This window comes from Scyliorhinus torazame, chromosome 3 (assembly GCF_047496885.1).
Source record: "Scyliorhinus torazame isolate Kashiwa2021f chromosome 3, sScyTor2.1, whole genome shotgun sequence".
In the NCBI taxonomy this organism is placed as follows: Eukaryota; Metazoa; Chordata; class Chondrichthyes; order Carcharhiniformes; family Scyliorhinidae; genus Scyliorhinus; species Scyliorhinus torazame.
The window spans coordinates 162,276,927-162,565,284 of NC_092709.1; the positions used below are offsets into that span (position 1 = coordinate 162,276,927).

A 288,358-nucleotide genomic window follows, 5' to 3' on the forward strand; every position below is an offset into this window, starting at 1 on the left:
TTTATCCTATCTCAAGATTGTTGTGCAAAGTATTCATAGAGGAGTGGATCAACCTAAATATAAGGGTTGGGCAAGGCAGGCCGCCACTTATAAAAGCAGATAAAACACCTTTCTGTTTATGGATGTTTATGGATGAGTTACGAGAGGAGAAATCAGGGCATTTTAAATTAATCCCCTTTCTGTGTGTAACATAATATTTGCTTATTTACAGATCTATATACATCTTGGTAATCTAAACAAGGTTGTCCTTCTGCTTCCCATGAAATCTCCACCTCTTAGTCATGTGACATTGCTTCATAGTTAAGACAGCAGTTTCATCAATGTCAGGGGCTCCTGATGTTAACCCTTCATTCTACTCCCCCCAAAGTCTTCATCTTAACTATATACATAACTCCTATGTCGCTTCCTAAGGTCTCAGAATCACAGGGTTAGTCTCTGTAGTGCTTTTACCAATCTCCATGACCTGGGCCTGATCTCAATCCAAAATTGAGGATGAACTGAACTCTCTCGTCATTAAATAAGAGTGTCTTCTACCTGGTTCCTTGTTTTCATCCAGACCTAAATAACATCCAAGATTTAATTAGTTTCCTATCCAATGATATCAAGGCTCTTTGGTTCCTTCTGCTATTTTCCTGGTCAGTCTCAATTCTATAACATTTTGGTTGTGGAGCTCTTTCTATTATAATGCCTTTTTTTCTAATTGGTCCCTTATCCACACTCGCTCCCCAGCTTCTAGAAGGTTTAAGCCTCATGCACTGTACCTGAAGTTGAAATTACGAGCTTGACTGTCTCTTTGTTGCTCCTCATGTTTCCTAACTTTCTCACCATCATCTGAGGTAATGTTAAGTTGTAGTGTTTGTTGTAGAGCTGGAAGCTTTGTTCATAGCTGTCATCCCATCAATTGTTTTGGTGGTGAGAAACTGTTTTGTAGCAGTGAGCTTCCATAGTTATGAAAGGCTAAGTTAATATCTTCATTCTTTTTCACCAATTCTTTGATTATTCAAAACTCCTCTTTCTGCTTCTCCAATCAATTGAGGATCTTTAGGAAAAACCTGCACAAAGTTATGGAACAGCTCATTAGCAAACTGAGGTCTGTTGTTTCACACACCAGTATCTGGGATGCTGTGTGTTGCCAAGATTCTTCCTTGTGATGTAATAGCTATGTAACTGTTATGGTGCCATGGTGTCTATTCGCTACAAAACATCTGGAATGGTTATCAATGATGATGATGAAAGCTTTGCCTTTAAAGTCAAATAACTCCATTCCCAGTCACTGCCGTGGCCTCGAAGGAAAGGTGGGGGGCACGACTGGTTTGCTCTGCTCTTGGCTCACCGAGCCAAAATAAATGGCAAAGTGCCATTGAAAAGCGAGATGTTTCTTGGCTATGCAGCCACCAAGATACAAGATTCAATCCCCTCGCCCCAGAGACTTTGGGTGAGTGTTGTTCAGCACTGGTCTCCACAAACAGGGAACAGCTGGAATGGCACTCGTGGGGACCTCCAAAGGAATTGCAGGCCCCCAGCTGCATGCCGTTTGGGCAGGGTTGTGCCCGTGCACTGCTGGTGCACCTGGGTACCCTGGCAGTGCCACCTGGATGCAATCCTGGCACTGCCAAGGTGTCCAGGTGGCACTTCCAGCTGGCAGGGGCACTGCCATGGTGCCAGGTTGGCACTGCTAAGATGCCAAGCTGGCACCTTTTATGCATGTGTGTTTGGGCTGGGGCTGCCCACCGTGGGTGTTAGAGAGTGCAGGGGGGGGGGTGCGTGGGGACCCTCCCATGAGTTGGGGGATTTTAATTGTGGGCCTCGGAGATGGGGGCCAACTTTTCTCGCTATAACAGGCAGCTCCGGCGAGCAGAGCTCCCCATTGTAAAAAATGGGGCTATGCGCGGCCTCGGCTGCGAATTCCCCATTCAGGCCCCTTATTCACATGAGTAGCGTTAAATAGCTACTTGTTTCTCGGCACTGCCAGTGCCAGGAAACACGTGGCTAAACGCGCTCGCTGGGGGACTTGATTCCCTTTTAAGAAGATCGCGCCCATAGGCTTTGCATCTGTCCTTAGGATTATGAGATGTTCTACTACCAGCTTTCCACAGCCAGAAAATAAGCATCGAAATTCATTCCTAAACACCTCACTGGACTGCTTTTCAGAAATTCCATCAACCCCGTAAATGAGCCTCAGCTGCACACATGCTTTTCTGCTCAATAATGATGACTCCTGGTTCTTTATCACATACAGGAGTTCCACAATTTCTTCATCCTGTACCTTAGTTTCCTGGACCTTCCAACTGAATGGACTATGGCTGTAAAGTGATATTTGTAAGCCATTTTACTTCATCTAATTATAGTGAAACACCTGCCTTAGTATCTAGCTGGAAATCTTTGCAGTGACCATCAATGTCTTGCTAATGCTCCAATAATGATTTTCTATTTTGTTGTCTTCTGCTATGAAAGTAATTTTTTTTACTTCTATGGCTCTGTCCCTTGGATTTTCCATGGTTTTGTTGGTATTTTCTCTATCTTCTTATAAGCTTTAGGAACTTTGGATCAGCATGCTATTTTCAAATGTCCAAATGTCCCATATTTGTGACACTCAGCTCCAGATGTTGAGTCTTCTTCCTGTTTGTGTAGGGTTTTCCCGCCACACTGAGAATGGCGGTTGGTACTTTTTCCTGATTTTGTGATTCACTGTACTTTGTCTTTTTTGTCCAACCTATTGAATGGCTTCACTCGTTTTTCTCCAAGGGACACCACTTTCCCCACAAACAACTGCTCTGTTTAGCCTTCTAAGCTTTTTCTGTCACACTATTTGTATTTCCTTTGTAAGAAATAAATCTTCCCTCATTTGCAAAAAATCATAGAATCATAGAATTTACAGTGCAGAAGGAGGCCATTTGGCTCATCGAGTCTGCACTGGCCCTTGGAAAGAGCACCCTAGCTAAGACCACACCTCCACCCTATCCCCGTAACCCAGTAACCACACCTGACCTTTTTGGACAATAAGGGCAATTTAGCATGGCCAATCCACCTAACCTATACATCTTTGGACTGTGGGAGGAAACCGGAGCACCCGGAAGAAACCCACGCAGACACAGGGAGAATGTGTAGACTCCCATCAGACAGTGACCCAAGCCGAAAATTGAACCCAGATCCCTGGCACTGTGAAGCAACAGTGCTAACCACTGTGCTACTGTACCGACCCTCATCTGACAGGGTTTCATCTCAGATCCCAATTATTATATTGTCATGTATTAATTGATTTCTGAGTGTCCCATAGGCATAGTTCTCCGCGGGTCTGTACAAGTAATAGATAAATATGTCTATGGATTCACCCAGTTTTTGCCTCCCTTATTAAATTTGGCTTAGAATCATAGAATTTACAGGGAGACATCGGGTCTGCACCGGCCCTTGGAAAGAGCACTCTACTTAAGCCCATGCCTCCACCCTATCCCCATAACCCAGTAACCCCACCTAACTGTTTTTGGACACCAAGGGCAATTTATCATCTACTGTGCGCCTACTGTGTAAAGTAAAATATTGACCTGATCCTTCTGTTCCCTCTTGTGCAACCTGAAGCTGTTCTGTATCTGAAGAATTCCTTCCGTCAATTGTCCCAGTGTTGTGCCTGTTGCAAACATTCAGTGCTTCGGATGAATTCTGTGAGTGGCAATATCTACCCCATGCTTCCCCTGAACTGTGGATCTGTTGTTGCTTCAGAGTTTGGCTGTTTGACTGTGATCTGGATCGCTGCTGTCTGGACATTGCTTCTGCTGCATCCTTAAAGTTTCATTCTCAGGTGAGTCTTCAATCTTTTTCCCTGTCCTTTTTCCAAGTAGTTGGCAGTCTCTCAGACCTGTAACGAAAGAGAAAATGCTGGAAAATCTCAGCAAGTCTGGCAGCATCTGTAGGGAGAGAAAAGAGCTAACGTTTCGAGTCCGAAGACTCTTTGTCAAAGCTAACAGACAGAGAAAGTGGGAAATATTTATACTGTGGAGTGAGAATGAAAGATGAGTCATAGCCACAGAAACCCAGGGAAACCGGGTGCTAATGGCCACAGAAACCAACGGGAAAGAGTGTTAATGGCAGTCCCCAGAGAGGACAAAAGATGTGAAAGGTCTTAGCACCTGATTTCCCTGGGTTTCTGTGGCTATGACTCACCTTTCATCCTCACTCCACAGTATAAATATTTCCCACTTTCTCTATCTGTTAGCTTTGACAAAGAGTCATCGGACTCAAAACGTTAGCTCTTTTCTCTCCCTACAGATGCTGCCAGACTTGCTGAGATTTTCCAGCATTTCCTCTTTCGTTTCAGATTCCAGCATCCGCAGTAATTTGCTTTTCTCTCAGACCTGTAGTTTTCTCCGGGTGTTTTTCTGGGTCATTATACTCTGACTGCTGCCATTGTGCACAAGAAAGTCGACAGAAACCACCAGCTGCCAGGTGTTACGTCTTGAGGTTGGTGTCTTGATGGGATTTCTTTAAGGTTTGCCTGTTACCCTAAGAATGCTACCATAAGGCAGCACAGTGGCACAGTGGTTAGCATTGCTGCCTCACAGCGCCGAGGTCCCAGGTTCGATATTGCTCTGGGTCATTGTCCGTGAGGAGTTTGCACATTCTCCCCGTGTTTGCATGGGTTTTGCCCCCACAACCCAAAGATGTGCAGGGTAGGTGGATTGGCCATGCTAAATTGCCCCTTAATTGGAAAAAATGAATTAGGTACGCTACATGTTTTAAAAAGAAGCTACCATAAACTGATATTTGTAAAAAAAAACGTGTTTATATACAGATCTAGGTTCATCTCAGCACTCTACATGTTGTAATTCTGCATCCCACCAAGTAACAGTCTTTTAGACATGTGAAATTCTACCACAGTCACACCATCGGTTACATCAGTGTTAGATGCTCCTGATGTTAACCCTTTACTCTAAGCACACCATCAACCCTGCAACTCAAACTTGATGCTAAGTGACAGGGAGAGTCGAGGCAGCTAATTCTTGGCAGCTCATCCAAGGCAAGAGGTGCTGGCTCCCCAAGGTAAGTAGTTCTTTTAGCATTCCTTGTGCGTCAACAGGAGTTCTGTCTCTGACCCCTCCAGGAAATCTTTGACTTCTCCCAACCTTGATCTTTAACCTTCCTCCCAAGACCTCCCATTCATCGGCTAGGGCTACCGCTAGTATTCTCTCCCACAGTTTAGCCAGACAGTCCATTTGGCTGGATGCAGGACTAGGGGCAATTTTACAGTATGATATGGCTCTACTATTGAAATCAGTAATGGTCATTTCTCGTCCTTGCTTGTTCTCCAGCTTATTTTAACTTCCCTGTCTCCCATTACTATAATGACCTTGAAGTCAGCCAAATTGGCAATTTAACCAGGCATTCTTCCACCTTGTAAACTGTCATTTCACAATGTTTGGGACATATAAATAGCAAGTTTTGAAACATTGACCATCTCTGCTACTAATAGAGAGAAAAACATAAGACAAGGATATTAAGTATTCCTGTAACTTGGTAACAGTACAGGGGCGGGATTCTCCGACCCCCTGCCGGGCCGGAGAATCGCCGGGGGCGGCGAATCCCGCCCCCGCCGGCTGCCGAATTCTCCGGCGCTGGGGTTTTGGCGGGGATGGGAATCGTGCCGTGCCGGTCGGCGGCCGCTGGCAGCGGCCCCCCGCTGATTCTCCGGCCCGCGATGGGCCGAGTGGCCGCCCGTTTTCGGCCGGTCCCGCCAGCGTCAATCAAACCAAGTCCGTACCGGTGGGACCTGGCTCTACGGGCGGCCTGCAGAGTCCTCGGGGGGATGTGGGGGAATCTGGCCCATGGGGTGCCCCCACAGTGGCCTGGCCCGCGCTCGGGACCCACCGATCCACGGGTGGGCCTGTGTCGTGTGGCACTCTTTCCCTCCGTGCCGGGTACTGTCAACCTCTGCGATGGCGGGTGCGGAGAAGAACCCCCCTGCGCATGCGCTGGGATGACGCCAGCCCACGCTGGAGCTCCCACGCATGCGGCAACTCGCGCTGGCCGGCGGAGGCCCTTTGGCGCCAGTTGGCGCGGTGCGAAGCCCTCCGCGCTGGTTGGCGCGGCACCAGCCCCGCCGCCGCCGGCCTAGCCCCTGAAGGTGCAGAGGGTTCCTTGGCGCCGGTATGGCCCTATCTTTCGAAATGACTAGAACTTCTACATGACGCTGACTAGCACTCCACCTAATGGATGAACTGGGCATTGCACTAACATGATTACATGATTCCCAAATGTGTAACATTTTTATTTTAAAATGCTCAGGAACACATTAGTTTAGCCCTCCACCACAATTCCAGTCCAGTGGAAAGGATTGGAAAAAGGCCAGTACTGGCAGATACTTATTTCAACCCAAGGTGGAAATTTCCACTTGGTTTTATAAGGGCCAAAGCTTCCTCCTAACCCTGGTCAAGTCAGCAATTTCAGGGGGCGTCATGTGGCCAGGTATTAGAGTGTCTGGAGTTCCTCCAGTATATTCACTAGTTTCTTATTAGAATAACTGCTTGATTGGAAAATGGATCTGTTCAAATACTGCTGCCATGTTATCCTTAGAACATCTATATAAATCTCTACATTTTGTTTTACATTATTAACCTAAGAGACTGTCATGCCTTGCAGCTGCGGAATACAATTGGGAAGGGAGTAGAAGGATAAGTGGAACAATTAAAAGAGAGGTAATGGGTTATATGGCTAATTGAATTAAATCAAAAGAAAAGCAGAATTTAAAGAACAGAATTGCAAGCAGAGGAGCTTTGTTCCCATGAGAACCAAGGCTAGTTGTCTCAATTGGAATGTTATAAGGAGTGCCTCTAACCAGGATGATAATGGCATCAAGGTCAGTGTACAATATGTCGCTTTGTATTGCCAAAGTTGTGCTGATAACAGCTTCAGCAATGAGAAATCAAGTGATATCAAGGGTTAATTAGACCAGAAGTTGAACAAATTCAACCTTCTGTACATACCATTCCTATAATTGGACAAGAACATGAAATCTGTAAGTCAATCATAGATCGTAGAATTTACAGTGCAGAAGGAGGCCATTCAGCCCATCGAGTCTGCACTGGCTCTTTGAAAGAGCAGCCTACCCAAGCCCACACCTCCACCCTATCCCCATAACCCAGTAACCCCACCCAACACTAAGGGCAATTTTGCATGGCCAATCCACCTAACCTGCACATCTTTGGACTGGGGGAGGAAACCGGAGCACCCGGAGGAAACCCACGCACACACGGGGAGAACGTGCAGACTCCGCACAGACAGTGACCCAAGCCGGGAATTGAACCTGGGACCCTGGAGCTGTGAAGCAATTGTGCTAACCACCATGCTATCGTGCTACCGTACTGAATCGATGATTGATTCAGTAAAATTTAGTGGTTTTGAACGATAGAAAGGCATATAAAAAGGGTATCAAATTATACAGAAGGTGTCGGTGACTCAAGAGACACTCAGAGCATAGGTTAGATGTTCAGGCCATGGGGTACAGGCACTTGTGGCAACTTTTGCTCAAGGCATAAATGGAGCATTAGAGCCCTTGTATACTTCGCAAACTGCTGGTCAGAAACCAAGTCATGTACCAAGTCTCAATTCTAATCAATAGAATTTACTCACTGCTGAATCATTAACTAACTATAAAGGCTTCTTATAAAGTAAACTTAACACCGAGACAAGGATGTTTTGCACTGGGAGAACAACATGCCAGGCCAATAAATGGACTAGAGGTCAGTATGTTGAGCCAGATAAGGTGTGCCGGCCTCCAGAACAAAGGAAGTGGCTCCCACCACAGGACTCAAGTTAGAGAAACTGCCTGGATTCCTGCAAGGTAGAAAGCTTAAAAGAAATCAGCGTCAGTCTCCTTAAAAAGGAAAGAAAGGAGAACAGAGAACGGGCACCTTTGTCCGTGGATATCTGGCAAGGACGAGTATATGGCAGAAGGCAATGGTGGGCAGGCAGCCGAAGCACGTCAACACTGGGGTGGGTGCTTGCTGGACTCATGCGAATAATGTGTTTCCCCACAAATCTCACCAATTCTAGTGGGGCTTTGGCAGTCACCATCCCAGCACAACTAGCAGGATTGCATTCCACAGAATTTTAGTCCCTTAATATAAATGTTAAAGCATTGCTTTCACTGCCCATGTCTTCAAGAATTTCCATACAAAAGACAGATACTGCTAAATAATTCATTACGTTGTCCAACCACTGGGATTTCTGGTGTACAATCATATTGCAATAGTTTAGAATATTCTGTAAAATCTTAGAGGAAACATCTTGCTTGGAAATGAAATTTGGAGGGAGGGCCCGGGAGGCAGAAACACAGGAAGTAAAAACAAATAAAGAGCAATAAGGAAGCAATAAGAAAAGAAAATAGAGCTTAGAGAAGAAAATGGCAGCAAGAAGAAGCAAAATTATATACAATAAATTACATATAATAAGATACATTTGGACTTCTATATAGACTAAGTGAGACAAAAAGAAATATGAAAGCACCCTTTAATACAAGTTGAGCACCCCTTATCCGAAATTCGAAAAGTTCCGCAGGATTCTCCGACCCCCTGACGGGTCGGAGAATCGTCGGGGGGCGGCGTGAATCTCGCCCCCGCTGGCCGCCGAATTCTCCGGCACCGGAGATTCGGCGGGGGCGGGAATCGCGCCGCGCCGGTGGGTGGCCCCCCCTGGCGATTCTCCGGCCCGCGATGGGCCGAGGTCCCACTGGTGTTATCCTGGTCCCGCCGGCGTGAATTGAACCACGTCCCTTACCGGCGGGACCTAGCGGCACGGGCGGGCTCCGGGGCCCTGCGGGGTGTCGTGGGGCGATCTGGCCCCGGGGGATGCCCCCACGGTGGCTTGGCCCGCGATCGGGGCCCACCGATCCTTGGGCGGGCCTGTGCCGTGGGGGCATTCTTTTCCTATGCGTGCCCATCAGCCTCCGCCATGGCCGACGCATAGGTGACACCCCCCTGGCGCGCATGCGCGGGGATGACGTCAGCAGCCACTGATGCTCCCACGCATGCCCAGACTTCCGCTTGCCGGCGGAGTCCCTTCGGCCCCGGCTGGCATGGCGCCAAAGGCCATCCACGCCAGCCGGCGGGACAGCAACCACTCCGGCGCAGGCCTAGCCCCTAAAGGTGAGGGCTTGGCCCGTAAAGGTGCAGAGAAATCCGCACCTTTGGGGCGGCCCAACGCCGGAGTGGTTCACACCACTCCATCCCGCCGGGACCCCCCGCCCCGCCGGGTAGGGGAGAATCCAGCCCCGAAATCCACACTTTTATTTTGGCTTGGCCAAACATTGCTGAATCAATCTACTGTTTCTTCGTGCTGTCTTTGATGTAAGATTTGGTGGTGGATTTTAGCCTCCTGGACATGGCGCTGTTCTCCACATAGCGCTTGTGGATCGCTATGGCTACTCTCAGTGTCTTGGGATGTCGGAGGTCCACCTGCCTCAACCCGTTACAAGCGAACCAGAAATCCAACGTGTCCATGCCTTTCTCCCTCTCCAGGAAGGTGCATAAGAAATGGGCTCCATCCTGATCGCTGAGAAGCGAGTGTAAAGACTTGGTCCACCCGATGAGGGCGGATTCTGGAGACACGCTGCCCTCAGGCTCGCCCAGCTCGTCGTCCTCCCTTCTGGGTGTGAAAGTGACAGCTTTGGGATTGAGGATTTGTATCTTGGTGGCCTGGGAGCTATGGGCTTTGCATCTGTTCCCTTCCTCACCTGGCACCGGCGGGTGAGGGGCACCTGCTTGGAAGTTGCCGGCGTTTGGAAGGCAAGACACCATGAGAGCGGTGCTCATGGCTGTGGATGCGGGCCTGAGTTCTTGCTATCTCTCTTTCAGTCGGCTTTGCAAAGCGCCTCTCCAGTCAGCAGGGAATCACAGAGCCGTCTTCTGTCTGCAATAGAAATATCGATCTAATGTAACCCAGGGCCCCTCTACTTCAAACAGGATGAGAAGCAAAAAAAACCCACACACACAGCAAGCAAGGCAGGCATTTCAATCAAATCTTAGTGTGTGTCTTTCGAGTCAAGATATCTCTGGAAGATAAACAAAAGTATAAAAAACTGTCCTGAAGGCTATTGAAATGTGGAAGACTCGCTGGATGAGCTAACCCATTATATAATTTTACAGGTATACCAAAGTCCTAAAAATTCTAAAATGCGATACAGTTTCAGCCCCAAGCATTTTGAATGCGCAACCTGTACTTTATATCAATATTTATTATTTCTAAATTACAAGAGTGAATGCATGTCATTGAGCAAAGGAAATTATCAAATCAAGTAAATGTGTTTCTTCAATGTGGTTTTAACTTTCAACATTGTTGTCAATTTCCAATTTCTCCTTGACTACACACAAATCCATTATCAAAGGTAACTGCCGTGCAGACTACTGCACAAGGTACTGACTGCAAACTGCAAATTGCTTTCATCACCAGTTCACTATCAAGCTTCAAAGTGAAGATAAATTCACCTTTTGACAGCTGCAGTCAGACACAACCTTGAGAAATATTGCTGCAGCAGGAAAAGCCAAGCCTGACAGATGCATTAGGCAGAACTTTAACTCACTGGGGTGGGGTTCTGGTGTGGAAGGGGTTTTTAATTCCTCAGAAATTCTGGCACAGCAGAAAGCCTAGAATCATCCACTCCCACCTTTAACTGGTGCGCTTTTTGAAGATGTACAGAAAACTTCCATGGAATTGTCGGGTCTGACATTTAAATACATAAAGAAGACACTAATTCTGAATTTAACCCAGAATTCTAGCTTTAAAAGCCACAGGTTTCTTGATCTATGTGAAACTCGTTAGGGTAAACAAAGTGAATATAATATGGGGATTGATGGCTCTATGAAATTCTCAAGCTGGAGGGAGAGACCTTTAAAGATTGGAACTGCACAGTCATTTCCTTGCTTAGGAGAAAGGCTTTTGTTCTTCTGGGATTATGCATTCATTGCTTTACAGATCATTTCCAACATTTGGAAGTCAATTCTGCAGCTTGGACTTTGCTTATCCTGATCAGCACTTCCCTGCTATCAGCCTTCACTGCAGGAGAGGAGGAGCTAATGCAACTCTAACTTGGACCTCAGATGAGGAATCTTTTTTATTCTTTTTGTGGGACTTGGGCTTCTCTGGGTAGGCCAGCATTTCTATTCTCCATCCCAATTGCCCTCGAGCAGGTATGGTGAGCTTCCTTCTTAAACTTTTCAAGTTCATGTGCTATATGTACGGGAATAGGAGAAGAAACAATGTCCACAGCACTAAGAGCAGGAGCAGCAGTTGCAGCAGCTGTCTCCTACTCAGCTACCTTCTGCTCCACAGGACAGGGGCCCTCTTGGACACAGAGATTCAAAGCTGGCGAAACCCCCACCACAGGATATGTAATAATAATAATAATCGCTTATTGCCACAAGTAGGCTTCAATGAAGTTACCGTGAAAAGCCCCTCGTCGCCACATCGGTGCCTGTTCGGGGAGGCCGGTACGGGAATTGAACCTGCACTGCTGGCATTGTTCTACATTACAAGCCAGCTGTTTAGCTCACTGTGCTAAACCAGCCCCTAAGTCAAACATTCTCCACATGACTGAGCATCAGTATGTCAGGAGTCTAAGGTTGTCATGGCATATCATAGCTGTCATCTGCAGCCTCCTGGAACACGACTCCCTTCCCAATGGACGAGGGTGGCACACATTGCCGATGGCCATCAAGGTCATCAAACCTGTGGCTTCCTTTGCTTTTTGGCTACTTCCCGCTATCTCCAGGTAAGATCTGCAGGATCTCGGCTGCCCAAAAGGTTATCTCCCAGGTGACCGATGTCATGTTTACCAAGGCTGCCACTTACATCCAATTTGCTACTGATGACTTAGTCAGCACAAGAGAGCTCTCACATTTTCTGCTCTGGCTGGATTCCCAAAGGGTCAGCAATCATTATTGCACACAAGCAACAAACAAAGTGCCCTCAGATCGTCCAACAGTCTGTATCGATTGGAAGGGATTCCATTCTGTAAATGTTTATCTCTTGTGTGAACACCAGATGATTTTTGTACATGCGTACATGAGATATCCTGAATGCTGTCATGAAGCCTTCATAATGTATCAGTCACACCTTCCACACCTTTTCATATATCCACACAGAGTGAATGGGCGGCACCTTGGAGTCTTTAAGGATGAGGCTAATGGCACCAGTGAGACCCTCTAACATTGATGCAGAGGAAAGATTCAACTGCAGTCAGAGGAACATTAAGGTCACTCAAAGAACAAGCCTTTTTGTTCAAATTGTAATTTAGGTGCCTGAATCGATCTGCAGGTGCTGTTCAGTGTGTACCGGCAAGGTTGTCCAGGATGATAGTGGTCTGCTCTGCCTTGTACAACACGGTGGTGTAGAGGGGGCAGGAGCCATTTGGTTCATTTAAATATGTGCAGAGAACATATTCTCCCAGCACCCAGGAGTCACCGGCTGCAATGGCGAGGCCTCAGCTGAGTACCAATAAATATCGGCCTCCACAAGAGGAAACCAGGTGTGATGGCCACTCTAGGGATCTCGGAGGCCATTGCAGCTCAGGGTGGCCAGGGACAGGGCAGGGAAACACCCTGGCACAGGCACCCTAGCAGTGCCAACCTTGTAACCTGGCAGTGCCAACCTGGCATTGCCATGGTGTCGGGGCACTGCCTTATTGGCAATGCCAGTGTGCCAGGTTGGCATTGCCAAAGGTTAGGTACTGAGGGGTGCCATGCCCATGAAAGGTGGGGTATGAAGGGTGGGGGTTGAAGGAGTATATGAAGGGGCATCATAAAGGTTGGGGAGTGAACGGGGTCCTGAAATGGAGAGGCCTGAAAGTGGGGGACTGAGAGGGAGAGGCCCTAAAGATGGGGTGCCCTCAGGGACCCCATAGCTGTGTGCTCACCCTGGGGGAGGGGGAGGGGGGTGATGCTCATGTCTGCAGGGAGTGGGGCACATTGTCTGTGGGTGGGGCTGTGGGGACCGCAAGCTCACTTAGAGATCATGGCACCCTTTCAAAATGGCATCGCGATCTCAGAGGAGCCGGTTGGCCCAGCAAGTTTATTCCCCACTGCTGGAAAATAGTTCTAAGTGTGGGCTAGACCGGGGTGAAACTCCCCAACCCCCCAAAAATTAATTAAGTGTGGGTGAATCCAGGTCTGGATCTCACTCAAAACGTGGGCAGGACACACCCTGCCAAATTTGCCCAAAATTACATTTAGTCATTTTTTGATTGCATTGTACTCATTGGTTTTAGTCTCGATAACGCCATTGAATTGAACTATTAAAAGCTTTTCCTTTTTTTGTGTTTCTTTTGCCATTTAAGCAAAACAATGAATTATAGGTTACACAGTCGATTCAGGTCAAATATATTCCCAAACCGGTTTTGGATAAAAAAAGGCAAAAAAAATGGGGCACTCACATTTACTTGTGGCTTTACTATCTGGATTTTTGGGGGGCATGTTAACCGAATAGAATGAGTGGGTTTGTGTTGGGTGGGCAGGTTAAAGTCTTTATTCCCAATTCAAGCCCCCCTCCAACCTGCCCACATCCAGGTTGGTATATTAAATATGATAATAAGACTGCAAATGTTAATATCATTCATCTTTACAACTTTAATGGTTGATGGTTGAATATTCCAAGCATTGGAGAACCTGGCAGTCAGAAACAGGCATGGAATTGGCAGATCCAGGAAACGATAACCTTTATACCCAATTTGAACACTAATGAAAGGAGAGAAATGTTGTCAAGAGATTTGTCTTGAACCCATCAGGACAATCACAAGAATGTCAAATTTCAAACAATCACAACAATTTATACTACAGGAGAAAAGTATGTGTTGATTGGTTGGCAAGTCGACTCTGATTGATAGTGTCATGGAGAAAGCAACAGAGAGCTTCTGGGTAAAAAAAGTTGTAGGGCGGGATTCTCCGACCCCCCGCCGGGTATTCTCCGGCACCGGTTTTCGGGCGGGTGCGGGAATCACGCTACGTCGGTCAGGGGCTGTTGGCAGCGGCCCCCTGCAGCAATTCTCCAGGCACGGATGGGCTGAGCGACCGCCCGTTTTTGGCCAGTCACGCCGGCGTGGATTGGACATGGTCCCACACGGCGGGACCTGGCAGGTAAGGTCGCTGGTGCGGTCCTCGGGGGGGCGCGAATGGGATCTGAGGCGATCGGGGCCCACCGAACTGCGGGCAGGCTGTGCCGTGGGGGCACTTCTTCCTTCTGCGCCAGCCCCTGTCGGGCTCCGCCATGGCTGGCGCGGAGAAGACACCCCCCTGCGAATGTGCCAGAATACGTTGGCCAGTCTGCACATGCGCTAACTCACGCAGTCCCTTTGGTGCCAACTGGCGCGGTGCCAACCCCTCCGGCGCAGGCCTAGCCCCCGGAAGTGCGGAGAATTTTGCTACTTTGGTCGGCCCAACGCCGGAGTGGTTCGCGCCGTTTTTGACGCTGGCGTCGGGCCATCGTGCCGATCGCAAAGAATCCCACCTGTAATGCTTGAACATGTTCCTTTTGTTTGCAGAAAGTGAGTCTCTTTGTTTATGATGTCACTTTTAGCGAGCATAAATTAGCCTTGTTACGAGCCTAAATGATCCTTTTAAATTTGACATCAGTGTAGCTATTAACACACTCAGGGTTGTTCAAGTGCTGTTCGATTTTTTTAAAAATCACTTATGGGATGTGGCCATCTCTGTTTAGGCCAGCAGTTATAGCCAATCCCTAGTTACTCTTCAGAAGGTGGTGGTGAGTTGGCTTCTTGAACCGCTGCAGGCCCTGAGGTGTAGATACACATACTGTGCTGTTAGGGAGAGAGTTACAGGATTTTGCTCCAGCAACGGTGAAAGAATGCCAATATATTTCCAAGTCAGGGTGGTGAGTGACTTGGAGGGAAACCTCCAGGTGGTGGGATTCCCAGGTAGCTGCTGCTCTTGACCATCTAGATGGTTTCGGTCGTGGGTTTGGAAGGTGCTGCCTAAGAAACCTTGGCAAGTTCCTGCAGTGCATCTTGCAGAATCACATGTAACTGCAGGCATCTTATTTTAGGTTTAGCAAATGTTGGCTGGTTGAGTATGGTCTGTACCCTGACTATTATCATTTACCGGAGTAGCAGCCTGAGACAGTTTGCTGAATCCATTGTTATATTATTTAGATACTTTGCCTTTCCAGGGTGATTTGAGAGATCGACCTTGCAATAACTAATGTGAGTTATATTTTCTACTAACAGGAAGTGCCATCAGTCAAAAATACATTCTGCCTCCAACGAAACTGAGCAATGTCATGTATGTATTTCAGCGCTGGTGTCATGCCAGGTGCATGTACCCCATACATCCCAAAGATTAGCTGATAAAATCAAATAACATGCTCTTCTGGCAGTTCATATTGAACAGAGCACAAACTATACTTAACCAGCCCATGTGTGCAAATTCCAAAACATCTACTTTTAGATGTGATTATGAGATTTGGCATCACTCACTGAACAATCCTGAGTATGATAATAGCTAAACTAACAACCACTTTAAAATAATCAGATGAGATTTCAACATGACTCATTTAAACATGCTTGCAGCAATCTACATTCTATATATTGATCTGTTCCCTACAAATAAAAGTAATGTTTTCAAGCTTTGCAACTTTTTTGAATTACCCGAAGGAATGGGAAACCCACAGTTACCTGTTAATTTCTTCAACCAATCAGAGTTTACTTGCCAAGCAATCAGCAGCCTCTTTCCTCCTATAGTATAAATTGGTACGATCGTGTGAAATTTGGTATTCTCACATTTGTCCAGATGAATGGAAGATAAAAAGTTTTGGCAACATGTCTTTTCTTTCAGCAATATTCAAGTTCTATACTAACAAATGACTGTTTATACATGACTCAGGTCCCCCCCCCCTCCCCCGCCAACATAAAGGTGACTGACCAAATGCACAAAAAACTCTCATAGAACATACAGTGTAGAAGGAGGCCATTCAGCCCATCGAGTCTGCACCGACGCACTTAAGCCCTCACCTCCACCCTATCCCCGTAACCCAATAACCCCTCCTAAACTTTTTTTTTTGGTCACTAAGGGCAATTTATCATGGCCAATTTGTTATGGGCCAGGGTTTAGAGAACCCCAAAGTGTATCATGGAGTTCACCTGACCCACAACTTTTAATAGATTGTGGTATGGGGAGCCCACGGCCCACTCTACAGGTGTGGTACAGCAGAAATGGAAACATATTTTTTAAAGCAAAACAATGTTTATTTTATGAACTCAAGTTAACCTTTTTAAAACATACAGTGAACATCTTAGCAACCATTAATTCAAATTCAACCCCAAAGACTACAACACTAAGTAATCCTTTAAGCTTTCCTTTTAACATCTTTTACCAGAAGTACATCAGTTTAAAGTCATTACTGAAATCATTTATAATTCTGAATTCACCATATGATCAAGAGATAGTCTTTTGATGTCAGAGAGAACAGCAGTACAGCTGCTTGGTCTGGCTTCAGCTCCAACACAGAAAACGAAACTAAAACACACCAAGCAGCAAAAAACGAAAGTAAAAAGCTGGCAGACAGCCCAGCTCCACCCACCCTCTGACATCACTGCAGTAGTAAACACCCATTTCTTAATGGTACTCTCACTGCAGATATTTATATACACACCCATTTATAAACACCCATTTCTTAAAGGTACTTTCACATGACACCTCCCCCCAAGGAAAAAAAACTCCATAAACTTCAAGATGGTTTCACTTTTCAGCTTTTCACTATCCTTTAACAAATGCACACAGTAAATATACTTTTTAGTTTCAAAAAACAACACACGCAAACAGGTATAATAACAGGTCCATTTTTCTTTTCGTTCTTCTTCCTCCAACTGAAAGTGCTTCCGTTCATCACATTCGTGACAAAGCATCGGCTATCATGTTTTCTCATCCTGCCACATGTACTTTTTAAAAATGAAATAGTTGTAACAATAAACTCCAGCGAAACAGCCTTGCATTATTATTCCGGAATCGCTCCAAAAACGTCAACGGATTATGATCAGTATATATAACGGTGTCAGATGGATTGCTGGTCACATAAATCTGAAAATGTTCCAAAGCCAGCACCAAACTCAAAGTCTCCTTCTAAATCGCGAATACTTTTTCTGGTGAGAATTCAATTTCTTTGAAAAAGAACCAATAGGCCGCTCGAGCCCTTCGTCGTTGTCTTGTAGAGGCACCACACCTACACCCACATCACTCGTATCAACCGCCACTTTGAATAGGTTCGTATAATTTGGAATGGTTAACACAGCAGCAGTGGTTAACACAGCCTTCAAGCCATCAAATGCCTGTTGACACTCCGCTGTCCACTGGAATTTGTTACGCTTCTTGAGCAAGTCTGTCAGTGGAGCGACCACACTAAAATTCGGGACAGATTTCCGGTAAAAACCACTCATACCAAGAAATTGCATTATTTCCCATCATGTCGAGGGTATCGGAAACTCCTCAATAACTTTTGTTTTCACATCCCGTGGGACGATTCGACCCTGTCCGATTGAATGGCCAAGGAAAGTGACTTAGTGACTTGGGCCTTTCCAAATTCACTTTTGGCTAGGTTTATCACCAAACGCGCCTCCTGAAGTCAATCAAGTAACTCCATCCGATGTTTGAAATGTTCTGTCCATGTCTGGCTGAAAATTACGAGATCGTCGATGAATACTGCACAATTGGGTAATCCTGAAATGACTTTGTTAGTTAACCATTGAAATGTGGCTGGGGCGTTTTTCATGCCAAATGGCACACCTTTGAAATGGTATATACCATCTGGAGTCACAAAAGCTGAAATCCCCTTCGCCCTTTCGGATGAAGGTACCTGCCAGTAATCTTTAAATAAATCCAATTTGGAAATAAAAGCTGATTGTCCCACTTTCTCAATGCAATCCTCCAAATGTGGGATAGGATAAGAGTCCATTCTTGTAACTGCATTAACCTTTCTATAGTCCACACACAACCATTGGGTACCATCTGGTTTAGGTACCATCACTATGGGTGAGCTCCATTGGCTGCAACCCACTTCAATTATGCCATTTTTAAACATACTCTCAATCTCTTTGTTAACCTGTGCCAATTTTAAAGGGTTAAGTTCTGTATGGATGTTGTTTGATTGGAACATAAGAACATAAGAACTAGGAGCAGAAGTAGGCCATCTGGCCCCTCGAGCCTGCTCCGCCATTCAATGAGATCATGGCTGATCTTTTGTGGACTCCGCTCCACTTTCCGGCCCGAACACCATAACCCTTAATCCCTTTATTCTTCAAAAAACTATCTATCTTTATCTTAAAAACATTTAATGAAGGTGCCTCTACTGCTTCACTGGGCAAGGAATTCCATAGATTCACAACCCTTTGGGTGAAGAAGTTCCTCCTAAACTCAGTCCTAAATCTACTTCCCCTTATTTTGAGGCTATGCCCCCTAGTTCTGCTTTCACCCGCCAGTGGAAACAACCTGCCCGCATCTATCCTATCGATTCCCTTCATAATCTTATATGTTTCTATAAGATCCCCCCTCATCCTTCTAAATTCCAACGAGTACAGTCCCAGTCTACTCAACCTCTCCTCGTAATCCAACCCCTTCAGCTCTGGGATTAACCTAGTGAATCTCCTCTGCACACCCTCCAGTGCCAGTACATCCTTTCTCAAGTAAGGAGACCAAAACTGAACACAATACTCCAGGTGTGGCCTCACTAACACCTTATACAATTGCAGCAGAACCTCCCTAGTCTTAAACTCCATCCCTCTAGCAATGAAGGACAAAATTCCATTTGCCTTCTTAATCACCTGTTGCACCTGAAAACCAACTTTCTGCGACTCATGCACGAGCACACCCAGGTCTCTCTGCACAGCAGCATGTTTTAATATTTTATCATTTAAATAATAATCCCTTTTGCCGTTATTCTTACCAAAATGGATAACCTCACATTTGTCAACATTGTATTCCATCTGCCAGACCCTAGCCCATTCACTTAGCCTGTCCAAATCCCTCTGCAGACTTCCAGTATCCTCTGCACTTTTTGCTTTACCACTTATCTTAGTGTCGTCTGCAAACTTGGACACATTGCCCTTGGTCCCCAACTCCAAATCATCTATGTAAATTGTGAACAGTTGTGGGCCCAACACTGATCCCTGAGGGACACCACTAGCTACTGATTGCCAACCAGAGAAACACCCATTAATCCCCACTCTTTGCTTTCTATTAATTAACCAATCCTCTATCCATGCTCCTACTTTCCCCTTAATGCCATGCATCTTTATCTTATGCAACAACCTTTTGTGTGGCACCTTGTCAAAGGCTTTCTGGAAATCCAGATATACCACATCCATTGGCTCCCCGTTATCTACCGCACTGTTAATGTCCTCAAAAAATTCCACTAAATTAGTTAGGCACGACCTGCCCTTTATGAACCCATGCTGCGTCTGTCCAATGGGACAATTTCCATCCAGATGCCTCGCTATTTCTTCCATGATGATAGATTCCAGCATCTTCCCTACTACCGAAGTTAAGCTCACTGGCCTATAATTACCCACTTTCTGCCTACCTCCTTTTTTAAACAGTGGTGTCACGTTTGCTAATTTCCAATCCGCCGGGACCACCCCAGAGTCTAGTGAATTTTGGTAAATTATCACTAGTGCATTTGCAATTTCCCTAGCCATCTCTTTTAGCACTCTGGGATGCATTCCAACAGGGCCAGGAGACTTGTCTACCTTTAGCCCCATTATCTTGCCCATCACTACCTCCTTGGTGATATCAATCCTCTCAAGGTCCTCACCTGTCATAGCCTCATTTCCATCAGTCACTGGCATGTTATTTGTGTCTTCCACTGTGAAGACCGACCCAAAAAACCTGTTCAGTTCCTCAGCCATTTCCTCATCTCCCATTATTAAATCTCCCTTCTCATCCTCTAAAGGACCAATATTTACCTTAGCCACTCTTTTTTGTTTTATGTATTTGTAGAAACTTTTACTATCTGTTTTTATATTCTGAGCAAGTTTACTCTCATAATCTATCTTACTCTTCTTTGTAGCTTTTTTAGTAGCTTTCTGTTGCCCCCTAAAGATTTCCCAGTCCTCTAGTCTCCCACTGATCTTTGCTACTTTGTATGCTTTTTCCTTCAATTTGATACTCTCCCTTATTTCCTTAGATATCCACGGTCGATTGTCCCTCTTTTTACCGTCCTTCCTTTTTGTTGGTATAAACCTTTGCTGGGCACTGTGAAAAATCACTTGGAAGGTTCTCCACTGTTCCTCAACTATTTCACCATAAAGTCTTTGCTCCCAGTCTATCTTAGCTAGTTCTTCTCTCATCCCATTGTAATCTCCTTTGTTTAAGCACAAAACACTAGTGCTTGATTTTACCTTCTCACCCTCCATCTGTATTTTAAATTCCACCATATTGTGATCGCTCCTTCCGAGAGGATCCCTAACTATGAGATCCTGAATCAATCCTGTCTCATTACACAGGACCAGATCTAGGAACGCTTGTTCCCTCGTAGGTTCCATTACATACTGTTCGAGGGAACTATTGCGGATACATTCTATAAACTCCTCCTCAAGGCTGCCTTGACCGACCTGGTTAAACCAATCAACATGTAGATTAAAATCCCCCATGATAACTGCTGTACCATTTCTACATGCATCTGTTATTTCTTTGTTTATAGCCTGCCCCACCATAATGTTACTATTTGGTGGCCTATAGATTACTCCTATCAGTGACTTTTTCGCCTTACTATTCCTGATTTCCACCCAAATGGATTCAACCTTATCCTCCATAGCACCGATGTCATCCCTTGCTGTTACCCGGATGTCATCCTTAAATAACAGAGCTACACCACCTCCCTTACCATCCACTCTGTCCTTCCAAAAAGTTTGATACCCTCGGATATTTAACTCCCAGTCGTGACCATCCTTTAACCATGTTTCAGTAATGGCCACTAAATCATAGTCATTCACGATGATTTGCGCCATCAACTCATTTACCTTATTCCGAATACTACGAGCATTCAGGTAAAGTACACTTATGTTGGCTTTTTTACCTCTGTTCTTAATCTTAACACCTCGATCAGTAACCTCTCCTAAGTTATATTTCCTCTTAACCTTTCTCCTAATTTTCCTTGTCGTCGAACTCACATCTTCCTGTAACAACCTGCCGCATCGCTTACCATTAATGTTTTCACTTCCCGTTTTATTTCTTTTAGTATTCCTGGTCCTATTCACTGAGCTCCCCTCAGTCACTGTACCTTGTACTGTCGCCCTTTTTGATTTTTGACTATGGCTTCTCTGCCTTACACTTTCCCCCTTACTGCCTTTTATTTCTGTCCCTGTTTTACTACCTTCCAACTTCCTGCATCGGTTCCCATCCCCCTGCCACATTAGTTTAAACTCTCCCCAACAGCTCTAGCAAACACCCCCCCTAGGACATCGGTTCCAGTCCTGCCCAGGTGCAGACCGTCCGGTTTGTAGTGGTCCCACCTCCCCCAGAATCGGTTCCAATGTCCCAGGAATTTGAATCCCTCCCTCTTGCACCATCTCTCGAGCCACGTATTCATCCTCTCTATCCTGACATTCCTACTCTGACTAGCTCGTGGCACTGGTAGCAATCCTGAGATTACTACCTTTGAGGTCCTACTTTTTAGTTTAACTCCTAGCTCCCTAAATTCAGCTTGTAGGACCTCGTCCCGTTTTTTACCTATATCGTTGGTGCCTACGTGCACCACGACAGCTGGCTGTTCACCCTCCCCCCCCCCCCCCCAGAATGTCCTGCAGCCGCTCCGAGACATCCTTGACCCTTGCACCAGGGAGGCAACATACCATCCTGGAGTCTCGATTTCGTCCGCAGAACCGCCTGTCTATTCCCCTTACAATTGAGTCCCCTATCACTATAGCCCTGCCATTCTTCTTCCTGCCCAGCTGCGCAGCAGAGCCAGCCACGGTGCCATGAACCTGGCTGCTGCCGCCTTCCCCTGGTGAGCCATCTCCCTCAACAGTATCCAAAGCGGTATATCTGTTTTGCAGGGAGATGACCGCAGAGGACACCTGCACTGCCTTCCTACTCTTGCTCTGTCTTTTGGTCACCCATTTACTATCTCCCTCAGTACCTTTCACCTGCGGTGTGACCAACTCGCTAAACGTGCTATCCACAACGTCTTCAGCATCGCGGACGCTCCAAAGTGAGTCCATTCGCAGCTCCAGAGCCGTCAAGCGGTCTAACAGGAGCTGCAACTGGACACACTTCTTGCACGTGAAGGAGCCAGGGGCAGTGGACGTGTCTCTGAGCTCCCACATCGCACACGAGGAGCATGACACGGGTCTGAGATCTCCTGCCATGTCTTAAACCTTCGGTTAACTTGAACAATTTCAATTTCCCCCCCCCAAAATTTAACTAAATAAATAAACAATGAAGAAAAAAATATATATATATATACCAATGAAAAGAAACAGAAACACTACTTACCAGTCACTTACCAGGGATAAAAAGCACTTCCTCCCCACCCAGCTTCGAATTCCCACCTCGATTCAAATTCCCAAACTCACTCTTTGCTGTGTCTCACTCCTGGCTCTGTCTTCTCTCTGGCTCACTGGGAGAACTCACTGGGAATGAGTTTACAAGTGGCTCTTTTTAAACTGTCCTGAATTGACTCCCCTCCCCCACCTGCTTTCAGATCAAAGTAGATTAAAGTGACTGACACTTAACTGCCAACCAGTTATGTGAGTGGGTGGGACAGCCCTTGTTAACCTACACTGCCCAATGCCCAATACTAGCTTAATATAAATTAATTTAAACTCCTGAAATTTAAAAGGAGCTGCCTTACTGATTCAATTTAATTCAATTCAATTCCCACCTCGATTCAAATTCCCAAACTCACTCTTTGCTGTCACACTCTGGCTGTCTTCTCTGTCTCACTGGGAGAACTCACTCCCAGGGAATAGCATTACCCACATCTACATTATGTATAGCCATTTTAGTACTTCCCAGTTTATCTCTAAAACTTGCCCATGTGATATTAATAACTCTTTCAGGTCAGTCCATTTTTCCTCTGGAAGGTAACTCAACAATTTATCCCAATTTTTAAGAACATCCTCATTTTCCAATTTAATTTGAGGTATGTCAAATTCACAGGATTTGGTTCATCACTTTGAGTTGGAATCATTAAAACCTCCTCCTTTTTCTGTCCTGTCCTTTCAAAGTATCTTAAAAGCATATTCACATGACACACTCGGTGACACATAATTCACCTCACTTAATTTCCTTTCAATCTGATAAGGTCCACAAAACATTGCTTTTAAAGGTTCACCGACCACTGGTAACAACACTAAAAAAAACTTTATCTCCACTGGCAAAATTACAAACTTTGGATTTCTTGTCCGCTACTTGTTTCATCACATTTTGTGCAACTTTTAAATGTTGTCCAGCCAATTCACCTGCTCTATTTAATCGTTCCCTAAAATTTGACACGTAATCCAATAAGGTAAGTTCTGATTTCTCACTCACCAATTTTTCCTTAATCAATTTAAGTGGTCCTCTTACCACATGACCAAAAATTAGTTCAAAAGGACTAAATTTGGTTGATTCATTAGGTGCATCCCTAATTGCAAACAGTACGAATGGAATTCCTTTATCCCAATCCTCTGGATAATCGTGACAATAAGCCTTCAACATTGTCTTTAATGTCTGATGCCACCTTTCTGACGCTCTCTGCGATTCTGGATGGTACGCAGTTGATTTAAATTGTTTTATTCCTAAGCTATCCATAACTTATTTGAAAAACCTTGAGGTAAAAATTGATCCTTGATCCGATTGTATTTCTGTGGGTAATCCTTATCTAGTAAAGAATTTAAGTAACTCCTCCACAATCTTTTTAGCTGTCATATTACCTACTGGAATGGCCTCAGGAAACCTAGTAGACACATCCATTATAGTCAAAAGATATTGATTCCCATTTTTCATTTTAGGAAGCGATCCTACGCAATCAATTAGGATCCTTGTAAAAGGTTCCTCAAATGCTGGAATGGGTATTAAGGGCGCTAGTTTTATCACTGCTTGAGGTTTCCCTATCATTTGACACGTGTGACACGATTGACAACATTTAACGACATCTTTATGTACTCCAGGCTAATAAAAATGTTTCTGGATCTTAGCTTGAGTTTTCCTTATTCCCAAATGACCTCCCACTGGTACCTCATATGCAATGGGAAGGGCTGGGTGGCGGAGGGCCGGGCTGTGGATGCCGTGGGAAGGGCTGGATAGCGGAGCGGAGGGCTGTGGGTGCCGGGGGCAACACCTCCTTTCTATACCCTACCGGCAATACTACATGATGAACTTCTGCCCCCTTTTCATCCGCCTGCATATGTGAAGGTCTCCATTTTCTCATCAAGACATCACTTTTACGGTAATATCACTCTGGTATACACTCAGATTCCTCTTCCATGTATGCTTTCTGATACATCCGTTGTATTTCTATATCTTTTTGTTGTAACTCTGCCACTTTTCCTGAACTAAAAATATCCGCCTCATCCTCCATCTGTTCTTGTTCTTTTTCAACCATCTGATCAAAAATCGTTTCTGATAATTTCACTTCAACATCATCTGCACTCTTTGATTTCTCCACTTGTCTTAACCTGTGACTTTGTGACCTTGTTACTACACAATCCAGAAAAATCCCAGGATATTCGTCCTTCAACACTTCAGTTGTCTGACTTTCCACTGGCTTATCAACCACAGTAGGCATCACTCCCACCTGCGATCCAGCTATATCATTACCCAAGATAAACTGTATTCTTGGACAAAATAGTTTCTCTATTATCCTACTACCACTTCACCACTCTTCACTGGACTTTCCAACCTTACCTTATATAATGGAACACTACTCCTCTCACCCTGAATTCCACATATTACCACCTTTTCTGGCAACGTTCTTCCCAAGCTACATAACTCCTCATCTCTTACCATTAAAGATTGACTAGCTCCCGTATCTCTTAAAATTGTGACTTCTTTTCCTGCTCCTCCTGATACACATGAGTAAACCTTACCCACACAAGTAAATTCTTTAAAGAGGTCTGGCACCTTCTTATCAATCACCTCTTGTTCAGGCTGTACAATCTTTTGCACCTCCTTCGCTTCCCTTGGGCTTTCCTATACCACTCTAACAAACCCCACTGTCTTATCCTGTTTTACCACATCAGCCTTCCCAGTGCCTTTCTTCAACCACCAACACTGTGGCTTTACATGACCTAGTTTATTACAGTGAAAACATCTGATATTTTTCATTTCTTTTTCACCCTCCTGGATTTCTTTTTTAATCTGAGGTACACTCTTCTTATTATCACCCATCAGATCACCTTTACCTTTACCACTTGAATATTTCTCATGTCCCCAGTTTTTATCCCTCGCAGGCTGAAACTGATGTCAGAAACCAAGCTTTGATTTATGAATTAATTCATAATCATCTGCTATTTCTGCTGCCAGCCTCGCAGGTTTAATCCTCTGCTTTTCCACATGAGTTCTCACTACATCAGGAATTGAATTTTTAAACTCCTCCAAAAGTATAATTTCTCTGAGAGCTTCATACGTTTGGTCTATTTTCAAAGCCCTTATCCACTATCAAAATTACTCTTTGATCGTTTCAATATCCATGTATGTTTGACCAAATTATTTCCGTAAATTTCTAAACCTTTGTCTGTAGGCTGCAGGCACAAGTTCATATGCACCTAAGATAGACTTTTTCACCTCCTCATACGTCCCAGATTCCTCCTCCAGTAGTGATGCAAACACTTCACTAGCCCTACCTACCAGTTTTGTTTGAATCAGTAATACCCACATGTCCTGTGGCCATTTCATTTGTTTAGCCACCTTCTCAAATTAAATGAAAAAGGCTTCTACCTCCTTCTCATGAAACCTTGGCAATGCGTGGACATATTTAAATAAATTCCCACCGAGCCTTCGACGTTGATGCTCTTTCTCACTATCCTCATCACTATCATCCAACTGTACATTTCTTTTTATGCCTGCCAATTTTACCTGACTGTCATGTTTCATGGCCATTTTCTGAAGTTCAAAATCTCTCTCATTATCTTTTCCCCTGCTCTGTATCTCTCTTTCTCTTTCTTTTTGTTCTGCTAGAGTTATTCTTTCTGTTTTTCTTTCTTCTCTCTCTTTTTCCTCTCTCTCTCTCATTCTCTTTCTTTTTCCTCTCTCTCTCTTTCATATTCAAGCTGCTTTAATTCTTTCTCATGTTCCATTTGTTTAATTTGTCACTGAATTTTTGCCATTTCCAATGAGTCAAACTGTATCTCAGGCAACTTTAAATGCTTAGCCACTGCCATAATTACCTCATCTTTTTGCATTTTGTCAGGTAATGTTAACTGCAATGTTTTTTGCCAAATCTAACAGTCTGCTTTTAGTCTTTGTCCATAAGGTACTACGTGTGACTGTCTCCACCGCCAAAAACTTCAGAGCCTCTGAAAGAGCCATTGTTCACAACACACTCCCTACTTAAACTAAAATACCACACCTGAAAAGCACCCACAATATGCTCGCCCCTCACTGTCTTTAAGTTCACTAAGCCAATCCAATAGATAGACTTTTAGCCACCTTGAGCCCCCAATTTGTTATGAGCCAGGGTTTAGAGAACCCCAAAGTGTATCATGGAGTTCACCTGACCCACAACTTTTAATAGATTGTGGGATGGGGAGCACACGGCCCACTCTACAGGGGTGGTACAGCAGAAATGGAAAAGTATTTTTTAAAGCAAAACAATGTTTCTTCTATGAACTCAAGTTAAACTTTTTAAAACATACAGTGAACATCTTAGCAACCATTAATTCAAATACAATCCCGAAAGACTACAACACTAAGTAATCCTTTAAGCTTTCCTTTTAACATCCATATGACTTAAAAACACCTTTTACCAGAAGCACATCAGGTTAAAATCACTACTGAAAACATTTATAATTCTGAATTCACCAAATGATCAAGAGATAGTCTTTTGATGGCAGAGCGAACAGCAGTACACCTGCTTGGTCTGGCTTCAGCTCCAACACTGAAAACGAAACTGAAACACGCCCTGCAGCAAACAGCCTAAAACAAAAGTAAAAAGCTAAAAGACAGCCTCACCCACTCTCTGACATCATTGCAGTAGTAAACACCCATTTCTTAAAGGTACTCTCACTACAGATATTTATATACACACCCATTTATAAACACCCATTTCTTAAAGGTACTCTCATATGACAAATCCACCTGACCTGCACGTCTTTGGACTGTGGGAGGAAACTGGAGCACCCGGAGGAAACCCACGCAGACACATGGAGAAAGTGCAAACTCCGCACAGACAGTGACTCAGCACAGAATCGCACCTGGGGCCATGGCGCTGTGAAGTCACAGTGCTAATCACTTGTGCTACTGTGCTCTCATTCCACCTCGGCCCACCGAGGGCTCCAACCTCCCACTGCCTCACCCAGAACCTTGGATTAGGTAAGCCAATCCATTTACATCACACCTCTCAGCACACCGATTAACCCCTTTTCATCCCAACCACAATTAACCTTCAGCTTCCCCAATCCCTAGGTTGACCACCCCTTCTGGTGTGACTTACCTGGTCTTGTGGCTTTCAGCAACAGGTTCACCACCCAAATGGAAGCCATGCTTCTGGATAGAAACCAATCAGAGCTGTCATGCATATACTGCTGTGTTAAAATTTCACAACCTGCAGACGAATCCTAAGTTCCTCAAGCTTTTAACATTCCTCATCCCTTGCCTCCATATTAATCAGGCAATAGAACTTCAGCCCAATGTTTATACAAGTGCATATCAGGACTTCTTTGATTCCAATAATATTCTCATAGTTATTCACATATCTTCCAACCATTGTTGTAGAAGCTGTACAGAGATATTGAAACAGACCATTCACAATGATAATTTTAGCTCAAATTAAACTTTTCCATAAAGGCATAAAATTACTCCCGCAAGAGTTGTGCAGCGAAAGGATTTTTCATTTTCAATGATGATTACTGTTTATGGGTCTGGAGAAGAAACATTGGTATGTGTGACATTTGGATGCCAGATGCCCAGAGGGTTAGAATGCGAAGGTAGATTAAATATTAGACTTTATAACATGACATGTGGCGAGACACATCCTTGAATGAAAACAAGATGCTCAAGTGGCATAATTCTTTTCAAAGCAGACTCCATGATGTTCAAATCCCAAGAATCCACAACTGAGCAGCAGTATGAGATGATGCTGCAGACAAAAGCTCTTTTATTGTAGCCACAACCTCAATCCTGCACCCATACTTAGTGGTGCACCCATCCCAGCCTGGCTAATGTATATCCCATAATGTAAGTGCAATTATGCAGGTATCTGTGATGAATAGAATGAACAATGTCGGGTGCTGAGAAATGCTGACTTTGAGGGCCTATGAGAAGCTGTAACTGATTCCCATAGGAGACTTATAAAGAGAGAAGAGGAGTGTACTTAGAATGCTGTTTACATGCGACCCCTTCAAAACTTTCTTTCATGAAAATGCTAAATAAATTTAAATGATCCCCAGCTTCTAATGACGAACCACATTGTGAATTTCAGACACTAGCATTACAATGATGAATCCCTATCTGGTCTCTTTGAGACTGACTTGCCTCTGGTAGGGCATGATTTATTGGCAGATGTGTGGTCTGGTAGTGATAGTCAGTGAGTTAAGTCAGTAGGGAGAGAGAAACAAAAACCTGAGAGGGATAGTATTCATCTGATCTTATGGATGGCATCTCACTTCATCATCCCTGTCTTGCAGTGCAATGATTCAAGCAAATTCAAATTCAAAGACCATCCTCCTGAGCAGCCTGCTCCTCTGTTTTCCATGGAGCAGAGAAGCAGAGCTCAGAGGCTGGGAATGTCAGCTCCACATGCAATGATAAAATGTCCAATTTGCAGCTCAAGGCTGTTCGGATATAAGAATGCACCACACAGCTCCATTTTGTTAGCAGGAAGTTTTTGCAAAGCTGTTTAAGAATAGCAAGCATGTAACAGCACCCTGACACAGATTGATCATACATGGTCAACAAGCAAAGGCCAAGAAGGTAACAAGTAATGACCCTAGCACTGCAGCTCACTCAAGTTAACATATTATTAGAAAAAAATAATAACACTAAAGATTGAAAAATCCTCAGGGACTGATGGCTTTCACCTAGGCTTTTAAAGGAAGTCGGTGAGAATATTGCAGATGCTTTAGCCATAAGCTTCTAAAGCTCTCCTAATTTAGGCTTTGTCCATTTAGGTTAGAAACTATCAATGCAACTTCATTACTTAAGAAAGGTATGAGAAAGAAAGCAGGAAATTATAGTCCTATCAGCCCATCTGTTATAGGGAAGTTAATTGAATTTATAATTAGGCGCAGAGTGACTGAACGGTTTCAAAAATTTGAGGTGATTGGAGAGCTAACATTGATGTTTAAAGAGTAGATTATGTACAACAAAACCTTTGGATTTTTGAGGATGTAATTAAGGCAGTAGACAGGGGAATAGCCTCTAGATGTTGATTATATAGACTCCAAGAAGGAATTAGCTAAAGTTTTACATTACTGTTACCTAATATTAAAGAACATGTAAATTATTGACCTGGTTAGCAGATTGGTTAGGTGATAGGAGACAGACTTGCTGGGTGTATGCTGCAATTGAAAGGAAATGGCAGGTGCCTGGTAAGAACATACAAACATATGAATTAGGAGCAGGAGAAGGCCACTCAGCCCCTCTAACCTGCTTATGGTGTTCCATAATGATCTATTCTTGGTCTTCGAATATTCATTATATTTATTGAAGATTAATATATCACAATAGAGAGCCATACATCTAAATTTGCCAATGGCACCAAGATTGCTCGACTAGTAAGTAGTGTAGTAGGAACATAAACTTAAAAAGAGTCATTGATAGATTAAATGAATGGGGATAAACTGTTGCAGATGGATTTGAATAGGGGTAAACATGACATCAACTATTTTAGGTGAAAAAAAAGTAGATGTATGTATTTTTAAATGGTAAAAAAGTAGGAACAGTGGAAGTCTAAACAGGTTTCGGGGTCCATGTAAACAGCCAATGAAAATGTGGTAGACTGGCACAAAAAGCATGACAAATCCAACCTGGCCAATCACTGCTCCACTAAATAACTCTCAATCATTAGCAAAGTGATGGAAGGCATCACTGACAGTGCGATCAACAATAATCTGCTCGAGTCACACAACCTGATCATCGGAGGGGACTTCAACACAGTCATTGATCCGGAATTAGACCGGTCAAATTCCAGGACAGGGAGGAGGCCGGCTGCGGCAAAGGAATTAAAGGGTTTTATGGAACAGATGGGGGGAGTAGACCCATGAAGGTATGCACGGCCGAGGACAAAAGAGTTTTCCTTTTTTTCACATGTCCACAAGGTAAACTCTCGCATCGACCTTTTTGTTCTGAGCAGGGCGCTAATACCGAAGGTGGTGGATACTGAGTACTCAGCAATTGCAGTGTCAGATCATGCCCTGCACTGGGTGGATCTATGGGTTAGTGTGGAGAGACGGCAAAGCCCGCTGGAGGACCTGAATGTGGGGTTGCTAGCGGATGAGGCGGTCTGTGGGCGGGCTAACAAGTCCATCCAGAACTACCTCAAACAAATGATACATTGGGGGTCTCTGCAGCGACGGTCTGGGAAGCTTTGAAGGCAGTAGTCAGAGGGGAATTAATCTCGATACAGGCATACAGAGAAAAGGTGGAACGGGCTGAGAGGGATAGATTAGTGGAGGAGCTACTCCAGGTGGATAGGAGATACTCGGAGGCCCCGGACGAGGGGCTACTGAGGGAGCGGCGGGGGTTACAGGTGGAGTTTGGGCTAGTGACTGCAGGGAAAGCAGTGGAACAGTTGAGTACGGGGAAAAGGCAAGCAGAATGTTGGCGTACCAGCTCAGGAAAAGAGAGGTGGCCAGGGAGATAGGTAAAGTAAAGAGTAGAGACGGTAATACTGTCCTGGACCCAGCGGGGGTGAACGAGGTGTTTAAGGACTTTTATAGTAAATTATATGAGTCGGAACCCCCGGCTGGGGTGGAGGGGATGAGGCAATTTCTGGATCTGTTGAGGTTCCCGAGGGTGGAGGAGGACCTGGTGGAGGGGCTGGGAGCCCCAATTGAGATTGAGGAAATAATCAAGTGGCTGGAGGGCATGCAATCGGGCAAGGCCCCGGGCCTGATGGCTACAGGTGGAATTCTGTAAGAGGTTTTCAGAGATATTGAGCCCACTGTTGGTGAGGACATTTAACAAAGCTAGAGAGAAGGGACCCCTGCCCCCAGCAATGTCGCAGGCCTCGATTTCATTGATCTTGAAACAGGAGAAGGATCCGGAGCAATGCGGGTCGTTCAGGCCGATTTCTCTACTGAATGTGGATACCAAACTGCTGGCTAAGATACTGGCCACAAGGATAGAGGACAGTGTCCTGGGGGTGATAGGGGAAGACCAGACAGGATTTGTTAAGGGCAGGCAGCTCAAGGCCAATGTTCGAAGGCTTCTAAATGTTATTATGATGCCCTCAGAATGAGATGGGGCGGAGGTGGTGGTAGCGATTGGTGCGGAGAGGGCTTTTGATCGGGTGGAGTGGAATTACCTGTGGGAGGCGCTGGGAAGGTTTGGGATTGGTGAGGGCATTATTGACTGGCTGTGGTTGCTCTATCAGGCACCAGTAGCGAGTGTGCATATGAACTGGCTGAGGTCGGGGTACTTTGAACTACACCGAGGGGTGAGGCAAGGGTGCCCCCTCTCCCCGTTACTGTTTGCTTTGGCCATAGAGCTATTGGCCTTGGCGTTAAGAGCCTCTAGGAACTGGAAAGGGCTGGTTCGGGGGGTGGGGGGCGGAGGGAGGGTGGGGGGCAGGATGGTGGAGCACCAGGTCTCGCTCTACGCAGATGACCTGCTCTTGTACATTTCGTACCCGTTGGAGGGGGTGGGAGAAGTAATGTGAATCTTGGGGTAATTTGGCAATTTTTCAGGGTATAAATTGAACATGGGGAAAAGTGAGATGTTTGCGATCCAGGCAAGAGGGCAGGAGAAGAAACTGGGAGAGCTGCCGCTTAGAATGGTAGGAAAGAGCTTTTGGTATCTGGGAACCCAGGTGGTACGGGAATGGGAGGCACAGCACAAGTTAAACCTATCCCGGCTGGTAGAACAAATGGAAGGGGACTTTAAGATATGGGACATGCTCCCGCTATCACTGGCGGGGAGGGTACAGACCGTGAAAATGATGGTCCTCCCCAGATTTCTGTTCGTCTTTCAGTGCCTCCTCATCTTCATCCCTAAGGCCTTTTTCAAGCGGGTGAATAAGATTATTTTGGGCTTTGTGTGGGCAGTAAAACCCTGCGAGTGAAGAAAGTGTTGCTGGAGCGCAGTCGGGGGGAGGGTGGGTTGGCGCTGACGAACTCCTGCCATTGCTACTGGGCGGCTAATATAGCCATGGTTAGGAAGCGGGTAGTGGGAGAGGGGCCGGCATGGGTGCGGATGGAGGCGGTGTCATGTAAAGACACCAGTCTGGGAGCATTGGTAACGGCACCTCTTCCATTCTCGCCGGCCTGATACTCCACAAGTCCGGTGGTAGTGGCGGCTCTGAGGATCTGGGGGCAGTGGAGGAGATATAAGAGAGTGGAGGGAGCATCGATTTGGACCCCGATTTATAATAACCACAGGTTTGTACTGGGTAGGCTAGATGGCGGGTTCCGGAGTTGGCAGAGGGCAGGAATTGGAAGGATGGGGGATCTATTTATAGATGGGAGCTTCCCCAGCTTGAAAGCTTTGGAGGATAAATTTAAATTGCCAGCAGGGAATGGTTTTAGGTATTTGCAGGTGCGCGGCTTCCTGAGAAAACAGGTGCCACCACGGGGGATACAGGATAGAGTAGTGTCCGGTACCTGGGTGGGAGAGGGGAAGGTATCGGATATTTACCAGGAGCTTTCGGAGGCGGAGGAAACTCCGGTGGCGGAGCTTAAGGGCAAGTGGGAGGACGAGCGCAGAGGAGAGATAGAGAGATAGAGGTCTATGGGCCCTAAGCAGGGTTAATACCTCCTCATCATACGCCAGGCTTAGCCTGATACAATTTAAGGTAGTCCACCAGGTACACATGACAGTGGCTAGGATGAGCAAGTTTTTCGGTGTAGAGGATAGGTGTGCGAGGTGCGCGGGAAGCCCAGCAAATCATGTCCATGCATCTGCACTGACCCAAAGGATCTAAATAAAAACATTATGTGGGAACATTATCCCATCCCGAAGAGGGAAGAAATCACGAGTGAGATGGCACACGCGCATTTCTTCACAAAATTGGACGCATCCCAAGGATTTTGGCAAATCCAACTTGAAGAATCCAGCAGAAGGCTCTGCACCTCCAACACGCCTTTTGGCAGGTTCTGCTACAACCGAATGCCATTTGGCATCATCTCGGCATCAGAGGTTTTCCATCGCATTATGGAACAGATGATGGAGGGAATAGAAGGGGTATCTACGTTGACGATATCATAATCTGGTCCACAGCCCCAGAGGAACATGTGTCACGACTCAAGAAAGTATTCCGACGCATACATGAACATGGCCTCAAGCTAAACGGGTCCAAGTGCTGTTTTGGGACATCCACGCTGAAGTTCCTGGGCGATCAGTTTTCGCAACACGGTGTGCACCCGGACACAGACAAAATTAAAGCCATCGAGGCAATGAAAGTCCCCGAGGACAAGAAGGCAGTACTGCGCTCCCTGGGAATGGTCAGTTTCCTCGGCAAGTTCATCCTGAATTTGGCCACACACACCACGGCCCTACGCAACCTGGTGAAAAAATCAACCGCCTTTGAGTGGAAGGCGGAGCACCGGACAGAGTGGCTCCGCCGGCGGTAAGGCGCTGCTCCCTCGCGGTACTCCCCATGAACCAGAAAATCTCCCTGGCCTCCGGATCCCACTCCGTGGCGATCCGGGAGTACTGCACCACCACCCTCACCATCCAGGGCATAGAGTTCACCGGCTTCTAGCTCTTCGTCCTCCCCAACCTCTGCGCTGCCTTGCTACTCGGCCTGGACTTCCAGTGCAACCTCCAAAGTCTAACCCTGAAATTTGGCGGGCCCCTACCACCCCTTACTGTCTCACGACCCTTAAGGTCAACCCGCCTTCTCTATTTGCAAACCTCACCTCGGATTGCAAACCCGTCGCCACCAAGAACAGACGGTACAGCACCCAGGACAGGACCTTGATCAGGTCTGAGGTCCAGCGGTTGCTGTGGGAAGGTATCATCAAGGCCAGCAACAGCCCCTGGAGAGCCCAAGTGGTAGTTGTGAAAACTGGGGAGAAAAACAGGATGGTCGTTGACTACAGTCAGACCATCAATTGGTACACGCAGCTCGACATGTACCCCCTCCCATGCTTATCTGATATGGTCAATCAGATTGCACAGTACCGGGTCTTCTCGACAGTGGACCTGAAATCTGCCTACCACCAGCTCCCCATCCGTAAGGCGGACCGCCCCTACACCGCATTTGAAGCAGACAGCCACCTTTATCACTTCCTTAGGGTTCTCCTTGGCGTCACTAACGGGGTCTCGGTCTTCCAATGGGAGATGGACCGAATGGTTGACCGGTGCGGACTGCGGGCCACGTTCCCGTACCTGGATAACGTTACCATCTGTAGCCACGACCAGCAGGACCACGACGCTAACCTTTCCAAATTTCTCCACACCGCCAAACTCCTCAACCTATCCTACAACAAGGAGAAGTGCGCGTTCAGCACGAACCGATTAGCCATCCTCAGCTATGTGGTTCAAAATGTAGTTCTAGGGCCCAACCCCAATCGCATGCGCCCCCTCATGGAACTCCCCCTTCCCCACTTCCCCAAGGCCCTCAAATGATGCCTGGGGTTCTTCTCGTACTACGCACAGTGGGTCCCTAACTATGCGGACAAGGCCCGCCCACTCATCCATTCCACCATTTTCCCACTGACAGCCGAGGCTCACCAGGCCTTCGACCGTATCAAGTCCGACATCGCCAAGGCCGCGATGCATGCGGTCGACATGACGCTCCCCTTCCAAGTCGAGAGCGATGCATCAGTCGCTCTGGCCGCCAACCTCAACCAGGCAGGCAGGCCCGTAGCATTCTTTTCCCGCACCCTCCATGCCTCCGAAATTCGGCACTCCTCCGTCGAGAAGGAGGCCCAAGCCATAGTAGAAGCTGTGCGGCATTGGAGGCATTACCTGGCCGGCAGGAGATTCACTCTCCTCACTGACCAACGGGCGGTTGCCTTCATGTTCAACAGCACACAGCGGGGCAAGATAAAAAATGATAAGATCTTGAGGTGGAGGATCGAGCTCTCCACCTACAATTATGAGATTTTATATCACCCCGGTAAGCTCAACGATTCCCCCAATGCCCTGTCCCGAGGTACATGTGGCAGCGCACAAGTGGACCGACTCCGGACCCTGCACGATGATCTCTGTCACCCAGGTGTCACCCGTTTTTACCACTTCATTAAGGCCCGCAATCTGCTCTATGCCATCGAGAAAGTCAGGGCTATCACCAGAGACTGCCAGGTCTGCGCGGAGTGCAAACTGCACTTCTACCGGGCAGACCGTGCGCACCTGGTGAAGGCCTCCCGCCCCTTTGAACGCCTCAGCGTGGATTTCAAAGGGCCCCTCCCCTCCACCGACCGAAACACGTACTTTCTTAATGTGGTCGACGAATATTCCAGATTCCCCTTCGCTGTCCCATGCCCCGATATGATGTCTGCCACCATCATCAAAGCCCTCAACACCATCTTCGCTCTGTTCGGTTTCACCGCCTACGTCCACAGCGACCAGGGATCCTCATTTATGAGCGAGGAGCTGCGCCAGTACCTGCTCAACAGGGGCATTGCCTCGAGCAGGACGACCAGCTACAACCCTCGGGGAAACGGGCAGGTGGAGCGGGAGAACGGGACGGTCTGGAAGGCCGTCCAGCTGGCCCTACGGGCCAGAAATCTCCCGGCCTCCCGCTGGCAGGTGGTCCTCCCCAACGCCCTCCACTCCATTCGGCCACTCCTTTGCACAGCGACTAACAAAACTCCCCATGAACGTCTCTTTGCCTTCCCCAGGAAGTCCACCTTTGGGGTTTCGCTCCCAACATGGCTGGCAGCTCCAGGAACCATTCTACTCTGCAAGAACATGCGGCTCCACAAGGCGGACCCGTTGGTTGAGAGGGTACAGCTACTTCACGCGAACCCACAGTACGCCTATGTAGCGTACCCCGACGGCCGCCAAGACACACTCTCCCTCAGGGACCTGGCGCCAGCCGGGTCACCATACCCCCCCACTCTGCCCCAGCGCCACCCTCCCTCCCCCAAGTGTACCACTCCACAGCCCCCGCTCCAGGACAATCCGTCCTCCCCTTGGTCCCACCCAGGGATGAAGATGAGGTGGACATGCTCCCGGAGTCACCGACGACCGAACCGACGCCTGAATCGCCACCGAGACTGCGCCGCTCGCAACGACGGATCAAGGTGCCCGATCTTCTGAATCTGTAAACGTTTCCTAAAATGTTAAACGCCTATATGTAAATAGCCTTCCACCACCCCCGCCGGACTCTTTTTTAACAGGGGGTGAATGTGGTAGACACCACTGTTGTATTGTATGTACCGCATATGAGGTGTATTACGGTTAGGCCCCTGTACTACAGGTACGGGGGTAGATCCCTGCCTGCTGGCTCCGCCCAGTAGGCGGAGTATAAATGTGTGGGCTCTGCGAGCTGCAGCCATTTTGGCAGCAGCTGCGGGAGGCTACACATCTCTGCTTAGTAAAGCCTCGATTACTCTCGACTCTCGTCTCGTCGTAATTGATAGTGCATCACTGTATCACTGTTTCTTCACTGTCGCTGAGTCAAAATCCTGGAAATCATTCACCTACAGCACTGAAGGCGTATCTACACTACATGGACTGCACAGTTCAAGAAGGCAGCTCAGAACCACCTTCTCAAGGGATATTAGGGATGGTACGCAGGCCTTGCTCCATATCCCTTGAATGAATTAAAAAATCAAAAAATATAATGAAATGTTAATCTTTCTAATTAGTGGGCTAACATATAAAGGGGAGGCAGTTTTGCTACAGCTACGCAAAGTTCTGATTGGACCACATCTGGAGTACTGTTGAAGTTCTGGGCACCACAAGAGAGGAAGGATGTACTGATGTTAGAAGGAGTGTAGCTCAGATTCACCAGAAAGTGGCCAAGGTTCCAAAGGATAGGTTACATAAACTAGGTTTGCATTCTCTGGAAAATAAAAAGTTTAAGAATGAATTGAAAGGGATTAACAGAAACCTATTCTACTGGTGAGGAGTTTAGGACAAGGAAACTGAGCTTTAAAATCAAAGCCAGTCCTTTCAGGAGAGAAGTTGGGAAACATTTTTTCAGCAAAAGTATGGTAGCAGTATGGAATTCTTCCTCCTTAATTAGTAATCTAAATCTGAGAGCAATTTGTTTTGCAAGCCAAGTGTATAAAGTGAAATAGAGTGAAGGCGGGTGGATGGAATTGGGATACAGATCAGTCATGTGCCTGATCTGCTTTGTTGAAAGGCAGAGCAATCTTTTGGGACTGAATGACCTACCCCCATTCCTATGTTCCTATGTAATTTAAACAGCAAAAAAAGTCTCAAGGAGCTGAAATGGCCTCTTCCTGCATTATCTGAATGAGAGAAAATTGCTTGTTATTTGAATACTTTACCCAACTATTTGGTACAGGAAATAGTGAATAATCATAGTGTGACCCAATCCTCTAAACACTTGTGAATGTGCAACCAGAAATGGAAAGCAGCAGTTACTATCCACACATTGCTACCGCTCCCCCAGTAGGTCCCTTTGCTGTTGCATTCACAAATGTGGGGATATGAGTGCCATTGGTCTATGTGGTGATGCTTGCAAAAGGCTTTGACATGTTAACAAAAAGGAGTAATTAACTGCTGCTTCAGAACTTTAAATCCTCATACCCTGTGCCAAATCAGTAGTTGCCCAACCACTGTTGTCTTACACACTGACTGCTTGTTTTTTCTTGGAGAATGAACATGCATCCCAATATTCAGCACCATCAAATATATGAAATGCTGGTAGCTACAACACTTTAAATATAGGGTTCCACTCAGCTTCAGCTAGCCACTGAGTCTGTAAGAGTGTAAATATTGTTTTGAATTAATATTTTTTGGAAATCTAACACTAATATAAATCATAGCGAGGTACTGATAAGATCAAAATTAATTCCCATTCAAAGCATATAGTTCAGTGAATGAATTGAAAATGGTTTAACGAAAGGCTATTTTGTCGTTGATCTCCTCTTCACCTTTCTCATCTGAACACATATCACAAACTACATTGAATTGAAGTGAATTTGATTTATTGTCACGTGTACCGAGGTACAATGAAAAGTATTGTTCTGCACACAGTCCAGACAGATCGTTCCATACATGAAAAAACATAGGTCATACATAAATACAAAATGTAAATACATAGGCTCAGGCATTGGGTGAGCAAACAGAGTGTCGTACTATTTATTGGAGAAGATGTGTGAAGAGATCAGTTCACAGAACATAGAACATAGAACATTACAGCGCAGTACAGGCCCTTCGGCCCTCGATGTTGCGCCGACCTGTGAAACCACTCTAAAGCCCATCTACACTATTCGCTTATCATCCATATGTCTATCCAATGACCATTTGAATGCACTTAGTGTTGGTGAGTCCACGACTGTTGCAGGCAGGGCATTCCGCGCCCTTACTACTCTCTGAGTAAAGAACCTACCTCTGACATCTGTCCTATATCTATCTCCCCTCAATTTAAAGCTATGTCCCCTCGTGCTAGACATCACCATCCGAGGAAAAAGGCTCTCATTGTCCACCCTATCCAATCCTCTGATCATCTTGTATGCCTCAATTAAGTCACCTCTTAACCTTCTTCTCTCTAATGAAAACAGCCTCAAGTCCCTCAGCCTTCCCTCATAAGATCTTCCCTCCACACCAGGCAACATTCTGGTAAATCTTCTCTGCACCCTTTCCAATGCTTCCACATCCTTCCTATAATGCGGCGACCAGAACTGCACGCAATACTCTAAATGCGGCCGCACCAGAGTTTTGTACAGCTGCAACATGACCTCATGGCTCCTAAACTCAATCCCTCTACCAATAAAAGCTAACACACCGTATGCCTTCTTAACAACCCTCTCAACCTGGGTGGCAACTTTCAGGGATCTATGTACATGGACACCGAGATATCTCTGCTCATCCACACTACCAAGAATCTTACCATTAGCCCAGTACTCTGTCTTCCTGTTATTCCTTCCAAAATGAATCACCTCACACTTTTCTGCATTGAACTCCATTTGCCACCTCTCAGCCCAGCGCTGCAGCTTATCTATGTCCCTCTGTAACTTGTAACATCCTTCCGCACTGTCCACAACTCCACCGACTTTAGTGTCATCTGCAAATTTACTCACCCATCCTTCTACGCCCTCCTCCAGGTCATTTATAAAAATGACAAACAGCAGTGACCCCAAAACAGATCCTTGTGGTACACCACTAGTAACTGGACTCCAGGCTGAACATTTCCCATCAAGCACCACCCTTTGTCTTCTTCCAGCTAGCCAATTTCTGATTCAAACTGCTAAATCACCCTGAATCCCATGCCTCCGTATTTTCTGCAGTAGCCTACCGCGGGGAACCTTATCAAACGCTTAAATCCATATACACCAGTTCAACTGCTTTACCCTCATCCACCTGTTTGGTCACCTTCTCAAAGAACTCAATAAGGTTTGTGGGCAGCACGGTAGCATTGTGGATAGCACAATTGCTTCACAACTCCAGGGTCCCAGGTTCGATTCTGGCTTGGGTCACTGTCTGTGCGGAGTCTGCACGTTCTCCCCGTGTGTGCGTGGGTTTCCTCCGGGTGCTCCAGTTTCCTCCCACAGTCCAAAGATGTACAGGTTAGGTGGATTGGCCATGCTAAATTGCCCTTAGTGTCCAAAATTGCCCTTAGTGTTGGGTGGGGTTACTGGGGTATGGGGATAGGGTGGAGGTGTTGACCATGGGTAGGGTGCTCTTTCCAAGAGCCGGTGCAGACTCGATGGGCTGAATGGCCTCCTTCTGCACTGTAAATTCTATGACCTACCCTTCGCAAAACTGTGTTGACTATCTCTAATCAAATTATTCCTTTCCAGATGATTATACATCCTATCTCTTATAAACCTTTCCAAGACTTTGCCCACAACAGAAGTAAGGCTTACTGGTCTATAGTTACCGGGGTTGTCTCTACTCCCCTCCTTGAACAAGGGGACAACATTTGCTATCCTCCAGTCTGCCGGCACTATTCCTGTAGACAAAGATGACTTAAAGATCAAAGCCAAAGGCTCAGCAATCTCCTCTCAGAGAATCCTAGGATAAATCCCATCCGGTCCAGCGGACTTATCTATTTTCACACTTTCCAGAATTGCTAACACCTCCTCCTTATGAACCTCAAGCCCTTCTAGTCTAATAGCCTGAATCTCAGTATTCTCCTCGACAACATTGTCTTTTTCCTGTGTGAATACTGATGAAAAATATTCATTGAGCACCCCTCCTATCTCCTCGGACTCCACGCACAACTTCCCACTACTGTCCTTGACTGGCCGTACCCTTACCCTAGTCATTCTTTTATTCCTGACATATCTATAGAAAGCTTTAGGGATATCCTTGATCCTACCTGCCAAAGACTTCTCGTGTCCCCTCCTGGCTCTTCTTCGCTCTCTCTTTAGGTCCTTCCTAGCTAACTTGTAACTCTCGAGCGCCCTAACTGAACCTTCATGTCTGATCTTTACATAAGCCTCCTTCTGCCTCTTGACAAGTGTTTCGACTGCTTTAGTAAACCACGCTTCCCTCGCTTGACCACTTCCTCCCTGCCTGACAAGTACATACTTATCAAGGACACGCAGTAGCTGTTCCTTGAACAAGCTCCACATTTCCATTGTGCCCATCCCCTGCAGTTTTCCTCTCCATCCGATGCATCCTAAGTCTTGCCTCATTGCATCATAATTGCCTTTCCCCCAGATATAACTCTTGCCCTGCGGTATATACCTATCCCTTTCCATCACTAAAGTAAACGTAATCGAATTGTGGTCACTATCACCAAAGTGCTCACCTACCTCCAAATCTAACACCTGTCCTGGTTCATTACCCAGTACCAAATCCAATATGCCCTTGCCTCTCGTTGGCCTATCTACATACTGTGTCAGGAAACCCTCCTGCACACATTGGACAAAAACAGACCCATCTAAAGTACTCGAACTATAGCGTTTCCAGTCAATATTTGGAAAGTTAAAGTCCCCCATAACAACTACCCTGTTGCTTTCACTCCTATCCAGAATCACCTTTGCTATCCTTTCCTCTACATCTCTGGAACTTTTCGGAGACCTATAGAAAACCCCTAACAGGGTGACCTCTCCTTTCCTGTTTCTAACCTCAGCCCATACTACCTCAGTAGACGAGTCCTCATCAAACGTCCTTTCTGCCACCGTAATACTGTCCTTGACTAACAATGCCACTCCTCCCCCTCTTTTACCACCTTCCCTGAGCTTACTGAAATATCTAAACCCCGGCACCTGCAACAACCATTCCTGTCCCTGCTCTATCCATGTCTCCGAAATGTTCTTGTGAAGGACTGGGCTGTGGACATGTTCCAGTTCCATAGTCACAAACAGTTCAGTCCATAAGAGGGTCATTCAGGAGTCTGATAACAGTGGGAAATAAGCTGTTTTTGAACCTGTTAGTGAGTGTTCTCAGAATTTTGTATCTCCTGCCCAATGGAAGAATTTGGAAGAGAGAATAACCCGGGTGGGAGGGGTCTCTGATTACGCTGCCCGCGTTCCCAAGGCTGCGGGATGTGTAGACAGAGAAAATGGATGGGAGCCGGGTTCATGTGAAGGACTGGGTTGTGGACACGTTCCAGTTCCATAGCCACAAACAGCCCCCTGATACTTTGTCCCAATCCTTTCATGAGATGAGACAAGTGTCTCCAAACAACTGAATAATGTGGGGCCATTTGCAGTTGAACTGGACGGGCGTGAACGAATGGCCTCGTTGTGCCTGACTCGGTGATATGACGAGACCATTAAATCTCGCGAGGGGCCTCTCGTGAGATTTGAGACACTTGGAACACCTCGCGAGATCTAACAAGAACTCGCAAGACATCAGGCTGTATTCTCCACTCACAATGCTGGCAACGTGGATCACAGAGAATCGGCCATCTGGCCAAAACAAAGGTTCACACCGGGCACCGAGCCAACCACTCCAGTACCCCAATAGCAGCGGGATTGGGGTTTGAACTCATCAACCACTTGAAAGAGAGTTAAGTGCATTCCAATCACCCCCTTCAAGCTTGAGCGATTTTGAAGTGCTGAGCTGGAAATTGACAGCACGTAACTCTCTTTAAAGTGGTTGATATTTGTAAAATTCGTGGTTACAAAACTCCAGAATTCGACATTCATAAAGGAAGATGACTGAAGCAAGACTGACACCTGTGTTTGTGGAAGCTGTCAATCACAGCCCACTAAGAGAAATTAATGAACGGCTTGCAGCTAAAGGGTCTGAGGGGTTTAAACACAGTTCACTGATTTTCTCTTTCAAGGAATGGACACGTAACGCTTACTCTGTCTGAGCCAGTGGGTATATGACCAGGCAAGTGTTACAACAGTAGTTTGTTTCACTGTCCCCATCTGGACTACCCTTTAGCTTCTAGACAGGGGTCTCTTTTCTGAGGCTTCTGTGGAGGGAGGAGTTCCAATGGTTAGGGCATTCCTGGGGGATCTCTTTACTGAGAGGGGCCGGGATTCTGACGCTGGCGTGAAAAATGGCGCAAGCCACTCCAGTGTCAATGGGCCTCAACTGGCAGATATCCACCCCTTCCTAGAGGGCTAGTATGGCGCAGGAGGGTTTTCCACAGCCCCGGCGCCCGAAAGCCGGCGCACCACGGCCGGCGCGAGTTCGAGCATTTGCGCCACGGCCGGCGTGAGTTCGCGCATGCACGTGGGTTCCCGTCTCCACGCCGGTCCCCGACAATATGGTGGCGCCCTACAGGGGCCCAGCATGGAGGAACATAGGCCCCACGGAACTAGCTCGCCTGCCGATCGGTAGCCCCGATCACGGGCCAGGCCACCGTGGAGGCCCCACCCCAGGGTCGGATCCCTCCGCCCCCCCCTCCCAAGACGGCCCTCGCAGACTGAACTCCGAGATCCCACCGGGTGGGACCATACGTAACCCATGTCAGCGGGACTCGGCCAAACTTGGCGGGCACTCGGCTTTCAAAGACCCCCGACCGGCGCAGTGGCAATCCCGTGGACGCCCGAAAGTCGGCGCCGGAGACTCGGCGAGCTGGCGTCGTGGCATGATTCTTACACCCCCACCCTCCGGCGATTCTCCGACCCGCTGTGGGGTCAGAGAATCACAGCCAGGATCTCTGGTGGAGAATCCCATTAGTTAGGGCGTATCTGGAGGGGGTCCCTTTAGCTAATTGGGCTCTGGGGGGTCCCTCAGTTACATCGTCTCTGGGGGATCCCTTTCGTTACCGGTCTCTGTGGAGTGTCTCTTTGTTAGGGGGTTTATTTAGGGGGTCTCAGGGGTGTCATTCTCTTCAGCAGGTCTGGGGGCGGGGAAGGGGGCGGGGCAGGTCACCCGCATACTTGGGGATGAAGGGGGAACCAGAAAATCCAGGGGTGGGGAGCTGAATTGCGATATGTTGGGGGCTGATCCATGAATCGCGGGGGAAGTGGGCGGCTGCTTTGAGGTGCGGGGGAGGTGGCTAGCTGCGGGGCCTCGTTATTGGGACACCCGCTCAAAATTGAGGCCCAATAGCGGGATTCCCTTGGGAATCCCTCATATTCCCCGCCATGCATAGATTTACTTCCTGATTTGCGCTCCCAGCGCCGAGAACCACCCCATTAAACCTGCCCAAAGAAGGACTTTTTTCTGTTAAATCGTGTCGTCATGCCTTAATCAAAAAAGCATTTCAGAAAAATAAAGTTTCAAGTAAACTTTTATTAATATAAAATGAACAAAGGCTGTGCAGAATACTGGCAGACTTCTCAAGCTTGCCCAGTTAATGGTAATTTTAAGATGACCCAGACAGATATGGTGTAAAACAAAAGCTTAGCCTAATACTGTCGGCTTCCCACTAAGCAAAGATAAAATTACCCCCCAGAATATATCAATATTCACTTGGTGAAAGACATAAATAACTTAGTTTAAGGTTCCTTCTCCCATCCAGAGACAAAACCGCCTGAGCTATAATTTGTCTATAACATGTATTACCATAGTTACCAATCAGCACAATTTTCTCTGAATGTTAATGTTCATGAAGATGTGAGGTGAGTAATTTCAATGGGATGCTGTATGGCCTGATGTTACTCCTGCTCTTGCTCAGGGAAGTAAGTAGTTCAGAAATAAAAAACGTTACTTATTAATTGAGGGTTTAAAGCCATAATAAACATGAAGCTATGTCAGCATTGTGCTGGGAAAATGGAAACAAAGTTTTGTTCTGCACGCTGTTTGGATATATGAAGGGGCATCATAATTTAGAAATATTTCCAGATTCGCTGTAACCTGATGATGTCTCACTCAGTAAAGATCTCACCTGATTTTTATTCTACTGAAATCGATGAGATGAAAAACAACGGCACGGTAGCACAGTGGTTAGCACTGTTTCTTCATAGCGCCAGGGACCCGGGTTCGATTCCCGGCTTGGGTCACTGTCGATGCGGAGTCTGCACGTTCTCCCCGTGTCTGCGTGGGCTTCCTCCATGTGTTCCAGTTTCCTCCCACAAGTCCCGAAAGACGTGCTTGTTAGGTGCATTGGACATTCTGAATTCTCCCCCCGTGTACCCGAACAGGCGCCGGAATGTGGCGACTAGGGGATTTTCACAGTAACTTCATTGCAGTGTTAATGTAAGCCTACTGTGACAATAAAGATTATTATTATTAATTTAGCTCTACGATGGACAGGCAATGTGTTGTTCCCAGCCACCGTCCAGTTGTCGATGTCAAGAATTACCGTGCATATCGCTCCAGTCTGACAAAAGTTTACTTTAGAAATGTCATGAATTGTTTTGTGGATGGCTTACAACAGCTCTTCAAAATGTTCCAGCATGGAGGGAGCTCATTGGACCCATTGCGCCTAATCTGACTCTTAATAAAGTTATTTGGTGAAATGTTCAGGCTGCTCAGCGCCAGGTATCAGATTGTGCCCGCAGCCCAGCAAAGGCCACCTTTTGGCACATGAAAGACTTATCCTGAAAAGGAGAATCCAGCCCAGTTTCTCTCTGTTTCAGCGGCATGCTTGGGCACAGCTGGCAGAGGCGGTCAGCGCCGTGGGCAACATTGCCCGGTCTGGCATGCAGTCCCACACACCCGTAACACAGCCCCTCCCACTCAGGGGATGGCCAAATCTCCACCCTGCCCCACATGCCAGCACCCATGCCATCCGCCATGCTCGGGTGCCCTGGCCACTGATGCCACCATCTGCCCAACCCCTGGGCTGCATGCATCGCACCATCTAATGGTTTTGTTGCATGTGTTCCCCCCCACTCCCCTGAGGAGAAGGCTGCACACAGCCGCCAGGAACAGGAGAAGACTTCAGAGGGGGACCAGCAGAACTGCTGCCCCTCACCATGCCCGAGCAGAGGGCTCTGAACGTGGCCGGTGCCCCAGAGGAAAGGGATGTTGCCCTAGACAGTTGAGCACTGACGGGAGAGCAGCCTGTACACCAGCCCTCCGCCCGAGACTCAGGACACCCCGGAGCTTGGGTCGGAGGATGACACTGACTTGCCGTCACAGCTGTCTCCAACACCCCACACCGGCCCAGAGACTATCACCTCAGTTGAGCACATTAGTGAAGAGGCTCCTGGGATACTATCTGGTGTGCACCACACATCACATCCAGCATAGCAGGCGGAGGTAAGAGACCCGAGAGGCCGGGCAGTTGGAGGGCAGGCCGGCCCCGGGAACTAGTTGCCGTCCAGATGCAGTCAGAGACCCAAGGACTACAAGATGGGATGACGCCGAGCATCCAACACCTGCAGGTGCAGATGGAGGAGTCCATCTGCGTGCAGGAGCAGGGGGTGGTGCTGGCCATGTGTGCTACCCAGGCCGACACCGCATGGGTGGTGTCTGCGGTGGAGGCATTGAGGGTGACGGTTTCTGCTATGGATCAGCGTGACCAAGGCCTGGGCCATTCTGTGCAGACGGTGGCCGAGGCCCAGGACAGGGCTGCCCTCTCTCAGGCAGCCATGTTTCAGAGCCTCTGGACATTGCAGCGGCGCTCCTCAGCATGGTCCAGTCACAGCAGGCCACGGCTGGGAACATCAGCGGCATTGCCCAGGTGCTGGCCGGCATTGGGCAGACACTGGGCGAAGTGGCCCAGTCCCAGAGGGAGGTGGCCCAGACCCAGAGGGAGGTGGCCAGCCATTGGCTGATGTGGCATTGACCCACAGGGCGGTGACAGTCACAGCGTGATGCGGTGCAGTCCCAGATGGAGATGGTCCACTCCCTGAGCTCCATGGCCGTGAGCATGCAGACCCTGAAGGAGGAAGGGCAGGCCTCGTCCGCCGCGGAGGATACGGGGGAAGGGGATGATGAGCAGGACATGGGGGCTGGGCAGGGACAGGAGGCCATATGACATGTGCACCATGGCCAATACGCCCGGGGCGCTCTGATCGCCAAAGAATCACTGAAACGACTACACGATGACATCAATAAGTTCCATCCCACCATCAGACGCACCATGGAGTACTCTCCAGAATCGGTTGCATTCTTGGACACAGTCATCTCCAACAAGGACGGTCACGTCAGCACTTCGCTTTACCACAAGCCCACAGATAACCTTACGATGCTCCACTTCTCCAGCTTCCACCCTAAACACATTTAAAAAGCCATCCCCTATGGACAAGTCCTCCATATACACAGGATCTGCTCAGACGAGACATCTACAGAAGCTGAAAGATAACCTCGTACGAACGGGATATGGCGCTCGACTCATCGATCGACAGTTCCTACGCGCCACAGCAAAAAACCGCACCGACCTCCTCAGAAGACAAACACGGGACACAACCGACAGAATACCCTTTGTCGTCCAGTACTTTCCCGGAGCGGAGAAACTACGACATCTTCTTCGCGATAACGCAAAATTGCCGAGCAGAAACACATAGCCAAGTTCCGCACACATGAGTACAGCCTCAACCGGGACCTTGGATTCATGTCGCATTACATTCATCCCCCACCATCTGGCCTGAGCTTGCGAAATCCTACCAACTGTCCTGGCTTGAGACAATTCACACCTCTTTAACCTGGGGTTACCACTATCTCTGGATCTGTAAAGACTTAATTACCTGCAAATGCTCGCATTCTAAGCATTGTCTTGCATCTTTGACTTTGTCCATATATATGTTTCTGGAACATACCTCTTCATTCACCTGAGGAAGAAGCAGTGCTCCGAAAGCTAGTGATTTGAAACAAACCTGTTGGACTTTAACCTCGTGTTGTAAGACTTCTTACTGTGCTCACGAGATCTTGTTAGATTTAATGGCCTCATAGCGTCACCAAGTCGGGCGCAACAAGGCTGTTCAATCAAACCCAATATCTGAGAAAAGTTGTAGGTGTTAGCTTCACCCCAGAAAGAAATAAGAAGAGCCCTGTCAACCCCTAGAAACTCCCAGCAGAGCAAGCTCAGCCACCTCTTGCCTCAATATTGATTGAGGCAAACAGAGGCTTTTGTCCATAGGACAATCAGAAACTCCAGAGCAAGGTTGGGACTCAGCATATCTACAGGTCCTGACCTCTTTTGCCACCCTTTTGATCTGCTCCCACTGGCATTACAGCAGGATGTTCTGGAGTGCATTTTTAATAATTACAGTTTTTAGATATCACATTGTGCTTTCTTTGTGTGTCCAGTTTTGCTTTAACAAGGGATGTTACTTGCACTGAAAACTCCTCATGAGAATTCCAGCATTTTAACTCCAACTGTCGAGCATAATTGGGAAAAGGCGCCACCACGTGCCTGATATCGGAACAACAAACTAGCTACAGTACTGGAATCATTTCTTACCTTTTCAACGTTTGGAAAATATATAAAGGAACTTAAACGGACACAATTTTCCAAGGGATTATAAACATTTAAATAATTTACAGTGAATGCTTCATTTCTAGAGGTATATATTTTAATCATTAATGAGGGAACATAATGGGGGCAGCACGGTAGCATTGTGGACAGCACAATTGCTTCACAGCTCCAGGGTCCCAGGTTCGATTCCGGCTTGGGTCACTGTCTGTGCGGAGTCTGCACATCCTCCCCGTGTGTGCGTGGGTTTCCTCCGGGTGCTCCGGTTTCCTCCCACAGTCCAAAGATGTGCAGGTCAGGTGGATTGGCCATGATAAATTGCCCTTAGTGTCCAAAATTGCCCTTAGGGTTGAGTGGGGTTGCTGGGTTATGGGGATAGGGTGGAGGTGTGGACCTTGGGTGGGGTGCTCTTTCCAAGAGCTGGTGCAGACTCGATGGGCCAAATGGCCTCCTTCTGCACTGTAAATTCTATGTAAATTCAAATCCAGAGGCACCTTGCTGATTTAATAATGCATTGTTCTGGTGTTAAAACATTCATAGTTTGCTTGCGCACAGAATAATCAATCTCTTTTGGTGTCTCTGATAAATTCAATTTGAAGTAGACATGAAGGCTAGGTTTTCTGATCTTAGCAATCATAGCACTCATTCCTTTTAAATGGAGCATCATCAACATTGTAGTATTACGGTGTAGTAGGAGGGTTAGCGTGGGAGAGTAGAGAGTCATATGGGAGCAGTAGTGTGTCGTGGTGAGTCTGGGGGAAGTTGGCATGAAGCTAATACCTCATCAGGACTGTATCCTGTATATATGTATATACTTATGTGTTATTAATAGAACAGTTATTGTTCAATTATACAAGCCTCTAGACTTTTTTGTGAGACAACATGCAGCCTTTATTGGACATACAATCAGCATTTCCAAGATGTTACTGCAGGTTTAAAAAAATAAAACTGTCAGTTGTCTTCACGTTGCTTATCATATATGCACATATTCCAAGAGGACATGCTTTCAAGATGCAATTGAACACAATTACGGTTGAAAGCCTTGACATACTGACACCTTAAAAGGGTTTGACAGAGAAAATCATTACACCTCAACCTAACTGCATGACACATGTCCACTCTACAGCATATTGGATGGGATGTAGCTTGGGAAAATCTCTGTACATACTGATTCAACTCACAACTAATTTAGACCACTTCTCTGCTTGCAGGATGAGATGCTAGCTAATGCAAGGATATAGTCTTGAAGAGGGTCCAATGCCCTCTGTGGACACCAATAAAGCATTGGTGTAGAGGGAAAGGTGCAGCCAGAGGCATTCTCCAGTCTAAGGGCTACACAATCCTGATCTATTAATGACTTGATCCTATTTCCACTCAATCACACGCAAACCCAGCAACAACGATTTTGCAATTTAGGTTCTATGAGAAGATATTTTCCACCACATTGCCATTTTTAGCATTGTAGATAGTTCAGAGGTTTTTTGAGAGTCACTTATCACGGAGACTCAGCCTTTGCCATACTCTTATGCCAGGGTGCTAATATGATTGGTGAATTTCAGCTTACACTCAGTGTTGATGCTCGGTAGAAAGATCCTGGACCAGACCCAAACAGTGGCTAGGATACGGCGCAGAAATCCCCAATATTTTATTTAGATTTTGTAAGACTGTGAGTAAAGGAAACCTCGCTCCAGGAGTGATTTAATGCAAAATAGGGATTTGAGGCGGGATTCTTTGACCCCCTCCGGGTCGGATAATCGCCGGGGGGGGGGGGCGACGTGAATCCCGCCCCTGCCGGCTGCCGAATTCTCCGGCGACGGAGATTTGACGGGGGTGGGAATCACGCCGCGCCGGTTGGCAGGGCCCCCCCCCCCCGGCGATTCTCCGGCCCGCGATAGGCCGAAGTCCCGCCCATTCTATGCAGGTCGCGCCGGCGTAAATTAGAGTTGGTCCCTTACCGGCGGGACCTGGCAGGACCCGGCGGCGCAGGCGGGCTCCAGGTTCCTCGGGGGGGCGCGGGGCAATCTGGCCTCGGGGGTGCCCCCACGATGGCCTGGCCCGCGATCGGGGCCTATCGATCCGCGGGCGGGCCTGTGCCGTGGGGGCACTCTATTCTTAAGCGCCAGCCGTGTAAGCCTCCGCGATGGCCGGCGCGAAGGTGAACCCCCACTGCGCATGCGCGGGGATGATGTCAGCAGCCGCTGACGCTCCCACGCATGCGCGGACCCGCGCCGGCCGGCGGAGTCTCTTCGGCCCCAGCTGGCGCATTGCCAAAGGCCTTCCACGCCAGCTGGTGGGGCGCAAACCACTACGGCGCTGGCCTAGCCCCTGAAGGTGCGGAGAATCCCGCCCCTGTTATATTAAAACAAGCTTTATTATTAACACAGTGTTAAAATCTTTAACATCACACAGTAGCTTACAATTACCCCTTAAACAATGTGAATCAACACAATGCCACAATAACCCTTAACTGCTACCTTTATTTCCCCTCAAACAAGAAAACCATCTCAGATCCCAATCCACTTTTAAGTACAGTTAGCACTCAGGAAAATGTGCTGTACAGAGATGTCTTAGATACTCCACTTTGAGAAAGAGAGCTCTTTCGAGACTAGTTAAAAGAAAGAGACCAGACACCTATTAGAATAATGCAGAATCTCTGGCTATATTTCTTCAGAAACCTTCTTAGCTCACCTCCCAGCCAAATACTAAAACTGAAAACCTCAACAGTTGACTGCTTTAAACCTGACGCCTCCCATTAATACATCATCTTGCTAAACTGAACATAATGGGCGGGATTCTCTAATATTGGGGCTATGTCCCGACCCCAGCGTGTAAAGCGGTGCCAACCACTCCAGCGTCAACGGTCCCCGATAATGGGGCATGCTCCCCTTCCTCGGGGGCTAGGTTGGGCTGGAGTGGTCCCCGCAGCTCCAGCCGACACGGAACGGCCTGCGCGAGTTCACGCATGCGCGGAACGGCCGGCATGATTCTGCGCATGCACGGGACAGAAGGCGTATTTCGTGCATGCGCGCTATGGCCGGCTTATTTCCGCGCATGCGCGGGGGTTCCCTTCTCCGTGCCAGCCCCCGGACAACAAGGCGGGGCCCTACAGGGACCCAGCACAGAGTAAAGTAGGTCCCCACGGAACCAGCCAGCCCGCCAATCGATAGGCCCTGATTGCTGGCCAGGCCACCGTGTGGGCCCCCTCCAGGATGGCCCCTGCACACTCACCTCTCAGGTCCCGCCGTGTGGGACCTGAGTAACCCAAGCCGGCGGGACTCAGCCAAACTCGTCGGCCACATGGCCCATCGGGACCCGAAGAATTGCCGGGGCCGCTGTCAACGGCCCCTGACCATCCCCCCGGGGATTCTCCAACCCGGCGCCGGTTCAGAGAAGCCCGGCCAATATCTCTTAATATTAAAAAAAGTCTATTAGCATAAACTTTTACAATGCTTTAGTTGCACTGCTGGTTCTAAAAGGCCTAGTTGCCTTGCAAACCAGGCTTTTTAAAAACATTACTGCAGCACTCATACACACACTAATAACAGGCTTTTAACCCTTACTTCACCAAATACGTACAATACAATATATCTGAAATTCCTACATTCATCACAAGGGCAGGCTGATAGCTGTGTTGTTGAAAGTTAGCGGTAGATGATAGCATATATTTTTGTTGGTGATGGTTATTACCTCGCAGTTAACCAATCTTCTCTCTCTAATGGAGAGAAATGCCTGTGGCCCTTTGCAAAATACAGCTCATTACTTATGTACTTATGTGGCAATGGCTAAGTCAAGCATGCATGTTCTTCAGAAGGTGCTCGAAGTTCATATGGTCTGCTAAATTGTTAGAGGAATTGCAAATGAAACTGTAGACTGTGAAATCATCAGCAAATAGCCGTACTATTGAAATGAAATGAAATGAAATGAAATGAAAATAGCTTATTGTCACAAGTAGGCTTCAAATGAGGTTACTGTGACAAGCCCCTAGTCGCCATATTCCGGGAGGCTGGTACGGGAATTGAACCGTGCTGCTGGCCTGCCTTGGTCTGTTTTAAAAGCCAGCGATTTAGCCCTGTGCTAAAAGTTGATCTTATGAGGAAAGATCATTAATGAAGAAACTGAAGACAGTTGGCCTAGGCTTTTTCTCTGAACATACCTTGGAGTTGTATTTATTGATGTTTGGCAACCACAACCCTCTTTCCTTGCATCAGTTTTTTACTACAGTCACTGGCATGTTTCCTCTGAATCCTCACTGACCTCAGCATTATTGGAGCTCTGTTTCTCCATACTTGGTTGAATACTAACTTGATCTTGAGGCCAGTTATTCTCACCTCACTCTGGCATTTAGCCCTGGTGTTCTGGTCTGAATTAAGGCTCTGATGAGGTCTGGAGCAAAGTGATTCTGCCACAACCTAAACGGAGTATCAGTAAACAGGTCATTGAGTAAATGTTGCTGACTCCTTTTACTGGTGATATGGAGGAGGCAGATAGACAGTGATTGCTTGGGTTAGACTTAATCCGCTGGACATGCCTGCTGTATTGTTGAGTAGATGCAAGAGTCATATCTATGCTGCAAAAACTCTGCCATGAGTGACACAGGTCAGTTTAAAAATATGGATAATGTGAAATCCTAAAATCTTAGTTAAAACTGTTATAAAACCCTAAAAATTAGTTAATATTATCAAAAACTTAGATTATTTGTAATATGGGGTAAGGAGGCAATTGAGTTGCGCACATCACGGTTCCACAAACAATAAAGTGATATGTCACCAATCAACCTGTTATAGTAATATTGGTTGAGATATAAATGTATGGCCAGGACACTGGCAAAACTTATTTACTCGTTTTAGAAGAGTGCCACATGAATTTTACATCCACCTGCGGGGAAAGATAGGGCCTTGATTTCAGAAACGATCCTCCGCCAACTTCACAGTCCTTGGATGCACAATCCATGCACTGATAAATCTGCACCATTTCAGACAAAGTTTGCATTATATCCAGGTACTATTACAGCTGAACTTTCAGCATAGCCTACTGTCAGGATTCAGGCATAACAAAAACCTCATAAAGAAGATGACATAATATTTTAATATTTTATAGTTGGTCTCCATTATTCATTGAAAAAAGATTTATTCTCGATACATTCTAAGCATGTTTACGTGTCTCAGAAGTGTAAAATAAAATTGTGTAATAGTGATTTTCTCTGGCTTTATCTTATTTATGGACTGTGTTATAATTGGCTATTACTTGAAGTAAAATTAATCCATTTATCATAACATCTCCCTTTAAGTCCAGGTAAAAGGTAATCATACATGGATGAAATTTATTCACAAATAATTTAATTAAACTGATCTGATCCTGAGAAGTAACGGAAACTGTAAATTGTATGTGACAAGTGGAACTGGACTGTATTATTTTGTCAAACCATTTGATGCGACAAAATATTGCGCACAGTCTTTGGAAAATTTAGCTTTCCCATCACGGAACTCTGCACTCTGGAACCCTGGGCAGGATTCTCCCCTACCCGGCGGGGCGGGCGGTCCCGGCGCCGAGGAGTGGCGTGAACCACTCTGGCGTCGGGCCGACCTGAAGGTGCGGAATCCTCCGCACCTTCAGGGGCTAGGCCGGCGCCGGCGGGGTTGGTGCCATGCTTGGCGCCGCGCCAACTGGCGCCGAAGGGCCTCCGCCGGCTGGCGCGAGTTGGCGCATGTGCGGGAGCGCCAGCACGCGCATGCCCAGGGGCGTTCATCTCCGCACCGGCCATGGCGGAGGTTCACAGACAGTGCGGAGGGAAAGAGTGCCCCCACGGCACAGGCCCGCCCGCGGATCGGTGGGCCCTGATCGCGGGCCAGGCCACCGTGGGGGCACCCCCCGGGGCCAGATCCCACCGCGCCGCCCCGAGGACGCCGGAGGCTGCCCGCAGAGCCAGGTCCCGACGATAAGTACCAGGTCTAATTTACGCCAGCAGAACCCGGCGAAAATGGGCGGCCACTCGGCCCATCACGGGCCGGAGAATTGCTGGGGGGTGGGCCGCTGCCAGAGGTCGCCGACTGGCGCGGCCCGATTCCCGCCCTTGCCAAAACTCCTGCGCTGGAGAATTCATCAGCCGGCGGGGGCATTCTCTGGCCTGGCAGGGGGTCGGAGAATCCCGCCCCCATCTCTAAGCCACTGTAACTTGATTTATATCTACCCACTTTCAAAAGTCTCCTCAGTACTAGCATTTATTGACCACCCCTAATTGCCCTTGAGGGGGCACTTAAGAGTCAACCACATTGCTGTGAGTCTGGAGTGACATTTGGGCCAGGCCAGGTAAGGCCGGCAGATTTCCTTCCTTAAAGGACATTAGTGAACCAAATGGGCTTTTATGACAATCGGCAATAGTCATCATTAGACTTTAAATTCCAGATTTTTATTGAGTTCAAATTTCACCATCTGCAGTGGTGGGATTTGAACCAGAGCATTACCCTTGGTTTCTGGTTTATTAGTCCATTGCCAATACCACTACATCACGGCCTCCCCTTCAGTCACTTCATTCCCCTCAATTTTTATCTTAACTCTTGCCTACAATCTGCTTCCCTCGCCTTTTATGCAGCATCTGAAGACCAATGCACCCTGTGTGGCCGTGCAGCAACCTCAAAGTCTTTGGCACAAACAGGTCGCCTCTTTAAAATACCCTGACAGCTGTCCACAGATTGTGGGCTTTTAACTTTGGCAATTTTTTTGTCATCAGGTGTCCAATTCAGCAAGATGTCCTCTACATGGTATCTGTGATATTTGACAAGCAACACAATGGGTTGGAACATAGAACAGAGAACATACAGTGCAGAAGGAGGCTATTCGGCCCATCGAGTCTGCACCGATCCACTTAAGCCCTCACTTCCACCCTGTCCCCGTAACCCAATAACCCCTCCTAACCTTTTGGACACTAAGGGAAATTTATCTTGGCCAATCCACCTAAACTGCACGCATTTGGACTGTGGGAGGAAACCGGAGCATCCGGAGGAACCCCACGCACACACGGGGAGGATGTGCAGACTCCGCACAGACAGTGACCCAGCGGGGAATCGAACCTGGGACCCTGGCGCTGTGAAGCCACAGTGCTATCCACTTGTGCTACTGTCCTGCCCTAAAGTTTAGCCTCTGCCCTGTATCCCTCCCCCAAAATCTCGCTGGCATGTTTGAAGGCAGTGGAGGCTCGTAAAATACAGTGTGTGGCCTTCCACTGCCTTCCTGCTTGTGCTTTACCTATCTCCCACTCTGTAGTTGGCAGGGGACGTGTAAGACATCTACCTGCCCCTGGGTCTATTGACCTTAATTGGCGAGGTGGATAGCCTGGCAGCTTTTACTGCGTGCCTGGTGTTTGGAAAACCTTCTTGGGGGGGGGGGTTATTCCCATCAGAGGCATCCCCACATTAAGGTCATACACTCATGTTAACCTGTCTCCTCAGCCTCTCAACCCTCTCAGCTCCTCAACACTCTCATGGGGGTCTGCCATGCAACCAGGCTCCACTCCTTGATGTGTGACCATGCACAGCATACCATGCAGGTGAATGCCCAATATCCTGCCAGCAGTCATGATGTATTTGATCTGTACTAGTTGGCTTTTACCTTAGTATTTCAGCACCACGTCAAACTAGAAGATGGCCAATAGGTGACCAGGGCCACCTGCTGATTACCTGGCGCAAGCTCCCAGTGCACAACCCAAGTACACAATTGAAGGATGGGATGCATTAGGGCCATGTTGCCACACAAACCATCATTAAGCAGGTCACTGAGGTGCTCAAACAAGGCTTCTGCTGCCTGGACTGCTGTGATGGAGCTGTGCAGTGCTCACACAGGCATGTGTCACGACTCATTGTGATCTTCTGGATTTTGCACAACCTTACCATCATGAGTGACCAGTCTGTGTCACCAGGCATACAACAAGCAGCTGAGGAGGAAGAGAGGAGGCAATTGACATATCGCCTTTCCAGCTGCGTTGTCGAAGATCCGTTCATCCGAAGTTTGTTGTTACTTTTCTGAGAATCACTTTAAGTGATGCAACTGTAAATGAATCACAGCATCCCGTAGTAATCAATGTTACCAGAGACAGTTCCTTCGGATACTTTTCGCCACAAAAATCAATTTACAAGTGGAAATACTGGACCATACATGTGCACTAATTTGTATTCCCAGCTGAAATAATTTGCCAATAAAACACAGCACTAATCATAAAAATAGAATATAAAATACCGTACAATGCAGCCTGTTTATAATAATTTACAATCACTGACATAACAGTATTTTTATTGACCAGTCTCCATCAAGTGGCGGAAGTTGATTGGTGCAGGTAGTAACTGAAGCCTGACTATCTACACTGACCAACCTCTGCCACTAGATGGGGCCCAGGACTTTAGTGTGAATTCAGCAGTGGAGACCCACACTGCTCTGAGTCCTTCTCCTTTTTAAGAATCAGGGAGATAGAAGCCTGCGACAATGTAGGGGGGAAGTTCTCCCCTCTCCCTCGCCTCATTATACCCTCTCACCAGCAGTGGCCCTAGCTCCGCCACAAACTTCTTATAAAACTCCACTGGGAACCCTTCCGGGCCCAGGACCTTCCCTGCTGCATCACCCCCATGCCATCCATCACCTCCCACAGCCTAATCAGGGCCTCCAGGCCCTGCACACGGCCCTCCTCCATCTTGGGAAATTTCAGCCCATCCAGGAACTGCCGCATCCCCTCTTCCCCCCTCGGGTGTTCCGACTCCTAAAGCCTCATAAAAGGCCTCAAATACCACTCTCATCCCCTCTGGATCCATCACCATCTTACCCCCTCGTCCCTCACTCTACCAATCTGCTTTACCGCTGCCTACTTGCTCAACTTATGGGCCAGCATCCTACTTGCCTGCTCCTCTGGCCCTCTGAAACCGCCCCACCACCTTCCCCGTCGACACTAACCCAAACTCCATCTGGAGCCTGTCTCTCCTTCAACAACCCCTCCTCCAGCGCCACTGAGTACCTCCTATCCACCCTCAAGATTGCACGACCAGCCTTGTCCTCTCCTCCTGCTCAACCCTCTCTATGTGCGCCCGATTCAAAATAAAGTTAACCCCTAACTACAGCCTTGTGTGCCTCCCACAACGTGGCGGCTGTGACTTGCCTCGTATCATTCACCTCCACATAGCCCTGAATGGCAGCCCTCACCCTTTCACACACACCCTCATTCGCCAACAGCCGCACATCTAACCGCCAATGCGGCTGTTAGGCCTCCCCCGAACCATCCGCAAATCCACACAATGCAGTGTGTGGTTAGAGACCACGATCGCCAAGTACCCTGAGTTGGCCACCCCTGCCAGGCAGCGCCTTGTCCATTACAAAAAAATCGATCCGGGAATACACCCGGTGCACGAGGGAGAAGTATGAAATCTCCTTTGCCCTCAGCCTTCCAAACCTCCATGGGCCCGCCCATCCCCATGCGCTACATGAACCCCCTCAGCTCCCTAGCCACTGCCGACCTCCTCAATGACTTCGGGCTTGACCGATACAGGCTCGGATCCAAAGTCTACATCATCCCAATTCAGGGCATAAACAGTGACCAGGACCGCCCGCATCCCATCCAGCTTCCCACTAACCACCACATACCTACCCACCCGAATTGGTCACAATGCTCTCTTCCTCAAATACCACTCCCCTCGTCTTCATATCCAGTCCCGAATGGAAAACCTACCACACCCATCCCTTCCTCAGCCTCGTCTGATTCCCCAACTTCAGGTGCAACTCTTGCAGAAACACCACATCCGCCTTCAGACTCCTCAGATGCGTGAAAATGTGTTACCATTTAACCGACCCATTCAAACCCTGCACATTCCACGTGACCAGTCTGGTCGGGGGGCTTCACGCCCCCCCTTCCCCTGCAGATCAGCCATACCCCTTCCTGGGCCAGCCCCTGGCCTGCGACACGTGCCCCTCCAGGCCCACCCTCGGATGCCCATGCCATCTCTCCCTTCCCAACTGTGCCAAACCAACCACACCCATGTCAGCAACCTTCCCCTCCCTTCCACCCCCAAACAAAGAAACAACACCTACCCCCCCCCAAGCCTTCCTCCTGCCAACCCCCCACTTCAGTTCCATTAACTAGCCCGTCCAGCTAGCATGGTGGCCCCCGCCCAAGGCCTGTAAGTACCCATACCCCTCCAATTCACCCCCCAGAATCATGAACAAACAAAGAGGAAGAAAAAGCACACTAACCATCGCTGCTTCCCGACCGGAAACTGCTCCTAAATACCCACCTCAGACATTTTACCATAAATACAAAGTTCCACTCCAAAGTTCAATGTCTTCACACATCTCCCAGTCCATGATCTCTCAAAGTCCATCGCCTCCTCTGGTGACTCAAAATAAAACTCTTGCTTCTGATGAGTCATCCACAAGCAGGCAGGGTACAAAACCCCAAATGTCACTCCTTTCTTGAAGAGTGCATCCTTTACCCGGGTGAAACCGGCTCTCCTCTTCGTCAGCTCTGCTCGCAGGTCTTGATAGACCCACAGCTCACCCCCTTCCCAGGTACACCTCCTGGTCTGCCTTGACCTCTGCAAAATCGTTTCCTTGTCCCAGAAACGATGCAACTGCATCACCATCGCCCTTGGCGGCTCCCCCACCTGCGGCGGCCTCCTCAGTGCCCTGTGCCCCACTCCAGCTCAAGGAGCCAATCAAAGGCCCCCTCTCCCATCAACTGTTCCAAAATTTTTGCCACATACTTGGCGGTGTCTGCTCTCTCGATACCCTCGGGGATTCCGACTGCCCCTAAATTCTGTCGCCTGGAGCTATTCTCAGGTCCTCCAACTTCTCCATCAGTCTCCCTCTCTGTCCATCACCACCCCCAACACTGCCACCAGAGAGGCCATCTGCTGCTCATGCTCCCCCACCGCCTCCTCCACCTTTTGAATCGGCAAGCCCTGAGCTTCCAGCCTCTGCCCCACTTTGTCAATCGCTGCCCTGAGCGGCTCCACCACCTTCGCCAGGTCCTCCGAGGCTTATTACTTCTGCTGTTAAAACTTATTCTTTAAAAACTCCACCATTTGCTCCTTCGACCACTGGGCGGGCAGCGCTGCCCCCTTGTCCTCCGCCATCCCGACCTGTGGTGTAAGGTTTTCGGGCAATTCGGCCCTTTTGGAAAAACTCAGAGACTGTAAACTGACTTTCCAGCCAAGAGAACAGAACCAGTTTTCCCAGCAGGCTTGGTCCGCTGAGCTGAGTAGGGACATAAGTACATAAATATTTACAAACACCCCCCTAGGAGCTACAAGGAAGAAGGGGCCAGACAACAAGATAACATCAAAACACAGACAAAGGGGCACGGGAATACACAGGAGGCTTGCATGCAAGCAGGACAATGGGATGGTCATAGCCCCATGCAAATGTAAATGACCTGGCCTCCACCAGAGCAGAATCCAATTAACACCCCATCAACATAGCGAGGTGAGAATAGCAGCCATCTCCGGAGCAGCTGGAAGACACTGAAATTCTCCACAAGAGAGCCTAACCTCGTTATCCTAGAAATCAGACTGTCTGAGTTCAGCATATTGCGCTGGAAAAGCCCCTAGAAGATCAGCGGTAGAGAAAAACCAAGTTGGAGGCGGACCTGGGGGAGGTACTCCAATCTTGACAGAAGCTACCGGCAGAAAAACCAAGTTGGAGGCGGACCTGGGGGAGGTACTCCAATCTTGACAGAAGCTACCGGCAGAAACTCACTGGGAGGAGGGGGGCGGAGCCAGCGCCAAATTCAAATCGCGGACGGTAGAAAAAAACCAAGTTGGAGGCGGACCTGGGGGAGGTACTCCAATCTTGACAGAAGCTACCGGCAGAAACTCACTGGAAGGAGGGGGCGGAGCCAGCGCCAAATTCAAATCGCGCAGGTCTGCCTAGCTGGAAGGGGCGGACCTGCGAGGAATACCCGGAAACATACAGCTCTGACCGGCTCAAAGGGGGCGGGACCAGCGGGAATTTTAAAACTTACCTTTTTCAATGCAAAAGGGGCTGGCCGATCACAGAACAAAGCCAGGTAAAACAATATAAAAGGGGCTGTGTTTTCGATTGAGGCTCTTCGTTCTTGGCTCGACCTCTGCACCCCTGACTTGACCTCTGCAGCCTGTGACCGTAAGTACCCTGCAGCAGCTTGCGAAACTCCCTTGACTTTAATAGTGGTTGAGGCTTTGGGGAAGGGAACTTGTTTTGTGCCTTGTGATATTGCTAAAAACTGTGTAATCATAAGAATTTTCGTTGTGTCCGCTATATTACTTTTGAATAGACTTAGTTTGTATTAGAGCATAAGATTTTATTGTGTTTCTTCTGTTGATGATTTTGACCTGGGTTTTGCAATAAACCTTGATTTGATGATAATTGGAGTCGTTTAAATTCTTCAATCTTTCACCAGCGATCTCTGACCAAGTCATTGTTAAAATACTCCTCACCTTAATTCCGGGTTCAAGAATCGAGGGTCATCTTGAGCGATTCACTCAGGACAGACTGCTGGTTAGGAAATAAACAGCAGTGTCCTATTCTCTCTCTTGGGAAAGCTACTCTAGTGGAGTAGGAACCGGGTGGGTGTTGCACCACCGGCAAGAGAGAGAATCACCTGGGTATTGGTAGGGGTCTGGAGATCTGTGTGATATAAGTCTCAGGCTGTCGGTTAGGAATAAACGGCAGGCTTGAATCAGTGCTCTCTTCAGTGGAAGTGTCCCAGTGCGACATCCCCTGGCCTCTGAAGTTTCAGTGCCAGCTGGAGAGAGACACACACAGATATTCAAACCCCAGATATCGGCCCAGTAGTGGAGTAGCGGAGATGGCACCCTCTACAGTGGCTCACCACAAAAACTGCCCTACTCCAGCTGCTCTGTCTTTCTCGTAGCACATCTTGTCCTCTGATCCATGCACCAGATTCACCAGAGGAGTATTACCTTCCCTGGGCACTCCCACACATTTTGCCCTCAAAAAGACACCCATACTGGTGGGGAAAGAACACAAAATCCACCTTGAGCGGGTGCCACCAAATGTGCGGCCACTCACTCCATGGCCACCACCGGACGTCCGAGAGAGCAGACACAGGCAAGTATGTTGATGCAGAGAAAGAATATCGTTGCTATGAGCTTCAAAGTTATTCAAAGTTAGGCCATAGCTCAGCCACCAGCTCTCATTAGATCTGGTAAGAAGTCTTACAACACCAGGTTAAAGTCCAATAAGTTTGTTTGGAATCACTAGCTTTCGGAGCGCAGATCTGGAAAGCATTGAAATTACACCGCCCTCTCCATTTTTATTTTGGAGAATTATATGATAGTTAGCTACCTCACCCCTTAACATTTACAAAAAAATAATTGCAAATAGTTGAAAGGGTCACTGAAGAAGATAGCATCATGTACATTTGAAAAAGAAAATGCAGCTCGAATGAAAATTCCTGTTATTTAGCAAAACACTAACAGAATGATGAAAGAACTGGGGCGTTCCAGCTCCTCCTAGCTCAATAATGTCACCACAACCGTCCATCATCATAAGACATATAAGTTATAATTACACATATATTCATGTGTTTATTAATAGTCAGTCCTCTGGGTGTACTATGTAGGTTTTCATTACTTCTCTGAAGTCAAAAATAATTCTAAATCTCCACATCAAGGGTGTGAAGTCCATGTAGACAAAACTATGACTCCAGGCAGTCTGAGATATTTTTTGCTGAGTACATAGTCATTATTTCATTTCCAATAAAAAATTAATTAATTCATGATTTTAACTTTTTAGAAGGTGTACTCAACATTCCACAAGTGAATAGAGAGTGGCATAGTACAGGACCAGTATTGTCTCATTATTGTTGTTACTTGCAATGTTTGAATTTCCGTCCCTAAGGTGGCAATGAAGCCAAATGAAGTGATGTTTAGTAACTACATTACATTGCGAAATGAAAGTCAAATGTATATTATTGCTGCAGAGCAAGTGCAATGAATTCTTGTATGACATCGAAAGCACTCTCTTAAAAACTCAATGAATGCAGAGAAGCCTTTAGAAACTGCAATTCCAAGTTAAAATGAGATGCACTGTGCCTCTTGATACAACATATTGGGCACAATCGGACATCCTTGTCGCGCCTGACTCGGGATATGATGAGGCCATTAAATCTCGCGAGACACTTCCCACAAGATTTACGATGCTCAGGATGTCTCATGAGATCTAACAAGATCCTGCCAGACGTCGCAATCCAAATCTCACCCTCGCTGGGCGGAATCCAGATTTGCATATTAACGTGAGCAGTTAGCCTCACTTAAATATATCTGCGCTGGAGCCTATCAAGGCCCAGGACACCCGGGCCTGGGAGACCTCGCCATGCTGTCATTTAGAACTGGCCCTCACAAACATAGACCAGGTGTAATGGAACCTGAGGGGGTCCCAGGCCATTGGAGGCTCCCGGGCGGTCAGGCTATGGACAGGGTCTTACCTTGGCACTCCCGTTGGCACCTGAGTACTTTGGCACTGCCAGCCAAGCACCTTGGCAGCAACACTGCCACAGTGCCAGGCCGGCAGTGACAAGGTGCCCAGATGGCAGGTTGCCCATGCCAGGGATCGGGGCCATGGTTGCCCTGCCCTTATGAGTTGGGGTGAGGTGGGCTTGAGTACTCCCTAACAAGTAAGTTTAAAAATATATATATTTTTTTTGAAATTTTTCTACAGATTTTCAACAATCGCCCCCAACAAAAAGAAAGAAACAAGAACACAACAATCAAAAATTATACATTGGATTTCCCCCATATACAATAAACCGCCATATGACATTTAAAAGCACCAAAAGGGAAGCCCCCCCCCCCCACCCACCCAAACGCCCCCCGAAAGAACCCCCCCCTCCTCCCCCTCCCCCCCCCCCCACTCTCCCCCCCCCCCCCTCCCTGGGCTGCTGCTGCTGGCCTCCTCCTAACGCGCCGCAAGATAGTCTCGGAACGGTTGCCACCGCCTGAAGAACCCCTGCACAGACCCTTGCAAGGCAAACTTTATCCTCTCCAGCTTGATGAACCCTGCCCTGTCATTGATCCAAGCTTCCACACTAGGGGGCTTCGCATCTTTCCATAATAGCAAAATCCTCCGCCGGGCTACCAGGGACGCAAAGGCCAGAATATCGGCCTCTTTCGCCTCCTGCGCTCCCGGCTCGTCCGTTACCCCAAATAATGCCAAGCCACTACTCGGCTTGACCCGGGCTTTCACCACCTTGGACATAGTCCTCGCAAAACCCCTCCAAAACCCATCCAGTGCCGGGCACAACCAGAACATATGGCCGTGATTTGCCGGGTTTCCCGAGCACCTCCCACATCTGTCCTCCACCCCAAAGAACCTACTCAACCTCGCCCCTGTCATATGCGCTCTGTGAGTAACTTTGAACTGTATTAGGCTGAGCCTGGCGCAAGAGGAGGAAGAATTGACCCTACTCAGGGCATCAGCCCACAGACCCACATCTATCTCCTCCCCCAGCTCCTCCTCCCACTTGCCCATTAACTCCTCCACCGAGGCCTCCTCCTCGTCCTTCAGCTCCTGGTAAATTGCCGAAACTTTGCCTTCTCCAACCCATACACCCGAAATCACCCTGTCCTGAATCCCCTGTGCTGGGAGCAGTGGGAATTCCTTCACCTGCCGCCTCACAAACGCCCTCACTTGCATGTACCTGAAAGCGTTTCACAGGGGTAACCCAAACTTCTCCTCCAGTGCCCCTAGGCTCGCAAACGTCCCATCGATGAACAGGTCCCCCATTCTTCTAATCCCTGCCCGATGCCAGCTCCGAAATCCCCCATCCATCCTTCCGGGACGAACCGATGATTCTCCCGAATCGGGTCCAAACCGAGGCTCCCACCTCGCCCCTGTGTCGCCTCCACTGCCCCCAGGTCTTCAACGCCGCCTCCACCACCGGACTCGTGGTGTACCTTGTCGGCAAAAGCGGCAGCGGTGCCGTCGCCAGCGCCCTCAGGCTCGTGCCCACACAGGACGCCATCTCTAGCCTCTTCCACGCCATCCCCTCTCCCTCCATTACCCACTTATGGATCATCGCCACATTGGCTGCCCAAAAATAGCCGCACAAATTCGGCGGCGCCAGCCCCCCCTGCCCCTGCTACGCTCCAGAAACACTCTCTTCACCCTCGGGGTCTTATTCGCCCACACAAAACCCATGATGCTCCTACTTACCCGTTTGAAAAAGGCCTTGGGGATCATAATGGGAAGGCACTGGAACACAAAGAGAAACCTCGGGAGGACAGTCATTTTGACCGACTGCACCCTACCCGCTAGTGAGAGTGGCAGCATATCCCATCTTTTAAAACCCTCCTCCACCTGCTCCACCAACCGTGTCAAATTGAGCCCTCCAACTCCTAGCTACTTAGATCCCTAGGTACCGAAAGCTCCTTTCCACCCTCTTCAGCGGTAGCTCGTCTATCCCCCTTCCCTGGTCCCCTGAATGCACCACAAAGAGCTCACTCTTCCCTACGTTGAGTTTATACCCCGAAAAGTCCCCAGATTCCTTCGGATCCGCATGACCTCCGCCATCCCCTCCACTGGATCTGCCACATACTGCAACAGGTCGTCAGCATACAACGACACCCAGTGTTCCTCTCCCCCCCCGGACCAGTCCCCTCCATTTCCTGGACTCCCTTAGTGCCATGGCCAGAGGCTCAATTGCCAATGCAAACAACAGGGGGCACCCCTGCCTCGTCCCCCGATACAGCCGAAAGTACTCCGACCTCTGCCGATTCGTAGCCACACTCACCACTGGGGCTCTATATAGCAGCCTGACCCAGCTGATGAACCCCTCTCCCAACCCAAACCTCCGCAACACTTCCCAAAGATACTCCCACTCCACCCGGTCGAAGGCCTTCTCCGCGTCCATAGCTGCCACTACCTCCACTTCCCCCTCCACCGAGGGCATCATAATCACATTGAGGAGCCTCCGCACATTTGTATTTAGCTGCCTACCCTTCAAAAATCCCGTCTGGTCCTCATGAATCACTCCCGGGACACAGTCCTCAATTATCGTAACCAGCACCTTTGCCAGCAACTTAGCATCAACATTGAGGAGCGAGATCGATCTATACGACCCACATTGCAGTGGATCCTTGCCCCACTTCAGGATCAAAGAAATCAGCGCACTAGACATTGTCGGGGGCAAGGTCCCCCCCTCCCTCACCTTATTAAAAGTCCTCACTAGCAACGGGCCCAACAGGTCCACGTATTTCCTGTAGAATTCAACCGGGAACCCATCCGGCCCCGGGGTCCACCCCGCCTGCATGCTCCCCAATCCTTTAACCAGTTCCTCCAGCCCAATTGGCGCCCCCAAACCAGCCACCTCCTCCTCCTCCTCCTCCTCCATCCTCTGGAACCTCAGCTGATCCAGGAATCGTTGCATCCCCTCCTCCTCCGCTGGGGGCTCAGACCTGTACAGATCCCCATAGAAGTCCCTAAATACCTTGTTTATTCTCACCGCACTCCACACCGTATTTTACCCTCTATCCTTAACTCCACCAATCTCCCTCGCTGCCTCCCTCTTACGAAGCTGGTGTACCAGCATCCGACTCGCCTTCTCCCCATACTCATACGTCGCCCCCTGCGCTTTCCTCCACTGTGCCTCTGACCTGTGGTCAACAGGTCGAACTCCGTCTGGAGGTTCCGTCGCTCCCTGAGTAGCCCCTCCTCGGGGGCCTCTGCATACCTCCTATCCACCCTTAAAATCTCCCCCACCAACCTCTCCCGCTCCCTCCCCTCTCTCTTCTCCCTGTGGGCCCTAATGGAGATTAGCTCTCCCCTGACCACCGCCTTCAGCGCCTCCCAGACTACCCCCACCTGCACCTCCCCGTTGTCGTTGGCCCCCAAATATCTTTCAATGCACCCCCCGCACCCGCCCGCACACCTCCTCATCTGCCAATAGTCCCACATCAAGGCGCCACAGCGGGCGCTGGTCACTCTCCTCCCCCAATCTTCAGCTCCACCCAATGCGGGGCGTGGTCCGAGATGGCTATGGCCGAATATTCCGTTCCCTCCACTTTCGGGATTAGCGCCCTACTCAAAATGAAAAAATCTATCCGGGAGTAGGCTCTATGGACCTGGGAAAAGAAGGAAAATTCCTTGGCCAGTGGCCTGACAAACCTCCATGGATCCACTCCCCCCATCTGGTCCATAAACCCCCTGAGCACCTTGGCCGCAGCCGGCCTCTTACCCGTCCTGGACCTAGAGCGGTCCAGTGCTGGGTCCAGCACCGTGTTGAAGTCCCCCCTCATTATCAAGCTTCCTACCTCCAGATACGGAATCCGACTCAGCATGCGTTTCATAAATCCGGCACCATCCCAATTCGGGGCATATATGTCCACCAGTACCACCCGCACCCCCTGCAACCGACCGCTCACCATCACATATCGACCTCCATTATCCACTACAATATTCATTGCCTCAAACGACACCCGCTTCCCCACCAGTATTGCAACCCCACTGTTCTTCGCATCCAGCCCTGAATGAAAGACCTGCCCTACCCATCCCTTTCTCAGCCTAACCTGATCTGCCACCTTCAGGTGTGTCTCCTGGAGCATAACCACGTCTGCCTTCAGTCCCTTTAAGTGCGCGAACACCCGGGCCCTCTTGACCGGCCCGTTCAGGCCCCTCACATTCCAAGTTATCAGCCGGATTGGGGGGCTACTTGCCCCCCCCCCCCCCCCCCCCGGCCGACTAGCCATCTCCTTTTCTAGGCCAGCCTCGTGCACGCGCCTCCCGCACCCTCCAGTCCCCCAGGCGGCGGACCCCCGCCCCGACTACCTCTCCTACTTCCAGCTCCCCTTTGGCCAATGCAGCGGAAACCCTGTTCCCCCCCCTCCCCCTCCCCCCTCCCCCCGCTAGATCCACATCTAGCCATTTTGCTCCCCCCATGACACTCTCGTAAGTCAGCTGACTCCTGCTGACCCCGGCCTCTCCCGTCATTCCATCGACCCCCCCAGTGTGAGAATCCCCCCACCCCTTGGCAGTCAGTGTGCGCTCCTCTCCAGCACCGCCCTTCCCCCCCCGGCCCCACCCCCATCCTTCCCTAATGTGGGAAAAAGCCTGCACTTTTCTGAGCCGGCCCCGCCCCCTCTGACGCAGCTCCTTTTTGCGGCTTTACCCCAACTCCCCATCCCAGCGCCTCCACTCCCCCTCTTCCTCCGTGGGGCCCTGCCCCTCCAACACCGATGCCCATACTCTCCCACAGCCCCCACATCAAATCCATTCACCCATCCCCACCCAGCACTCAAACCCAGAGAACATTCCCCAAACGCAATAAACACAGTAAACATCCCCCCACGACCAACCCTCAATTTGAGTCCAACTTTTCAGTTTGTATAAAGTTCCATGCCTCATCGGGCGTTTCAAAATAGTGGTGCCGATCTTGGAACGTGACCCACAATCGCGCTGGCTGCAGCATCCCGAATGGAGCACTGCCTTAGCCCGGTTGAAACCAGCCCTCTTCTTAGCCACCTCCGCACTCCAGTCCTGGTAGATTCGGATCTCCGTGTTCTCCCACCTGCTGCTCCGCTCTTTTTTGGCCCATCTCAGGACACACTCTCTGTCCATAAAGTGGTGGAACCTCACCACTACAGCCCTTGGCGGCTCGTTGGCCTTGGGTCTCCTTGCCAGGACCCGATGAGCCTCATCTAGCTCCAGGGGCCTCGGGAAAGCTCCCGCGCCCATCTGTGAATTGAGCATCGTGCTCATATATGCCCCGGCCTCGGGCCCCTCCACTCCTTCAGGGAGACCCAGGATCCAAAGATTCTTCCTCCCCGACCTATTCTATAGGTCGTCAAATTTTTCCGCCTACCTCTTGTGCAGCGCCTCGTGCGCCTCCACCTTCACCGCCAGGCCCACGATCTCATCCTCGTTCCCCGAGGCTTTTTGCCGCACCTCCCGGATCGCCGCTCCTTGGGCCTTCTGGGTCTCCACAAGCTTCTCAATCGCCGCCTTCATTGGCGCCAGCATTTCTGTCTTCAGCTCCTCAAAGCATCGTTTAAGAAACTCCTGCTGCTCCTGCGACCACTGCGCCCACGCTGCTTGGTCTCCACCCGCCGCCATCTTGCTTTTCCTCCCTCGCACTTTTCACTACGCCAAGATCACGTTTTTAACCGCTCCACTCCTGGTCCAATCCATATAATGTCGGGGGGACCTTGCTGTCACCTTCCCATACTGGAAGCCGTCGAACAATTGCCGTTGGGGCCCCTCTGGAGAGCCAAAAGTCCGTTCCTGGCGGGAGCTGCCGAACGTGCGACCTACCTCGGCATAGCTGCACCCGGAAGTCCCCTAACAATTAAGTTGGGGGGGTCCAGAGGCTGCAGTGGATAGTTGAGAGATCGGGATGGCATTTAAGAATGGCATCCCGATGTCTTCCTGTACTGACGAGCTGAGCTGGCCAGTGCAGGAAAATAAGTAAGTGCGGCCTCGGCTGGATGTTCCTTGTCGTGGCCCCCTCCAAAAAAGTCTTGTTTGATAGCAGGGTCGATCTTGGCGCTGAAAGTGCTGTGAAATACCTCACTAAATGTGCCCAAAACAGGGCTCTTTTTGTCCCGTTACATTGTGCCCACTATTTCCTGTAACTAAATGCACTAATTGTCAATTGCAGCACACACCAGGCTTATGGGAGGGGGGGGGGGCAGAACACACATAGCTCCAACAAAGGCTCTAATATTGCCATGGTTGGGCTGCATCTAAATATTTTGTACAAGCTGCCAACCTATAAGAGAGTGCATAGGTTGTTTGCCATTGGATGGGATGGTGGAGGAAATCATGCTTTTAACCTCAAAAAGTCACTGCTAAATATTTTTGAGCTGTTCTCTGAGCTGCTTAAGATGAGTGATGCTTTGCACCTATAAACAAAGCTTATTGCCTTCTCCAACCAATGGATTATAAAAGTTGTGTTGGGGTCATCAGACCCAAGTTCAAAATATTTTGTTCAACCTATTACATGCAGTCAATACAGGGATCCCCTGTGGTTGTTCCCCTTAGTAACAAGTATTCTCGGGTAGGTGGGACCTCTACAAACGGGATGGTCTACACCCAGACCAGAGGGGTACCAATATCCTGTGGGGGAAATTTGCAAATGCTCTTCAGGAGGGTTTAAACTAGTTCAGCAGGGGGTTGGGAACCTGAATTGTAGCTCCAGTATACAGGAGGTTGAGAGTAGTGAGGTCATGAGTAAGGTTTCAAAGTTGCAGGGGTTTACCGGCAGGCAGGAAGGTGGTTTAAAGTGTGCCTATTTCAATGCCAGGAACATCCGGAATAAGGTGGGTGAACTTGCGGCATGGGTTGGTACCTGGGACTTTGATGTTGTGGCCATTTTGGAGACATGGATAGAGCAGGGACAGGAATGGTTGTTGCAGGTGCCGGGGTTTAGATATTTCAGTAAGCTCAGGGAAGGTGGTAAAAGAGGGGGAGGGGTGGCATTGTTAGTCAAGGACAGTATTACGGTGGCAGAAAGGACGTTTGATGAGGACCCGTCTACTGAGGTTGAGGTTGGAAACAGGAAAGTAGAGGTCACCCTGTTATGAGTTTTCGATAGGCCTCCGAAAAGTTCCAGAGATGTAGCGGAAAGGATTGCAAAGATGATTCTGGATAGGAGCGAAAGTAACAGGGTAGTTGTTATGGGGGACTTTAACTTTCCAAATATTGACTGGAAACGCTATAGTTCGAGTACTTTAGATGGGTCCGTTTTTGTCCAATGTGTGCAGAAGGGTCTCCTGACACAGTATGTAGATAGGCTAACGCAGGCAAGGCCATATTTGATTTGGTACTGGGACAGGACATTTGGTAATGAACTAGGACAGGTGTTAAATTTGGAGGTAGGTGATCACTTTGGTGATAGTGACCACAATTCGATTACGTTTACTTTAGCGATGGAAAGGGATAGGTATATACCGCAGGGCAAGAGTTATATCTGGGGGAAAGGCAATTATGATGCGATGAGGCAAGACTTAGGATGCATCGGATGGGGAGGGAAACTGCAGGGGATGGGCACAACTGAAATGTGGAGCTTATTCAAGGAACAGCTACTGCGTGTCCTTGATAAGTATGTACCTGTCAGGCAGGGAGGAAGTGGTCGAGCAAGGGAACCGTGGTTTACTAAAGTAGTTGAATCACTTGTCAAGAGGAAGAAGGAGGCTTATGTAAAGATGAGACATGAAGGTTCAGTTAGGGCACTCAAGAGTTACAAGTTAGCTAGGAAGGACCTAAAGAGAGAGCTAAGAAGAGCCAGGAGGGGACATGAGAAGTCTTTGGCAGGTAGGATCAAGGATAACCCTAAAGCTTTCTATAGATATGTCAGGAATAAAAGAATGACGAGGGTAAGAGTAGGGCCAGGCAAGGACAGTAGTGCGACGTTGTGTGTGAAGTCCAAGGAGATAGGAGAGGTGCTAAATGAATATTTTTTGTCAGTATTCACACAGGAAAAAGATAATGATGTTGAGGCGACTACTGAGATACAGGCTACTAGACTAGAAGGGCTTGAGATACATAAGGAGGAGGTGTTAGAAATTCTGGAAAGTATGAAAATAGATAAGTCCCCTGGGCCGGATGGGATTTATCCTAGTATTCTCTGGGAAGCTAGGGAGGAGATTGCTGAGCCTTTGGCTTTGATCTTTATGTCTTCATTGTCTATAGGAATAGTGCCAGAAGACTGGAGGATAGCAAATGTTGTCCCCTTGTTCAAAAAGGGAAGTCGAGACAACCCCAGTAACTATAGACCAATGAGCCTTACTTCTGTTGTGGGCAAAGTCTTGGAAAGGTTTATAAGAGATAGGATGTATAATCATCTGGAAAGGAATAATTTGATTAGAGATAGTCAACACGGTTTTGTGAAGGGTAGGTCGTGCCTCACAAACCTTATTGAGTTCTTTGAGAAGGTGACCAAACAGGTGGACGAGGGTAAAGCAGTTGATGTGATGTATATGGATTTCAGTAAAGCGTTTGATAAGGTTCCCCACGGTAGGCTATTGCAGAAAATACAGAGGCATGGGATTCAGGGTGATTTAGCAGTTTGGATCAGAAATTGGCTAGCTGGAAGAAGACAAAGGGTGGTGGTTGATGAGAAATGTTCAGCCTGGAGTCCAGTTACTATTGGTGTACCACAAGGATCTGTTTTGGGGCCACTGCTGTTTGTCATTTTTATAAATGACCTGGCGGAGGGCGTAGAAGGATGGATAAGTAAATTTGCAGACACTAAAGTCGGTGGAGTTGTGGACAGTGCGGAAGGATGTTACAAGTTACAGAGGGACATAGATAAGCTGCAGTGCTGGGCTGCGAGGTGGCAAATGGAATTTAATGTAGAAAGGTGTGAGGTGATTCATTTTGGAAGGAATAACAGGAAGACAGAGTACTGGGCTAATGGTTAGATTCTTGGCAGTGTGGATGAGCAAAGTGATCTTGGTGTCCATGTACATAGATCCCTGAAAGTTGCCACCCAGTTTGAGAGGGTTGTTAAGAAGGCGTACGGTGTGTTAGCTTTTATTGGTAGAGGGATTGAGTTTCGGAGCCATGAGGTCATGTTGCAGCTGGACAAAACTCTGGTGCGGCTGCATTTGGAGTATTGCGTGCAATTCTGGTGGCCGCTTTATAGGAAGGATGTAGAAGCATTGGAAAGGGTGCAGAGGAGATTTACCAGGATGTTGCCTGGTATGGTGGGAAGATCTTATGAGGGAAGGCTGAGGGACTTGAGGCTGTTTTCGTTAAAGAGAAGAAGGTTAAGAGGTGACTTAATTGAGGCATACTAGATGATCAGAGGATTAGATAGGGTGAACAGTGGGAGCCTTTTTCCTCGGATGGTGATGTCTAGCACGAGGGGACATAGCTTTAAATTGAGGGGAGATAGATATAGGACAGATGTCAGAGGTGGGTTCTTTACTCAGAGAGTAGTAAGGGCGTGGAATCCCCTGCCTGTAACAGTAGTGGACTCGCCAACATTAAGGGCATTTAAATGGTTATTGGATAAACATATGGATGATAAGGGAATAGTGTAGATGGGCTTTAGAATGGTTTCATAGGTCGGTGCAACATCGAGGGCCGAAGGGCCTGTACTGCGCTGTAATGTTCTGTGTTCTATGTTCTATGCAGAAACCCAAAAATTGCCGTAGGCAGGAAGTGAATGATATTGTTTCAATTTTCATTTTCTGGCTCTGGTGCTTTCTAGCATAGACAGGGCAAACAAAATTGAAGATCACTCCAATTAACTGAATTGATAACTTTAAACTTCAATTTTAACTCAGGCATATTGGGACTTCCGCTGGCGGCCATGGAATGAGTGGTCGCACATTTGGTGGCTCCCATTCAAGGCGGATGTTTGGACTTTCCTCACGGTCGTAGGGTGGAAGTTTGGATGAAAAAGATGTAGGGGTGCCAGGAGAAAGTGAGACTCCACTGGTGTTGTTGGTGCATGGATCCATGGACCAGAAGTGGGTTGAGAATAAGAAAGCTGGTGGAGCAGGAGAATCTTTGTGCAGCACAGGTCAAGATGGTGGAGGGTAAAGGGCCTGTCCTGCCTGTCCAGTGGTCGACGGAGCAACAGGTGGACATCTTGAATGAGAAGTTCAGCCAGCAGGGAAGGGGAGCCCATGAGAACCCAGCCAGGGTGGTAGAGCCACTGAAAGTGGGGATTGACTGTGTGGAGCCGAGGCTGGAGTTCCATGGCCAGGTGATCCAGAAGGTGGAGGAGACAGTGGGGGGGTCTGAGGAGCAGCTCACCTCGTTGGTGGCCGGGATGAGAGTGATGCGGGAGACCCAAAAACGGCTGAAGGAGAAGGTGGAGGATTTGGAGACCCACTCCAGGAGACAAAACCTGTAGGTTGTGGGGATGCCCCAAGGCATCAAAGGAGTGGAGGCTGGCACGTATGTGGCCAAGATGTTGGAAATTTTGATGGGGGGGGGCTTCGACCGGCCCTGGAGATCGATCGAGCGCACAGGGCGCTGATGTGGAGGCAGGTGAGCCACCGTGGGCAATAGTGGTGCGGCTGCACCATTTCCCGGACAAGGAAAAAATACTGCGGTGGGTGAGGCAGACAAGGAAGTGCATCTGGGAAGCGAATGAGCTGGGGGTGTATCAGGACCTGGGCGCAGAACTGGTGAAGAGGAGGGCCTGGTTTAACCGGGTCAAGGCTGCCCTCTTTAAGAAGGGGGTGAAGTTTGGAGTGTTGTACCTGGCTTGCCTTTGAGTGACATTCCTGAATCGGGAATATTATTTTGGAACGCCGGAGGAGGCGATGGAACTTTTGAGGGACAATGGATTGGCAGGAGAAGGAGGACATTGAACTTTTGAGGAGGTGTTTTCTCTTTTGATGGTTATTGGAGAGCCTTTCTCCTTTGAGATGCTTGGTTGGGCTTGGTGGCTAATGCTTGGGGAGCATCAAGGGTGAGAGCACCTTTCCCAATCCTTTGTTTTTTTGTTTAGTGTGGGTGTGTGAACGGGAGTGTGGGGAAGGGATCTGCGGGGAGTAGGAGGCTTGGAGCAGGGGCTGCCAGGCTAGCTGAGTGGGCTAGTTAATGGGAGCGCAGTGGGGGGGTGATCAGGTGGTTGATGCATGGGAGGGGGTGGGGTTGTTGTTTTGTTTGGGGGAGGGGGGAAGGGGAGCTGCTGACAATGGTGTGGTTGTTGTGGTGCAGCGGGAAAGGGAGTGGTGACGGTGGACATGCGAGGGTGGGCCTGAATGGTCATGTGACGCAGGCTGGGTGGCAGGCCCAAAAAGGGATATGCTTGATCGGTAGGGGAGCCCCTCAGCCAGGCTGGTCACATGGAACATGAGGGGGCTGAATGAGCCGGTCAAATGGTCATGCGTGTTTGTGCACCTGAGGAGTTTGAAGGCAGACGTGGCTTTTTTTTACAAGAGACGCATTTAAAGATAGGGGATCAGACAAGGACTGGACATGAAGACAAGAGAGTTGGCAGTGTTGGTAAACAAGCTGGTGTCGTTCGAGGGGCGAGCATTGTGGCAGATTTGTGATGGTGGGTGGGAAGCTGGAGGAGTTGTCGGTGGTTTTGGTAAATGTTTATGCCCCAAACTGAGACGATGTGGAGTTTATGAGATGGGTGCTGGGGAAGATTCCTGATCAGGACGTGCATCGGTTGATCATGGCCGGGGGGGGGGGGGGGGGGGGGGGGGGCGGGGCAAGGATGGATTTTAACATGGTCATTGAGCCAAGCTTGGACCAGTCGAGTCCGAGGTCGGGGAAGGTGTCGGCAGTGGCGAAGGAGTGAATGGGTTTATGGAGCACATGAGAGGTGGACCTCTGGAGGTTTGGGAGGTCAAGAGCAAAGCAGTTTTTGTACCTTTCTCATGTACACCGGGTGTACTCCCGGATTTATTTATTTATGGTGGATAAGACATTGCTGACAGGGGTGGTCGATTCAGGGTATTCGGCAATTGTGGTTTCAGACCACACGACGCACTGAGTGGATTTGCGCGTGGACCGGGAGGGGGGCACATTGCCCGCAGTGGAGGCTAGTTGTGGGGCTGTTGGTGGATGAGGAGTTTTGCGAGTGGGTGAGGGCTGCCATCCGGGGATATGTAGATCTCAACGATACTGGGGAGGTTACAGGCGCCACGCTGTGGGAAGCACTCAAGCCGGTGGTTAGGGGGGAGTTTATTCTGATTCGAGCGCACAGGGAAAAAGAAGAATAAACAGAGATGGCAAGATTGGTGGATGATTGGATTGGATTTGTTTATTGTCACGTGTACCGAGGTACAGTAAAAAGTATTTTTCTGCGAGCAGCTCAACAGATCATTAAGTACATGAGAAGAAAAGGGAATAAAAGAAAACACATAATAGGGCAACACAACATATACAATGTAACTACATAAGCACTGGCATCGGATGAAGCATACAGGGTGTAGTATTAATGAGGTCAGTCCATAAGAGGGTCATTTAGGAGCCTGGTGACAGTGGGGAGAAAGCTGTTTTTGAGTCTGTTCGTGCGTGTTCTCAGACTTCTGTATCTCCTGCCCGATTTTTCCTGAGATTTTGATAAGAGGTACTTGGAGGCCCCAGAGGCAGGGTTGTTGAGGGAGAGGCAAAGGCTCCAAATGGAGATTGGGCTGGTATCGCCGGGGAAGGCAAGAGGGCAGTTGCGGAGGGCCAGGTGGGGCAATGTACCAGTATGGGCAGAAGGTGAGTAGGATGCTGGCCAACCAACTTCGGAAGCAGGATGCAGCGAGGGAGATCGGAAGAGTGAAGGACAGGACTGAAGGGGTGAATGGGGTGTTTGAGGAGTTTTATAGAAGGCTATATGAGTGGGGGCCCCGGCCGTGGGGAAGGGGATTCAGCGGTTCTTCGGCGGGTTGGAGTTTCACAAGGTTGATGAGGACCTGGTGGAGGGGCTGGGGACTCCCATTGGGTTGACGGAAGTGGTGGAGAGTATGGGAGCAATGTAGGCAGGGAAGGCCCCGGGCCCGGATGGGATCCTGGTGGGATTTTATAAGAAGTTTGGGGGTGCGTATTTGGGGCCTCTGCAGTTGAGGGTGTATAATGAGACTAGGGGGGGGGGGAGCTCCTCCCTACACTATCGCAAGCATCTATTTCCCTGAGACTGAAGAAAGATAAGGCTCCGGAGGAGTGCGGGTTCTACCGTCCGATATCGTTGCTAAATGTGGGCACCAAGCTGCTGGCCTTGTAAATTGAATGTGTCCCATGGGTGATAGGCGACGATCAGACGGGGTTTGTGAATGGGAGGCAGTTGTTGGCAAATGTAAGGAGGTTCTTTAATGTGATTATGATGCCCCTAGAGGGGCAGGAAGTGGAGATGGCAGTGGCAATGGAGACAGAGAAGGCGCTTCTGCCTTTCTCGCCGGCCAGGTAGTCCATGAGCCCAGTGGTGGTGTTGGCTCTGACTGTATGGGGGCTGTGAAGGCAGCATCTGAGATTGGACGGTGCCTCGATGTGGGCATCAATTTGTGACAACCACAGGTTTGCACCGGAGGCAGGGTTGGGGGGGGGGGGGGGGGTGCCTGGATGCAAGGTTTTGAGGTGACGGCAGGCAGGGATTGAGCCGTTTGGGGACCTGTTCTTAGGGCCAGCTGTGCAAGCTTGGAGGACCTGGAGGAGGAACAAGAGCTGCCCAGAGGGAATGGGTGTAGATACTTACAGGTCCGGGACTTTGTGAGGAGGCAGTTGCCGTCCTTTCCCGGATTGCCGCCCCTGTGGCTGCAGGATAAGGTGCTTTCGAGAGGGGGAGGGGAGGGGAAGGTGTACGAGGATTATAAGGAGCTGATGGACTGGGAGGGAGCTCTGATGAGAGATGTTAAGCGGAAATGGGAGGAGGAGCTAGGTGGGGACATGGGAAGAGGTCCTGCGGAGGGTGAATGCACCCTGTCATGTGCAAGGCTCAGCCTTATTTAGTTCAAAGTAGTTCACAGGGCGCACATGGCGGTGGCTAGGATGAGGTGTTCTGTGGGAGTAGAGGATAGGTGTAGACCGTGAGTGGGGAGGCCTGTGAACCATGTCCACATATTCTGGGCCTGTCCGAAACTGAAGAGGTTCTGGAAGGGGTTTGTGGGCGTAATGTCTGAGGTATCGGGGGTAAAGGTGGTCCCGGGCCCAGAGGTAGCGATGTTTGGGGTGTCGGAAGACCCGGGAGTCCAGGGGGTGAGAGAGGCCGATGGTTTGGTCTTTGCCTCCCTGATAGGAGACGGATTTTGCTTAGCTGGAGGGACTCAGAGCCACCGAAAGCAGGGGTGTGGGTGAGCGACCTGGTGGAATGCTTGAGGTTGGAAAGGATTAAGTTTGTCTGAAGAGGGTCGGTCAATGGGTTCCCCCAGAGGTGGAAACTGTTCATCGAATTCTTCAAGGAGGATTGAGATGTCGGCAGGGAGGGGGCGGGGGGGGGGGGGGGAGGGGGAGCGGATAAGGGGGTTAAAATGCTATTTATTTTGCTATATAAGTTTGCTTTTGCTCTTATTTGTGTGTTTGTTGATTATATAAATGCCTAAATAAAATATTTTTTTAAATAAAATAAACTAAGGCATATTGAGCACTTCTTGGAAATTTTAGGAAGCATCATGAGTGGTTGCATGCTGATGTGCAAAAGACAGATCTGTAATTGTCTCGGAAACGATAATACAGAATACACAAAAATTGCATCCAAATTGATTAGAAACAAATGTTAGCCACAAAAACAAAATGTGCATTACAGGAAGATATTAAAATCCTTTCTATAGTTTTCATATTGTGCAAAATAACGTATAAAATTAATAAAAACAAAATTAAGGAACTCAATAAACCACATATTCATATTTTCAGTGTTCTGACCATAAATGGGAAACGGTGTTACAGGTATATTTGAAATTCATGTGCAATAATACTGATACACTCTACAAAAGGCTTACTAGAAAAAACAAAATACTGTTTGGTATTAATTATGTTTCACTGGTTAGGATCCAGATTGTACAGATTACTTTGAGTTGTATTATCAAGTGAATACAAATTCCCCTTTATGCCATCTTTATTAAGGCAGTAACCTATCCAAAATAATACATTAAGTCCTAATTAAAATAGAGGAGAGATGCATTTGACATATGCTAAGTGTCTAAGTCATATCTCTTCTATTACGTGATTGTAATACATTGTTACTCTTTTGCTTACTTCCAGAATGGTCTGATGGCTGTTTTTCAATGAAACTATCAGTCTTCAAGTTAAAGTAAATAACATTTAATAAATAACGAATATAGATACTAATGAGTTTGTTCACTCTTCCATAACTATAACTGATGATAAAGTAAATCCGAAGTATTAATAATGTTTAACTACTCATGCCAACTAAGCTATATCTCTCTAACACTCTGCTGTCTAGTCACTCCTGGATTGAAGAGGCGGGAAGTTCCTCTGAGTTCAGTTTATATACATGGATCTAGTACTGCCATCTAGTGGTTGTCTAGCACAATGATACTGTTGTTAACCCTTTACATACCAGCAGATGTGCAGATCACTACAATATCCAGCATCCTTTGTTTTTATGTTAAATGACAAACTGCGAGGACAATTTTCACAGACCCCCCACCCAAGCTCTATGGCCCATTTATGTTGGCTGATGTGATGTTTACATTACTTTAACATAAATGATAACGAAACTCCAGTATTTTTGGCGGCACGGTGGCACAGTGGTTAGCACTGCTGCCTCAGCGCCAGGGACCCGGGTTCAATCCCAACTTTGGGTGTCTGTCTGTGTGGAGTTTTCACGTTCTCCCTTTTTCTGGGTGGGTTTCCTCCGGGTGCTCCGGTTTCCTCCCAGAGTCCAAAAGATGTGCACGTTAGGTGAATTGACCATGCTAAATTGCGGATGATTGGGCCTAGGTAGGGTGTTCTTTGAGAGGGTTGGCGCAGACGCGATGGGCCGAATGGCCTCCTTCTGCAATGTAGGGATTCTATGATCTATGATTTCCAAGCTTCAGTACATTCGCTTGAGGTGTGAGGATGAACATTTGCTTTAACACTGGGGGTCCATGCCTGTAAGGGTTAATGTGGGGCTGGGGAAACAGTACCACCCACTTTATGATCTACAGAGTCAGGTGAGATCAGTTTGCCAACAGGAAATCTCTAAGTGTGGCCTCGGCGGAGAGAAACTCCTTGAGTCATAAAGGCTGCAAAGGGAGGGGCAGTGGCAGGGAGGAGTAGTGACGCAGAGAGGGGTATGGCTGGGAGGTGTAGCGACAAAGGGAGGGGTGGTGATTGGGGAGGAGCAGTGGCTGGGGAAGGAGAGTAGCTGGGGGGACAGTGGCTGGATAGGGACAGTGTCTGGGGAGGGGCAGTGGCTGGGGAGGGGCAATGTCTGGGGGTTAGTGGCTGGGGAGGGGAGGTGGCTGGGGAGGGGTTGTGGTGAACCACTGTATTAGGAGATGTAAGGTAGGACCTGCACTACAGGTTCGCCGGTAGCTCCTGCCGGCTGGCTCCGCCCACGGAGAACTGTATAAATATGCATGACCTCCAGTGCCCTGCCATTTCGCCAGCTGCAGCAGGAGGCCACGAATCTGACTGTAATAAAGCCACAGTGCCACAGTTGTACCCAACTTTAGTCTTTGTGCAATTGATCGTGCATCAATTTATTACAGTCAGATTTTCCACAGAATGGATATCAGAATTAAGCCCGATCGCCTGCAGCTGGATCCGCACTCGCCCGACGCCAGGAAAGACTTTACTCACTGGCTAGCAGGTTTTGAGGCCTACATCAACGCGGCGGACCCCGAGCCAATGGAGGCTCAGAAGATAAACGGCCTGTACTCCAGACTGAGCTCCAGCGTGTTCCCGTTGATCCAGGACGCCACGAATTACACAAAAGCAATGGAACTCCTTAAGGTACACTACGCGCAGAAGGTGAACACGCTCTTCGCCAGGCATGTACTTGCCACCCGCTCGCAACTACCTGGTGAGTCCATCGAAGACTTCTGGCGGGTCCTAATTCCACTCGTCCGGGACTGTGACTGTCAGGTCGTTACGGCTGCCGAACACGCGAATCTCCTCATGAGCGATGCTTTCGTGACGGGGATTTACGTCGGACCGCATCCGAGAACGATTACTGGAAGGGGCCACGCTCGAACTGGCGGAGATGAAAATCTTGGCGCTCTCCATGATTGTCGCATCCCGTAACGTGCAATCGTACCCCTCCCACCGCGCTGCCCACCCTTCTACTCCTTCCTGCCCCTCCTGGACACTGCCGCCGACCTCCTCAGCCGGGGCCCTGCCTTCCCAATACGCCTGCTCCGCACGCCAATCCGCACACCCCGGGGGTCCTCGCTGCTACCTCTGTGGTCAGCAGAAGCACCCCCGCCAAAACTGTCCGGCCCGCATTGCCGTTTGCAAAGCCTGCAGTAAAAAGGGCCACTTCGCGGCTGTGTGCCAGGCCCGCGCAGTCGCTGCGATCATGCCCGCTATCGCCCCCTCCCCCACGCCAGATGCACAATGGGAGCCGCCATCTTCTCCTCCCGGATCCATGTGCGACCAATGGGCGCCGCCATCTTGTCCCCCTTCGGCCACGTGCGCCCCATGGGCTCCGCCATCTTGTCCTGACCCCGCAATGTGCGCACCATGGGTGCCGCCAACTTGTCCCGACCCCGCAATGTGCGCACCATGGGCGCCGCCATCTTGTCCCCCACAGGGTCTCCGGACATCCCGACATCGGAACCGCACACGCTCGCCACCCAAAGCATCCGGCGGCTACCCGCAGCTCGCTTCGATGACGCTGGACCAATCTCGCCTGCACAACCTGGCCACTGCGTCGACGACGGTGAAAATCAACGGCTACGCGACCTCGTGCCTGCTGGACTCCGGGAGCACCGAAAGCTTTGTTCACCCAGATACGGTAAGGCACTGCTCCCTCGCGATCCACCCTGCCAATCAAAGGATCTCCCTAGCCTCCGGATCCCACTCCGTCCCGATCCGAGGTTTTTGTACAGTCACCCTCACGGTCCAGAGCGTAGAATTTAGTAACATCCGCCTCTATGTCCTTCCTAATCTCTGCGCTGCACTCCTGTTGGGCTTTAACCCCCCCTTACCGTTTGTGGCCTCACGACCCTCAAGGTCGATCCCCCCTCCATTTTTGCCAATCTAACTGCGGATTGCAAGCCCGTTGCCACTAGGAGCAGACAATACAGCACCCAGGACAAGACCTTCATCAGGTCCGAAGTCCAGCGGTTGCTTAAGGAGGGTATTATCGAGGCCAGCAACAGCCGCTGGAGAGCCCAAGTGGTAGTGGTTGAAACTGGGGAGAAACACAGGATGGTCGTGGACTACAACCTGACCATAAATCGGTACATGCAGCTCGACGCGTACCCCCTCCGACGCATATCTGATATGGTCAATCAGATTGCGCAATACCGGGTCTTCTCAACAATTGACCTGAAATCCGCCTACCACCAGCTCCCCATCCGGAAGTCGGACCGGCCACACATGGTCTTCGAGGTGGACGGTCGCCTCTACCACTTCCTTAGGGTCCCTTTCGGCGTCACATATGGGGTCTAGGTCTTCCAAAAAGAGATGGACCAAGTGGTTGACCAGTATGGTTTGCGGGCCATCTTTCCGTACTTAGATAATGTCACCATCTGCGGCCATGACCAGCAGGACCTCAATGCCAACCTCGATAAATTCCTCCTCACTGCCACCCTTCTCAACCTGACCTATAACAAAGAGAAGTGTGTGCTCAGCACCACCCGGTTAGCCATTCTCAGCTATATAGTCCAAAACAGACTTCTCGGGCCCAACCCCGACCGCATGCGCCCCCTCATGGAACTTCCCTTCCCCCAATGCCCCAAGGCCCTCAAACGCTGCCTGGGGTTCTTTTCCTACTATGCCCAGTGGGTCCCAAACTATGCGGACAAGGCCCGTCACTCATTCAGTCCACCCAATTCCCCCTCGCGGCCGAGGCACAACACGCTTTTGCCCACATCAGAGCAGACATCGCCAAGGCCGGGATGCGCACAGTGGACGAGTCACTGCCTTTCCAAGTAGAAAGCGACGCTTCAGACGTCACCCTTGCCGCCACTCTAAACCAGGCAGGCAGACCCATGGCATTCTTTTCCCGCACCCTTCATGCCTCTGAAATTCGACACTCATCCGTCGAAAAGGAGTTCCAAGCTATCGTTGAAGCTGTGCGGCATTGGAGGCATTACCTGGCCGGTAAGAGATTCACTCTCCTTACGGACCAACGGTCGGTAGCCTTTATGTTCAATAACACACAGCGGGGCAAGATCAAAAATGATAAAATCTTGTGGTGGAGAATTGAGCTCTCAACCTCGAGGGCCAGACGCCCTCTCCCGAGGTACATGTGCCAGCGCACAAGTGGACCGACTCCGGGCCCTACACGACAGCCTTTGTCACCGGGCGTCACTCGATTGTACCACCTGGTCAAAGCTTGTAATCTGCCCTACTCCGTCGAGGAAGTAAGGACAGACACCATGGACTGCCAGGTCTGTGCGGAGTGCAAGCCGCACTTCTACCGGCCAGACCGTGGGCACCTGGTGAAGGCTTCCCGCCCCTTTGAACGCCTCAACGTGGATTTCAAAGGACCCCTCCCCTCCACCGACCGTAACAGGAACATTCTCAGTGTGGTCGACGAGTACTCCAGATTCCCCTTCGCCATCCTATGACGTCTGCCACTGTCATCAAGGCCCTCAGCACCATCTTCGCTCTGTTCGGTTTCCCCGCCTACATCCACAGTGACAGGGGATCCTCATTCATGAGCGATGAGCTGCGCCAGTTCCTGCTCAGCAGGGGTATAGCCTCCAGCAGGACGACCAGCTACAACCCCCGGGGAAACGGGCAAGTAGAACGGGAGAATGGTACGGTTTGGAGGGCCGTCCAGCTGGCCCTACGGTCCAGGAACCTTCCAACCTCTTGCTGGCAGGAGGTCCTCCCTGATGCTCTACACTCCATCCGGTCACTATTGTGCACCGCCACTAATAACACACCCCATGAACGTGTTTTTATCTTCTGGGGTGTCGCTCCCGACTTGGCTCGCAGCTCCAGGACCGGTCCTTCTCCGTAGGCACGTCCGACTCCACGAGGCGGACCCCTTGGTGGACAGGGTTCACCGGCTCCATGCCAACCCTCAATATGCCTACGTTGAGTTCCCCGACGGCCGCTAAGATATTGTCTCACTCAGGGACCTGGCACCGTCAGGTTCCACCCCAACACACACCTCCACCCATGCGCCCCCCCCCCCTCCCACCGCGCCGCCAATATTGACCCCACCAGACCATCAATCCCCACCCGTTTTCCACACAAGAGGACGAAGAGGACTTCAGCATGCTCCCGGAGTTCCCCGATAACTGGCCAGCATCAGCACCGCCACCACCGCCACCACCGCCATCGGTGCCACCTCCACCACCGCCAGCACGGACTTCGCCGCCACCGTTACGCCGCTCCCAACGAAGCACCAAAGCATCGGACCGGCTGAGCCTTTGACGGACTCCGGAACGTCAACGTGGACTTTTCGTTTTCCTACCACTGTACATAATTGCACTAATTGTATATAGTTTCACATCACCCCTGCCGGACTCATTTTTAACAGGGGGTGAATGTGGTGAACCACTATATTAGGAGATGTAAGGTAGGACCTGCACTACAGGTTCGCCGGTAGCTCCTGCCGGCTGGCTCCGCCCACGGAGAACTGTATAAATATGCATGACCTCCAGTGCCCTGCCATTTCGCCAGCTGCAGCAGGAGGCCATGCATCTGACTGTAATAAAGCCACAGTTATGCCCAACTTTAGTCTTTGTGCAATTGATTTGTGCATCAGGGCTGGCATCTGGGGGTTAGTGGCTGGAGAGGGGCAGTGGCTGGGGAAGGGGAGTGGCTGGGGGGACAGTGGCTAGATAGGGACAGTGTCTGGGGAGTGGCAGTGACTGGGGAGGGGCAGTGTCTGGGAAGGGCAGTGTCTGGGGGGGGCAGTGGCTGGGGGGGCAGTGGCTGGGGAGAGGAGTGGCTGGAGCAGGGCGGTGTCTGGGGAGGGGCAGTGGTTGGGGAGAGGAGTGGCTGGAGCAGGGCGGTGTCTGGGGAGGGGCAGTGGCTGGGGAGCGACAGTGGCTGGGGAGGGGCAATGTCTGGGGGTCAGTGGCTGGGGAGGAGAGGTGGCTAGGGAGGGGTAGCATCTGGGGGTTAGTAGCTGGGGAGGGGCAGTGGCTTGGGATGGGCAGTCACTGGGGAGTGGCAGTGGTAGGGGAAGGGCAGTGGTTGGGGAGGGACTGTGGTTGGAGAGGTGCTGTGGCTGGGGTGGGGTAGTGATTGGGGAGGGGTAGTGGCTGCGGAAGGGCAGTGGTTATGGAGGGGCAGTGGCTGGGGAGGGGTAATGGCTGGGTAGGGGCAGTGTTTGTGGGGGCAGTGGATGGGGAGGGGAAATGGCTGGGGATGGACAGTGTCTGGGGAGGGGTAGTGAATAGGGAGGGGCAGTGGCTGGGGAGGGTCAGTGATTGGGGAGGGGCAGTTGCTGGGGAGGGACAGTGATTGGGGAGGGGTAGTGATTGGGGAGGGGCAGTGGCTGGGGAGAGGCAGTGTTTGTGGGGTCAGTGGATGGGGAGGGGCAATGGCTGGGGAGGGGCAGTGGCTGGGGAGGGGTACTGGCAGCACACATTGTGGGTATTGAAAAACATAAACAAAAGAAGGAATGTGTCACATCCCAGCAGGGTGATGATTCATTGGTGCATATCGGTATATTAGTGAGTACTGGCGAGTTATTATGTTTTCTGAGCATGGGCAGTGAGCCAAACTCAGACGTGAGGAAATAAAACTTTATTACTTTAATTTAAACTGGATTTAAAAAACTAATAAAACTAAAATTGTCCACTGAACAAAACTTTAACAAAGAAAATAAATAAACAATGGGCGCGATTCTCCAAAATGGAGACAGAGTGTTCGTGCCGACGTGAAACGCCGTCGCGTTTCACGACGGTGCAAAACGGGAGCGGGCCCTACCGATTCTGGCCCCCACAGGTGGCCAGCGCGGCGCTGGAATGGTTCACGCTGCTCCAGCCTCCCTTCCCGGCGCCAAATGGGCACCGCGCCAACCCGCGCATGCGCGGGGGACTTCCTCACGCGCCGGCCCCGACGTATCATGGTGTAGAGGTTCAGGGGCCAGTCGTGTAATAAAATTGGGCCGGGGCTGGAGAGGCCGGCCCGCTGATTGGTGGGCCCCGATCGCGGGCCAGACCCCATCGGAGGCCCCCCCGGTGAAGGAGCACTTTTCCCCACCCCCCCAGGCCGCCCCCCCGACCCTATGTGCAGAGTTCCCCCCCGGCTCCGAGCAGGTGTGAACGGCGCCGGCGGGACTCTGCCGTTTCCGTGCATCCGCTTGGCCTATTAAGGCTGGAGAATCGGCGGCCCGACAGCAGCCCGCGACCGGCGCAGCGCCAAAAGCGCCGGCGCAAATGGCGTCGATTCTCCGCTCCTCAGAGAATTGCCTGCTGGCGTCAGACCGGTGCCGTGGGAAGAAATGGCACGAAAGGCGATTCTCCCATACGGTGCGGCATGGGAGAATCGCGCCCAATGTTACATGGAGATTGCAGAACTTGGGAGGTTATAACCACAACATGCAGGCATTCCCAGAGTCCAGCCAAATCCCAAACAACTACAAGAGGCGTCTGTCGTCCAAACAGAGTTCAGAGTAGTTGAGCTGGTGTCTGAACTGGATACATTGCAGAACTTCAACAAGTAGAGAGTTACTGCACATTTTATTTCAAGAGTCAGTCACACTCCTTAGTTTGTGCAGAATTTTCAAGTGCTCAGAGGTCACTGCCAGGAGATGTGACATGAAAGTCAACTAGGTACGGGAATCAAGATGAATAAGCCTCAACCTTAATCTTTGTCCAACAAGAATGAGATAATGCCACCTATGTGGGTGAGAATAAGGACTGCAGAAAGGATGGGCAAACTGACCATGGCATCCTGGTACCATGTTGTCCACAGCTACAACCAGAAGCTCCAAAGGTTCTCTTGCCTGCCTGGTGCAAAGGTTATAAACATTTCCTTGAGGCTGGTGAGGAACTTGGAGTGGGACTGGGAGGATCCAGTTTTCATGGTTCATGTGGGAATCAATGACATTGATAAAACCAGGAATGATGTGAGAGCAGAAGGGACAATGAGTAGGCACAGTAGTCTATTAGTAGCCAGCCTGTGATTGGACGAGCAGCAAACAGTGGGAAGGTAAGTTTTTAAGGTACATTCCAGGGCCCTGCTCCTGAAGCAAGAGTGGGTCTTGACCCGGAGCGAGAGTAGACCTATCCCGGTCTGTCCTCCCACTCCCCCACTTTCCCGGTCCAACTCCCCTTCCCAACCCCTCTCCTGGTCCGACACGCCGATCATCCCCCATCCAATCTCCTGATCCTCTCCTGATTCGACCCCCTGCCCATCTCCCACTCCGACCCCTTGACCCTCTCCGATCCAGTCCCACTCTCCCCCAGCCTTGTCTGACCCTTGTTCTCCCCCCCCCCCTTATTGCCCCCTCTACTGCTTAGCCCCCCCCCCCCCCCCCCCCCACTCCCGGTCAGGCCCCCAGACCACACCCCTGTCCTCCTCATTATTCCGACCCAAACTCCAACATGCTCACCTTCTCCCGGTCCAACTCCTTCCCTCCCCCACCTCCGCTGGTCTAACCACCCCGACCCATCCCCCTTTCCCCTCTCCTGGTCAAACTCTCCACCCGCATCCACATGTCCCCCACCGTTCTACTGGTGATTGCCACTCTGAGGAAGGTACGGATATCTTTAGTGGACATACAGGTTGAAAATGTCCATTTATTTAGCTGTTTTATTTTTAATTTCTGTAACTTTTAATTTTAGGCACAGGTGTGTAAACACAACTTTAATGTAGGCTTCTCGCTTTGACCCTTTATGAAGTATGTGATTGTAAAATATTGCCATTACAATTTATTAATTTTATTCCAGCAACAGATGTACCAAATCATGTCTAAATGTGAATTAAATGCTTTTGGAGTGTTTTCACTGTTGTACATAGTAAGTGTGAGGTCTAATTTGCACACAACGGCCAGGATTTTATCCACTCCAGAAGCAGGTGGCAAGCGGTGGGGAGGGGGGTGGTAGGGGAGTTAAAAACGTCAACATGGTGGTGACATCGTGCCGATTGCCTACCGCCATCCACTAGGATGTTATCCATTGAGGGCCTGCTCACTATGAGCCAACTGAGGCCCAATTAATGGCAACTTAAGAGACTCCAGCTGTCACCGCTGGGATTTTACCCGTGGCAACAGGTCTCTTTTTGCAGGTATGGGGGGAAAGGGTCTGGGCACCACATCTAATTGGCAGGCAGTTCCCGGAGGCAGGAGTCTCTCTCTCAGATGGGGGTGGATGTCTTGTCTTGACCCAGAGAATGGTCCGGCGACTGTTAAAGGCTGCAACATGACCATGCCAGGTGGAGGAACGTTTGTCCCTGGCTTTTAAGCCGGGGAAGAGGCCACCACATCTCCATAAAATTCCGGCAAACAAGGCCCCCATTAAATACAACGTGATAATGGCAAGATCATCTGTTTTTATGGTCTTCACTGAAGGGTCTATATGGGAAGAATATTGAGGAGAACACCTCAGCTTTCTTTACAATAGTGCCATGCGATTAACAAGTGAAGTGGGGATTTGAAAACACAAAGATGTCAAATGATATATGCACACAGCAAATCAATAAAGGTCATGCATCTGTTGTTAGTGACAGGGAAAAGGATTGATATCCTGCAGTTTTCTACCAAACACCATTTTAGGAGCACTGAGGTCCCATCATAAACAAATTATAACTCAGGATCAATAGTCAATTCTATCTTGGCAGATTTAATGACACAATTAGATTTTTTGTTTTCAAGGGATGTGTACACTGTTGATAAGACCGCAATTATTGCTGTTCCAAAGTTGCCTTGCCACTATGCTCCTTCTGAATAAGAACGAGCAGCAGGAGTAGGCAATTCAATCCCTCGATCCACCATTCAATAAAATCATGGCTAAACTTTCGGCCTTAGCTCCACTTTCCTGCCCGTCCTCCACAGCCCTTCAACCAGTTACTAATTAAAAATGTTAAATGTACCCAATGTTCCGGCATCCACTGCACGCTGGGGTAGTGAATTCTGCACATTCACGACCTTTTGAGAGAAGTCAGTTTTCCTCACCGGTGGTTTAAATCTGCTGCCCCTTATCCTAAAATTATGCAGTTGGATTTGCCGTTCCTAAGACTAAGTGTTGACACCAGGGCATGAATCACGAGTTCTACAACAGCAAAACTGGATTGATTGAATGACCATTGAGGGGCTAGCATCAGCGCCACGTGGAACACAATCAATTCCAATGAGAAACGGTGCCAGATTCGCCATGTCCGGGATTGGCACTCAGGAGGCTAAAAAGCTGCAGCTGCATTATACTCTTCACTCCCCACACACATCATCCCAACCAATAAGACGGTAGCGAGGCGCGCGGTCCCGAGGTTCACCGATGCGGAACTGGAGAGCCTGCTGGATGCCGTGAAGGAGAGGCAGGCGACCCTATACACTGGGGTGGAAAGGAGGCTGCTAGCTGCCGCCGTTCACCGGGCCTGGAGACAGGTGGTAGAGGTGGTCAGCGCCGTGGCAACACCGTCCAGCAGTGCCAGAAAAAACTGCACAACCTCCTCAGGACGGCCAGGCTGAGTAGGCAGCTCTGTGTCCTAGCATTTACTCCCGTCCCACACACCCAACACCACACCCCCCTTCACCGGAGGGTGACCAAACTTCCACCCTTCACCACATGACGGCACTGTTTCCGGCCGCCATGGCTGTGTGTCCTGGTCACTGAAAGCACCAGCTACCCATCCCCTGGGCTGCATGCGTCGGACTGTCTAACACAGTGCATTTTCTGTGTCATCACACCCCCACCCCAGGAGAAAGCCGGAAGAGGGAGAAGACTGGAGGGGGACCGCCAGACCTGCAATCCCTCACCGCAGCAGAGCAGAGGGCACTGGACGTGATCCGCTGGCCTGAAGAAGGGGCAGTCGCCAGGGTGGGGGTCGGCATTGGGTGAAGAAGCGAGACTCCACTGGCACATGTATCGCCACCCTCCACCACCACCCCCACACCATCCTCACAGCACCCTCACAAATCACAGCGGGCCGCCTCCACCCCTGGTGTACCGAAGGGGATCCACCTAGGCGTAGCGTTGGGGCCAGTAAGGCCAGAAAAGTAGATATCAGTTAAGTTGGCATGGGTGCAGGGTACAGTTTAGCAATTAGGGCTAGGGCACAAACGTAGAAAGTTGTTTTCACATTCAACAGCTGTGCATAACATTACAACCTGCCTCAGAGCCCTGTCAAATGGTTGTGAGGGGTGGGCAGCTCCATGCTGGCTGCAGAGTGGGCGCGGGCGGTGAGGAGGGGGGGGGGGGGATGGTTGGATGTTGGGGGTGGGCATGGCCCAGAGTCTACAGTTCAGTCAGCACTCACCACTCCAGTGTCCCACAGTGGAGAGTAGAGGCTGAGGAGCAGGGGTGATCGGGTGGAGGCACCCATACGCCGGTGGCACTCTGCAGGACCATGGGCCACATTGGGTGGTCAGTGGGGTGCACAACTAGATGGCTGCCTTGCAGGCCGCGGCAATGTCAGTACCAGACTGGACACCGTCCCAATCCTGTGGGGGGGTCGCCCGGCCCCATGGCCCGACACCCCCGTTAACCCCCCATCCCAGCCCTGCCAGGGTCCCCTCCCCAATCCAGTCCAGGAAGTGTCAGGACCGGCAAACCATGGTCACGTCTCTGCATGTCCTACCTCCTTTTTCTCCCTCATCTGCCGTGGCACCTGTTTCCCGATTTTTAAAAGCACAAGTGAACCTCAACGTCAGGAATCTCCCAGTGGAGGCGGAGAGTCGCAGAGGCCCTCGCAAATACTGGCCCAAGCCTGCTAATGATTTGCAAACGGAATTTATTGTTGAGGCGCCGGAGAATCGCGATTTGACGAGAACCCGGCACCGGCCACGATATCAGTGCCAAAACCGATTCTCCGCCCAATTGCCTTTCCCGATTTTGGCGTCGGCCGACGGAGAATCCCGCCCATGATCTCTCGTTCTAGACTGCCCTACAAGAGGGAGCATCCATTCTACGTCTACTTTATCATTACCTTTTATCATCTTATATACCTTAATTCGATCTCCTTTCGTATTCTAAACACGAGAGATTATAGGTCTGGATGGCTCAATCTCACTTCATAAGGCCGGCTCTCATCTCTGGAATCAATCTAGTGAACTTTCTCTGAACTACTTCTAATGCAACCACATCCCTGTCAAATAAAGGGACCAAAACTATACACAGTTACTCCAGGTGCGGTCTCACCAATGTCTTGTACAGTTGCAGCAACACTTCCCTGATTTTATACTCTATTCCTTTAGTTATAAAGGCCCAAATTCCATTTGCCTTCCTTATTACCTGTTGTACCTGCATGCTAGTTTTCTGCGATTCATGCATAAGGACACGCCGATCCCTCTGCATCTAAGCACTCTGAAGTTTCTCTCCATTTAGATAATAAGTTGCCTTTCCAATTTTCTGACCAAAATGATAACCTCACACTTAACCACATTAAACTCCATCTACCAAATTTTAGCCCACTCACCTAACTTATCTACATATTTGTAAATGTCTTATTTCCTCATTGCAACTTATTATCCCACCTATCTTAGTGTCATCTGAAAATGTGGCTATATTACTTTCTATACCTACATTGTAAATAGCTGAGGCCCAAGGACCAAACACCGGGGCTTCCCACTAGTTAAATCTTGCCAACCCGAAAAAGACCCATTTATCCTGACTCTCTGTCTTCTGTCAGTTCGCCAGTCTTTATCTAAGCTAATAAATTACCCCTAATCCCATGTGATCTTGCCTTGTGTATTAACTTTTTGTGCGGCACCTTATCAAATGCCTTTTGGAAGTCCATCTCCAGGATGCCTATTATCCACTTGGCTTGTTACATCTTCGAAGATTTCTAGCAAATTAGTCAAACACGATTTATCCTTTATAAAACCACGCTGACTCCGATGGATTGCATTTTGACTTTCCAAATGTCCTTTATTACTTCCTTAACAATGGATTCTAACACTTTCCCAATGACAGATGTTAAACTAACTGGTCTATATTTTCTTATTCTCTGCCTCCCTCCCTTTTTGAATAAGGGCATTACTTTAGCAATTTTCCCAATCCACTGGAACCTTTCCCACATCCAGGGAACTTTGGAATATTATAATCAATGGATCCACTATGTCCGTTGCCACTTCATTTAAGACCCTAGGCCATGAGACTCTGGGGACTTGACTGCCTTCAATCCCAATAGTTTGTTTAGTACTTTACCCCTATTGATGATGGTTGTTCTACGTTCCTCTCTTTCTATTATAGATCATAGAATTTACAGTGCAGAAGGAGGCCATTTGGCCCATTGAGTCTGCACTGGCTCTTGGAAAGAGCACCCTACTTCAGCCCACACTTCCCCCCTATCCCCGTAACCTGCACATCTTTGGACTGTGGGAGGAAACTGGAGCACCCGGAGGAAACCCATGCAGACACAGGGAGAACATGCAGGCTCTGCACAGACGCTGGAGCTGTGAAGCAACTGTGCTAACCACTGCGCTATCGTGCTGCCCAGTACCTCTGCATCACCTGTTACTATTGAGAAGGTATTAGCGCCCTCCAACATGAAAACAGACAAAATATTGATTTTGCATCTCTGCCATTTCTGTGTTCACACTATTAGCTCCCCGGTCTCATCCGCCAAGGAACCAACATGCACTTTAGCTACTCTCTTCCCTTTTATATGCTTATATACCTCAGGTGATGATCTTCCCACGATGGTACCCTTTAAGACTGGTACACTGTCCCAGCTTTACAGGTTATCATTGCACCACCCTCACTTGCACCACTTATTCTTTGTGCAACATTGGGGAATCACGAGCTAAATTTGCCCGAAACAATATAGCCATTTTCCTGAGTTGAGGCTCATTGGCTTTGCAGAGAAGGCTCCTGGCAAGATTTCAACTGCCAAATGGAACCCCACAGGCATCTACAAAGGTAGGCACATAAGTGAAAGATTCGAGGGAAAGGAGGCTTCTTTTAGATGTCTCCTTCCACTTCTGCACATTGGAGCCATTATGCTCATTACCCTGGACCTACTGCTACCTTCCTCCAGGCACTCTAAGCATGAAGAGGGAAATGGGATGGAAGGCAGAGCACAGCTCTCCTCCCAGTCATTTACGTGCAGTGGACAGAGAGAGGTGGCCAGTGGGTGACTATCCCAGCAGTAAAATCAAGGCCAGGACAAAGATGTGGCAGCTGATCTTGCTGCCTAATTTTTCACCTTTTTCAATCAATATCATATCCAACATAATGCCAGTAAGTGGAGAAAATGTCACATTCAAATATGTAAACAATTGTGTTACAATGTGGAATTGCCATTCAGACAGTATTTATAAATGTATTATAAAATTCTCTAAACTCTTTTTGGTGTCGTTTTTACACATGCAAGTCAACAAATATTAGCTCAGATTTTTTAAAAAGTGTAATCTCGTCTAAACTGCGGATGCTACAAAACGCCACACGGTGGCAGCATAGGTAGAGACTCACAAAGCAACAGCATTCCCAAGGTTCAGGATTTTGCAATCGTAAATCTTTTTTTATAAATTTAGAGTACCCAATTATTTATTTTTCCAATTAAGGGCCAATTTAGCATGGCCAATCCACCTACTCTGCACATCTTTGGGTTGTGGGGTGAAACCCACGCAGAAACGGGGAAAATGTGCAAACTTCACATGGACAGTGACCCAGAGCCAGGATTCGAACCTGGGTCCTCAGCACCGTAGGCAGAACTGCTAACCAATGACTTCCGGTTGCGGCTCTGCTGAGCTAAGTCGCACGTTCGGCAGCTCCCGCCAGAAACGGACTTTTGGGCTCTTTTGAGAGGCCCCAGCAGCATTTGTTCAACGGTTCCCAGTGTGGGAAGGTGACAGTACAATTTCTCCGGCACTGTATGGATTGGACCAGGCTGGAGCGGTGAAAAAAGTAATTCTGGTGCAGCGAAAAGTGCAAGGGAGGAAAGCCAAGATGGCGGCGGGTGGAGACCAGGCAGTGTGGGCGCAGTGGGCACAAGAGCAGCAGGAGTTTCTGAAGGGCTGCTTCACGGAATTGAAAGCAGAGCTGCTGGAGCCGATGAAGGCTTCGATCGACAAGCTGGTCAAGACCCAGAAGGCCCAAGGAGCGGTGATCCGGGAGGTGCAGCAGAAGGCCTCGGAGAATGAGGACGAGATATTGGGCCTGGCGGTGAAGGTGGAGGTGCACGATGCGCTGCAGAAGAAATGGCAGGAGAAGTTCGAGGACATAGACAAGCAGTTGAGGAGGAAGAATCTGCGGATTCTGGGTCTCCCGGAGGGAGTGGAGGGGTCTAATGCTGGAGCATATGTGGTCACGATGCTGAACACGTTGATGGGCGCGGGTGCCTTCCCGAGGCCCCTGAAGCTGGATGGGGCCCACCAAGTCCTGCGAGGAGGCCCAAGTCTAACGAGCCGCCGCGGGTGGTATTGGTGGGTTCCACCGCTTGGTGGACAGGGAATGTGTCCTAAGATGGGCAAAAAAGGAGCGGAGCAGCAGGTGGGAGAATGCACAGGTCCGTATATACCAGGACTGGAGCGCGGAGGTGGCCAAGAAGAAGGCCGGGTACAATCGGGCTAAGGCGGTTCTGCATTGGAAGGGGGTGAAATTCGTGATGCTGCAGCCGGCGCGACTGTGGGTCATGTTTAAGGACCGGCACCATTACTTTGAGACGCCGGAGGAGGCGTGGACCTTTATACAGGCCGAAAAGTTGGACACGGACTGAGGGTCGGTTGTGAGGGGAGGTCACGGGGAGCTACTGTGGTTACTGTGCTTTGGGGGATGTTGGGGATGTTCTGTTCTGTTCTGTATTGTTTCCTTGGGTGCTGGGTAGGGTAGGGTGAATTAGTTTGAAGGGGGGGTTTTGTGTGAGTGTGGGCATCAGTGGTTGGAAGGACGGGGCCCCGTTGGGGGGAGGGGAGATGGGAGGCCCGAGGTGGGGGAGCTGGGATTAGGCCGCAAAAGGGAGATGCGCCAGAGAGGGCGTGGCCGGTCTGATGGAAAGCGCGGGCTTTTTCCCGCGCTGGGAAGGAAGGGGGCAGGGCCGGGGGGGAAGGGTGTTGTTGGAGAGGAGCGCCCGCTGGTGGACAGGAGGGGGGCGGGGGGGGGGAGACTACCACACTGGGGGGTCGATGGAGTGGCGGGAGTGGCCGGGGTCAGCAGGAGTCAGCTGACTTACGGGAGTGCTATGGGGGGGGCAGCGCAGCTAGGGGGGGACCTAGCTGGGGAGGGGAGGGGGGGGGGGGAGAACTGGGTTGCTACTGCATTGGCCAAAGGTGAGCTGGAGCTCGGAGAGAGAGTCGGGGCGGGGGTCTGCCGCTGGGGGGAATGGAGAGTGTGGGAGGCGCGGGCACGTGGCTGGCCTAGAAAAGGGGATGGCTAATCGGCAGGGAGTGCGGCGGGAAGCCCCCTGATCCGGCTGATAACTTGGAATGTGAGAGGCCTGAACGGGCCGGTCAAGAGGGCCCGTGTGTTCGCGCACCTGAAGGGACTGAAGGCAGATGTGGTTATACTCCAGGAGACGCATTTGAGGGTGGCAGATCAGTTTAGGCTGAGAAAGGTGTGGGTAGGGCAGGTTTTCCACTCGGGGTTGGACGCAAAGAATCGAGGGGTGGCGATTTTGGTGGGGAAGCGGGTGTCGTTTGAGGCGCTGAACATCGTGGCAGACAATGAAGGTAGGTATGTGATGGTGAGTGGTAAGCTGCAGGGGGTGCGGGTGGTATTAGTGAATGTATATGCCCCGAATTGGGACGATGCCGGATTTATGTGGCGCATGTTGGGCCGGATTCCGGACCTAGAGGCAGGGAGCTTGATAATGGGGGGTGGGGACTTCAACACGGTACTGGATCCAGCATTGGACCGCTCCAGGTCCAGGACGGGTAAGAGGCCGGTGGCGGCCAAGGTGCTGAGGGGGTTTATGGACCAGATGGGAGGAGTGGACCCATGGAGGTTTGTCAGGCCGGGGGCCAGGGAATTTTTTTTTTTTCCCACGTCCATAAAGCCTTCTTAGTTATGAGCAGGGCACTAATTCCGAGGGTGGAGGGCACGGATTATTCGGCCATAGCCATCTCAGACCATGCCCCGCATTGGGTGGAGCCGGAGCTAGGGGAGGAGAGGGACCAGCGTCCGCTGTGGCGCCTGGATGTGGGCTTGCTGGCGGATGAGGAGGTGAGTGGGCAGACCCGGGGGTGTATTGAAAGCTATCTAGAGGCTAACGATAATGGGGAGGTGCAGGTGGGGGTGGTCTGGGAGGCGCTGAAGGCGGTAATTAGGGGAGAGCTAATCTCCACTAGGGCCCACAAGGAAAAGAAGGAGAGGAGAGATAGGGAGAGATTGGTGGGGGAGATTTTAAGGATGGATAGGAGATATGCAGAGGTCCCCGAGGAGGGACTACTCAAGGAGCGACAAAGCCTCCAGGACAAGTTTGACCTGTTGACCACCAAGAAGGCAGGGGTGCAGTGGAGGAAAGCGCAAGAGGCGGTGTATGAGTACGGGGAGAAGGCTAGCCGGATGTTGGCACACCAGCTTCGGAAGCGGGAGGCAGCGAGGGAGATTGGGGGAGTTAGGGATAAAGGGGGGAACACGGTGCGGAGTGCGATGGGGATAAATGGGGTATTTAGAGACTTTTATGAGGGGCTGTATAGAGCTGAGCCCCCAACGGAGGAGGAGGGGATGCGTCGCTTTTTGGATCAACTGAGGTTCCCGAGGGTTGAGGAGGAGCAGGTGGCTGGGCTTGGGGCACCGATAGGGCTGGAGGAGCTGACTAAGGGGCTGGGGAGTATGCAGGCGGGGAAGGCACCGGGGCCAGATGGGTTCCCGGTGGAATTTTACCGGAAGTACATGGACCTGCTGGGCCCTCTATTAGTGAGGACTTTCAATGAGGCGAGGGAGGGTGGGGCCACCCCCGATGATGTCCAGGGCGCTGATCTCGCTGATCTTAAAGCGGGACAAGGACCCATTACAGTGTGGGTCATATAGGCCAATCTCTCTCCTCAACGTGGACGCGAAGCTGTTAGCGAAGGTGTTGGCTACCAGAATTGAGGGCTGTGTCCCGGGGGTGATTCACGGAGACCAGATGGGTTTTGTTAAGGGAAGGCAGCTGAATACCAATGTGCGGAGGCTCCTTAACGTAATCATGATGCCTACAGTGGAGGGGGAGGCAGAGATAGTGGTGGCGATGGACGTGGAGAAGGCCTTCGATAGGGTGGAGTGGGGGTACCTCTGGGAAGTGTTGAGGAGGTTTGGGTTCGGGGAGGGGTTCATTAGTTGGGTTAGGCTACTTTACGAAACCCCGGTGGCGAGTGTGGCCACGAATCGGAGGAGGTCAGAATACTTTCAGCTGTACCGGGGGATGAGGCAGGGGTGCCCCTTATCACCCTTGCTATTTGCATTGGCAATTGAGGCTTTGGCTATGGCTCTAATGGAGTCCAGGAACTGGAGGGGGCTGGTCCGGAGTGGGGGGGGGAGGAACACCGGGTTTCGTTGTATGCCGATGACCTGTTACTGTATGTGGCGGACCCAGTGGGGGGTATGCCAGAGGTGATGCGGATCCTCAGGGAGTTTGGGGATTTTTCTGGGTATAAGCTCAACGTGGGGAAGAGTGAGCTCTTCGTGGTACACCCAGGGGACCAGGGAAGGGGGACAGATGAGCTTCCACTGAAGAGTGCGGAAAGGAGTTTTCGGTATCTGGGGATCCAGGTGGCCAGGAGCTGGGGGGCCCTACACAAGCTCAACTTGACGAGGCTGGTGGAGTAGATGGAGGAGGAGTTTAAAAGGTGGGATATGCTGCCACTCTCCTTGGCGGGTAGGGTACAGTCGGTGAAGATGACGGTGCTCCTGAGGTTCCTTTTTATATTCCAGTGCCTCCCCATCCTGATCCCGAAGGCCTTTTTTAAGCGGGTCAGTAGGAGCATCATGGGATTCGTGTGGGCGAAAAAGACCCCGAGGGTGAGAAGGGTGTTTCTGGAGCGGAGTAGGGACAGAGGAGGGTTAGCAGTACCTAATCTGTGTGTCTATTACTGGGCTGCCAATGTGGCGATGATACGCAAGTGGGTAATGGAGGGGGAGAGGGCGGCATGGAAGAGGCTGGAGATGGCGTCCTGTGTGGGCACGAGTCTGGGAGCACTGGTGACAGCACCACTGCCGCTCCCGCCGACTAGGTACACCACGAGTCCGGTGGTGGCGCCGCCTTTGAAAATTTGGGGGCAGTGGAGGCGCCACATGGTGAGGTAGAGGCTTTGGTTTGGTCCCCGATCCCGGAGAACCATCGGTTCGTCCCGGGGAGAATGGATGGAGGGTTCCTGAGCTGGCACAGGGCAGGTATTAGAAGGATGGGGGACCTGTTTTTAGATGGGATGTTTGCGAGCCTCGGGGCGCTGGAGGAAAAATTTGGGCTTCCCACCAGAAATGCCTTCAGGTACATGCAGGTAAGGGCGTTTGTAAGACAGCAGGTGAGGGAGTTCCCGCTGCTTCCAGCAGTCAGGATCCAGGATAGGGTGCACTCGGGGGTGTTGGTTGGAGAGGGCAGGGTCTCGGCGATCTACCAGGAGATGCAGGAGGAGGAGGAGACCTCGGTGGAGGAGCTAAAGGGTAAATGGGAGGAGGAGCTTGGGGAGGAGATAGACGAGGGTACGTGGGCGGACGCCCTGGGTAGGGTTAATTCTTCTTCCTCTTGCGCCAGGCTTAGCCTGATACAATTTAAGGTTCTTCACAGGGCGCAGAGGGGCGAGGCTGAGCAGATTCTTTGGGGTGGAAGACAGGTGTGGGAGGTGCTCGGGGTGCCCAGCAAATCATACCCATACGTTCTGGGCGTGCCCGGCGCTGGAGGGTTCTGGAGGAGTATTGCGAGGACGGTGTCTAAGGTGGTGAACACCCAGGTTAAGCCGAGCTGGGGGTTAGCACTATTTGGGGTATCGGACGAGCCGGGAGTGCAGGAGGCGAAAGAGGCCGGTATTCTGGCCTTTGCGTCCCTGGTAGCCCGGCAGAGGATTCTGCTGCAGTGGAAGGATGCGAGACCCCCGAGCCGTGGAAGCCTGGATCAGCGACATGGCAGGGTTCATTAAACTGGAGAGGGTAAAATTTGCCTTAAGAGGATCTGTGCAAGGGTTCTTCAGGTGGTGGCAACCGTTCTTAGACTTTCTAGTGGAGCGTTAGGAGGTGGTCAGCAGCAGCAACCCAGAGGTGGGGGGGAGGAGAGGGGGGGGGGGGGTGTACTTTGTGTTTTCTACTGTGTTTATTATTGCTTAATGGAGGGTTTGTATATTAGGGGAATTCGTGATGTAGTTGTAAGATGTTTATTTGTCTGTTCTTTGTTTTTCTTTTTTCTGTAAGGGGGGGGGGGTTGTTGAAAATATGTAAAAATTTGAATAAAAATATTTATTAAAAAAAAAGAACTGCTAACCACTGCGCGACTGTGCTGCCCTGCAATCATAAATCTATAACGTTAAATTCAGTAATCCTACTCTCCCATTAGGAAGCCATAGTTCAACAGATGGAAACTTTATAGCAACAATTGTACAGCCCACATTCCTTTGAGCATGGAGCCCTGTTGGGAACACAGGATAGCTAAATTTAACCTCTAGAACTTAATCTGAGATATCTGATAAATGATTAAATAACGTAATAGCAGAACAAAAAAAATCACACCACTGAACAGTCCTCACAGCAGCTTTTGATTTGCTAACTCTCTTCAAAGAATCAGTTCAAACCTTAATATAGATTAAGGATAATTCTATGTTGAGTGTTCCAGAGATCATGGCCGGGATTCTCCGAAATCCCAGCCAAGTGTTGACGCCAGCGTCAAAACGGCCGCGAGCGAAGCCGGTGTCAACAGGCCTCCAAGCCCAGTCATTCACCCCTTCCTCCTGATGTGTTGGGTAGGCTGGGTCGATGTGGACTGCACTTGATGCAGTGTAGCGAGAGACAGACCTCCAACACTTGATAAGATGTAACACAATTTTATTTAACATCTAAACTATTATACATGTTCAACTGTGTGTTGACACTATGCTGACTTGACTGGAGACCTGATACTAGCCTAACCAGACTTACTAGCTACCACATGGTGTTTGCACTGGCCAGCTAACTAACTCTGACTGTCAGCGAGGGAACCTGAGAACATCTCAGAAGGTAAGCAAGTGATTTTTACTTTTATACCTGTTTTTCAAATTGTGTGTGTCGGGGGGAAACTGAAGTGACATCACAGAAAAGCTGTGACCTGAGTGGCTGGTTGGGATTCTAACCTAAATTTTTTTGAGTATTTGGGATCTAATTAAACATAATAACTTAATTATAATTTAGAGGATATCTAAGCCAGAGATCGGAGAATATTATAGTTAGCTATCGCATTTCTATTAGAAATCTAGTGCTAGGAAACAGATAGTTGACAGTAACTTTGAAATTTAAAAAAAGTATTAAAAAAAAAAAAAAAAAGACAAATTTTAATTTTAATTAATTGACGCAATGTCAGTTAGAGGGGTGCTGTGCTCTGACTGTGAGATGTGGCAGGTCCGGGAGGCTTCCAGTGTCCCGGATGGCTTCATCTGCAGAAAGTGCACCCAACTGCAGCTCCTCACAGACCGCATGGTTCGGTTGGAGCAGCAATTGGATGCACTTAGGAGCATGCAGGTGGCGGAAAGCGTCATAGATCGCAGTTATGTAAGTGTGGTCACACCCAAGGTGCAGGCAGAGAAATGGGTGACCACCAGAAAGGGCAGGCAGTCAGTGCAGGAATCCCCTGTGGTTGTCCCCCTCTCGAACAGATATACCCCTTTGGATACTGTCGGGGGGGATAGCCTATCAGGGGAAAACAGCAGCAGCCAGAGCAGTGGCACCACGGCTGGCTCTGATGTTCAGAAGGGAGGGTCAAAGCGTAGAAGAGTAATAGTAATAGGGGACTCTATAGTCAGGGGCACAGATAGGCGCTTCTGTGGACGTGAAAGAGACTCCAGGATGGTATGTTGCCTCCCTGGTGCCAGGGTCCAGGATGTCTCCGAACGGGTAGAGGGAATCCTGAAGGGGGAGGGCAAACAGGCAGAGGTCGTTGTACATATTGGTACTAACGACATAGGCAGGAAGGGGCATGAGGTCCTGCAGCAGGAGTTCAGGGAGCTAGGCAGAAAGTTAAAAGACAGGACCTCGAGGGTTGTAATCTCGGGATTACTCCCTGTGCCACGTGCCAGTGAGGCTAGAAATAGGAAGATAGAGCAGACAAACACGTGGCTAAACAGCTGGTGTAGGAGGGAGGGTTTCTGTTATCTGGACCACTGGGAGCTCTTCCGGGGCAGGTGTGACCTATATAAGAAGGACGGGTTGCATCTAAACCGGAGAGGCATAAATATCCTGGCCGCGAGGTTTGCTAGTGTCACACGGGAGGGTTTAAACTAGTATGGCAGGGGGGTGGGCACGGGAGCAATAGGTCAGAAGGTGAGAGCATTGAGGGAGAACTAGGGAATAGGGACAGTGTGGCTCTGAGGCAGCGCAGACGGGGAGAAGTTGCTGAACACAGCGGGTCTGGTGGCCTGAAGTGCATATGTTTTAATGCAAGGAGCATTACGGGTAAGGCAGATGAACTTAGAGCTTGGATTACTACTTGGAACTATGATGTTGTTGCCATTACAGAGACCTGGTTGAGGGAAGGGCAGGATTGGCAGCTAAACGTTCCAGGATTTAGATGTTTCAGGCGGGATAGAGGGGGATGTAAAAGGGGAGGCGGAGTTGCGCTACTTGTTCAGGAGAGTATCACAGCTATACAGCGAGAGGACACCTCAGAGGGCAGTGAGGCTATATGGGTAGAGATCAGGAATAAGAAGGGTGCAGTCACAATGTTGGGGGTATACTACAGGCCTCCCAACAGCCAGCGGGAGATAGAGGAGCAGATAGGTAGACAGATTTTGGAAAAGAGTAAAAACAACAGGGTTGTGGTGATGGGAGACTTCAACTTCCCCAATATTGACTGGGACTCACTTAGTGCCAGGGGCTTAGACGGGGCAGAGTTTGTAAGGAGCATCCAGGAGGGCTTCTTAAAACAATATGTAAACAGTCCAACTAGGGAAGGGGCGGTACTGGACCTGGTATTGGGGAATGAGCCCGGCCAGGTGGTAGATGTTTCAGTAGGGGAGCATTTCGGTAACAGTGACCACAATTCAGTAAGTTTTAAAGTACTGGTGGACAAGGATAAGAGTGGTCCGAGGATGAATGTGCTAAATTGGGGGAAGGCTAATTATAACAATATTAGGCGGGAACTGAAGAACATAGATTGGGGGCGGATGTTTGAGGGCAAATCAACATCTGACATGTGGGAGGCTTTCAAGTGTCAGTTGAAAGGAATACAGGACAGGCATGTTCCTGTGAGGAAGAAAGATAAATACGGCAATTTTCGGGAACCTTGGATGACGAGTGATATTGTCGGCCTCGTCAAAAAGAAAAAGGAGGCATTTGTCAGGGCTAAAAGGCTGGGAACAGACGAAGCCTGTGTGGCATATAAGGAAAGTAGGAAGGAACTTAAGCAAGGAGTCAGGAGGGCTAGAAGGGGTCATGAAAAGGCATTGGCAAATAGGGTTAAGGAAAATCCCAAGGCTTTTTACACTTACATAAAAAGTAAGAGGGTAGCCAGGGAAAGGGTTGGCCCACTGAAGGATAGGCAAGGGAATCTATGTGTGGAGCCAGAGGAAATGGGCGAGGTACTAAATGAATACTTTGCATCAGTATTCACCAAAGAGAAGGAATTGGTAGATGTTGAGTCTGGAGAAGGGGGTGTAGATAGCCTGGGTCACATTGTGATCCAAAAAGACGAGGTGTTGGGTGTCTTAAAAAATATTAAGGTAGATAAGTCCCCAGGGCCGGATGGGATCTACCCCAGAATACTGAAGGAGGCTGGAGAGGAAATTGCTGAGGCCTTGACAGAAATCTTTGGATCCTCGCTGTCTTCAGGGGATGTCCCGGAGGACTGGAGAATAGCCAATGTTGTTCCTCTGTTTAAGAAGGGTGGCAGGGATAATCCCGGGAACTACAGGCCGGTGAGCCTTACATCAGTGGTAGGGAAATTACTGGAGAGAATTCTTCGAGACAGGATCTACTCCCATTTGGAAGCAAATGGACGTATTAGTGAGAGGCAGCACGGTTTTGTGAAGGGGAGGTCGTGTCTCACTAACTTGATAGAGTTTTTCGAGGAGGTCACTAAGATGATTGATGCAGGTAGGGCAGTAGATGTTGTCTATATGGACTTCAGTAAGGCCTTTGACAAGGTCCCTCATGGTAGACTAGTACAAAAGGTGAAGTCACACGGGATCAGGGGTGAACTGGCAAGGTGGATACAGAACTGGCTAGGCCATAGAAGGCAGAGGGTAGCAATGGAGGGATGCTTTTCTAATTGGAGGGCTGTGACCAGTGGTGTTCCACAGGGATCAGTGCTGGGACCTTTGCTCTTTGTAGTATATATCAATGATTTGGAGGAAAATGTAACTGGTCTGATTAGTAAGTTTGCAGACGACACAAAGGTTGGTGGAATTGCGGATAGCGATGAGGACTGTCTGAGGATACAGCAGGATTTAGATTGTCTGGAGACTTGGGCGGAGAGATGGCAGATGGAGTTTAACCTGGACAAATGTGAGGTAATGCATTTTGGAAGGGCTAATGCAGGTAGGGAATATACAGTGAATGGTAGAACCCTCAAGAGTATTGAAAGTCAAAGAGATCTAGGAGTACAGGTCCACAGATCACTGAAAGGGGCTACACAGGTGGAGAAGGTAGTCAAGAAGGCATACGGCATGCTTGCCTTCATTGGCCGGGGCATTGAGTATAAGAATTGGCAAGTCATGTTGCAGCTGTATAGAACCTTAGTTAGGCCACACTTGGAGTATAGTGTTCAATTCTGGTCGCCACACTACCAGAAGGATGTGGAGGCTTTAGAGAGGGTGCAGAAGAGATTTACCAGAATGTTGCCTGGTATGGAGGGCATAAGCTATGAGGAGCGATTGAATAAACTCGGTTTGTTCTCACTGGAACGAAGGAGGTTGAGGGGAGACCTGATAGAGGTATACAAAATTATGAGGGGCATAGACAGAGTGGATAGTCAGAGGCTTTTCCCCAGGGTAGAGGGGTCAATTACTAGGGGGCATAGGTTTAAGGTGAGAGGGGCAAGGTTTAGAGTAGATGTACGAGGCAAGTTTTTTACGCAGAGGGTAGTGGGTGCCTGGAACTCGCTACCGGAGGAGGTAGTGGAAGCAGGGACGATAGGGACATTTAAGGGGCATCTTGACAAATATATGAATAGGATGGGAATAGAAGGATACGGACCCAGGAAGTGTAGAAGATTGTAGTTTAGTCGGGCAGTATGGTCGGCACGGGCTTGGAGGGCCGAAGGGCCTGTTCCTGTGCTGTACATTTCTTTGTTCTTTGTTCTTTTGTCTCAGAGGCTGGGTCCCAAGAGAGCTGAAATACTGGTGCCCTCTGGCTTTATAGTGGTTGTGTCCTGTCTGGTGATTGGCTGCTCTGTTCTGTGTGCTTACTGGTCATCCTGTGTGTCAATCACTGCCTGTCTGCACTCTATTATATACATCGATGTATATTATGACATCCCCCCTGCTTTTTTGTTTTTGTTTTGTATTATGTGTGTTGAGATAATAAATATTAAGGTGCATATGGGTTTGGATGTGTATATGTGCGTGACGATATACAGAATGTGCTAAAATGACCTTATGTACAGAGGAAGGTGTTGCTAGTGCAGATATAGGGCAGATGAAACGGCAAAAAACAATATTTACAGAGGTCAAAATGATAAGGTAACACAGTTGTGCAAAAGTTCAGTCTATAAGTTTAGTCTCTGCGGCGGGCGACAAATTCTGGTTGACCACCTCAAGGGTGGATCAGGGGCCACCTGCACTTGGATAGGCAGGACCGCCGCCAATGCGGTTGTCGCAGAGGTCGTCAGGATTGCTGGTAGATCGGTGGCCTCGTGGTAGGGCACATCCGGAGGAAGCATTGTGTGAGGGTGCATCATGGTTGGGTGGCGGGCGTGGAACTCTGCGAAGCGCCCGTCTGTTGCGTTGTAGGAAAGAGCCATCAGCCATGCGGACAGGGAACGATCTCGGAGCCACTTGCTTGACCACCACAGCTGTGGCGGACCAGCCGCCGTCAGGCAACTGCACACGAACACGATCAGTTGGGACCAGCTCGGGGAGGTCCGTGTCATGAGCGTCGTATGCTGATTTCTGTTGGGCCCGAGACTGCTGCATCTTTTGTATGACCGTGAGGTGGTAAAGGTCTGGAACATGGATGGCTGGAACCGTGGTTCGCAGAGTGCGGTTCATGAGCATCTGCGCGGGAGACAACCCAGTGGACAGCGGGGATGCTCTGTATGCCAGCAGCGCCAGGTTGAAGTCGGAGCCTGTGTCTGCAGCCTTGCATAGTAATCTCTTGACGATATGGACCCCTTTTTCGGCCTTCCCGTTTGACTGCGGGTAGTGGGGGCTGGAGGTTACGTGACGGAAGTTGTATAGGTGGGCAAAATCAGACCATTCCTGGCTGTAAAAACAGGGACTGTTGTCACTTATCACCATGAGCGGTATCCCATGCCTGGCAAACGTTTCTTTGCATGCTTTAATCACCGTCTTCGACGTGAGGTCGGACAATTTCACCACTTCTGGGTAATTGGAGAAGTAGTCGACTAGGAGGACATAGTCACGCCCCTTGGCGTGGAAAAGGTCGACACTGACTTTGGACCATGGGAAGGTCACTATCTCATGTTGCTGCAGAGTTTCTTTGGGTTGAGCTGGCTGAGATTTCTGACATGTGGGGCAGTTGAGGACCATGTTGGCAACGTCCTGGCTGATGCCCGGCCAATAGACTGCTTCTCGAGCTCTGCATCGACATTTCTCGACCCCCAGGTGACCCTCATGGAGTTGGCCGAGCACCATAGCTCGCATGCTCGGCGGAATCACAATCCTATTGAACTTCATGAGGATGCAGACCACCACCATCAGGTCGTCCTTGACATTGTAAAACTGGGGACACTGTCCCTTCTGCCAACCATTCGTGAGGTGCTGCATCACACGCTGTAGCAGAGGATCCTTGGCCGTTTCCTCACGAATTTGGATGACCCTCTCATCAGTGGCCAGAAGGTTGGAGGCACACAATTGCACCTGCGCATCGATTTGGCAGACAAAGTCAGTTTGTTCACAGTGTGGTGATAGACCTGGAAAGGGCATCTGCAACAATGAGTTCTTTGCGTAGCGTGTAGACAAGTTCAAAGTCATAGCGGCATAGCTTGAGAAGGATTTGTTGTAATTGAGGCACCATGTCATTCAAATCCTTCTGGATTATGTGGACTAATGACCTGTGGTCCGTCTCATCCGTGAATTTTGGGAGGCCATACACATAGTCGTGAAATTTGTCGATTCCCGTTAGGAGGCCCAGGCATTCCTTCTCAATCTTTTAAAAAGAAATTTAGAGTACCCAATTCATTTTTTCCAATTAAGGGGCAATTTAGCGTGGCCAATCCACCTAGCCTGCACATCCTTGGGTTGTGGGGGCGAAACCCACGCAAACACGGGGAGAATGTGCAAACTCCACATAGACAGTGACCCAGAGCCAGGATCGAACCTGGGACCTCAGCGCCGTGAGGCTGCATGGCTAACCCACTACGCCACCGTGCTGCCCTATTCCTTCTCAATCTGAGCGTACCGTTGCTCAGTGGGCATCATGGCTCTGAGGTATACGCAACTGGGGCCTGATGTGTTGGGTGCACTGGATCCGAGGAACACATACAGGCCACCAACATTTAAAAAGTACAACACTATTTTATTAAGTTAGAAACTGTTGAACATACTTTCACTGTGGGTTAACACGATGTTAGATTAAACTAAAGACCTATGCCTGTCCTAACCAGTCTATGCACTCAGCACATGGTTAAGATCTGTGCTGTAAGATCTGTCCTTCTGAGAGGCTGCATCCCGAATGAGCGGGAACTCTGATGCCCCTGTCTTTATAGTGAGTGTGTTCTAACTGGTGATTGGCTGCGGTGTGTGTGTGTGTTGATTGGTCTTGCTGTGTGTCCATCAGTGTGTGTGTTTGCACCATGATATACTGGTGTATATTATGACAGGGCCCATGAGGAGGCGTCATCCCGTTGGAGGAGCACCGCCCCAATACCGTCCTGGCTCGCCTCAGTGGATATTTTGGTCTCTTTGGTAGGATCGAAGAACGGCAGAACCGGGGCTGTGGTGAGTTTTGCCCTCAGCTCACGCCATTCGTTCTCATGAGCGGGCAGCCACTGGAATTCCGTCGACTTTTTGACGAGATGGCGGAGGGCTGTGGTGTGTGCCGCCATGTTGGGAATGAATTTCCCGAGGAAGTTGACCATCCCTAGATAGCGGAGGACCGCCTTCTTGTCCTCTGGTGTCTTCATGGCGTTGATCGCCGAGACCTTGTCAGCATCTGGCCGCACGCCTTGCTGCGAGATGTGGTTACCAAGGAATTTGATTCCTCATTGACCGAACGAGCAAGTGGCTCTGTTGAGTCGGAGGCCATGCTCATGGATTCTGTGGAATACCTGCTTGAGGCGATTGATGTGTTCTTGAGGAATTGTGGACCAGATTATGACATCGTCAACATACACGCGCACCCCCTCGATACCCTCCATCATCTGTTCCATGATGATGTGAAATACCTCTGAGGCAGAGATGATGTCAAAAGGCAGCCGGTTGTAGCAGTAGTGACCGAACGGGGTATTGAATCTGCACAGCTTGCGACTGGATGCATCCAGTTGTATTTGCCAGAACCCCTTGGAAGCGTCCAGCTTCATAAAGAGTTTGGCATGAGCTGTCTCGCTGGTCAACTCTTCTCGTTTTGGTATCGGGTAATGTTCCCTCATGATGTTGCGGTTTAAATCCTTGGGGTCGATGCAGATTCGAAGCTCCCCGACGGCTTCTTGACGCAGACCATGGAGCTGATCCAGTCCGTGGGTGCTGTGACCTTTGATATGATGCCCTGGTCCTGGAGGTCCTGTAACTGCTGCTTGAGGCGGTCCTTGAGGGGTGCTGGCACCCGACGTGGTGCGTGGATCACAGGGGTGGCGTTTGGTTTGAGCAGGATTTTGTATCGGTATGGGAGTGTGCCCATTCTGTCGAACACGCTGTGGCACTGCGTGATGGTGTCATCAATTTCAGCCTGGAAGTTCTCATCAGGTGAGGCCGTCGGCTGTGAGGATGACATGGTGTGGACTCGCTGAACCAAGTTCAGGAGTTTGCAGGCCCGAGCACCAAGCAGGGATGCTCTGTCAGGTCCCACAATCTCAAAATGCAGTGTCGCTTTAAATGACTTATTGGAAACTCCGAGTTGGCATGAGCCACTGGCAGCTATGGCATTGCCATTGTAGTCAAGGAGCTGGCAGGCCGTTGGAAGAATGCTTGGTCTGACGTGGATGGAGTCGATATCGGATTTGGAGATGAGGTTCGCCGATTGCGCCGGTGTCCAGTTTGAACCGGATGCGAGCCTTGTTGACTGTCAGGACAGCACACCACTCGTCGTCGGGATACACGCTGAGGATCGGGAGGTACTTCGCTGCCTTGGAGAAAGGCAGCGCATGCTTTGTAATGATGCCCACCCGGTATGGAGATTTGAGGCATGCAGCATCAGGATCTGTTGGGCTGTCGGGTCGGAGTCTGGCATGGCCTGCTGTATTGAACGGACGCTTCTGCGCCGCGGCTGGGATCGCTGGGCAGTGGAGCAGATCTGCAAAGGGCTGCGTAGTGGCCAAGCTTGCCACACTGTAGACACCGTCATGATTTTGCCAGACATTGCCGCTTTAAATGGGCGGAGCCACAATTCGGACACGTCATGATGCCAACGTCAGCGCGTTCCGTGCGCCATCGCACATGCGCAGTGTGGTCGAACGACGTACGCACCTGTACAGTCTGGTCGTCGCTCTTGCCATCCCCTTGTCCTGGCCACTCTCGTCGATACTTAGGCCCTGCATTTGTGCGATGGCCTGCACCCGTTCCGCCTCGTGGGAGGTTAGCTTTGCCGTTTCTGCCGCCCTGATGTGGGAGTACCAATTGTTAGCATGTTCGTGGAGAACGCACGTTTCGTTGGCGATGGTGAGCTGCTTGACTTTCAGGAGCTGCTGGCGAAGGGAATCGGAGTGGACCCCAAAACCGATCTGATCCCGGATCATGGAATCAGTGGTCGAGTCATAGTTACATGACTGCGCGAGGATGCGGCGATGGGTCAGAAAGGATTGAAAAGCTTCATCCTTACCCTGAAGCCTCTGCTGGAAAACGTACCGTTCAAAGCTCTCATTCACCTCAATGTCGCAGTGGCTGTTGAACTTCAATAGGACTGTTTTAAATTTCGTCTTGTCTTCGCCTTCAGCGAATGTAAAGGAGTTGTAGATGTGGATGGCGTGGTCCCCGGCTGTGGAGAGGAATAGTGCGATCTTCTTGGCGTCCGATGCGGCCTCGAAGTCGGTGGTTTCTAGATAGAGTTGGAACTTTTGTTTGAAGATCATCCAATTTGCACTGAGATTGCCGGCGATGCGGAGCTGCGGAGGAGGGCGGATGTTTTCCATGTCACCGGATGGCTGTTTGTTGGTCAACGCTGATTCACTCAATGTAGGTCCATCAATTATCAGCATCACTCACTGGTACCATGATGTGTTGGGCAGGCTGGGTTGATGTGGACTGCACTTGATGCAGTGTAGCGAGAGACAGACCTCCAACACTTGATAAGATGCAACACAATTTTATTTAACATCTAAACTATTATACATGTTCATCTGTGGGTTGACACTATGCTGACTTGACTGGAGACCTGATACTAGCCTCACCAGACTTACTAGCTACCACATGGTGTTTGCACTGGCCAGCTCACTAACTCTGACTGTCTCAAAGGCTGGGTCCCGAGAGAGCGGGAAAACTGGTGCTCTCTGGCTTTATAGTGGCCGTGTCCTGTCTGGTGATTGGCTGCTCTGTTCTGTGTGCTTACTGGTCATCCTGTGTGTCAATCACTGCCTGTCTGCACTCCATTATATACATAGATGTATATTATGACACCTCAGGGGCTAGAAAAGCGCCGGAGTGCTGAGCGCTGCTCCAACGCCGAAAGCCGGCTCGACACAGCCGCTGCAGATCCGCGCATGCGTGCGCCATGGCCGGCATGTGTCCACGCATGCGCGCCATGGCTAGCGCGGGTCTGCGCAAGCGCTCCCCTGCCGGCGTGATCCGTGCATGCACACCACGGCTGTCTCCATGCCGGCCCTGCGGGCAACATAGCGGAGCCCTACAGGGGCCCAGCGTGGAGGAACATAGGACCACCCCGGAATAAGCACGCCCGCCGATCTGTTGCCCCCGATCGCGGGCCTGGCTACCCTGAGCCCCCCCCCAGAATCGGCTCCCCCCGCATCCCCACCAGGACGGCCCCTGCAGCCAGAACGCCGAGGTCCCGCCATGTAAGACCATACGGAGAAAATGCCGGTGCGATTGCTGCCGATTCTCCGGTCACCGGAGTATCGGTGGCCCAGCGTCGGAGCAACTTGGCGGGATTTGCGGGCCCCCCTGCCGATTCTCCGACCCCGCGCAGGCTCAGAGAATCCCGGCCCATGGTCTGGATTCTCTGACCCGCCACGCCAGATTTCTTGTGCGGCACGCCGGCGGGATCTCCGTTTCGCCGGCTGGTGAATGTGTTGTCCCATTGTGGGGCAGCCCCAGGTCATCGGGAAACTCCCGGGCTGCCGGCAAATCAGAACATCCCACCGACGGAGAATGCAGCCCCATGGATGGGATTCTCCTTCGATCACCACCGGATTCATTAATCGCGAGCAGGCGAAAGAGAATATGGCTTCAACTGAAAATCGAGGTCCGTGCCAGGCGCCTAACGGAATGCCATGCTCCAGCCCCTCGACAGCGGGCGACAGCGGTGTGAATGCAGTACACACCGCGCGCTGGCAAAATGTACTGTAGCATTTATTAATATTTCATGAATGGGACCCAGTAGTCTCCGGCCTCCCGCGTTGCTCCACCCCCTGCCAATCGGAAGTGATGATGGCAAAGTTCGCTTATTGTATTTAAAATCAGGCAATGGGCCCCGAGGATGCTGAGGGAGTGAGAGGAGGTGGGTAATGACTCCAAAAGCACAAAGTGGGCTGACAATTGTGCTGCTGGCTGGGGGCTGACTGCCAGGGCCGGGGAGTGTAGCGGGGGGGGGGGGGGCGACCAGGGGATGGCCGTCAGGTGTGTCCCCGGGACCAGGATGTCCGGACATGGACTGCCAATGCTACGGCCTGCAAGGTAGCCACCTGGCTGTGCACTCCACTGACTTCCCACTGTTGCCATTAAATGCACAGAGCATCATCAGCTGTATGGGTGCCCCAGCCCCCTGCCCCCTACGCACTCCCCTAGGAGCACACAAACACCAGCTGACCCACCAATGGTATGTGCGTGGTCCAGCGCAGCCGTGGCCCCCCCAGATAGTGGCACACCCTAGTGCACCCATTCGAGGCATTGCCCCACTGCAGAGATAGCAGGGGAGCCACGGCACATGCCCCAAGTGGCAGATGCATGCACCGTGGCCGTTGGCACCCACCCTGGCACACTGCCCTTCGCAGGGAAGATGTCCCACCAGTGACACTAGTAGTTAGCCCACCCCGCAGGACCACTAGCTGTCCCTATCCCTGCCTGCCCACTGCGCCCCTGCCCCCAGACAAGTAAGCACAACTGGTGAACCGCACAAGTGACCCACAGCACACCGCAGCTACGGTCCCAACAAGTACCCACCCCCCTGGCTGAGCCCCATCTGTGGACCATGCAGCAATGCATGCCACTAAGTATAGCACCGGTCGATGGTGCTCTGTGTCTAACACCCTCCCCCGTCCCACATGCGTAGTCAAGGGCTGCACTGCATGCCAGGGCCACCGGATGAGTATGGGAGTGCTCACTATGCTAACATGTCTGCCTTTCACCACCTGCAGATAATGGAGTTCGGTATTCATCTGCTTGGCTGCGGTGGCCCTGGCAGATGCACTGCGGCTGCACGAGCAGGAGCTGCTCAGGGAGGACCCTGCAGAACACGAGCCTGCCCCCGAGGAGCAGAGGCCAGCCGATGTGGATGGAAAACCAGCTGTCCAGCAGGCCGAGGAGGAGGTGGGAATGAGGCATCGCATCAGGCGACTTGGAGGATCTGTCATACCTGGCGCGTCGCCGAAGACTGCGGCTGAGCAGGGAGACCATACGGCATTCCTGCCGGATTATGGTGCACCTGGAACCACGGGGATATGGAGGACACCCACTCCCAGTGGCCATCCAGGTGACGGTCGCCCTGAACGTTTACGAAATGGGGTCCTTCCAGGCGCTGAGTGGGGACCTGTCTGGGATCTCCCAGACCTCCGTTCACAGGTGCCGTCTTGGAGGCCCTATATGCCCGAGTGGCGCATTACATCCACCTTAATATGATACAAACCAACCAGTTTGCCCAGGCAGCGAGATGTGCCGCCATCGCTGGGATTCCCCAAGTTCAGAGGCTGATCAATGGGAAACAAGTCGCCCTCTGAGCAGTGCCACATGAGGGGGTGTCCTTCACTGAACGTGCAGTTGGTGTGTGACCACCGGCTGCATATCGTGCACGGCTGTGCCTGATACCGAGGCAGGAGTCTTCATCCTGGTGCCTTGACGGATCTTGACACCTTTGGGGTGTCTCTCGGCTGAGGGGTTGGCTCTTGAGTGACAGGAGTTATCCTCTGCGGTCATGGCTGATGATGCCGATGCAAAGAACTACTATAATAACGTCCATGCAGTGACCTGGAGCATCAGCAGGTGGTGTATTGGAGTGCTGAAGATGCGGTCAGGTGCCTGGACTGTTCTGGTGGGCATTCCAATACACCCGTAGGAGGGTTTCCCACATTGTGGTGGCCTGCTGTGTCCTCAACAGCATAGCGCAGCGGAGGGGCGACATGCTGGAGGAGGAGAACAAACTCTAGACCTCGTCCAATGAGGAAGATGCGGAAGATGGCGAGGAAGGCCTCCGCACGCTACAGGTGGCCGCACGTGTGCGCCTCGGTTTTGCATATATACATAAAAATATCAGGAAACCACAGATGCAAAAATACAAGCCAACCGGGACCACTGACAAGTAGCCCACAACTCATCAGCCCCCTTACTTTTTCCACCCTTATCTCTCCACCCTCCCTGAAACAAAGAAAAGACATAAAGAACCTAACCCCGCCCCCTGCTCACACCTTAATTCACTTTAAAGAATTCAATATAGAGCTTCCACCTCCGGATGAACCCCTCCTCCGCTCCCTATAAGGCGAACTTCAGCTTTTCCAAGTGCAAGAATTCTGCCAGGTTGTTCACCCGCACCCCACCTTTCGCAACTCCAAGTCCTGCCAGCTCAACAGAATCCGTCTCCAGGCTATCAGGGAGGCAAAGGCCAAGACATCGGCCTCTCTCCCCACCTGGACTTCCAGCCCTTCCGACAATCCGAATATCGCCATCTCCGGACTTGGGCCCACCCATACATCCAGAATCTCAGACATAATATCTAAAAACCCCTGCTAGACTCCCCTCAGCTTTGGACACACCCAGAACACGTGGATGTGATTTGCGAGCACCCCCGTACACCACCCACACTGATCCTCCACCCTGACAAAGAACGGGCTCATTCTCGTAGCTGTCATGTGGGCCCTGTGCACCACCTTAAATTGGATGAGGCTTAACTTCTCACACGGCGAGGTGCGTTCACCCTCCACAGGGCTTCCTTCCACAGCTTGGCCTTCACCTCCCCACCCAACAAATTTACAACCTGACAATATGAAAGGCAGAGTCAGCCAGGTCCATTTCCATCACTCTTTACCAACAGGGGATTACTAATGAGATCTCGTGAAACGTCGCAATCTGGATCTCGCCCTCGCAAGCCATTCGGCTCATTTAAATATATCAGTGCTCAATTCTGCAGAGGCCCGGCAACAAATGCCCGCACATGGGAGGTCTTGCCGTGGCACCATTTAACACTAGTCCACACAAATATGGACGAGGCATTTTGGGGGGTCTTCCAGACCATCGGAGGCTTTGGGCAGGGTAGTACCTTGGCACTCCTGCTGCCACCTGAATACCTTGGCATTGCTAGCCTGGCATCTTAGCACTGACACCTGGGCATCCTGGCAGTGCCACCCTGGCACTGTCAGAGTGCCTGGATGGCACTGCCAGGCTGGCCGGGCCACTGCCAGGGTGCCAGGGAGGATGTGTCAAAGTGCTAGCATGCCAGGTTGCCCGTGCCGGGGATTTGGCTCGGGGGTGCCCTGCCCTTAAGAGGTCAGGGTGGGGGAGGGCGCTTAAGGACCCCTTAACAGGTAGTTTGGGGCAGTGGGGGGGTCCGGCAACTGCGGTGTGGTGTCCAAGGGGGTCGAGAGATTGGCGCATTTAAATGTGGTGCCTCGATCTCTTCCTGCACTGACGAGTTGAGCTCATCAGTGCCGGAAGTGGGCTAAGTGCAGCATCGAAGGGGCGTTTCAGACCATGGCCAGAAAAAAAAAGAGTTCTGTTTGATAGCAGAGTTATTTTCGGCACTACAGCCGCTGAGAAAGGCTCCACTATACACATACACGCCCAAAACGAGACTTTTTTGCACGTTAAATGGCATCCATTGGCTCCTTCTCCTTTGGCCCAATTCATCACTACCGAAAACTGTCATCTTCACCACATTCAAAAAGCCCATCCTTGAACCCGCCAACATTAAACAATAATCAGTAACAAATATGTCAATCCCCATGTCAATAACAACGATCCCATCCTCCCACCAACCCCCAAACATTAGCCCGCATGTTCACATAAACAAATGGCAAAAAGGAATCAGGAATGACCCATAGTCACCATTAACACATACACTCCCTCTCCCCCCAACCCTCCCAACCCCCACCCCCCCAATTAATGTTCGATGTTATCTAGTTCTTGAAAGTGCATAATGAATAATGCCCACAAATTGTAGAACCCCTCCATCTTTCCCCTCTGTTATTCAAGTACCTTTTAATGGATGGGAGGCAACCTGCCTCGACCACACTCCCAGGCCGTACATTCCAGACTGTCACCATGCTCCGGGTAAATAGGTTTCTCCGCAAATCCCCCCTCAACCTCCTGCCCCTCATCTTGAAATTGTGTCCCCTTGTAACTGACCCTTCGTCTAAGGGGAACAGCTGCTCCCTATCCACCCTGTCCATGCCCCTCATAATCTTGTACACCTCGATCAGGTCGTCCTTCAGTCTTCTCTGCTCCAGTGAAAACAACTCAAGCCTATCCAACTTATCTTCATAACTTAAATGTTCCAACCCAGGCAACATCCTGGTGAATCGTCTCTGCATCTCCTCCAGTGCAGTCACATCCTTCCTAGAATGTGGCGACCAAAATTGCACACAGTACTCCAACTGTGACCTCACCAACTCTGACATGACCTCCCTGTTTTTGTAATTTATGCCTCAGTTGATAAAAGCAAGAATCCCATATGCCTTTTTCATCCCCATTAACCTGCCCTTCTGTGTTCATGGATCTATGAACGAATCACACCAAGGTCCCTTTTTTCCTCAGAGCTTCCCAGTGTCGAATCATTCACTGAATACTTTCTTGTCACATTACTCCTTCGAAAATGTATTACCTCACACTTTTCAGGGTTAAATTCCATCAGCCACTTTTCTGCCCATTTGACTATCTCATCTATATCCTCCTGTAACCCAAGACACTCAACCTCACTGTTAACCACCGACCAATCTTTGTGTCATCCGAAAACTTACTGATCCTATCCCCCCACATAGTCATCAATGTTATTTATATAAATGACAAACAATTGAGGACCCAACACAAATTCCTGTGGTACTCCACTGGATATTGGCTTCCAGATACTAAAGCAACCATCTGTCATCACTCTCTGTCTCCTTCGGCTAAGTCAATTTTGAATCTAACATTCTCTGGTGTCTGTGCGGGTTTTGCCCGGGTGCTCCGGTTTCCTCCCACAGTCCAAATGTGCAGGTTAGGTGGATTGGCCATGCTAAATTGCCCTTAGTGTCCAAAATTGGGTGGGTTAAGTTACGGGATTGCGGAGGTAGGGCAGGGGAGTGGGCTAGGTGGAGTGTACTCTTTTGGAGGGTTGGTGCAGCCACAATGGACCACATGATCACCTTCTGTACTGCGCTATAATGTTCTATGTTCTATGTTCTGCACTGTATGGATTTTATGATTTGTTCAATTTTAGTCCCTTGAATCCTTTTTTCTATCATGACATTAATTTCCTTAATTTTCTCATTTTTAACCTCTAGTCCACTGCAAATTTCTGGTATGAAACTTGTTAAGACAGACAAAATATTTGTTCAATGCCTCTGACATGGTCTCATTCCCCATGATAATTTCTCCTGCCTCTGTCTCTAAGGGACCAATGTTTATAAGAGCTACTCTTTTCCTTTTTATAAACTTAGAAAAGTTCTTACAATATTAGTTGCACCTGTATTCATAATGTCATCCTTGTCCTCTTTGAACTTGATGTGACATTCAGTCATTCCATCCACTTCCATTGTCTTTACTCTGTGGTTCACCTATAAAACACTACAACACCCGTTTCAAAATGCAACAAACATAGCTCCTGTAGTGTCTTCTTCTTTCCTATGTATGGCCATTTTGAGAAGAGTCCATTTGTGACCTCCTTCTTTCTTTCACTACATGCTGCCCTCAGTCACTTTATTCTAAGACTTCGAATGCCAAATATTCCCGTCTGCAGATCATTGGAGAGTGCACAAACAATTAAAAATACCCGTCTGGATCCTGTGGACCCCTGAAAATGTCTCTGAATCTGAGCTAGAACTGGAAACTTCAGACAGTTCCAATGGATAATCACCCGGGAAATATTAGACAGGTGAAAATCCAGACTAACAGCTGGGTAACTACACAACCTGTTTTCCTATCAAACCCGGACTCCCGGACCATCCCCAAAATACCCCAACAACCCCCGATTATCCCCCAACGTGACCATGCTCCCAACCTGGCCCGAGTACTCGACCCCGACTTCTCACTCCCAACCTGACTAGCCCCATCCATCTGACTAGTACTCCTGACCTGACCAGGCAACCCAAGTACCCACCAACCAGACATGACTACTTCCAAACATGACTACCACCCCAACCCCCCATCCCAAGCACTCTTTGATCTAACTACCTCATGACCTGACTAACCCCCTGACCACCTGACCAAACCCATCTAGCCAGACCTGACTACCACTCACTTGACCACCACCGTACCCAACTACTCGCTCACCCACCTAAATACCTCAACCACCTCACCCAGTATAACTATCTACCACCTCAAGCATCTCTCATTTCAGCCACAGGATCACCCTAACCATTGAGCCATCTATCCATTCACTCATTCAGTGCTATAAAAAGGGGTGCATCCTGTCTTCTGCCAATTTTACGGAGTTCCCTGAGGGATGCTCAGCCATCAACAGCACACATGGCCTTGAGAGGTCATTAATAGTTTAACTAGCTGAACGTCCAGCTGATTTGTGATCACAGAAAGCAGATTGAACATGTTTCACTGGGAAGATTAGACCATTTCTAAAATAGGAGATCATTGCTGCCAGATTCCCACCCAGTGATAAAATTGAAATTTAACATGGTTCTGTCACTTTTCTGTTCATTTATTTTATTGGATGGAAAATCCTGTTGGACTGTCTGACACTACCCGACTCAGTCCATTAGATACCAGCATTTATAGAAGTCAGCCAGAAGCGTGATTGTAAAATCAAGAGTTAGGGTTGTGATTTTCACAGAGTATTTTTAAACAGTTTTTAAAAAGTCTTTTTCTAAATTCTTATTGAGGAATACACTTTGCAGGTGGAATACTGTACACACCAAACCATCTGTCCCATTGATCCCACACAGCTATTCCCATCTTAACTTCAAAGTTCTATCCTCATTATTTATTCATCATGAACATTGTCTGCGCAGCAAGTATTACTTGGAGCTTGCATACCAGAGGGAGGAGTGGGAGGAAGAGCAATTTTCAGAAGCTTGAAAGGATGGCAGTGTTTCGATTTTTTCTGCCCTCCATGCTGTGGTGATAGAGAAAGTTTGGAAACTGGAATAAAAATAAACTTAACCCAGAGGAACAGAAGTGGCAAGTGACATTCCCACCACACAACTATCGGGTACTGTAATGACCATCTCCAACAAAAACAATTCTAAGCAGGTCTGCTTGACCATTCAATCACATTACCTTCACCAGTAACACCCTATGGGTTATGATTGACATAACCTTAACTGGAAAAGAAATATAAACACTGTGGCTACAAGAGCAGGCTTGAGGCTGTGTATTCTGTGGTGAGTAACTTTCACAGAATCATAGAATCTTTACAGTGCAGAAGGAGACCAGTCAGCCTATCCAGTCAGCACTGGCTCTCTGAGAGAGCATTCTGACTAGTTTCATTCCAACTGGTCCCGTTCCCCTGCCTTATCGCTGTAATCTTGCACATTCTTTCTTTTCAGATAGCAATTCAATTTCCCTTTGAATACTTCAATTGAACACTGCCTCCACCACTCTCTTAGAAAGTTTGTTCTAGATTCCAACCACCCTCTGGGTAAAAAAAAACTTTCCTCACATATTTTTACTCCTTTATGCCAATTATTTTGAATCAGTGACCTCTAGTTCTTGATGTTCTCTCGGGTGGGAACAGTTTCTCACTATGTACTTCTCCAAACCCCTCAGGATCTTGGGAAACCCGATTCTTAGGAATAGTCCAGTCAGTATATGATCACTTAATGAAGAATATTCATTGACATAAAAATTAACACTTCAAAAAGGACTATAATACACTACAACACGAAATACACTGTGAGGCTATGCACACACAGTATTACATGAATTACAATTACCTACTCATGCGACTCAGCCAACTCAGCTGCAGGAAAGGATGTCCCGATGTGTGGTACATTGGCGAGACCATGCAGACGCTGCGACAACAGATGAATGGACATTGCGCGACAATTACCAGGCAGGAATGTTCCCTTCCAGTTGGGGAACACTTCAGCAGTCAAGGGCATTCAGCGCCTGATCTTCGGGTAAGCGTTCTCCAAGGCAGCCTTCAGGATGTGAGACAACGCAGAATTGCGGAGCAGAAACTGATAGCTAAATTCCGCACACATGAGTACGGCCTCAACCAGGACCTTGGATTCATGTTGCATTACATTCACCCCCCACCATCATCTGGCCTGGGCTTGCAAAATCCTACCAACTGTCCTGGCTTGAGACAATTCACACCTCTTGAACCTGTGATTATCCCTCTCTCCAGCCGCTCCGTCTGGACCTGTAAATACTTAATTACCTGCAAAGACTTGCATTCAAAGTATCGTGTTGCATCATTGACCTAGTCTATATATGTATTTCTGGAACCCACCTCTTCATTCATCTGAGGAAGGAGCTGCGCTCTGAAAGCTAGTGATTTGAAACACACCTGTTGGACTTTAACCTGGTGTTGTAAGATTTCTTACTGTGCCCATCCCAGTCCAATGCCAGCATCTCCTCATCAGTATTACATGAAGCTAGCCCTTGTTTCCCAACTACCTACATTTCCTGAACTCTGAGACACCCCTTTGTTCCCAAAGAACATCCTATATTATATAACTCTATGAGCAAAATCTAGCCGATAATTAACACACACAGGTTATTTGGCCACGTTTGAAAAAGGAACCCTTCAATTTCGATTTGAGTTTCCCATTTTGCAATAACTTGTTTTTGGGAGACTTTCTATAGCTGGGTGTGGCTATGATAGTGGCTACTCCTGTGTCCATTTGTGCTATGGATAGCTCATTCTTTCTCGTTGATGTGACCTACCCTGTGGATCCAGCTTTTAACATGTACATGTCAATTTCCTTATCCCTCCACTTTGAAGTTACCTCTTCTATGCCCCATTGTTTCTTCCTTATCATATAGGTGAACACTTTCCTTTCTCACTAATGCTAATTTGCACATCAAAATCATTTCAGACAGCTGTCCTTATCAACTCCTTTTCTTATGTTTTATTCCAACTTCATTATTTAATCTTAATTTCCCCCAAGTTTTAACACGTTTTAAAAAATGAAACATTCTAATTTGAAAGATGATTTAATTTCTCAACCATTTCTTATCAGTTCTGCCTTATCAATTATTACAAAAATTTTAAAATATGCATTAACATAAAATATACCCCAAAATATTTACACACAAGGGGTGTCATTCTCCGCCGGCGGGAGTCTCCGTTTTGCCGGCGCCCGGGGGTTTCCCGACGGCGTGGGGCTGCCCCACAATGGGAAACCCCATTGACCGGCCGGTGTTACGGAGACTCCCGCCGGCCGGTCGGGGCTGAAATGTGGCGGGGCGGGTAGGAGAATTTCGCCCAAGGTTTCCCAATAGTCTTTTACACTCATGACAATGCATCAACAATGATGATCTCTCTCCCAGCCACATGAATGATTTTCAAATTAAACGGTTGTAATAACAAACTTCATCGAAATAACCTGGTGTTCAGATTTCAAAACCTCTCCAGAAACTTTAGGGGATTATGGTGTGTATATGTGATTGTTTTTGCTGAATTACTGGCAACATAAATCTCAAAATGTTGTATTGCCGATAAAAAACTTTAAGACACTTTTTCAATTGTAGAATACTTCTTTGGATGAAGATTTAATTTCCTTGAGAAATTCCCCACAGGCTTCTCAACTCCAAGTTCGTCTTCCTCTAACAACAGAGCCCACACACCAATGTCTCTAGCATCCACAGCCAGTTTAAACTAGCGTAATTTGGTGTGGCTAATACTGGCACTATTGTCAGCACAGATTTTAAAGGTTGGAGTGCAGTTTGACAGTCCTCCATTCAATTAAATTTATTCTTCTTCTTCATGAATTCTGTTCCTGCTGTTACACACTGCTGAAGTATGGCACAAATTTACAATAAAATCATGCACTCCCAGAATTCTTAAGACCTCTTTTCTTGTTGTAGGTTCTGGCGAAATCGCAAAAGGCCTGTATTTTTGCATCTCATGGAACCATTTGACCATGCCTCACATTTTGTCCAACATATTTGGCATAGTGTAGGTTAGATGGCTTTGGTTTCGGTGCAACATCGTGGGCCGAAGGGCCTGTACTGCGCTGTATTGTTCTATGTTCTATGTTCTATATTTTGAGCCCTACCAAATCCGCTTCTTGCCAAATTCATGACTAGATTAACTACTTTTAAGCATTCAACAGTTCTTTTAAGTATTGCAGATGTTCTTCACAAATTTTACAAAACAAAACTAAATTGTCAATGTGCAGGTACCGGGGTGGGGGAAGGCGTGTTGGGCAGCAAGATGAGTGGGGGCTTTTGTAGGGGGGATGCAGGGAGAGGGGTTTTTGTTACCTGTTTCCATGGTTGGCTTTATTTTTGTGATTATGAAAATGCCTTCAATAAAATATTTTTCAAAAATAATCTAACGCGATCTTGTGAGGTGCAACGAACATCGAAAAGAAATTTGTACGGAAATTATAGTGATTTGCTAAGTCATTAAATTGGGAGACTTTAATTATCAAATATAGACTGGAATAGGGTTTGTGTAAAGGACAGAGTTACAGGAGTCTGTTCAGGAACCTTTCTTTTTTTTTTAGAAAATATTTTATTGAAGCATTTGTAATTTTCGCAATTTAACATATTGACATTTCTAAAACAACCGCACAGGTCGACGCGCAAAATACCCCCTAAAATAACAACAAACAATAAACCACGTACCTCATTTCTCCCGCCTTATCCCCAATTACCCGTATACTAAATTCCCTGTCCTTATTTAATATTACCATGCCTCCTATTTTCCTCCACCCGCCCCCCCCCCTTTTCCCTTTCCCCCTTTACTGCTGACGTTCAGTTTTTGTTAAAGAAATCGATGAACGGCTGCCAACTCCGGGCGATTCCCTGTATTGATCCTCGCAGAGCGAACTTGATTTTCTCCAGATTGAGAAACTCTACCATATTGCTGACCCACACTCCTGATTTTGGGGGCTCCAAGTCCCTCCTTCTCAGCAAGATCCGTCTCCGGGCCACCAGGGGGGAGAAGGCCAGAATATTGGCCTCCGTCCCCCCCTTTGCCCCCGGATCTTCCGACACCCCAAATATTGCTGATTCTGGACTCAGAGTTACTCTACCTTCCAGGACTTCCGACATAACATCTGCAAAGCCCTGCCAGAATTCCCTCAGTTTTGGACATGCCCAAAACATATGAACTTGGTTGGCCGGGCTACCCCTACATCGTCCACATCTGTCCTCCACCTCCTCGAAGAACGTACTCATTCGAGCTACCGTCATGTGGGCCCTGTGGACTACCTTGAACTGAATCAAGCTAAGTCTAGCACAGGACGAGGATGCATTTACCCTTTTCAAGGTTTTTCCCACAGTTCAGTTTCCAGCTCCCCTCCTAGCTCCTCTTCCCACTTCCTCTTCACCTCTCTGATAGGGGCCCCTTCCCACTCTAATAATTCCCTGTATATGTCTGAAACCTTCCCACCTTCAACCCCTGTTTTTGACAGCACTTTATCCTGTAGTCCCCTCAGGGGGAGGCAAGGAAAGCTTGGGACTTGTCTCCATACAACGTCCCGCTCTTGAAGATACCGATACCGAAACCCGTTCCCACCCAGCAAATGAAACTCCTCCTCTAATGTCTCCAAGGTCGGAAAGCCCTCCTGGATGAATAGATCCCCAAACCTCTCAATCCTGCCCGCTGCCATACATTAAATCCCCCATCCAGTCCCCACCCGGGACAAACCGGTGATTCTCACAGATCGGTGACCACACTGACGCCCCCTCTAGTCTCATATGCTGCCTCCATAGCCCCCACACCCTCATGGCTGCCACCACCACAGGACATGTGGAGTACCGAGCTGGCGAGAACGGCAGATGCGCTGTCAGTAAAGCCTCCAGACTCGTATCTTTGCAGGATGCTGCCTCCATCCACTCCCAGACTGATCCCTCCCCCACTACCCACTTCCTGACCATCGATATGTTGGCAGCCCAGTAATAGTTAATAAAGCTTGGGCGAACCAATTCCCCCTCCCTGCAGGTCCGTTCCAAGAGTGTCCTCTTTGCTCTCGTGGTTTTACCCGCCCATATAAACCTCGATATCGTCACATTCATACTTCTGAAAAAAGCCTTTGTGACAAAAATTGGGAGACACTGAAAAAAGAAAAGTAGTCTCGGAAGGACCATCATCTTCACTGTCTGAACCCTCCTCGTCAGCGTCAGTGGGAGCATGCCCCAACTACAAAAACCCCTTCTCATTTGATCCACTGCTTTGCCCAAATGTAACTTGTGAAGTTGCCCCCAATCCTTTGCCACTTGAATCCCCAGATACCTAAAACTCCTCCCAACCACTTTAAAATGTAGCTCCTTCAGCCTCCTTTCCTGCCCCCGTGCCTGAATCATGAACATTTAGCTCTTTCCCATATTTAACTTATAGCCTGAAAAACGCCCAAATTGTCCTAATACCTCCATTATTTTGGTCATCCCCCCCCCACAGGGTCCGTGATATAAAGCAACAAATCGTCTGCATAGGGAGAGACACTGTGCTCCCCCACCCCCCCCCCCCCCCCACCTCACTATACCCCTCCAGGTATTTGCTGCTCTCAGGGCCATTGCTAAGGGTTCTATGGCCATGGAAACAGTAATGGGGAGAGCGGGCATCCCTGCCTTGCCCCCCCCGCCAAAGACTAAAGTATTGTGACCGAACTCGGTTAGTTCTTACATTTGCCACCGGGACGTGGTACAATAGCTGGACCCACTCCACAAATCCCTGCCCAAACCCAAACCTGCCTATAATATCCCATAAATACTTCCACTCCACTCGGTCGAAAGCCGTCTCCGCGTCCATGACAACTACCACCTCAACATCGCGCCCCTCCGCTGGCATCATAATTACAGTAAGAGGCCGTCGACTGTTGGATGTCAGGTGCCTGCCTTTTACAAATCCTGTCAGATCCTCCCAATTATCTCCGGGACACAATCCTCTATTCGAATGGCCAGGATCTTTGTCAATAATTTGGCATCTACATTCAAGAGGGAGATTGGCCTGTATGATCCACAGCTGGGGCGGAATTTTCCGACCCCACGCCGGGTGGGAGAATCGGCAGGGGCTGACGTGAATCCCGCCCCCGCCGTGTCCCGAAGTCTCCGCCACCAGAGATTTGGCGGGAGCAGGAATCGCGCCACGCCAGTCGGTGGGCCCACCCCCGCCGATTCTCCGGCCCGCAATGGGCCGAAGTCCCACTGCTGGAATGCCTGTCCCACCAGCGTGGATTAAACCACCTTTTGAACGGCGGGACAAGGCGGCGTGGGCAGGCTCCGGGGTGCTGGGGGGGGGGGGCGCAGGGCGATCTGGCCCCGGTGCCCCTACGGTGGCCTGGCCCGCGATCGGGGCCCACCGATCCGCGGGCGGGCCAGTGCCATGGGGGCACTCTTTTTCTTCCGTCTTCGCCATGGTCTTCACTATGGCAGAGGCGGAAGAGACCCCTCCCCTGCGCATGCGCGGGGATGACGTCAGCAGTCGCTGACGCTCCTGCGCATGCGTCGCCCGGCGAAGACCTTTTGGCCCCGGCTGGCATGGCACCAAAGGCCTTTCCTGCCAGCCGGCGGAGCGTAAACCACTCCGGCGCAGGCCTAGCCCCTCAAGGTGAGGGCTTGGCCCCTAAAGGTGCGGAGACTTCCTTTAGCCGGAACCCCCCGCCCCGCCGGGTAGGGGAGAATCCCACCCCTGTTCAGGAACTTTTCTACAGCAGTATGTTTACAGGTCAACAGTAAAGTAGGCACTACTAGACTTTGTCCTTAGGAATAAAGTGGGCCAAGTGTCGGCAGGAAACATTTAGGAAACAGGAAACAGTAATCATTGTATCATAAGGTTTAGGTTGCCTCGGGAAAGGACAATGAACAATCCTCAGTAAGAATAATTAATTAACTTGGAGAAAACCAACTTCAATAGAGTAAGAATGAATCTGTGTCGAATCAATTAGGGTTAAACGGTTGTAGAAAAAAACGGTAGCTGATCCACGAAGGGAAAGGGGTAGGGGGTTGGGTTGGGTTGGTTTTCTTTTGCTTTGATTATGGGGGTGGAAGAGGGGGGAGGGGGGGATGCTGATGTGGGTGGAGTTGGTGTGGTGCAGTTGGTTAAGGGGAAAGGGTGGCAGTCATCTTGGCCCAGAGGGTAATCGGGGAGGGGGGTGGGGGCAGGGAGCCCACCAGACCCGGTTGACTACGTGGAGCTTTCGGGGGTTAAATGTGAGCCGATTAAGAGGTCTTGCGTTTTTGCACATTTAAGGTGTTTGAAGGCGGACGTGGTGTTTCTTCAGGAGACGCATTTGAAGATGGGGGCCAGACGAGGTTGAGGAAGGGCTGGGTGGGGCAGGTATTCAATCCGGGGTTGGATATGAAGATGTGGCGGTGACAGTGTTGATCAATAAGAGGGTGGCTTTTGAGGTGGGGAGTATAGCGACAAACCCTGGGGGTAGATTTGTGATGGTGAGTGGGAGGTTGGATGGAGTGACTGTGATGCTGGTGAATGTGTATGCCCCGAATTGAGACGATGTGGAGGTTTAGAGGCAGGTTGTGGAAAAGATTCCGGACCTGGACATGTATCAGCTGATTATGGGTGGGGGATTTTAATACGGTGCTGGACCATTAGTTGGACCGTTCATGTCCCAGGTCCTGAAGGTGTCAACATAGGCAAAGGAATTGTTGGGGCTTTTGGAGCACATGGGAGGGGCAGACCCATGGTGGTTTGAGAGGCTGAGGGTGAAGGAATTTTTGTACTTCTCGCATGTCCACCGGGTGTACCCACGGATTGATTTCTTTGGTCTGGACAAAGCGCTGTTGACTGTGGTGGTTGGATCGGTGTATCCGACGATTATGGTGTCTGACCACGCCTCGCATTGGGTGGATTTGTGGGTGGCAAAAGGGAGTCCCCAATGGCCTCAGTGGAGGATGGATGTGGGGTATTGACGGATAAGGAGGTTTGTGAAAAGATAGACGTGGCTATCCGGAAGTAGGTGAAGCAGAATAAGACGGGGGAGGTTTCCGCTTGGATGTAGTGGGAGATGCTGAAGGCGGTGTTATTGGGGGAGTTTATCTCGATCTGGACGCACAAGGAGAGGACGGGCTGAGAGGTTGAGGTTGGTGGAGGCCATTCTGAGGGTTGACTGGAGATACTCAGCAGCACCTGAGGAAGGGCTGTTGAAGGAGAAACAGAAGGTTCTGATGAAGTTTGGGCTTCTGTCTATGGGAAAGGCGGTGGGGTGACTTCGCAGGGCCAGGGGGACAGTATGTGGAGAGGAAGCCAGCAGGATGCTTGTGCATCAGTTGAGCAGGCAGGCAGCGAAGGAAATTGGGATGGTGAGAGATGGGGGTATGGTGGTAATAGGTCCAGAGGAGATGAATGGGGTGTTTGCTGCTTTTAACCGGAAATTGTATAGCTCAGCGCCTCTGGTGGGGGATGAGGGTATGAGACAGTTTTTGGATGGGTTGAAACCTTCAAGAGTGGCGGAGGCGAACGTGCAGGGACTGGGGGCCCCGATCGGGCTGAGAGAGATAAAGGATTGCGTGAGGCGATGCAAACAGGGAAGGCCCTCAGTTTCGATGGATGCCCACCCGAGTTCTACAAGAAGTTTGGATCGGAGCTGAAACCCTTTTTAGTCGAGATGTATAATGAGTCGATGGCGACGGGAGAGCCCCCCCCTGCCACCGCCCCCCGCCCAAGTTGTCTCAGTCTTCAATATCGCTAATTTTAAAGAAAGACAAGGACCCAGAGCAGTCTGGGTTGTACCGCCTGATTTCGCTGTTGAATGTAGATGCGAAGCATTGGCGAAGGTACTAGCGATGCCAGGGGTGATAGGTGAGGACCAGATGGAATTTGTGAAGGGGGCTGTCGACGAATGTCCAGATGTTACTGAATGTCATTATGATGCCCTCAGAGGGCCGAGAAGTGGAAGTGTTTGTGGCAATGGACGTGGAGAAATCTTTCGATCAAGTGGATTGGGCATACTTATTCGAGGTACTGGGGCAATTTGGGTTTGGGAAGGGATTCATGGACTGGGTTCAGCTGTTGTCCAAGGTACCTCAACGATTGTTCAGACTAACAAGGTCAGCACTGAGTACTTTGGTTTCCAACGGGGGATGAGGCAGGAGTGTCCGCTCTCCCCGCTGCATTTGGTGTAAGTGGGAGGACAAGCTGGGTGGAGCTTTGGGGGCTGTAGTATGGAGTGAGGCTTTGCGGCGGGTTAATGTGTCATCGTCGTTGCAGGACCAAGTCTCGTCCAGTTTAAAGTGGTACACAGGGTCCACATGGCAGTGTCCAGAATGAGCCGGTCATTTCCGGGGGTGGAGGATAGGTGTACGCGGTGCACAGGGAGGCCGCCGAACTATGTCCATATGATTTGGGCATGTCTGAGGTTGAAGGGACTTTGGACAGGATTTGAAGTAGAACGCCAAAGGTTTTGGGGATAACGGTAGCTCCGAGTCCAGAGGTGGCAGAGGATCCAGGAGTGCAGGTGAGGAGAGAGGCCGATTTATTGGCCTTTGCCTCCCTGATAGCGTGGAGACGGATTTTGTTGTGCTAGCGGGACCTGGAACCGCCGAACATAAGGTGAGTGATTTGGCAGAGTTCCTTCACTTAGGAAAAATCAAGTTTGCCATCAGGGATGTAGAGAAGGGGTTCACCTCAAGGTGGAAGGTATTCATCGACTTCTTTAAGGCACATTGAGTTGCCAGCAGTGGGGAGGTGGCGTTTTGGTTTCTGCTGGGTTCAAAGTTAAAAATACGGGAGCAGGTATCAGGGTGGTAGTGGATAGAGTGGGGGGAGATTGTTGGGGGGGGGTGTAAGGATGTTTTGGCTGTTTGCTGTTGCCATGGTTGTTTTTTTGTCTTTGTTATGTATATATTCGAAAATGCCTCCAATGTTTTTCGAAAAAAAAAGAAAAAAAAACGCTGAACTATGGGCTACCTTCAATGAGATTGTCCAGGGTCAGTCAAGTTGACGTACATTTTGGCCGTTCTCGTCAGCGAGATCTCCCAGTCCTGCCGACGGCGAACCCCCGCCGCTGGTTTCCCAGAAGTGGAGGGTGGATTCAATGGGACGTTCATTGATAGTGTAGGGTCCAGCAGATGCCGCTGCCAGCCAACGACAGATCTCCTCACGCTGCCAAGAAACATGTCACGGAGGGCACGGAAAGTCCCCCTGAGGTATATTCTCTCGCAAGAGAAAAGTACGGCAGATGAATCTAGAATTCTCCGAATGACAATAGAGATCAAAATTAAGATAAAAGAAGAAAAAGTGTGTTCTTGACAGATGTCAGGCATAAACTAAAATTAAGAACCAATCAAAGTGTAGAGGTTCAGAGGGGAGACTGAAAAATTAAATGCGGGGAGCAAAGAGCGTATACGGACAGAGACAGGCAGCTAACAGAAAAGAGAATCGTAAAGTGCTCCATCGGTATATAAGCAGTGAACGGTTGGTAAAAGGAGGAGTGGGGCCAATTAGGGACCTAAAAGTGGATACCTGCACTGAGGCAGAGGGCATAGCTAAGGTATTGAAGGAACACATTGCATTTGTCTATACCAAGGAAGAAGCTCTTGCCCAACTCATAATGCAAGAGGAACTAGTTCAAAACTTGAAGGGTTTAAAGTCGATATGGAGGAAGTGTTGGATAGGCTGTTTGTACTTAATCTTATATGGCACCAGTATTGGGCGATGAAGGAAGAATGGAAATTGTGGAGGCATTGACCATAATTTTCCAAACCGTCTTCGGCTCAGGGTTGGTTCCAGAAGAATAGAGAATTGTACATTTTACACCCTTGTGCAGATAAGCCCACAGGGCAATCAGTTTAACCTCAGTAGTGGGGAGCTTTTAGAAATGATATTTTGGGGCAAAATTAATAGTTAGTTGGGAAAATGTGCGTTAATGAAAGACAGAAAACACTGATTTGCTCAGGGCAAATTATGTTTAACTAACTTATTTGAGTTGTTTGATGAGATAATAGAGAGGAGCGATGTTGTCATCACACTAAGTGTGTGTCTGGAGAGCCTCCAACTCCCCTGTGGATACAAGGCCTCTCTCCTACATTCCATCTTCTGCACCAAGGCCTGCAGTGCGATGTCCAGAAACGTTGGAGCATGCACTCTCCTATGTTGTGCTATTCTTCAGAGCTTTACAAGTTAGATTCACTTCCTGCATGACTGCCAGTGCCTACTTCTACTCAACAACCTTCATGTCCGTGAGATTCAAGAGACCACTGAGTTTGTTTTCATCAAAACTGTTAATGCATCTCCCAGCTGGGGCTAGAATTCCTGCTGATTAACTGTTTACTTATACTAAGCCCAGTGGTATTGTTCAAAATGCAATGATGAAGTAGAACACAGATGGATTTTATCTGTGAATGGAATGTTAAAATAGTGCTATTAAATATTGCACATATATCTGAACATCTTACCTATTCCTGAATTATGCATTTTAATTAGTTCTTTAATTTGTTCTTTTAGTTAAGATTTTATAAATCCAATGTAGGGCATTTATACTGTTAATTATATAGACTAGCTTGTAAACCAGTGTCATGTGAGAGTACCTTTAAGAAATGAGTGTTTATAAATGGGCGTTTATCAATATCTGTAGTGAGAGTACCTTTAAGAAATGGGTGTTTATAAATGGGTGTGCATATAAATATTTGTAGTGAGAGTACCTTTAAAAAATGGGTGTTTACTACTACAGTGATGTCAGAGAGTGTGTGGAGCTGGGCTGTCTGTCAGCTTTTTACTTTCATTTTAGGCTGTTTGCTGCAGGGTGTGTTTTAGTTTTGTTTTCAGTGTTGGAGCTGAAGCAAGGCAGAGCAGGTGCACTATTGATCTCTCTGCCATGAAAAGACTATCTCTTGATCATTTGGTGAATTCAAAATTATAAATGTTCTCAGTAGTGAATGTAAACCTAATGTGCTTATGGTAAAAGGTGTTTTAAGTCTTATGGATGTTAAAGGGAAAGCTTAAAGGATTTCTTTGTGTTATATTCTTTGGGGCTTGTATTTGAATTGATGGTTGCTAAGATGTTCACTGTATGTTTTGAAAAGGTTAACTTGAGTTCATAGAATAAACATTGTTTTGCTTTAAAAAATACTTTTCCATTTCTGCTGTACCACACCTGTAGAGTGGGCTGTGTGCTCCCCATACCACAATCTATTAAAAGTTGTGGGTCAGGTAAACTCCATGATACACCTTGGGGTTCTCTAAACCCTGGCCCATAACACCAGTAACAGGTAAAACTGGGTTTGCAGAACACAGAATCAACAGGATAAAAGACAGAAGCACCTCATGGATGTTAGGCAGGGCAGTGGGGAGAACTCCCCTATTATAGTTTGAAATAATGTCATGGGATTATTTAACTGAGAGGACAGATGAGACCTTTTTAAAAAATATATTACAGGATGTAGGGGTTGCAACGAAGGACGATCTTTGTTACGTATCAAAAAGGGCGCTTGAAAAGGCGAGCTACCTTGTTCAACCATTGCAGTTCATCTAACGTAGTACAGCCCACAGTGCTGTTTGGATGGGAATTCCTGATTTTTGACCAGGTAACAATGAAGGAACGATGATATACTTCCAAGAAAGACTATTGTCATGGTGTACTATTGGTGACTATTGTCATGGTGTACATTGAATTCCAAAAGACATTTGATAAAGTGCTGCACAACAGACTTGTGAACATAATTAGAGCTCATGGAATAGAAGGGACACTAGCATCATGAAACAAAAATAAATGAGTGAGAGGAAACAGAATAGGAGTGAACTGTTGTGTTTTTTTGACTGGAGAAAGGTTTAAAGTGGAGTTCCCCAAGAGACAGTTTCAGGATCTTTGCTCTTCCTCATATATATATATGTATTTATAAATCACCTACACCTTGGTGTACAGACAACAAATTTCAAAATTTGCAGACAACACAAAACTTGGAAGCATCATGAACTGTGAGGAGGATATTGTAGAACTTCAAAAGCACATGGACATAAACTTCGAAAAGAATGGGCAGACAAGTGGCAGATGAAGTGTAATGACAAGAAGTGTGAAGTGATTCATTTTGATCGCAAGAACATAGAGAGACATTATCAATAAAGGTTGCAATTCCAAAGGGAGTACATATATATTTGCGCAAATCATTAAAAGTGATAGAACAGGTTGAGAGAGTGGTTAATTGGTACAAGAAGCAATGTGACAAAAGGAATTTTTTTTCACTATACCACTGGTTAGGATCTGGAATTCATTGCCTGAAAGTGTGATGGTGGCAGGGTCAATCGTGACATTCAAGAGGAAATTGGATAATTAGCTGAGAAGGAAAAATGCAGTGTTACGGGGAAAACGCAGCGGACGCATGGGAACACCAGCACCTGCACATTCGCATCCAAGCAACAGACCATTCTTTCTTGGAAGTATATCATCATTCCTTCATTGTTACTGAGTCAAAAACCAGGAACTCCCACCATAACAGCATTGTGGGCTGTACTACACTTGATGAACTGCAATGGTTGAACAAGGTAGCTCGCCTTTTCAAGCGCCCTTTTCGATACGTAACAAAGATCGTCCTTCATTGCAACCCTTACATCCTGTAACATATTTTTTAAAAAGGTCTCATCTGTCCTCTCAGGTAAATAATCCCATGACATTATTTAAACCTATAATAGGGGAGTTCTCCCCACTGTCCTGCCTTACATCCATGAGGTGCTTCTGTCTTTTATCCTGTTGATTCTGTGTTCTGCAAACCCAGTTTTACCTGTGACTGGTTTACAAGCTGGTCTATATAATTAACAGTATAAATGCCCTACACTGGATTTCTAAAATCTTAACTAAAAGAACAAAATTAAAAGAACTAATTAAAATGCATCATTCAGGAATAGGTAAGATGTTCAGCTATATGTGCAATATTTAATAGCACTATTTAAACATACCATTCATAGATAAAATCAATCTGTGTTTTACTAGTCAGAGCAGGAATGTCAGGATAGATAGGATGAATGCGTGGCTCGAGAGATGGTGCAAGAGGGAGGGATTCAAATTCCTGGGGCATTGGAACCGGTTCTGGGGGAGGTGGGACCAGTACAAACCGGATGGTCTGCACCTGGGCAGGACTGGAACCGATGTCTTGGGGGGGTGTTTGTTAGAGCTCTAGGGGAGAGTTTAAACTAATGTGGCAGGGGGATGGGAACCGATGCAGGACGTTGGAAGGTAGTAAAACAGGGACAGAAACAAAAGGCAGTAAGGTGAAAAGTGTAAGGCAGAGAAGCCATAGTCAAAAATCAAAAAGGGCGACAGTACAAGGTACAGTGACTGAGGGGAGCTCAGTAAATAAGGCCAGGAATACTAAAAGGAATAAAACGGGAAGTGAAAACATTAATGGTAAGCGACGCGGCAGGTTGTTACATGAAAATATGGGTTCAACGACAAGGAAAACTAGGAGAAAGGTTAAGAGGAAATATAACTTAGGAGAGGTTACTGGTCGAGGTGTTAAGATTCAGAACAGAGGTAAAAAAGACAACATAAGTGTACTTTACCTGAATGCTCGTAGTATTCGGAATAAGGTAAATGAGTTGATGCCGCAAATCATCGTGAATGACTATGATTTAGTGGCCATTACTGAGACAAGGTGAAAGGATGGTCACGACTGGGAGTTAAATATCCGAGGGTATCAAACTATTCGGAAGGACAGAGTGGATGGTAAGGGAGGTGGTGTAGCTCTGTTATTTAAGGATGACGTCCGGGCAACAGTAAGGGATGACAACGGTGCTATGGAGGATAAGGTTGAATCCATTTGGGTGGAAATCAGGAATAGTAAGGCGAAAAAGTCACTGATAGGAGTAGTCTATAGGCCACCAAATAGTAACATTATGGTGGGGCAGGCAATAAACAAAGAAATAACTGACGCATGTAGAAATGGTTCAGCAGTTATCATGGGGGATTTTAATCTTCATGTCGATTGGTTTAACCAGGTCGGTCAAGGCAGCCTTGAGGAGGAGTTTATAGAATGTATCCGCGATAGTTTCCTAGAACAGTATGTAATGGAACCTACGAGGGAACAAGCGGTCCTAGATCTGGTCCTATGTAATGAGACAGGATTGATTCAGGATCTCATAGTTAGGGATCCTCTAGGAAGGAGCGATCACAATATGGTGGAATTTAAAATACAGATGGAGGGTGAGAAGGTAAAATCAAGCACTAGTGTTTTGTGCTTAAACAAAGGAGATTACAGTGGGATGAGAGAAGAACTAGCTAAGGTAGACTGGGAGCAAAGGCTTTATGGTGAAACAGTTGAGGAACAGTGGAGAACCTTCCAAGCAATTTTTCACAGTGCTCAGCAAAGGTTTATACCAACAAAAAGGAAGGACGGTAGAAAGAGGGAAAATCGACCGTGGATATCTAAGGAAATTATGGAGAGTATCAAATTGAAGGAAAAAGCATACAAAGTAGCAAAGATTAGTGGCAGACTAGAGGACTGGGAAATCTTGATGGGGCAACAGAAAGCTCCTAAAAAAGCTATAAAGAAGAGTAAGATAGATTATGAGAGTAAACTTGCTCAGAATATAAAAACAGATAGTAAAAGTTTCTCCAAATATATAAAACAAAAAAGAGTGGCTAAGGTAAATATTGGTCCTTTGGAGGATAAGAAGGGAGATTTAATAATGGGAGATGAGGAAATGGCTGAGGAACTGAACAGGTTTTTTGGGTCGGTCTTCACAGTGGAAGACACAAATAACATGCCAGTGACTGATGGAAATGAGGCTATGACAGGTGAGGACCTTGAGAGGATTGTTATCACCAAGGAGGTAGTGATGGGCAAGCTAATGGGGCTAAAGGTAGACAAGTCTCCTGGCTCTGATGGAATTCATCCCAGAGTGTTAAAAGAGATGGCGAGGGAAATTGCAAATGCATTTGTGATAATTTACCAAAATGCACTAGCCTCTGGGGTGGTCCCGGCGGATTGGAAATTAGCAAACGTGACACCACTGTTTAAAAAAGGAGGTAGGCAGAAAGCGGGTAATTATCGGCCAGTGAACTTAACTTCGGTAGTCGGGAAGATGCTGGAATCTATCATCAAGGAAGAAATAGCGAGGCATCTGGATGGAAATTGTCCCATTGGGCAGACGCAGCATGGGTTCATAAAGGGCAGGTCGTGCCTAACTAATTTAGTGGAATTTTTTGAGGACATTACCAGTGCGGTGGATAACGGGGAGCCAATGGATGTGGTATATCTGGATTTTCAGAAAGCCTTTGACAAGGTGCCACACAAAAGGTTGCTGCATAAGATAAAGATGCATGGCATTAAGGGGAAAGTAGTAGCATGGATAGAGGATTGGTTAATTAATAGAAAGCAAAGAGTGGGGATTAATGGGTGCTTCTCTGGTTGGCAATCAGTAGCTAGTGGTGTCCCTCAGGGATCAGTGTTGGGCCCACAACTGTTCACAATTTACACAGATGATTTGGAGTTGGGGACCAAGGGCAATGTGTCCAAGTTTGCAGATGACACTAAGATAAGTGGTCAAGCAAAAAGTGCAGAGGATACTGGAAGGCTGCAGAGGGATTTGGATAGGCTAAGTGAATGGGCTAGGGTCTGGCAGATGGAATACAATGTTGACAAATGTGAGATTATCCATTTTGGTAGGAATAACAGCAAAAGGGATTATTATTTAAATGATAAAATATTAAAACATGCTGCTGTGCAGAGAGACCTGGGTGTGCTAGTGCATGAGTCGCAAAAAATTGGTTTACAGGTGCAACAGGTGATTAAGAAGGCAAATGGAATTTTGTCCTTCATTGCTAGAGGGATGGATTTTAAGACTAGGGAGGTCATGCTGCAATTGTATAAGGTGTTAGTGAGGCCACACCTGGAGTATTGTGTTCAGTTTTGGTCTCCTTACTTGAGAAAGGACGTACTGGCACTGGAGGGTGTGCAGAGGAGATTCACTGGGTTAATCCCAGAGCTGACGGGGTTGGATTATGAGGAGAGGTTGAGTAGACTGGGACTGTACTCGTTGGAATTTAGAAGGATGAGGGGGGATCTTATAGAAACATATAAAATTCTGAAGGGAATAGATAGGATAGATGTGGGCAGGTTGTTTCCACTGGCGGGTGAAAGCAGAACTAGGGGGCATAGCCTCAAAATAAGGGGAAGTAGATTTAGGACTGAGTTTAGGAGGAACTTCTTCACCCAAAGGGTTGTGAATCTATGGAATTCCTTGCCCAGTGAAGCAGTAGAGGCTCCTTCATTAAATGTTTTTAAGATAAAGATAGATAGTTTTTTGAAGAATAAAGGGATTACGGGTTATGGTGTTCGGGCCGGAAAGTGGAGCTGAGTCCACAAAAGATCAGCCATGATCTCATTGAATGGTGGAGCAGGCTCGAGGGGCCAGATGGCCTACTCCTGCTCCTAGTTATTATGTACTTCATCGTTGCATTTTGAACAATACCACTGGGGTGAGTATAAGTAAGCAGTTAATCAGCAGGAAATCTAGCCCAAGCTGGGAGATGCATTAACAGTTTTGATGAAAACAAACTCAGTGGTCTCTTGAATCTCACGGACATGAAGGTTGTTGAGTAGAAGTAGGCACTGCAGTCATGCAGGAAGTGAATCTAACCTGTAAAGCTCTGAAGAATAGCAAAACATAGGAGAGTGCATGCTCCAACGTTTCTGGACATCGCACCTTGGTGCAGAAGGTGGAATGTAGGAGAGATGCCTTGTTTCCATAGGGGAGTTGGAGGCTCTCCAGACACACACTTAGAAGGACATGGAGGCAGAGGCAGTCAAGGACAGGAGGTAAGTCCTGAAAATCTTGATGTAGTGTCAGAAAATATTCAATGAGGACAGCATGCTGCACAGTGGTTAGCACTGGGACTGCGGTGCTTAGGACCCGGGTTAGAATCCCGGCCTGGGGTCACTGTCCGTGTGGAATTTGCACATTCTCCCCATGCCTGCGTTGGTTTCACCCCCACAGCCCAAAGATGTGCTGGTTAGGTCGATTGGCCACACCAAATTGCCCCTTAATTGGAGAAAAAACAATTGGGTACTCTAAATTTATATAAAAAAAGAAAATATTCAATGAGTGCACATAAATAAATGGTCAAGGTCAGTGAAGACATCCCTTTTTAAATGCCACTTCCTGACAACAGTAACACTGATTCAGACAGTGCTCAATGCACCACACACCCACTATTCACCATCCCAATCTTTAGCAATCAGGGCTCATACCTGACATTCAGATATGTCAACTCACTCTCACACATTATGCTGCAAACCTCACATCCACATCACAGCTTAATAATAATAATTGCTTATTGTCACAAGTAGGCTTCAATGAAGTTACTGTGAAAAGCCCCTAGTCGCTACATTCTGGCACCTGTTCAGGGAGGCTGGTACGGGAATTGAACCCGCGCTGTTGGCATTGTTCTGCAATACAAGCCAGCTGTATAGCTCTCTGTGCTAAACCAGCCCCTACCAGCTTGCAGACGGAGTCAGCTATTCAACTGTAATAGCCATATCAGCCAAACAGACTGCACAACAATCATTGACATACTTTCCGCCCTCTCACAGGAGAATGTGGCATACAACTGGAGGCAGCAGGAGCAAACTGGAGGGGAGTAAGTCTGTCTGCTTGTCCTCAACACCATGGAGGGGATGATGCTGGCCTTTATTGGGTTACACTGCTGAGGCCAGCGGAGGGGATGGAATATTCAAAAGTACCTAAACATTCTCATCCAGTTCAATTATTGTTCCCAAGGAGGCCATGCAGAGTTAGGAAACCTACCGGCTTGGGAAAAAGTGCCCCGAAAGTCAGGATCTGTACTGGACGAGCCATATTAACACTGTGACCAGTAGGGCAGGTCAAAGGCTAGGAATCCTACAGCGGATAACTCACCACCTGACCCCCAAAAGCCTGTCCACCATCTACAAGTCACGAGTGTAATGGAACACTCTCTACTTGCCTGAATGAGTGCAACTCCAACAACACTCAAGAAGCTCAATACAATCCAGGACAAAACAGCCCACTTGATTACTCCCCCTTGCACCAACATTCAAACCCTCTAACTCTGACAAACAGTGGCAGCCATGTGTACCATCTCCCAGATGCAGTGCAGTAACTTGCCAAGGTTTCTTAGACAGCACCTTCCAAACTCACGACTGCTACCATCTAGAAGAACAAGAGCAGCAGATACCTGGGAACTCCACCACCTGGAGGTTCCCCTGCAAGTCACTCACCATCCTGACTTGGAAACATATCGCTATTCCTTCACTATCACTGGGTCAAACCCTAAAACTCCCTCCCTAACAGCACAGTGGGTGTACCTAAACTTCAGGTACTGCAGCGGTTCAAGAAGGCAGCTTACCACCACCTTCTGAAGGGCAACTAGGGATGGGCAATCAATACTGTCATAATATACAGCAGTATATCAGGGTGCAGACATACACACTGATGGACATACCGAGTCGGTATCTTTACAAAACACAGGGTGTCCCCGAAGCAAAGAATCCAGCCTCTACCGGTATACAGCATCGATCCGGATGATGAGTGGTGTGCCACCCTTACGGTCAACTGGTCCCAAATACGATTCCGCCTGGACACCGGTGCCTCCGCCAATCTCATTGCGCGCTCTGACTTCCAAAGCCTTTGTGTCAAACCAGCCATCCTGCCATCAGCCTGCAAGATATTAGATTATAATGGCAATGCCATTGCTGCCAGCGGCTCATGCCAACTTGAAGTGATGCACAGGTCACGCAAAGCCATCCTTCCCTTTGAAATTGTGGGCTCCTCGAAAGCCTCCCTGCTTGGCGCGCAGGCATGCAAGCTGTTGAACCTAGTTCAGAGAGTTCACTCTCTCTCTCCTGCTGAAGCGTCTGCCTTTCAGGACACTGACTTCAGGGCACAACTCAACGCCATTATCAATCAGTACCACAACGTCTTCGAGGGCATGGGCACGCTCCCGTCCACCAATAACATTTTATTAAAACTGAATGCCACGCCTGTGGTGCACGCACCTTGCAGGGTCCCAGCACCCCTTAAGGACCGCCTCAAGCAGCAGCTGCAGGACCTCCAAGGAGTGATTTCCAAAGTCACGGAACCGACCGACTGGGTCAGTTCCATGGTATGTGTAAAAAAGGTTTCCGGCGAATTGAGAATTTGTATTGATCCCAAGGATCTCAATCACAATATTATGAGAGAGCACGATCCAATTCCCAAGCACGAAGATCTCACATGTGAGATGTCTCGCGCCAAGCTCTTTACCAAATTCAACGCCTCAACAGGATTCTGGCAAATCCAGCTTGATGAATCCAGCAGGAAACTCTGCACGTTTAATACCCCCTTTGGCAGATATTGCTACAACAGGATGCCGATTGGGATCATCTCTGCATCAGAAGTGTTCCATAGGATTATGGAACAAATGATGGAAGGTATTGAAGGTGTTCGCGTCTATGCCGATGACTAAATCATCTGGTTCACCACCCCGCAGGAGCATGTTAGTCGCCTCCAGCGCAGGTTCAGACGTATACATGAGCATGGCCTCCGCCTCAACAGGGCCAAATGCTCTTTTGGTCAGACAGAAATTAAGTTCCTCGGGGACCACATCTCCCAATTGGGTGCGCAGCCGGATGCGGACAAGGTGGCTGCCATCACAGCTATGAAAACACCAGAGGACAAGAAGGCGGTCCTCCGATTTCTGGGCATGGTCAATCTTTTAGGGAAATTCATCCCTAAACTCGCCTCTCATACCACGGCTCCCAGGAACCTGGTCAGGAAGACGACAGACTTCCAATAGCTCCCTGCCCACGATCGCGAATGGAGGGAACTCAAGGCAAAACTGATCACGGCCCCGGTCTTAGCCTAATTTGATCCAGCAAAGGAGACAAAAATTTCGACCGATGCCAGTCAATCCGGCACTGGGGCAGTGCTCCTTCAACGTGATGAGACCTCATCATGGGCCCCCGTTGCATATGCGTCGCGTGCGATGACCCCCACGGAGCAGCGCTACGCGCAGGTAGAAAAAGAGTGCCTAGGCCTTCTGACCGGTGTTGTTAAATTTCACGATTATGTCTACAGACTTCATCAATTCACCGTCGAGACCGACTATCGCCCGCTGGTTAATATAATACAGAAAGACTTGAACGACATGACACCTCGCCTCCAGCGCATTCTTCTCAAGCTCCGGCGATACGACTTCCAGCTGGTATACACCCCAGGCAAGGACCTCATCATTGCTGACGCTCTCTCAAGGTCAGTCAACACTGCATGTGACCCAGCGGGATTTGTCTGCCAGGTTGACACCCATGTGGCATTTGCGGCCTTCAATCTACCTGCCTCGGATGAACGCCTCGTCCAAATTCGCCACGAGACGGCGGCTGACCCCTTCCTACATCGTGTCATGCGCCACCTAACGGACGGGTGGCTCAAGGGCCAATGCCCTCAATTCTATAATGTCAGAGACCATCTGGCAGTAGTAGATGGGTTCTTCTAAAACTGGACTGCATTGTCATCCCGCATAGCATGCACCAGCTTGTCCTGGAATAGCTACACGAGGGCCACCTTGGCGTGGAAAAGTGTCGCCGATGGGCCCGAGAGGCAGTGTACTGGCCCGGCATTAATGAGGACATAGCCAACACAGTGCTCAACTGCCCCACGTGTCACGCTTCCAGCCGGCCCAACCACATGAGACTCTGCAGTCCCATGAGTTGGTGACGTCACCATGGACCAAGGTGGGCATCGACCTGTTCAACGCACTGGGTAGAGGCTATGTCCTGATCGTGGACTACTTTTTTAATTACCCAGAGATGATACGGTTGCATGACCTCACCTCGTCTACAGTCATTCGTGCATGTAAAGAAACCTTTGCTCGACACGGCAACCACGCTCGCCACGTGATCCTCCAGTGTCGCCTCGCCCTCCTGCTGACCCTGCCACGATCTATGCAGCGCTCCCTGTCACTCTGCCTCCCCCTGACTTTGACGCAGTCCAGCCTGCTCCTGAACTGGCGGCTCTCGACCCACCCTTGAGGCTATCAACCAGAATTCGTCGCCCACCTCAGGGACTAAATTTATGAACTTTTCGAATTAATGGACTCTCTGAATTGTTTTGTTGCTTTGTTTGATCATTTCCCTGGTTTGTATATAGTGTTGATCTCGTTACTCTTGTTGCATACTGTTTCTCTGCACCAGGCACCTTCCCATGTAAATAGCTTAGTTCTCATGTACATAGTCCTGTAAATATGTCTTCACACCCCACACGTAGTTAGGAACATTATCACTGCACATTATTTATTGCCACAAACATACATTGTTTTATAAAAGGGTGGATGTCATAATATACACCAGTATATCATGGTGCAGATACACACACACTGATGGACACACAGCGGGACCAATCAACACACACAACACCGCAGCCAATCACCAGTTAGAGCACACTCACTATAAAGACAGAGGGCATCAGTTTTCCCGCTTATTCGGGATGCAGCCTCTCAGAAGGACAGAGCTTACAGCTTACAGCACAGATCTTCACCATGTGCTGAGTGCATAGACTGGTTAGGACAGGCATAGGTCTTTAGTTTAATCTAACATCGTGTTAATCCACAGTGACAGTATGTTCAACAGCCTCTAGCTTAATAAAATAGTGTTGTACTATTTTAAATGTTGGTAGCCTGTATGTGTTCTACGGATCCAGAGCACCCATCACATCAAATACTGGCCTAAACAGCCATGCCCACATCCTGTAAATTAATTTAAAAAAAATTTAGCTTGCGTCATCATGCCTGTCCTGCCCCAGAATACGGAGCTAAACCTACAGGTGCATAATTAATGAATGAGGTAAGGGCAAGCATTGGTTGCCTAGCTCACCTCCTGAAGAATTAGAGTTTACCATTTCAAAATAGCAGCGCATTGTTTGAAACTAACTGATAAATCATTGATGATCCCTTTAAATAGTGCTGGTTGGGATGGGGGTGGGCATTTTATCCTGTTACTGAGCACTCGTTCAGCTATGTGAGATTAAGTGAGGGCATCAGCTGGAGTGTTGTGCTGAAAGATGGCCCCATTGGCATTAAAACAGCTTGTCGTCATGATCTGTCTGCTTTGTATCCTTGTGGTGGCCATTCATTGTGTGCGATCTGATTCCCTCATTACTATGTGCCCCCCAAAAAGCAAGAGCAACGGGGACATCATTTTGGAGGTGTAATGCTTAATTGGGCTCAATAATGACAGCCTTCTCCTTTTTATAATTACAAAATGTGGCCTGTGTTATTACTGTTGTTGTTTGTGGAAGCACTCCTATACTGTCAATTTATATAGCTTTAAGATACATTTACTCCTGAATAAAGACAGTAATGTTTATAAAATGGGAGGAAGGAATCTGATGAATGACTCAACCTAAATCACGTCATGTAGAGAAAATGTAATTAGATTGTGCCACTAAGATTGGTGATGTCTTAAAAACAGCAGGCATATTCATGAAGCCTAGATTTTTCCACTGGAGTTATATTGTGGTTCTGGCAGAATGCAATGGAAATTGCTTATGAGCTGCTACATCTGTCTCCCTGTCTCTACCACTTTCCGAATCGCCTGCTGGAAGTGAAGGGGAAGGCGGGAAAGGATAGTTCTGCCCAAATATTTATATTCAACCTGGAACATTGGAAATAAGTTATCAGATGTATTTTGCATCATTTGTGCCACAGCAATGCTGGAAGCAAGGATCACCAAATTGTTTTTGGCTTTGAAAAAGAATGGTTTGCATTTGTACAACATTTTCCACACGTAACAATGTTTCTGTCACTTCACAGAAGGCATCGGGAAAAATTGAATGCTAAACCAAAGAGATAAATATTAAGAGGGGACGACCAAAATCTTGGTCAAAGGAGTGCATTAGATGTAAGGTTTTAGGGTGGTGGAGGAAAGGAGAGAAATGGAAAGTTTTAGGATGGATTCCACATTTAGGATTGCTAGCAATATGGTCACCAATGGTGACGTGCAGGGATGGAAGGTTGTAGAAGAGATCACAGTCAGAGAATTGAAGAGTTCTAGGTGGAGTGGAGGAGGTTACAGTGAGGCTGGCAGGCAAGGCAGTGGAGGCAATGTCATAGATAGATTTACAAACGGGTATTAAAATTTTACATTTGATGCATCATGTGACCAGGAATTTTTGCAGATCAGTCAAGCCAGGAGTGATGGAGCCAGGACAGCAGAGTCTAAATGAACTGAATTTTAAGGAGTCTGCAGATTGTGAACCAGCAGAGCAATAGAATTGTTGAATATAGAAGTGATAGAAATTTTAATAAAGGTTTCAGTTGCAGATCACGTGAGATATCGGTGAAAGTGTCATGTGAGAGTACCTTTACGAAATGGATGTTTTTATAGAATAGTTGTAGTGGGTGTACCTTTAGGAAAAGGGTGTTACTACTGCAGTGATGTCAGAGTGTGGGTGGAGCTGGGCTGTCTGTCAGCTTTCACTTTCGCTTTGGACTTGCAGCTACAGGGTGTGTTTGGTTTTGGTTTTAGAGCTGGATAGCTGCAGGCAAAGCAAGCAGCTGTAACAATCTTTCTCTACAAGCTACAGACTAATTTCAGCTCATTTGGGGATTTCAAAGTGGTACATGTCTCAGTAGAGAAGTTGAACCTGATGTCTTTCTGTAAAAGGGTTATTTTTTTTGTCTTATGGATGTTGCAAGGACAGATTAAGAGTTACTTATAGCGTACTGTATTCTTTGGGAGATTTATTGGTGTTGATAGTTGTTAAGATGTTTACTGTGGGTTTATAAAGTGTTAACTGGTTTCATAAATAAACTTTGTTTTAATTTAAAAGTACTGTAAATCTCTGTTACATCACACCTATAAGGTAGGTCCGTGTGCTCCCCATAACCACAATCTATTCAAAGTTGTGGGTCAGGTGAACTCCAGGATACACTTTGGGGCTCTCTAAACCCTGGCCCATAACAGAAGAAATGGGTAATGTTATGAATGTAGGTGGTCTTTGTAAAGGAGAAGCTAGGCTGTCAGAAGCTTAGTTTGGGAATAAGTAGGATGTCGAATTTAATAACAGAGGGTGGTATTTTACTCTCCCCCAAAGGAGAAGGGACTTCTGAGACGAGGGGTTGGGTAAAAATTGCATGGACAGAATTCTCGGCTGGGTCCCCGCCCGTCTTGACCCAGAAGCAATTTCACAGTTGGGCAAGCAGGACCATGGGTGGAAAACTGCAAAATGCACCCTTTCGCCTATGAAGGCTCATAAGTGACCACTTAATGGTCATTTAAGGGTTTTTTCCCGTTCATCCTCAATTTTTAAGCTATGGGAGCAGGTGCGAGTAGGACGGGAAACCAAATTTAACTTTTCTCCACCTTGGGTAGAATTTGGGTAGGCTCAGGCAGCACGGTGGTGCAGTGGTTAACACTGCTGCCTCACGGTGCAGAGGCCCCGGGTTCGATCCCGGCCCTGGGTCACTGTCCGTTTGAAGTTTGTACATTCTCCCTGTTTCTGCGTGGGTCTCGCTTCCACAACCCAAAAGATGTGCAGGGTAGGTGGATTGGCCACGCTAAATTGTTTTCCTGACATTTCACATTTCTAAGTTAGCAGAAAGTGATTTTACTAATTAAATGGCCACATTGCCTGGTGTAATAAATTGAATAGTAATTGATTTTATTGGGTAGAGATTGAAAATTAAAACATTAAAGGTAAATTTAAAGACAAATCCAGTGGCAGATGATGCAGCAATTTTTCTCTGTCCATCTGAGGTGGGCGATCAAACAAGCAACAGGAGTCCCACAAAATTAGCCTTAGTCTGGACTACCTTGAAAGAACAGAATGCTGTTTGGCTAGACAAAAACGGTACCATTGCTAATCTGGCAAGATTCCTGCTAGGTTGCAAGAAGAACAAAGCTTTGTTGCAGTTAGAATGCAGAAATTGGACCCAGATTTCTCAAGTAGGGAGAAGGGGGGAAAAAAACTCCCTGGCTTCTTATTCTGATAGGTCATTCTGTGACTGCTGAAAAGTGTGTCTATAACATCATGCAATGATGCTTATGGTTAAATGGCTTGATAGCCCACACTATCAAAGTTTACAGAGAAGAATAGCAAGGGTGCTGATCAGCTTTTTTAATTCTTTCATAGGATATGGGTGTCGCTGACTAGGTCAGCAATCATTGCCCATCCCTAATTGCCCTTGAGAAGGTGGTTGGTGTGCCACCTTCTTGAATTGCTGCACTCCATGTGATGAAGGTACATGAATAGTCCTGTTAGGGTGGGAGTTCCAGGATTTTAACTGAGCACAGTGAAGGAATGACAATATAGTTCCAAATCAGGATGGCCCGTACCAGCCTCCCCGAACAGGCGCTGGAATGTGGCGACTAGGGGCTTTTCACAGTAACTTCATTTGAAGCCTACTTGTGACAATTAGCAATTTTAATTTCATGTCTTCAAGGGGAACGTGCGGGTGATGATGGTTGCATGCATATTCTGCCCTTGTCCTTCTTGCTGATAAAGGTCGTACGTTTGGAAGGTCATAGATTATCATAGAATTTACAGTGCAGAAGGAGGCCATTTGGCCCATCAAGTCTGCACCGGCTCTTGGAAAGAGCACCCTACCCAAGGTCAACACCTCCACTCTATCCCCATAACCCAGTAACCCCACCCAACACTAAGGGCAATTTTGGACACTAAGGGCAATTTATCATGGCCAATCCACATAACCTGCACATCTTTGGACTGTGGGAGGAAACCGGAGCACCCGGAGGAAACCCACGCACACACGGGGAGGATGTGCAGACTCCGCACAGACAGTGACCCAAGCCAGAATCGAACCTGGGACCCTGGAGCTGTGAAGTAATTGTGCTATCCACAATGCTACCGTGCTGCCCGTGCTGCCCAAGGTCCTGTTGAAGGAGCCTTGGTGAGATACTGCAGTGCATCTTGGAAATTATAGGTACTGTTGTCACTGTGCGGCAGTGGTGGACGGAGTGAATGTTGAACTTGGTGGATGGTGTTCCAATCAAAAAGGGTGCTTTGTCCTGCTCCTTGAGTGTTGTTGCAGCTATACTTGTCCAGGCAAGTAGATAGTATTTCATCAAACTCTGCACTTGTACCTTTTAGGTGGAGGACAGACTTTGGGCAGTCGGGATGTGAGTTACTCACCACAGAGGTCCCAAACTCATACCTCCATTTGTAGCCACAGTGTTTATGTGGCTAGTCCAGTTCAGTTTATGTTCAATGGTAACCCCCAGGATGTTGATAGTGGGGATTCAGTGATTATAATGTCAATGCATGTCAAGTAACATCTTGTTGGAAATGGTGATTTTCTGGCACTTAAGTAACAAGTTGCATTTGTGCCTCTTATCAGCCCTAGCCTAAATCCTGTCCAGGTCTTGCTGCAAATGGACACTGACTGCTTCAGCATCTGGATCACGAATGGTGCTGAAATTGTGCAGTCATCAGCGAACATCTCCACTTCTGACTTTATAATGGAGGGGAAGGTAATTAGTAAAGCAGTTGAAGAGACTTGAGCCCAGGACACTATTCTGAGGAACATCAACAGTGATGTCCTGGGATTGAGATGATTGGCCTTCAACAATGTTATGCTCAATCAAATGCTGCCTTGATGTCAAAGGCAGTCACTGTCACCTCACCTCTTAACTGCAGCTCTTTTGTCCACTTTTGGAACAAGGCTGTAATGAGATCTGGAACAGAGTGGCTCTGGCGGAACCCAGACTGAGTGTCAGTGAACAGCTTATTTCTGAATAAGTGATGCTTGACAATTCCTTTCATCACTTTGCTGATGATTGAAGAGGTGGGAATTGGCTAGGTAGGATTTGTCCTGCTTTTTGTGTACAGGACATACCTGGGCAATTTCCCACATTACCAGATAGATATTAGTATTGTAGTTGTACTGGAACAGCTTTGCTAGGGACACAGTTAGTTCTGGAGCATAAATGTTAAGCACTATTTCTGGAGTGTTGTCAGGGCCCACAGCTTTTGCAGAATCCAGTACCTTCAGAAACTTCTTGATATTACGTGGAATTAATCAAATTGGCTGAAGACTGACATCTGTAATGCTGGGGAATTCAGGAGAAAGCAAAGATGGATTATCCACTCGACACTCCAGGTTGAAGATGGTTGCAAATGTTTAATTACTGATGTTCTGGGCTCACATATCGTTGAGATGGGGATATTTTTGGATCTTCGTCTTCCAGTTAGTTGTTTGATTGGCCACTACCACTCACGATTGGATGTGGACGGACTGCAGAGCTTAGGTCTGATCCGTTGGTTACGGGATCATTTAGAGATGTCTATCACAAGTTGCTTATGTTGTTTGGCACGTAGATAGTCTTTTGTTATAGCTTCATCAAGTTGGCACCTCATTGTTAAGAATGCCTGATGCTGCTCCTGATATGCCCTCCTACACTTTTCATTGAACAAGGGTTGATTTTCTGATGGTAATGTTAGAATGGGCGATATGATGGGCCATGGAGTTATAGATTATGGTTGTATACAATTCTGCTGCTGCTGGTGGCTCACAGTGCTTCATGAATGCCCAATTTTGAGTTGTTAGATCTGTTCTAATTCTATCTCATTTAGCATGGTGGTAGTGACACACAACAGGGTGGAGGGTATTCTCAAGGACTGTGAAGTGGTCACTGCTAAAGATGCTGTTGGCAGATACATGGGCGAGGACAAGGTCAGTAGGTTTTTCCCTCATGGTGGTTCCCTCAGCACCAGCCACAGACCCAGTTGAGCATCTACGTTCTTTAGGACTCAGCCAGCTGGGTCGGCAGTGATGCTCCCAAGCCACTCATGGTGATGGACATTGAAGAGCCCAATCCAAAGTACACTCTATGCCCCTGCCACCCTCAGTGATTCTTCCAACTGGTTCAACATGGAGGAGTACTGTGACCCCACCTCTGGTGGAACTGTCTTGTTGGTTGGACAGGACATAGCCAGGGATGGTGATGATGTGTCTTGGAAATTATCTGTAAGGTATGACTCTATAAGTATGACCATGTCAGGCTGTTGCCTGATAGGTCTGTGGGCCAGTTGTCCCAATGTGACACAAGCCTCTAGACGTTAGTAAGGAGGGTTTCATAAGGTCGACAGGGCTGTGTTTGTCTTTGTCATTTCCGGTACCTGGGTCAATGCCAAATGGTCTGTTCACTTTCATTTCCTTTTTTTAGACTTTGTCGCGTATTGATATGACTGAGTCATTTGGTAGACCATTTCAGTGGGCAGCTAAGAGTCACAACATTGGTGTGAGCCTGGAGCCATGGGCGCGATTCTCCGACCCCCACCAGGTTGGAGAATCGCCGGGGACCGGCGTAAATCCCGCCCCCGCCGTGTCCCGAATTCTCCGCCACCTGAGATTCGGCGGGGGCGGGAATCGCGCCGCGCCGGTTGGCGGAAATCCCCCGCCGATTCTCCGGTCCGCGATGGGCCGAAGTCCCGCCGCTGTCAACCCATGCAAGCCAGCGTGGATTGAACCACCTTTCGAACGGTGGGACAAGGCGGCGCGGGCGGGCTCCGGGGTCCTGGGGAGTGCGCGGGGCGATGTGGCCCCAGGGGTTGCCCCCACAGTGGCCCGGCCCGCGATCGGGGCCCACCGATCCGCGGGCGGGCCTGTGCCGTGGGGGCACTCTTTTCCTTCTGCCTTCGCCATGGTCTCCACTATGGCGGAGGCGGAAGAGACCTCCTCCACTGCGCATGCGCGGGGATGCCGTGAGCGGCCGCTGACGCTCCCACGCATGTGCCGCACGGCAAAGTCATTTCCGCGCCAGCTGGCGGGGCACCAAAGGCCTTTCCCGCCAGCTGGCGGGGTGGAAATCAGTCTGACGCGGGCCTAGTCCCTCAAGGTGAGGGCTCGGCCCCCCAAGATGCGGAGAATTCCGCACCTTTGGGGCGGCGTGATGCCGGACTGATTCGTGCCGTTTTTGGTGCCGGTCGGCGGACATCGTGCCGATTGCGGAGAATCCCGCCCTATATGTAGGACAGACCAGGTGAGGATGGCAGACCTCTTTCCCTGAAGGACCTTATTAAACCAGATGGGTTTTTACGATAAATGACAATGGTTGAACAGTTAGTCTTAATGAGATGAGCATTTTAATTTCAGATTTATTAATTGAATTTAAATTCCACCAGCTGCTGTGGTTAGATTTGAATCCGTTAGCTTGGGCCTCTGGAATACGAGTCCAGTGACATGAATCTTTTACCAATGAAGTAACGACAGAGCCTCAGGAATCCCTTCTAAATCAGCATTAAACCAAAGAGCTGGTTTTATCACTCAGACACACTTAAAAAAATTAAGAAAGCTACTAAATCTGCCATCACGTTCAACAGGACAAATCATTTGCTTTAAACCTTTTAACTCACAGATACTGCTAGCTGTTAGCTTTAATATCATGGGCGGGATTCTCCATTGTGAGTCTCTGCCTTACTACTGCTGCCAGCGAAATCGGAGGAATTTGGTGGTCCGCCAAATTTCCCTTCACTGCAGCAGGAACAGAATCCCAACGGTGTGAAGCAATGGAGAATCAAAGTTCACTCTACGTTGAGAAAAGATTCATGGGCGGGATTCACCATTTCCAGATGCCAATTTCGTAATCGGCGATTGGAAGGGGAATCCCTTTTGAAGCCGTAATCGATGGCGGCGCATACTTGATGCAGGTTTTGTATGCTCCGTCCCCTCCAAAATGCCATCATCGTGTCGCCACAGTTGGGCGGGATCTGCTGGCCGGGGGGGCTTCTGAGAGGGCTGGGGAGACAGGTGGCGGGTGGCTAGGTGGTGGCCAGGTGGTGGCCAGGGGGGCACCATCTGGCAGGTTAGGTTCACGCATGGATGATGCTATGTTTTACACCATGACCACATTAGATTGTCGGCGTGCGCACCGCAGCCACGGATCCGGCCATTCTCCGGCCATTTACATCGTGGGAGCTGGGAGTTTTACACGGCGTGGCTGCTAACCCCTCACCTGTCGCAGGATAGGTCAGGGGGCGGCGGCGATTTTTTTCACGTAAAACGTCACAGATAGTCCGCACTTCAGCTCAAGATCGGAGAATCCAGTCCTCAGTCAATCTTTGGCTGTATACATACCTGGAATATGCAATTAGCGCACAGACTTATAACAGACTGTAGGATATTTCTCACAAAATATGTGAGAGCCTGATGGGTAGGTCAAAATCTGCATTACTCATAGTATTTCACATTTCACTGACACTGTCCCATTTAATAGGAAAACATAAATTTAGGTTGGTCCAAGAGGGAACAATGTATTTTGTGTTAAATTATCACGTAAGTTGTTTCAATGAAATTAAATTTGTTTGAAAATATTGTATTGGTAAAAAGTGAAATTTAAAATATTTTCATTCTCAAAAAAATGTTGTGCTGGATACTCTGTTCTGGAGACTAAGTCCCCATGCCGGCGTGAAAACGGTGGCGTTATACGCCAGGAAAACTGGTGCAGAATGGCCACAGGTTCCCTGTTCCGTGGGGGGCTAGAAGCACCTGGCTCTAGCTGCCGATATGCCCTGGAGAATTGCCGGGTCCATGGCTGCACATGTGCACGGCGGCAGCCTTCAATGGCCGTGTCGTGCTTCATGGCGAATGCCGCACGCGGAGCTGGCCCGCGAAATAGTCCCCCCCTTTGGTCGGCTCGCACGCCCCGAACTTCACCACCACAGTGTCCCCAGCCCCGAATATGTTTCCCCCCGCCTGCGGATCGGTCCTCCTCCGACTGTGGCAGTGCTGGACTGAGTCCACGGCCGCCACGCTGAGTTCCCGACAGGTGAGACCACACGCGACCCACGTCGTCTGGAACTCGGCTGGTCAGGGACGTTGAACATAGAACATACAGTGCAGAAGGAGGCCATTTGGCCCATCGAGTCTGCACCGACCCACTTAAGTCCTCACTTCCATCCTATCCCCGTAACCCAATAACCCCTCCTAACCTTTTTGGACACTAAGGGCAATTTAGCATGGCCAATCCACCTAACCTGCACGTCTTTGGACTGTATGAGGAAACTGGAGTGCCCGGAGGAAACCCTCGCAGACAGGGGGAGAACATGCAGAGAAACTCTGCAGACGACAGTCATCCAGCGGGGAATCGAACTTGGGACCCTGGTGCTGTGAAGCCACAGTGATAGCCACTGTGCTACCGTGCTGCACTGGACGGAGCATCGCGGGGCGGGCCTCAGCCAACGAACGGAGCACCACAAAAGCGGCGCCGCCTCCAATTTCGGCGTCATCTGGAATTCTCCACCCCGCCGCCAAACGTGATTTCGGTGTCGGGCATCAGAAAATCGAGCCTGCTGTCTTGTGAGTAACTTTGGGCAGATTTTGGAATTTTGGGTAGAATTCAGTGGCGGAATTTTCCATTCCTGAGACTAAGGGTGGGATTCCCCGGTGGTTGACATCGAAATAGCAAAAGGTGATTGGGCAGAAAATAAGTTTCCACACTAAAATTGCAGCGGGCACTGATTTGACACCAAACTGCTATTCTCCATCACCTCAACAGTGGCGTCAATGCGGTCCGGAATGCACGTACAATGGACACCGTTTGCAGATCATTAGAGGGTCTGACCCGGTATTCTCCGGGGCCTCCGCGATGCTCCGCCTCCGATGGACCGAGTTCCCAATGGCACGGTTCACTTGTACTTTTATAAATCGTGAAATTGGCGTCATGGCTGCTGAGGGAGAGAGAGGGGGAACGGAAACTGTCCAACATCGCCATAGTTTGCTGGCAGTGTGCTTCTGGCCAGGGGACTCCTGCTTGGGCTGGGGGGAGTAGCGGGAGTAGGGCTGTGTGGTCTGGGTGGACAGACATGGAACACCATTGCCGCAGCCAGCAAAGCAGCCATGCAGCTGCTCACGCAGCTGACTCCTCACTGTAAACTTAGAGCCACAGACCGTATAGTGTCCACCCCAATGTGATCTCGGCTCCCAGCCTTCCCAACAGCAGTATGGACGCGCTCCAGCACAACCAGTGCCATCTTGTTGTCTGGGATGAGTGTGAGTGGGGACTGTAATGTGCAAATGTGGCTGCAGCTTGTCAGCCTCCAGAGTGTTAATCAAGGAGCCGGCGAATCCCACACTGTTTTTCATCAGCATTGATTGTGTTCCACATAGCGCTGGGGCCAGCCCCTCCACAGTTGCTGAATCGACCCAGGTTCGGCGCCCCTTTTTGCTGCCCTGAAAGTCCACAAATTCTGTGTCAGTGTCAACACTTTCGGCTGGATTCTCAAATTCTGCGGCTATGTCCACAGGATATGTCTGGTCTTACGATCAAAAAGCCGCCGTCACCCCCGCTCCGTTGCTTTCTCCGGTGGGAAGCTAGCAGCTGCGCCACGTAAATAACTGCTTTACCTGCCGATACGGACGGGGAATGGCCGGGTGCATGGCCGCACATTGACACGGCGGTGGCCTGTGGCGGCCGTGCCGTACAACATGGCACTGGCCGAGCCCGGACTCAGCCGGCCACAAACTGCCCCCCATACCCCGCCCCCCCTCCCCCCCCCCCCCCCCCCACCCTCATGGCTCCCCCCACGACTGTGGTGACGCTGGACACAGTCCACACCCGCCACGTGAGGTCCCCGAAAATTGAGATGACAAGCGACCGACACCGTCGGGAAGTAGGCCCATCGGGGGCTGAGCATCGGGGGAGGACCTCAGGTGACGTCCCTTTTGGGGGGGGCGGAGCATCGGAAAAACGGCGCCACTCCCGGTTTCAGCGTTAAAATGGATTCTCCGGCTCATCGCCAAACATGATTTCAGAGTTGCCAATCGGAGAATCCCACCCTTAGTCGCAGAAACAGAGAATCCCGACCTAAGTGTTGACACCTGGGCAGGATTCGCTTCTTCCATGGCAGCAAAACTGGCGCCGTTTCTAGACCAATTCAGTGTTAAGAGGCTAACACAGGCAGCACGTGGAACACAATTGATTCCAATGAGAAACGGTGCTGGAATCTCCGGATTTTCAATTGACACTCAGGAAGCTGACAAGCTGCCGCCAAATATACACACTTCATTCCCCACACACACCATCGCAGCCAACAAGTTGTCAGTGAGGGGAGCGGCACCAAAATTAATGAACGCCGAGCGTGAGACCCTGCTGGATGGCATGGAGGAGAGGCCTGTACCCCGGCCCAGGAAGAAGGCTGCCAGCTGCCACCATTCACCGGGCCTGGATGAAGGTGGCAGAGGCCATCAGTGCACTAGCAACACCATCCAGACTGGCCAGCAGCGCCGTAAGAACATGCACAACGTCCTCAAGGCAGCCACGGTGAGTAGGCAGCACTGAACCCTGGCACCAACCTCTGTCCCACACTCCCTTAACCCTATCCCCCCTCCGACCCAGAGGATGGCTGAACCCCCACCCTGCACCACATGCCGTCACCCATATTGGCCACCATGGCCGGGTGCCCTGGCCACTGAAGCCACCAGCCACCCAACCCCTTTGTTGCATGCATCGGACTGTCTAACACTGTGTATTTTCTGTTTCCAAAGCCCACCAGGAGAAAGCCGCTCATAACCGCCGGAAGTGGGGGAAGACTGGAGGGGGTCACCAGATCTGCTGGTGATGAGCCGGTCCTTCTGGTACCTCCCACCCAGAGCCAGAGGCCCGGGTGCCAAGCAGCGATGAGGATGACACCGACACGGAGGGGAGTCTCATACCCGAGACGCAGGAAACCCAAAGCTTGCGTCCGATGATGACACTGACTTCTCATCACTGCTTTCTCCAACACCCTCCGCCATCCCAGATACACTCCCCTTGGTCGGGCACTTTAGTGAAGAAGCTCCTGGGACACTATGTAATGCTCACCACACAAATACTCTGCTACATCAGGTGGAGGTAGGAACTCCCAAGGGGGCAGATGGTTGGATGACAGGCCGACCGCAGGCACTAGCTGCCGTCCAGTTGGGTTTCAGACCTCCCGAATGGACAGTCCCATCGTGGAGCAGGGGTGTTGTTGGCCATGCATGCCTCCCAGGTCAACGCTGCATGGGTGGTGTCCACAGTGGAGGCCTTGGGGCAAGGATTGTGGCTGTGTCGAAGGCCTGGGGCAATCTGTGCAGGCGATGGCTGGGGCCCAGGACAGGGCTGCTCTCTTACAGGCCACCCGGACCTTGCAGTGACGTTCCTGAGCATGGCCCAGTCCAAGAGGTAGATGGTGAGTCAGTTTCAGCGGGAGCAGTGCGGAAGTGGCTGCTGGGAGGTAAGTCTGTCCTTTAAAAGCACTTCTCTTTGCAGGGGCAGGCCAGTCGATTTCGGCGGGAGCGGAGCTGGCTGGTTAGTCAATTTCATCAGGAGCTGAGAATTTATTTTTTTTTTAAATTAGTGTTTTAGGCGGGAACAGGAAGTCAACCCACGGACGTCTGGGAATACCCTCACCAATAAATTCTGGTGGAGAGGAAACCCGAGACACTACACGTGTAGTGTCTCCCACCCGCCCTCCACCTCTAACGTAATAATAAAACCCATTGGTCTGAGGTAAGTACCATATTTTATTATATTATTATTTTTTATAAAAAATTCAATTTAGTTGTTAGCCAGATCTTGGTAGAAAGTTAGAGGAATGGCAGGGAAGGGAGTGCAATGTCCCTCCTGCAGGATGTTTGAGGTGAGGGATGCAGTTAGTGTCCCTGCTGATTTTACCTGCAGGAAGTGCTGCCATCTCCAGATCCTCCAAGACCGCGTTAGGGAACTGGAGCTGGAGTTGGAAGAACTTCGGATCATTCGGGAGGCAGAAGGGGTCATAGATAGCAGCTTCTGGGAATTAGTTACACCAAAGATTGGAGATAGGTGGGTAACTGTAAGAGGGACTGGGAAAAAGCAGTCAGTGCAGGGATCCCCTGCGGTCGTTCCCCTGAGAAACAAGTATGCCGCTTTGGATACTTGTGGGGGGGATGACTTACCAGGGGTAAGTAAGCCATGGGGTACGGGCCTCTGGCACGGAGTCTGTCCCTGTTGCTCAGAAGGGAAGGGGGGAGAGGAGCAGAGCATTAGTAATTGGGGACTCTATAGTCAGGGGCACAGATAGGAGATTTTGAGGGAGCGTGAGAGACTCACGTTTGGTATGTTGCCCCCCAGGTGCAAGGGTACGTGATGTCTCGGATCGTGTTTTCCGGGTCCTTAGGGGGGAGGGGGAGCAGCCCCAAGTCGTGGTCCACATTGGCACTAACGACATAGGTAGGAAAGGGGACAAGGATGTCAGGCAGGCTTTCAGGGAGCTAGGATGGAAGCTCAGAACTAGAACAGAGTTGTTATCTCTGGGTTGTTGCCCGTGCCACGTGATAGTGAGATGAGGAATAGGGAGAGAGAGCAATTAAACACGTGGCTACAGGGATGGTGCAGGTGGGAGGGATTCAGATTTCTGGATAACTGGGGCTCTTTCTGGGGAAGGTGGGACCTCTACAGACAGGATGGTCTACATCGGAACCTGAGGGGCACAAATATCCTGGGGGGGAGATTTGTTAGTGCTTTTTGGGGGGGTTTAGACTAATGCAGCAGGGGCATGGGAACCTGGATTGTAGTTTTAGGGTAAGGGAGAATGAGAGTAGGGAGGTCAGGAGCACAGATTTGACGTCGCAGGAGGGGGCCAGTGTTCAGGTAGGTGGTTTGAAGTGTGTCTACTTCAATGCCAGGAGTATACGAAACAAGGTAGGGGAACTGGCAGCATGGGTTGGTACCTGGGACTTTGATGTTGTGGCCATTTCGGAGACATGGATAGAGCAGGGACAGGAATGGATGTTGCAGGTTCCGGGGTTTAGGTGTTTTAGTAAGCTCAGAGAAGGAGGCAAAAGAGGGAGAGGTGTGGCGCTGCTAGTCAAGAGCAGTATTACGGTGGCGGAGAGGATGCTAGATGGGGACTCTTCTTCCGAGGTAGTATGGGCTGAAGTTAGAAACAGGAAAGGAGAGGTTACCCTGTTGGGAGTTTTTTATAGGCCTCCTAATAGTTCTAGGGATGTAGAGGAAAGGATGGCGAAGATGATTCTGGATAAGAGCGAAAGTAACAGGGTAGTTATTATGGGAGACTTTAACTTTCCAAATATTGACTGGAAAAGATATAGTTCGAGTACAATAGATGGGTCGTTTTTTGTACAGTGTGTGCAGGAGGGTTTCCTGAAACAATATGTTGACAGGCCAACAAGAGGCGAGGCCACATTGGATTTGGTTTTGGGTAATGAACCAGGCCAGGTGTTGGATTTGGAGGTAGGAGAGCACTTTCGGGACAGTGACCACAATTCGGTGACGTTTACGTTAATGATGGAAAGGGATAAGTATACACCGCAGGGCAAGAGTTATAGCTGGGGGAAGGGCAATTATGATGCCATTAGACGTGACTTGGGGGGGATAAGGTGGAGAAATAGGCTGCAAGTTTTGGGCACACTGGATAAGTGGGGCTTGTTCAAGGATCAGCTACTGCGTGTTCTTGATAAGTATGTACCGGTCAGGCAGGGAGGAAGGCGTCGAGCGAGGGAACCGTGGTTTACCAAGGAAGTGGAATCTCTTGTTAAGAGGAAGAAGGAAGCCTATGTGAAGATGAGGTGTGAAGTTTCAGTTGGGGCGATGGATAGTTACAAGGTAGCGAGGAAGGATCTAAAGAGAGAGCTAAGACGAGCAAGGAAGGGACATGAGAAGTATTTGGCAGGAAGGATCAAGGAAAACCCTTTCTATAGGTATGTCAGGAATAAGCGAATGACTAGGGAAAGAGTAGGACCAGCCAAGGACAGGGATGGGAAATTGTGTGTGGAGTCTGAAGAGATAGGCGAGATACTAAATGAATATTTTTCATCAGTATTCACTCAGGAAAAAGATAATGTTGTGGAGGAGAATGCTGAGCCCCAGGCTAATAGAATAGATGGCATTGAGGTACGTAGGGAAGAGGTGTTGGCAATTCTGGACAGGCTGAAAATAGATAAGTCCCCGGGACCTGATGGGATTTATCCTAGGATTCTCTGGGAGGCCAGGGAAGAGATTGCTGGACCTTTGGCTTTGATTTTTATGTCATCATTGGCTACAGGAATAGTGCCAGAGGACTGGAGGACAGCAAATGTGGTCCCTTTGTTCAAAAAGGGGAGCAGAGACAACCCCGGCAACTATAGACCGGTGAGCCTCACGTCTGTAGTGGGTAAAGTCTTGGAGGGGATTATAAGAGACAAGATTTATAATCATCTAGATAGGAATAATATGATCAGGGATAGTCAGCATGGCTTTGTGAAGGGTAGGTCATGCCTCACAAACCTTATTGAGTTCTTTGAGAAGGTGACTGAACAGGTAGACGAGGGTAGAGCAGTTGATGTGGTGTATATGGATTTCAGCAAAGCGTTTGATAAGGTTCCCCACGGTAGGCTATTGCAGAAAATACGGAGGCTGGGGATTGAGGGTGATTTAGAGATGTGGATCAGAAATTGGCTAGCTGAAAGAAGACAGAGGGTGGTGGTTGATGGGAAATGTTCAGAATGGAGTACAGTCACAAGTGGAGTACCACAAGGATCTGTTCTGGGGCCGTTGTTGTTTGTCATTTTTATCAATGACCTAGAGGAAGGCTCAGAAGGGTGGGTGAGTAAATTTGCAGACGATACTAAAGTCGGTGGTGTTGTCGATAGTGTGGAAGGATGTAGCAGGTTACAGAGGGATATAGATAAGCTGCAGAGCTAGGCTGAGAGGTGGCAAATGGAGTTTAATGTAGAGAAGTGTGAGGTGATTCACTTTGGAAGGAATAACAGGAATGCAGAATATTTGGCTAATGGTAAAGTTCTTGAAAGTGTGGATGAGCAGAGGGATCTAGGTGTCCATGTACATAGATCCCTGAAAGTTGCCACCCAGGTTGATAGGGTTGTGAAGAAGGCCTATGGAGTGTTGGCCTTTATTGGTAGAGGGACTGAGTTCCGGAGTCAGGAGGTCATGTTGCAGCTGTACAGAACTCTGGTACGGCCGCATTTGGAGTATTGCGTACAGTTCTGGTCACCGCATTATAGGAAGGACGTGGAGGCTTTGGAGCGGGTGCAGAGGAGATTTACCAGGATGTTGCCTGGTATGGAGGGAAAATCTTATGAGGAAAGGCTGATGGACTTGAGGTTGTTTTCGTTGGAGAGAAGGTTAAGAGGAGACTTAATAGAGGCATACAAAATGATCAGGGGGTTGGATAGGGTGCACAGTGAGAGCCTTCTCCCGCGGATGGAAATAGCTAGCACGAGGGGACATAACTTTAAACTGAGGGGTAATAGATATAGGACAGAGGTCAGAGGTAGGTTCTTTACGCAAAGAGTAGTGAGGCCGTGGAATGCCCCACCTGCTACAGTAGTGAACTCGCCAACATTGAGGGCATTTAAAAGTTTATTGGATAAACATAAGGATGATAATGGCATAGTGTAGGTTAGATGGCTTTTGTTTCGGTGCAACATCGTGGGCCGAAGGGCCTGTACTGCGCTGTATTGTTCTATGTTCTATGGTGCAGTCACTGGCTGATGTGGAACAGACCCAGAAGGTGGTGGCACTGTCACAGCATGATGAGACGCAGTCCCAGACAGAGGTGGCCAACTCCCTGTGTTCCATGGCCACGAGCATGGTTGGAATGGGAGTGGGCCTCCAGGACTGGCAGCGCCAGTTGTCAGTGGAGCCTCAGGAGTTAGCTCCACTTGCACCCCCGTCCCATGGAGTAACCCGGAGGCCACCGTTTACCCCGAGAGAGGAGAGGTGATGGGGCCCATACCAGTGACTCCTGCAGGAGAGGTGCCGGAACACTGCAGCAACTCGGACTACCCCCACCACCCCACCCTCGTTTCCCTGGTGCATCTGGTGGGCAGCGGGCCGAACAGCGTGGCACCACGCCACCTAGGATATCCAAGCAGCAGCCGAGCCCATCCAGACCCGGTCGGCCCAGAAGACGACTACCAAAGGGGACAGGTCACAGAGCAGGAATCGCAGAAGGCCGCCTCCACTCCTGATGTACCATCTGGGAATTCACCTAGATGTAGCCTTGGGGTTTGTAAGGCCAGAAAATTAGATAGCAATTAAGTTGGTATGGGTGCTGGGCACAGAGCTGTATATATGTTTTCACATTAAACACCTGTACACAATGTTAAACCCCGCCTCAGTACTCTGTCAGAAAGGTGTGAGAGGTGGACTCGTCTGGGCTGGCCGCAGAGGGGGGTGGGTGCGGCGGGGAATTGGCGGAAGTTGGGGGTGGGCTTGGCTCAGTTCAGCCAGTTCAGCCTGTGCTCACCGCTCCAGTGTCCCACCCTCATTCCACCACCTCCCCCCCCCCCCGCCACTCCCACCCCATCGTCTCTACTTCTGCCACCCCAGGGGATTCGATGGGACCATGTGATGGAATGGCCAGCACTCGCATGCAGGGATCACCCATGTAAATGGTGGAAAATGCAACCGTGGGCAGGAGTCAGACGTTGTCAAATGATGCGGAGCAGCAGAGCTCATCCCAGAGTGGGTTGTCATCATCTTCTATCCAATGGATCAGACCTGCTGTTACTGCCAACCCAGGGTCCGCACCTCATAGTGCAGCAGGTATGTATCACGGAGGGGGCTGCAGGTGGCGGGGGTGCTCGGGGGACGGTGGGGGTGGGGTTGGGGGTGGGGGAGGGGTGTGGGTTAGGATGCAGTGTCCGTGCCCCTGGCCAATCCGCCCCTAGTTGGTGAACCTGGTGAATCAGAGCATCCTGTGCATGTTGCGCGGCCTCCCGTGCCTGCCCAGGCCCATGTCATGCCCATTCTCGTCCTCCCCAACATCCTCCTCATTAGACGAGGCCTGCCATTCATCCACCTCCTCCAGCTCATCGCCCCGCTGCTGCGCAATGTTGTGGAGGACAGAGCAGGCCGCCCAGCTCTGCAGCCCTTGGTCGCACCTCTCCATGTTCTACCTCCTTTCTCTTCCTCATCAGCCACGGTGCCTATTTCACGATTTTTGAAAGCCCAAGTGAACCTCACCATTGGGAATTTGCCCCGATGGAGGTGGAGAATCGCGGAGGCCCCAGAGAATACTGGGTCTGGCCTGCTAATAATATGCCAATAGTGTTTATTGTACCTGCGGGAGTGTGAGGCATTGTTGCCGCTGTCGAGACACCGGAGAATTGTGTTTTGGCGTGAAACCGGTGCCCGCCACAATTCCGGCATCAAATTCAATTCTCCGCCCAAACGCATTTCCCGATTCCGATGGAGAATCCCGCTCTAGATTTTTCTTCAGCCCCAAAACGTGCTAATGGGTATTAAAAAAAAACCTTGTTCAAATTAACAATAATAAAAGCCAGAACAATATTATATTTAATTTGTGTTCCATTTCACAATTGTGAGCAGAAGAGGAGTACTGAACAAAAGTACATTATAAGGCCATGGGAATCTGCTTAAATTGGAGTTAAGAGGTTAAATCTTTGAAATAGGGCAATTTACCTTAAAAAAGGTACTAAAGAAGCAATAATTATCGTAGAATGACTAATGGAAGCATTCACATCATAATTGATCTAAGATACATATGAAATGAAAATCGCTTATTGTCACAAGTAGGCTTCAATGAAGTTACTGTGAAAAGCCCCTAGTCGCCACATTCCGGCGCCTGTTCGGGGAGGCTGGTACGGGAATTGAACCGTGCTGCCGGCCTGCCTTGGTCTGCTTTAAAAGCCAGCTATTTAGCCCAGTGTGCTAAACCAGCCCCTCATGTGTGCTGTCTGACCCTGAGTATTTGTTTCTCTGATCCGGCAATTAAATTCTAAAAGCAAACAATAATTTCACTGTCATTGACCTCAATAGGTTACTTGAACTGCTAACCACATGAGAAAAGAATTAACACGAGGCTGAGCTAACTGATTTTTATTACAGTAGACCGATGTTATTCACACCTTTTGGGAAAGTTTGTTATTTCGGACATCGGACTGAATTAATGACATCCTCCATCTTTTCCAGCAGCTCCAGCATGATGCAACCACTGAGCACATCTTCACTTGTTCTACCCTTTCAGCATTCTCTCTGTGACACTTCAGTTCTCAGTCAACCCTTGTCCTACGGCATCTTTCTGTGCAAATGTAGAAGATGCAACACCTGTCCTTTCACCTCCTCCTTTCACACTGCTCGAAATACTCCTTCCAAATGAAACAGTAGTTTCCTTGTGCATCTTTCAATTTAGTACACTGTATTTGCTGCTCATGGTGTGGTCTCCTTGCATTGGGGGACCTAAGGACATTCTGGGTGGTGATCACTTTGTGGAACACTTCCCTTCAGTTTGCCAGAACGACCCCGCGCTTCCGGTTATTTATCATTTTAATTCTTCACTTTGTTCCCATGCTGACTTTTCTTCCTTAGCCTGCTACAGTGTTCCACTGAAGCTCAACACAAGCTCAAGAAAATACCTTTCTTTTGACACTGAACTTGACATCTTTCCAAACTCAACATTGAATTCACCAAGTTTAGATCACAATCTTTGCCTCCATCTTACACTATGGGCTGAATTTTAAGCATGACAGTGGCTTGACATCCTCACCAACCTCAGCAGCCCCAATACCATATTACGCACAAATGAGGAATTAATTGGTATAACGTGGGACCTTCGCCCTCACTCGAGAGGAAATCCTTTCTTGGAGATCTTCCAGACAATCAGGTTGGCCACAATTCTCCACTCCCTCCAGACACAGCACTGCAATGGCCAGAGGACGCACTGAAAGAGCTGTCTGGAACTAATGTAAGGGACCTGGAGGACAGGTAAGTTGCAGGGGTCCCAGGGCAGGAATATAGGGAATGTCTCGAGGCTAACAAGGGGAGGAATGTGGGATTGGGATCTCAAGGGGTAGGTTTAGAGAGGAATGAGGTCCCAATGTTATCAAGCCTTAAGGAGAGGATGCCCCAAGTCCGAAGGGTCTTCTGATGGAGGCATATCCCCACCGCCCGCCTTTCCGCCCGAGATTGAACTTTGTTTTTATCCAGCTCCCCGCACCCCCCACCAAAAAAGTCATCAGAACACCAGCCTACAAAGTGGGGCTGCTTGGAAGAAGTATTCAAAGTGGTCACTTAAGCGCCTTAATTAAGACACTGGCAGACTTCCCATCGGAGGCCCTGTCTGCCCTAACGTAAAATCATAACCAGGCTGAAGCAGGCAGGAAACCGAAGGAAATCCCGTCAATGCAACTTCACACTCTTTCCACCCTGACCTCTTACCCCATAATCTGCCGGGGCTGGGAGCATAAAATGCTGGCCTATGGTTTTTTTTCTTTCTTTATTTTGCTGGGTTGGTCTTGTCTTGTTTCTTTCTTTATCTTCTCATGGTGCATTCGAATGTTTTTTTTTAATAAATAGTTTTATTCCCTCCTTTTTCATATTTTTATCATATTTACAACAACAAGTAATTAACAATAACAACAAATACAATGCCACATTGGAATAGTTTTTATGAAGTAATTCATGCTTCATTTGCACACAACCTTTGTTTTTTTTCTACATCCATGACCACTCTCTTTGACTGTTGGATCACGAAACTAGGTGCTGTACTGATCCCACTCAGTGACACAAGAGGGTCCATGGGTCCAGTAGCACGGTGCTGTCCATGAAAACCAGTTCAGCATTGGGGATGGACATGAGGAACCGGTCAGCCCTGCCAGAGTGATGAACAGTGCTTTAAGAGCAGTGCAGCACTCTGGCAGTAAGTTGTTGCACTCACCCTGATGTTTCTGGTGAAGTGAGGAATGCCTTGTGCACGCAGTTTGACACCAGTAAGGACCTTTCCTGTTGACTCGCTTATTTCCCTTTGTTTATTTTTGCTGTTATCATTTTTATCCATGGATGCTTAATGGACATATATCTTTAAGTCGAACAGGGGAAGTGAAGAATTCAAAAGTTACAAAAGAGAACACTGTGTTAGCTTTGAACAGCACAACTCAGACTTCTCGGCACCCGGGAGATCACAGAAACATAGAATTTACAGTGCAGTAGGAGGCTATTCGGCGAATTGAGTCCACACCGGCTCTTGAAAGAACACCCTACTTAAATCCATGCCACCACACATCTCCATAGCCCAGTAACCCCATGGTGGGACCGGTGTGATTGGTTGGCTGGTGACCAATAAATTGGTCAAAAGGTCATATTCTGCCCGGTAACAGGCAGTGATTGGGTCCCGCCTGATTCGGATGATTTTCAGAGAACCAAGAAAAGACAGTTGGAGTCCTGGATGCTTAGAGGAAAGAAGCTGCTCTTTCTCCCTTGTGTTTTCTCCAGAAAAGCAGGACAGAAAATCTGAAGGAATTTACAGTGAAAACCATTAAAGGCTGAAAGCAAAAAAACCTCGAACTAAGAGCCTAAATTGGAGGAAGGTATGCTAGAAGACAGCCATCTCCAACAAAGACTTTATCCCTTTTACTTACTATTTTGCACTCCACTTTACCCCTCTGTGTTTGTCTGTCTTGTGTATGTGTGTAGAGGATGATGGTGAGTTTAAATTGGGGGATTAAGAATTCAATAATAGTTAACCTGTTGTATTTGCTGCATATTTAATCATAGTTCTTGTTATTAATAAAGTTAATTGTGTGTAAATTTTACACACTATGGGCGAAATTCTCCCGAAACGGCGCGATGTCCGCCGACTGGCGCCAAAAACGGCGCCAATCAGACGGGCATCGCGCCGGCCCAAAGGTGCGGAATGCTCCGCATCTTTGGGGGCCGAGCCCCAACACTGAGGGGCTAGGCCGACGCTGGAGGAACTTCCGCCCCGCCAGCTGGCGGAAACGGCCTTTGTTGCCCCGCCAGCTGGCGCGGAAATGACATCCCCGGGCGGCGCATGCGCAGGAGCGTCAGCGGCCGCCGACAGTTTCCCACGCATGCGCAGTGGAGACCGTGGCGGAGGCGGAAGGGAAAGAGTGCCCCCACGGCACAGGCCCGCCCGGATATCAGTGGGCCCCGATCGCGGGCCAGGCCACAGCGGGGGCACCCCCCGGGGCCAGATCGCCCCGCGCCCCCCCCCCCCAGGACCCCGGAGCCCGCCCACGCCGCCTTGTCCCGCCGTTCAAAAGGTGGTTTAATCCACGCCGGCGGGACAGGCAATTTATCGGCGGGACTTTGGCCCATCCGGGCTGGAGAATTCAGCCGGGGGGCCCGCCAACCGGCGTGGCCTGATTCCCGCCCCCGCCGAATATCCGGTGCCGGAGACTTTGGCAACCGGCGGGGGCGGGATTCACACCAGCCCCCGGCGATTCTCCAACCCGATGGGGGGGGGTCGGAGAATGATGCCCCTGGTGACTATAGTTATTGGGCAGCCAAGTACCTTGGGTGTTTTTCTAAGAATTATTTATTAATTTCAATTATGTTGTGACTCTGGGTCAAGTGGGGCTGGAATTGACCATGCACTAGCCTCAGAGGTCGCAGCACACCAATGTAATTCCCGCTGGCGTGACGCAAGGTTGAAAGGCATGATGGGATGCTGGTGGGATGCTGCTTTAATGAACATTCATAAAATGCACAAGAATGCAAATAGTGTTTGTGCCACCCGCTGTTGAAAATATGGGGTGGGACTCTCCGACCCCCGGGACTCTCCGACCCCCCGTCGGGCGTGAATCCCGCCCTGCTGCCGGCTGCTGGATTCTCCGGCACCGGTTGTTCGGCGGGGGTGGGAATCGCGCCGCGCTGGTCGGGGGCTGTTGGCAGCGCCCCCCGCCCCGGCGATTCTCCGGCCCGCAATGAGCCGAGTGGCCGCCCGTTTTCGGTCAGTCCTGCTGCCATATATTACACCAGGTCCCTACTGGCGGAACCTGGCTCTGCGGGTGGCCTGCGGAGTCGTCGGGGGGGGGGCACCGGTCCGCGGGCGGCCTGTGCCGTGGGGGCACTCTTTACCTCCGCGCCGGCCAATGTAACGGTCCGCCATGGCCGGCGCGGAGAAGAACCCCCCCTGTGCATGCGCTGGGATGATGCCAGCACACACTGGCGCTCCTGCGCATGCGCCAACTCGCGCCGGCGCCAGGTGGCACGGCGCCAACCCCGCCACCGCCGGCTAGCCCTTGAAGGTGCGGAAGATTCCGTACCTTCCAGGCTGCTCAAAGCCGGAGTGGTTCATGCCACTCCTCGGTGCCGGTCCAGCCCGTCCTGCCGGTTAGGGGAGAATCCCGCCCATGGACTTTCCAATAACCTGCCATTGGGAGAATTGCAACACGATTTTAAGCCGGTGGGTTTCCGACTTTTTGACTCTTGTCAGATTCACTGCACACATCCATCACAAAATCTGCCAAGGGCTGGTTGGGAGAATTCCACCCAATAACTAATTCACAACTACCCACCTTGAAAATATGCAGGTTAATCCAAGTCATGGGGCTGGATTCTCCAGTCGCTGTCACAGAAGTCACGGGCGTCATTCTCCGACCCCCCGCCGGGTCGGAGAATGGCCGTTGGCCACCGTGAATCCCGCCCCCGTCCCTGCCGAAGTCTCCGGTACCGGAGATTGGGCGGGGGCGGGAATCGGGCCGCGCCGGTTGGCGGGACCCCCCGCTCAATTCTCCGGCCCGGATGGGCCGAAGTCCCGCCCAGAAATTGCCTGTCCCGCCGGCGTAAATCAAAGCTGGTATTTACCGGCGGGACCAGGCGGCGTGGGCGAGCTCCGGGGTCCTGGGGGGGGGCGCAGGGTGATCTGACCCCGGGGGGTGCCCCCACGGTGGCCTGGCCCGCGATCGGGGCCCACCGATCCGCGGGCGGGCCTGTGCCGTGGGGGCACTCTTTCCCATCCGCCTCCGCCACAGCCTCCACCATGGCGGAGGCGGAAAAGACTCTCCCCACTGCGCATGCGCGGGAAACTGTCGGCGGCCGCTGACGCTCCCGCGCATGCGCCGCATTTCCGCGCCAGCTGGCGGGGCACCAAACGCCATTTTCGCCAGCTGGCGGGGCGGAAATCCCTCCGGCGCCGGTCTAGCCCCTCAATGTTGGGGCTCGGCCCCAAAAGATGCGGAGCATTCCGCACCTTTGGGCCGGCGCGATGCCCGTCTGATTGGCGCCGTTTTTGGCGCCAGTCAGCGGACATCGCGCCGTTGGGGGAGAATTTTGCCCAATGTTCCTGACCAAATCGGGTGCATCGCCGCTTTAGCGATGCTCCACCCCCTCCAAAGCCGAGTACGCTGTGCCACATAACGATGGCCTCAGGACATTGCTTGAGGCCGGCCCCCCGATGCTCCGCCCCCATCCGGCCGAGTTCCCGATGACGTGGGTCTCCCATGGTCTCATCCGTCCGGAACCTGGCGTGGTGACCGCGGACTCAGTCCAGCGGCGCCACAGTCGGGGGTGGGCCGATCCAAGGGCAGGGGGTACATTATCAGGGGCTGGGGGCACTGTGGGGGGTGGTCTGGGGCATGTGAATTGGCTGAAGGGGTGGCACTATTTTGCGGGCCGGGTCCGCGAGTGGCAGCCACCTTGTAGCACGGCGCAATTGCTGCAGGCCACCGCCATGGACATGCACGGCCACGGACCCGGCAATTCTCCTGGGCGTATCGGCAGGCAGCTAGATCTGGGTGCTCGACGCTTCTGACATGCTAGCCCCCAGCAAAACGGCGAATCGGTGGTCGTTTTATGCTATTTGTTCTGGCGTAAAACGCCACCGTTCCCACGCGGGTGTGGGGACATAGCCCCAGAATGGGAGAATCCAGCACATGAATTCTCAACCCAGTCCAGGTTACTTCTCAGGCATGTATTGACCTTGAGACTCTTCAGCACTTGGAAAAGACTGCAGATGACTGGGAACTTGCAGTACACATCCAATTATGTCAGCATCCAGGTATTAGGGGTGGTTGTGATTCAGTTTAATTGCGGGAACGAATGGTGATGACATTAAAATCTGACCTTCTTGCTGCCGCCATTTGAATTGTAATTTTAATAACAGCAGCACACAGAATATAAAGTTAAGCAAACACTTGTAGAAATAATTATACATTCAAGTTGAAATGAAACAGCTTTGTTTGATGAACCATACAGTATGTGCTGTCAAGGACACTGCACCAGCTCTGACTCATGTTAAAAAATACACAAGGTTATGGCTGAAATACAAATTGACCAGTGGTTGCTCTGATATTTTCTGATAATTGTTGCCCTTTAAAATTTCCAGAATGACATGATAATGCTGGAAAACATATGTTCGGAAACTCCTAATTTATCATTCATAAATGAAACAAGATTGAACATGAACTGCCAATCCACTGTACAAACTGAAGGTTATGGAAGTGAAGCTGAGGCTCTCACAGCACAAAATGCACTGATCTATAATCAATGACAGGATGATGGTGTATTCCAGACATTCTCAGTTATCAAGAAAGAGGAGCAAAGTGATTGTTTCATTAAAAATTTAAACAATGCATAAAAGGTTGGTACAATAATTTGTTCGAGTGAAGAAGAAAGATTTCTGAGTTGACCTTGCAATGATGCTGTGTAGATTCATCAAGACAAAGCAGCTCTCCAGGTGAAATCACTGCTCCCTGAATCTTTCCAAGCACACAGGGTAAAAGCCCTTCAAAATCACCAAAGTTGAAGCATGCAGTACAATTTCTATTTTCATGTGAGAAAAATACTCAGAGAAACTTTTGTCCAACGGTCAGCTGTTTTTGTGTGGAAAATCTTCACACGTCATTCATGCAATTATTCCCGTTCTTATCACGTTACTTCATCGGCAAGGGGGATTGAAAATCGGAAATCACGATCTCGTATGAGAGATGTGCGTTTTCCGGTTCACTTCAGATTTTGAGCTCACATCGGCAATCCCACACACAGCTAACGCAGGCTCAAAATCTCCACCTCAATTTCCAAGTCAGTATGGTATATGACTAGTTGGAATCTTGGAGCTGGTGGCATTTCTATGCACCTGCTGCTCTTATTCTTCTGTGTTGCAGAGGTCATGGATTTGTGTTGTTGGCGAAGCCTCGGTGACTGGCTGAAGCCTCATTGCACTGGTAGTGGAGGGAATACATGTTTAAGGTGGTGGATGGGGTGCCGGTCAAGTGGGTTACTTTGCACTGGATGGTCACAAGTTTCTAAAGCAAGTTTGTCCATCATGCATCCTGCAGGCCAGATTGTGGCCCTCAAAGACATTCTTTGTGGCCCCCGGAGCCAGTGTTCAAACTGGTGGTCAGAGAGACTGAAGTTGAAGAGTCTGCAAAGGGCTAAGCCTCCAGACAAAGGCTGCTCCACTCCCACTTTTGCTGCTGATAGGCTCATGAGCCTATGAGCCTATCAGCAGCAAGTATAGGAGAGAAACAACTGTGATTGAAGAAGCACCAAACAGCAGCAGTGGTGAGTGCGCTGGGGAAATACAAAGGTTTTCTGTGGGGTGAAAAATAAGAGGCTTCAGGGGAAATGAGAGAGAGAGGCTGTCGGCGCCATGGTGGGAAGAGAGACTGGGGGGCCTGAGGGGGAAACAGAGACTGTGAGGCCTACAGGGGAAGGATGTGGGGTCTGCAGGGGAAGCGGAAACAGCGGGGACCTGGCATTCAGACGGTGGCTGCAAAGTCTGGCGTAAATGCAGTGGAACCTAGGGTTGGGAGTGGGGATAAAACTGGATGATATATGAGAGAAAGAGCGAGAGTGTGGGTATATGCAAGAGAGTGAGAGTGTGTGAGATGATGAGTGTGTGTGAGATAGTTAGACACTGGATGGAATCTTCCTGAAAAATTCCCAAGTGTAATTTTGGAGACCCATAGGAGAGTAACATTACCATCCCCGCCTGGGACGCAGTGGCAGCTACAGTCAGTGCCAGCAGCAAGACCAGGAGGGTGGGGGTCCAATGCCAGAAGAAGATGAATGTGCTGCAAGGGTGAGTGATCACCTGTCTACCCCTGGCATCACTTCCGACAGTCATCACAGGCTTGTCACCCTCAATCCACCTGACATTACCTCGCAAACACCCAACATCCGACAACCCAACGTCTTCTTCCTGACACCCCCCCCCTGGAACTCCTCACCACAATTCCTTAGAGGCTAGGTGTGGTTACCACAGATGACAGTTGCCATGGAAATCACCCATCAGATGTCTGGCACACTTGGTGTCCCTGCAGGATAAGATAGCCCATAATAAAAGGGCGAGGGAGAAGACAGCAGGGAGTGGGGTAGGGGGATGCGAGGTTGGTTGGCCTGCGCCAATGAAGTGAGGATCCACTGAATCTGCATCCAGATGACTTATTCCAAGTGACTTGTTAACTGCACACACCCTTGTCCTTCCCATTTACTGAAACCATGCAGGATCACCATCCGATGAGGCCGGATCATTCAAAGGCAGAGCACCCTCTTGCAGCGCTGGACAGCACCTCGGAGGAGATATCCAAGGAGGACACCAAAAAGCCGTCACGGCTATCAAACGCACCATCCACTTTCACAGGGATAAGCACCTTGCTGGGTGGACTGAGAAGATAGGTACCTGGGTCACTATCTGGTGAGCACCACACAGATGCTGATGCACATTAGGTGGAGACAGGAAAGTTCCAGGGATCGGGCAGTCGGAGGTTTGTTTGATCCCAGGACACAGCTGTCTCCCAGCGAAATGCCTTGCCTCTGGGCAATTTAATTCCAGAGCTACTGGAGATGCAAAGGAAGAGTTGGGAAATGCAAGAAGGGCTATCAGTGTCATTCCTACAATTGAAAGCTCAATTAGACGAGTCCCAAAGCCTTCAGTTGCAAGAGATGTTGCCGGCATTGTGTGGCACCCAGGTCATCACTGCAGGTGTGGCGACTGCAATGGAGAGTCTGGGGCAGTACGTCAGAGCCAAGATGATTGAGTTTAAGACATGGATCAATGTCTGAGAACCATCGCTGAGGGCCTTGAGAGCATGCAGCAGTAACAGAGGGCCATCGCTAAGGGCTTCAATGCCATGATGCAAACAATGTCAAGCTTCCAGGACTGGCAGTGCCAGGTGATGCAGAGGCTTCTACAGCTCACTCCAGCTGCCTCTCCAATCCATGGAGTAGCCCAGGGGCCTATGAGCACCCCAATGGAGAAGAAAGTGCTGGGCCACATCCCGGGGCCTTCCAACAAAGAGACCTTGACAGTCCCCAGCCCTTCTGAATCTTCCCTTCCTACCAACGAATCTCAGGGGCTGCAGACAGAACAGTGTGACGCGGCAGAACCAGTGACAGTTGAAATTCGGCCGGGTCCCTTCAGGACCAGGCCCTCCTGAGGATCCAGACCACAGGGAGCGGAGAGCAGTAGGCTGCCTCCATATATGATGTGCATCCTTGGCAAACGTAATGGTTTTGTTGCGGGAGGGTTGTGGAGCTGCCGGACACCAAACCTCCTAATGCGTGAACCTGGAGACTATGATGGCACCCCTGGTCCTCCTAGCCTGATGCATCGTGGTTGCCATCTGGCCTCCTTCCTCAGGATCCTCCTCAAGCTCTTCCTCCACTCACTTATCCTTATCAGAGTAAGCAGCACAAAAGAGAGGGAGGTAATCAGCTAGGTGATCCATCCCACGACGCTCACACCCTCCCAACAGCCCTCGTCCTCCTGGTCCATGAAGCTGACTATCCTACACCGCCTCTGGTGGCCAATGCTACCTCACCTCTCTGCTGTCCATCACACTTCATTGCTTTACTGGCCATGATAACTGCCCTCGTCCATCAGAGTCACCTATGGATTCGCGTCTGGTTGCTTCCACCCTTAATAACAGCAGCACTAGAGTTCATCATGTGTTGGGGCAAATGAATGTTCTTGCGAACCTTGAGGGCTGTTGGATCTCCAAGGACATTCAGTTGGTCATGGCTGCCAGGCTGAATAAGCTATCCCTCCCAATGTCCTGCACCCAACTTTCATCCCTTTATACTTGGGGCTGGATTCATCTGATTTTGCGGCTATGTTTGGAGGAAGCATCTGGCCTTACGACCAAAAAGCCGGCGATGCCCCCTCACTGATGCTTCGCCCGGTGGTGAGGGGCTAGCAGCCACGCCATGTAAAGCCCCCGGCTTCACCTGCAGATAGAGACGGAGAATGGCCGGGTCCGTGGCGCGCATGTGCACTGCGGACGCGCAGCAGCCGCTCCGTACGACATGGGGACGGCTGCGTGTGAACCTGGTCTGCCAGATGAGGGCCCCCCCCCCCCCCCCCCCGTAACCCACCTCGTCATCCCCGGTCTTCCCCCCACCTGTCCCCCCAGACCACGCCGAAGCCCCCCCTACCAGCCAAACGGCTAATCCCTCCCCCCCCGACTGTGGCGGCTGTGGACACAGCCCGCAGCTGCCACGCGAGGTCCCTGAAAACTGAGAGGACACGCGACCGACGCCGTCGGGAAGTCAGGCCATCGAGGGTGGAGCATCGGGGAGGGCCTCAGGTGATGTCCTGAGGCCGTCCCAATGGCATACGGCGTACTCAGCGAGTATGCTGTTTTTGAGGGGGCGGAGCATCCGAAAAATGGCCGGAGAATCCGTTTTTACGTCGAAACGGATTCTCCGGCCAATTGCTGAATGCGATTTTGCCGTCGGCAATCAGAGAATCCAGCCCTTAAGGTTTTAATTCCTCGCGTTAACTGTGAATCTGTGGGCAGCTGACCTTGCTAAGGGTCAAATGATGATGGCCAATTGGTTGGACGAGCAAGACTCAGGATTGTTAGAGGTAAAGTCTTTACAGGTCCAAACGGTCTCTCTGTTTGGACATGTAAAGACTTAATTACCAGCAAAGACTCGTATTCAAAGTATCGTCTTGCATATTTGACTTTGTCTATATATGTGTTTCTGGAACCCACCTCTTCATTCACCTGAGGAAGGAGCAGTGCTCCGAAAGCTAGTGATTAGAAACAAATCTGTTGGACTTTAACCTGGTGTTGTAAGACTTCTTACTGTATACTAATAGGTGCAGATAATACTCAGGCTTAATCATCCCGATTTCTAATTGCTGTAATGTTTTCACACTTAACACTCTTGGGAAGTCATTGCATTATCTCTGATTTATTGTGCAGAGTGCCAATACCCCCTCCCCCCAGCCTTATCTTAACTTTCCTGCCTTCTCTCTCAGGGTCACATCAAGACAGCGACTTTCAGTCTTATCACTCGCCCCCATCCCCCCCACCCCCCACTTCATGAGCCCCACTCCCTGAGTCGGCCCAGACTCCCAGGTCATTGGCTACTGCTATCCGTGAATTCATTCTCACTTCTTTGGCAGTCAAGCTGAAGATTCATTACTGGCAGTGAAAAGATTTTCAGAAAAAAGCTTTGATGTATAATCTCTGAGGGCAGTCAATAGCTGTGTAAACAAATAACCTTTTTATTCACTCTGGTTTTTGAAGTGCCCTTTAAAGAAAAAGCCTTTCACTCACTCTGGGCTGTAAACTGCTTTTAAAACAGACAGGATGCAGAATTGCTCAGGGCTGTGAAGTGAATATAAAACACACAGCAGGCTTACAAGCAAGACAGATTAACTGCAATCCCCAGCCCAGGGGTGATCCCCAATTTGTCCCCCTCACCCATAGATCGATTCCCACAAACACCTGGGCCCTTGAATCCCCTCCCCCCCCCCCTCCAAAGCTATCCAGCGGTAACTTTACCCTTGTTCACTGTGGTACATGGTGGAGAGTGATTTAACCTCCTTCCTTCCTCTCGGAGTCCATAGCACATGCTCCACATTTTTAAAGAGCAATAGAAATTCACACTCGTATCCTCACAGGAAAATTCTGTGAGTCCAGAACAGGGTTTTTGAGTGGGGGTCGCAACCCACAGGTGGGTCGTGGGCGGGTGTCAGAACGATCGCAGAGTGCAGGGTCGCAAAAAAATGTGAATGGCCAGGACCAGAATGAAAGAGGGCAGACAAAGAACAGAGAATGTAATTTGAAGATTAGGCAAGATATTAGAGAATAAATCAGGAGCGAGGCTGATGTGGCAACTAGTTGTACATGAGAGCTAAAGAATGGGGAATGCGGCCTACAGAGGGAAGCAGATGTACTTTACAGTAATTCTCAGCAAAGCCGCGTTGAATGGTACAGGAGTGCGCAGCAATAATGTTTTTGAAGGTGCGGCTGTTGCTTATCAGAAAGAAGCAGGTGGGAGAGTTGCTCGCATTGCCAATAGTTGCATTAAAATTGCTCATGTTTGAGTTAAATCATCCATTTCATTCAGACAGCCAATGCCCCATTGAGATAATCCTGCTTGGATCAGACTTGTCGTCGTGTGGAATAAATCCAGGTGATGGGAAAGTGAATAAACCTCCTCTCCAGTCTCATTTTCAGGTGGCAGATATTCTTCGGTGGTTATCTGTGATATTTCAAAGTCAAGAAATAAAGAGATCCAACACACAGAGTCATGCAAACATGCACCAGCTCCATTCTTTGAAAATCCCTGACCAGAGCACAGAAAGAATAATGGTACCAGCACTGATTCATTTCATTCAGGTGGCTGTTTTGTATGACATCTGTGTGGTTGGATGTTTTTCTGGTTATACAAGATATTGGAACAACACATTGGGAAGCACGATGGCACAGTGGCCTCACAGCACCAGGGAGTCGGGTTCAATTCCGGTCTTGGGTGACTGTGTGGAGTTTGCACTTCATCCCCATGCCTGCGGGTTAGGTGGCATTAGGGGATAGGGCGAGGGAGTAGGCCTGGGTACAGTGTTCTTTCAGAGGGTCAATACAGACTTGATGGACTGAATGGCCTCATTCTGAACTGTAGGAATTCTATTCTAAAATTCTAACAACTGCATGCAGCACTGTCACAATCATCTCACAGTGGTAAGGAACCAGAATCTGAATATCCTGCGACCGGAGATCATTCATAGTGCTTACATGTATTTTATCAATTTTTAAATCGGAATGTTTTATTATGTGAAGTCTCGTTTGTCATTGTAAGCTGCTGCTTGTCCTTTCCTGTCGGTCAGTCATTGCCCAGCTGGGCAAGTGTGCAAGAAATGCATTGCCTTATCAATTTACTGTTTCTATAAAACCAACATATGCTCCTCATACTTTTGACTGAAATTGGGAGCTGGAGATTTTCAACATTTTACTTCTGATTGGGGAATGGTGGTCCCTTCACAGGGAGAAAAAATGTTTCTGCAGAGTCCAATTTATGATTTTAAAATTGTAAAAATGTCTTGAGGGAAATACAATCTTGTGTATTTTTTTTCAAGTTAGCACCCAGTGACTCATTAGGGTCTAATGCATTAAAGGTAAGCGAAGTGATGTGTGTCCCAAAGGTCAGCCAGTTGGCAAAAGTGGGTCCCAGGAAAAGAAGTTTGAAAAACACCGGTCCAGAACATCTGACTTTGAACTCGCTAATGATATTAAAATGGATTTAAATGCATTAATATCAGGTTCTCGCCCTTCCTGGGCATGGACCTGCTCACTTCATCAGGGCGAATCAGGAAGGCACATTCCAACATATCACTGGTACAAATCCTGGGTTTGGCCTCTCACATAATTTTGCGACCATTATGGGGTTTGTGCCCACAGCCAACGGATCTGCAATATCGTGCCCTCTGCATGTGGCTCACTCCCAGTCTCAGGATTCTAATACGCCCTCAACCCCATACACCAGCAGAGATTCATAACCACTCACACAGTGGGTAGGGGTAAGTGGGTGAACACCCTGAGATTGGGAATGAGCCAGATGCACACACTTTGACCTGGATTTGTCCAGGGTTTTCAGCATGGGCACACGGACTGCTTCAGTATGAGAAGTATTGCAAAGGGAACTAATTGCTGCGTAATCATTAGCCAACATCCCCACATCTGACCTTATGGTGGAGGGAGAGTAATTGGTGAAGCAGTTGAACACAGGACACTGCCCTGAAGAACTTCTGCAATGTCCTTGGTCTGAGATGACCTCCATCTACCACAACTCTTTTCCTTTCTGCTATGTTTGACTCCAATCACTGTGGATTTTCTCCCTGAACACCATTGACGGTAATTTTACTGAGGCTCCGAGATACCATGCTCAGCCATGCACTGCCTCAATATCAAGATTAATCACTTTCACAACAGGAATTCATCCAATATCTGCGCTTTTCTAGGTCTATATGGCTCAGTTGCATTTTGTGCAGGACACATATTACCAACTAAGCCCTTAATAATGATCTGCTGACAAAATACTACAGATGAGGAAAAATGCAAATATTCTGTTGTGCTTTTTATCTTGATATGCGGCTGGATTCTCCGATGGCGGGATGCTCCATTTTGCCGGCAGCTCTGGGGTTTGCCGACGGCGTGGGACTGCCCCACAATGGGAAATTCTATTGACCGGCCGGCGTAACGGAGCATACCGCCGACAGGGTGAACCTGAAATGTGGTGCAGCAGGGTGAAGCATCCAGCCCCATGGTGTTTGAGACAGAAAACACTTTTCTACAAGTCTGGCTTGCTTCTTTAATAAATATATCCATCATTTAAGAGAGGAAGTGTGACCTTTTTGATTGCTCTAGATCATTATTTAATCAGACCCAAGGATCTTTCATCTACTCCTTTAAGAGCAGAGACAGAATAATAGATTCTGAACCCAGAATTTACTTCATGGTGAAAACAGGTTGACCCCAAGCAATGGAATTTAATTAGTTCCTGAGTGTTTGATTTCGGATTTACTTTCAGAAGAGCAGACAGAGGAACAACGGGTGAAGCAGAATTAACAAAAAATCTGCTGGAACAAATGAAGGACACGCAATGTGTTTATTGTTCAGCATGTAATATTTCAAACATGATTTCCCATTTGCCCTTATTTTGTTTCTCTATTTCATGAATAAATGCATTATTTCATCAATAATATAGTTACTCTAATGTACCTTGTTTTTATTACCTCCTCTTCCACCACAACCATTTGTCCAGCATCAGCAATGTCTAGAGCATAAAGATCATGGAACAATCATCAAATGACCATGAGATTTAAGGTTGCCAAGAGATATAAGGCTCAACCATGCTGTTTTTTTTCCAAGAAACCTTGCCTACTTTTTCTTTCTTGTTAGAAGGATACATTGCCAACATTGGGGTGGCACAGTAGTTAGCACTGCTGCCTCACAGCGCCAGGACCTGGGTTCGATTCCGACCTCGGGTAACTGTCTGTGTGGAGTTTGCACATTCTTCCCGTATCTGTGTGGATTTCCTCCAGGTGCTCCGGTTTCCTCCCACAGTCCAAAGACGCACAGGTTAGGTGAATTGGCCATGCTAATATTGCCCAAATGTTAGGTGGAGTTACAGGGATAGGAGCGGGGATAGGAAGGGTGCAGCATTGGAGTAAGGGCCGGTGCAGACTCGGCCTCTTTCTGCAATGTAGAGATTCTGTGAAAATCACCCAAGATGTTGGCCACGGAGTCGAAGTCCAAGTGAAATATTCAAGTTAAGCATGTATAGAGGCTGGAGGAGATGACAGATTGGAGAAGGTGGGTCAGGAATGGGCTTGTGGTCATTAGCATTACCTTATAGAAGAGGGAATGATTTCCACAAGCACATCCCCCCCCAAACAACACCCTCCTCTTCTCACAGCACCTTCCCATGCAATCACATGAGATGCAATACTTGCCCTTTTAACTCCTCTCTTTTCACTATCCAATGCTCTAAACACTCCTTCCAAGTGAAACAGTGGTTACACGTACTTCTTTCACGACATTTACTGTTTGCAATATAGTCTGCTCTACATTGGGGAGATCAAACATGGAATGGGTGCCCACTTTGCAGAGCGCTCTGTTTACTTCACAAGCATGACCCTGAATTTCCAGTCACTTGCCATTCTAATTCTCTACCTTGCTCTTACACTGACCTTTCTATTCTCGGCCTACTTCAGTTGTCCAATAAAGTTCAACATGAACTCGAGGAATAGCTCCTCATCTTTCAATTAGCCACTCTACAGCCTTCCAGTCTTAACATTGAGTTCAACAACTTAAAACCATAGGGTGGGATTTACCGATGTCAAAATCTAATTTTTGGTGCCAAAATCGGGGGCGGCGCCTGTTTTCGGATGCACCGCCACCTCCAAAAAAGGCATCATCGGTGAGTACGCCGCACACCTTTGGGACGGCCTCAGGATGTCACCGGAAGGCACTCCCCCGATGCTCTGCCCCGATGGGCCAACTTCCCGACGGCGCAGGACACGTGTGCTCTCAGTTTTCGGGAACCTCGCCTGGTGGCTGTGGACTGTGTCCAGTCCGGGCGGGAGCTGTGCCGCTGGCCGGGGGGTAGGTGCTTTGGCGAAGGCTGGAGGGACTGGTGGGGGGTGGTCCGCGGGTGGCAAGGAGGGTTTCGGGGGGGGGTACTATCAGGCAGGTCGGGTCCGCGTGCGGCCAGTGCCATGTTGTACGGCGCAACCGTTGCAGGTCATCGCCGTGCGCATGCCCGGCCACGCACCCGGCCATTCTCCAGCCTTTTTTGGCGCGGGAGTTCTGCCCAGCACCACTGCTAGCTGGCCCCTCTCCTGGCCCGGAATCGATGTGGGTTCGGTGCCATTTTGGCTTTGTAAAAGGCCACAGTTCCCTTGCCAGCGTCGGCACTTAGCCGCAGAATCGGCCCAAGTAACGCACTTCAGATCTTAATAATCATTGTAAAGAAACTTCTCCTCATTTGTTAAAATAGTAAAATTTTTAATAATTTTAAATCTGTCACCTCTGATAATGAGCCACTTACCAGAGGAAGTAGTTTCTCCCGACTGGCTCTGTCTAAAAGCCCTTCCTAATTTCAAATGTCTCCAGATCGCCCTTAACCTCTTTTGTTTTAAGGAAACAATTTCAGATTCTCCAATCTCGCCACACAGCTGAACACACTCATTCCTAGTATTATCCTGGGAAAGGTCTTCTGGACACTCTCTAGTCTAGGGTCTTCCTAAACCAATCCTGAAATCTGGGGCGAAATTCTCCCCCAACGGCGGGATGCCCGCCGACTGGCGCCAAAGCCGGCGCCAATCAGACGGGCATCGCGCCGGCCCAAAGGTGCGGAAGGCTCCGCATCTTTGGCGGCCTAGCCCCAACATTGAGGGGCTAGGCCGACGCCGGAGGGATTTCCGCCCCGCCAGCTGGCGGAAATGGCGTTTGTTTCCCCGCCAGCTGGCGCGGAAATGCGGCGCATGCGCGGGAGCGTCCGCGGCCGCTGTCAGTTTCCCAGCGCATGCGCGGGAGCGTCAGCGGCCGCTGTCAGTTTCCCGCGCATGCGCAGTGGGGAGAGTCTTTTCCGCCTCCGCCATGGTGGAGGCCGTGGCGGAGGCGGAAGGGAAAGAGTGCCCCCGCGGCACAGGCCCGCCCGCGGATCGGTGGGCCCCGATCGCGGACCAGGCCACCGTGGGGGCACCCCCCGAGGTCAGATCGCCCCGCGCTCCCCCCCAGGACCCCGGAGCACGCCCACGCCGCCTGGTCCCGCCGGTAAATACCAGGTTTGATTTACGTCGGCGGGACAGGCAATTCCTGGGCGGGACTTCGGCCCATTCGGGCCGGAGAATCCAGCGGGGGGTCCCGCCAACCGGCGCGGCCGGATTCCCGCCCCCGCCCAATCTCCGGGAGCGGAGACTTTGGCGGGGGCAGGATTCACGGCGGCCAACGGCCATTCTCTGACCAGGCGGGGGGTCGGAGAATGACGCCCCTGGTGCCTAGAATTGTACACAATACTATAGTTGAGACTTAACCAGAGATTTGTAAAGATTTAGCATGACGTCCATGTATTCAATGTCCTATTTACAAAGCTAAGGATCACATGTGCTTTATCAACCACCTAATCAATTTGCGCTGTTCAAAGGTTTGTTAATAGGCAGCCCTGGCCCTTTGTTCTTGCACTCCTCCCTCAAAACAGTACCATTTAGGCTGCACTGTCTTTACTGTTGCTTTTTACAAATTATTTCACACTTGTCTGCAAAAAATTGCATTTGCCATAGGGTGGCTCAGTGGTTAGCACTGCTGCGTCAGAGCACCTGGGTCACTGTCCGTGAGGAGTTTGCACATTCTCCTGTGTCTGTGTGGGTCTCATTCCCATAGCCCAAAGATGTGCAGGACAGGTGGATTGGCCACGTTAAATTGTGTCTTAATTGGGAAAACAATGAATCTAGTACTTCAAATGTATTTCTTTTTAAATTGCATTTGCCATGTATCTCTCCATTTCACAGTCTATGTCCTCCTGAAATCTGTCATTATCTTGTTCAGTATCTACTACCGTGCCAAGTTTTATATTGTCTGCAAACTTCAAAATTGTATTTCCTATAAACAAGTTAGGTGCATTTACCATACCGACTGCATACTCCTTTCCAGTCAGAAAAAAACATCTGTTAATGCACTGCTACTTGCCTCCTATTCTTTAACCAATTATGAACCCTTTTTCCATTAGTTCTTTAAGACCACTGCTTCTATTTTTCAACTTATTTTTTATCAAATGCCTTTTGAAAATGCATAAAACATCAACCATGCTACCTTCATCAATCCTCTATTATTTGATTAAATAACTCAATCAAGTTAGTCAGGAATGATTCACTGTTAACAAATCTGTGCTGTCTGTCTTTTATTAACCCATGTGAAAGTGTTTCTTTTCTTGGTCATTTTCCCAGAGCTGATGTTAGACTGATTAGCCTGTATCTCCTAGGCTGATCCCACTCTCCTTTTTGATTAGGGTGTGACATTTACAATTCTCTGACCCATATCCAATGAGGATGAAAGGTCATTGACAGAGCTTCTGTTATCTCTGCCCCAGCTTTCTAGAGCAACACAGGCTGCATCTCATTATCTCTAGTAATCAATAACATGGCTAGCATAACACACTGGATACAACGGCCACACTGTGCCCATAAAGCAGCTCGCTGTGGTGCAGTATACCTCGCTTCCGAGATGTTCCTGGCTCGCAGCACCTCGTGAGATCCAAAGCTATCCAGGGAGATGATGTGATGTCTCACCCATTGTGGGTGGATCAATTTTTAGCAAATCTGCATATTAGAGCGAGACAGCTAGTCTCACTCTAATGTGCAGATTCCTGAGATACCCATGGCTTTGGAATTCATCCCCTTTGTCTTGGAGACCTGAGGTGAGTGCTTGTACATGGACGACGTCGCCATCTTCTACTCGGATCCTGCGTCTGTACGCAGGCTGTTGAATGCCTGCGACCAGTTTGAACTGGCCTCGGGATCCAAGGTAAACCGCGGCAAGAGCGAGGCCATGTTCTTTGGGAACTGGGCTGACGGGTCCTTTGTCTCCTTCACTGTCAGGTCAGATTACGTGAAGATGCTGGGGATATGGTTCGGAGCGGCTGGGCGTGCACCAAAAACTGGGAGGAGCGCATTGCCAAGGTAAGATAGAAACTGGGCTGGTGGGAGCAACGCTCCCTCTCCATTGTGGGCAAAACCCTGGTCATCAGGTGTAAGGCACTCTTGGTGTTACTGCACGTAGCGCAGGTCTGGCCCATTACCCGACCCTATGCCGCAGCAGTCACACGGGCCATCTTCAAATTCATCTGGAGATCAAAGATGGACCATGTCCGAAGGGACACCATGTACAAACCTCTGAATAAAGGAGGGAGGAATGTACCCAACGTCTCCCTCATCCTGATGGCCACCTTTGTGTGCAGCTGCATCAAGCTGTGCGTGGACCCCCGGTATGCAAACACTAAGTGTCACTACATACTGAGGTTCTACCTGTCCCCGGTGTTACGAAGGATGGGCCTGGCCTCATTGCTGCGGAACACTCCAAGTAGTTGGACCGTGCCATACCACCTGTCCCTCGTGGAAAAGTTTTTGAAGAAAAACACCTTTGACCACAAGGCAATGAAGCAGTGGTCAGCACGTAAGGTCCTCGAGGCCCTCAGGGAAAAGGAGACTGTGGAGGACGTTGGACGGTTCCCTGAGCAGACTGTCAGAGTCATCTGGCAGAACGCCTCATCACCAGAACTTACAAACAAGCACCAAGACCTAGCTTGGCTGGTGGTGAGAAGGGCCCTCTCCGTCAGACTCTTCATGTACACCCGAAGGTTCAGCGCCGTTGCACGCTGCCCTCGGAGTGGCTATGGGGGAAATGAGACGGTCACCCACCTCCTTGTGGAATGTGCCTTTGCAAAGAAGGTCTGGATGCAGTGGTATTTGTCAAGGTTCATCCCGGGCAGCTCTGTGACACAGGACTCTGTGCTCTACAGACTGTTTCCAGGGACACACACCGAAACAAACATCAACTGCTGCTTGAAGGTGAAAGACGCTCTTTGGTCTGCCCGAAACTTGCTGATCTTCCAGTGCAAAGAACTATCCTCGACCGAGTATTGCAGGCTGGCACATTCCAAGGTCCAGGACTATGTGCTGAGGGACGCACTCAAGCTTGGGGCAGCTGCCGCCAAGGCGCAATGGGGAAAGACCACTGTGTAAGGTCTTACCAGAAAATGTACACCGAGGGGCGGGTAACAGTGTAAACCCCCCTCGGTCTGGGTCATTAACACTCCAATGTATAAAAGAAACATGACGATGTAAATATTTAAGAAAGAATTGTAACGTAAAGAGGGATATGTGGGTAATGTCATCCCAATTGAATGGAAGAAAATCAAAGGAATGTGTAACTCCAATGGAAATGTATTGTCAAGACAATTCGAAATGTTCTGAATGTTTATTACAGATTTTATGAATAAAGTATATTTTTTGAAAAAAAACACCTTGTCCCCACAAATGGGGATAGATGGAATGGCACTTGTGGGAGTCTCCCAGGGGATTGGAGGCCCCCAGTTGCATGCCCATTGGGCAGGGTGGTGGCTCCTGGGCACCCTAGCAGTACCAGTCTGGCATGCTGACAGTAATTGGGTGCCAGACTGGCACTGCCCACGTGGCACTGCCAAGCTGACATGTCTTGTGTGGTCGGGGGGGGGGGGGGCCTTGCCCAGTGTGGCTATTGGGAGAGGGGCTGGAGCCTCCCATATTGCATGTGTTTGCCATGTGTTTCTCGGCGATGCGAGCGCCAGGAAACACACAGCTAATTGCGCTCGCTATGGGACTTTATTCCCAATTAGATGAATCGTGCCCAATGTTTTCATTTATACTGCTTGCAAACACCTGACAACAGTGTATTTTTAAAGACTTCCTTCAGGCAGGGGGTCTCTGTAGGGAGGTACCCCTATTACAAGGATCCCTCTTGGGTGGTCTCCCTATTACAAGAGCCCCTAGAGGGGATTTTCCTATTACAAATGTCCCTGTGGGGGGGGGGGGTGTTCCCTATTATAGGGGGGCTCCCTGTGGGGTGTCTCCCTATGACAGGGGCCCCTATGGGGGGGTCTTCCTTTTAGAGGGGTCCCTGGGAGAGGCGGAGCAGATCACCCCTGTAGTTGAGGGTAGGGCACCCATGCAATCCGGCGGTGGGGGCTGTAAGGTGGGGGCGGAGAGACGGTTCAGGGCTGCTTTGTGGTGGGGGGGGAGGGGATGGCCGGCTGCGGGACCTCTCTAACAAGCAGCCGCTCAAAATGGCGACCCATTATTGGGATTCCCTCAGGAATCCTTTGTATTCCACACCGTGCATAAATTTGCATGGCAAGGATATGGAATTGCTTGCTGTTTTGCGCTCACTGGGGTATCATAATCCGTTTGCAATTTACCTCCGGCGGGACTCCCAAATGTAACATCCAGCTCCTTAACTTCACAAGCAAACATGTTTAACTTATATGTTTAATGGGTAAACTCTGTCTTCAATTCTCCAAGCAACAACTTGGAAGAAGTCAGTAATTTGAAGATTTCATTATGAAACAATTTCTATATATGTGTGACTGTTGAGTTTGCTGAAAAAGGTTCTTGAGAACATCTGTAACATCCATGTTGGATAAAATTATTAAAGGAAGATTAAAAGGATGTTCAATGTCAAGGTAGTCTCCAATATAGTAGTTTAAACATATAATTAGACATTGGACAATCGTAGCAGTAGGTGGATTGTGATAAGACAGCACAATCTTGTAAATGAAGCATCCTGCACACTTTGGAAAGAAAGATATAAAAATTGTTTGCAAAAGACCGGGAGCATAGTTCAAACCTAGGCAAGCCATTAGTATTAATTTAAGCTTTGAGTGTTGTTTCATTATTTCTCATAATTCTCATGTCCGAACAGCAGAGTAATCTGTCTTTTGGCTATTCTTTATTAACAATGCAAGTAAGAATTTAACTAACAGTAGAGGAAAGTGGAGCCCTTGGACTCATAAACAATATTGAACTGTCATGTGTTATTAGGCTTTGAGTTCACTGGAAAATAAGCTTACATTGTCTGATTTGCAAACTTAATTTAAATATAATTTATTCTAACAGTCATAATTGAACAGAGGAGTACATTTTAACATAATTATCTTTGAGCAGTAATCAGATTAGAATGCCTAATTATACAACGTAGAGAAGCTAATGTCTGTTCTAAATTTAGATTAATCTGTAACATTTTCCAAACAGTTGATGAAACAATTTCACACCACCTTACCCACCAGTTGTATTTTTCTAAGATGGCAACCCTAGTGCTCAACATATACAGTAAGAAGTGCCACATTGTAGATATGGATGCTTCTAATAGGTTGAATTTTTGAAAATAGTTAGAAAAGTTTACAGCGAGAGATCAGGACCTGTATTGGGTCCCAGCTTTGAGACTCTCATTATGCCAAGAAAATTCTGGGGTAAGTGTTCAAATATTAATATGCACAACAGTGGAACTTTAAAGTTTGGGGAGTTCTGTCTGTGGCAAATGGCAAACCACCTACGACTTATTAAAGGAACATTTATGAATCTTGCTCTCATTGTGGAACTTGATCAATCAGGACATTATATTGTATGCTGCCACGTTAATCTATCCTTTAAAATCAGAGCAATAATGGTGTGCATTCAACAAACTAGTTTTCGCTTATTTTCTGGAACCAGAATAATGTTATCTCATTGTGGATTGGGCAGCAGCACAGCCGAACAATCCTGAGTGTACTAATAACTGCACGAACAATCAATTTAAGAGAATCACTCAAGCTCATAATGTAGCTCATTTACACTTGCTAGACGTGACAAAAATTCATATGCAAGAACACATTCTTTTCCTCTGGCCCTGCCACCCATCCTTACTGCCAGGGGTACCGTCAGCTGCCGCTGCCCATTCCAGCGGTATGCTCCACGCCCCCCCGTCCAGCATCCCCCTGTAGGGGCTACAGTGGGCTTTAACCTTAGATGGGCTGTGCACTGCCCCATTGGCGAGTGGCGACCGCGGGGGGGGGGGGTGGTGCTGTAGAGGGTGGGGGCTGGGGTGCAGGGTGGGGGTTATTGGGTTGGGAGAGTGGGGGCTGGGGGGCTGGGATGAGAGCATCCATATGGCCGGTGCACTCTGCAGAACCAGGGGCCAAGGTGGGTGATCAGTGGGGTGTGCAGCACGATAGCTGCCTTGTAGGCTTCGGCAATGGTGGTCCGTGCCTGGATATTGCCCCAGTGCCATGGGGTCACCCGGCCCCATGGCTCTTCCCCTTGTTCATGCGGAGTGAAAGGCATTGGCGCCACTGTCGAGGCACCAAAGAATTGTGGTTTGGTGTGAAACCGGCACTGGCCACGACTTCGGCATCAAAACCGATTCTCCGCCCAATCACATTTCCCGATTCCGGCGCCAGCCAACAGAGAATTCCGCCCATGGTTTATTTGCTCCGAATCTGACTGATTACGGGAAAGGTACCAAACTGATGCACCTTTTCCAGGCAGAAATATAATAAAGCAGACATCTGGATTAACCAACATTGCATGATAGACTGTCCTCATCTATCCAATATTGTGAACTGAAGCACATTGAAAGAATAAATAAAATATATTACCTGTTTCTTATTGCTGTTGAGAGAAATAGCATTCTTGTCAAAGAGGCAAGCTCTGGGAAGCGTATGAAGTAAATTATAACAGACTGTCTAAATTGGTGCAGGTACAAATATCCTCATCAACAGGACTCCACTCAAATCTTCAGGATGTCCTTCTTTAAAACATAACTTTGTAAATACATTCAAACTAAAATTGACTTACTTGTTGTGGCACAAAAGAAAAAAAAGTCCTTTCCCAGTCGGCAGTGGTTAGCACGACTGCCTCATGGCGCCGAAGACCCGGGTTCGATCCCAGCCCCGGGTCACTGTCCGTGTGGAGTTTGCACATTCTCCCCGTGTCTGCGTGGGTCTCACTCCCACAACCCAAAGATGTGCAGGGTACGTGGATTGGCCATGCTAAATTGCCCCTTAATTGGAAAAATATTTTTTTTAAGTCCTTTCCTCCTTGCTTTATTTAAATATAGTTACAGCATTCAGCATTTACATTTATTAGTGTAATAGGTTTTGTGTGCAGTATGGTCAATGTGATGCATCACAATAATGTTGTTTGTGTTTTGTGTATGAATACTTTGCATTCTTGCTACTTCTAATTTATACCCCTTGGAAGTAGTAGGTGTGAGACTTATAAAAGTTCTCCTAATAATAATATAATCTTTATTATTGTCACAAGTAGGCTTACATTAACACTGCCATGAAGTTACTGTGAAAATCCCCTTGTCGCCACACTCTGGCGCCTGTTCAGGTACACAGAGGGAGAATTCAGAATTGTCCAAATTACCTAACAGCACGTCTTTCGGGATTTGTGGGAGAAAACAGGAGCACCCGGAGGAAACCCACGCAGACACAGGGAGAACGTGTAGACCCCGCACAAACAGTGACCCAAGTGAGAATCGAACCTGGGACCCTGGCGCTGTGAAGCAACAGTGCTAACCACTGTGCTACCGTGCCGCCTTGAAGATCTGCTTGTGATTCCACTAGCTGTCTATTTAACTACAGACCTCAGCATATATTGTTCATGCTAGGAATAGAGTTTTCTACTCTAACTGTAGGGATATTACATGTTTTATGATACTACTCCTGTCACTTGCTAAAATTGTTACCAAGAGACTGACCGTGACCTCACAGCTGAAGGACCAGTTCTGACTCATCTCTATGTGCAGTGACAATTGATCTGCTGCATAACCTCGGACTCCCTTCGTGTTGATTGTGCCTCATATGTTATGAAGCACATCAATACTGATCATTATTGCACCCTGGGCTGTTCACTGCAGTGGGACAGTATTATTTCAGCGGGTGAGACACCCTCCAGCTGTGATCTCCAGCTGACTGACCTTGCCAATAATGCTATGGGACGGGATTCTCCCGTACCCGGCGAGTCGGGGGGTCCCGGCAGGACGGAGTGGCGTGAACCACTCCGCCGTCGGGCGGTCCCAAAGGTGCGGAATCCTTCGTACCTTCAGGGGCTAGGCCCGCCCCGGAGTGGTTGGCGCCCCACCAGCCGACGGGATAGGGGCCTGGCGCCACCCCAACCGACGGAGTCGGCGCATGCGCGGGAGCGCCAGCGCGTGCTGGCGTCATCCCCGCGCATGCACACAGGGATTCACTTGCATCGGCCATCGCGGAGGACCACAATGGCCGATGCGGAAGGAATAGAGTGCCCCCACGGCACAGGCCCACCCGCAGATCGGTGGGCCCCGACCGCGGGCCAGGCCACCGTGGGGGCACCTCCCGGGGCAATATCCCCCTGTGACCCCCCAGGAACCCGGAGCCCGCTCGCACCGCCAGGTCCCGCCGGTAAGGGACCTACTTTGATTTACGCCGGCTGGACCGGCTACAGGCGGGCAGGACTTCGGCCCATCGTGGGCCGGAGAATTTGGGCGGCCCCGGCACCCATTGAGTCGCGCCGGACTCCGCCATTCTCCGAGGCGGGCGGCGCGACTCAAGCCGGGCTGCTTTTTTTTGGGGGGGGGGAGAATTGGGTGGACGGCGGGGGCCAGATTCACGCCAACCCCCGGCGATTCTCCCACCTGGCGGGGGGTCAGAGAATCCCGCCCATAGAATGCATAAGGGGGTTGTTTCTTCCACAAACCTGACTGTGCCAATCTGCTTCTCAAATTGTAACTTTCATAATGGTTGAATAATGGCAAATCTATTGCATGTCATCAGCGATCCCGATACTAAAGCACCCACTGAAGTCCATCTTCTATGAACTGAACAGTATGGATTATGTAGCAAACATGTTGCAGATGGAAGAACAGAAAGATTAACAGTGTTTGTATTGCCAAATCTAGAAGAATGAAATACAAAATACTCTGTAAATGGTTAATCAGAATGCACTTATGTATTTTACTCTATCTATACCTAAAAATAGTTACTGTACCATATTTTCCTGCCTTTTCTAGCCCATTGAAATAGTTCTAAAGTATACTTATTACCTCTCTTTTGTGTTGCCCATGCAGGAATGAACTAGCTAGGTAGTGAATAATAAGATTCTCCCACAAAACTAATCAAGTATACATGCTGACATCTGTAAACTCTCTGGGTAAGCATTTCTCTCTCATAAATCTACAGCACTATAATTTACACACTATGATCCTTGATTATTTCTCCAGTTGTATTTTGTTTTCTGTACCAAAGACTAATCATCACAGTTCATTGAAAATGAATTCTCCACCCATATGATTACCATATGTGCTATGTTCTAAGCTGTTCACGTCTACTACCCTATTTGCAATAATATGGGGCACGATCTACCAGCCGCGTCTGCCGAAAGGCAGTGTGGTACGGCCAGTAGATTCCAGGAGATCAATCTTCCGCGATGTAACCGCTTGCTCACCTCGCGAGATCTATCACCATCTCACGAGATATCAAGATGTGAATCCTGCCTATTGTGGGTGGAACACATTTTAGCAAATCTGCATATTAGAGCGAGACCGCTTGGAGATCTCGGGCAAATGTCATTCAGTGATGATCTCTACAGATGGGGACCAGATGGAACAGCTCATTGGAAGCTTCCAGGTGCTTGCCCTCTGGGCAGGGTGGTACTGGCAGCCTGGCACCCTAACAGTGCCACCAACCTGGCATTGCCAAGGTGCATAGGTAGCATTACCAGCTGGCAGTGCCAAGGTACCAAGCTTGCATTGTTCCGTGAAAATGATTGGGCACTAGGGTGCCCTGTGTGGGCGTAGATGAGTGCAGGGGGACCGTGAGAACACTCATATAAGTGAGTTGATGCTTTATGGGTATGCATGATGTCCTTCTCAGGTGGTTGCAAGATTGGGGCTGGATATAAAAATATCGCCCTGATCTCCTCCTGCACTGAGGAGGTCCACCAAGCGCAGCTCCTCAGTGCAGGAAAGGGGGCTAAGTGCAGCCTCATCGAGGAGTTACCCACACAGGCCTCGAATATACCCAAATTGGAACAGAGTCCTATTCGATAGCATGAGGTTTCTCGGCACTCCAAGTGCCGGGAAACACGTGGCTAAGTGCACTCCATAAGACCATAAGACATAGGAGCGCAAGTAAGGCCATTCAGCCCATCGAGTGCACTCCACCATTCAATCATGGCTGATTTCAACTCCATTTACCCGCTCTCTCTCCACAGCCCTTAATTCCTCGAGAAATCAAGAATTTATCCACTTCTGTCTTAAAGACACTCAACATCCAGGCCTCCACCGCCCTCTGTGGCAATGAATTCCACAGACCCACCATTCTCTGGCTGAAGAAATTTCTCCTCATCTCTGTTCTAAAGTGACTCCCTTTTATTCTAAGGCTGTGCCCCCGGGTCCTAGTCTCCCCTGTTAATGGAAACAACTTCCCTACGTCCACCCTATCTAAGCCATTCATTATCTTGTAAATTTCTATTAGATCTCCACTCAACATCCTAAACTCCAATGAATATAATCCCAGTATCGTCAGACGTTCATCGTATGTTAGGCCTACCATTCCTGGGATCATCCGTGTGAATCTCTGCTGGACCCGCTCCAGTGTCAGTATGTCCTTCCTGAGGTGTGGGGCCCAAAATTGCTCACAGTATTCTAAATGGGGCCTAACTAATGCTTTATAAAGCTTCAGAAGTACATCCCTGCTTTTATATTCCAAGCCTCTTGAGATGAATGACAACATTGTATTTGCTTTCTTAATTACGGACTCAACCTGCAAGTTTACCTTTAGAGAATCCTGGACTAGGACTCCCAAGTCCCTTTGCACTTCAGCATTATGAATTTTGTCACCGTTTAGAAAATACTCCATGCCTCTATTCTTTTTTCCAAAGTGCAAGCCCTCGCACTTGTCCACGTTGAATTTCATCAGCCATTTCTTGGACCACTCTCCTAAGCTGTCTAAATCTTTCTGCAGCCTCCCCACCTCCTCAATACTACCTGCCCCTCCACCTATCTTTGTATCATCGGCAAACTTAACCAGAATGCCCCCAGTCCCGTCATCTAGATCGTTAATATATAAAGAGAACAGCTGTGGCCCCAACACTGAACCCTGCGGGACACCACTCGTCACCGGATGCCATTCCGAAAAAGAACCTTTTATCCCAACTCTCTGCCTTCTGCCTGACAGCCAATCGTCAATCCATGTTAGTACCTTGCCTCGAATACCATGGGCCCTTATTTTACTCAGCAGTCTCCCGCGAGGCACCTTATCAAAGGCCTTTTGGAAGTCAAGATAGATAACATCCATTTGCTCTCCTTGGTCTAACCTATTTGTTATCTCTTCAAAGAACTCTAACAGGTTTTTCAGGCACGACCTCCCCTTACTAAATCCATGCTGACTTGTCCTAATCCGACCCTGCACTGCCAAGAATTTAGAAATCACATCCTTAACGATGGATTCTAGAATCTTGCCAACAACCGAGGTTAGGCTAATTGGCCTATAATTTTCCATCTTTTTTCTTGTTCCCTTCTTGAACAGGGGTTACAACAGCGATTTTCCAATCCTCTGGGACTTTCCCTGACTCCAGTGACTTTTGAAAGATCATAACTAATGCCTCCACTATTTCTTCAGCTATCTCCTTTAGAACTCTAGGATGTAGCCCATCTGGGCCCGGAGATTTATCAATTTTTAGAGCTCTTAGTTTCTCTAGCACTTTCTCCTTTGTGATGGCTACCATATTCAACTCTGCCCCCTGACTCTCCTGAATTGTTGGGATATTACTCATGCCTTCTACTGTGAAGACTGACACAAAGTACTTATTTAGTTCCTCAGCTATTTCCTTGTCTCCCATCACTAGATTACCAGTGTCATTTTGGAGCGGCCCAATGTCAACTTTTGCCTCCCGTTTGTTTTTAATGTATTTAAAGAAACTTTTACTATCATTCCTAATGTTACTGGCTAGCCTACCTTCATACTTGAGCCTCTCTTTCCTTATTTCTCTCTTTGTTATCCGCTGTTTGTTTTTGTAGCCTTCCCAATCTTCTGACTTCCCACTACTCTTTGCCACATTATAGGCTTTCCCTTTTGCTTTGATGCATTCCCTAACTTCCTTTGTCAGCCATGGCTGCCTAATCCCCCCTCTGATAACCTTTCTTTTCTTTGGGATGAACCTCTGTACTGTGTCCTCAATTACTCCCAGAAACTCCTGACATTGCTGTTCTACTGTCTTTCCCACTAGGCTCTGCTCCCAGTAGATTTTCGTCAGTTCCTCCCTCATGCCCCTGTAGTTACCTTTATTTAACTGTAACACCTTTACATCTGATTCTACCTTCTTTCTTTCAAATTGCAGATTGAATTCTACCATATTATGATCACTGCCTCCTAAATGTTCCCTTACTTTAAGATCTTTAATCAAGTCTGGTTCATTACATAACAGTCCAGAATGGCCTGTTCCCTCGTGGGCTCCATCACAAGCTGTTCCAAAAACCCTCCTGTAAACATTCAATGAATTCCCTTTCCTTGGGTCCACTGGCAGCATTACCCAGTCCATCTGCATATTAAAGTCCCCCATGATCACTGTGACCTTGCCTTTCTGACATGCACTTTCTATTTCGTGGTGCATTTTGTGCCCCTGGTCCTGGCCACTGTTAGGAGGCCTGTACATAACTCCCATTATGTTTTTTTTGCCTTGATGGTTCCTCAACTCTACCCACACAGACTCCACATCATCTGACCCTATGTCGTTTAGTGCTATTGATTGAATTTCATTCCTAATTAACAAGGCAACCCCGCCCCCTCTGCCCACCTCTCTGTCTTTTCGATAGGTTGTGAATCTCTGGATGTTTAAATGCCAGTCCTGAACCCCCTGCAACCACGTCTCTGTGATGCCTATCACATCATACCTGCCAGTCACAATCTGGGCCACAAGCTCATCTACCTTGTTCCGTACACTGCGCGCATTTAAATATAGCACCTTTAATTCGCTATTGGCTGTCCCTTTTTGTTTTCTTAGTGTGGCGGACCTTTGTTTACTGAGCCTTTCCATACACTGTGTCATTTTTTGTGAGATGGGGACTATCGTAACCTCTCCCGAGTTCTGTCTTTTCGTGCTTTTTTGTATTCCTAAGCAGCTACGCTTCCCATTGATTACTTCACCTCTTGGTTCCCTAACTTTTCCTTCCCCCCCAATCTCTAGTTTAAAGTCCTATTGACCACCTTATTTACTCTTTTCCCCAGAACACTGGTCCCAGCTCGGTTCAGGTTGAGACAATCCCAACGGTATAGGTCCCCCCTGTCCCAAAACTGATGCCAGTGTCCCATGAAAAGGAACCCCTCTTTCGCACACCACTCTTTCAGCCACGTGTTAACTTCCCTTCTTCTTGCCTCCCTATGGCAATTTGTATGTGGCTCGGGCAGTAATCTGGAGATTATTACCCTTGAGGACCTGTTTTTTTAATTTGAATCCTAGCTCTTTATAATCTCTAAACAGGTCCTCTTTCCTAGACTTGCCTATGTTGTTGGTACCGACATGGACCACAACAACTGGATCCTCCCCCTCCCTCTCCAGTATCCTTTCAAGCCGGTCAGAGATATCCCGCACCCTAGCACCGGGCAGGCAACATACCATGCGGGACTCTTTATCCTGCTCACATAGGATACTATCTATCCCCCTGATAATAGAATCCCCTACAACTACAACTTGCCTATTTACTCCCTCCCCTTGATTATGGGACCCTGCTCCCATTCGGGTAGATTGTGCACATAAAGGTTTCTCTGCAATAAAATACTTGCATCATTGCTCCAATATTTGTATTTAATAGTTGGAGTGGCATCTTAAGTATTATTGATAGTGATAAAGTTGTTAATAGATGATTGATAGCATTTCTAGATTGTTTCCTTATTGGTTGTTTAGTTGTCATTCAGCTGAATCCAAAATAAGCTAATTAATAAATCTATGTACTGCTAAAAATTAAGAAGCCTTGGAATCCTCATTTAACAGATATCGGTGTACTAAGAGCAAGTTAAATTCCCCCAGAAGCTGCATCAATCTACAACCATCAACGTATCTCTAAGCACCACTTTCACCAGTGATATTAGTAAGAATCACATGAGGTGTGGTGACCCTCAGGTTAATTCACAACCAGTCAGCTCTCTCTCAAAGGTGGAGAGCAGCCTGTGGTCCTCTGGGACTGTGGCAACATTTACATATAATATAAATAAATTAATGCATGTGATATGATCCAGCAGAAAATTAATTGCTGCACAAACTAAATCCCAAAGGGAAACTTAGCCTCTGTGTCACAACTGCTTTCATTTATATTTTGATGAGAAGGAGATATGTTTACTGAATTTGGAAGTCACAAATTCATGTAACAGTTTTTTAAATTTTAAACATTAAATTAAAACATTTATCAAGAAAAGAACAGAAAACTTGAACACATAAGTTGCAGGAAATTGCCAAGGTTCCTTAGGCAGCACCTTCCAAACCTATGACTACTACCATCTAGAAGGACAAGAGCAGCAGATACCTGGGAAATTTACCACCAGGAGGTTTCCCTCCAAGTCACTCACTTGTTATGGGCCAGGGTTTAGAGAACCCCGAAGTGTATCATGGAGTTCACCTGACCCACAACTTTTAATAGATTGTGGTATGGGGAGTACACGGCCCACTCTAGAGGTGTGGTACAGCAGAAATGGAAAAGTATTTTTTTAAACAAAACAATGTTTATTCTATGAACTCAAGTTAACCTTTTCAAAACATACAGTGAACACCTTAGCGACCATTAATTCAAATACAACCCCCAAAGAATACAACACTAAGTAATCCTTCAGCTGTCTTTTTAACATCCAGAAGGCTTACAAAAACTTTTAAACAGAAACACATCAGGTTAAAGTCACTACTGAGAGAAGTTATCAGTTTTAAATCACCAAAGGATCGCTTTACAGTTTTTAGATTACAGAGAGAGACTCTAATACACTATCTGGCTGTGACTGCAGCTATCCAGCTCTGAAAACGAAACTAAAACACACCCTGCAGCAAACAGCCTAAAATGAAAGTAAAAATCTGACAGACAACCCAGCTCCACCCACAGTCTGACATCACTGATAAACACCCATTTCTTAAAGGTACATTTCTTAAACACCCATTTCTTAAAGGTACTCTCACTACAGATATTTGTATACACACCCATTTATGAACACCCATTTCTTAAAGGTACTCTCATTACAGATACTTATATACACACTCATTTATAAACACCCATTTCTTAAAGGTACTCTCACATGACACACTACCCCAACTTGGAAATATATTGCTGTTCCTTCACTGTCGCTGGGTCAAAATCCTGGAACTCCCTCCCTAACAACACTGTGGATATACCGACGCCTCAAGAACTGCAGCAATTCAGGAAGGCAACTCACCACCACTCTCTGAAGGACAACTAGCGATGGCAATAAATACTTGCTGAACCAGCAATGCCCACATCGCGTAAATGAATAAAAAACAACAAATTACATTTACACAGTTAAAATTAGTCTTTACAGAACATTCCCCGCAAAAACCTCCTATCTGGTTAGACTCATAAATAAACTCACCTTTAGGCAACAATCCCGTAAGTTTAACAATATAAATTCCAGTAATATTAGTACAAGGCAAACCCACTGTTGCTGAAGGGAAGGTATGTCACAAGGCATCTCACAACTCCTACTCTGCTGTGGAAATTAAATAAACTTTAAAATAAAACACTGTTCTCTGAAAAACAGACATTTTCCTGGGTTGGCTGCAAGGCTGCTCACTTTGTATCTTCACAGCTTCTTTTCTCAGCACAGAGCAGCACCCCAGGAGGTTTCATAAAAAAAGTATTTGTTTTCCTCTTTCATCTTCATTCCATTGTCCTTTGCTGTTCTGTGAAACTTAACCGCCTCAGTATATAACATGGATATAATATAGCTGGATTTTAGACATCTGCAGCGCACACTGCAGCATGGGGTGACTTCAATGAGAAATCCCATTGGCAAATGATGGGAATAGAGAATCCCGCCACCAGAGAATGGCACGTCACCTCAAATAGCTGGGAGACCAGAGAATCCCACCAAAGTCTTTCCTGTTCTCCCTATACCTCCACTTTTAGGACAAATAATATTTAATAACCTTGGCTCATTTATTTATGACCTATCAAAGTTGTAAACCCTTTTACTCCCCATTGAAATATAACAGCTAAAAATCAACATCTTCACTTATCTCCGCATGCAAATTTTTTCCAACAGCAAATTTACTTATAGAAATTCAACTTAGTTATATTTCCTTCAAGTGCATGCCTTTCACACCTCCACTTCTTTGATGTTATAAACCCTGCAGACAAACTGTCTTCAGTTTAATTAAACTAATCATACACACACACAAAGCCAATAGCCTGCTTCTTTCTTCATTTTTCTTCACACATGCAACAGGATTTATTTTTGTCTTCCGGAGGTGGCCATGGAGTGAGTGGCCAGGCACAAGGCAGCTCCAGCTCAAGAGCATTTGTTTCGGAACTTTACACCCTTTAGTGGGGTAGCTCCGGCAGGAAAGTGGTGCAGAGGGAGAGGTTCTCCCCAAGATTGGTATATCTACTGGCTACCAGACCTGGCAAAAAACAGTTAAAAATCTGGCTAAGGAATTGGAGGGTCCTGTAGCGCAGCAACAATTGCGAGAATGGTGGAGGGGGAAGGGTCGTCACCAGTGGGAAAGGCCTAGTTGGAACAGTTTATGGCCCTCATCAAATGCAAATTTAATTAGCAAAGGAAAGACATGCACAGTGACTGGTTGAAGACAACTGAGGGAGCAGTAGCACCACTGTGAGGAAAGATGGACCATGTAGAGTAGTGCCTTGAGTCACAAGGGGCAAAGATGTGAGAGGTGGAGACAGTGGTGTCTGGCCAGAGCGATCGGACCTTGACCTTGGAAGTGGAGTTGAGGGGGTCCTGGGATCTGTGCAAGTCATTGAAGGTAAAGGTGGAAGAGCAGGAAAACAGGTCCAGGCGGCAGAACCTGCAGATTGTGGGGCTGCCAGAGGGTGTGGAAGGAACGAGCGCCACAAAATATGTGTCAAGGATGCTGGCCAGGCTGGTGGAGGAGGTGGCTGGACAAGGCCCCAGAGGTGAACAGAAGCGGCTAATGACTAATGCCAGAAGAGGCTAATGACTTTATAAGGGACCATAAACTGGGGGAGAACTGAGAGTTGGTGTGAGATGGAGGAGCTGCATGTGTAAAAGTTGAAGGTTATGGTTATTGTATGTTGCCGGAGGCTGTTTTTTTTTTCTCTTGTTCTTTTTTAGTTTTGGGAGTTAGAAGTTTGTAAATTTTAGGGGGTAACCACACCCCCACTCCCGCCGTCTGTGGTGTTTCTCTTTTTGGAGGGGGTGATTTGCGACTTTGGATGTTTTCTCTTTACAAGTGTGTATGGTGGGGCACGGTGGGTGGGGTTGCCGGTTGATGGGTATTCAGGTGGGAAAGTATGCAGGTACGGGGCCTTCGAGCTGCAGCTGCCACCCTGGCAGGTAATGCTGGTGAACGGAGGTGAGGTGGCGGAGGAGGCCGAGAGAGGTGGCCAGGGTGGGGAGAAAGAGGGAGGGGGACATGGAAGTGGGGAGAGGGGATTGCACTGTGGCAGAGTTGGAGACTGAGTGTGCTCATGGACAAAGAGGGGGCCATCTTGGATGGGCCCGATTTAGGGTGCTGTCTGAGGTGGCAGAGCCGGAAGGGGATGGCAGACAATAGCGGGCAGTGCAAGCATTAGCCTCCGATAAGAATTGCAACGTGGAATGTCCGTGGACTAAATGGGCCAAGATCCAGGGATTTTGCGCACCTGAGGAGTTTGATATTTTTACAGGAGACGCACCTCCGAGTGAGGGACCAGGTTAGGCTGAGGAAGGGATGAGTGGGACAAGTATTTCACTCAGGGTTAGACTCAAAGTTGCAGTGGTTGGGCATTTTGTTGAACAAAAGAATGGGATTTGTGAGGGCCAAGGAAGTGTGTGACCCGGGGGGAAGGTACGCCATAGTGAGTGGTGCTAGAGGAAACACTGGGGGTGCTAGTCAATGATTATGCACCGAATTGGGATGACGTGCAATTTGTGAGGGGTTTGCTGGGAGCGATCCTGGACCTGGAAATGCACCAATTGATTATGGGTGGAGATTGTAACTGCGTGATGGAACAGAGGGTGGACAGGTCGAGCCCCAAGTCAATGGGAAGGGAGAGGATGGTGAAGGAGTTGGAAGGGTTGATGGAATGGATGGGAATGATTGACCCGTGAAGATTTAAGAACCCGGGGGTGGGGGGAGTACTCCTCCTTCTCGCACATGTATATGGTGTACTCAAGAATTTATTTATTTGTGCTGAGCCGAGCGGTATTGTTGGCGGGGATATGGGCAGACTATGCGGTAATTGTGATATCTGTTCATCCGCCACATTGACTATAGGCGAGGCTTAATGCCGGGCAGGTAAAGAGGCCGGGATGGAGGCTCTATTTGAGTTTGTTGATGGATTAGGGATGCTGCTTGTAGGCGAGGTCGGCAATTGGAGAGCGTATGGAGATTAATCAGAACAGGGGAGTGTCGGCAGCCACGTTCTGGGAGGTGTTGAAGGCAGTGGTCCGAGTTGAGATTATCCCGTTCAAGGCACAGAGGGACAGAAGGTGGAGGGTGGATTATGGACGGTTGTTCGCTGAGATAGTCAAGCAGGACAGAAGATATGCGGGGGCCCCCACTGAAGTGTTGTTGGCAGACAGAAAGAGGTTGCAGGGGCAGTTCGATAGGCTGACGTCGGGAAGGGCAGTGGGGCAGCTATGCAGGGCAAGGCGGATGCAATATGAGTATGGGGAGAAGGCGAGCCAGATGCTGGCCCACCAGCTGCAAAGGCAGGCTGCATCCAGGGAAATCTTAAAGGTGCGAACACAGAAGGGGGAGGCAGTGTCAGAGCCGGGGAGGATAAATGAGATGTTTTGGGGTATTACAAGAGGCTGTACAGGGCGGAGCCGGGTGGAGAGGAAGGGGATATGGGGCGGTTCCTAGATGGACTGGAGCTTCCAAGGTTGAAGGAAGAGGGGAGACAGGTGTTGGAAGAGCCGTCGCAGCTGACGTAGGTGATTGAAAGTGTTGGTGGGATGAAGACGGGGCAGGTGCCAGGGCCGGATGGCTTTCCAGCGGAATTTTATAATGCATTCGCGGCGGAGTTGGCACCACATTTGTTGGGGATGTTTAGTGAGGCGTTGGAGAAGGGGGAGCTGCCAGAGACATTGACTCAGGCGTCAATTACGCTAATCCCAAAGAAGGGGAAGGATCCGTTGGAGTGTGGGTCGTATAGGCCCATTTCATTGTTGAACACAGACGTGAAAGTGCTGGCTAACTTGGTGCCAGGGAGGCTTGAGGGATGTGTGCCAGGGGTGGTTGCTGAGGATGAAACAGGTTTCGTTAAAGGCAGGCAACTCTCCAGTAATATCAGGAGGCTGTTAAATGTGGTTATGTCTCCATCAGTGCGGTGGGTGCCAGGGCTATTGACCCTAGGGATGCAGAGAAGATTTTTGATTGGGTGGAGTAGAGATAAATATTCTAGATCTTGGGTAGGTTTGGGTTTGGCCCGAAGTTTGTGGCAAGGGTGGTTTGTTATATGAGGGAAAATGTACGCAGAAATGGGATGAGTTCATGGAGTGTGGGCTGCATAGAGGTATGAGACAGAGGTGTCCGCTGTCACTGTTATTGTTCAGGTTGGTGATTGAGCCCATGGCAGTGGCCCTTAGGGAGTTTGTAGAGTGGCACGGGATTGTGAGGAGGAGCAGGGAGCACTGGGTGTCATTGTACATGAACCACCTGTTGTTGTTTGTGACGGGCCCGTTGGACAGTACGGATAAGATCATGGACATATTGGAGAGGTTTGTACCTTCTCTGGGTACAAGTTAAATATTGGGAAGAGCGAGGTGTTTCCGTTGAATGCGGCGAGCTGGGGTCCAACTTGGGGGTGTTGCCCTTTAAGGTGGTTAGGGAAAGGTTCAGTTGCTTAAGAATTCAGGTGGCAAGGGAATGGGCTTCGATGTACAAGTGGAATTTGACAACATTGGTGGAGGAGATTGGGGGATTTTAAGAGATGGGATACATTACACCCGACACTGGCAGGGAGTGTGCAGGTTGTAAAAATGAATGTGCTGCCAATGTTCCTTTTGATTTCCAGACTCTCCCAATTTTCTTCCCAACGGCCTTCTTCCGGAAATTGGAGACAGTGATTTTGGACTTTATATGGGGTGGGGGGAAGGTGCCGAGGGTAAAGAGGACCCTGCTACAGAGGCAGAAAGGGGGGTTGGCGCTCCAGAATCTGCTGCACTATTATTGAGCAGCGAATGTGGGGAAGGTGAGGCGATGGTGGGGGTTGGGTGGGGAACGGAGTGGGTCAGGATGGAGGAGGAATCCTTAGCGGATCCAGGCTGAGGGCTCAGGTGACTGCTCCACTTCTACTAGTGCCAGGGACGTTTATGGGGAGCTCAGTGGTACAGTCAATGGCTAGGCTGTGGAATCAGCTGCGGAGGCACTTTAAGTTGGAGAGGATGTAGGTGTTGACACTGCTGTGTGGGAACCATATGTTTAAGCTGGGGGAGGTGGATAGGATGTATGGAAAGTGGGGAGTGGCGGGGCTGATGAGGGTGAGGGGCTTGTATCTGGAAGGGCAGTTTGCAGGTCTGGATGAGTTGTGGGGCAGGTATGAGTTGCTGAGGAGAGTGAATTTAGGTACATGCATAATAATAATCATCTTTATTGTCACAAGTAGGCTTACATTAATACTACAATGAAGTGACTGTGAGAAGCCCCTAGTCACCAGATTCTGGGGCCTGTTCAGGTACACTGAGGGAGAATTAAGAATGTCCAAATTACCTAACAGCATGTCTTTCGGGACTTGTGGGAGGAAACCGGAACACCGGAGGATACCCACGCAGACACGGGGAGAACCTGCAGACTCCACACAGACAGTGACCCAAGTAGTGAATTGAACCTGGGACCCTGGAGCTGTGAAGCAACAGTGTTAACCACTGTGCTACCTGTGGTGAACCACTGTATTATATTGTACATACTGTTCTTACTTATGGTACATACTGTTCTTACTGTTTGTTACATGTCTGGGTTTGTCCCTGCTGGTTCCGCCCCTCGGGCTCAGGTATAAGGTAGCTAACCTCCAGCCCTGCCCTCATTCTGGGACCGGCTGCCAGCAGGTGTCTTTTAGCTGATTAAAGCCACAGTTTACTCTTCCGACTCTCATCTGTCGTCATTGATGGTACGTCAATTTAATCAGCTAAAATTTTAAGATGGATCCATCACTCAAGCCTGATCGCCTGGAGCTGGAGCCCCAAGCAGCCGATGCCACTGCCACGTTTGAACACTGGCTAAGCTGCTTCAAATCTTACATTGATTCCTCCGCCGCTGCCGTCGTTGAGACCCACAAGCTGCGAGTCCTCAACTTGAGCCTGCAAGTTTTCCTTCTTATCAGAGACGCTACCTCGTTCGAGGATGCGATAACGCTGTTGAAGGGGCAGTATGTTGAGGAAGTCAACGATGTGTATGCTAGGCATCTCCTTGCCATGAGGCGACAGAGCCCCGGAGAATCGCAAGCTGAATGGATGCCGACACCTCCGACCACGTGGCACCTTCGTGGACGTCGTGGGTGCCGCCATCACCCGACCCAGGGGCGCCGCGCAGTGACCGCCAACTCCGGTGGCCCAAAATGTTACTTCTGTGGCCAGGGTAAGCACCCCAGACAACGCTGCCCAGCGAGGAGCGCGATCTGCAATGGGTGCGAAAAGAAGGGCCACTTCTCTAAAGTCTGCCAGGCCCGACCTGTTTCTAAACCCAGCAGCGTGCGTGTAGCCCGCGGGGACCGCCCCCATCTTCCACGTCATCCGCCACCAATGGAGTCTCGGTTTTCCAACGGGAGATGGACCGAATGGTTGACCAGTACGGGCGTCGGGCCACGATCCCATATCTGGATAATGTCACCATCTGCGGCCATGACCAGCAGGACAATAACGCTAACCTCCAACATTTCCTCCACACCGCCAAGCTCCTTAACCTAACATACAATAAGGAGAAATGCGTTTTACGCACAACCTGCCTAGCCATCCTTGACTACGTTGTGGAAAACGGAGTCCTAGGGCCCGATCCCGACTGCATGCGTCCCCTCCTGGTACTTCCACTCCCCCACTACCCCAAGGCCCTGAAGAGATGCCTGGAGTTCTTTTCCTATTATGCCCATTGGGTCCCCAATTATGCGGACAAGGCCCACCCACTCATTAAATCCACCATTTTTCCCCTGACGGCTGAGGCCTGCCTGGCCTTCAACCACATCAAAACAGATATTGCCAAAGCCACGATGCACGCAGTAGACAGATCCATCCCGTTCCAAGTGGAGAGCGATGCGTCTGACTTTGCTCTGGCCGCTACCCTCAACCAGGCGCAGGCCCGTGGCTTTCTTCTCCCATATCCTCCAGGGCTCCGAAATTCGACACTCCTCCGTCGTAAAGGAAGCCCAGACCATTGTGGAAGCTGTGCGACATTGGAGGCATTACCTGGCCAGCAGGCGATTCACTCTCCTCACTGACCAACGGTCGGTTGCCTTCATGTTTAACAATACGCAGCGGGGCAAGATCAAGAATGACAAGATCCTAAGGTGGATGATCGAACTCTCCACCTATAATTATGATATCTTGTATCGACCTTGGAAGCTCAATGAGCCCCCAGATGCCCTATCCCACGGTACATGTGCCAGCGCACAAGTAGACTGACTTCGGGCCCTCCACAATGACCACTGTCACCCGGGGGTCACCCGTTTTTCCATTTTATCAAGGCCCGCAACCTGTCTTACCCCATCGAGGAAGTCAGGACCATGACCAGGGACTGTCAGGTCTGCACGGAGTGCAAACCGCACTTCTATCGGCCGGATAGAGCACACCTGGTAACGGCCTCCCGCCCCTTTAAGCATCTCAGCATCGATTTCCAAGGGCCCCTCCCCTCCACTGACCATAATGTGTACTTTCTCAACATCATTGATGAGTACTCACATTTCCCTTTCACCACCCTGTGCCCTGACATCACCTCTGCCACAGTCATCAAGGCCCTTCACCTTGTTCGGTTTCCCCACTTACATCCATAGCGATTGGGGTTCCTCCTTCATGAGTGATGAGCTGCATCAGTTCCTGCTTAGCAAGGGCATCACCTCAAGCAGGACTACCAGCTACAACCCCCAGGGAAATGGACAGGTGGAGAGGGAGAACGCAACAGTCTGGAAGGCCGTTCTTCTTGCCCTACGGTCTAGAAGTCTCCCTGTCTCCCGCTGGCAGGAGGTCCTTCCCGATGCGCTCCACTCCATCCGGTCGCTCCTGTGTACTGCCACCAATGTGACCCCTCATGAGAGGATGTTTGTCTTCCCCAGGAAGTGCACCTCAGGGGTCCCGCTCCCGTCCTAGCTGACGGTTCCAGGGCCCGTCCTCCTCCGGAAGCATGCGAGGAGTCACAAGTCAGATCCCCTGGTCGAACAGGTCCTTCTCCTCCATGCTAACCCCCAATATGCCTACGTGGCACACCATGACGGACGGGAGGACACAGTCTCCCTTTGGGACTTGGCACCCGCAGGTTCCCCAGCGACTATCACCACTACCCCCGACTCTACACTGTCTCCCTCCATTGCTACTCACGACTCTACATCGTCTCCCTCCGTTGCTACTTATCCGGAAGACGACACGCTCCTGGATCCGCAGGCCGCAACACTTCATCTGACACCAGTGTCCTCACCACAGCCGGGACTGAGGCGATCACAGCGGAAGGTTAGAGCCCCCGACAGACTCGATATCTAAATCAACCCGTCCACTTCACCCCCCGCCGGACTCTTTTTTAACAGGGGTGAATGTGGTGAACCACTGTATTATATTGTACATACTGTTCTTATTTATGGTACTCACTGTTTGTTACATGTCTGGGTTTGTCCCTGCTGGCTCCGCCCCTCGGGCTCAAGTATAAAGGCAGCTGACCTCCAGCCCTGCCCTCATTCTGGGACCGGCTGCCAGCAGGTGTCTTTTAGCTAATTAAAGCCACAGTTTACTCTTCCGACTCTCGTCTGTCGTCATTGATGGTACATCACTACCATGCTGATCCTTCGCTGGGAATTTAGAGAGGTGAAGGCCACAACATCGGCCCCCTTCCCCTCTACTGTGCGGGGAGGTGCACTGCAGGTGAGGGACTTTGCAAGAAAGGAGTGTAGGACGTTTCCCAGGTTGCTGGGATATACCTTATTGGAGCAACTGCTGCTCCTGGATGAGTCGGGGGCGGGGTGCGGGGAGGATTGGACACATATATAGGTGGTTGAGGGGCAGGGAGGGTGCATATGGTGATGATCAAGAGCAATTGGCAGGAGTTGGGGGTAATAGGCTGGGGACTGTGGTGCGAGGCAATGCGTAGGGTGAATTCAACCTCATTTTGCACGAGAATGAGCTTGATTCAGTTAAAGGTGGTGCACAGGGTATATATAACCCAGGCGAGGGTGAGTGGCTTCTTTCAAGGGGTGACTGATGAGCATGAGAAGTGTGGGTAGGGCTGGCGGATCACGCAGACATGTCTTGGGATGTGGGAGGCTGAAGAGATACCTGGATGCGGTGTTTGGGATGTCATCTAAAATTGTAGGGGTGAAGGTCAGGCCGGACCCAATAGTGGCGATCTTTGAAATATCGGAAATGCTGGAGGGGAAGGGGGCCGATGTCGTGGCCTTCACCTCTCTAATTGCCCAGCGAAGGATCTTGCTGAGCTGGAGGTCGGATATGCTGCCGTGGGTGCTGGCCTGGCTTGGGGACCTGTCTGAATTATTTTGATTGGAAAAGGTCAAATTAGAGTTGAGGGGGTTCGTGGAGGGCTTTGAGACGCGGTGGGGGTTGTTCATGACAATGTTTGAGGAACTGTTCACCGTGAGAGATGGGGGAGCGTAGGGGGTAAAAAGCGGAAAAAGGGTACAAACTATGGACTGTGAGGTTGTGGGGTGTGTTGTTGTATCTTGCTTTTTTTTACACATGTTTCGAATGAAATATATATTTTTAAATATAGGATTTATATTCATAACCATTGTTAAAAGAATCAACTTAATGCTCTCCCATATGTGAATGTTGAGTTAATTTAATTACAATCATCGTCGAGATGTTAATCAAATGCATTTGTAAAATTAATATTAGCAATATGACTTCCTGTTTTCCCAGTTTTCACTTGTATTTGTTTAGTTTACCCTCTTGTCCCGTTTACCCTCCCTGTTATAAAGGAGTGCTGTGACATACTTCAAATGTCTTTTAATGTGTTTCCAATATTTGTCCCAATTAGAATTAAACTCTTCTTTGACTCTGTTTTATACAGTTTATATATTGTTCTGCATTTTAAAATTAAAAATGGGGTTTAAATTTGGCTCTTACCCGACAACATTCATGATTAACTTGAACATGTTAGGCTGATTGTGCACAGGCCTCTAGGCCGAGGTACGTTGTCTTAATTAATTAATGGCAAACATTAATTCAATCAATATTTCAACATAGTTTTAAGATTAGTATCAGATCCACAAGATTCCAAGCTTCCTGAAACTAGCCATTGAAAGTCCTGTGAAATCCACCTGAGTGAAAATGATTGCAACACCAATGCTTCCCAACACAATGGGCTGGATTAAATGGAGTCAAAGGAATCTCGCCCACTGGCTGGATAGCCACTTTGCATCTTTTAGGGAAGGCTCACTCAGGCACTTAACTGGGAAGCAGGAACCTTCCCTGGGATGCAGGGAGGTGGAAATCCCAAATGTTGAGAGCTGCCAATCAATCAGAAGCCGACAGCTCTATTGAACAGGGAGGCAATGGCTGCTGTTGGTACCACGCCCACCCAAGGTGAGTGGAAGTGTGAGGGTTTTTGTGGTGGAACAGGTTGGCGTTGGTAGCAAGGACAGGATTGTCTTTCTTTTCCGATGCTAGAACCCACGATCAGGGACTGAGTGCCTTTAATCAAGGCCCGCCTCCCTCACTCTCCAGTGCCCATATGCAACCCCACACAAGAATGCTCCTTATATGGCAAGCCCCCTGCCCATCACTGGATTATTAGCAGCAACAGTGGGATCTGGCCCTTAAGTGAGCATTAATTGCCTAGTTAAGGGCTTCAATTGGTGGTTGGTAAGCATTCCTTTCTTGGTCTTCCTTAATCAGGATAGATGTGGGAAGGCAGCAGGATCCCTATCTCCACGCTTGTGTCTGATTAACTGTCCCTTGCCACCAAACTCACCATGGGGAAGGGGGTTAAATCACGCAATGAGTTTGAGATATTTATCGCTTCCTGAGGTAAGCTAATGAATTGTTTATTGATGAAAACAAATCCCATTAGCTGATTAACCAACTTGAGTGAATGTCTTTTGATTTAATAATCAATACCAAAAGTAATTATTTTTCCAAATTTCTCATGTGCAAATCTGCAACCACAACAGCAACAACTTTGTGGCACATCTGGTAAAAGAACACCTGAAATATGGCAATCTACATTCCACATTTTAAAGATCATCACATACAGCAAATTACTATGAAATCCAGTAACTTCTGTACACAGGTAAACATGATAACCATTCTGTAGACAGGAAAATTCACCAAACATTAACCAAATAATTTACAAGTCAACATTTTTATTCATAAGGACAAAACATTGGTCAAGATATTTGGAGCATTATCTACATTTTTCTATTAGTCCAATCAGAGCTTGAACAATTTGAAGTGTCAGGACAAGCGAGTGAGACCTCAGATTTAGAGTTCATCAAAAAGACTGCATCCCCTCAGTATCTCACTGCGGCCTCAAACTAGTCCATGCACTGAAGCGACGTTTGGGCTAATACTAATTGTCTTAGAGATCAATATTACCAATTGAGCCAAGCTGAAATGCCAAATGGGCCATTTTGGTCTGGGCTGTCTTGCATCAGCTGCAATTTAGCCAGATACAATGTCTATGGTTAGATATATAAAGTCAAGTCTATTCACTCAAATTCACAAACCATCACTTTTCTGACTTATGCCTTGTGGATAGTGAGAAGACTTTAGGAAGTCAGCAGGTGAGTTCCTCAGTGCTTAATACTCAGTTTCTCTTGTATCCACAATATTTATGCAGGTTCTTCAGTTAAGTTTGTGATCAGTGGTGATCCGAGGAGATTAATGATGAGCGATTCAGCAATAGTAATGCCATTGATTGTTGAGAGAAATTGGTCATTTCCTGGCACCTTTGTGACAAGAATATTACTTGCCACTTATTATCCCAAGCCTGAATTTTGTCCAGGTCTTGCTGCATATTGACATGTACGTCTTCAGTATCTGAGGAGTCATAAATGGCCACAGCCAATGGCTCATTAGCATCGCACATGTCAAATGCTCCCTTCATGTTAAGGGCAATCACACTCACCTTACTAAAGCCTCCCAACTTCACCACTAGCCTCAACCATTCACCTACCAATTATCTCAATCAATCATAACTCACCCTTACATTCATAACCTCATTTCACATTCACACGCTTAGCCCTGTGGCAAACTTTACACCCACATCTCACAGCATATGCACAATGCCAGCCAGCCATTCAACTATGGCAGCCAGACAGGTAGCACAACACTCACTGATACGCTTCCTCTTTTTTTGCAGGAGACAATTGAACACAACCAGAAAGAGCAGGAGATGCACATTCACCTGTCTGAACCCCACAGAGACCATGTTGCTGACCATTATTGAAAGGCTTTTGCTGATGGTGTACCTAATGGCAGACTGAATTTGATGTTATTCTCTTCGTTAATCCTCCTTTTCACATTCCACTTCCTCTCATCCCACTATCTCTTCCGACTCACAAGCTACAGATGCTGTAAGCACCCATGTCTGTTATTCCTTTCAGATACCCAAGAAGTGTAACCGGTCCAGTCAGTGGAGGAAGACCAAGAAGACATAGTGGCACTTGGTTTTACACTCACAACAATCAGCTCAGATACTGACACTGTGTGTGTCTTAGACACCGGGCTGCAGCCAGAACAGGGGGCAAGAATAACACAGGTGCCAGCTTGTAGAGAATAAGGTTGCAGAGGAAATTGGCTGCAAATGGCTCAGATGAGGACTTCATTGAAGCAGCAGCAACAGAAGAAAGCTCATGAGAAAGCTAATCTCACAGATGAATAGTTTAATTTTGTATGCTATGTGGCTTGATTTCATTTATAAACTTGGTTTGGAATGTATATCTAATGTTGGTGTTATCTTGCAAGAGGGCAATGCAATAGTCAGTGAAAGAGAGAGGAAAAGGAGGGTGGGAAAGTTGTGAATGGGAAACTAGGTTGAGGTTTCTGGCATCACACTTTAATTAATTCTTGGACAACCAGGGGAGAAAAGGTTGCAACCTCCCTCCTACTGTTTCCTCGTCCTTCTCCTTGAGCTACTGCTTCTCAGCTTCTCTCCTAATAGATGTTGGCAAGTAGTTTCTCCCTCACGATGGTGAGATTGTGCAACATGCAGGAGATCACCCAAAAACTTGACGCTCATTCAGTAGAAGCCTGCATGGCTCCTCCAGAGTCATCATTGGAGTGAAATCATTGGTTCAGCATACCAAGGTCTGTTCTTGCACATTCCTTCTGGCAGCGTGGCTCTCAAACTATGCATGATGTACACATAAGATCATAAGATAAAGGAGCAGAATTAGGCCATTTGGCCCATTGAGTCTGCTCCGCCATTCAATCATGGCTGATATGTTCCTCATTCCCATTCTCCTGCCTTCTCCCCATAATCCCTGATCCCCTTATTAATCAAGAAATCCCCTTATCAATCAAAAGCACCAGATTTGTGCTTACCTACAGGGATACAGATCAAGAGCTGGAAGGTGGAATTAGACAAAATTGTTATTTCTTAGAACATAAAAACTAGGAGTAGGCAATTTAGCCTCACGAGCCTGCTCCACCGTTCAATGCGGTCATGACTGATCTCATCATGGCCTCAAGTCCACCGTTCTGTCCATTCTCCATAACCCTTCAACCCATTACTAACTAAAAATCTGTCTAACTTCTTCTTAAATTTACTCACATGTTTATACAAAATGCAAAATTGAGACATGAACTATTATATCAGTGGATAGACTTGTTGATCAGTAGATTGTCCATGGTAGCTGTAATGCAGCAGGCACAGCAAGCCACCACAGAACAAAGACACTGTGACTGATGCTGGGATACTGGGTATTGACCTGAATGATGCACTGCCTACTCACACTAGCAGGGCATTGGGCAATTGGAATCCCTCTCAGTTCTAGTACCTGCCAAATTTCACATGGTGATGTTTGTGCAGTCAATGCACCATGTAGAAAGCTGTAATCATTGTAAACCCTGCCTGCTTGTCTCTGAAAATGAAATAAAATGAAAATCGCTTATTGTCACAAGTAGGCTTCAATTAAGTTACTGTGAGAAGCCCCTAGTTGCCACATTCCGGCTCCTGTTCGGGGAGGCTTGTACGGGAATTCAAACATGCTGCTGGCCTGCTTGGTCTGCTTTAAAAGCCAGCGATTTAGCCCAGTGTGCTAAACCAGCCAGTCTCTGGGTTGAGAGAGTTAAATTAAATTATTTCCCTTTGAATACAGAGGCTCAGTGACTTCTCTCATGTCTCAATTGACTGAAAACTCAAGATGTTGTGCATATTTCCAGCACCAGCATGAAAGCATCCAGATGCATAGAAATTCATAGACACAATCAACATAACAGCCACTACAACATAGTCCTTGCCCTGCTCTGAGGTTGGGGCGATGACAGATTTCAATACACCTTAATGAAGCACAGAGTAATACTTGCTTTCCAAAACAGATTTGGCTCTTCCTGGAACAGAATAGAATCATGGAATCACTACAGTGCAGAAGGAGGCCAGTTGGCCCATAGAGTCTACACTGACCCTCTGAAAGAGAACTCCTTTTAGAACCCCTGCAGATTCTGGATGGATTTCTTCAAAAAGCTATTTCAACTGGTTTATTTCAGTTCCCTCTTGTCCTCAGATAGGTCTGCATGGCTTTAAACACTATTTAACTATCCTACTGTGAGAGCAAAATACTTTGGGCGGGATTCACCGAGCCTCCGCGCCAAACTCATGATCAGCGCGGGGGTGGAGAATGGACATTGACTCCAGAATCCGGCGTGACCCGAATCACACGCGCGTCTATGCGGTGCGGATAGGGGGCCATTGACAGAGGCCCTCGCAGTGATTTTCCAAGTGTAACTGGCCGAGTTCCCGATGGCGTGGGTCTCTCATGGTCCCACCCTTCAGGAACTCGGCGTGGCGGCTGCGGACTCAGTCCGCAGCCGCCCAGGTGGGAGGTGGGGGGATCCTTCACCAGGGAGGGCCTCACAAACGACCAGGCTATCGATCGGGGGCCACCGATCCATGGGCATGCGCGATCTCGGGTGGGGGGGGGCTATCTTTTTGGTGCCGGCCCACTGTATAGGTCCGCCATGTCGTGCAGAGCGGCCGACGCAGGATGCTGCCGTGCGCATGTACAGACCCCTGACTGGAAGTACAAGGCCCCGTATCGGCAGCCGGAGCTACGAGGACTATTCTGGGGCCCTGCTAGCCCCCTTCAGGTAGGAGAATCACTCTGGAGTTTCTTCAGTTAAGTCCAGAGTGATTTGCCCGCGTTTTGACGCTGGAGTGGGGACATAGCCCCATTATTGGAGAATCCTGCCCCTTATTTGTGGTCTAACGGTTAGCAAGATCAGAACTCCCCAGGTTGAAAGTACCATTAACTCCCCAGGGACTCCCCCGAGTCAAACAACAGTGCATTTGCCCAGGCCTTTACGATGGTCAATTTCACCTCTGGTTCCTAAAATCTTTCTGGTCTTGCAAAACACGATTATTTTAAAAACATGACTACTGCTGCCAAACACTCCAACCCAGGCTTTTAACCCTTAAATTGTCAAATGTTTACAATCCAATATATCCAAAATCCAGCATTTGTCATATAACGCTTATCTCCCCCAGGCTTTCAATCCCCCACTCCCCTCACTGGGGCCTGCCAGCCAGATCATGCAGATACCACGTACTTTCCTTCAATCTGGTCTCCAGTAGCTCCTCTTTTTCAGGAGCTGCCTATAATCTCAACAGTGGCCACCACTTGGATCCAGTGCCACCGTGACTGTAGATTTGCCAGTCATCTGATTGGTCGGCACAGGCTTGGCGGGCCGAAGGGTCTGTTCCTGTGTTGTACTTTTCTTTGTTCTTTGTTTTCTTTGTTCTTTGATTGGCTGGTTGGTCTCTAAGGCAGGACTTCCTTCTCAGAGGGGGAGTGGCAATCTCTCCCTTAGCCAATTAACACTCTGTCAAATGTTAATTGCCTGTGGAGCAACTGGTATCAGCGGGGATGAGCTCTCCATTGGATCTTTGGTTGGCAGGGTGGGAAAAATTGCTATCCAACTAATCTCTCCCCATGGGTGAATATAGCCTTCTACTAAGAGTCTGTCTTTCTCTTCTTCTTCTTCCCCTTCTCGCAGTTAGCCCTTCTCTTCATGACCTTAACTCTTTCTCCGAGGGGTGTTCAATTCCACGATAAAGTCCTACTGATGTTTCTTTCTTCGTTTGTTCATGGCATGCAGGCATTTCTCACTGAGCCAATATTTGTTGCTCATCCTTAATGGCATTTGAGAATGTATTTGCGAGTCATCTTCTTGAACCACTGCAGCCCATGTGGTGTAGGTACACCCATGGTGCTGTTAGGAAACGAGCTCCAGGGATTTTGACCCAGCGACAGTGAAGTAACGGTGATATATTCCCAAGTCAGGATGCTGAGTGATTTGGGAGGGGAAATTTCAGATGCTTCTGTTCCCATGCATCTGCTGCTCTTGTCCTTCTCGTTGGTAGAGATCACCGGTTTGAAAGGTGCTATTGAAAGAGCCTTAGTAAGAGGCTGCATTGCATCTTCTAGATGGCATGCACACACTGCTGCCACTGTGCAGTGGTGGAAGGAGTGAATGTTTAAGATGGTTTAAGACTGAATTGTCCTGAATGATGTACAGCTTCTTGAGTGTCCCTGTGTGTTATGGTACCTAAGTCTAGGAGGAATTGATTTGTGCCGAAGCCCTGAAGTCAGCAGAAGATCCATCAGCATTTGTCACACCAATCCCAGTGGACTTTTGCAACATTAAACAACTGTGTGTAGAATTGGATCAACGGCCAGAAGAAATTATGTTGGTGGGGGAAGTCCTTCACTGTGCTCAATGTGTGTTCATCTGTGCTTAACGGATGATCATCTGTGCAAGGTTAAGTGAGAGTGTCAGCTGGAGCGTTATGTTCCAAAATAGAAGTGCTGGCATCAACTCGGTGTTGCAACCTGATGTTATAAGCTGACTGCTCTGTATACTTCTGGTGAACATTGAGTGTGTGTGCACGAACCCCTTGGCCAGATGGTGCCTAATGTGTATCACTTTCAGCAGTGTGCACACACAAAACCAATGCCATGCTGGGCACTCAGTGTCTCAGAAATGAATGCTATTTACCAAGCACAATGTTTCCCCCCATACATTGATGAAATGAACAGATAGTTTAAATTTAACACAGAGAAGTGTGAAGTAATTCACTTAGGTCAGAAGAATGAGGAGAGGCAATTTAAACAAAGTGGTCCAAATTTAAAGGACATGCAGGAACTGAGGGACCTAAGGTTGTACATACACAGGTGGCATAATATGTTCAGAAGGCTGTTATAAAGATATACAGGATCCTTGGGCAGGATTCTGCGGGAATCGGCGGGGCGGGCAACTCCGGCGCAAAGGAGTGGTTTGCTAGAGGTGCGGAGGAGGGGCTAGGCCGGCGCCGGAGTGGTTTGCGCCGTGCCGGCCGACGCGGAAGGGGCTTGGCGCCACGTCAACCGGCGCCAAAGGGCCTCCGCTGGCTGGTGCGAGTTGGCGCATGCGCGGGGGCACCAGCGTGTGTTGGCGTCATCCCAGCGCATGTGCAGGGGCTTCACCTCCGTGTCGGCCATGGCGGACTGTTACAGCGGGCGACGCGGAGGAATAGAGTGCCCCCACGGCACAGGCCCACCCGCGGATAGGTGGGCTCCGATCACGGGCCAGGCCACCATGGGGGCACCCTCCTGGGCCAGATCCCCCCGCGCCCCTCCGAGGACCCCGGATGCCGCCCACGGAGCCAGGTCCCGCCGGTAAGTACCTGTTGTAATTTACGCTAGCGGGACCGGCCGAAAACGGGCGGCCACTCGGCCTATCGCAGGCCGGAGAATCGCCGGGGGACCGCTGCCAACGGCCCCCAACCAGCGCGGCGCTATTCCCGCCCCCGCCAAATCCCCAGCGCTGGAGAATTCGGCAGCCGGCGGGGGAGGGATTCACGTCGCCCCCCGATGATTCTCCGACCCGGCGGGGGGGGTCCGAGAATCCTGCCCCTTGACTTTATTAATAGAACTTCTGGGGCACACATTATTATTGAAAGCATCTTTTCCACGAAAGGTATTTCTGATCAATTTTCCATGTGAAAGGGACTGGTAATCAATTACTTGTAAAATGAATCATGAAAAATGATTGTTCGGGTGGCCTTGTGAGGTGCATTCGTGCTCCTCTAGCTGGTCTCCATGGAGGACATGAAGCCAGACACAGCAGTACCAAACAGAAGGACAAGAGGAAACATGCACTTCTTTCCCTACACTCTCTCCCTGCAGATATTAGACATTGTGCCACCTCTGGATCCCCATTATCAGGACCTGCAGTTTAATGTCCGAGAACTAGTGTATTCTTTCCCTCAGTCCTTGAGTCATCCTGAAACCTGCCACTTTGTGTCAGTGAGCAAACCCCACATCTTCTGTGGAAATCAGGGGCGAGATTCTCCGACCCCCCGCCAGGTCGGAGAATCGCCGGGGGCTGGCGTGAATCCTGCCCCCGCCGGTTGCCGAATTCTCCGGATATTCGGCAGGGGCGGGAATCGCGCCGCGCCGGTTGGCGGGCCCCCCCCCCCCGCGATTCTCCGGCCCGGATGGGCCGAAGTCCCGCTGCTAAAATGCCTGTCCCGCCGGCGTAGATTAAACCACCTACCTTACCGGCGGGACAAGGTGGCGCAGGCGGGCTCCGGGGTCCTGGGGGGGGCGCGGGGCGATCTGGCCCCGGGGGGTGCCCCCACGGTGGCCTGGCCCGCGATCGGGGCCCACCGATCCGCGGGCTGGCCTGTGCCGTGGGGGCACTCTTTTCCTTCCGCCTTTGCCATGGTCTCCACCATGGCGGAGGCGGAAGAGACTCCCTCCACTGCGCATGCGCGGGAATGCCGTCAGCGGCCGCTAATGCTCCCGCACATGCGCCGCCCGGAGATGTCATTTCCGCGCCAGCTGGCGGGGCACCAAAGGCCTTTTCCACCAGCTGGCGGGGCGGAAATTCGCCCGGCGCGGGCCTAGCCCCTTAAAGTTGGGGCTCGGCCCCCCACGATGCGGAGCATTCCGCACCTTTGGGATGACGCGATGCCCGACTGATTTGCGCCGTTTTGGGCGCCAGTCGGCGGACATCGCGCCGATACCGGAGAATTTCGCCCCAGTTTGTGAAGCCCATGTAATATTGCTCCACAGAAATGGCATCTGCTCAGAGCTTGAGTGCTTCCCTGTAGGCAAGTTCAAATTATGTTAATCAGCAATTGGGACAAAAAGTGTGTACTAAAACCAAACTTTCCATAAGTGTGCCTTATTAGCACACACTGCTTGTTACTTCCTCAAAAAGAATTCCAATAAATTTGTTGAACACCATTTCCTTTTCATCATATCTGCTGACTCTGCCGAATTGTATTGATTTTCTAAATATCCTGATACTACCTCATTAATAATGGAATCTAGCATTTTCAAAGACAGATATTAGGCTAACTAACCTATAGTTTCCTACTTTCTGTCTTCCTCCTTTCTCAAATAGAGTAATTAGGTTTACAATTTTCCAACCTGTTGGAACCATTCCAGATTCTGGGGCGTTTTGGAACATTCCAAACAATGCATCCATTTCCCTATGTAGCCGCCACCTCTTTCATGACCCTAAATAAGAGGATAAAGCAAACCAAACAATGATAAATATGTGGAACAACCCTCCTGAAGAAAATAGCACAAGGAAATTAGCCTGAAGTCTCCTCAGAATTGTTAATGCTCGACTGGAGCTGGGTATGAAGCCTTCCAATAATGAAGCAGAATTTCTGCCAAAGTTCTGGCAAAGTCATGACATCAGAGCAAGAACAAATCCAAAAACATTTCTGGGCATTGTGCATTTCAAGAGGTTGATGGATATGCTTTTGAGTGACAGTGCTATTGAAGAATATGAGAGATAAAGGAGGGTGGGAAGTCTGTGACCATTGGGATTGATAGATAACAATTAAAGTAGACTTTCTGTGTAGGTTCTGCACTCTCGTCAGCTGAGGAAAAACTGAAAAAAACAACATAAGTGATGGTTTATGTTGTTTCCCTTTCGTTTCCATTGATAATTCAGTAAAGCGGAAGTGGAAGATTGGGAGAATGATTGCTGAAATTCTACCTTGTAGTTTTTTCTGAGCAGTACAGTCTTATATTCATTAGGGCATCAAGATATATCAGAGAGTGAGGGAGGCATCATGAGGTTCCTGAAGTAAACTTGATTACCTGAGCGAATGGAGAATTTTCATAGTTTTATTTCCTGATCATAGCCATAAATTCTTCTTGCTTGTTGCCTCCCTCAGGAGCTAATATTATTATTTTGTGTGGTTGCACTGTCTAATGGATTGGAGTATTGATGGCTAATGGGTTTTTTCTCACTCTTATAATATTTGCATGTTCATAAAGCCAAACATTTTATTATGGGTTCTAATCTACAACCTGAAGAACAATTATGGTTTAATTGACTTCATCCTCCACAATCCTCTAATTGATCTGAAGCTCAATTCCCTGAAGAGCAATCAAACATGGTGCTCTGAAAATGATATAGATTGTTCTTAGCAGCAGGATAATCCCGAGAGGAAAGGTAGAGGCTGATGAAACAATGACAAATTTAGGGGAGATAGACCTGCATGTGGAAATAACAGAGCAGGAAGGAACATTTGTTTTGAATCAGGAAGCAAATTACTACTAAAAATGCACTTCAAAAGTATCAGAGTAACACAAACTAAGGATTTAACTCACAAACACATTTACTGAATAAAATAACTTGCAAATAAATAACATTAAATGGGGTGAATTTCCATAGGAGCACCTATGCTCAGGCATGGTAAATGTAAGTAGTACAAAGAATCAGGCTAAAAAAGAAGAAATATTTCCTACAAGAGGTACAATGTTCAGCGCAACAGAATACTGCTTCAACAGAGTATTTAATTAACTCAAGGAATTTGGTGGATGAGGAAATTTTAAGGGTTGATCACTTTCTGAAATCAGGTCCAGTTTTCTATTTAGCTTTTAATTTAACTTTAACCTTAACATATTTGGTAGAATTCTCTAAACAGAGTTTGTGGCACAGGAGGTCCTGCAGCATGGTGTTGTCCTTGAAGACCTGCTTGGCATGGAGATGGAGGCAGGTCTGCCCAGACAGAGTGGTATACAGTGCATCAGGAGCAGCGCAGCACTGACAGTGTTGTACTCACATCGAAATCTCTGGCGAACAGAGGACAGTAGTGTGTACACCACTCTCTAGCAATTGGGTTTGACGCTGACATGATTTGACGAAGGATTGGAAAGTCTGATGGAAAACCAGAGACCGGCTGTTTTAATGAGCATTCATGAGAAGCAAATGGAAATTTGCACCACCTGCCAGCAGGATGACAGACCCACCATTAACCCACTATTGGGAGAATTGCAGCGTGATTTTACGTTGGCAGCTTTCCAACTATTTTGTTCCTGTTATAACCTGCCTACTTACCATTGGCTGGGGACTAATGACTATCCCACAACCCTGTGGGAGTATGAGCTTCCCCAATGAGGGGGACGGAGAAACCACTAGTAAACTCCTAGTATAAATAAAGCTGGCCAGTTCAGGAACCAGCAGGAAGAGGTATGTAGCAAGGGAAGTTACTGCTACTATTATGTATATATGTTATAAGTAAATAAATGTTATTACTTTGTATCCTTAAAACTCATGCTGGATTCTTCGTGGCCCTTACAAAACTGGCGACAAAGGTTAAAGTGAATAGCTGTCTACACTGCTGAAGCCACCTCCCTGGATTTTTGTTGGATACAGGTTGGAAGTTGTTTTCTATTATACCATGCCTCTGTACGGACGTTTGGATGTTTTTGATGCTGCGCTGGAAAGCTGGAACCAGTACACACAACGAATGCATTACTATTTCCGGGCAAACAATATCACCGAGAACGAGCGCCAGGTAGTCATATTGCTCACCGCCTGCAGCCCGCATGCGTTTGGGGTGATTAGGAGCCTTACGTACCCAGCTGCGCCGGACACCAAAACGTTTGATGAACTTGTGAATATAGTGGGGCAACATTTTAACCCAACCCCGTCCACGATAGTCCAGCGTTACCGGTTTAATACCACTGAGAGGACCCCTGGAGAATCCCTTGCCGATTTTCTATCCAGGCTATGCAGGATTGCGGAGTACTGTGACTATGTTGAGACCTTGTCAGAAATGTTACGCGACCGTTTGATTTGCGGTATTAACAATGCGGTCACCCAGAGAAAGTTGTTAGCGGAGCCAACATTGACTTTTCAACAGGCCATTCAAATAGTATTGTCCCGAGAGAGCGCAGAGCGAGGGGTACAGGAGCTACAGGGAATGGAAGTGCATGCCTTGGGGCGCAACCCCTTCCGTCCGAAAACGTCCCCCCGCACTCCTGCGGTACCTTGGGCGAGGCAACGACCGGACCGACGCCAGTGGCCGTCGGACATTCCTCCCCGAAGGGAGCCTTCTCAAGAGCCAATGGATGAGGAGCCATGTCCGTGTCAGACTTGTAGGCGCCGACCCCATCGCGGACGGCGGTCCTGGGGGCGCCAGAGGCGCCGTCGTTCCGACCGAAACTGGGACCAGCCCAGGGGCCGTAACTGGGATCAGCCCAGAGGCTGTACCTTCCATGTGGATGAACCTGCGGCGACTACTCCTGAGGACGTGGCGACGGAGGACGACTGCCTGCAGCTGCATTGTGGGGCAGCTCCCCGTGTGGCCCCCATTAAGGTGACAGTACGGGTCAATGGCCACCCGCTGGAGATGGAGTTGGATACTGGCGCAGCAGTCTCCGTGATCGCCCAGAGGACATTCGACCGCATCAAGCAGGGTATACAGACCCTTACATTAACCGACTCACAGGCCAGGTTGGCCACCTACACAGGGGAACCACTGGACATTGCAGGAACTACAATGACCCCTGTTGTTTATGGACGCCAGGAGGGGCGTTTCCCACTTATCGTGGTGCGCGGCCATGGGCCCAGCCTGTTGGGTCGGGACTGGTTGCGCCATTTGCGGTTGCAATGGCAGCACATCCTCCAGTTTCTGAAGGGTTGACTGAGGTGCTAGGACGATACCCAGATGTATTCCAGCCTGGTTTGGGGAAAATAAAAGGCGCCGTAGCCCATATCCAAGTTGAACCAGGAGCCACGCCGTGCTATTTCCGGGCGCGCCCAGTGCCTTACGCCTTGCTCGAGAAGGTAGATGGGGAGCTCACTCGTTTGGAGAGTTTGGGTATTATCAGGCCCGTCCGTTTTGCTGACTGGGCAGCACCAATTGTACCTGTAATGAAGCCAGATGCCACAGTTCGCTTGTGTGGCGACTATAAACTTACAGTGAATACGATTTCCCGACTCGACCGATATCCAATGCCTCGCATAGAGGATCTCTACGCGAAACCTGCAGGTGGACTCTCGTTCACAAAATTAGATATGAGTCATGCCTACCTGCAGTTGCTGCCTCCCGACCATATGTAACGATTAATACACACCGGGGCCTGTATGAATATACACGGTTGCCCTTTGGAGTATCCTCTGCCTGCACAACCTTTCAACGTGTTATGGCGGGCATTTTGAGAGGTTTACCACGTGTGGCTGTCTACCTAGATGACGTTTTGATTACAGGGACGTCGGAGCAGGAAAATTTGGAAAATCTGGAGGCTGTCCTTAGACTACTTTCGGAGCCTGGAGTCCGTTTACGTCGCACAAAGTGCGTATTTCAGGCAAAGGAAGTAGTCTACCTAGGTTATCGGGTGGACCGCGAAGGTCTGCACCGCGTCGCAGAGAAGGTGCGTGCAATTCAACAGGCCCCCGCCCCGACTGACACTTCGCATCTTCGTTCTTTTCACGGTCTCGTAAACTATTACGGGAAGTTCCTCCCCAATCTGGCAACTACGCTGGCCCCTTTGCACCTTCTGCTAAAGAAAAATCACACCTGGGTTTGGGGTCAGCTGCAAGAAACCGCTTTCCGGTGGGTAAAGCAACAATTGTCGTCGTCTGGGTTACGAACCCACTATGGTCCTGGAAAGCCTTTGCTCATCACATGTGATGCATCCCCGTATGGTATTGGGGCCGTCCTGTCCCACAAGATGGAGAACGGGGCCGAACGACCGATAGCTTTCGCCTCCCGCACATTGACTGCAGCGGAGAAAAAGTACGCGCAGATCGAGAAGGAGGGCCTGGCAGTGTTTTTTGCGGTGAAACGCTTCCACCAGTATGTGTACGGCCGCCATTTCACTATCGTGACTGATCAGGGGGTTGGATAGGGTGGACAGTGAGAGCCTTCTCCCGCGGATGGATATGGCTGGCACGAGGGGACATAACTTTAAACTGAGGGGTAATAGATATAGGACAGAGGTCAGAGGTAGGTTCTTTACGCAAAGAGTAGTGAGGCCGTGGAATGCCCTACCTGCTACAGTAGTGAACTCGCCAACATTGAGGGCATTTAAAAGTTTATTGGATAAACATATGGATGATAATGGCATAGTGTAGGTTAGATGGCTTTTGTTTCGGTGCAACATTGTGGGCCGAAGGGCCTGTACTGCGCTGTATTGTTCTATGTTCTATGTTCTATAAGCCCCTGCTGGGACCTTTCAGAGAGGATAAGCCAATACCGCCCATTGCTTCTGCACGGATCCAGCGCTGGGCTTTGTTGCTTGGTGCATACGAGTATTCTCTGGAGCACAAACCAGACGCAGATAGCAAATGCCGACACACTGAGCCGATTGCCTTTATCGACCAGCCCCATGTCGACCCCCATGACCGGTGAGGTGGTTGCAACCCTAAATTTTATGGACACATTGCCTGTCACGGCATCACAGATCCGTGAGTGGACCCAGACGGAGGCAGTCCTGTCAAAGGTTCGGCACATAGTCCTGTATGGTGGGCAGCATAGACAGCTCCCAGGCAAGTTGCAGGCATTTTCCTACAAGCTGTCAGAATTCAGCGTGGAAGACGGTATCCTCTTGTGGGGGACGCGTGTGATTGTCCCGGAAAAAGGCCAGGAGCTGATACTAACAGACTTGCACAATGGGCATCCAGGTGTGACCAAAATGAAAATGTTGGCCCGGAGTTATGTCTGGTGGTCGGGCCTCGACACCGACGTTGAGAAGGTGGCCCAAAACTGCTCCATTTGCCAGGAGCATCAGAAGCTTCCGCCGGCCGCGCCCCTGCATCACTGGGAATGGCCAGGGCGGCCTTGGGCACACTTGCATGCAGATTTTGCAGGCCCTTTTCAAGGATCCATGTTCCTTCTACTAATTGACACCCAATCCAAATGGCTAGAGGTGCATAAGATGCAGGGGACAACGTCCTGCGCAACAATTGAAAAGATGCGTTTATCGTTTAGTACGCATGGCCTCCCCGAGGTGCTGGTCACGGATAACGGCACTCCATTCACGAGTGAGGAGTTTGCGAGGTTCACCAAGATGAACGGCATCCGCCATATCCGCACTGCCCCTTACCACCCGGCTTCAAATGGGTTGGCGGAGCGCGCAGTGCAGACATTCAAAAGAGGCCTAAAGAAGCAGTCTTCTGGATCAATGGACACAAGACTGACTTGCTTTTTGTTTACGTACAGGACCACCCCCCATGCAGTGACTGGGGTAGCTCCCGCAGAACTCCTAATGGGCCGGAGACTTCGCACCCGCCTTAGTATGGTTTTCCCGGACATTGGCGCAAAAGTACACCGCACACAAGAACGGCAGGGACAGGGATTTTCTCGGCATCGGCCGATTTGGCAGTTTGCGCCCGGTGACCCAGTGTTCGTTCGGAATTTTGCTGGTGGTGCCCAATGGGTTCCTGGTGTAATCTTTCGCCAAACGGGCCCTATATCTTACCAAGTGCAAGCCCAGGGCCGTCTCCAGCGAAAACATGTAGACCACGTTCGGTCCAGAAGACCATCCCCTCAAAAGATTCCCCGCCCCCGGAGCTCATTTCAACAGCCGCAGAGACCACAGACAAGGGCAGGTAGTCCTCACAATCTTCCACTGGTGCCTCACTCGAAGCCTGCGCAGGTCGTTACGGGACCGAATGGAGATAGAGACGCTGACATGACGGAGGCAGCAGACTCTGACTCCGAGATGGAGACACAGGATGCATCAGAGGGGGAATCCTCGGGTCCACGGGCCGTGGATGTACAACCGCGCCGTTCATCACGGAAGCACCGGTCTCCGTCTCGTTACACGCCGCCTGATCCAGCGCCGCGTGCAAATGGTGTCCGGCCTGCGGCCAAACGAGTCCGACGCCCTCCTTCGCCAGGGTCTTCGGTGGATTCCTTGGACTTTGAGGGGGAGGGATGTTATAACCTGCCTACTTACCATTGGCTGGGGACTAATGACTATCCCACAATCCTGTGGGAGTATGAGCTTCCCCAATGAGGGGGGCGGAGAAACCACTAGTAAACTCCTAGTATAAATAAAGCTGGCCAGTTCAGGAACCAGCAGGAAGGAGTATGTAGCAAGGGAAGTTACTGCTACTGTTATGTATATATGTTATAGTAAATAAATGTTATTACTTTGTATCCTTAAAACTCGTGCTGGATTCTTCGTGGCCCTTACAAAAGTTCCCTTAAGATTCACTGCGCCCACCAACAAACCTGCCACGGGCGGGTTGAGAGAGTTCCAACCATTGTTTCTTTCACAATTAGTCAATGGTAATCAATCTAGCTGCTAACAGCTGCTGCACAATTAGTTAATCAGGTGACTTGTTAGAACTCATTATCTGGTTATCAGGTCTGAGTCGGTATTTTGAATTCTGGCCACCATAAATACTGGAGGGCTTTGCTCACACACAAGGTAAGTAACATGCATGTCCAGTTTAAAACAATGGGGGACAAGGAGCTGGTTCTGGTCCCCCACAAAACAGTGACTGTACGGTGGGACAGTGGTTAGCACTACTGCCTCATAGCACCAGATACCTGGGTCCGATTCCGACCTTGGGTGACTGTCTGTGTGAAGTTTGCACGTTCTCCCGTGTGTGCGTGGGTTTCCATCAGGTGCTCCGGTTTCCTCCCACAGTCCAAAGATGTGCATGTTAGGTAGATTGGCCATGCTAAATTGCTCCTTAGTGTCCAACGGTTATGTGGGGATACGGGGATAGAGTGGGCGAATGGGTCTTGGTAGGGTGCTCTTTCAGGGCATCGGCGCAGACTTGATGTGCTGAATGGCCTCCTTCTGCACTGGAGGGATTCTATGATTTCTCTGAATGAATGGTCTGAGAGAGGTGTGGGAAATAGTGAGAGTTGAAGTCATAGAATCATAGAATTTACAGTGCAGAAGGAGGCCATTCGGCCTATTGCAGTCTTTAAGAACACCCTACTTAAGCCCACGCTTCCACCCTATCCCCATAACCCAGTAACCCCACAAAACCTTTTGGACACTAAGTCCAGAGGTGTTGATTAGGTAAACAGTTACCTCACCAACCAATAAGGTAGGTTATTAGTTGGAGAGGTTAAGGTTTTGTTTCTTCTCTAAACTACTGCAGCAGATTAATCATTGACTGGGAAAGTATATGTACTATATTAAATTTATAGCTTAATTAGTTAAACTACTTAATACCACTACAAATAATCATTGAATAAAGATTTCACTTAGTTAAATTAAAGAGTAGTCTAAACTAAAGATTTTATTACTGGATTGCAGAATGTGGAAGTTTGTAGAAGCAAGCCTGCCCTTAACAAACAGCTTTGCAGAAGATGTCACCATCTTGAATGTCTCCAATGTAGTCATTGGGCTGGATTTTACAGGCTGCCTCGCCCTTCAGCTCAAATGTCAGCAGGAAGATCCCTGAAAGAATAGCTGCTCCTCAGTCCTAAAGGTTGCCTCATAGGTTAGCAAGACCACTGTAAATATGTACATCAACAAGTACCTACGTTGACCAAACTAAGCATGATGGAAAAAGGAGGCTAACATCGAAGCAGACGCACGTAGTACAGTGAAACCGCTGATAGTGAAGAAAATGGTTTTGAAACCAGAGCAGGCTAAGCATTCCTGAAGTTGATGTGATCAACCAAACTAATATAATTAACCAAGCTGAAGTGATTAACCAACCTGATATAATTTTTAAAAAAAATGTTTTTATTGTGTTTTGTTCTACACAGTATAATTAAACACAGAATGAAAAGACATTTACAAGGGAGTGGGGGGGGGGGGCTGGGTGGTGCCCCTAATTCTATTTATATTTCAATAGTTTTTTGTTGTTTATTTACGTGAGTTTCGACTTTGGACCGTTTCTTCTTCTCGTTCTTTTGTTCTCCTTCTCTCTTGCTGTATTCGTTGTGGCTTTGTATTCCCCTGTGTTTCCTCTCCCGCTTGCGTTCCCCTCTCTTTTCTCCCTCCTGGTTCTCCTCTGTTGTTTTTCCCCGCCCCCTCCTTCCTACTGCCCCCCTATCTCCCGCTGAGTTTGGTTACGCTTTCTTGTTTCCCCAGGTCTCTCTCTTCCCCCCCCCCACTCTTTCCGATTGCGTCTTGGCTACCTTATCTTAGTCCAAGCTGACATAATTAAGAACCGAGTTCAGCCCAAACAGTGGCCACCTGCAAAACAAAGGGAAATGTCAAAGGTGTATTCTGTTCTCTACAGGGGGCTGGTGACTCACAGTTCGGAGTCCTGGGCTAAGTGACATACACAGGAATCAAAGAAGGATTAAATGAAGCCTATTGGAGACAGGAGGAGAGAGGACTCTCAACCAACCATCGCAGGAGACTGAAAACTGAAGATCCAGAGTTCTGAGCTCTGGAAAGGACAACTCTCTCCCCCATAGAAATTAACCTGGCCAGTTCCTGCTCGATAGGTAATATCTGGAACAAACTCTTCGAAACTATGACCAGGAACTATGTGACAAACTGTGAGAACCGAGACTGGTAATATCTGAAAAGAACGCTCAGAAATTGGGTGACCAGGAACTGGGTGACAAAGGTTAGAAGTCATAGTAGATTGGAGCTTTAATTCTGTCTGAGTAGACATAAGGAAACCCAATAAACTGAGTGATTTGAATTAAGGCAGAGTCAGTGTGATTTGTCCCGGACAATAAAATTTGTTGAGGTACAGTTTACCCAAAACACTTAAATAAATGCAAACCAAGCACGAGACTATTTTTTCTAGGGGGATACAATTGAAAAGTAGGGCTTTTATGCCAAACCTGAACTGAACCTTGCTTTGACCACACTTAGAGCACTGTATACAGTTCTGGTTGTGATATTGTAGAAAGGATATAGAGGCACTGGAAAGGGTGCAGAGATGATTTATTCATCTAATGCCAGAAATGTGAGGGTATACATATCTGGCAAGGATTGATTGGCTGAGTCCCCATTCCCTTTGGGGGGGGGGGGAAAGAAGGCTGAGGGATGATATAGCAGAGAACTTTAAAAAGGTTTTGCTGGAGTTGATGCAGAGAGGTTGTTTCCTCATGTGGGGAAGGACATACCCCAAAGCTATTGAGATAAGATAGCCGCCAAGAAAGCCACAGGAAATTCCAAAGAAACTTCTTTACTCACGAAGTGGTGAAAATATGGAACTTGCTACCATTGGGAGTGGTTGCATTTCATAGTACAGATGCATTTAAGGGGAAAAGCAAATCGAGAGTGAAGATAGTTTTAGAAGAGAAGGATGGAAGGAGGTTCAAGTGCAGCATAAACATAGGCATGGACTTATTGGGTCAATAGGCTTGTTTATGTGTTGAATATCCTGGGCGGGTTCTCCGCTGGGTCAATAGGCTTGTTTCTGTGTTGAATATCCTGGGCGGGTTCTCCGCCGGCAGGATTCTCCGTTTTGCCGGTGCCCGGGAGCTTCCAGACGGTGTGGGGCTGTCCCAGAATGGGAAATCCCATTGACCAGCCGGCATAACGGAGAATCCCAATGGCAGGTCTAGGCAGAAATGTGGCGAGGTGGGGAGGAGAATTCAGCCCCCTATTTATCCTAATTAATGGCCTGGATTTTCACTCCCAAGTCAGAAATCCTCTGGCTTGCTGCACCCACATCAGAATGGTGGGATCTTTGCTTCATTGAATGTGGGGTGTGGGAGGAGATGTAGGGGAGAGTGGTAGGATGGAGTCAGGCCTGTCTGACATTGGATGCAAATCGAAGACTGCCATGGGCTGCCGAACGAACGCGGAGGTAGGCTTTTGAAAAGGCCCATCTTGGCTCTCTGAGACCATGGGCGGGATTCTTTGGCCTCCCAGCGCTTGTTTCCCGTCGGTGGGAGGCGGCACGCTGGTCGCTTGTAGCAGGATTCTCTGGTTCCACCACTGTTAATGAGAATTCCCTTGGGCAGGGTTCGTCAGTATAGAATTCAACCAATCCTACTGAGTTTGGAATTCCCTCTTCTGCAATTCACGTCCAACACCTTTCCCCTACCACCAAAACTGGGTTCTGTCGGAAATAGGAGTAGCATTTGCATCCAGGTTCCGCCCGCTATTTTTAAAGGTTCACAGAAATTCCAGAACTCTGTTGAAACCCAGGCCAATATTTCCAGGTTATATGAGAACTAACAAGTGAACGATTTTTCATGAAGCTCGTGTGTGTGTGTAAGAGAGACAAAGAGGTAGAGGTGCCCATTGTTAGTCTCTGGCATTTATTGCATCCAATGTAGATGGATTTTCATCTTATCAAGCATTCTGTTGAAATGCAACAACTCAAAGCTTTGCAGTCTGCATAAAGATTTTTGTGTCCTTCTTCTGACCCTTTTCATTGGAAAACCACTTGGTATCAGCCAAGCAGAGCAACAAACAGGCAACACTTTTGCATTTGCAAATCTCAGTCTGAGTTTTATTTTTCATAAGTGTATTGACATTGCTTGCCCTACTCTACTCTGCAGAATGACTTGTTTTAAATTAGAAAATAATTGATAATCAGTCATGATGCTCAGCACACACTAATACATTTTCAGGTCTAGAGGAAAGATTGTGAAGAATGAACTGCTCATTGTTGTGATTGTTTCATCCCAATGAACAACGAAGTACAGAAAACATGGTCCCGAAACATAAAAATGCATCCTAATTTCTCCGATCCCGCAGCCAAGTTCTGACACCGGCGTCAAAAGCGGCGCGAACGACCACAGCATCAAAGGGCTCCAGGCCCAGGCATTCACCTCTGCCTAGGGAGCTCGTACAGCGACGGAGTAGTGTCTGCTGCTCCGGCGCCCGAAAACCGGCGTGCTACGGCCGGCGCGGGTCCGCGCATGCGTGTGGGTTGCCGTCTCCGCGCCGGCCTTTGGCAATATGGCGGAGCCCTACAGAGGCCTAGCACGGAGGAACATAGGCCCTCCACGGAATTAGCCCGCCCACCGATCGGTTGGCCCCGATCACAGGCCTGGCCACCGTGGCTGTCCCCCCCCCTCCCCCCTCCCGGTGTCGGATCCCCCACCTCCCCACCAGGACGGCCCCCTCAGTCAGAACTCTGAGGTCCCGGAGGGCAGGACCATACATAACCCACGCTGGCAGGACACTGCCGAACTCGGCGGGCACTCGGCCCGTCGAGGCGCTGAGAATCGCCGGGGGGCCGCTTTCAACGGCCCCCAACTGGCGCGGCAGTGACCCCGCGGGTGCGATTGCCGCCGATTCTCCGGTCGCCGGCGTCGGAGCGGCGTGGTGCGATTCTTGCGCTCCCCCCCCCCCCCCATCCCCGGCGATTCTCCGATCCGGCACGGGATCGGAGAATCCCGGCCCATATTTCCAGACTGACACTGATTGCCAAAGGATTTAAAAAGGAATCCCTAACGACCAAATGATAACTAAAGGCATTCCGGATGGCTTTAAAAACTCAACTGATTAAAAGAAGAAAGAAATAAGTCATGTGTCTCTCAGCTTAATATCCATTTTGAAATATATATGGAAGAGATTCTTTTTGTTGGTAATAGCCAACTGAGAGAACCAAAGCTTTTTGTACACAGACTGAGGCTTTTGTTTCAATAAAAACTTTAATAAAGTTATGAAAAGGCACAAACGGCAATTCAATAGGGAAATTTAAACATGTTGGGTACAATTTTCTGACAAATGGCAAAAGGTGGAATTCTCCTGCGGCACCAGCCCGACGACTGGAGAATCCCGCCTGAGGTCAATGCTCTTCTCCATTGTCCTCGTCTCGTCCATGGCGTTCTTGGCCCCTTCAGGTTTTGACTGAAAATTAGTGCGTTTCTCTCCAGAAACTCAGCCAGATTTTCTGTCCAGATCTTCTGACACTTTGTCAGGAAGAAATTGGGGTGTGTTTGGCACCGTTACTCTGACAGGGCAGGGCCTCATACAGCCAACAAACCTGGCTACACAGAGATCAGAGGACACCATTCTTAAAGGGTGCCCCGATTTGTGCTAAAAATATACTTCCCTCATGCCCTCATGGCCATGAAGGACCCTGCCCCCACAAGCTTCAGGTCAACCCCACCACCACAGAAGTATTGGAAACACTTCCCCCCCCCCCCCCCCCCACTCCTCCCCGCGAGTCCTCCAGTGCGCATCCCTCTCCCCCGCACCTCACATAAGGGAAAGCCCTCCTCCCCAATGGAGAAGGATTTGCCTCCTCTCAGTGCCGCTGCTCAGTGCCCACTGGCAGTGTCCCCTGGGGAAAACATCTGACGTGGAAGCAATGGCATTAAGCCGTATAGGACGTGAACCTGATTACTTCGCCGGCGAGGGAGGATTTCAAACTGTGATCTCACCACCACAAATCCCTCAATGGCTGTTGTGACAGTTTGCCATCATAATGGGATTTGCGTCCATGGAGAACGGGCCCTGTGAATCGCGTCCGTTATTTAAAATGTAGTAGTCTTTAGTGTAGTGTGGAATTCTCTCGTCCCGTCTGCGGTGGGTTTGATGGGGGCTGGGAGTGGACAATCTAGTGGGAGCCCACCAACGTAAACATGCACGGGCAGCACAGTGGCTAGCACAGTTGCTTCACAGCTCCACGGTCCCAGGTTCGATTCCTGGCTTGGGTCACTGTCTGTGCGGAGTCTGCACATTTTCTTTGTGTCTGCGTGGGTTTCCTCCGGGTGCTCCGGTTTCCTCTCTCAGTCCAAAGATGTGCAGGTTAGGTGGATTGGCTATGCTAAATTGCCCTTAGTGTCCAAAAAAAGGTTAGGTGGAGTTAACGGGATAGGGTGGAGGTGTGGGCTTGGGTAGGGTGCTCTTCCCAAGGGACGGTGCAGACTCTATGGGCTGAATGGCCTCCTTCTGCACTGTAAATTCTGTGATAAATTCTATGTAAGATCAGGGTGTAATTCTCCTAGTGGTGGGGTAATTGTAGATTGGGTCCTGCTGGCTAGTAGCACAAACACAATTTGGATTCATTTACATCTCATGAATGTAGATTAGCCTCCAGAGTCCCGTCAGGCTTTCCAATCTTGTGTCACGCCAGCGCAAATTTACGAAACCCAATTGCTGGAGTGGCATGCTGCAGACAGTCCTCTGTATGCCAGAGACTTTGAGGTGAGTGCAACAAATGTTTCTGCCATAATGCTGCACTGCTTCTGATACATTGCACACCACTCTACTGGGTCAGACTGGTTCCTGCACTCCAACTCCATAATGAACTGGTCTTCATGGACAGCACCATGCTGCTGCATCCATGGACCATCCTGTGCTACCAAGATTGATCAGTATAGCACCTGGGCTGGAGAGTACAGGGGTCTTCTTCCTCCTGATGCCACTCTCCAGTGTCTATCTGGACAGCACTGTGCCGTGAGATTCATGCAGCCACCGCAACAAGGGTCCAAAGTTTAACTGGGGTGAATCTGTGGACCTCAGTAACGTAGAAGGCTGTTGTAGCCAAGTCACTGAGTGTCTTTAGATAGAAATAGATAGGTTCTTTAAGGGGATCAGGGGTTATAGGGAGAAGGCAGGAGAATGGGGATGAAAAACATATCAGCCATGATTGAATGGTGAAGCAGACTCGATGGACCGAATGGCCTAATTCTGCTCCTAATCTTATGGTCTTATGGGTTGAGTGTGCGGTCGGGGGAACAAAGAGGTGGGGGGTTCTGGTTGTCTGATAAATACGGGGGGCGGGGGGGCAATGTGGAAGAAGGGCTGTGCAAGGAGGGGGCAACGGTGAGGATGCAGAATGGCAGGCAGAGGGGAAAGGAAGTGGATGAGTAAGGCGAACAATGGAAGGCAGAGGGAAGACTGAGGGGAGAGAAGCTGGACCCTGGCAAGGCTGCATGAAAAACTCCCAATCAAGGGGGTCAAATGACTACCACATTATTTACTGGAAGGAGATACACAAAGACTTCAGATGTGATGGGTAGAGGTGCAAGTGGGGCATGGGTGCCTCCAGGTGCTAGACTCAGGGGGAAGACTGTTGAACTGAGGCTCCTTCTGGGTCGCTGACATCCTGCACGGTCTGGTGAAGAAAGGTGGGCTGAAGAGAGTGAAGTGAGTGTGCATGACTAGTATTTAAATATGGTGCCAGGATCTTTGAATCTGACAGCTGATGGTGGGCAGTCGAATCAATTGTTGGCCTGCTATGTGATTTGAAGGAGAACTCGCTTGTGCATAATTACTTAGGTTCCAAGCACAGAATCTAGCGCAAGATCCCACCAATCTGGCTAGTGGAAAGGCACCAATGGCCCGTCACGGCACCTGGTCTCAAAAATGTAGAATTCCTGGGGTGGCATGGTGGTGCAATGATTAGCCTGCTGTCTCACGGCGCCGAGGACCCGGGTTCGATCCCGGCCCCGGGTCACTGTCCATGTGGAGTTTGCACATTCCTCCCGTGTCTTCGTGGGTTTCACCCCCACAACCCGAAGATGTGCGGGGTTGGTGAATTGGCCACGCTAAATTGACCCTGAATTGGAAAATAAAATTGGGTACTTTAAATTTTTTTTTTTTTAAATGTAGAATTCCACCCATAATGGAACCATAGAATTCCTACAGTGCAGAAGGAAACCATTTGGCCCATCGAGTCTGCACTGACCCTCTGAAAGAGCACCCCAACTAAGCCCAATTCACCACCCTATCCCCTCCTGCACATCTATGGACACCAAGAGGCAATTTAGCATGACCAAGCCACCTAACCTGCACATCTTTGGACTGTGGGAGGAAACCGGAGCACCCGGAGGAAACCCACACAGACGTAGAAGAAAGTGCAAATTGCACACAGGCAGTCACCCAAAGCGGGAATTGAACCTGGGTCCCAGCCACTGTGAGGCAGCAGTGCTAACCACTGTGTCTCTGTGCCGCGTTTGATGTTTACAAATTTATTTTAAATATTCGAAATTTGTTACTGAGTTGAAACAAATGGTTGTGGACAATGAGAAGAGTTTAAAAAATGAGACCGACAGGTAGGGATCCCTCGTGATTAACCTTGATGAAGTTCCTTTACATCAAGATATAGGAGATCATCTTGTGAGTACCTACCAGCGATGAAGAACCTTGCCTGATACTACTGCAGTGTTTCCTTAATTTTAGTACTGTTTAATTGCTTTTCATAGAATTGGCTATCAGATTGGCTTAATAATTAAAGCAATGTTTTGCCTCCTCTCTTATTGCACTCAGTAGAGTTCACACACTAATCTTCTTAAGTACAAATGAAAGATAGCAGAACTGTGGAATTTCCTCTGAATTTCTGCTGCTGTACACTGAAGTGTAATGGAAGCCCGATTTATATATGAATGGATTTCAAACACACTTCCAATGAAGTTATGGTACCGCAATGACTGCAGGAAATTCAGAACCAAGGCAGTCTCAGCAGGATCCTGTACAACATGACTATTTGTTCTTATTGCCATAAAGCTATTTTAGCTTGTTCGTTATGGAGTGAAATTGAAATGCATTTACATGGATTTTTAAAAAGCACCTGCCTTCAAATGAATGGAAACTAAATAGTCTATTAAAACGTGCTGTGATGCATTTTATGTATGACTAATTGCTGTTAGCCTACAGTACATCATAAAATCTAATTAAAATTATGTTGAAAAACACATAATAGCTTATGTGTTTGTATTATTGGAAGCATAACAGGTTTTCAGATGCCATGGAGATAGAATTTGTTTGCATTTGTCCATTTGGTAGGAAAGAAATAATCTTTCAATTTAATAACGCAAGTACAGGCATAACTAGACTCAACACCCACACATGGTTAATGAGCTTGAATTTGTTCAGCGACTCCTGCTCTGCTTTAAAATTACAATTCTAGAACTAGAGGTTACTGTTTATAATAAGAGATCGCCTATTTATGAGCGAGAAATATTTTCTCTGAGCGTGGTGACTATTTAGATCTCTCTTCCTCAGAAGTTCTTTGAATATTTTTAAGGCAGAGCTAGATAGATTCTTGAGAAGCAAGGGAGTAAAAGGTTATGGGGGATAGGTGGAAATGTGGAGTTGAGGTTATAATCAGATCAGCCGTGGTCTTATTCAATGGCGGAGCAGGCTTGAAGGGCCAAGTGGCCTACCCCTCCTAATTCATATGTACAACACAAGGGCAATAGTTGTGAGACTCGGTTGCTGTGTGGAACCTTGCTGGACGCGAATACTGGGTACAGAGTTTGGTTCCAGTGGTGAAACTGTAACCCCACCTTGTGCTAAATGCTCAAAAAATGCTCTGGACAGACAATGGATCCTTTCAGACCTTTCGGGCGGGATTCTCTGATCCTGACGCTAAGTGTTGACGCTGTCGTAAACGCCGTCACGTTGTACGACGTCGTCAACAGGCCCCCGGGATCAGCGTTCCTGTGCCGCACAGGGGGCCAGCACAGCACTGGGGAGCCTCACGCTGCTCCAGCTGCCGATACCGGTGTCAGAACGGGCACTTTGGGTCCGCGCATTCGCGCTGCGGCTGGTGCGAGTTCGCACATGCGCGCTAGTTGCCTTCTGCGCGCCGGCCCCAACGCAACATGGCGGAGAGCTAAAGGGGTCCCACACGGAGGAACATAGGCCCCCACAAGGATAAGCCCGCACGCCGATTGGTAGGCCTCGATGCAAATAGATGCATGATGAATTGTGATTATCATTAATATTCCAAATCGAATTACTTGTTGCAAAGGTGCTGCGAATCCACCTAACCTACACATCTTTGGACTGTGGGCGGAAACTGGAGCACTCAGAGGAAACTCACGCACACACAGGGAGAACGTGCAGACTCCGCACAGAAAGTGACCCAAGCCAGGAATCGAACCTGGGACCCTGGAGCTGTGAAGCAATTGTGCTAACCACTATGCTACCGTGCTGTCTCACATTTCAAGTGAGACTGTGTGCTCACTTAAATACGCAAATCTGGATCCCGTCCTCAATGGTCAGGTTCCATATCACAACGTTTTGTGAGATCTTGTTAGATCTCAAGAGGTGTGACGAGGCCTGTAAATCTCGCGAGAAGCCTCTCGCGCGATTTACCGGCCTCGTTGCATCCCGAGCCCAATGTGTCAAAAAATTGCTTTGTGAGCAACCTTCCATTTATAGACACATAGCCATCAGGGCAGGTAGAACCGTGCATTAATTTAATTTTTATAAAATATAGGAATAATCTTTACATAGTTTTCAAAGGAAGTACAATTTCCTGTCACGTCTTGACTACAGAAAAGCGATATTTCACATTTGTTTTCTTTAATTACCGAAGGCACTAAAACTTGGGGTAGAATTTTATGGTTTCCCACTGGCAGATATTTAGGCGGAGCTGGGGGAGAGGCTGCTTAGTATTCTCATCGTCCTCCAACTGCCTCAGAGCAATCCTAACTGCCCCAACAGGTCCACAATTTTCCATGGGGTGGGGAGGTCTAGGGAGGTCTGCCTGCCCTTGCACCAATTGAAGCTAATTGGCCACTTGAGGGCCGCTTCCCACCCAGTCTCAATTTTGAAGCTGGTGAAAGGAGGCCATGGGTGAGATGAGGCTCAGAAGGTCACCGGGTTCAAGCCTCAGGCAGGAAGACGGAGGCATCTGTGATAACATTTATTTAATAAATTTAGAGTACCCAATTCGTTTTTTCCAATTAAGGGACAATTTAGTGTGGCCAATCCACCTACCTGCACGTCTTTGGGTTGTGGAGGTGAGACCCACGCAAACACGGGTAGAATGTACAAACTCCACACGGACAGTGACCTAGGGCTGGGATTGAACATGGGACCTCGGTGCCGTGAAGCAGTAGTCTAAACACTGCGCCACCGTGCTGCCAGGCATCTGTAATATAACGGTCTTAACATGTGACTGAGTACAGTACAGCCCGCACAGTCATATAAGAGAACATATGACCTGCATTTCAGGGTCAGTCTACTTTTTCTTAAAATTTAGAGTAGCCTATTATTTGTTTTCCAATTAAGGGGCAATTTAGCGTGGCCAATCCTCCTAACCAGCACATCTTTGGGTTGTAGGGATGAAACCCACGCAGACATGGGAAGAATGTGAAAACTCCACACGGACAGTGACCCCGGGCCGGGATTCAAATCCCGGGTCCTCAGCGCCACAGTCCCAGTGCTAACCACTGCGCCACATACCGCCCGGGTCAGTCTGCTTTTGGGCAGAGCTGTGGGCACACGAACAGGTAGACAGATCCTAGCTTGAACCCTTTACTGTACAACTGTACATAGTTCATGTAGTTCAATATATACTGTTAATCAAATTAAGACTACAAATACTTTATTATGACCTGCCAAATGGAAACCAAAATGCTACAAAAGCGTCTCCCACAGGATCCCCCCCCCCTCAACTTTCTACATTCGGGGCTGGATTCTCCGATCCTGCGGCTAAGTCCGCAGGATTGGTCTGGTCTGCCCGGTGGGGTGCTAGCAGCCACGCAGCGTAATACCCCCGGCCGGAGAATGGGCAGGTCCGTGGCCTTGCATGTGCACGGCGGCAGCCTGCGGCGGCCCGACCTGCCAACAACTGCCCCCCTGTAACCAGCAGAACGTCTCTCCTCCCTGACTGTGGTTGCGCTGGACTCAGTCCGCAGCTGCCATGCGAGGTCCCCGAACAGAGTGAGCACATGCGAGCGATGCCGTCAGGGATCAGCCCATCGGGGACGGAGCATCAGGGGAAGGGCTCAGTACCCGTTTTTGAGGGGGCTGAGCATCGCACGCCGGCCGCCGAATTCTCCGGCACCGGAGATTCGGCTGGGGCGGGAATCGCGCCGCACTGGTCGGCGGGCCTCCCCCCGATGATTCTCCAGCCCGCGATGGGCCGAAGTCCCGCTGCTGTAATGCCGGTCCCACCGGCGTGAATTAAACCACCGCCCTTACTGGCGGGACCAGGCGGTGCGAGCGGGCTCTGGGGTCCTGGGGGGCGCGTGGGGCGATCTGGCCTCGGGGGGTTCCCCCACGGTGGCCTGGCCCACGATCGGGGCCCACCGATCCGCGGGCAGGCCTGTGCCGTGGGGGCATTCTTTCCCCTCCGCGTCGGCCATCGCCTCCGCGATGGCCGACGCGGAGGTGATCCCCCCTGTGCATGCGTGGGGATGACGTCGACGCTCCCGCACATGCGCGGACCTCCGCCGGCCGGCGGAGTCCCTTCGACCCCGGCGGGACGGCAACCGGAGGGGGGGCTAGCAGCCGCGCAGCGTAATACCCCCGGCACAGGCCTAGCCCCTAACGGTGAGGGCTTGGCCCCTAAAGGTGAGGGCTTGACCCCTAAAGGTACGGAGATATCTGCACCTTTGGCGCAGCCCAATGATGGAGTGGTTCACGCCACTCCATCCCGCCGGGACCCCCCGCCCCGCCGGGTAGGGGAGTATCCCGCCCCTGGTCTTGTGCACTGATACTTAGAATCTGAGGACAGCTTATAGTCCCAGTCTTGGCCACTACTGCCATTGGGCCAACAGAGCTGACAGCCAATCAAAGTGCCCAGCAACTCTCTGAAGTGGAACTTCTGCCCAGGTGATTGGCAGCTCCAGTAAAATGATATACCTTGGGCTGTTGTGATTGGCAGGGATGCATTCTTTGCTGGCTCATCTGGCAGGGGATGGGAACCCATCTGTCTGAAAAATCTTTCTCTTGGTTTAAATTAATTAAAACACAATTTTTTGTGTAAAACACGGCTCATTTTTGTCTGTGAGAAAACAGGCCTTCCAAAATGGTGCCTCAGGTCACTGAGCTGTCAATCACAGTTACTACCCTGTCCACACACTTTGACACAGGAGCAGGTGGCTCCTCAATATTTGCCTCTGTTGAACCCCTGGGCTATGAGGGTGGAATTGAATGATTCATTTAACCCTTTAAGCATTACAAGAAGCAATCATCTTATGATGGCATGTAACATTTGAGTTTGTACATAATAATCCTGCTACTTGATAGTTAACTAACACTTTAAATCACTATAGCAACCAACCTGCACCAGGGCTTTTAGCATTACAAAAATAGTATAACTTCAGAAAAACAAGCTTGGTCATAACAATCAAAATCCAATTTGCTGTTGATATTAAATACCATCATTTTTCTCAGCAAGGTAGGAGGTAGCCTACACTCATCAGCTCTCTTCTGATGCTGACAGATATGCTGACTGATTCAGCATTTTCTGTTTTTGTTTCTGACTTCCAATATCTGCGGTTTTCTACTTTATATTTGGTAGTTAAGTGCACATCACTGTGGGTTATCCATTTGAAGTTGACAGGTTGCAAGCTGTGTCCTTATACTGAAATGCTGCTTCTATTCATCGTGACTGAAACTCCAACACCCTGTCATTTTAAATATTGTAGTTATGCTTCAGGTTGCCTGCTTATTTTTTAAAGTTCATTTATGGGATGTGATCATCGCTGACTATACCATAATTTATTGCCCATCCCTGGTTCATAAAACAGTGGAGCAGAATTAGGCCATTTGGCCCATCGAGTCTGCTCCGCTATTCGAATATGGCTGATCTCATCCTGGCCTTAATTCCACCGTCTTGCCCGTTCTCCATAACCCTTCAACCCATTAACGATTATAACTCTGTCTAACTCCTCCTTAAATTTACTCACTGAGGCAGCATCCATTGCTCTCTGGAGTAGCAGATTCCACAGATTCACAATCCTTTAGGAGAAGTAGTTTCTCCTCAACTCTGCTTTAAATTTGCTACCTTTAATCCTAAGGCTATGACTTCTTGTTCTAGAATGCCCATAAGAGGAAGCATCCGCACCAAGTCTACTTTATCCATATTTTTTATCATCTTGTATACCTCAATTTGGTCTCCCCTCATTCTTCGAAATTCTGGAGAGTATAGGCGTAAAGTGTTCAATCTCTTAATACGACAAACCCCTCATCCCTGGAATCAACCTAGTGAACCTTCTCTGTACTGCCATCAATGTCACTACATTTTTCATCAAATAAGGGGACCAAAACTGTGCACTACTCCAGATGTGGTCTCACGAATGCCTTGTATAATTGCAGCAACACTTCCTTACCTTTATACTCTGTTCTTTTAGCTATAAATCCAACATTCCATTCACTTCCTTTGTTATCTGTTGCCCTTGAGAAGGTGGTGGTAAGCAGCCTTCTTGAACCACTGCAGTCCTTGAGGTGTAGGTACACCCACAGTGCTGTTAGGGAGGGGATTCCAGGATTTTGACCCAGCAACAGTGAAGGAAGAGGGATATATTCCCAAGTCAGCATGGTGAGTGACTTGGAAGGGAACCTCCAGGTTGTGGTGTTCCCAGGTATCTGCTGCTCTTGTCCTTCTAGAGCAGTGTTTTTCAAAGTGCGGTTGGTGGCCCATGGGTGGGTGGTAGGTGGGTGTCAGGAGGGTCGCGGCTTTTAAATTGAGAATGCCGGCCACAACCAGCTTTTAAATGTGAAAGATGCCATCTTGTGGCCATAAATGGCAGGAGAGAGCAGATCACACACCCGGCACGTACACTGAAGTCATGCACCGTGTCCGTACTTTGGCATGAAATCACAGAGAAGAGCTTCCTCCATTTTGTAGCTGTCAGCAAGCAGGGCAACAGGTCTGTGAAGATGGATTGTTTTGTTATAAGGAAGAAAGGGCTAGAGACACAAACAGGCAGTGTTCCTCCTGGCCAGGATCTCACATCTGATCTCCTGGAGAGAGCTGCTCAGCAGAATCCAGGGCAGTGCTAGTGTTAGCTCTGTACAGAACTCCAGAGCAAACAAATAATAAAAATGAAATCGGTAACAAAGGAGAATAAAAATGATTTCTTGAGGTATGGCTTTGTTAATTGTGCCAATGCAATTCAGGATACAAAGCCCATGTGTGTTATATGCAGGGAAGTACTGGCAAATGAGAGTTTAAAACCCTCAAAACATCAAAGGCATTTGAAGAGAACCCTGACCCTAAAACGTCTTGATTTTTTTCAAAGGATTAAGCGAGAACTTAATAATAATAATAATAATAATAATAATTGCTTATTGTCACAAGTAGGCTTCAATGAAGTTACTGTGAAAAGCACCTAGTCGCCACATTCCGGTGCTTGTTCGGGGAGGCCGGCACGGGAATTGAACCCGCGCTGCTGGCATTGTTCTGGATTGCAAGCCAGCTATTTAGCCCCATGTGCTAAACCAGACCCTATAAATCATTATCTGAAGTCCTTAGCAGAAATGTAACATTGAATGACAAATAACAATTAACCGCTTCCATGGTAGCTTACCATGTAACTAAAGAGAAAATTCCCCACACTGTAGCAGAAAGATTAATTCTTCCTGCAGCATTAGACATGGGGCGCGATTCTCCCATGCCGCGCGGTATGGGAGAATTGCCATTCACGCCATTTTTTCCTGCGGCGCCGGTCCGACGCCTCTCCGAGGAGCGGAGAATCGGCGCCATTTGCGCCGGCGCATTTGGCGCGCCGCCTGTCGCGGGCCGCTGTCCATGGCTGGGCCACCGCTTCTCCGGCCTTGATGGGCCGAGCGGCCACGCGGAAACGGCAGAGCCCCGCCGGCACCATTCACACCTGCTCGCAGCCGACGGGAACTCTGCGCGTAGGGTCGGGGGTGGCCTGTAGGGCGGGGAAAAGCGCTCCTTCACCGGGGGGGGCCTCCGATCAGGTCTGGTCCGCGATCGTGGCCCACCGATTGGTGGGCCGGTCTCTCCAGCCCCGGTCCTATTTTATTCTGCGGCCGGTCCCTGAACCCCCACGCCATTTTGCCTCAGGGCTGGCGCATTGAGGAAGTCCCCCGTGCATTTGCGGGTTGGGGCGGGCAACTGCGCATGCGCGGGTTGGCGCGGCACCCGGTTAGCGCCGGGAAGGGAGGCTGGAGTGGCGTGAACTGCTCCAACGCCGTGCTGGCCCCCTGTGGGGACCAGAATCAGTAGTGCCCGCACCCGTTTCGCGCCGTCGTGAAACGCGACGCCATTCACGACGGCGCGAACATTGTGTGTCCATTTCGGAGAATCGCACCCATGGTTTATATGTTCCAAGATGAGAGGTCAGCTGAAAAACTGAAATGCTTCCCTCTTAGTGGTAACCCAGTTGCTTGCCAAATTTGTGACATTGCTGAGAATTTAGAAGCCCAGCTTATTTCTCATTTAAACTCAACACAGGAGCTCTCAATAAAGGATTCTCCGTTAGCCGACACCGAAATCGGGAAAGGCACCGATTTGACATCAAATCGCAATGCTCTAGCACCTCGACAGTGGCGTTAATGTGTTCTGGAACGCACACACAGTAGACACATTTGCATATCATTAGCGGGTCCAACCCTGTATCCTCCGGGGCCTCCACGATTCTCCGCCTCCGATGGGCCGAGTTCCCAACAGCCTAGTTCACTTGTGCTTTTAAAAATCATGAAACTAGCGTGGTGGCTGCTGAGGGAGAGAGGGTCTGGGAAGGTGTCCAATAGCACCATAGTTTGCTAACAGTTGCACTGATGACCAGGGGCTACTGTCAGGGCCGGGGGAAGTAGTGAGGTTGACCAGGAGGTGGGCTGTGTGGTCGGGCAAGGAACACAATTGCCGCAGCCGGCAAGGCAGCTGTGCACACCGCTAACAGCCCACTTTGAACTTAGCGCCATGGGTCGTATAGGTGTCACCCCAGGGCACCCCTTGGGTGCCCTCTGCCCCAGCCAACCCATCAGCTATATAGGCAAGGTTCAGCACAACCAGTGCCATCTTGTTGGCTGGGATGAGTATGTGTGGGGATTGTAATGTGTATATGCGGCTGCAGCTTGTCAGCCTCCCATATGTCAATTGCGGACCCGGCGAATCCCACACCGTTTTTCATTGGAATCGATGGTGTTCTATGTGGAACCAATAGTAGCTCTCAATGGTAGTGCAATCTATCCAGGTGCAGCACCGTTTTTTCTGTCGTAAAGGTCCACGGATTCTGTGTTGGCGTTAACACTTAGTCTCAGAAACGGAGAATCCCACCCCAGGGGCGAAATCCTCCCGAAACGGCGCGATGTCCGCCGACTGGCGCCCAAAACGGCGCCAATCAGACGGGCATCGCGCCGCCCCAAAGGTGCGGAATGCTCCGCATCTTTGGGGGCCGAGCCCCAACATTGGGGGGCTAGGCCGACGCCGGAGGAATTTCCGCCCCGCCAGCCGGCGGAAACGGCCTTTGTTGCCCCGCCAGCTGGCGCGGAAATGACATCTCGGGGCGGCGCATGCGCGGGAGCATCAGCGGCCGCTGACAGTTACCCGCCCATGCGCAGTGGAGGGAGTCTCTTCCGCCTCCGCCATGGTGGAGACCGTGGCGGAGGCGGAAGGGAAAGAGTGCCCCCACGGCACAGGCCCGCCCGCGGATCGGTGGGCCCCGATCGGGGGCCAGGCCACCGTGGGGGCACCCCCCAGGGCCAGATCGCCCCGCGCCCCCCCCCCCAGGACCCCGGAGCCCGCCCACGCCGCCTTGTCCCGCCGGTAAGAGAGGTGGTTCAATTTACACCGGCGGGACAGGCAATTTATCGGCGGGACTTCGGCCCATTCGGGCCGGAGAATCGAGCGGGGGGGCCCGCCAACCGGCACGGCCCGATTCCCGCCCCCGCCGTATCTCTGGTGCCGGAGACTTCGGCAACCGGCGGGGGCGGGATTCACGCCAGCCCCCGGCGATTCTCCAACCCGGCGGGGGGTCGGAGAATGTCGCCCTAGATGTTTCAGATTGTGCACCCTTGCTACTTTACGTCTGGTATGTTTGACACAATTAATTTGTTGAGGATTTGCTGCACTACCTGATGGTGCCAACTAGCATGATTGGTGCACAGATTTTTGAAGCATTAAATAGTTATGTGGTTGGAAAGTGTGGGCTTGCCTGGGTTCATTGCAAAGGAATCACAAGCGATGAGGCAGCCAACATGACTGAGAAAGACAGCAGAGTTATAGTAAGGATAAGGAGGATGCTGGTCAGGACATTGTTAGGAATCATTGTTTTATTCACCGTGAGGCATTGACAAATTAATTCCACCCGATTTTGAAGTAGTATTGAAAGGGATTATGAAAGTTGTGAATTTTGTTAAATGCAGTGAAATCAATACCAGACTTTTTGATGCTCTGTGTTCCGATATAGCGGTCGAGCACACGTATTTATTGTTCCACACAGAGATTTTTTGGCTATCAAGCTTTCAAGTGCTTGTCAGAGTTAATGAACTGAGGTATGAAATTCATGCTTTCCTCCTTGAGAAACTGTCCCCTCTGATTAATTTGTCTGGTGATGAAACTTGGATGGTAACTATGTCTTCCCTTGCAGATATTTTTCTATTCTAAATTAACTGAACCTCAAATGGCCAGGGAAGGATGATGATTGCTTTTGGCATTGTGAATAAATAGATGCTTTCCAAAAGTAATTGAAAGTTTTGCATGTGCAAGTACAAAGCCAAAACTACTACATCTTCCCCACACTGCTACGCCACAGTGAAGAAAATAGTGTTAATAGGGGAACTGTCAATAGACTGGCAATCCTTATTCTGTCACATCTGGCTGTGCTAAACAACAGTTTTTGTCGCTACTTTCCAAGGAGGAGTTTCAGATTTTGAAAGAGGTGGATGGAAAAATGGAAATCCCTTTTGGGTTTGAGTCCCCAGAGTCAATTGTTAACTTACAGTTACCACCAAAAGAAGAGACTGAGCCTCTGCGCCTCACCTGTGACAGCACATTAAAAACAAGTCAATGATGCTGTCAGCATTCTGAAATAGAGTGAAACAAGTATATTGTTCCTCTTGTCCTTCACAACTGCCTACATGTGCGAGGTTAGATTTTCCGTCCTCACAAAGATGAAGACGTCACAAAGGAACTGGCTGAACCCTGCACCTGATATGCGCACTCCGCCTTCCTCCTCTGAACCTGATTGGAGTGAGATCATGAGGACCAAGCAGGCTCACCTGTCACATTAAAGGTAAGCAAAAATGGTGTGTCACAAAGGTCGGCCTGAGTGGGTCGCCATGGGTTGCGAAGTTTGGCTGCCGTTCGTCGCGAAGGTCAGCCAGTTGGTAAAAGTGGATCCTGGAAAAAAAAGTTTGGGAAACACTGTTCTAGAGGTAGTGCTCGTGGAAATGGAAGGTGCTGCCTAAGGAACCTTGGGAGTTCCTGCATTGGATCTTGTAGATGGTACACACGATTGTGATTATTTGTTGGTGTGGGAGGGATTGATTGTTTGTTGAAGGGGTAGTGATCAAGTGGCTGCTTTATCCGGATGGTGTCAAAGCTTCTGCACTCATCCAGGCAAGTAGAGAGTATTCCATTACATTCCTGACTTGTGCCTTGTAGATGGTAGACAGGCTTTGGGGTGTCAGGACGTGAGCTACTCATCACAGGATTCCTAGCCTTTAACAACCACAGTATAATGGCTGTTCCAGTTCAGTTACTGGTCAATGGTAACACCCAGGCTCTTGATAGGATGTTCATAGACAGGGATTCAGCAATGGTAAAGCCATTGAATGTCAAGGGGTGATGGTTGGATTAGATTATCTCTTGCTGGAGATAATTATTGCCTGGCACTTGAATGGAGCCTAAGCCTATTGCCCAGGTCTTATTGCATTTGGACATGAATTGCTTCAGTATCTGAAGAATCACGAGCGATACTAAATATTATACAGTCATCAGCAAACATCCCCACTTCTGACTTTATGATGGAAGGAAGGTCATTGATGAAGCATTTGAAGATGGTTGTGTCTAGGGCACTACCTGAGGAACTCCTGCAATGATGTCCTGGAGCTGAGATTATTAACATTCAATCATCACAACCAACTTCCTTTGTGCCAGGTATGACTCCAACCATTGGAGGGTTTTCCCTCTGATTCCCATTGACTCCAGTATTGCTAGTTTCCTCAGTGCCCTACTTAGTCAAATGCTGCCTTGACGTCAAGGGCAGTCACTTTCACCTCCCTTCTGCCATTCAACTCTTTTGTGCATGTTTGAACCAAGTCTTCAATGAGATCAGGAGCTGAGTGACCTTGGTGAAACCCAAACTGAGCATCTGTGAACAGGTTATGGATGAGTAAATTCCACGTATTGTTGATGACCCCTTCCATCACTTTACTGATGACCGAGAGTTTACTGATGGGGCAGCAACTAATCAGGTTGGATGTGTCCTTTTTCTTATGTACAGGACACACCTGGGCAATTTTCCACATTGCCGGTTAGATGCCAGTGTTGTAGCCGTACTGAAGCACCTTTGCTAGGGACGTGACAAGTTCTGGAACACAAGTCTCCAGTACTATTGCGAGACCATTGTCATGGCTCATAGCCTTTGCAGCTATAGCTGTAGCCGTAATCTTTAGTTACTATTAAATACATGTCAATTTGGAATCAAAACTCACAACAAAAACACAAAGCCACAACTTGTTCTCATATTTAAGCATGAAATTATTCACTTTGTTATTAATAACACTCAGATCTAATCAGCACAGATTTTTATAAAGGAACATTGTGTTATCTTCCCAGAATTTGGTACTGCAGAGAGAAAGAAGCCCCCACCAGGAGGGCCTGATTTAACATTAAGAGGCAGGCAGCCAATGACAGAAGGAGACAGGCACAACCCGCATGCTGCCTCCCAATGTTTTGAATCTGGCTCAATTTAGCACAGGTGACCAATTAAAGGATACTCAGTGGGACAGCTGGTCAATTACTGAGGGAGGGTCAGGCACTGAGGCACTGGCCAATTGTGTCCTGAGGTCGCAATGTCCAGTGGCAGTGAGGTGAGATCCCGAAAGGAGAGTCTGACTGAGGATTTAAAGAGCCTGAAGCAAATTAACAGAAGTGTTCCATGGGCAGAGATTCAGATTATCTGGTCAGTGGAAAACATTTTTGAAAAGACTGAAACCATAGTCCAATGAGGTAACAGAATTCCGGGATAACACCAGGGAACTCCCTGTCAGTAGTTGACAATGCAGGGATAAATGTATTGGGCTGGATTCTCTGATCCTGAGGCTAAGTATTGACACCATCGTAAATGCAATCGCGTTTTACAACGGCGTCAACAGGCCCCCTGGATCAGCGATCCTGCGCTCTACAGGAGGCCAGCACGGCACTGGAGCGACTCTCGCAGCTCCAGCTGCTGATACAAGCGTCAAACCGGCACCGCGGGTCTGCGCATGCGCGCTGCGGCCGGCGGGCATTCGCGCATGCGCGTTACGACCGGTGCAAACTCGCGCATGCCGCCAGTTGCCTCTCCGCGCCGGCCCCGAAGCAACATGCCGTAGAGCTACAGGGGTCTGGCGCGGAGTAAAAGAGGCCCCCACCAGGAGAAGCCAGCCCGCCAATCGGTAGGCCCCGATCGTGGGCAAGGTCACGGTGGAAGCCCCCCCCCCTCCAGGGTCGGACTCCCCTCCACACCACCAGGCCATCCCCCGCAGGATAGACTCGCACCCCCTCGATGCCCTCCATCATTTGCTCCATTATGCGATGAAAGACTTAGGAAGCTGAGATGATACCGAAAGGCATGCGGTTGTAGCAATAGCTGCCGAATGGAGTGTTAAATGTGCATAACTTCCTACTGTACCTGCCAGAAGCCACGTGAGGCATTCAGCTTGGTGAAGAATTTGGTATGAGCCATCTCACAGGTTAATTCTTCCTGCTTCGGGATCGGGTAGTACTCTCGCATGATGTTGCGATTCAGGTCTTTGGGATCGATGCAAATTCGTAGTCCGCCAGAATGTTTCTTGAATCAGACCATGGAGCTGACCCAGTCTGTTGGTTCCGTGACCTTTGAAATGATGCCCTGGTCCTGGAGCTCTCGCAGCTGCGTTTTTAGATGATCCTTGAGAGGAGCCGGCACCCGGCGTGGTGCATGGATGACTGGGGTGGCATTCGGTTTGAGTAGTATCTTGTAGCGACATAAGAGCGTGCCCATCCCATCAAACACATTGTGATATTGCGTGAGGATGTCATCTATCTCAGCCTGTAGATTCGCATTGGGCAAGGCAGTCGCAGTTGCAGAGGACATGGCATGGACTCGCTGGACCAGATTTAGGAGTTTGCATGCGCGAGCACCGAGCAGGGATGCCATGTCAGGCTGGATGATCTTGAATCTTAACGTCGCCTTGATTGCCTTGTGAGAGACACTTAGCTGACACGATCCACTAGCAGCTATGGCATTGGCATTGTAGTCAAGGAGCTGGCAGGCTGGTGGAAGAATTGTAGGTTGGTCTTGGATGCTGTCGAAGTCTGACTGGGATATGAGATTCGCAGACGCGCCAGTGTCCAATTTGAACCGGATACGACATTGGTCATGATCCGCACTCAAGATTGAAAGGTGTTTTGCAGGAGCGGAGGAGACCAGCTCGCGTGTGGTGATGATGCCCACCTGATATGGAGACTCGAGGCAGTCAGCATCGGGGTCTGTTGGGCTTTCGGGATCGGAATCCTGCATTCCTTGTTGTACGCAGCGGACACGTCTGCGGTGTAGCTGGGATCGCTGGCTGTTGATCAGTGGAGCGGACCTCCATAAGGCCGCATAATGCCCAGGCTTTCCTCATTGTAGACATCCCCTTCCTTTGGCTGGACATTGCCGCTTTAAATGGGCGGAGCCACAATTTTGACACGTCATGATGTTGACGTCAGCGCGTTCCGTGCGTCTTCGCGCATGCGCAGTGCGGTCGGCTGACGTTCGCACATGCACAGTAGGGTTTTTGGCCTCATCGTCCTTTCAGTCGTGGTGCGCATGCGTGGGAACCCGGAAAAAGCGCGCGAAACGGCCACTCTCTGGGATGCTCAGGCCTTGCATTCTTGCGACGGCCTGCACCCTTTCTGCCTCGTGGGAGGCCAGTTTGCAGTTTCTGTCGCCCTGATGCAGGAGTATCGATTGCTGGCAAGTTCATGGACAACGCACATTTCGATGGCAACGGAGAGGGTCATCCGTTTGATTTTGAGGAGCTGCTCCCACAGGGAGTCAGAATGGTCCCCGAAAATGATCTGATCCCGGATCATGGAATCAGCAGTCGAGTCATAATTAAATGGCTGCGATAGGATGTGGAGATGGGTCAAAAAGGACTGAAAAGGTTTATCCTTACCCTGAAGCCTCTGTTGGAAGATTTACCATTCAAAGCTCTCATTCACCTCGACTTCGCAGTGGCTGTCAAATTTCAGTAGAACTGTCTTGAACTTCGTCTTGTCTTTGCCATCGGCAAACATGAGCGAGTTAAAGATGTGGATGGCATGACCCCCCGTAGTCGACAGGAACAGCGCGATCTTCCTGGCATCTGATGCTGCCTCGAGGTCGGAGGCCTCGATATACAGGAGGAACTTCTGTTTGAAGACCTTCCAGTTGGCGCCGAGGTTACTGGAGATCTGGAGTTGCGGAGGGGGCTGGATCTTTTCCATGCCGCTGGATGGTTGCTTGCTGGTCGTTGCAGATTCACTCGAGGTACGTTCGTTAGAATTAATAGTTTCCTGGTACCATGATGTGTTATATGAGTTGGTTTAACACTGACTGCAACTGGATGCAGTAAGACGAGAAAAAGGCTTCCGACACAGGAGATGGTCCAACACTGTTTTATTGAACCTGTTGATTGCTGTACATAATCTGCTGTGGGTTGACACTCTATTAATCTAAACTGATAACCTCTGACTGGCTTGACCAGACTGGCTCTCTGTCACATGGAGACGGTGCTCACTGACTATCTCAATAGCTGTATCCAGTGAGAAGAGGCAGAGTCTTGATGCCTCGTGTGTTTTATAGTGGTGGTGTCCCCTGCAGTGTCCTGTCTGGTGATTGGTTGTTCTGCGTCCTGTGTGTTTATTGGTTATTCTGTGTGTCAGTCATTGCCTGTCTGTATCTCATTATATACATGAGTGGATATTATGACAGAGCTCAAAGGCTGGCAGGCCATTAATCTCTGCAATGGGTTGAAAGGTGAAGGTTCACTATTGAGGCGCTGAAATCTCTGCTGGAGATTCATATGTTTTCAGATTCATTGACAGACTTTCGGATTTTGTATGATAGGTCAGTTATTGGCACAATCCCTGAAGGACCTGCGCTTAACACTGAGGGAGAGGAGGGGACCTCAGAGGACCTCTCAGGACAATCCTGATGTGAACAATCTTTTCTTGACCCCCCTCCCAGTGACGCCTATGCATCTATCACTGTGCAGGACTTTGTCAGCATGCTGGGGCTTTTGCGGCTCGAGTGACCAGAGGATGCCTTCCAAGCTGATCAAAGGCATAGGAACATCAAGGTCAGCAGCCTGTCTCAAGCCCTAATATGGGAGCAGCACAGCACAGAAGGGGGAAAAGCTTTAAGAAAACTCTTCAGACACACATTGTTGAGCACAGATGATGCGTTCCATTAAATTTGATATCGTAGAGAAGTTGGGCTGGATTCTCCGTTATTGGGACTATGTCCCCACACCAGCTTCAAAACTATGGAGTTTCACGCCAGAAAAACTGGTGGGAAAGGGCCACACATTCCTAGCCCTGCAGGATGCTAGCAGGGACCTGGTGTAGATCTAGCAGCTTTTGCTGCAGATACGGGCCCCCGCACTTCCGGGTCGGAGGCCAAGCATGCACACGGCGGTGACCTCCAATGGCTGCGCCGTGCTCCATGGCGGATTCAGACCGCGGAGCTGGACCCTAAAAATAAACCCCCTGATCGGCCGTGCGCCCAAATCTATCCGCTCGCACAAACATTTCCTGGCTGCCTATAAGGCCCCCCCAGCCCTCCTATCAGCCCACCCCCAACAATGGACTGAGTCCACAACCGCCACGCGAGTATCCCGACCGGCTGGACCACATTAGATCTACACCATCGAGTCTTCGACCGGGTGGGGGCGGAGAATGGCAGAGCGGGTCTCTGCCGATGGCCCCAGGTAGGTCCTAGGCAGCGCAGCGTACTCCCAGTGTACGTCGCTTTTCGAGGCCCGCAGAATCGGGGAACCGGCGCCGATCCTGATTCCTTGCAGGAAAATAGATTCTCTGTACCCACGCAGGCCACGATTTCGGCATCAGGGTGCGGAGAATCCAGCCCCTTGTTGCATTTCAGTGTGTCTTTCTGATGATGTGAATGTCATACAATGTTATGTGGGATGACATTGGCTGTGAAAGTTGTAATGGATCCTCAGCACATGATGGCCTGAGATGTTCAAAGGGATTGGCCTGTCAGGGCCAAAGCACTTCACAGAATCATAGAATTCTTATAGTGCGGGTAGCCATTTGGCCTGCCGTATCTGCACCATGAGCAAATAACCTCGTGTCATCTCCCTGCCATCTCCCCATAACTCTGCAAATTATTGAAATAGGTTTTTCTCACGTTGCCATTTATTCTTTTGCGAATTATTTAAATCTTTTTCCTCTCATTCTTGACCCTCCCAGAAATGGAAATATTTCTCCCCACCTACCTTTCAGCTTTCTTATGATTTTGAATACATCTATAAAATTTTCTCTCAATTGCCTCTTCAAGAAGAACAATCCCAATCTATCCTCATAACTGAAGTTGCTCATCCCTGGAACCATTCTTTCTGCACTCTCTCCATGCCTTCACATATTTCCTAAAGTTGGTAATAAAGAGGGTGATTCCCCACAGATGTGCATGGGGCTTTGAGGAGCTTGAGTGATGTAGACACTGCCACTTGGCAGGAATCTGACTTTTTAAAAAATATATATTTTATTCCAAACATTATCAATAATAATAAACATTAGCTATAATACAAAGAGTTGGTCATTTTTATTTTAACAAAGTAACAGCAACAAGTCTAAATCCCTGATCCCCCCTCAGCCCCACTCTCCTCTCCCCCTTCTCCCCTCCCCTCCTAACCCTCCCGCCCCATCCCTCTAATTGCTGGCCATAAGCAGGTCCTTAAAGAAAGTGATGAACGGCGTCCACCTGGAATGGAACCTTTCCTCTGACCCTCTCAGGGTATATTTAATCTTTTCCAATTGCAGCAAGTCTGCCAGGTCGTTCAACCAGGCCGGTCTCCACTCAAGCAAAACCCGCCTCCGAGCCACCAAGGAGGCAAAGGCCAAGTCATCAGCCTTCCCCCCCTCAAGGTGCTCCGGGTAGCCTGACACCCCATAGATCGCCACCAGCGGACATGGCTCTAGTTTGACCCCAGCAATCTCCAACATGATCTCAAAAAATTAGATCCAGAACCAAACGAAGTTGGGGCAGGACATGAGAGTGATTCGCAGGCCCCCTGAACAACGCTCACACCTGTGCTCCACCCTAGGGAAACACCCACTCATACACATCTTAGTACACTCTATGTACCACTTAAAATTGTATCAGGCTCAACCTAGTGCAGGAGGAGGTAAAGTTCACTCTATGCAGCATCTCACTCCACACTTCTCCCTCCAGCCCTAGGCCCAGCTCTAATTCCCACTTCCCCCTCATCTCTTCTAATGATGGTTTCTCCATCTCCAGCAAATACTTATATATATCGGAGATCTTCTCTTGCCCCATCGCATCAGTGATAGCTTCCTATCTATCAGTGTGGGTCTCAGCAACTGGAGGAACGAGGACAACTCTTTACCAATAAAGTTCCTCAAATACCTGCATTCGCCCTCGGGAGTTGAAATCTCTCCCCCATCTCCTTTAGACTCGCAAACCTTCACAAATAAATCCCTGAACTTCTCAATCCCTCTTCTGATCCATATCCTGTACATTGCATCCAGCCTTGACGGTGCAAATCTATGATTATCACAGATTGGTGACAGTAAAGACATGTCCCCCAGCCAAAAATGTTGTCTAAACTGGTTCCAAATTCTAAAAGATGTCACTACCATCAAGCTCATCGAGAGTTTGGCCGGGTAGAATGGAAGAGGGGTCATAACCCATGCCCTTAGACATGACCCTATGCAAGAGGCCTCCTCCATCGACCCCATCCCACACCAGGCTCCTCAAACCATCTTTGCACTTTCCCAATGTTTGCCACCCAGTAATGGAGCTTCAAGTTCGGCAGTCCCAATCGACCAGATTATTGCTCTCTCTGCAGGAAAGCTCTTCTAATCCTAGGAGTCTTTCACATCCTCACAAAAGCAGAGATTAGTCTATCGACCCTAGTGAAAAAAAAGTGAGGAAGGAAGATCGGAAGACTCTGGAACACGAATAGAAACCTTGGTAAAATGTCTACTCTACCAGCCAAGGTTAGTGCGAGGACATTCCACCTCCTCAGCTTCCCCTTTACCTCTTCCACCAGATTGGTCAAGTTTAGCCTGTGCAATAGTGTCCAATTGTGTGCCACCTGAATCCTAAATACCTAACCTTCTTCCTGGCTAGCTTAAAAGGCAGCCTCCCCAGATCTGTACTCTTTCCCAGAGTACTTACTGGGAACAACTCGCTCTTGCTCATGTTCAATCTATACCCTGAAAAGGATCCAAATTTTTTCAACAATTCCATAATTTCTCCCATACCTGTGAGAGGATCAGAAACATTCAACAACAAATCGTCCGCATAAAGGGACACTCTATGTTCCTCACTCTCTCTCACAATACCTTTCCATTCCCCTGATGATCTAAGCGCAATGGTCAATGGTTCTATCGCTAGCGTGAAGAACAGTGCAGCCACCTGGCATCCCTGTCTTGTGCCCCTGTGTTGTCGGAAATATCCTGCGCTCACAGTATTGGTCCGGATACTAGCTGTGGGGGCATTATATAGCAGTTTCATCCAGGAAATAAAAGGAGGACCAAACTCAAATCACCCCAAGACCTCAAAGAGGTAGCTCCACTCCACATGGTCATAGGCCTTCTCCTCATCCATGGAGATGATTACCTCTGGCACCTGCTCCACAGAGGGCGACATGACCACATTCAAAAGCCTCCTGATGTTGGACGACAACTATCGGCCCCTGACAAATCCTGTCTGGTCCTCAGAGATCACCTCCGGCAGGCACCCCTCCAAACGTTTCGCCAGAACCTTAGCTAGTATAATCGCGTCAGTGTTTAATAGTGAAATAGGCCTATAAGACCCACACTCAAGGGGATCTTTGTCTTTTTTCGGGATTAGAGAAATCGAGGCCTACATTAGCGTGGCAGGCAGCACCCTTCTCAACAGAGAGTCCTTGAACATTCCCAGTAAGTGACGTCCCAACAATGCCACAAACTGTTTTTAAAAGTGGGCCGGAAAACCATCTGGTCCCGGTGCTTTCCCCGATTGCATGGAACTGAGAGAGCTTATAACTTCCTCCAAACCCAAAGGTGCCTCCAGCCCCTCCCTCTTCACCCTTTCTACCACTCTGCCAATCTGCCTAAAAATTGCTCCATCTCTGAGCCTTCCTCAGACTTGTGTAGCCCTTGATAAAAAACCTCAAAAGCTCCATTAATCTTATCCGGGGCAGTAACCAGCTGCTCCCCCCTCATCTTTAACCTGAGCTATTTCCTGTGTTGCTGCCTGCTGTATCAATTGGTGAGCTAATAATTGACTGGCTTTATCCCCGTACTCATAAAATGTCCCTCGCAAACGGCGAAGCTGGCTCACCGCATTCCCCGTAGATTCAAGGTCAAACATTATTTGTAGCCTCTTTCTCTCTGCCAACAACTCTGCCGTAGGGACCGTGGAATATTGCTGATCCACTGCCAAGATTAAGTCCACCAACCTCTTCCCTTCAGTCCTGCCAGCCTTAACCTTGTGGGCCCTGTACAATATTATTTCTCCTCTGATCACCATCTTCAATGCTTCCCAGAATGTGGAAGGCGAGACCTCCCCATTCTGGTTGGAATCTACGTAATTCCCTGTGGCTGAAGTCACCCTTCCACAAAACCCCTTATCTGCCAGGAGTGATGTGTCCAACCTCCCTGATGGGTGCTGGGCTCAGTCCGTCTCTAATTGTATATCCACATAGTGTGGAGTATGGTCCGATATTACTATCGCCGAGTACCCGGCTCCCTCCTCTCCAGGGTCATTCAAAATTCTAGTTACCGTAAATGCTATTCTCTTATTGATCAAGATCGCAACTCCTCTTGACCTTGAAACAAAATTTGAGTGGAACATCTGCCCCACCCACCCTTTCCTCAATCGTCTGATCCCTATTTTCACAAAGAAGACTACCTGCAAGAAGACTACCTCTGCGTTCAAAGTCCTCAAATGAGTAAAGACCCGAGACCTTCTAACCAAATCATTAAGTCCCTTAATGTTCCATGTCACCAACCCAGTGGGGAGGGGGCGGGGGGTGGGTGGGGGGGTCCTCTGGATTCTCTCTCTAGTAGTCAGCCGTATCCCCCACTGTGAGGACATCCAACTGGACCCCAATCTACCTTGAACCCAGATCCACCCAAGATGGAAGCCACTTCCACCCCTACATCGGTTCATACATAAAGAGACCCTTGCCGGCCGTATTATATCTACCCCACTTCCAACCTCCCACCTCGGCTGTCCACCCAACACCCCTCTCCCCTTTCAATCATCTGCTAACCATTCCTCCCAACTCAAATAGGCACCCATTCCTTCCCCCTCCTTTCCCCAACACAGAAAATAAATAAATAGAGTCCAAACCCCTAATTAAATAATCAAACTACTCCATACTATCATGTGTGAGAAGAAGAACACAGAACCCCAAATAGCTAAAACACGAACAGTAACAGGAGGAACTATGGGCGAGATTCTCTAATAATGGGGCTATGTCCCTACGCCAGCGTGAAAGCCGGAGCCAACGACTCCAACATCAACGGCCCCCGAACGTGAGGAATTCTCACCTTTCTAGGGGGCTAGGTTGATGCCAGAGTCATCCCCGCAGCTCCAGCCGGCGGGGAACGGCCTGCGCGAGTCCGCGCATGCGCGGAATGGCCAGCCCGATCTCGCGCATACGCGGAATGGCCGGCGTGATCTTGCGCATGTGATGAACGGCCGGCGTATTTCCGCGCATGCGCCGGGGTTCCCTTCTCTGCGCCTGCCCCCGGCAATATGGCGGAGCCCTGCAGGGACCCGGTGCGGAGTTAAGTAGGCCCGCATGGAACCAGCCCGCCCCGATCGGTAGGTCCCGATCGCGGGCTAGGCCCCCAGGGTCAGGTCCTCCCTTCCAGGACAGCCTCCATGCACTCACCTTAACCCACACCGGCGGGATTCGGCCAAACTCGTCAACACTCGGCCCATCGGGGCCCGGAGAATCGCCGGGGGGGTTGCTGTCAACGGCCCCCGACTGGCGTGGCCCGAAAAACGGCAGCCGCCACTGGGGCAGCGCGGCGCGATTCCCGTGTCCCCCCCGGGGATTCTCCGACCCGGCGCTAGATTGGAGAATCCCGGCCTATATACATGAACATGCAAAATTTGAAAAACTCCAAAAACCATCCCATAACCACAATCAAATCTCTCCTACGCCGCTCCTCCTCACAAAGTCATTCGCCTCCTCTGGGGTATTAAAGTAATGGTCCTTGTTTTTAAACATGACCCACAGTCGAGCTGGGTACACCATTCCGAATCGCACCACTTTTTTGTAAAGCGCTGCCTTGGCCTTATTGAACCCAGCTCGTCACTTTGCCAGTTCCACCCCAACGACCTGGTATATTCAAACACGGTGCCCTTCCCAGCAGCTTTCCTTCATGGCCTTCGCCCATTTCAAGATCCGCTCTTCATCGAGAAATCTATGAAGGAGAACTATAAATGGTCGTGGTGGATCACCAGATTTTGGTTTCTGTCGTAGTGACCGGTGGGCCCGGTCCACCTTGGGAGGGTTAGCAAAGACCCCTTTGCCCACTAATTTACCAAGCATCTTCGCCACAAATTCTGTGGAATTCGTGCCTTCGGTGCCCTCCGGTAGCCCAACAATTCTCAGATTTTGGCGCTTTGGGTCTCTGTCATCAATTTAATCTCAGCCTCCAAAGCGGCAATCCGGTCACTATGATCCAAGACCTCCTCTTCCATCTCATGCAGGTTTGTGCCTTGTGCCTCCATCCACTGCTCTACCCTCTCCAAGGTTAACCGAAGGGGGCCACCGCTTCCTCAATTGCTTGAGAAACATATTCCACCTTTGTTTATGGAACTCCCCCATAAGGAATTCTGTCAATTTCTCCGTTGGCTCCAAGATAGGCGTCGACCATCCGGAGGGCTCTGCAATGTTTTTCTTCCCCTCACCACGAGGTGCTGCCTTTTCAGGTGAGGTGCTCTCAAGTGCCTTCTGCTTGGTTTTACCCCCTGCAGGCATTCCACATCGGAGGAGAGACCAGTAAGGGCAAATTCGCCTTGCTTCTTTTTGAAAAAATTATAATCGGGTGACAAGGGCCAAAAGCGCGTCGCTGGACAGGAGCGGCCTTATACGTGACCGCTCACTGCATCATCACAACTGGAAGTGGGTCTGACTCTTTTTTACTTGCTGTCATGACATCTCACCCAATATTTCTGGACTGACTTTCAAAAGGAACACTTGAATGTGACTGACTGTTAAGACAAGGATTTAATTTTAGGTTTTTTTGGTTGACAGCCAACTCAAGATTATTACTACAGGGGTGCACTACCTCAAAATTTTAATTGTTTTGCTCCCTGTAGTATTCTATAATTCAATAAAATGTGAGGACAAGTGTCTCACTTGATTATTGATCCCTTCAATGAATGAGTTTTCTCATCATAGTTACAACTCTTTGATATTGATAGCAGGTGACACTGCTGTTAGGCATTTTGACTTCCTGCCATTCTAACTCGGGGGAAGGATAAAAGATAACAGGAAAAGTTGAAATAAAAAGTTGATATATATATATAGCACAGATAAATATGACATGCAAGAATCATTCTAGATTTAAACTTGATGGAATTGAGGATCAAAAATTAGCGCAGTTTTAGAACCATGGGCTGAATTTTCCCCACGGATGCAGAAAACAAAAATCGGAACTGTGTTCAGGTCCTGAACTGCCACTGGGTGGAAGCTCATTAAAGTGGGTGAGGCTATAATGACATGGAGACAGTTTGCTTGTCCAATTAAGGCCAGGGGGTGGACTCATGTAGCTGAAGGGCCAATCAGAGACCATCAGACTTCAGAGAAGCACTCGGCTGCAGTACAGGGTAGGTAACTGTGAGGGTGCTTGAACAAGAAAGTGCCCTCTCGGCCACTTTTTAAAAACTTTAATAAAAATATACAACATGCAGCCAGACCAACAGTGTATGTGAGGGGGGTGGGGTTGGGGAGAAGGGTCAGGGCAGGGAACACCTTGACAGGGCAGCCGTTGGCTATACCCCTACCTAGGCAGGCAAGGGTGGACTGTAAGCCTGCCAGGGGTGGTGACATCTCAACCTACTACTGGGTGCCTATCTCCAGACAGTTGAACTTCCTTTCCCTGTTGCTATGAGAAACTGGAAGCCAACTGGAAAACCCTATGGGCCTCCATTACCTTTTAATTAAGCTCCTAACAAGCCTAACTGCCCACCTCTGTGGGTGGGCAGCACTCAGATGCCCTGAAATCACATCAGCCAAAATTGCTGACATCTGAAAAGGAATTGGAATGCCAACATACTGGCTGGCCATGTAATTGTCAGGCCCCGTCTCTCTCCCTTTCCCGATGCCTGTGGGGCATGAAAATTCATCGCTTTGCTATTAGCAGAAAAAGGGTCATAGCGAATCAGCTGCACATTTTAAGTCCTGACCAATTCCTTTCTGGCTGGTTCTTCAGCTGCTGTAAGATTTGACTACCTTTTCAGTTGGATCCACCGGCTAGGTAGAATACAGGTCTGGAAGATTCCCCAAGAATCCAGAACTGCCTCTACATAGAGCCCTAGATTTTTGGTTTTGATTGTAATGGGTTGGAAATGAGGTGAGTAAGAAGGACTTCTCGCCAAACTCAATTACTGAGGAACTTGAGAGATGCAAACATTGCAGATCCAGATATCACTTCAACTTGCACCTCTTAAAGCAGCATGTGATGCAAAGGTTAGCACTGGGACTGCGGCGCAGAGATCCCGGGTTCGAATCCCGGCTGTGGGTCAGTGTCCATGTGGAGTTTGCACATTCTCCCCATGCCCACGTTGGTTTCACCTCCACAACCCAAAGATGTGCAGGTTAGGTGGATTGGCCACGCTAAATTGTCCCTTAATTGGGGAAAAAAAATAATTGGGTATTCAAAATTTTTTTTTTTTAAACTTGCATCTCTTCACGAAGAACATGCCGCCCCATGCTCCCCCATCTTTGAATTCTTATCACACAAGTATTTCATACCATCAGTCTGGGCTGAATCCTGGATGCGAGAGCTGACAGATCAACCTGCAAACCAAAGTGCACCAGCCAGCCCCAAAGGCCATTATTGATCATTAATCCATTTGGATGTTATGATTGTTCTGACATTGCTTTAATGACTAAAATAATAGGTCGATGTTTACGCATCAAAAATCTTCTTGCAGTAAAGTTGTGAGAGGGCTGTTCCTGCTCATGAAGGGATCAAGAACAAGAAGGCACAGGTTTAAAGTGATTTGCAAAAATGCAAATGTGGTGTGAGAAAAATATTCTTTGCACCAATGGTTTGGGTCCGGAATGCATTGACTGGAAGTGAGGTGCAGGTAGGTTCAATCATGCATTCAAGAAGGCATTAGATGATTACTTGAACAGAAACAATTTGCAGGGTTAAGGGGAAAAGGCAGGCACTAAGTCATGATGTTCGTTTGGGCAGCCGGTGCAGACAGGATCGGTCAAATGGCCTCCTTCTGCACCCTAATAATTCTGTGATTCTGTGTGTTGTGCCAGAATGAGCAATAAACATAACTGGAAATATTAGTCAAAGAACAAATTATTCTTTTAGTTAACTTTATAATGGCATTACACAATGAAGTACAACTATTTATGGTTCTTTCTGAACCATCGATTAGTTAAGCGATGAAAATGTACCATAAGTGCTTTGAACTGCCACTAAGCATCAGTATTTTGTGTTCTGTTCCATTTAATATCAATCAATATTTAATGCTTTGAATATCTATTTTAAAACGTGTACATCAAAGAATCTCACAAATAATGAACAAAATTATTCAAGTAGAATGCAAAACATGAGCCCTAAATTTAATTACAGGCAAATTTTGGAAACTCATAGACCAGAAGCAGGAATTTTGCAAAGCTGCAACATCAGTCTGGAAATGTGGCAGCAACGCATGAGACAGCTGACGGATCTTACCCTCAATTTTACAGGCAGCCAATTAGGTGGCTGCTGTCTGTATTGCCATTCTGTTCAGAACCAAGCCCAGTTCCCGAGAGCAACCAGCAAAATCAGAGGGACAGTAGCTCAGGAGCTTCAGCAGTATACCCAGGAGCAGGAGCCATTGCTGAACAGGGCAGGGCTCCAGCAGCATAGTGGGTAGCGTGAAAATTTTTTCCAAAACCCCTCCAATGGGCAACCCTGGGAGGCTGCCTTTCCTGCCCATGAACCCCTCTTTGTTTAAAAAAAATAATCCGCCACTGGAAGACCTCCTACATTTCGCATGTGGCCTCCCCACGTGGTCGGAGAGGAAGGGGGCTGGGGTCGTCGATCCAACAGCAATATGCCAAGGGTCTGGTAACATGTCCCTTGTCAGGGACGGTTCATATTCAAATTGGCTCCCTGTCATCTTGGGGCGGCAGCCTGTCTGATCTATTTCCGGCATGTCCCAATGACGGAATATGGTCCGGCATGTGGTGTACCACAGCTCGCCATGATTTCACTGCCCCCACCCCCTGCAACTTTGTTTCTGTCTCTTGTGGGCTCGTAAAAATCTCCCCATTATTCCCACTGCACACACAGGTTGGAGTGATAATGTGATGGCAGCTTTTGTTCCAGACTCACTGAAAATTGCTCTTTTGAGAGTCTGCAGCTGGGAGCTCCAGGAGAGGGAGAGAGAGGTGGAGTGACCCAAATGCTGCTGCAGCTGCCTGGAGGCTGTATGTTTGTTTGCTGCCACCTCTTTTGCTTCTGTGGCCTGGAGCAAAGAATGGGAGGACGTAGGATGAACTTTGAAGGGGCAGGGTGGTGTCCCGATTCAACTGAACAACTTGCTGAAGGTATTGAAGAACTGCTTTTGCAGATCGTTGGTGACTTTATCGTATTGTTGACAGTTCAATGTTTAATGTCCGGAAGGCATGTGTTTGATATTATACTGGTGATTGTTTAATATTTAATTCCTGGAGGCCACGTGCTTGTCTGCTGTTGCCTCTCTTGCTTCTGCGGCTAGGAGTAAAGGAAAGCGTGGCAGTAAGGTGGCCTATTACCAGTGCTAGCGAAGGGGAGGGAATACTCTTTCACTCTTCTGCCGTTCTCTGAGTTGGTGTGACTTTCTGGTGTTTTGTTACGATACCCTTTTTACTGTTGACTGCAATGTTTACTGCATGGAGGCCATGTGCTTGTCTGCTGCAACCCCTTTTGCTTCTGTGGCCTGACGTGTGGAACCTATTGCCAGTGCTGGAGAAGGGGAAGGGGTGCTCTCTCACTCTTCTGCCGTTCTCTGAGTCGGTGTGACTTTCTGGTGTTTTGTTGCGATACCCTTGAGCGACTTTCCATTGATGCGAGTCTACGCCTGGGAGCAGCAGGAGGGGGAGAGAGCGGCGGGTTGATTCGGATGCCGGTGACTCCAAGGCACATGCTGCCACCCGTGCTGTCATTGAGCAGTGCATCAGTTTGCTCAAAATGCAGCTCCGATGCCTGGATTTCTTTGGTGGTGCACTACAGTACACCCCCCCCCCAGAGTCTCCCACTTTGTGGTGGTCTGCTGTGCCTTTCACAATTTGGCACTACAGCAGGGTGACGTGCTGGACTCTAAGGAGGAGGAACATGCAGCCTCGTCTGAGAATGAGGAAGGGCAGGACCAGAAGGGGCTGGAGGACGAGCCCGGGGAGGAACCATGGCAGCAGCCACAGGATGGAGGATAGGTAGTGAGGAGAGTCTGGAATGCCCGGTGGGCCATGGAGGCCCTCGTGCACATCAGCTTCTCATAGAATGTCAGCTTACCCCCTTCCCCACCGCCCAACCACCCCCCAAACACCCACTCTGCCCATTAGCCACTCCCAGCCCCCATTGACTATCCCCATTTCCCCTCCTTTCCACCCACTTCCTCACTGCCCCCACCCCATTTCCCTCCTTCTCTCCCATAACTCTCCTCCACCCCCCCACACACCTACCCTGTCCACCCTCTCAGGGTCTGTGTAACATCACTCCAGATTGATGGGCCTGTGTTGGCACTGTCAGCAGGTCTCCATACAAGGCAGGAGAGTGATGACAAATCACTTTGAGGTAAGCTTTGGTGCTACTCAGTCTATGCCAAAGTCTAACTCCTGTCTTTCATTTGACAGCGCTCACACCCACCACCTGCACAGGGTCTGCATCGGGGGTGCTTGCTGTAGGACCACTGTGTCCAGGGGCAGTGGGTAGGGAAGCAGCATGTAGCTGCGGGCATGTGAAGAATAACGCGCCAGAGGCTTCAGATCTATCATGTGTAGCATGTTTTAATAGTGATCATTCAAAACCCCCTTGTCCCCAGCTGCAGATGTTGCCCCCCCCCCCCCCCCCCCCCGCCACCCCCAGGCATCCACCAGTGACCACTCAATGATCCACAATCTTCATCTTCCATTCTCTGCCACTAGGTCTAAATATATCCCCATGATGCACATCAGAGGAGGAGGTAGCATGCTTGCTTTTTGTTCCATGTGGCCTTTGATGCCATTGGCGGGTGTCCTTTGGGGGGCCTGGAGCCGGAGGGCACTGGCCGACTTACCCGTGTCAATGGCATCACCGTGTCACCCTGTTCTACCCGCTTACCTTGAGACGCCCCAATGTCAGGAGGCGGGGTTTTTGGTGAGGTGTTGGGCAACATCTATTGTCTCTCTGATAGCAGGCACCAGGTCGGCCTCTTGTGCTGCCTCCTACTGGACGGTGCACGTAGAGCCCTGGGCGACTCCATGGGACGGGAAAGCAACTGGAGTGAGTGTCAGAGGCCAGTGCACCATCTGGCTCTGCTGGTTCTGGTGCTTCCACATTGTCTGCACCATGGCATTAGCGTCCTCTGCCATACTCCTCAGTGACTGGACCACACTCTGCAGTGCACTGGCCCCTGCGGTGCTCTGCAGTGCAGTCCCTGCTGCGTCTGGGACATGTCCCTCAGTGACTGGGACATGATGTTGAGGCTCTCAGCCATGGTTGATGCTAACTAAGCCACGCCTTGGACACCACCACTCAGGATACTGATGTCGTGCTCTAGGCTTTCCACTGCAGTGCGACCCTAGCAGTGTTGGCCTCAGTTCCATGCATTGCCTGGGCCATCTCCTGCACCCGTGGCCTTTAGGACTTCTCCAATCAGCTATGCACTCACCGGAGTTTATTTATTTTCCCTCCTGAAAGTCATATTCGAACCTTAGCGTCTGCATGAGCTCCGGGATAACGTTGCCCAGATACGCAGAATCTGACTGGGACACATCTGAGTCCTGGGATCCAGCAGACCTCCGACTGCTGACTCCCCAACACATAGGTGTGAGTCTTCAACAAATACGATTCACTCTACTTGATATCAAGAAACAGCTGAAGGCACTGGATACTGCAAAGGCTATAGGTCCTGACAATATTCCAGCAATAGTACTGAAGACTTCTGCTCCAGAACTTGCCGCACCCCTAGCCAAGCTGTTCCAGTACAGCTACAACACTGGCATCTGCCCAGCATTGTGGAAAATTGCCCAGGTGTGTCCAGGTGCAACCCAGCCAATTACCGCCCTATCGGTCTACTCTCCATCATCAGCAAAATGATGGAGGGAGTCATCAACAGTGCTATCAAGCGGCACTTACTCAGCAATAACCTGCTCACAGATGCTCAGTTTGGGTTCTGCCAGGGTCACTCAGCTCCTAACCTCATTATAGCCTTGGTTCAAACATGGGCAAAAGAGCTGAATGTCAGAGGTTAGGTGAGAGTGACTGCCCTTGACATCAAGGCAGCATTTGACTGAGTATGGATTCAAGGAGCCCTCGCTAAACTGGAGTCAATGGGAATCAGGGGGGAAACTCTCTGCTGGTTGGAGTCATACCTGGCACAAAGGAAGATGGTTGTGGTGGTTGGAGGTCAATCTACTCAGCTCCAGGATATCACTGCAGGAGTTCCTCAGAGTAGTGTCCTAGGCCTAATCATCTTCAGTTGCTTTATCAATGACCTCCCTTTTATCATAAGGTCAGAAGTTGGGATGCTTGCAGATAACTGCACAATGTTCAGCAAAATTGTGACTGCTCAGATAATGAAGCAGTCCATGCCCAAATACAGCAAGATCTGGACAACATCTAGGCTTCGCTGACAAGTGGCAAGTTAAATTTGCGGCACACAAGTGCCAGGCAATGACCATCTCCTCCAAGAGAGGATCTAACCATCGCCCCTTGACATTCAATGGTAATACCATTGCTGAATCCCCCACAATCAAATTCCTGGGGGTTACCATAGATCAGAAACTGAACTGGACTAGCCATATGAATACTGTGTCTACCAGAGCAGGTCAAAGGCTAGGAAACCTATAGCGAGTAACTCACTTCAGTCCACCAGCTACAAGGCACAAGTCAGGAGTATAATGGAATACTCTCCACTTGCCTGAATGAGTGCAGCTCCAACAACACTCAAGAAGCTCGGCACCTCCTGAAAAAAGCAGCCCACAAACATTCAAACCCTTCACCACTGGCGAACAGTTGCAGCCGTGTGTACCATCTACAAGATGCACTGCAGTAACTCGCCAAGGTTCCTTAGACAGCACCTTCCAAACCTACAGCCACTGCCATCTAGAAGGACAAGAGCAGCAGATACCTGGGAACCCACCACCTGGAGGTTCCCCTCCAAGTCACTCATCACCCTGACTTTGAAATATATCGCTGTTCCTTCACTGTCGCTGGGGCAAAAGCCTGGAACTCCCTCCCTAACAGCATAATCTGTGTACCTACGCCTCAGGGACTGCAGTAGGGATGGGCAATAAATGCTGGCTTAACCAGGGATGCTCACATCCTGTATACAAATTAAATTTTTCTTTCTTAATTCCCTTGTATGTTCCTGCCTCCATCTGAATCTAACTACAGGCTTGAATCTAACTCTAGGTTTTATCCTTCCTTTTACAGAAACGTTAAATTAAATCAACTTAAAACTATATCTTATTTCTAACATTTACGAATATAAATATAAATTCATAAATTCTTGAAAATAACCTTTCTTTTACTAACACTTGACAATATCAATGTTATCAGGTTCCAGAGGCTCACAAATCTCCTGATCATTCTCTTTTCCCTATATATCTGTAAAATGATTTGTGTTGATTTATTATGGGTTGGATTCTCCATTTAACGCCACTCTGATTGGGAATTCTGATCAGGTGGAGAATGGAGCGCTGAGGGAAAAATGGGTTTGCCGTCCACCGCAATGCTCCGATCCCCAGCCGACGGCATCAGCGCACTACCTGCCCCACATCAGTGGGAAGATGCAAATCAAGCATTTAAATCAATTTTAATGTCATTAACAGCTTTAAGCATAAATCTCCATCCGCCCGTTATGCTCCGACTACCACAGCGGGAAATCCACCAGACGGGGACCCCGAAGTGGGCCAGAGCATAACTGAGATGCCCCTAAAGTCCATTGGAAGGCAACCCTTCCCCACAATAAAAATACCCCCCCCCCCCCGCTACAAAGTAGGGGTATACTCTCCCCGACCACAGGAATAACGGGTCACCAATCCACACAGCACATGCACATGAGGGTGACCAAACCACTGCCAGCCCACCCTATCAGACCCCAACATCAAAGCCCCATGAGACCCCCATCAGAGACACACCCATCAGTCAACCCATCAGAGACCCCCATGAGAGCCACATAGTGATCCCCAAAAGAGACCCCAACAGAGAACCCCATCAGAACCCTCAACAAGTGCTTTCACTTTCTTTTTCCCCCGCCAGATCAGCAGAAAGCACTTAGCTCCTTTTGATATGGTGAGGAGCTGTCAATCATAGCAATGATGTGGAGATGCCGGCGTTGGACTGGGGTGAGCACAGTACGAAGTCTTACAACACCAGGTTAAAGTCCAATCATAGCAAGAATAGGCAGCACGGTGGTGCAGTGGTAGCATTACAGTCTCACAGCGCTGAGGTCCCAGGTTCGATCCCGGCTCTGGGTCACTGTCCATGTGGAGTTTGCACATTCTCCCCGTGTTTGCATGGGTTTCTCCCCCACAACCCAAAGATGTGCAAGGTAGGTGGATTGAACACGCTAAATTGCCCCTTAATTGAAAAAAAATTAATTGGGTACTCTAAATTTTTTTTTAAATCATAGCAAGAATATTTATAAACATTGTGGTTAGCATCAAAGCAGGGTAATTGAGATGCATTCAAGCATGAAGGGAAGATAAATAAACAAATACCCAAAGTAGCTGTGCCTGGACCAATAAAACTGTCAATCACTGGCTAGTGAAATGTATTTCTACATGAAATCGAATGGAAGATTTGCATTTTAAAGGCTGTCAAATGATTTCAAGCGCATTCAAGTGCACTTGGCTTTCGAGGAATCCTCTAACACTGTAACAGCTGCTGCTTTAACACTGTTGTCTGAGGCAGCAGATGTTAAGGAAAGGTAAATGTAAATGCAATGTTTTTTTAACCTACAGCCTGGACTGCTCTTCAGGTTTTAGACAGGGGTGACTGATGGGGGTCTTTGATGAGGGTCTCCAATGTGGGTCTCTGATGGGGGTCTCTGTTGTGAGTTTTGATGAGGGCCTCTGATGGGGGCCTTTAATGGAGGTCTCTGATGGGGAGCTCTGACGAGGGTCTCTGACGAGGATCTGATGGGGAGCCTGATGTGGGTCTCTGTTGGGGCTTCTGATGGGGGGTCTGATGGTGCAGTATAATGGGGGTTCTGTTGTGGAGGGTCTGATGGCAGGGTCTGATGGGGGAAGCTGAGAGAGTCATGGGGCTGTTGGGTTACTGTCATGTGTGTGTGATGTGGGAGGGGGGGGGAGGGGGGGTGACCCGTTATTCCCATGATGGATGGGATGATGCTCCTACTTGTCAGCTGGGGGGGCAAGATTTGTGTTGTGTAGGTGAGGGGGGCCCACCACAGGACCTCAGTTTCGGGTTGCTCACTCTAAATGGCAGCTACGGGATTCTGATGTAGTTCGGCAAGTTCAACCCCATGCATAAATTAGCATGGTAAAGGAGAGAGCCTCGCACCTGGGCCCAGCTCACAGCACCAGCAGAGATCAGTAGCAATTCTCCGCTGGTGGGAGCACTTAAGCTCCAGAGTGGAGAACCTCAGCCTATATCTCTTGCAATTCTCTTTTATATATTTTTTTGCAGCTCTTACTTTGTTGTTCTTTGTATCCCTCCAATTCACTTGGATCTGTGCTGATTTTTTTTACATTTTAATATGCTTTTTCTTTTACTCTCTTCTATTACATTATCAATGGCTGTTTTTCACTATCACTTAGCAAATCAATCACTTGTCCTTTAGAGTTTAAACTAGTCTTGCATCACATTAAATTATTTTGAATACCTTCCATTGATGTTCAATCATTTAACCATTCACAGATTTGCCCAGATATCTGTGGACAATCTCTCTCATTGCCTTACTAAATAAAGGGAGTGATCTAACCAAATTGCAACACAGTCGCATGTTGAACGCGTTTAGCTGGTGTTTCCAGCGCTCACAGTGCTGAGAAAGACCACGCTATCCATCGGGACTTTGTTGCAATCCAGAGCCTCAGCGGGAAGTGCCCTGCCGAGCCTGTACTCAGACCCGTTCCCAGCACTGAGGGGCTCCGCTCGCCAGAATTCCTCAGAGCAGGGGGAGATCAGAACGCTATTTTTAAATGTCGTCACAATCTCCCAGCCCCCTCCAACATGACCCCCAAACCTCCCCAAAGCCCCAACTCACCTAGAAGGAGGTCCTAAGGCTCCCCAAACTCACATGGGCAGGACACGCCCGAGCCTGATCCCCAACGCAGGGAAAATGCCAGTCTAGCATCTTGACACTGCCAACTTGGCAGTGCCACCTGGGCACCTTGATAGAGCCAGTCTGGCACCCAGGTGGCACTGCCACGGTGTCAGGCTGGCAGTGGCAAGGTGCCCAGGTGATGCCAATAGTTCCAGGGTGCCATCCTGCCCAGGGGGAAACCACGGGGGGGGGGGCTCCAAACCCTTAGAAGAGCCTCCCAAGTGCCGGTCTGTCTGGTCCCCATTTGTGGAAGCCAGCACTGAATGACGCTCACCTGAGGTCTCCAAGGCAAAGAGGTCAGATCACAGGCCTCGTTAGATCAGGGGAGCTGCATATTTGAGTAAGACTAACTGTCTCACTCTAATATGCAGATTTACCAAATACTGATCCCACCCACAATGGCTGGGATTCTGATCACAACGTCTCGTGAGATCCCGTTGGATCTCGGTAGAGCTGGGTAGATCCCGGAAGAGAGATCTCGCGGCATCTACCAGCCACACTGCGAAACCATTCTGACACAAAGCAGCCAATAGTTTGCGCCCACAGATTCTTAATAGCAGTTTTATGTTTTTCTCTTTGAAACATGAATTTGAACTCAACGATATTATGGATGATATTAAATAAATGTTCATGTATCATTAGGCTGTTAATTAAATCTAGTTCATTAGCCATTACTCAATCTAATTTGACATGTGCCCGTGTAGGTTTTAGGACACATTTTTGCTGAAACTATTCTTGACATACCCAAGAAACTCAGTACCTTTCTGACATCGTTGTCCTAATGCAAATGATAGTGAAAATACCCGCCCCCCCACATTAAAATCATAGTGTCTGCTTTAATCATGTCTAATTTCTGTTTTTAATACAACGTACTACTTCACAACTATGTACAGAGGACCTATATACAACTCCTACCACATGCTTAAACCTTTCCCATTTCTTGATCCTACCTACAGAGTCTCCACTACCTACTTGCTATTCATTATATCCTCTCAACATGGATGTGATTTATTGCTTAATACCTGTGGCTACTTATGCCTTTCCTCTATTTTCCACATCTTCCCTGTAGATTTGATAACCTTGGCATATTTCATCCTTCATTGTAATGATCATTTTGCAACTATGTCCCAGTAATGACAACCAGGTCACAGAGTCCAAGTTGAATTTTCATCTGCAATTCATTCAATTTGTTCCTGAGAATCCAATCATTTGTATACAGAATGCTAATTTGGACCACAGTACCTATCTTGTCTTTCTGTTCTGATGTTTTATTTGTATGTTTATTATTTCCCTTTATACTCTACATTATTTAGCAATTGAAATTTTACCTGTAATGCCTAAAGCCCTAAAGTACAATTTCTGACTGTATTTTACTCCCTTCCCTTTCTTTTGCTGTCAAACTATTATGTATACTACATTTTCCACCTGAACCCCCCCCCCCCCCCCCCCCCCCGCCCTCACCCCCAGTCCCATTTACTTCTGGTGGTCCTCGTGACCACCTTCTTTATACTTATTGTTCGGCGTTTAGTCCCAATATGGTTCAATTGGGGCCCCATCCCAACAAATCAATTCCTTCCTGTTCCAGCACTGTTGTCAGTGTCCCATGAAATGTAATCTTTCTTTCCTATGCCACATGTTCACCTCTTTAATCTGTGTCTCCCTTCATCACTTTGCACATGGCTTGGGTAATAATCCGGAGATTGTGAAGGTCCTGTTCTGCAATTTAGTATCCTTCTCCTCACAAGTAGCAAGTACATTGTACCTGTTGAATAGGATCAGTTTGTACAGATCTTTATTCCCTATCTCCCCTAGGTTCCCCTTGATGTATAAACTATTGATCACACCAACCCCATTCTGAACACTTCTATCTGGAGATATGTTTGAGGCCTGGGGCAAATTGTCCAGATATTGCTGCCCCTCCGTTGTTCATTGACTAGTCTCCAACACTCCAGCTCAATGGCTCTGAGTCTACGATTGCGAAGGAGATATCTACTGTAGATGTCTTTGCATGGATCAGTCTTACTGTCCACAAATTCACAAATATTACAGTCCACACATCCTGCTCTCCCACATCTTTAGTTTATGTATGCCAATTTTTTAGTTTGTTGCATTTCTTTTGTTTCTTTTTGTGTCATAGTAACTTGCACTGTAGACCAAAATAATGGACAACAAAAGCTTACTGCCTCAAGTTTACATGAACAATTACAAATAAGCAGTATCTCTTTCCCCCTCAGCACTGGAGCCCGCTCTCAACAAATTCCCAGCTTTTACATTTTGTTTACCATGCACTCTATTAATGTGCCGCTCTGTGTGTTAGCAAATGCTGTTACTATTATAGACCTTTTTGAGCCACTGCCAAGTTTCTGAGCTCTGAAGAAGTGTTATACAGACTCGAAACATTAACTCTGGGCTGGATTCTCCACTGCCCACTGCTGACAGTGAGAATTGTGATTGGGTGGAATTTGTCGGGTGGGACTTCCGGTGACGGGGATGTGCTGAGTAGGAGCACATCAGGTGACCCTCCTCCTACGAACCCGAAAATAGACTCTTTTTTTTCCAAAATAGCCCTTTAAACGAGGGGGAAAAGTATCCCTCACCCTATCTAACAATAGTACAAAAGAAGATGCTGAACAACAGTAATACCAGAGGCCGTAAGAAGACAAGAAATGGTAGAAACCAGGAGAAACAAACGGCCGATGCGGCAGATGCACGAAGCAACGAAGCACCAGTCACACCAGAACGAGAAGGACCGACAAACCGCATCGCCATAGTGCAGATGGAAGACGTTCCTCTCCAGGGAACTAAGAGAGCATAGAGAAGAGATAAAGCCCGATATTCAACCTGCGGTTAAGTTGGCGGTCACGGAGGGCCTGGCAACCATGCAGGCCCTGGACAAGGCAGAGTGGTAACTGGAGCCCCAGGGGAATGAGAAAAAGCCTCAACAGATCAGTGCAACCATATCGCCGACCTGCAGACGGAAATAGCGAGGTTGGTCGCACGCAGGGAAGTCTGAAGGGGAAATTAGAGGACCAGGAGTACTGGTCATGGCGCCAAAACGTAACAATAGTGGGCCTGCCGGAAGGGATTGAAGGCAGGGACCCCACGGATTATGTGGCCCAGATGTAGGAAACCTGGTGGGAAAGGACAGCTTCCTCAACCCTTCAGAAATAGACCGAGCCCACCGGTCATTTTGCCCGAGACCCAAGGCTGGAGAGCATCTGAGGGTGATAATCGCCAAGATGCATCGGCAGCAGGACCGGGAAAGAATCCTGCGTTGGGCCAGGCAGACAAGGACCTGTATTTGAGAAGGGCACCAGATCAGGATTTACCACGACATTGGGGCAGACCTAGCAAGCGTCGGGTGGAGTTCAACAGGGTGAAAGCGGCCCTGTAGAAAAGCAGCCCTGGACAAAATAAATTAAAATTTGGGATGCTGTACCTGGCAAAACCCGGCCGGGGGGGGGGTACACAACACCAATGGGAAACAGCCAGGGGAGTAAATGGGGGTATTGGAGTAAGGAGGGGATACAGTAACAGGAGAGGCGGGGAGGGGGGGGGACAGGGGGCAGGAACAATCATAGGGGAAACATAGGGACAAGGATGGTATAGGCATTAGGCTGGCCACGCATGGTGACTTAGCGCAAAAAGGCACCACAAAAAAACACTTTGGAGGGTCCCCAAAGGGAAACCCTGGAGTGCAGAAGCTCATCCACATGGCATACACAATGATGGTGGCCACGTTGGGTGGCCCGTGGACATAGGGAAATCCCGGAGCGCAGGGGCCTGGCCTCATGTTGAGAACGGTAACCACGGCCATTTTGAATGGTCTCTTAACAAAGGCAAACCCCGGAGTGCAGGGGCACATCCACAAGCTAAGTAGGGCTGGGTGGGACAGACCTACCATTCCAACTGTGGGATGAGAGTTACCGGGATAGCCATTCTGTTAAATAAGAGGATGATACTTACTGCGACGAGGATGGTTACGGATCCAGAGGGATGGTACGTCATGGTCACCGGTGTCCTAGACGGGGCACCAGTGATCCTTGTGATCGTGCATGCACCCAACTGGGATGACATGGAGTTTATAAAGAATACCATGGCGGAAATCCCCTACATCGACACACACCAGCTTATCATGGAGGGGGACTTTAACTGTGTACATGACTCCCGGACAGACAGGTCGAATCCCAAAACAGGGAAGAGCTCTAATATTGCGAAAGAGCTCATGGAGCATATTCATGGAGCAGGTGGAGGCAGTGGACCCATGGCAGTTCACCCATCCACGGGAGAAGGAGTTCTCCTTCTTCTTCGAGGTACATAATTGACTTCTTTGTATGTGGAAATTGGTGCTTCCAGGGATAGTAAGAGTGGAATCCACCGCGAACGTGATCTTCAACCACGCTCCACATTACATGGATGTGGGTTGGAGGTGGGCTGTGCCCAATGTCCTCCATGGAGGTTGGACCTGGCCCTTCTGGCCGACAAGGCTTTTTGCGAGAAATATCACAGGTCATAGACAAGCATATTACAAATAACCGGAATGAGGAGGTCTCGCCCTCCACGCCATGGGAGGCGCTGAAGGCTCTGATCAGGAGTGAAATTATAATAATCGCTTATTGTCATAAGTAGGCTTCAATGAAGTTACTGTGAAAAGTCCCTAGTCGCCACATTTCGGCGCCTGTTCGGGGAGGCTGGTCTGGGAATTGAACCTGCGCTGCTGGCATTGTTCTGCATTGCAAGTCAGCTTTTTAGCCCACAGTGCTAAACCAGCCCCTAAATTAGCCCCTTACAAAACACAAAAAGATAGGGAAAGGAGGGTGGCTAGGCAACGGGGAAATAGCACAGATGAGAGACAGCAGTTGCTAAACTAGTAGCGGAGCTGGAAAAGGTCAACAAGGCATTTGAGGCCTTTAACCGGGGGCTGTACACCTCCGAGCCCCTTGAGTAGGGGAGGAAGCAGTTCCTCGATGGACTGGACATAACAGTTGTGGGGGAGGAAAGGAAATGGGGGCTGGAAGCACCACTAGAACTGGGGAAGTTATGGAGAGCATCACTTCTTGCAGGCAGGGAAGGCGCTGGGACCAGATGGATTCCTGGCGGACTTCTAAAAAATGTGCAATGGCATTGGCCCCGCACTTGCGGGAGATGTTCACGTACTTGCTGGCGAGGGGCACTCTGCTGCCTATGGTAGCATGAGCCTCAATCTCCCTGATACCCATGAAATCCTAGCCAGATGAGTGGAGAACTGCGTGCCAAAGATGGTGGCTGAAGACAAGATGGGCTTTGTTAAGGGTAGACAGCTAACATCGAACATCAGGTGGGTGCCGAATGTGATAATGACCTGTGGTAGTCACCACTAGCAGTATTAAATGTATTACGGTAAGACACGTGTACTAGATGTACATGGGTAAATTCCTGCCTGCTGGCTCCGCCCAGTAGGTGGCGTATAAATGTGTGTGCTCGCCGGTGCTGCAGCCATTCTGGTGGCAGCTACAGGAGGCACAACACCTTTCTCAATAAAACCGCAATTATTCCAGTACTCTCATCTTTGTGGTAATTGATAGTGCATCAATTTATTGAGCAAGATCAAAAATGACAAGATCTTGAGGTGGAGGATCGAGCTCTCCACCTATAATTGTAAGATTTTGTATCACCCGGGGAAGCTCAACGAGCCCCCAGATGCCTAATCAGCGGTACATGTGCCAGCGCACAAGTGGTCCGACTCCGGGCTCTCCACTATGACTTCTGCCACCCGGGGGTCACCCGGTTCTTCCATTTCAGCAAGGCCCGCAACCTGCCCTACTCCATTCAGGAGGTCAGGACTGTCACCAGAGACTGCCAGGTCTGCGCGGAGGGCAAGCCACACTTCTACTGACCAGATCGAGCGCACCTGGTGAAGGCCTACCGCCCCTTTGAGCACCTCAGCATGGACTTAAAAGGGCCCCTCCCCCAACCGCACCACGTACTTTCTGAACGTGGTCGATGAGTATTCCCGGTTCCCTTTCGCCATCCCATGCCCCGATATGACTTCTGCCATGGTCATTAAAGCCCTCCTCAGCATCTTCACACTGTTTGGTTTCCCCACCTCCGTCCACAGCGATCGGGGATCCTCTTTTATGAGTGATGAGCTGCGTCAGTTGCTGCTCAGCAAGGGCATCGCCTCGAGCAGGACGACCAGCTACAACCCCCGGGGAACCGGACAGATGGAGAGGGAGAATGGGACGGTCTGGAAGGCCGTCCTGCTGGCCCTGCGGTCTAAAAATCTCCCAGTCTCCTGCTGGCAGGAGGTCCTCCCGACGCGCTCCACTCCATCCGATCGCTCCTCTGCACCGCCACTAACGAGACCCCTTATTAACGTCTCTTTGTCTTCCCAAGGAAGTCCACCTCCGGGGTCTCACTCACAACATGGCTGACAGTTCCTGGACCCGTCCTCCTTCGTAAGCATGTGCGGACCCATAAGTCAGACCCTTTGGTCAAAAGGGTCCACCTCCTACACACGAACCCGCAGTACGCCTACGTGGCACACCCCGACGGGCGCCAGGACACAGTCTCCCTTTGGGACCTGCCACCCGCTGGATCCCCACCCATGGCCCCCGACTTGACACCGCCCCCGCCCCCCCCGGTTGCCTCATTCACCCCTGCGCCACTCCCCCTCCCCCCAGTGAACCTCACCGCTGTCCCCGCCCAGGAGGATCCGTCCTCCCACTGGTTCCACTCAGGGGTGACGAAGACGAGGACAACACGCTCCCGGAGTCACAGGTGACCAAGTCGGTGCCCACATCACCACCAGGACTGAGGTGATCGCAGAGGAGAGTTAAGGCCCCCGACAGACTGAACTTGTAATTATTTTTTCCACCACCCCCGCCTGACTCTTTTTTTTAACAGGGGTTGAATGTGGTAGTCACCACTAGCAGTATTATATGTATTACAGTAAGACACGTATAATGGAGGTACATGAGTAAATCCCTGCCTGCTGGCTCCGCCCAGTAGGCGGTGTACAAATGTGTGTGCTCGCCGATGCTGCAGCCATTCTGGTTCAGGCTACAGGAGGCAACACATCTTTGCTCAATAAAGCCTTGATTATTCCACTACTCTCGTCTTTGTGGTAATTGATAGTGCATCATGAACCCATCCACAGAGAGAACATCAGAGGTTATCATCTCCCTGGATGCAGAAAAGGCCTTTGACAGAGTCGAACGGAAGTACCTCATAGAGGTACTGGAGCGGCTTGTGCATGGAACAGGGTTCACCACCTGGTTGAAACTCCTGTTTAACACTCCCTTGGCAAGTGAATGCCACCAGCTTTAAGTACTTCCAGCTGCGTAGAAGTACTAGGTAGGGATGCCCGCTGTCCCCACACTGTTCGCCGTAGTGATCAAACCACTAGCTCAGAGTGGTGAAAAATTGGAAGGGGACCCAAAAAGGAGACAGAAAGCACAGAGTCTCTCTCTATGTCGCAGACCCACAAAGCAGCATGGAGGAAATCATGTCGCTCTTGAAGGAGTTTGGAGCTTTCTCAGGCTACAAACTTAACCTGAGCAAAGTGAGATCTTCCTGGTAAACCTGCAAGGGGGAGGGGCAGAGCTGGAGCGGCTGCCAATTAAAGAGGCCCGAAACAAATTCCGCTACCTGGGAATCCAGATTGTCCATGACTGGACACGGATCCACAAGTGGAACCTGACCAGTCTGGCGGAGGAAGTTAAAAAGGACCTGCAGAGATGGAACACACTCCCACTCTCCCAGGCGGGGAGGGTGAAGACGACCAAGGTGAATGTACTGCCCAGGTTCCTCTTCCTTTTCAGATCCATACCCATCTACATCCCCAAGGCCTTCTTCAGTTCATTGGAAAAATTGATCAAGGCGTTTGTGTGGGAGGGATTCCCCCGAAAAGTCCTGCAAAGAACAAGAAGTATGAGGAGCCTAGCCTTCCCAAACCTGCAATATTACCACTGGGCAGCAACAGCAGAAAGAATAAAGGGATGGATAAAGGAACCAGAGGCCAAATGGTTAAGAATTATGGAGAGCTCCTGTATGGGGACATCCCTCCGGGTCCTGGCCATGGCAGGCTCCCATCCCCACCGACAAGACACTCAATGATCCCAGTGGTGATAGCCACACTCCGGTCGTGGAATCAACTATGACAGCACTTCGGTCTAACCAAAATGTCCATTAAGGCCCCCATCTGTAACAACCCAGCTTTAAGCCTGCCAAAATGGACGACACGTTAAAAAAGTGGAGACAGGACGGAGGACACCGACAGTTAGGCACTTCTACATGGACAACAGACTGACAATACTGGAGGAACGGCAGTCCTCGTCCGATGAGGAGGATGGCTGAGCTGCCGAGGGCTTGGTGCCCGGAAGGCACAGGAGGCGCACAACGTGTGTGCACACGGGATACTCTAATTGTTTCCAGGTTCATCGACTAGGGAGCCTGGCCGACGGCATGAACATCCGGTCCCACCCCCACCCTCGGTCGACGAACCCCCAATGACCACCTTTCCTACACCAGGCACCCATCTGTCCCCTCCCCCTCCCCCCCACAACCCTGCTGACTGAGCACCGAGGCAGGTTTCATAGACTTTACAGTGCAGAAGGAGGCCATTCGGCCCATCGAGTCTGCACCGGCTCTTGGAAAGAGCACCCTACCCAAGGTCAACACCTCCACCCTATCCCCATAACCCAGCAACTCCACCCAACACTAAGGGCAATGTTGGACACTAAGGGCAATTTATCATGGTCAATCCACCTAACCTGCACATCTTTGGACTGTGGGAGGAAACCAGAGCACCCGGAGGAAACCCACGCACACACTGGGAGAACGTGCAGACTCCGCACAGACAGTGACCCAAGCCAGAATCGAACCTGGGACCCTGGAGCTGTGAAGCAATTGTGCTATCTACAATGCTACCGTGCTGCCCAGTTCCATGACCAGTTCCACTATGGAAAAGCCACTGAATGTCATGGCTAGGCCATTGACTCTTTCCAGTTGGAGGTGATCACTGTCTGGCATTTGTGGGGTCTGAATGCTCCTTGCCACTTGTCAGCCCAAGGCTGGATTTTGTTCAAGTCTTACCGCATGCAGGATGAATTGCTCCCTGTCCATGGCCTGCTACAGTGTTAGTGAAGCTCAATGTAAACTCAAAGGAACAATACCTTATTTTATGACTTGGCACTCCACAGCCTTCTGGATTCAACATTGAGTTCAACAACTTTAGATCATGACCTCTGTCTCCATCTTTTTTTTTGTTTTGCTGGATTGGTCTTGACTTAGTTTTTTCTTTATCTTTTCATGTTGCATTTCAATTGTTCTTATGTAGCAATTCACGCCTCATTTGGACTATCCATTAACACTCTCTTTGGGTGCTGCATCATGAAATCTTTTGTTACTGAATCTCCCCTGGCCTCTACCATATCATAGACCTTCTCGTTCCTGCCCCCTTCCACTAGCTTAAAAACCCTTAGATTTCTATTGTTTTCAGTTTTGATTAAAGGTCATCGACCTGAAATACTCGCTCTGTTTCTCTCCATAGATGTTGCCTGAACTGCTGAGTTTTCCCAGCATTTTTAATTCTTATTTTAGATATCTCGCATCCACAGTATTTTGCTTTTGGGCTTCTTCCTTATCTGTTGAATTGTAATGCAACCACCAATGAACAGCCCCATTTTGGACTTTATAAAGAGGAAATATTGATGAAGCAGCTAGAAATAGTTGGAATTCTGACTCTGCCTTAAAGCGTGCATGCAGTACTGCCCAGCCATTGTAACCACGATGTGGAGATGCCAGCGTTGGACTGGGGTGAGCACAGTAAGAAGTCTTACAACACCAGGTTAAAGTCCAACAGGTTAGTTTCAAATCACTCGCTTTCAGAGCACTGCTCCTTCAGGTGAATGAAGAGGTATGTTCCAGAAACATATATAGACCAAGTCAAAGATGCAAGACGATACTTTGAATGCGAGCATTTGTAGGTAATTAAGTCTTTACAAATCCAGTGGGAGGGGTAATCCCAGGTTTAGGAGGTGTGAATTGTCTCATGGCAGGTCAGTTGGTAGGATTTCGCAAGCCCAGGCCAGATGGTGGGGGGTGAATGTAATGCGACATGAATCCAATGTCTCGGTTGAGACCAAACTCGTGTGCAGAACTTGGCTGTATGAGAAAGGAGCAGTGCTCCGAAAGCTTTGATTTGAAACAAACCTTTTGGACTTTAACCTGGTGTTGTAAGACTTCTTACTATTGATAACCGCAATTATTTGTCCTTTGTGCCAGGAATTACTGAAACTACTGGAAGGTTTTCATTCTGATTCACATTCACTTCTTGGTGCCATACTTGATGTGAGGGGCATGATTCTCACCTTATCGATGGATTTGCAGCTGTAATGAGTTCCAGAACTAATTGGATCATAGGGTTCTTCTTTGAGGGGGGAGAGATGACTGGTGGTGATTTAACCTGAGGGGAAAGATTGAGAAGGTAGTATAATTTTCCACATTCTCAACTAAATTGAATTGTAGCTGTACAGGAACATGTTGGTTAAATGTGTGGCTGGGTTGCTGGAGCAAACATCTTAGTACAACATCTGGGATGTTGTTGGGCCTTCTCTCTCTCTCTCTGTCTCTCTCTCTCTCTCTATATATATATATATACATAAGTAAAGTTGCCAAAGTCCCAGAGGATCATAGACTTCTTCTTTGAGGGGGGAGAGATGACTGGTGGTGATTTAACCTGAGGGGAAAGATTGAGAAGGTAGTATCTTCATGAATAACGTCAGCCGGAATTGAATCCACACTGTTGGCCTCGCTCTGAATCACGAACCAGCTGTCCAGCCAACTGAGTTGGAACTTTTGTGCACAGGTGTTTATAATGCAAATAACATGTGAACATCATTATAAAGGTTTGTGCCCTATCCCCTAACGCTATCATATATGCTGCACCAATGCCAACATAACTAGTTTCTATCTTTCTCACCTTACAGGCCCTAACGCTACATCTCGGTGGATCCCCAAGCGATACATCAGAGTGGAGGCAGCCTGCTGTGAATCCTGACTTTTGACGTGTGTCTCCTTCGGCAGCCATCCTCTGGAATGCCTGGGACTGGATGGGCCCGGCAGTTGCCTGGGTGTCCCAAGTGCTGTGGTGCCACCCTGTTTTGCCTGCTGCCCATTGGATGTGCTAGGGAAAGGAGGCAGTGAGCCTGAGGTGCTGTGGTATTCCAGGTCCTCCACTGCAAGAGTCACCAGCATGGGCCCCATCATCTCCTCCTCCCTTGTGCCGCCGGGCTACTCCGTGGGATGAGGGTGCGGCCTGACCGAACTCCTTGGGCTCCCCCGCAACCTGGCATTGCCAGTCCTGGAAGCCCACTCTCGTCTCGACCAGGGAGCACAGAGACTGGGTCACGCCACTCTGGGACTGTGCCACATCATTCAGTGACTGTGCCACCTCTTTCCCAGACTGTCTCAGGTTATCCAGCGCCCGGGCAATACCGACGCCATCCTCAGCCTTAACCAGTTGTGACTGGAGCCAAACTTTAGAGCGCCACTGAAATGCCCATGTGGTCCTGGTACACAGTTGCCTATGACAGGGCAGCCCTGCCCTGTGCCTCAGCCACCGCCCGCACAGAATGCCCTAGGCCTTGGACATCCAGGCCCATGGCCGGTACCCTCGCCCCCAAGGCCTCTACCACGGACACCACCTGTGCGGTGTTGGCCTGGGTGGCATGCTTGATCTGCACCGCCTCCTGCCACTGCAGGAGGTTGGAATCTTCCAACTGCACCTGCAGATATTGGATTCTCACTGGATTCTGCTTAGGGTTGGGGTCGGGGGGGCACCAGAAGGGCCCAGATTGTCGGCAGGTGATCCTGCAACACACAAAGCATGATGCATGATTGGATCACGGTTTGGGGTGGTGTGGGGGTTGTGTGGGGATTGTGTGGGGTGGTGAAGGGATGGTGTAGGGGTGAGGGAATGGTGGAGTGGGTCATGCCGCTCATGCCATGGGAAACTGCAATGCAGTGGGGTCTCACTTGGTTTCCGATGCCGAACTCTGCCTTGGTGACTGCCCTCTCTCCGGGCCCACCAACCAATTCCCGTGCCCAGCGCTCTGCAGCGGTGAGGGGCTGTAGATCTAGTGGACCCCCTCCGGTCTTCACTCTCTCTCCGGTTATGCACCACCTTCTCCCGGGGTGATGGTAGGCGGGGAGACAGAAACCAACAGTGTTGGACTGTTGGACGCGGGCAGCACAGGGGGTGGACAGCTGGTTGCCTTCGTCATCAGATCACCTGGCCATTGCAGCTGGTGCAGGTGCTGGCATGTGGTGAAGAGTGGAGAGCGAGCACACAGGTGGGATGTGGTCACCCCCTGGGGTGGGGGGTGGATACGGGTGTTTGGGACGGTGGTTGGCACCAGGTACACAGTGCTGCCTACTCACCCTGGCTGCCTTGAGGAGGTTGTGAAACTTTTTCCAGCACCAGTGTCCGGTCTTGGCGGTGGGGCCCACGACTCCCATGGCCTCTGCCACCTCTGCCCAGGCCCAGTGTAAGGTGGCAGCCTCCATCCCACCACGGGGAACAGGGTGGCCCGCCTCTCCTCCATGGCGTTTCGCATGGTCTCCAGCTCTGCATCCATAAACCGGGGTGCCGCTTTCCATGTGCCATCTTGTTGGTTGAGATGCGTGTGTGTGGGGAGTGCAGTGCTCATATGCAGCGGCAGCTTGTCAGCCTCTCGAGTGTCAATCTGGACCCCGACGAATCATAGAACATAGAACATTGAACATTACAGCGCAGTACAGGCCCTTCGGCCCTCGATGTTGCGCCGACCTGTGAAACCACTCTAAAGCCCATCTACTCAGTCTTCCTGTTATTCCTTCCAAAATGAATCACCTCACACTTTTCTGCATTAAACTCCATTTGCCACCTTTCAGCCCAGCACTGCAGCTTATCTATGTCCCTCTGTAACTTGTAACATCCTTCTGCACTGTCCACAACTCCACCGACATTAGTGTCATCTGCAAATTTCCCTTATTGTCCACATGTCTATCCAATGACCATTTGAATGTCCTTAGTGTTGGCGAGTCCACTACTGTTGCAGGCAGGGCATTCCATGCCCTTACTACTCTCTGAGTAAAGAACCTACCTCTGACATCTGTCTTATATCTATCTCCCCTCAATTTAAAGGTATGTCCCCTCGTGCTAGACATCACCATCCGAGGAAAAAGGCTCTCACTGTCAACCATATCCAGTCCTCTGATCATCTTGTATGCCTTAATTAAGTCATCTCTTAACCTTCTTCTCTCTAACGAAAACAGCCTCAAGTCCCGCAGCCTTTCCTCATAAGACCTTCCCTCCATACCAGGCAACATTCTGGTAAATCTCCTCTGCACCCTTTCCAATGCTTCCACATCCTTCCTATAATGCGGCGACCAGAATTGCACGCAATACTCCAAATGCGGCCACACCAGAGTGTTGTATAGCTGCAACATGACCTCATGGCTCCTAAACTCAATCCCTCTACCAATAAAAGCTAACACACCGTACGCCTTCTTAACAACCCTCTCAACTTGGGTGGCAACTTTCAGGGACACGCAGTAGCTGTTCCTTGAACAAGCTCCACATTTACATTGTGCCAATCCCCTGCAATTTTCCTCTCCATCCGATGTATCCTAAGTCTTGCCTCATCGCATCATAATTGCCTTTCCCCCAGATATAACTCTTGCCCTGCGGTATATACCTATCCCTTTCCATCACTAATGTAAATCGGACAGCATTTTTCATTGGAATCAATCGAGTTCCATCTTGCTCCGGTGCTAGCCCATTAACAGATCATGAATTGCTCCAGGACCTATGCCAATTTATTTGTCGTAGAAATCCACCGGTTCAGTCCCGGCAACAACACTGTTTCTGAAACAGAGAATCCCACCCATTATGCCTAACGCACAAATGAGTAATTTTGTATATGAATTTCAGTGCTAGCGTGATGCTAGGTATATAGGTCATACGCTCCAAAGACTGGTAAATCATATGAAACAGCAAGTCTCTTCCACTGTTTGCAATGGCCAAGGTACAGACTGTAACCAACCAGCCTGTGCTTGCAAAATGCAAAACAGTGTATGTCATCAGATGTGATTTTGCGATCAGATGTGATTCTGCGATTGGACAACAATTTTTAAATAATCCTCAGTGGGCTAAGAATTATGCTGACATCTAATTCAAGATTGTCAGTTGGGCTCACAGTGTGGTGCACTTGCTGTACTTGAAGCTAATACATTAATACACAGGGCCCTGTTCTTTACAGATAGAACGAGCAATGGTAAACACATTGCACCTCTTTCTGCTAAACAACATAAGTTATCACCAACAATTGGTTCATTCCATAGAACAATGCCTTAACCTGTCATTTTCAAGCTCCCTGGTTTAAATTTCAAACAATTCTTTGCAGTTAACTGTCAGTCACCATCAACTGGTGCATTCTCCATGGCAACGCCTCTTCCAATCAGAGTCCACTTGCCAAACAGTTAGCACTCTCCTCTCATATAGTATAAAGTTTTTGTTTCCCCTAACATTGATATTCTTGTAATTGTCCTGATGAGTGCAAAATGAAAAGTTCAATAAAATATTTTTTTGGCAACACTCAGGTTCTGTACTACCAAATCACTATATATAAAAAGAAAACAGTATTGAGCACATTCAAACATACTCGCGCCATCTGGAGCATCAATTATCAAAACTGTGAGAAAATAATAATAATAATCGCTTATTGTCACAAGTAGACTTCAATGAAGTTAAAAAAGCCCCTAGTCGCCACATTCCGGCGCCTGTTCGGGGAGGCTGGTACGGGAATTGAACCCGCGCTGCTGCCTTGTTCTGTATTACAAGCCAGCTGTTTATTGGAACTTTTGAGATACAAGTAGTAGCTCATTTCAGCTCAATTATTATTATGAAACATATGAAATAGGTTACTTTATTATACTTACCAGTTTCTAAAACTATTGAGTGATTGTGAATAAAATGGAGGATATTTCATTATTTGCATTGCAAGGGCTTTTCCTGTCACAGTGAGAAGAGTCACCATAAACCTGTAAATACGTCCTAAGCTGAACAAGGCCCATTTTGAAGATTCTGTTATCTAAATGTGACGTCATTCAGCATTGAATTTGTTGGTTAAGATCACTGAAAGACACACTTTCTTTGGAGCAACACCAATTAAATTTAGAGGCGCGATTCTCCGACCCCCCACCGGGTCGGAGAATCGCCAGGGGCTGGCGTGAATCCCACCCCCGCCGTGTCCCAAATTCTCCGCCACCAGAGATTCGGCGGGGGCGGGAATCACGCCGCGCCGGTCGACGGAAATCGCGCCGGTCAGCGGGCCCACCCCCGGCGATCGTCCGGTCTGTGATGGGCCGAAGTCCCGCCGCTGTCAACCCACGCAAGCCGGCGTGGATTGAATCACCTTTCGAACGTCGGGACAAGGCAGCGCGGGCGGGCTCCGGGGTCCTGGGGGGGGCGCGGGGCGATCTGGCCCCGGGGGGTGCCCCCACAGTGGCCTGGCCTGCGATCGGGGCCCACCGATCCGCGGGCGGGCCTGTGCCGGGGGTGCACTCTTTTCCTTCCGCCTTCACCATGGTCTTCACTATGGCAGAGGCGGAAGAGACCCCCTCCACTGCGCATGCGCGGGGATGCCGTGAGCAGCCGCTGACGCTCCTGCGTATGCGTCGCATGACAAAGTAATTTCCGCGCCAGCTGGCGGGGCGCCAAAGGCCTTTCCCGCCAGCCGGAGGGCGGAAATCACTCCGGCGAGGGCCTAGCCCCTCAAGGTGAGGGCTCGGCCCCTCAAGATGCGGAGAATTCCGCACCTTTGGGGCGGCGCAATGCCAGACTGATTCGTGCCGTTTTTGGCGCCGGTCGGCGGACATCGCGCCGATTGCGGAGAATCCCGCCCTAGGTGTAACACCAATTCAATTATGATGTTGTTGGAGGAGTGGATAATGCTGTCACATTCATGAATATTAGCGACTTGAGATGTTGAATATTATACATCCTTGGAAACCAACGCATTGTAATCAAAGGTCAGCTTTAGGAACATTTTAAATACTTTAGTTACCAGTGAAACAAATGATCTTCTGCAAATTAAAAAACAGAGTTGCTTTAGCAACAAAAGGTTATAATAAAAAGAAATGATATATCAGGAGGCATAATTGTTTTACTTTCCTTGTTTTACTTGTCCGGAAATATCCAACTGTATTTTCATTAAGTTATTGGTAAAGGCAATTACTTTAATAAGAACAGAGACAAAGCTGCATCAAATCCTTTGGGAACATAATTCAATATATTCTAGAACTGACCTCAGGCCACAACATACAGTGAATATAGACTGATAATCTCCCTTTATATTTTTCTCTTGTTCTTTTTATGACACCGAATGCAAATGGGAGGACAACAGACTCACAAGGTAATCATAAAGTTCATAAATAGGAAATGTTATGCCAATGAATACCAGAATATTTACTGGATCCATTCTTTGGTCTGAACCATGATCTACTGATAATTCAAAACAAATTCCTATTTTCCAATTGGAAATGTATCATGTTTGGGTTTCATCTACTGTAGCATAGTGAATTGTCAAATACAGCAAAATATAATTGCAGGCGCACATTCACAGCTGGATAATCCATTATGTAGTAACCTCTCCAGGCAGGAAATCTATTGTTCTAAAGTAACCAGTTGTGCAAAATTCAGTTGAGCAGACCCAAGCATCAGTTTAGTACAATACTTTGAGAGCAGAAACAGTATTTAAATAAAGAAAGCAGTCTTTATTCCTGCTTTATAATGCTTTTTCATAGTTGTAGTGTCAGGTAAATATTTACATCTATATGCTTGTGGTGAGGCATTCCAACATCATTCTGGAATCCAGTAAATTCTAAACTCCAGAAATGACTTGTTCCAAGCCCTCTGGACTGGAGAGGTTCCAGTGTATTTTTGTCTGGGAACATATTTGGAGTCACTTACTAATACAAATCCAAAAGTATTAAACCTGCTGAATCTGCTAATTTTCTGCGACTGGACCATTAGAAACTACAAAGGTGAGTCAAGCACACCCTGAAGCAGCCTCAATCTCGGGGGGGGAGTAGAAATTGGTCTGGGCTAAAGCTGGCCCAAAATAGTTCTTGGGTGTCATCTGCACCTTTGGGTGACATGCTTCTGTCTGTCAAAACTCCACAGATGACTCAACTGATACGAAAGGTTAAGAGTGAGCCACCATCAGCAGTCCTTAGGTAAGTTCAGAAGAGTGGTGGCAGTGGTGGGGGTGGGGGTGGTGAGGGATGGGATGGACGATGGGACTGATTACTAGAATTATGGTGTAGGGACGATACTCCTGCTGCTCTTAGCTCCACAGAAATCTTGCATTTAATGTAAAATCACTGTTAAAAAATATACCCACTTGGTTGGTGTTTGCAGGATGCTAAAGAATCCTGAAGTGGGGCAGCACGGTGGCGCAGTGGGTTAACCCTGCTGCCTCACAGCGCCGAGGTCCCCGGTTCGATCCCGGCTCTGGGTCACTGTCTGTGTGGAGTTTGCACATTCTCCCCGTGTTTGCATGGGTTTCACCCCCACAACCCAAAGATGTGCAGGGTAGGTGGATTGGCCATGCTAAATTGCCCCTTAATTGGAAAAAATTAATTGGGTATTCTAAATTAAAAAAAAAAAAAGAATCCTGAAGTGGGCAGGCCTGTCTGCCTTTTACATTGACCCAGGAGAATTCTATCCGAGGTGGCTATGCTTAAGGTATTAGTGACATCAGTGTTGAATGGGATGTCTGTGACCCTAGGACATTTAGAGGAAATTTAGAGGGTCCACCTTTCCAGAAGTATACGGGCGGTCTAAGAAATCTCAGCCTGCACACAAATCTTTGAAACATAAATCAGACCAAACACAATTAAGAGAATTGGAGTGTAAATCTAATGGGTGAAGGAAGTGTGAAGAGATTGATTTGGATTATAAATAACTGAGTTAAATGTACTTTCAATATCTTTACCATCACACACTATTTAAGATTGAGTATATGTATTAACAGCCATATTCTTTTATTTTAGTGCCGTAAAGGTTTTATTGATTTAAACATGAATGGTGGCACATTGGTTAGCATTGCTGACTCTCAGTGTCAGGGACCCGGGTTCAATTCAATTCGGCGACTGTCTGTGTGGAGTTTGCACATTCTCCCAGTGCCTGCGTGAGTTTCCTCCGGGTGCTCCGGTTTCCTCCCACTGTCCAGAAATGTGCAGGTTAGGTGGATTAGACATAATAAATTGCCCCTTTGTGTCCAAAAGGTTAGATGAGGTTACTGGATTACGAGGATAGGGTGGAGACGTGGACCTAGACCTGGTGCTCTTTCAGAGGGTCGGCACACATTTGATGGGCCAAATGGTCTCCTCTACACTTTAGTGATTCTATGATTAAGGGCCTATAACATCTGGTTCCCCAGCATCACATTTGGGGGTACTGCTGTGATGCGCTGGGGAACCCCTCCAGGAAGCTCCCACACAAGGGTTTACTCGGCAATTGTCCAGAAGTGCTACCATCCTCTGGACAATTGTGCTGGGCCGGGAATCATCCAACAAAGCAATATATATTGCAAACTTTGGATGATTCTGACAGTTTATCCTGATAGTTAATCTGAAAGAGATAGACAGAGAAAGAAAACTTCCAATTCAAGAGGAACTGTTTCAACACCCAGACCCAACCTTGCACGGATCACGCTGCACAAATGCGATCACGCAGGGTAGCTACCACACCACCCCCAAACCCGGCTCCTCTGCCTGACCCGAACCTACCTGACCCCGCCCAACCTGACCACCCTCCTGACTTCCCTGAACCCCCTCAGCCCCACATGACCCACCGCCCAGCCCAACACCCCGTCCCGGTGCAACCCAGACCGACCTCCCCCTTGGACCAACCCCTTCCCTCCATCCTGAACTGATCTCCCTCCTGGACTGACCACCCCCTCCCACCTGGATACCCCACCAACCACTGGGTCCCACGGCCCCACCCCAACCGCCGCGTCCTTCCCATTCCCACACTGCAACCACCGGGTCCGACGCCCTCCTCCACCTATCACTGGGTCAGACCTCCCTACACCAACCACTGGGTCCAACCCAACCTCTTCCCCACCCCCCCCCCCCCCCACCCCCGGGTTCTGATTCCCCTCCATTCCCTATTAAAATATTACAACTTACTGCTCCCTCTAAATTGTCCCTTTAAATCTCCGCTTATGGCATCTACTGCCGCAAAAATATAATAATAATAATCTTTACTGTCACAGGTAGGCTTACATAAGTTACTGTGAAAAGCCCCAAGTCGCCACATTCCGGCGCCTGTTCGGGTACACAGAGGGAGAATTCAGAATATCCAAATTGCCTAACAGCACGTCTTTCGGGGCTTGTCGGAGGAAACAGGAGCACCGGGAGGAAACCCACGCAGCCACAGGGAGAACGTGCAGCCTCCACACAGACAGTGACCCAAGCCGGGAATCGAACCTGGGACCCTGGGGCTGTGAAGCAACAGTGCTACCCACTGTTCTACCATGCTGCCCTAAAGATGGAATGATTTACATCTCTGCAACTCAGTTACTCACGGCGGTCCTGCTGGGGGCCAGCTTCGCTGCTCCTATCTCGCCCAGCCTGAATATGGAAGGTTGGGCAAGACAGAGGTTTAGGAACCCCAGCGAAGATAAGCCTGGTGAGAGTGGCAATCTGCCGGAAATGACCACTCTGCAGAAGCTACGGGCATGGTTTCATTCCTTGAGCAAACACCTGGATTTTTGGAATTAAACTCCACTCAGATCATAACATAAGATACTTCACAGTTGCATTTAATCTCTTTCAAATATTCAGTGCCTGCTAGGAATCTATTTTGATATCAAGTTATGGCACAGTAGTGTGTTTGTCGGTTGCCTCAAGCTTGGAAATATGATAATGACGAGGAAGCAACAAAGACAGAAACAGATTGATGAAATAGGCAGTCACATTGCAGATTAACTTTAATGCAGAAAAGTACAAAATATTGCATCATAGAAAAAAAATAGAGGAGAGACAAAAGAGATTATATCAGCCAATTTTACTAGGGGTGTAGAATTGGAGATACCTGTGACTAAAATTTCACCACAGAGGTGGGAAACAAGAGCTGTGTTTGTTTTTGGGTCAGAAACTTGCCTCAGGTGAAAAATTAATTGAAGTTAAGATTTTCACCTAAGTCCTTAATTATATTGAGATGAGTTTCCTGCCCCATTTGAGCCAGTGGGCTTGAAAACAAAAGATGGGTCAGATGAAATGTGGAATTGATTTAAACCTCCATGAGGCCCATGACAGCCATCATTAAATCTGATGATTATCTTAAGGAAGAAACTTGCTGTTTGTGTCAAACCTTTTCACAGCGGAAGCAAGTTGGTATTTGAGAGTTAGACACATGACACCAGAGGGAGGGCTGGCCCTTACTTCATCAATGCCAACCTGCATCTAATGCTGGAGGCCTTGAGGGAGAGGTGAATTGTTCACTTCCCAGAGGATAGAAGGAGACGCCACGTAGTTATGCAGCTTCCTCTCATTCTGCCTCGCCCTCCTTCTCCCACTTCTTGCTGCTTCACAAATAGCTCTTTCCTGCACCACACTTTCCTGAGGTTCCACTTCTCTCTGAGGAGCCATGTTATGTAAATCATAGTATCCTACCACAATGACTGAGACCCTCACAGGAGGAGGTATTGGATAGCTCCACCTGACCCGCCTGTTCAATGGCTGTTCCCCCGAGTAGGTAGCATTGGTTGTGTCACCTCTCTAACCCTGTCTGGAGTTCCCAGAGAGAGGTCAGTAGCCATATCTTCATGTATTGTCCCCAAGGATTCATCTATGAACCATTGGGATTGGAGTGAAGATCTGAGGCTGCCTTTACTGACAGAGGTTTAAGGAGTCATAGCAGCTACCAAAAAAGTGAATACACAAGGGGGATGTTTTTGTTATGATGGTCGGCCAATTGAACATTGAGGGACTACTAGCCCTGCCACTCAATGAATCGGATTGGTTCCCTGCGAGCCTTAATGGACATATTGAAGCAATCGATATTGCCCTGCACCTGGGTGAATCTAGTGATGGAGGCAAAATCCAATTGTATCTGTTTTCACGAGGCCTTGTCTGTCATAAAATTAATATGCTCTCCAGTTCAGGAAAAGTGAACATCAATGGTCAGTTAGATGCAGTGTTGTCCAGCTGTATCGAAGGCCTGCACCGGATTCTTGGAAGGAGCCAAGAGAAAAGGTGTTCAAGTGACTTTGATGTTTACTGGCAGGTCAAAATGACCAGCGCTGCAAGGTGCAAGGTTTTCAGCAGCAGATCCTGTGCTCAGGGTATTTCCTCTGTTGCTTTTGTGCCTTTCTTTCCTCTGACATGTCCTCCTACCGTTCAGTATTTCACCTTTCCTGCAGAGGGTGTTGCCTCTCATTGCCACTGTGCCTAATATCTAATAGTCCTGGTCGAATTGTCATCTGCAGTCTTCCTTTTCGACAGATGGCTACCCAATTGTCCTTGGCATTCTTGATCCTTGCTCTGCGATGCCAGAGCACTGATAACATCATTCAATGCATGAGTGCTGAATGAACACTCCCACAAGACCTGCGCCGCTCTTCTTTTGGGCCAGGGGTTGCACTGGGTCAGGCATGATTGTCTCCCCGCTACAGTACATAGCCACATTCCACCAGCAGATTTGCAATGGATAGCTCCAGAAATCCATGCACAACCTTTAAAATTCCACCTCCCCACGTCCCAAGAAGTTCTTAACAAGCTATTAATTGACCTCAATGGGGAAGAGAATGAGATCTCAGTCTCACTTTCCCCTAGTTTGAATTATTGCAGCTGGCCTGGGACAGCATCTTGAAACTGACAAGCAGCCCAGTGCTGGTATTTTTGCCACACGCACCACCCCCTCCACTGCCTCCATTCCTAACTAATAATAATAATAATCTTTATTAGTGTCACAAGTAAGCTTACATTAACACTGCAATGAAGTTACTGTGAAAATCCCCGAGTCGCCACACAAGTCGCCTCTTCGGGTACACTGAGGGAGAATTCAGACTGTTCAATTCACCTAACAAGCACATCTTTCGGGACTTTGTGGGAGGAAACCGAAGCACCCGGAGGAAGCCCACACAGACACGGGGAGAACGTGCAGACTCCACACAGACAATAATCCAAGCCGGGTATCGAACCCGGGTCCCTAGGGAAACCTGGAAATTCAGGCCTTGGTCATTAATGTACACAAATATTTAAAGGTAGAAGCACAAGTTTTTAAAGATAAAAACCTGTTAAAAAAGCACACAGAATATTTGGTTTCATGAGCAGAGACATAGGTCGAGACATTTATGGCACAATGCTTTGGGAGCATGGCTAGGTCGAGGGAAAGGAGTTCCGCAAAATTGACAGCACAAGAAAGCCTGCAATACAAGGAAAAATTCAAGTAAAGAGTAGATGCTGAGGCAGTGCAGCGCATGGTCTTCAGAATGGTTCAAGAGGTCATGGGGTTTGAGTGCCATTAGGGGGTAAGAAATGGGGTTGTAAGGAAAGATGTTGGTTGAATTGGGGAGATGCTGCTAAGTGGGAGATGCTTATTATGGCAAGTGCGCTGGTGGTCAGGCGAGAGAGATGGTTATTGAGCTGGAGCGATGCGAGTTGGCTGGCAAACGTTATTGCAGAAGGGCTGGAGTCGCAGGGTGAAGGGGTGGGATTACATGGTGATCAGGTGGGCATGTCACTGTTCGGAGGGGAGAGATACTGATGGGGGTTAATGATGTTCATTGGGAGCATGATGGTATTTGGAGAGTATGGTGTTGATTGAGTGGGAAAGGTGGGATTAGTTGCTGGAGGAAGGGAGATGCTGGTCAGGGAGTTAGAGGTTTGAGGGAATGTGTGGTTGGGAAGCGGTGGTTTTGGTGATCATCTATTCCCCTGCACTGTTCCCAGGGTGCATCACAAACAGCTCACTCTTCCCCATATTCAGTTTATATCCCGAAAATTCCCCAAACTCCCTGAGTGTGTGCATTATCTCGGGCATCCCCTCCACTGGGTCCGCGACATACAACAACAAATCACCCGGTGCTCTTCTCCTCCCCTAAGTACTCCCCTCCACTTCCTAGAGCCCCTCAGCGCTATGGCCAGTGGCTCAATTGCCAACGCAAACAGTATCGGGGACAGGGGACACCCCTGTCTTGTCCCTCTATATAGACGGAAGTAGTCAGATCTCTGCCTGTTTGTGATCACACTTGCCACCGGGACCCTATATAAGAGATGAACCCACCCAATAAACCCCTCTCCAAATCCAAATCTCCTCAACACTTCCCACAGGTAATCCCACTCCACTCTATCAAATGCTTTCTCAGCATCCATCGCCACCACTATCTCCGCCTCTCCCTCCGGCGGGGACATCATCATCACACCTAGCAGCCTCCGTATATTAGTGTTCAACTGTCTCCCCTTAACAAACCCAGTTTGATCCTCGTGAACCACCCCTGGGACATAATCCTCGATCCTCGTCGCCATCACCTTGGCCAAGAGCTTGGCATCTACATTCAGAAGGGAGATAGGCCTGTAAGACCCGCACTGCAGCGGGTCTTTGTCCCTCTTCAGGAGAAACGATATCGTCGCCTCCGACATCGTCGGGGGCAACGTCCCCCCTTCCCTGGCCTCGTTAAAGGTTTTCGTCAGAAGCGGGGCTAGTAGGTCCATGTATTTCCTATAAAATTCCACTGGGAACCCATCTGGTCCCGGGGCCTTCCCTGCCTGCATGCTCCCAATCCCTTTTACCACCTCCTCCACCTCAATCTGTGCTCCCAATCCTGTCCTCTCCTGCTCCTCCACCTTCGGGAATTCCAGCTGATCCAGGAAGTGCATCATTCCCTCCTTCCCTTCCGGGGGTTGAGCCTTATACAGCCTCTCATAAAATGCCTTAAACACCCCGTTCACCCTCTCTGCTCCCCGTTCCATCTCACCCTCCTCGTCCCTCACCCCACCTATCTCCCTCGCCGCCCCTCTCTTCCTCAATTGTTGGGCCAGTAACCGGCTCGCCTTCTCTCCATACTCATACTGTACTCCCTGTGCCTTCCTCCATTGTGCCTCTGCCCTGCCCGTGGTCAGCAAGTCAAATTCCGTATGCAACCTTCGTCTTTCCCTGTACAGTCCCTCATCCGGAGCCTATGCATATTGCCTATCCACCCTCAAAATTTCTCTCAAAAATCGCTCCCTCTCTTTACTCTCTTGTTTCCCCTTATGGGCCTTTATGGAAATCAGTTCCCCTCTGACCACCGCCTTCAGTGCCTCCCAGACCACTCCCACCTGAACCTCTCCATCATCGTTAATCTCCAGGTACCTTTCAATACATCCCCTCACCCTTACGCACACACCCTCATCTGCCAACAGTCCCATATCTAATCTCCAGAATGGGTGCCGTTCCTTTTCCTCTCCTACTACCAGATCTACCCAATGTGGGGCATGGTCCGAGATGGCTATGGCCGAATACTCCGTCCCTGTCACCTTCGGGATCAGTGCCCTTCCCAGGACAAAGAAGTCTATCCGAGAATACACCTTGTGGACATGGGAGAAGAAGGAAAACTCCCTACTCCTGGGCCTAGTGAATCTCCAGGGGTCTACTCCTCCCATTTGCTCCATGAAGTCCTTAAGCACCTTGGCCGCTGCCGGCCTCCTCCCGGTCCGAGACCTGGACCGGTCCAGCCCTGGATCCTGCACTGTGTTGAAATCTCCCCCCATTACCAACTTTCCCGCCTCCAGGTCCGGGATACGCCCCAGCATACGCTTCATGAAGTTTGCATCATCCCAGTTCGGGGCATATATGTACACCAAAACCACCGCTTCCCCTTGTAATCTGCCACTCACCATCACGTATCTACCCCCACTGTCCGCTACTATGGTCCTTGCCTCAAACACTACCCGTTTCCCCACTAATATAGCCACCCCTCTATTTTTCGCATCCAAGCCCAAATGAAATATCTGTCCCACCCATCCTTTACGTAATCTGACCTGATCCGCCAGTTTCAGATGTGTCTCCTGTAGCATGACCACATCTGCCTTTAATTTCTTTAGGTGCGCGAGTACCCTTGCCCTCTTAATCGGCCCATTCAGCCCTCCCACATTCCACGTGGTCAACCGGGTCGGGGGGCTCTTTACCCCCCCACCCCCCCCCCCCACCCCCATGTCGACTAGCCATCCCCTTTTTTAGACCAGCTCCTCACCCGGTTCCCACGCTCCCGTTTGTCCCCCCAACGGTGTCCTCCCGTCCCGACCACCCCGCCCCATAACAGCTCCCCCTTTCCCTTAGCAGCAGCAACCCAGTTAACCCCCGCCTCCGCTAGATCCCTTTCTAGCGTAATTGCTCCGCCCATGTTACTCCCAGAAGTCAGCAAACTCTGGCTGACCTCGGCTTCCCCCGTTCATCCTTGGCCCCCCATTGTATAAGGCCCCCTCCTTCCTGCGCTCCCTTTCCCGCCGCAATTACCATAGCGCGGGAACAAAGCCCGCGTTTCCCACTCAGCCCCGCCCCTAATGGCACAGCTCCCTCTCTCCTTCCCCCTCTCCTTCCCCACCGGCGCCCACAGTTCACCATACCCCCCCCCCAACGAGGGGAATAGAGAAAATTTCCCCCCCTTCCCCCTTCCCCGTCCCATACAATCCCCCCACTACTTATTACAGAAACTCTTTCTCTCTCCAGTCTAGTCCAGCTTCTCTACAATAAATGTCCACGCCTCTTCTGCCGTCTCGAAGTAGTGATGTTTCCCATGGTGTGTAACCCACAGTCCCGCTGGCTGCACCATTCCAAATTTAACTTTCTTTCTATGTAGCACCGCCTTGGCCCGATTGAAACTCGCCCTCCTTCTCGCCACCTCCGCACTCCAATCCTGGTACACGCGGATCACCGCATTCTTCCACCTGCAGCTCCGTGTCTTTATCGCCCATCTCAGGACCATCTCCCTGTCCTTATAGCGGTGAAACCTCACCACTATGGCTCGAGGTATTTCTCCTGCCTTTGGTCTTCGCGCAAGGACTCGGTATGCTCCCTCCACCTCCAAGGGGTCCGTCGGGGCCTCCCGTTAACATTAACGAGTGAAGCAATGTGCTCACATATGCCCCGACGTCCGCCCCCTCTGCACCTTCGGGAAGACCCAAAACTCTTAAGTTCTTCCTCCTCGAGTTATTCTCCAGGGCTTCCAGCCTCTCTGCACACCTTTTATGCAGTGCCTCGTGCGTCTCTGTCTTCACCACCAGGCCCTGTATTTCATCCTCATTCTCAGCAGCCTTTGCCTTCACATCACGAAGCTCCAACTCCTGGGTCTTCTGTGCCTCCTTTAGCCCTTCAATCGCCTGTAGCATCGGGGCCAACACCTCCTTCTTCAGCTCCTCCACACAACGCCGCAGGAACTCTTGCTGTTCCGGGCCCCACACCGAACGGCCTCCTTCCGCCGCCATCTTGCTTCGTGCTTCCCTTCCTTGCCGCTGCTCCTGAGGATCCTCTGCAATCCAGCCACTACTCTCTTCTTTCTCCATATATATCCGGGGGGATTCCCTTCTATTTCACCGCACAATGGTTTTAGCTGTCAAAAATTGCCGTTGGGGCTCCTAATAAGAGCCCAAAAGTCCGTTCCAACGGGAGGTGCCGAAACGTGCGACTCAGCTGGTCATCGCCGCACCCGGAAGTCCCTCGAAAATGGCAGCCTTAAAAGCAACTGATGACTGAACCACCTTCCTAAAAGTATATTGGTCACCTACCCCTCCATCCCACCTTTGCCCCACTGCAAAACTGGAAGTGGGCAGCTTCAAGGTGGGCTGGATTCAAGTTTGATTTTCTTTCAAGTTTTATCTTCTCTCTTAACCCAGACCTATCTGTTTCAGTAAAAAAATCAAGGAAAATATGATAAAACTTTATAAATGATTGATCAGGGCTCAGCCACAGTATCATTTTTAAATGAGCACCTCATTTTGAGAAGGATGTCAAGACCCTGATCAGAATAGTGACGTGGAACGTGAGGGGGTTAGGGGGAACCGTGAAGAGATCGAGGATTTTTACACATTTGAAGAGTTTAAAGGCCGATGTGGTGATGCTACAGGAGACCAATTTGAGATTGAAGGATCAGGTGAGGTTTAGGAAGGGTTGGGTGAGTCAGGCGTTTCACTCGGGGTTTGTTAATAGGGTTTGGGGGGTGGCAGTATTGGTGATGGTGCACTAGAGGGGCGGATGGTGGCGCAGGCAAGTGTATATGGTCCCAACTGGAATGATGCAGGGCTTGTGAAGAGGGTGCTGAGTGTTATCCCAGATCTGGATACCCATGAGCTGATAGTAGGGGGAGATTGAAACATAGTGTTGGAACCGGAGGTGGACAGGTCTCAACAGCACTCGCAGGCCCAGTGGGGGAGATGGGGGGGGGGGGCGAAGGCGTTAGCTGCATTCATGAGGGCGATGGGGGGAATGAAGCTGTGGAGGTTCTTACACCCGAGTGAACAGGAGTATTTGTTTTTCTCTCTGATACACAAGGTGTACTCGAGAATTGACTCTTTATGGTGGGGAAGGCGCTGTTGACTGGGGTTAGGAGGTCGGAGTACACAGAAATCGTGCTTTTGGATCATGCTGCACATCGGATGGACGTGGTTTTGGAGAAGGGTTAGCCCTGAGGCCAAGGTGGAGAATGGGCGTGTGGTTGTTAGCGGACTGGAGCTTCTGTGATAAGATCGGGAAGCTGATCGAGGAGTATGTGGGGTTTAATTGCAAGGGGGAAGTCTCGCGGTCGGTGGTCTGAAGGCGGTAGTGAGTGGAGAGGTGGTCCCGTTCAAGGCTAAGGAGGAGAGGGAGGAATACCAAAAAACTGATCGACGAGATTCTGGAGGTGGATGAGAGGTATGTGGGGTAACCGGAACCTGGGGCGTCATTCTCCGACCCCCCGTCGGGTCGGAGAATGGCCGCTGGCCGCCGTGAATCCCGCCCCGCCGAAGTCTCCGGTACCGGAGATTGGGCGGGGGCGGGAATCGGGCCGCGC

At 49.1% G+C, this 288,358-nt stretch overlaps 1 long non-coding RNA gene across 2 annotated transcripts; it reads left to right on the plus strand.

Annotated features, from left to right (window-relative positions):
• The first annotated feature begins 1,298 nt into the window (after window positions 1-1,298).
• On the plus strand, window positions 1,299-205,206 carry LOC140409550 (uncharacterized). 2 transcript variants are annotated; one of them, XR_011940389.1, is made up of 5 exons: window positions 1,299-1,435; window positions 2,240-2,319; window positions 3,718-3,796; window positions 184,885-184,967; window positions 203,749-205,206. It is a non-coding gene; the product is annotated as an uncharacterized lncRNA (long non-coding RNA). The 2 variants fall into 2 exon arrangements; XR_011940390.1 differs by lacking the exon at window positions 2,240-2,319.
• Window positions 205,207-288,358: the final 83,152 nt, after the last annotated feature.